Genomic DNA, 288,358 nt, shown 5'->3' on the forward strand with positions numbered 1-288,358 from the left:
CTATTTTTTAGAATAGTTCTAGGTATGGATTCTCCATCAGATACTTCTACATCCGTACTGTCACCTTCCCTATCTGATGTGTCTATATCTGAATTAGCACTCATATTTTTCCCCCATGCATATATGGTATCAGAGGAATAATCTTTAAGGTCCCTGTCGATCTTACGCTCTTTTTTCTCAGATATAAAGCGTGCAAACTTTTCGACTTCTGCCTTAGTCTTTTTGTAAGATGTCTGGAATTCCTCATTTACCTCATATTGCTTCAGTTCATCACAAATTATAGAAATACCTTCATTAATTTCTGTGAGTTTATCTAATTTGTGTTCTGTTAGATATCCCATAAGTTTTAAGGAGCACTCAGTTAGTGCACTTTCCCACTTTAGTTTGAATTCAGGTTTGAAATCTTTGAAAGAAGGAAACAATTTTAAACGTAATCCCCTTGATATGACATTATTTTCTTTGTAGTAATTGTACATGCCAATGTTCCATTGCTTTTTTATTTGTTTCCTTCTTATTTTTTTAAGTTGTTTCAAAGATTCAAACCATTCCAACGTATTATTAATTTCTATAGTATTTTTATTTTTTAATTCTGCCGTTAAATTAGTTATATCATTAGTCCACTGGAGCATTTCTGCTCCTAAATCAAAAGAGGCAATTGTATCAATGAAGATTAAAGTGTGTGCTCTAGTTTTTAAGAAAATGTGAGTGCAATTCTCACATTAATTATACTGATATGAGAAACAAGCGGCTAGATTTAGAGTTTTGTCAGTAACGACCCGCGTAGCTAACGCTGGCTTTTTTCTGGCCGCACCTTTTAAATAACTCTGGTATTGAGAGTCCACAGAATGGCTGCGTTAGGCTCCAAAAAAGGAGCGTAGAGCATATTTAACGCAACTTCAACTCTCAATACCAGAGTTGCTTACGGACGCGACCAGCTTAAAAAACGTGCTCGTGCACGATTCCCCCATAGGAAACAATGGGGCTGTTTGAGCTGAAAAAAAACCTAACACCTGCAAAAAAGCCGCGTTCAGCTCCTAACGCAGCCCCATTGTTTGCTATGGGGAAACACTTCCTACGTCTGCACCTAACACTCTAACATGTACCCCGAGTCTAAAGACCCCTAACCTTACACTTATTAACCCCTAATCTGCCGCCCCCGCTATCACTGACCCCTGCATATTATTATTAACCCCTAATCTGCCGCTCTGTAAACCGCTGCTACTTACATTATCCCTATGTACCCTAATCTGCTGTCCCTAACACAGCTGACCCCTATATTTATTAACCCCTAATCTGCCCCCCACAACGTCGCTTCCACCTGCCTACACTTATTAACCAATAATCTGCCGACCGGACCGCACTGCTATTATAATAAAGTTATTAACCCCTAATCCGCCTCACTAACCCTATAATAAATAGTATTAACCCCTAATCTGCCCTCCCTAACATCGCCGACACCTAACTTCAAACATTAACCCCTAATCTGCCGACTGGAGCTCACCGCTATTCTAATAAATGTATTAACCCCTAAAGCTAAGTCTAACCCTAACACTAACACCCCCCTTACTTAAATATAATTTAAATCTAACGAAATTAATTAACTCTTATTAAATAAATTATTCCTATTTAAAGCTAAATACTTACCTGTAAAATAAATCCTAATATAGCTACAATATGAATTATAATTATATTATAGCTATTTTAGGATTAATATTTATTTTACAGGTAACTTTGTATTTATTTTAACCAGGTACAATAGCTATTAAATAGTTAAGAACTATTTAATAGCTAAAATAGTTAAAATAATTACAAAATTACCTGTAAAATAAATCCTAACCTAAGTTACAATTAATCCTAACACTAAGCTATCAATAAATTAATTAAATAAAATACCTACAATTACCTACAATTAAACCTAACACTACACTATCAATAAATTAATTAAATACAATATCTACAAATAAATACAATGAAATAAACTAACTAAAGTACAAAAAATAAAAAAGAACTAAGTTACAAAAAATTAAAAAATATTTACAAACATCAGAAAAATATTACAACAATTTTAAACTAATTACACCTACTCTAAGCCCCCTAATAAAATAACAAAGACCCCCAAAATAAAAAAATGCCCTACCCTATTCTAAATTACTAAAGTTCAAAGCTCTTTTACCTTACCAGCCCTGAACAGGGCCCTTTGCGGGGCATACCCCAAAGAATTCAGCTCTTTTGCCTGTAAAAAAAACACATACAATACCCCCCCCCCAACATTACAAGGTGTCCGTACATGGACACTGGTGTCTTTGACTAGCCCTTTCAGTGTCCGCTACAACCTTAGTATATCTTTTCTTTCTGATTAAATAATAGGAATACACAAAAAATGTAGTGTGAATAAAGTTAGTGGCTTGTCAAGAGACTGCTAGCGATATTGAGTGATAAGTATGGAATAAATAAAGCCTGAGTGAAATACTGGATATGTATCTGCATCTGTATAATAACACCCAGCACTATACAAAGACACAGTAGTGACACTGGCACAGGTGTATAGCCAGATAAGGGCTAGTTATAGGGTCAGTGGCATCTGCATCAGTATAATAACACCCAGCGCTATATAATTACACAGTAGTGACACTGGCACATGGGTATAGCCAGCGGAGGGCTGGTTATAGAATCAGTGGTATCTGCATCAGTATAATAACACCCAGCAATATATAATGACACAGTAGTGACACTGGCACATGGGTATAGCCAGAGGAGGGCTGGTTATAGGGTCAGTGGCATCTGCATCAGTATAATAACACCCAGCGCTATATAATAACACAGTAGTGACACTGGCACATGGGTATAGCCAGCGGAGGGCTGGTTATAGAATCAGTGGTATCTGCATCAGTATAATAACACCCAGCACTATATAATGACACAGTAGTGACACTGGCTCATGAGTATAGCCAGAGGAGGACTGGTTATAGGATCAGTGGTATCTGCATAAGTATAATAACACCCAGCATTATATAATGACACAGTAGTGGCACTGGCTCATGGGTTTAGCCAGAGGAGGGCTGGTTATAGGATCAGTGGTATCTGCATCAGTATAATAACACCCAGCACTATATAGTAACACTGGCTCATGGTTATAGCCAGAGGAGGGCTGGTTATAGGATCAGTGGTATCTGCATCATTATAATAACACCAAGCACTATATAATGACACAGTAGTGACACTGGCTCATGGGTATAGCCAGAGGAGGGCTGGTTATAGGATCAGTGGTATCTGCATCAGTATAATGGCACCAAGCACTATAAAATAATGTTTTTAATTTCAAATGTATCTTGGTGTACTTCACTAAGGTTTGTACTTTGGAAAATGTCCGCCAAAGCATTTGTCTGTGCCTATCCCTGGTCATCATCCAAGCGGGAGCTGAAGAGGTCCATGATCCGGCTGAAGTCTTCTATCAACGGCATCTTCAATCTTCTTTCTTCCGGATCCAGCTTGCAGACCTCCGACGCGGAACATCCTGCTGGCCCGACGGACTACCGACAAATGAAGGCTCCTTTAAGGGACATCATCCAAGATGGCGTCCCTCGAATTCCGATTGGCTGATAGGATTCTATCAGCCAATCGGAATTAAGGTAGGAAAATTCTGATTGGCTGATGGAATCAGCCAATCAGAATCAAGTTCAATCCGATTGGCTGATCCGATCAGCCAATCAGATTGAGCTCGCATTCTATTGGCTGTTCCCGATCAGCCAATAGAATGCGAGCTCAATCTGATTGGCTGATCGGATCAGCCAATCGGATTGAACTTGATTCTGATTGGCTGATTCCATCAGCCAATCAGAATTTTCCTACCTTAATTCCGATTGGCTGATAGAATCCTATCAGCCAATCGGAATTCGAGGGACGCCATCTTGGATGACGTCCCTTAAAGGAACCGTCATTCGTCGGGAAGTCGTCGGAAGAAGAAGATGGGTCCGCGGTGGAGGTCTTCAAGATGGAGCCGGTCCTCATCGGATGAAGATAGAAGATGCCGCTTGGAAGAAGATGGTTGCCGGTCCGGATCTACTCTTCTTCCCGGATAGGATGAAGACTTTGGAGCCTCTTCTGGACTTCTTCAGCCGTCGGATGATGGATGTCTAGCCCCCGCTTGGGCTTAGATGAAGATTTCGGAGCCTGGAACGATCGGTGATACCTGGCATGGTGAAGACAAGGTAGGAAGATCTTCAGGGGCTTAGTGTTAGGTTTATTTAAGGGGGGTTTGGGTTAGATTAGGGGTATGTGGGTGGTGGGTTGTAATGTTGGGGGGGGGGTATTGTATGTGTTTTTTTACAGGTAAAAGAGCTGAATTCTTTGGGGCATGCCCCGCAAAGGGCCCTGTTCAGGGCTGGTAAGGTAAAAGAGCTTTGAACTTTAGTAATTTAGAATAGGGTAGGGCATTTTTTTATTTTGGGGGTCTTTGTTATTTTATTAGGGGGCTTAGAGTAGGTGTAATTAGTTTAAAATTGTTGTAATATTTTTCTGATGTTTGTAAATATTTTTTTATTTTTTGTAACTTAGTTCTTTTTTATTTTTTGTACTTTAGTTAGTTTATTTCATTGTATTTATTTGTAGATATTGTATTTAATTAATTTATTGATAGTGTAGTGTTAGGTTTAATTTTAGGTAATTGTAGGTATTTTATTTAATTAATTTATTGATAGTGTAGTGTTAGGTTTAATTGTAACTTAGGTTAGGATTTATTTTAAAGGTAATTTTGTAATTATTTTAACTATTTTAGCTATTAAATAGTTCTTAACTATTTAATAGCTATTGTACCTGGTTAAAATAAATACAAAGTTACCTGTAAAATAAATATTAATCCTAAAATAGCTATAATATAATTATAATTTATATTGTAGCTATATTAGGATTTATTTTACAGGTAAGTATTTAGATTTAAATAGGAATAATTTATTTAATAAGAGTTAATTTATTTTGTTAGATTTAAATTATATTTAACTTAGGGGGGTGTTAGTGTTAGGGTTAGACTTAGCTTTAGGGGTTAATCCATTTATTAGAATAGCGGCGAGATTCGGTCGGCAGATTAGGGGTTAATAAATTAAGTTAGGTGTCGGCGATGTTAGGGAGGGCAGATTAGGGGTTAATACTATTTATTATAGGGTTATTGAGGCGGGAGTGAGGCGGATTAGGGGTTAATAACTTTATTATAGTAGCGGTCAGATCCGCTCGGCAGATTAGGGGTTAATAAGTGTAGGCAGGTGGAGGCGACGTTGAGGGGGGCAGATTAGGGGTTAATAAATATAATATAGGGGTCCGCGGTGTTAGGGGCAGCAGATTAGGGGTACATTGCTATAATGTAGGTGGCGGCTCTTTGCGGTCGGCAGATTAGGGGTTAATTATTGTAGGTAGCTGGCGGCGACGTTGTGGGGGGCAGGTTAGGGGTTAATAAATATAATATAGGGGTCGGCGGTGTTAGGGGCATCAGATTAGGGGTACATAAGTATAACGTAGGTGGTGGTCGGCAGATTAGGGGTTAAAAAAATTTAATCGAGTGGCGGCGATGTGGGGGGACCTCGGTTTAGGGGTACATAGGTAGTTTAAGGGTGTTAGTGTACTTTAGAGCACAGTAGTTAAGAGCTTTATGAGCCGGCGTTAGCCCAGAAAGCTCTTAAATACTGACTTTTTTCTGCGGCTGGAGTTTTGTCGTTAGATTTCTAACGCTCACTTCAGACACGACTCTAAATACCGGAGTTAGAAAGATCCCATTGAAAGATAGGATACGCAATTGACATAAGGGGATCTGCGGTATGGAAAAGTCGCGGCTGAAAAGTGAGCGTTAGACCCTTTCCTGACTGACTCCAAATACCGGCGGTAGCCTAAAACCAGCGTTAGGAGCCTCTAACGCTGGTTTTCACGGCTACCGCCAAACTCTAAATCTAGGCCATGGAGAACAAAAGACTGGCACTACACTGTTAAATAAGTGAGAATAGAATTAAGTAAAAATTCCGGTGCTACCCCTAAAAAGTAACTAGGAGGGATTACAGGGGAAAGGAAAGTAAGGGGTTAATGCAGCACTCAATCTCACTTGGTATTTAGTAATATAGGTATATAATCATTCATACTTTATTGTTATTAAGTTAAAAACCGGGATCAACATCCCTGATAAACCTATGAACTACCCACAACCACTTATTTAACAAAAGTTAAAAGAATAATGGCCACCTATCACTCCTCTGTTTCCTGGCCGATAGCAGGAAACATCGGCATCAGGTGGCTGGAGTGAAAGGACGGCCAAGTAACGAAGGTGCGAAACAAACGCGTTTCGGCTATGTATTAACCTTTGTCAATGTTACACATTTGATGGTCAAATGAATAAGCCGAGGCTTCAGTGTGAAGGACTTAATATGTCCGTGAACCAGTAACCCACAGCCAATCAGGAATGCTTCCGGACCTCCGCCTCTTTTTCCACCAATCAGCGTGGGGCATAAATCACTGCGGGCCCTAATACGAGAATAATGTCTCTTTAAAAATTAAAAATTAAAATTCTTCCAGCATATGTTCCACTAGAATCCCCTGGGAGCCACATTATTATTTTTCATTTTCCTGTATGCAGCTTATAGATTTTAAGCATTTTGGACACATAGTGTATTTACTTTCCAACCATTTGGAAATCAATGGGATCTGACGTATGTTTAATCATTGGATCATATTTGACATATAGGCTTTTGACTTTGATTTTTTAGATGTACAATTAGTACACGACAACCACCTTGTTTAGGAGCGTTGGGTTGGTGTGATCCATGTGATTCTCCATGTGTACGATCAGTATACTGTATGCTTCACTAAGTGGGTAGTGATCTAGGATTGATTTTAAATATATGGTCCAAATATTGTCCATTATTATAATGTCTGTAAATTATAATGTCTCGACTTCAAGCTATAGTGGAATATGCTTTGCGGGTGATTGCGCTTTGAAGCTTTGTGGGTTTGCTTTGTCCCTATGGCAACCAGGTATCCGCATGGTGATTGGCTAAAGCCTTCCTTGTGACTGAGTTTGTCACAATGAGCTACTTCCTGTATTACGGACTGAGTGGCGGTGCTCCAGCAGTTACGAGATCGCCAGTTGTGAACACTCAAAATCACAGGGGGTTAGTGGCGCTCTGGTGCAGGTATTATATGTAACGCATAGTATATGTTGTGCATATTATAAGTTGGTTATATTATATGTTTCTCTGGCAGGTTGTAGATTTTTGATGCAAGATCACCCCTGCCGTTGCTTCACTTTTCAGCCCGTAGGAGTGTAGGGTTTGTCATTTTTCTAGATGCATGTTATCCATGTTTTTCCTGTTTCCCTTCTTCATATGAGTCACTTTATTATGGTCTATAACACAATGAGCAATATGTACTCAGACAATTTATGTAAATTCACTATGCTTATGATTTGTGACTTAGTGGTTACCATGACAACCGTTCTTTTTAGCTTTTTTTTGTCTAATTGGGGGGTGGGGTTTAAACTATCGCCTAGATTTAGAGTTCTGCGTTAGCCGTCCAAACCAGCGTTAAGGGGTCCTAACGCTGGTTTTGGCCGCCCGCTGGTATTTATCATTCAGGAAAGGGTCTAACGCTCACTTTCCAGCCGCGACTTTTCCATACTGCAGATCCCCTTACGTCAAGAGCATTAGAACTCTACCGACAAGACTCCAGCCGCAGAAAAAAGTCAGGAGTTAAGAGCTTTATGGGCTAACGCCGGTGTTACAAACTGCTATTTGTAACTGGCCCTTTAAATGGAAAATTGCCCTGCTTCCCTGGATTGTGGAGAAGCCTATTTGCCAGCCTCCTTCCTCATGACTATGGCCCCTGGAAGATTGTGCCCCTGAAAACGTATTAACTTTTATTGGGTGTGTATGGCCCTTTAAGAACCGTCTGGGGACATATTGTGACTTTGGTGAACAATGCCCCCTTTAAGACTATGTCCCCAGACCTGTAAAATAACTTGTCCCTGGCTTTCTCCCACTTGGTTCAGTAAATAGGGCTTACTGAACCAAGTACCACACAGGCAGAGTGTTCCACAGAAAGGGAGCACTGTTACAAAAGCATTAGTTTTCATTGTGTGCCATTAAGTGCTATGTGACAGACCCTTCGGTCAGAACTAAAGAGTTAACTTTGTTCAGTTTTAAGAAGCTAGTTTCTAAATACAAGTTTGCTGGTATCAGCTCTAATTAAGTTTAGTGATAAACATTCCCATTGTCTAATCACCTCCAGAGTCAGATTGCTAGTGATAAGATGGACTGCATTGTTTTCTTGTGTGTAACTTGTTATCTGCTGAAGTAATGTAATTATTTGTGGCCTGTCAAAGGGCGTTGTCTCTCTATCTAAATGTACCAAATGTGTGATTGGGGATTTTATGCCTCCCCCGGAGAGTGTCCTTTTTGCATGTAACCTCAATAAAAAGCAGGCTGGGTGTTCCAGCACTTCAGACCTTTTCTGACCCTCTAACTTGCAGCCTTGACTCATGTTTGTAGGGGACAGCTATAATCACTACAGGGATTGCTATGCTCTTCATACTCCCTTAGCTACTGAGCTCTTGTAAGAGCTCTTGTTCCTGATCGTGCTTCGCTCTACAGAAGGAAGAGGTTCACCTACTGGAGCCTGGTCGTAGGTCCAGGGCGCAGAGCAGACGGCGAGATACCAGCCCAGCAGCGGTGGTTCGTAGAGTCTGCATTACTTATGGTGGCTACGCAGTAGTTATGGTGTCTACGGCGCTGATGATCCTTTGGTGAGCGCTAGGAGCATCCTTTTCTACGGTCCAACTTCCAGCCAGCCTGGAGGCAACCGTAACAGCCAGTTCATAAAGCTCTTAACTACTGTGCTCTAAAGTACACTAACACCCATAAACTACCTATGTACCCCTAAACCGAGGTCCCCCCACATCGCCGCCACTCTAATAATTTTTTTTTACCCCTAATCTGCCGACCGCACACCGCCGCAACCTACATTATACCTATGTACACCTAATCTGCTGCCCCTAACATCGCCGACACCTACATAATATTTATTAACCCCTAATCTGCCCCCCCCCAACGTCGCCGCTACCTAACTACACTTATTAACCCCTAATCTGCCGACCGGACCTCGCAGCTACTCTAATAAATGTATTAACCCCTAAAGCTAAGCCTAATCCTAACACTAACACCCCCCTAAATTAAATATAATTTAAATCTAAGAAAATAAAATAAATCTTATTAAATAAATTAATCCTATTTAAAGCTAAATACTTACCTGTAAAATAAACCCTAATATAGCTACATTATAACGAATAATTATATTGTAGCTATTTTAGGATTTATATTTATTTTACAGGCAACTTTGTATTTATTTTAACTCGGTACAATAGCTATTAAATAATTAATAACTATTTAATAGCTACCTAGTTAAAATAAGTACAAAATTACCTGTAAAATAAATCCTAAGCTAAGCTACAATTAAACCTAACACTACACTATCAATAAATTAATTAACTAAACTATCTACAATTATCTACAATTAAATCAACTAAACTAAATTACTAAAAAATCAAACACTAAATTACAAAAAATAAAAAAAGATTACAAGAATTTTAAACTAATTATACCTACTCTAAGCCCCCTAATAAAATAACAAAGCCCCCCAAAATAAAAAAATGCCCTACCCTATTCTAAAATAAAAAGTTAACAGCTCTATTACCTTACCAGCCCTTAAAAGGGCCTTTTGCGGGGCATGCCCCAAAGAAATCAGCTCTTTTGCCTGAAAAAAAAACATACAATACCCCCCCCAATGGCGTCGTCTATCTTCATCCATCCGGCGCAGAGCGGGACCATCTTGAAGCAGCCGACGTGGATCCATCCTCTTCTTCCGGCGACTCCCGACGAATGAAGGTTCCTTTAAGTGACGTCATCCAAGATGGCGTCCCTCGAATTCCGATTGGCTGATAGGATTCTATCAGCCAATCGGAATTAAGGTAGGAAAAATCTGATTGGCTGATTGAATCAGCCAATCAGATTCAAGTTCAATCCGATTGGCTGATTGGATCAGCCAATCAGATTGAGCTTGCATTCTATTGGCTGATCGGAACAGCCCTTCTAACGCAAAACTCTAAATCTAGGTGTATGTTTGGCCATAAAGGCATTGTTGTTTGTATCACCTCCAAGGTACAAGCTGCCATCCACCTTTTTTGAAAAAGGCTCTGCCCAAGTCTCAATTCAAGAGGGTTACATGAAATAATAGTGACCAAGAGAATAAAACAGTACAACTTGATGAGATGAGGATGAAATTTGAGCAGCAGGGCTACAACAGAGAACATCTGGATGTGGCTTTCAGTGAAGCCCACACCACTTCACAAAATGAGGCTCTAAAGAAAACAGTACCTGAGGCACCATCTAGGGAACGGTTGATACGGACGACCATCTTTACTCCTGAGAAGGTTTCTTTACCGAACATATTACGAGAGCATTGGGACATCATTTCAACCGACAAAAAATTGCCTTGCGAGTCTATGGACTTACCGATGGTTGGTTATAGGAGGGCGGCCTCCTTAAGGGATCATCTGATGCGACCCGATAATAGACTTAGTTACAAGTCTAAAACATGGTTAGACACCACCAAAAATGGGTGCTTCCGATGCAGTGGATGCACCACATGTAGTGGGATGACCCAGAGTAAATTTTTCACACATCCATGGACCAACAGAAAATTTACTATTAGACACAGAGTCACATGCACTACATGTTACATCATATACATGATCCACTGCCCGTGTGGCAAGTTTTATGTCGGTAAGACACAGGACGATGCCCGCACTAGAATGGCCAACCATAGGTCGGCCATTAGGGCAGCATTGGAGAATGGTAAATCCGACCAACTGGTAGTCAGACACTTTTTGCAGGCAGGACACAAGAACACAGACTTACGTTTCATTATAATTGACCCCGTCCCACCCCTAGTGAGGGGTGGTGACAGTGGTAGGGTGCTCTTACAGAGGGAAAGTCGTTGGATTTTCACACTTGACACTCTGGTCCCTAAGGGGCTTAATGTCCATTTTGACATGCAGTGCTTTTTGTGAGGTCTGCAATACTCGATATTGGTTGTTCTTATTCCTAATTGTATCTAAATGATTCATTGATCTAACATTATTTGGTGTAGTTACCTGCTTAGCTGTTCTTGGGTCCCTCATCTGGTTTGGGTATACATGCTTTATTTTTCATTTATTTACTTTTCACTTGTTTAGTAACAATATCATCTTATGACCTCTGTATGAGCTAATGTTATGGGGCATGAGGATTAATACCTATTTCAGGTAATTGGCACAATATATCATATGTTGCAACAATATGCTATTGTGTGTGATATAATGTGAGTGGTTTTCCTATTTGGAGTATTGAAACTTTCTGTTTGGGATATGATGTTTTTTTACATGGGGTATGTATACTGAGATTGAATACTTGAATTCTTTTGAGCGCTGATACTACTGCTTGTTAGGGTATATGGCCAGTGACTTGAATGCAGTTAGCGCTATATGGCCGGTGTTGTGGTGTCCAAACCAATCAGTATGTGTTGTGACCAGTAATAATTGGATAATAGGCACTATGTAGTTTCACATTATGTATGTGGTATAATTCAGTTCTTTAGCAGGCGGCGGATTGAACAATTTACCTAGTATGGTCCACCATTTGGTATGGTCACTGAGTGGCTAGTTCAATATCTTGACCGCTATACACGCTGAGTTTTGTCGCAACTGATCTGTCAGTCTTTGAGTGGCATTTTTATGGTTGCCTAGCAACAGTTGTCATACTTGTTGCGCCGATGTTTAAATTCTTGGGGGTATTATTTGAATATTTTTACCCTTTTACAGAGTGTTTAGTAGAATCTGGTCATAGCCTTTGTAATGCATTTGGTTCGATATCCTGACCGCTATGTATGCTGAGTTTTGTTGTGACTGATCTGTCAGTTTTTGTTTGGCATTATATATAGTTGCCTAGCAACAGTTGTTGTACTTGTTGCGCTGATACTTATATTTTTGGGGGTATAATTTGAGTATATTTTTTCCCTTTTACAGAGTGTTTAGTGTAATCCGGATACACCCTCTGCAGCACACTTATACCGCTATACACAAGATTCTTAGGTACCGGATACTGTTACTAATACTTTCATGCCTACACAGTTTTTCCTAACACCACATTTACAGGTTATTTGTCTAACAGTCACCAACTCTACGACACTGTGTTCTGTGTACTTATAATTTTAATTTACATGTTAACATTGCTGTTTTTTATAATTTTTTATAATTTTTGTGATTTCACATTTTTTGCCTTGGTGACTCTTTTGAACCTCCAGGGCCTCTGTACTTACTCTTGCGCATGCGCAGTTGCGCTAGGAGGACGCCACAGACTCTGGCAGGATCGTCACCAGGTAAGCACTTAAATAGTTCACTGTATTGTTTGTATTGTAAGGTCTGAGGAAGGGGGTGACCCCGAAAACGTTCACCAAAGTAAAGTTATTTTACTACAGAATACGGAGAGTGCCTTTCTTATTTCTTTTGTGTGTGTATATATATATATATATATATATATATATATATATATATATATATATATATATATATATATCATATATCAACAGCTAAATTTTGCATTACAAAATATCTGCATACAGTTTAGCAAAATTTCCAAGCTCCTGTTTCATAGCAGTTCAAGGACACTTGGAAACATCTTTGTCTCTTTTGCTGTAGCCAATCAGAGGCTGGTTATAAATGAGATGCAGCACTTATGTAGCATGTTCAGATTGCAACCTACTTAAAGGAATATTGTACACTAGATTTTTATTTGCATAAATGTTTTGTAGAGGATCCATTTATATAGCCCATCTGGGAGTGTTTTTGTAACAATGTATAGTTTTGCTTATTTTTTTTAATAACATTGTGCTGATTTTCAGACTCCTAACCAAGCCCCTAAGTATCAGATGTAGACCAAGGTCTACAGATTCCAGTTTGTGTAATCTGTCTTTTCATATGCAAGGAAGGGGGAGTGTCTACATTTCCTGTTTCCCCAGCCCCTTTCACTGGGTGTCCCAGCTTAAACCCATCAACAGTGCTAAACTGATAGCTTCTAAGTAAGTTTTTAAAAGGTTTTATACTGGATTTTTAGATCAGTATCGGTGCATATTCTTCTTTATAGTAGTGTCTATTACATGCAATTAGAAAAAAGAAAGAAAAACATGTAAATTGGTGTACACGGTTCCTTTAACTATGCAGTATGTACTCAAAGGTCTTATGGTGGAACTGGAGGAAATATGAGGGTAGATTACTAGTTTTTGTCAGCCAATAGGATTGAGCTTGCATTCTATTGGCTGATTGGAACAGCCAATAGAATGCAAGCTCAATCCTATTGGCTGATTGTATCAGCCAATAGGATTTTTTCTACCTTAATTCCGATTGGCTGATAGAATTCTAGGTCATCTTCTGCAGGATAGGATGAAGACTTCTGCCCGTCTGGAGGTTCACTTCTGCCCGGTTGGGTGAAGATGTCTCAAGATAGGGTGATCTTCAAGGGGTTAGTGTTAGGTTTTATTAAGGGGGTATTGGGTGGGTTTTAGAGTAGGGTTGGGTGTGTGGGTGGTGGGTTGTAATGTTGGGGGGGGGATTGTATTTTCTTTTACAGGTAAAAGAGCTGATTACTTTTAAGGGCTATTTGTAATTTAGTATAGGGTAGGGATTTTTTTTTATTTTGGGGGGCTTTTTTATTTTATTAGGGGGATTAGATTAGGTGTAATTAGTTTTAAATTTTTTTAATTATTTTATTATTTTCTGTAATTTAGTGGGTTTCTTTTTCGTACTTTAGTTTATTTAATTTAATTGTAATTAATTGTAGTTAGTTTAGGGAATTAATTTAATTATAGAGTAGTGTTAGGTGTAATTGTAACTTAGGTTAGGGTTTATCTTACAGGTAAATTTGTACTTATTTTAACTAGGAAGTTATTAAATATTTAATAACTATTTAATAACTATTGTACATAGTTAAAATAAATACAAATTTGCCTGTAAAATAAAAATAAACCCTGAGATAGCTACAATGTAATTATTAGTTATATTGTAGCTAGCTTACGCCTAGATTTAGAGTTTGGCGTTAGCCGTCAAAAGCAGCATTAAGGGGTCCTAACGCTGCTTTTTACCGCCCGCTGGTATTTAGAGTCAGGCAGGAAAGGGTCTACCACTCACTTTCTTTCCGCGACTCGAGGCTACCGCAGATCCCCTTACGTCAATTGCGTATCCTATCTTTTCTATGGGATTTGCCTAATGCTGGTATTACGAGTCTTAGAAGAAGTGAGCGCTAGAGCCTCTACCGACAAGACTCCTACCGTCAAAAAAAGTCAGTAGTTAAGAGCTTTATAGGCTAACGCGGGAACATAAAGCTCCTAACTACTGTGCTATAAAGTACACTAACACCCATAAACTACCTATGAACCCCTAAACTGAGGCCCCCACATCGCAAACCCTATAATAAATTTTTTTAACCCCTAATCTGCCGCTCCGGACACCACCGCAACCTACATTATCCCTATGAACCCCTAATCTGCTGCCCCTAACATCGCCGACACCTATATTATATTTATTACCCCCTAATTTGCCCCCCCAACGTCGCCACCACCTACCTACACTTATTAACCCCTAATCTGCTGACCGGACCTCGCCGCCACTATAATAAATGTATTAACCCCTAAACCGCTGTACTCCCGCCTTGCAAACACTATAAATTTTTTTATTAACCCCTAATCTGCCCTCCCTAACATCGACTCCACCTACCTACAAATATTAACCCCTAATCTGCCGCCCCCACCGTCACCGCTACTATAATAAAGTTATTAACCCCTAAACCTAAGTCTAACCCTAACACCCCCTAACTTAAATATAATTTAAATTAATCGAAATAAATGTACTATAATTAAATAAATTATTCCTATTTAAAACTAAATACTTACCTATAAAATAAACCCTAATATAGCTACAATATAACTAATAGTTACATTGAAGCTATTTTAGGATTTATATTTATTTTACAGGCAACTTTGTATTTATTTTAACTAGGTACAATAGCTATTAAATAGTTAATAACTATTTAATAGCTACCTAGTTAAAATAATTACAAAATTACCTGTAAAATAAATCCTAACCTAAGTTACAAATACACCTAACACTACACTATCAATACATTAATTAAATCAATTACCTACAATTAGCTAAACTAAAATACAATTAAATAAATTAATCTATAATACAAAAAACCCCCACTAAATTACAGAAAATAAAAAAAAAATTACAAGAAGTTTAAACTAATTACACCTAATCTAAGCCCCCTAATAAAATAAAAAAGCCCACCAAAATAATAAAATACCCTACCCTATTCTAAATTACAAAGTAATCAGCTCTTTTACCATCCCTTAAAAGGGCCTTTTGCGGGGCATTGCCCCAAAGTAATCAGCTGTTTTACCTGTAAAAAAAATACAACCCCCCCAACATTAAAACCCACCACCCACATACCCCTACTCTAACCCACCCTAACCCTACTCTAAACCTAATACTTACCCCCTGAAGATCTCCCTACCTTGAGTCGTCTTCACCCAGCCGAGCCGAATTCTTCATCCAAGTGGAGCAACAAAATGTCCTCCATCCGGTAGAAGTCTTCATCCAAGCGGGGCAAGAAGAGGTCCTCCATCCGGTAGAAGTCTTCATCCAACTGGGGTCTTCTATTTTCATCCATCCGGAGTGGAGCAGAGCCATCTTCCATACAGCCGACGCAGAGTCATCCTCTTCAACCGACAGACTAACGACGAATGACGGTTCCTTTAAGGGACGTCATCCAAGATGCATCCATCGAATTCCGATGTGCTGATAGGATTCTATCAGCCAATCGGAATTAAGGTAAGAAAAATCTGATTGGCATTCTATTGGCTGTTCAGATAGCTATAATGTAGGTTGCGGCGGTGTCCGGAGTGGCAGATTAGGGGTTAATAATATAATGTAGGTGTCAGCGATAGTGGGGGTGGCAGATTAGGGGTTAATAAGTGTAAGATTAGGGGTGTTTAGACTTGGGGTTCATGTTAGGGTGTTAGGTGTAGACTTATAAAGTGTTTCCCCATGGGAAACAATGGGGCTGCGTTAGGAGCTGAACGCTGCTTTTTTGCAGGTGTTAGTTTTTTTTCAGCCAGCTCAGCCCCATTGTTTCCTATGGGAATATCGTGCACGAGCACGTTTTTCCAGCTTACCGCTACCGTAGGCAGTGCTGGTATTGAGGGTTGAAGTGGAGCTAACTTATGCTCAACGCTCCCTTTTCTGAGGCTAACGCAGCCATTCAAACAACTCTAAATACCAGCGTTGTCTTAAGGGTGCGCTGGGAAAAAAAGCAGCGTTAGCACCACGGGTCTTTACCGACAAAACTCTAAATCTAGGCGTTAGGGTTTATTTTATAGGTAAGTATTTAGTTTTAAATAGGAATAATTTATTTAATTGTAGTTATTTTATTTAGATTTATTTAAATTATATTTAAGTTAGGGGGGTGTTAGGGTTAGACTTAGATTTAGGGGTTAATAACTTTAGTATAGTGGCGGCGACATTGGGGGCAGCAGATTAGGGGTTAATAAATGTAGGTAGGTGTCGGCGATGTTAGGGACGGCAGATTAGGGGTTAATAAAATTTAACTAGTGATTGCGAGGCGGGAGTGCGGCGGTTTAGGGGTTAATATATTTATTACAGTGGCGGCGATGTCCGGTCGACAGATTAGGTGTTAAAATTTATTTAAGTGTTTGCGTTGTGCGGGGGGGGGGGTCGGTTTAGGGGTTAATAGGTAGTTTATGGGTGTTAGTGTACTTTTTAGCACTTTAGTTAAGAGTTTTATGTTACAGCGTTAGCCCATAAAACTCTTAACTACTGACTTTTAAATGCGGTATGAGTCTTGACAGGAGAGGGTTACCGCTCACTTTTTCCCAGACTCGTAATACCGGCGTTAGGCAAATCCCATTGAAAAGATATGATACGCAATTGACGTAAAACTGGACTTGCATGTCCAGTTTTTTAATGTCCATGGGTTTTAGTTACAGTGGGGCAAAAAAGTATTTAGTCAGCCACCAATTATGCAAGTTCTCCCACTTAACAAGATGAGAGAGGCCTGTAATTTTCATCATAGGTATACCTCAACTATGAGAGACAAAATGTGGAAACAAATCCAGACAATCACATTGTCTGATTTGGAAAGAATTTATTTGCATATTATGGTGGAAAATAAGTATTTGGTCACCTACAAACAAGCAAGATTTCTGGCTCTCACAGACCTGTATTTTCTTCTTTAAGAGGCTCCTCTGTCCTCCACTCATTACCTGTATTAAAGGCACCTGTTTGAACTTGTTATCAGTATAAAAGACACCTGTCCACAACCTCAAACAGTCACACTCCAAACTCCACTATGGTGAAGACCAAAGAGCTGTCGAAGGACATCAGAAACAAAATTGTAGACCTGCACCAGGCTGGGAAGACTGAATCTGCAATAGGCAAGCAGCTTGGTGTGAAGAAATCAACTGTGGGAGCAATAATTAGAAAATGGAAGACATGCAAGACCACTGATAATCTCCCTTGATCTGGGGCTCCATGCAAGATCTCACCCCGTGGGGTCAAAATGATCACAAGAACGGTGAGCAAACATCCCAGAACCACACGGGGGACCTAGTGAATGACTTGCAGAGAGCTGAGACCAACGTAACAAAGGCTACCATCAGTAACACACTATGCCGCCAGGGACTCAGATCCTGCAGTGCCAGAAGTGTCCCCCTGCTTAAGCCAGTACATGTCCGGGCCCATCTGAAGTATGCTAGAGAACATTTGGATGATCCTGAAGTGGATTGGGAGAATGTCCTATGGTCAGATGAAACCAAAGTAGAACTGTTAGGTAGAAACACAACTCGTCATGTTTGGAGGAGAGAGAATGCTGAGTTGCAATCAAAGAACACCATACCTACTGTGAAGCATGGGGGTGGCAACATCATGCTTTGAGGCTGTTTCTCTGCAAAGGGAACAGGACAACTGATCCGTGTACATGAAAGAATGAATGGGGCCATGTATTGTGAGATTTTTAGTGCAAACCTCCTTCCATCAGCAAGGGCATTGAAGATGAAACGTGGCTGGGTCTTTCAGCATGACAATGATCCCAAACACACCACCCTGGCAACAAAGGAGTGGCTTCGTAAGAAGCATTTCAAGGTCCTGGAGTGGCCTAGACAGTCTCCAGATCTCAATCCCATAGAAAACCTTTGGAGGGAGTTGAAAGTCTGTGTTGCCCAGCTACAGCCCCAAAACATCACTGCTCTAGAGCAGATCTGCATGCAGGAATGGGCCAACATACCAGCAACAGTGTGTGACAACCTTGTGAAGACTTGCAGAAAACGTTTGACCTCTGTCATTGCCAACAAAGGATATATAACAAAGTATTGAGATGAACTTTTGATATTGACCAACTACTTATTTTCCACCATAAATTGCAAATAAATTCTTTCCAAATCAGACAAACTATAAGAGATAAAATGTTTCCACATTTTGTCTCTTATAGTTGAGGTATACCTATGATGAAAATTACAGGCCTCTCTCATTTTCTTAAGTGGGAGAACTTGCACAATTGGTGGCTGACTAAATACTTTTTTGCCCCACTGTAAATATAAAATGCCTCCTATGTCCCAAATGCATTACAAATGTAGTAGAAAGAATCACTGCTGTTCATTTAAATTAACAAGAATTAGTCCTGCGCCCTAAGTATGTTCAAATCCTCACATCTTCAAATGAAATTACACCAGTTGCTGTATGAAATATATATTTATTATGAAGCAACACATTAATACTTATATGACAGATGCCTTGTTTTCACCATGTATAAATGTAAGACTTGTTTGGGGGGCAGGTTATAAAAAATATTGTATGTTGCATCTAAAGTATAACTATCACTTTGTTAAAGGATGTATTTAATAAAACCATATTCCTGGTCTCTGTTTCTGATTCTTGATTTTCAGCACAAACCAGGAAATGATATATATATATATATATTCTGGGACCTGTAGTCTTTAAACAATATTTATATGTATTTACAATGCTGAAGTCACAGTCACTTTTTGTTTCACCATCACAGTGCATTCATTTATCCTAGCATGTTTTTGTTATATTCAGATATCAGTTTATGGTTTGCTTTTTCTGGGCTCACCTCAATCTATTTCTGTCTTTATATATTCTATGCATTCTCAATCCTTTATTACTGATTGCTTACTGGCACCTAATTGCAGCGCATGCTGAGCACCATAATCATTATGCAACTTTTTGTTATGCACCATTGATTAGCAATTGCTTACTGGCTGCATATATACCCTACAGCCAGGATGTCTCAGTCTGACTTTAATCTTGTAATACATGCCAGGCTCTGTTAGTAATAATATCTCTTCCCTTATAATCACAGGGTTTGTTATACACTATAGCTACAATCTCTTTCATTTTGTGGCTGTATATTTGCAATGGAGGCAATTTCATATTCATTGCTCCTTTTCCAAGCAATGCTATACTCGTAATCAACTTTAATCTATATTTTTAATGTTTGTAACTCATTCTAGTCATGATCATTTTCTATTTCTGTCTGTATATTTCCATTGTAGTCAACACACTCCTTGCTCTTTATTTCTAGAGCTTGTTGTTGTCCCTTCTATCTCACCATATTGTCTGCAATAACATTTAGGCAGTGCAGTTATTTTGTCTGTTTTCTGTCTGTCATTCTTTACTCCCTATTTTGTTTGAGTTTTGCAATGAACATTAAGCCTTATCACCCACATTAATCTCTGGTTCTGTAATTTAAATATTTTGCAAGGAACTGACATCCTGATCTCTGTTGCCATATATTTCCTTTCTGGCACAAAAAGTGCTGATTGCGTATTGTTTCTGAGCTTAAAATGGGATTTCATCCATATCCAGTATCTGTATATTTATAGACTTTCACTTCATACTGGCCCATGTGTGGTATGATTGCTCTTTGAATCTAAATTTGCATTTTACATTCTTATGCATGTATGTTTATATCTCCCTTGTCCTGTATTTGCAATAAAGTCTAAAAAAAATGGGAGTCTAATAGAATTCACTTTGGGGTTGGATCTTCTTATCTTTTTTTACCCCATTCTTTGTGGAGGTAGATTCAATGGACCTGAAAGAGCCCAAAATACGTAAGAAATCGATCAGTTTTTAGCCTGGCATCAGGGATTGTGCGGATACGTAGAGAGGAACCAGGACGCAGTAAAAGGAGCCCAGATACACCACACGTCTTCACTTCAGGATTATGGATGCTTGCAGCAGTAGCGGAGAATTCTTGCAAGCAGCGAAAAATCAACGAATTATCAAAAAGAAGATCCAATTTGATATAGATGCTACGATTTTCATTAAAATGCACCTGTGAAGAAATCGACAAGTAAACAAGTAAAGAAATACAATGGACAGGCCAAGACAATATAAGTTAAAATTGTAGAGACTTTAAAGAATGGATTAAAAAAAAATAGAATAAGAGCATTCAATTCATATTTGAAAGAAATATCTGGAGCTGGATCTACAGGAGCAATTTGGGGGGGGGGTGAAAAAGATTGACCAAAAAGCAAATTGTCAAGGGTATAGGTACAGGTTGTGAATATTATTATTATTTATTTGTATAGCGCCGTACAATTCTGTAGCGCTGGGTATGCAATGAATACAATTAATCGGACAGAGTAGTCAAAATTAAACTTAAATTGAGTGGATAGGGCGTGGAATTTTAAACAACTTTCCAGTAAGGATGGCTGAATGTTTCACAACATAAGAAAAATGAAACAAATTTTTACATGTTCGTTCGTTTTGAATTTCGAATTATTGGACAACATTCTAACATTCGTTTAATTTAATAGTATTTCTAATGCTTTCTTTAAATGTAATATTCAATTCGAAATTTCTTATAATTCGATTTGAATTATGCAAATATTCGAATTTGAAAAATTCAAATTTATATATTTGTAATAGTGATTCTAATGCTCTCTTTAAATGTAATATTCAAATTATGCAATATTCGAAATAGAAATCAATCAATTTACTAAATTCCCTACCTCATGAACTTCTAAATAGCATTTGTTAAATTGAATTTTACATTAAAAATTTCGTTATGTGGACATTCAATCTAATTATAAACATTTGAATTTGAAAGTGACATTCAAAAACTGTAAATAGCATTCGATTATAGAATTTTTAAGAATGACTTAATTTAAGATTATGTAAATCGAATTTCGACAATAACATTTGTTCTAACATTCAAATTTGAATATAAACACATTCGCCCATCCCTACTTTCCAGTTTACTTCTATGATCTTTCTTGCCTAGTTCTGGTTGTTGAAAGGAAATGAAACCTAAAATGTTTCTTTCATGATTCAAATTGGCCAATAAGGCATTGCTGCTCCTGAGCCTACCCATGTCCTTTAAAAGATTAATCCCTAGTGAGGTTAGGAGCATGCAAGTATCTTTAGCTATCAGTCAGCAGTGTTTGCAACAATGTTTATAACAATGCTATACATAGTTGCGAACATTTCTGCAATAGAAAACTAAAGACATATGCACACTCCTAATCTCCTATCGGCCTACCTAGGTTTATTCTTCAACAAAGGACAACATGGGAACAAAGCAAGTTTGATAATATTAGTGAACTGGAAAGTTGTTTAAAATTGCATGGTCTATCTGAATCATGAAAGTTGAATTGACTTTACTGTCTCTTTAAGATTTAGAGGCATATTTAAGAAATGTCGTACGGACCTGATTCGACAGTGCGGATCAGGTCCGCAAGACATCGCTGAACGCGGAGAGCAGTACGCTCTCTGCATTTAACATTGCACCAGCAGATCACTAGAGCTGCTGGTGCAACGCCACCCCATGCAGACTCGCGGCCAATGGGCCGCCAGCAGGGAGATGTCAATAAACCCGATCATACTCGATCGGGTTGAATTGTTGAGATTCCTGTCCGCCTGCTCAGAGCAGGCGGACAGGGTTTTGGAGCAGCGGTCTTTGCGACCGCTGCTTCATAACTGCTGTTTCTGGCGAGTCTGAAGAAACACGGGCCGTCAAGCTCCTTTCGGAGCTTGATAGATAGGCCCCTTAGGCTTTATTAAAACCTTAAATAGAGGACAAGGTGCAGGGTATAGCGTAGGATCCATATGCACATGCCAGTCGAGCCGTAGGGAGAGGGAGGGACATAATTTTTACAATGCACTTATTTTACTATTGACATATGTTTGCTTGTTTGTGTTATTACTATAGAGTTTTTCATTGATTATAATCGTATCCAGCTCGTTTGTTTGATTACTCGCTATGTAGTATTCATTGACTTGTATTTACACACTTTTGTTCGTATTTATTGTTTTTGTTAAACCATATTTTTCACATATTTTATTGAGCGTAAGAACATTGTGCACGTTTTTTCTGTAATCCATATGAACGTGTAGCTTTTAAACATTTAGACTTTGTCTAAAAATATAAAGTGAAAGCAATTTCAAATTAAACTAATCTGCCACTATCAGTTGAGTGAGTACTTCTGGTTAATCTTCATTGACTTATAGGGTACTTCATACTAAAACTCAAATAGCATTAGCAGGAAGTACTTGTCAGGATAAACAGGAAGTAATAATGATCCATTAGCAGGAAGTGGCTATCATCCAGTGAAGATCAGTAGGAAGCACTCAACTGATACTGCTGTATTAGTTTCAGTTTAAATTTAAAATATGTTACTTTACATTTTTTCATGCAAAAATGTTTGATACTGCTGCTGTTTTATATTGATAACAAAATATTTTAGTACAATGTGTCTTTACACATGAGATAGTAGATTTAAGATAGATAATAGCACCACCCAGATCTTGAAATAAACACTTTTTTTTTCAAAGTATTATAATGGCAAAAATATTAGCAGCCCACCTGACAGTGAATAAATCTGGCATCTTATATTTATTAATGAAACCGCCACCTATTGATCTAAAAGATAGCTGCCATGTTGTAACGTTGTTAAAATATTGCAAGGTAGTCACGTGATATGTGTGCCATTGAGCTCTTCAAAGCATGAGCAGAAGCAGTGCATGTAGTCAAGCTCCTCTGCCATAACCTTATCCTCAGAGCTGCAGACACACTACTTCCTCAGAGCTGCAGACACACTACTTCCTCAGAGCGGCAGACACACTACTTCCTCAGAGCTGCAGACACACTACTTCCTCAGAGCGGCAGACACACTACTTCCTCAGAGCTGCAGACACACTACTTCCTCAGGGCTGCAGACACACTACTTACTCAGAGCTACAGACACACTACTTCCTCAGAGCTGCAGACACACTACTTCCTCAGAGCGGCAGACACACTACTTCCTCAGAGCTGCAGACACACTACTTCCTCAGGGCTGCAGACACACTACTTACTCAGAGCTGCAGACACACTACTTCCTCAGGGCTGCAGACACACTACTTCCTCAGCGCTGCAGACACACTGCTTCCTCAGAGCTGCAGACACACTACTTCCTCAGGGCTGCAGACACACTACTTCCTCAGAGCTGCAGACACACTACTTCCTCAGGGCTGCAGACACACTACTTCCTCAGAGCTGCAGACACACTACTTCCTCAGGGCTGCAGATACGTTGGGTAGCTTTGAGAAACAAGTGGTTCAGCAGAAGTTTGGGAACTGAGCAGAGAGATACTTGTCTTGCACAGTGTGCTTTTTATTATGGGAAAGGATTTCATGTGTGCGCTTGCGAGTGTGCATCATAATGAAATGTCCAATATTGGTCCCAGCCTCTTCCAGATGAAGGAAGAAGTGCCAGACAACAGTGACATGTAAACTTTGGGCACAATGACAGTGAGGTACATTTGCTTTCAGGGCATAACAATGATAGGGTTGTGTTCTCGGTACACAAACTTACATTGTGGATAACTTTCTTCAACTTTTCTTGTGATAAGTGTTTTGTGTCCCTTTAAGTCAGCAGCTTTATAAAAGTTGTGTCATATCTATTTATACTAATTATATCTGTGATAAATGGATAACACTATGGCCTAGATTACAAGTGGTGTGCGCGTGTAACAATATGGCGCGTGTAACGATATGCAATATCGTGATCACGCGAACTTGCGTGCATCTTACAATTTGAAAGTAAACGGGTTAGCGCAAATGAAGACCTTGCATAAAGCGTAATTGTAAAAAATAAATGTTCACCAAACACATCACAAATACATTAAAATAAAGTGTAACACTCAAATATACAGTTTCTGATTAAAATTGTTCATATAAATATTAATTAAAAATGTTATAAGGGTTAAATTGTATATGGTATATGACAAGGTGTTTGGCTTGAAAGGGCTATAATGTATATATACATACATATATAGGCATAATGCTAGATAGGATTGGCTTTTATTTCCTTGCCCTCCCCCACCTTTCCCCCTTCATAGGATTGGTTTTTATTTCCTTCTCCTCCCCCACCTTTCCCCCTTCACCTTTTTTCTTACTGTTGTCTCTTTCTACTCTTGTTTTTCAAATCTTAATATATATATATATATATATATATATATATATATATATATATATATATATATACATATACACATACACTTTGGAGCCCTTTCCAGTTAAATACCTTAAAACTTTTCATTTTTAATCAATTTTAATATTTGATAATGTGTTTTACTGTGTATTTAAGGTAAATATTGTTTTATTCCAATGTTCTTCACATAGTAGAACATTTTCTTTTTATTTTACATTTATATATATATATATATATATATATATATATACTGTATATATATATTTAAATCTAAGAATAAGCGCACAAAGGATCTCCTCATAGTGTTATCTGTTTTTAATAAAACATAAAAATGAAAAAATACACAATCCCCCCTTGTATGTGGGTACTCACAAAGATGACCTCAATCAGTATGAGGTAAGAGATAGACGTAAAAACCCTCAAAGGGTAAAGTAGGAAATCCCACTAGGCGGTCTGTTGAACATCAAAGTACGTCCGATGGTATACACAGTTCAATAGCTGGAAACGGTCCACTTATTTCCTCTGCTGTGGCTTATTATGAACAGGTATTGGTGAAACTTGTACAGGTCAAGCAAGCACTGTGCATCAGTCTGACTGAGAAGGGAGCACCGCAGAGGCTGTGTGGAGATAAGGTTTTACTGATTCTAATAAATATGCAGAGGATCTTTATCTCAGACTATTTCAGAACCCATAAAGTTTGACTTGATGTACAGTGATTGCTTGACCTGTACAAGATTTAACCAATACCTGTTCGTAAATAGTAATAAGCCACAGCAGAGGAGATAAGCGGACTGTTTTCAGCTATTGAACTGTGTATACCATCGGACGTACTTTGATGTGCAACAGACCGCTTAGTGGGATATCCTACTTTACCCTTTGAGGTCATCTTTGTGAGTACCCACCTACAAGGGGGAATTGTGTATTCGTTCATTTGTACACCTCCGGTGTTGGTACAGGAGGACTCACCTATAAGCAGTCGTTCCCCCCTAGGTTTCCAAAGGACCAGAACATTGTTCCCACAGATAAGACTCTTGTTTTCTCTGTTGATATTGTGTATATATATTTCATTGGACATATTGTCTATCATTGCATTTTAAATTCAGTATTAGTTTTTCATTTAGTAAATTGTGTCTAGCATATTGACTTTTTCTTTTATATATATATATATATATATATATATATATATATATATAGATATATATATATACTCACCGGCCACTTTATTAGGTACACCTTGCTAGTACCGGGTTGGACCCCTTTTGCCTTCAGAACTGCTTTAATTCTTTGTGGCATAGATTCAACAAGGTGTTGGAAACATTCCTCAGCGTTTGGTCCATATTGACATGATAGCATCACTTAGTTTCTGCAGATTTGTCGACTGCACATCCATGATGCAAATCTCCCGTTCCACCACAACCCAAAGGTGCTCTATTGGATTGAGATCTGATGACTGTGGAGGCCATTGGAGTACAGTGAACTCATTGTCATGTTCAAGAAAACAGTTTGGGATGATTTGAGCTTTGTGACATGGTGCATTATCCTGCTGGAAGTAGCCATCAGAAGATGGGTACATTGTAGTAATAAAGGGATGGACATGGTGAGCAACAATACTCAGGTAAGCCATGGCATTTAAACAATGCTCAATTGGTACTAAAGGGCCCAAAGTGTGGCAAGAAAATAACCCCCACACCATTACACCATCTTCACCAGCCTGAACCGTTGATACAATGCAGGATGGATCCATGCTTTCATGTTGTTTATGCCAAATTCTGACCCTACCATCTGAATGTCACAGCTGAAATTGAAACTCATCAGACCAGGCAATGTTTTTCCAATCTTGTATTGTCCAATTTTGATGAGCCTGTGCAAACTTAGCCTCAGTTTCCTGTTCTTAGCTAATAGGAGTGGCACCCGGTGTGGTCTTCTGCTGCTGTAACCCATCTACTTCAAGGTTCGACATGTGGTGCATTCAGAGATGGTATTCAGCATACCTTGGTTGTAACAAGTGGTTAATTGAGTTACTGTTGCCTTTCTATCATCTCAAACCAGTCTGCCCATTCTCCTCTGTCCTCTGACATCAACAAGGCATTGTCGTCCACACAACTGCCACTCACTGGAAATTTTCTCTTTTTCAGACAATTGTTTGTAAACCCTAGAGATGGTTGTGCATGAAAATCCCAGCAGATCAGCAGTTTTTAAAATACTCAGACCAGCCCGTCTGGCACCAACAAACATGCCACGTTCAAAGTCACTAAAATCCACTTTCTTCCCCATTCTGATGCTCGGTTTGAACTTCACCACTTCTAGATGCCTAAATGCATTGAGTTGCTGCCATGTGATTGGCTGATTAGCAATTTGTGTTACCAAGCAATTGAACAGGTGTACCCAATAAAGTGGCGAGTGTATATATATATATATATATATATATATATATAAATATATATAGATTGATAGATCTTTATAGATTTATAGTTTACAAAAAAATATCAGATATATATAGAAATATATATATTTAAAAATAAAAAGAAAATTTTATTCTATGTGAAGAACATTGGAATTTAAAATATTTATAACTGCCTTCGTGCTTAGGTCTTACATGGTGTCAGGTTAGCGCACAAGCAATAAGTGTCTGGGTTTTTTTTAACAGTGCATCCCATTAAATTCTACAAGTAGAAGAAGTTAACATGTTTGAATATCCAAAGTCCTGACAACAGCGTGCATTGGGTTTTGTTTGAGTGCAAACTTTTTTACTCTCAACTTGAAATACATGCAATAACCCGCCCACGTTAATGTTTACTATGAACGCAGTTAGCGTGCGAGGGAAAAAAACCTGATAGCGTGCCACTTGTAGTCTGAACCTGTGTCAGCTAAGTGAGTTGTAATGAATAAAAAAATGGAATTAGTACCTCTCTTTTTCTGCTGTTAAAGCCTCTACTTTTATAAATATGGATCCTAAATAACTTTTCATGCTGATCTGGAGCGCGATCCGATATAGATCGCAGTTTGCGGCGCAAGCGAGGGAACCGGCGTCGCCCGCAGTTTCAGCTCGCAACTCGAGCTATCCCATATAAGTCGCCGTCAGATGCTAACGTGCCATAAGTCTGACAAACCAGGGATGTCCAGAAATCTGCGCAAGTACAAATTTCTGGCGTCGCCAGAAACTTGCGCCACGTTAGAAACTGCCGGCGCCTATAAAACCTGACTAAAGTCTAAAACACCCGCACTGTCTAACACGCCTACCTAACATAGCCCGACAAGTCTAACACGCCTCCCTAACATAGCCCGCACTGTCTAACACGCCTCCCTAACATAGCCCGCACTGTCTAACCCTCTATCCGCTATCCCCCCTCACTATCCTAACAATAAAAAAGCTATTAACCCCAAAACCGCCGCTCCCGTACCCCGCCGCAACCTAATAAAGTTATTAACCCCTAAACCGCCGCTCCCGTACCCCGCCGCCAGCTATATTATATCTATAACCGCCTAAAGTGAGCCCCTAACACTGCCGCCATCTATATTAAAATTATTAACCCCTAATGTAAGCCCCTTACACCGCCGCCATCTCTATTAAAATGATTAACCCCTAATTTAATCTACCTACCCCGCCGCCAGCTATATTATCTATATTAACCCTAAGTATATTATAGTTAATATAGGTATTGCATTATATATATTAACTATATTAACCCTAATTATATTAGGGTTAATATAGTTAATATAGTTACTATAGTATTTATATTAACTATATTAACTCTATCTAACCCTAACACCCCTAACTAAATTTATATTAAATTAATCTAATTCATTAATAAACTAAAATATTCCTATTTAAATCTAAATACTTACCTATAAAATAAACCCTAAGATAGCTACAATATAATTAATAATTACATTGTAGCTATGTTAGGGTTAATATTTATTTTACAGGTAAATTGTTAATTATTTTAACTAGGTATAATAGATATTAAATAGTTATTAACTATTTAATATCTACCTAGTTAAAATAATTACCCAATTACCTGTAAAATAAATCCTAACCTAAATTACAAATACACCTACACTATCAATAAATTTAATAAACTACAAACATCTATCTAAAAATACAATTAAATTAACTAAACTAAATTACAAAAAAAAACAAACACTAAATTACAAAAAATAAAAAAAAGATTACAAGATTTTTAAGCTAATTACACCTATTCTAAGCCCCCTAATAAAATAATAAACCCCCAAAATAAAAAAAATTCCCTGCCCTATTCTAAATTAAACAAATTTCAAAGCTCTTTACCTTACCAGCCCTTAAAAGGGCCTTTTGTGGGGGCATGCCCCAAAGAATTCAGCTCTTTTGCATACAAATACAATACCCCCCCCCCCATTACAACCCACCACCCACATACCCCTATTCTAAAACCACCCAAACCCCCTTAAAAAAGCCTAACACTACCCCCCTGAAGATCTCCCTACCTTGTCTTCACCACACCGGGCCGAACTCCTGATCCGATCCGGGCGATGTCTTCCTCCAAGCGGCAAAGAAGAATTCTTCCTCCGGCGATGTCTTCCTCCAAGCGGCAAAGAAGAATTCTTCCTCCAGCGACGTCTTCCTCCAAGCGGCAGCAAAGTCTTCATTCTTCCGGCGGCATCTTCAATCTTCTTTCTTCGCTCCGCCACCGCGGAGCATCCATCCCGGACGACTACTGAACTTGGAATGAGGTACCTTTAAATGACGTCATCCAAGATGGCGTCCGCCGAATTCCGATTGGCTGATAGGATTCTATCAGCCAATCGGAATTAAGTTAGAAAAATCTGATTGGCTGATTGAATCAGCCAATCAGATTCAAGTTCAATCCGATTGGCTGATCCAATCAGCCAATCAGATTGAGCTCGCATTCTATTGGCTGATCGGAACAGCCAATAGAATGCAAGCTCAATCTGATTGGCTGATTGGATCAGCCAATCGGATTGAACTTGAATCTGATTGGCTGATTCAATCAGCCAATCAGATTTTTCTAACTTAATTCCGATTGGCTGATAGAATACTATCAGCCAATCGGAATTCGGCGGACGCCATCTTGGATGACGTCATTTAAAGGTACCTCATTCCAAGTTCAGTAGTCGTCCGGGATGGATGCTCCGCGGCGGCGGAGCGAAGAAAGAAGATTGAAGATGCCGCCGGAAGAATGAAGACTTTGCTGCCGCTTGGAGGAAGACGTCGCCGGAGGAAGAATTCTTCTTTGCCGCTTGGAGGAAGACATCGCCGGAGGAAGAATTCTTCTTTGCCGCTTGGAGGAAGACATCGCCCGGATCGGATCAGGAGTTCGGCCCGGTGTGGTGAAGACAAGGTAGGGAGATCTTCAGGGGGGTAGTGTTAGGCTTTTTTAAGGGGGTTTGGGTGGTTTTAGAATAGGGGTATGTGGGTGGTGGGTTGTAATGGGGGGGGGGGGTATTGTATTTGTATGCAAAAGAGCTGAATTCTTTGGGGCATGCCCCCACAAAAGGCCCTTTTAAGGGCTGGTAAGGTAAAGAGCTTTGAAATTTGTTTAATTTAGAATAGGGCAGGGAAATTTTTTTATTTTGGGGGTTTATTATTTTATTAGGGGGCTTAGAATAGGTGTAATTAGCTTAAAAATCTTGTAATCTTTTTTTTATTTTTTGTAATTTAGTGTTTGTTTTTTTTGTAATTTAGTTTAGTTAATTTAATTGTATTTTTAGATAGATGTTTGTAGTTTATTAAATTTATTGATAGTGTAGGTGTATTTGTAACTTAGGTTAGGATTTATTTTACAGGTAATTGGGTAATTATTTTAACTAGGTAGATATTAAATAGTTAATAACTATTTAATATCTATTATACCTAGTTAAAATAATTAACAATTTACCTGTAAAATAAATATTAACCCTAACATAGCTACAATGTAATTATTAATTATATTGTAGCTATCTTAGGGTTTATTTTATAGGTAAGTATTTAGATTTAAATAGGAATATTTTAGTTTATAAATGAATTAGATTAATTTAATATAAATTTAGTTAGGGGTGTTAGGGTTAGATAGAGTTAATATAGTTAATATAAATACTATAGTAACTATATTAACTATATTAACCCTAATATAATTAGGGTTAATATAGTTAATATATATAATGTAATACCTATATTAACTATAATATACTTAGGGTTAATATAGATAATATAGCTGGCGGCGGGGTAGGTAGATTAAATAAGGGGTTAATCATTTTAATAGAGATGGCGGCGGTGTAAGGGGCTTACATTAGGGGTTAATAATATTAATATAGCTGGCGGCGGTATAGGGGGATTAGATTAGGGGTTAATAATTTTTATATAGGTGGCGGCGGTGTAAGGGGTCAGATTAGGGGATAGATAAGGTAGATGACAGCGGTGTAAGGGGTTCTAATTAGGGGACAGATAAGGTAGATGGCGGCGGTTTTAGGGGCTCACAGTAGGGGGTTAGTTTATGTAGATGGCGGCGGGGTCCGGGAGCGGCGGTTTAGGGGTTAATAACTTTATTAGGGATTTCGGGGGGGGGGAATCGCGGTTGACAGGTAGATAGACATTGCGCATGCGTTAGGTGTTAGGTTTATTTTAGAAGATCGCGGTTGACAGGGAGATAGACATTGCGCATGCGTTAGGTGTTAGGTTTATTTTAGAAGATCGCGGTTGACAGGGAGATAGACATTGCGCATGCGTTAGGTGTTAGGTTTATTTTAGCAGCCAGTTTAGGGAGTTACGGGGCTCCAATAGTCAGCGTAAGGCTTCTTACGGCTGCTTTTTGTGGCGAGGTGAAAATGGAGTAAGTTGTCTCCATTTTCGCCACGTAAGTCCTTACGCTGCATATTGGATACCAAACTGCGCTGGTTTGGTATACCTGCCTATGGCCCAAAAAACTACGGGCGACGGCAGAAATATACGCGCGTAACTTCTAGGTTACGCCGTATATGTGATACCAAATCAGCGCAAATATTGGCGTCGCCGGCTTTTGCAGGCGACGATTTATATCGGATCGACCCCCTGGGGCGTGATCCGATATAGATCGCAGTTTGCGGCGCAAGCGAGGGAACCGGCGTCGCCCGCAGTTTCAGCTCGCAACTCGAGCTATCCCATATATGGCGCCGTCAGATGCTAACGTGCCGTAAGTCTGACAAACCAGCGATGTCCAGAAATCTGCGCAAGTACAAATTTCTGCGCAAGTACAAACCTGACTAAAGTCTAAAACACCCGCACTGTCTAACACGCCTCCCTAACATAGCCCGACAAGTCTAACACGCCTCCCTAACATAGCCCGACACGTCTAACCCTCTATCCGCTATCCCCCCTCACTAGTCTAACAATACAAAAAGTTATTAACCCCTAAACCGCCGCTCCCGTACCCCGCCGCCAGCTATATTATATCTATAACCCCCTAAAGTGAGCCCCTAACACCGCCGCCATCTATATTAAAATTATTAACCCCTAATGTAAGCCCCTTACACCGCCGCCATCTCTATTAAAATGATTAACCCCTAATTTAATCTACCTACCCCGCCGCCAGCTATATTATCTATATTAACCCTAAGTATATTATAGTTAATATAGTTATTACATTATATATATTAACTATATTAACCCTAATTATATTAGGGTTAATATAGTTACTATAGTATTTATATTAACTATATTAACTCTATCTAACCCTAACACCCCTAACTAAATTTATATTAAATTAATCTAATTCATTTATAAACTAAAATATTCCTATTTAAATCTAAATACTTACCTATAAAATAAACCCTAAGATAGCTACAATATAATTAATAATTACATTGTAGCTATGTTAGGGTTAATATTTATTTTACAGGTAAATTGTTAATTATTTTAACTAGCTATAATAGATATTAAATAGTTATTAACTATTTAATATCTACCTAGTTAAAATAATTACCCAATTACCTGTAAAATAAATCCTAACCTAAGTTACAAATACACCTACACTATCAATAAATTTAATAAACTACAAACATCTATCTAAAAATACAATTAAATTAACTAAACTAAAGTACAAAAACAAACAAACACTAAATTACAAAAATAAAAAAAAGATTACAAGATTTATTTTTTTTTTTTTTTTTTTTTTTTAAGTTTTAAAATGCTTTATTGAAAAATAATAGAATTAACAACAAATAGAAAAGAAAAAAAACATAAGTACTGTTTTTACAGTTCACATCACATATTTCTTGCATGAAACCATTAGAGGGTACATAGCTTTATCTAACCTGATGTGGGCCAGTTGTTACAGTCGTACTGACCTACGGTAATATATTCGTCACATTGTCTCTCAGTTTCTTTTCATGCCGTAAAACTGGCATAGATTACACTTTATAACTGTGTAGGGTGTTTAAATTGACACGTTGTCCAGAAAACAGAAAACAAATGAAAATTCAGAAAATGAAAGTACACATCTTTATAAATTATCATTGATTAAGTAATATTACATTAATGTAAATTTCAATATCAATCCCAAGATCAAGGTCTGCAACTATTTTTAAAGGGTTTTAACTTTTTAGAGTGTCTGGATCCAACTACTATGTTGTAATTTAGTTTCTAGGCCTTTATGCCAGATGAACATATTCTTCCCAAAATAAGAGCATTGCATGATAGAAATCTAGTCTACCTGTCTTTTGATAGTGATATTTCTCAAGCCCTAGTATTCTAGTCACGTTTTGCTTCCAGCTTTGTGTTGTGGGTATTTGAGGGGATTTCCAATACCGAGGTATTAATTGTTTGGCTCCACTAAGCATTATATAGAGTAACATTGATTTATATTTACATTTCAGTTTAGGGGGTTTATTAAACAGTAGGACCAAAGGGTCGAATGGGATCTTGAGGTTTAGGGCTATTTCTGTTTCTCTATGTACCTCTTTCCAGTATGTTTGGAGTATCGTGCAACCCCACCAAATGTGGGCTAGGGTCCCCTGTTGACCGCAGCCTCTCCAACACATGGGATCTGCTTGTGGATATATTTTAGCTAGTCTGCATGGGTGTAGGTACCATCGACATAAGATTTTCATGTTTGTCTCGGTTATAGACATTGAGGAGGGTGATCTACCCATTTGTATAAATATTATGTCCCAATCTTTTGGTGAGATTTCCCGACCTAATTCTGCTTCCCATGATCCCGTGTAGGCCGGGAGGCTATTGGAGTGTATGGCAATTAGGTTTTTATATATTAAAGAGAGGGATCCTCTCATAGGTGTTTGTGTCCAACACAAAGTCTCAAAAGGCGTTAAATTCCTGACTAATTGGTCTCTACTTTTATTGTGTTGGATGAAATGTGTGAGCTGTAAATATTCAAACCATCTGCTAAACAGGGGAATGTTTTTCTCTAAAAGCGATGTTTTAGATAGGAGTTTTCCGTTTTCCTGTATCGTGTAGCACGGTAGGTGTGAATGGATGTTGTAAGGTTTGCCTGTGGAAGTATCTAGGTATATTGGAAATTTGGGATTATGTAGGAGTGGGGTTAATGGGGAGGGGACTGACGACATTCCCTTTTGTGTTGATATAAGTTTATCCCATGTTGAGAGTGTGTCTTGGATTAGAACGGGAATGGGGTGAGTGAAATGTCTTAGCTGTGTGGGCAGCCAACAGGCACTACCCAGGCTGCTTGTACCTAATAAATCGTGTTCAAGAATTACCCATTCCTTACTCTCCCCGTTTTTACACCAATCCACTATCCTAGTTAGCTGTGCTGCTTGGGTGTAGTATTTGAGATTAGGAACACCTAAACCTCCGTTAGTACGGTTACGATATAACGTGTTTTTTGAGATTCGTGGCATTTTTTGGCCCCATATGAAGGTGTTGGCTATATTTTGTATCGTGGTTATGTAATTAGTTGGTGGTTGTATTGGTACTGTTTGGAACAGATATAAGAAGCGTGGTAATATGCTCATTTTGTAGGCATGGATTCTGCCTAGCCAGGATAGGGGTTTATGCTGCCAATTGGTTAACTCTGTTTGTATTAATTTGAGCATATTCTGATAGTTATGTGTGAAGAGGGCTCCCTTATTTTTCGCCAGTTGTATTCCCAAATATTTTAGTGTGGAATGTTGCGGGGTGAATTGGTATTTTGTGCTTATTGTTTGTATCTTGTGGTGTTCCATCGCTATTCCTAGAAATTCTGACTTGGAAGGGTTTATTTTAAAGTTAGAGTGTGTGCTGTACTTCGATACTTCCTCCATAAAGGCGGGTAAAGATATGTCGGGGTTAGTTAGTGAGAGAAGGACATCGTCCGCATAAAGGGATATTTTGTATTGTTTTTGTCCTATATCTAGGCCCGTGATATTTTTATTATTCCTAATGTTGTGGGCAAGTACTTCCATGGCCATGATAAACAGAAGGGGTGATAGCGGACAGCCTTGTCTCGTAAGATTACAAGATTTTTAAGCTAATTACACCTATTCTAAGCCCCCTAATAAAATAATAAACCCCCAAAATAAAAAAAATTCCCTGCCCTATTCTAAATTAAACAAATTTCAAAGCTCTTTACCTTACCAGCCCTTAAAAGGGCCTTTTCTGGGGCATGCCCCAAAGAATTCAGCTCTTTTGCATACAACAAATACAATCCCCCCCCCATTACAACCCACCACCCACATACCCCTATTCTAAAACCACCCAAACCCCCCTTAAAAAAGCCTAACACTACCCCCCTGAAGATCTCCCTACCTTGTCTTCACCACACCGGGCCGAACTCCTGATCCGATCCGGGCGATGTCTTCCTCCAAGCGGCAAAGAAGAATTCTTCCTCCGGCGACGTCTTCCTCCAAGGAACAGCCAATAGAATGCGAGCTCAATCTGATTGGCTGATTGGATCAGCCAATCGGATTGAACTTGAATCTGATTGGCTGATTCAATCAGCCAATCAGATTTTTCTAACTTAATTCCGATTGGCTGATAGAATACTATCAGCCAATCGGAATTCGGCGGACGCCATCTTGGATGACGTCATTTAAAGGTACCTCATTCCAAGTTCAGTAGTCGTCCGGGATGGATGCTCCGCGGCGGCGGAGCGAAGAAAGAAGATTGAAGATGCCGCCGGAAGAATGAAGACTTTGCTGCCGCTTGGAGGAAGACGTCGCCGGAGGAAGAATTCTTCTTTGCCGCTTGGAGGAAGACATCGCCGGAGGAAGAATTCTTCTTTGCCGCTTGGAGGAAGACATCGCCCGGATCGGATCAGGAGTTCGGCCCGGTGTGGTGAAGACAAGGTAGGGAGATCTTCAGGGGGGTAGTGTTAGGCTTTTTTAAGGAGGTTTGGGTGGTTTTAGAATAGGGGTATGTGGGTGGTGGGTTGTAATGGGGGGGGGGGGGTATTGTATTTGTATGCAAAAGAGCTGAATTCTTTGGGGCATGCCCCCACAAAAGGCCCTTTTAAGGGCTGGTAAGGTAAAGAGCTTTGAAATTTGTTTAATTTAGAATAGGGCAGGGAAATTTTTTTATTTTGGGGGTTTATTATTTTATTAGGGGGCTTAGAATAGGTGTAATTAGCTTAAAAATCTTGTAATCTTTTTTTTATTTTTTGTAATTTAGTGTTTGTTTTTTTTGTAATTTAGTTTAGTTAATTTAATTGTATTTTTAGATGGATGTTTGTAGTTTATTAAATTTATTGATAGTGTAGGTGTATTTGTAACTTAGGTTAGGATTTATTTTACAGGTAATTGGGTAATTATTTTAACTAGGTAGATATTAAATAGTTAATAACTATTTAATATCTATTATAGCTAGTTAAAATAATTAACAATTTACCTGTAAAATAAATATTAACCCTAACATAGCTACAATGTAATTATTAATTATATTGTAGCTATCTTAGGGTTTATTTTATAGGTAAGTATTTAGATTTAAATAGGAATATTTTAGTTTATAAATGAATTAGATTAATTTAATATAAATTTAGTTAGGGGTGTTAGGGTTAGATAGAGTTAATATAGTTAATATAAATACTATAGTAACTATATTAACTATATTAACCCTAATATAATTAGGGTTAATATAGTTAATATATATAATGTAATACCTATATTAACTATAATATACTTAGGGTTAATATAGATAATATAGCTGGCGGCGGGGTAGGTAGATTAAATAAGGGGTTAATCATTTTAATAGAGATGGCGGCGGTGTAAGGGGCTTACATTAGGGGTTAATAATATTAATATAGCTGGCGGCGGTATAGGGGGATTAGATTAGGGGTTAATAATTTTTATATAGGTGGCGGCGGTGTAAGGGGTCAGATTAGGGGATAGATAAGGTAGATGACAGCGGTGTAAGGGGTTCTAATTAGGGGACAGATAAGGTAGATGGCGGCGGTTTTAGGGGCTCACAGTAGGGGGTTAGTTTATGTAGATGGCGGCGGGGTCCGGGAGCGGCGGTTTAGGGGTTAATAACTTTATTAGGGATTTCGGGGGGGGGGATCGCGGTTGACAGGTAGATAGACATTGCGCATGCGTTAGGTGTTAGGTTTATTTTAGAAGATCGCGGTTGACAGGGAGATAGACATTGCGCATGCGTTAGGTGTTAGGTTTATTTTAGAAGATCGCGGTTGACAGGGAGATAGACATTGCGCATGCGTTAGGTGTTAGGTTTATTTTAGCAGCCAGTTTAGGGAGTTACGGGGCTCCAATAGTCAGCGTAAGGCTTCTTACGGCTGCTTTTTGTGGCGAGGTGAAAATGGAGTAAGTTTTCTCCATTTTCGCCACGTAAGTCCTTACGCTGCATATTGGATACCAAACTGCGCTGGTTTGGTATACCTGCCTATGGCCCAAAAAACTACGGGCGACGGCAGAAATATACGCGCGTAACTTCTAGGTTACGCCGTATATGTGATACCAAATCAGCGCAAATATTGGCGTCGCCGGCTTTTGCAGGCGACGATTTATATCGGATCGACCCCCTGGGGCGTGATCCGATATAGATCGCAGTTTGCGGCGCAAGCGAGGGAACCGGCGTCGCCCGCAGTTTCAGCTCGCAACTCGAGCTATCCCATATATGGCGCCGTCAGATGCTAACGTGCCGTAAGTCTGACAAACCAGCGATGTCCAGAAATCTGCGCAAGTACAAATTTCTGCGCAAGTACAAACCTGACTAAAGTCTAAAACACCCGCACTGTCTAACACGCCTCCCTAACATAGCCCGACAAGTCTAACACGCCTCCCTAACATAGCCCGACACGTCTAACCCTCTATCCGCTATCCCCCCTCACTAGTCTAACAATACAAAAAGTTATTAACCCCTAAACCGCCGCTCCCGTACCCCGCCGCCAGCTATATTATATCTATAACCCCCTAAAGTGAGCCCCTAACACCGCCGCCATCTATATTAAAATTATTAACCCCTAATGTAAGCCCCTTACACCGCCGCCATCTCTATTAAAATGATTAACCCCTAATTTAATCTACCTACCCCGCCGCCAGCTATATTATCTATATTAACCCTAAGTATATTATAGTTAATATAGTTATTACATTATATATATTAACTATATTAACCCTAATTATATTAGGGTTAATATAGTTACTATAGTATTTATATTAACTATATTAACTCTATCTAACCCTAACACCCCTAACTAAATTTATATTAAATTAATCTAATTCATTTATAAACTAAAATATTCCTATTTAAATCTAAATACTTACCTATAAAATAAACCCTAAGATAGCTACAATATAATTAATAATTACATTGTAGCTATGTTAGGGTTAATATTTATTTTACAGGTAAATTGTTAATTATTTTAACTAGCTATAATAGATATTAAATAGTTATTAACTATTTAATATCTACCTAGTTAAAATAATTACCCAATTACCTGTAAAATAAATCCTAACCTAAGTTACAAATACACCTACACTATCAATAAATTTAATAAACTACAAACATCTATCTAAAAATACAATTAAATTAACTAAACTAAAGTACAAAAACAAACAAACACTAAATTACAAAAATAAAAAAAAGATTACAAGATTTTTAAGCTAATTACACCTATTCTAAGCCCCCTAATAAAATAATAAACCCCCAAAATAAAAAAAATTCCCTGCCCTATTCTAAATTAAACAAATTTCAAAGCTCTTTACCTTACCAGCCCTTAAAAGGGCCTTTTCTGGGGCATGCCCCAAAGAATTCAGCTCTTTTGCATACAACAAATACAATCCCCCCCCCCATTACAACTCACCACCCACATACCCCTATTCTAAAACCACCCAAACCCCCCTTAAAAAAGCCTAACACTACCCCCTTGAAGATCTCCCTACCTTGTCTTCACCACACCGGGCCGAACTCCTGATCCGATCCGGGCGATGTCTTCCTCCAAGCGGCAAAGAAGAATTCTTCCTCCGGCGACGTCTTCCTCCAAGCGGCAGCAAAGTCTTCATTCTTCCGGCGGCATCTTCAATCTTCTTTCTTCGCTCCGCCGCCGCGGAGCATCCATCCCGGCCGACTGCTGTACTACGAATGAGGTACCTTTAAATGACGTCATCCAAGATGGCGTCCGCCGAATTCCGATTGGCTGATAGGATTCTATCAGCCAATCGGAATTAAGTTAGAAAAATCTGATTGGCTGATTGAATCAGCCAATCAGATTCAAGTTCAATCCGATTGGCTGATCCAATCAGCCAATCAGATTGAGCTCGCATTCTATTGGCTGTTCCGATCAGCCAATAGAATGCGAGCTCAATATGATTGGCTGTTCGGATCAGCCAATCGGATTGAACTTGAATCTGATTGGCTGATTCAATCAGCCAATCAGATTTTTCTAACTTAATTCCGATTGGCTGATAGAATCCTATCAGCCAATCGGAATTCGGCGGACGCCATCTTGGATGACGTCATTTAAAGGTACCTCATTCGTAGTACAGCAGTCGGCCGGGATGGATGCTCCGCGGCGGCGGAGCGAAGAAAGAAGATTGAAGATGCCGCCGGAAGAATGAAGACTTTGCTGCCGCTTGGAGGAAGACGTCGCCGGAGGAAGAATTCTTCTTTGCCGCTTGGAGGAAGACATCGCCCGGATCGGATCAGGAGTTCGGCCCGGTGTGGTGAAGACAAGGTAGGGAGATCTTCAGGGGGGTAGTGTTAGGCTTTTTTAAGGGGGGTTTGGGTGGTTTTAGAATAGGGGTATGTGGGTGGTGGGTTGTAATGGGGGGGGGGGATTGTATTTGTTGTATGCAAAAGAGCTGAATTCTTTGGGGCATGCCCCACAAAAGGCCCTTTTAAGGGCTGGTAAGGTAAAGAGCTTTGAAATTTGTTTAATTTAGAATAGGGCAGGGAATTTTTTTTATTTTGGGGGTTTATTATTTTATTAGGGGGCTTAGAATAGGTGTAATTAGCTTAAAAATCTTGTAATCTTTTTTTTATTTTTTGTAATTTAGTGTTTGTTTTTTTTTGTACTTTAGTTTAGTTAATTTAATTGTATTTTTAGATAGATGTTTGTAGTTTATTAAATTTATTGATAGTGTAGGTGTATTTGTAATTTAGGTTAGGATTTATTTTACAGGTAATTGGGTAATTATTTTAACTAGGTAGATATTAAATAGTTAATAACTATTTAATATCTATTATACCTAGTTAAAATAATTAACAATTTACCTGTAAAATAAATATTAACCCTAACATAGCTACAATGTAATTATTAATTATATTGTAGCTATCTTAGGGTTTATTTTATAGGTAAGTATTTAGATTTAAATAGGAATATTTTAGTTTATAAATGAATTAGATTAATTTAATATAAATTTAGTTAGGGGTGTTAGGGTTAGATAGAGTTAATATAGTTAATATAAATACTATAGTAACTATATTAACCCTAATATAATTAGGGTTAATATAGTTAATATATATAATGTAATACCTATATTAACTATAATATACTTAGGGTTAATATAGATAATATAGCTGGCGGCGGGGTAGGTAGATTAAGTTAGGGGTTAATCATTTTAATAGAGATGGTGGCGGTGTAAGGGGCTTACATTAGGGGTTAATAATATTAATATAGCTGGCGGCGGTATAGGGGGATTAGATTAGGGGTTAATAATTTTTATATAGGTGGCGGCGGTGTAAGGGGTCAGATTAGGGGATAGATAAGGTAGATGGCGGCGGTTTTAGGGGCTCACAGTAGGGGGTTAGTTTATGTAGATGGCGGCGGGGTCCGGGAGCGGCGGTTTAGGGGTTAATAACTTTATTAGGGATTTCGGGGGGGGGGGGGGATCGCGGTTGACAGGTAGATAGACATTGCGCATGCGTTAGGTGTTAGGTTTATTTTAGCAGATCGCGGTTGACAGGGAGATAGACATTGCGCATGCGTTAGGTGTTAGGTTTATTTTAGAAGATCGCGGTTGACAGGGAGATAGACATTGCGCATGCGTTAGGTGTTAGGTTTATTTTAGCAGCCAGTTTAGGAAGTTACGGGTCTCCAATAGTCAGCGTAAGGCTTCTTACGGCTGCTTTTTGTGGCGAGGTGAAAATGGAGTAAGTTTTCTCCATTTTCGCCACGTAAGTCCTTACGCTGCATATTGGATACCAAACTGCGCGGGTTTGGTATACCTGCCTATGGCCCAAAAAACTACGGGCGACGGCAGAAATATACGCGCGTAACTTCTAGGTTACGCCGTATATGTGATACCAAACCCGCGCAAATATTGGCGTCGCCGGCTTTTGCGGGCGACAATTTTTATCGGATCGACCCCCTGATGCTTCATTTCCTATGCGTGTATAAAGCATATTTACCAATCAGCATCTGTGGTAAAAAGGCTAAAGAAGACGTTGTGTAATATTAGATTGCAAGTGGAGCTCAAAAATATTAGTGCTATTGTCCGTTAACATCGCTAGAGCGCAATCAATAACACTGCTCTTTTTGCTCTCACAAGTCCAATTTTTTTTTATTACGTAAGTGATAGTCGCGAATGCTTGTCGGATAGTGCAGAAGCACTAAATACCTCACATAACAGACTTCTATGAATGCGCGTGGTAAGATTCATGTTGCATATCTCTTAAATTGCTAAGCGAATGGTGCATTAATCCAAGGGTGCATAATTAGTGGAGTTCTTCTTGTAGTTCTGTGTTATACTATTAAAGATAATGGTTTGTCTAGGTCTTAAAAAGCTCTACATTTTACAGTGCTAAAATGTAACTCACCGCTTGTAATATGGGTATAAATGAGAGCGCTAAAAACACTGTACTATCTGGTTTCATCCACATTAAGAAGCTTTAGGTAAAATATTAAACATCCATTTGTAATTCCAGAGTTGCAAAAGATAGCGCACCCTGCACTATTGATTGTGCTCCACTTGTAATCTAGCCCTTCGTAATGCAAAGTAAATTTCAATGTACAGCTCCAGTCTACTATTTAAGTGATAACCTATAAAGTGCACACAACTGGTCACCAATATGGTGAGAGGCTGCATTTCCTGTTGGTTAGAGCCATGAGAATGTCATTGATGAATGGCTTACTAGCCATGTCTGCTTGAGACCTGCAGTTTTCTGTGACTCCCAAGTGGTACTTTAGCTATAAGTTTATCCCCCGCAAAAGGTCTGAGTCACTCATTAGTGCTTAAATTTCTAACGCATTTAAATGTACTCCATGGTATTTCAGATTTGACATGTATGCCCCTAAAAGTAATTAAAGCAACAATCTATTTTATATTGATGAGTTAGCAAAAGGTAGGATAAGGGTTCTTACCTGACAGTACAAATAATACAGTCCTTTGTTGAGCACAATGAATTCTCCCCGTCTGTCATCATAATGGACAGGGCTAGTGGAATTCAAAGGGACCTCAACCCAGTGCAAGATTGTACCATTTTTGTCTGTAGGAAGTGCAAAGTGATTATTGTAACAAACAAACAGATATATTGATACAAACAGATGATAGACAGATGATAGACAGGCAGGCAGACAGACAGACAGACAGACAGATAGATAGATAGATAGATAGATAGATGATTGATAGATAGACAGACAGATAGAGATAGATAGATGATAGATAGATAATAGATATATAGACAGATAGATAATAGATAGATAGACAGACAGATATAGCTAGATAATTAGATAGATAGATAGATAGATAGACAGATAGATGGATAGATTATACATAGATAGATAGATAGATAGATAGATAGATAGATAGATAGATAGATAGATAGTGACTTGTTTACCTGCATTCATTTGTAATAATCCCCTTGCTAATTTGACTGTAAAGATAAACAATAAAAAAAAATGAACGTTAAAGCAAAGCATTTTTTGAAGAATATATATAAAGCACTTTTTTATAACATGCGGTCATGTGATTCACTGAAGCAATAAACTTGATATATATGGAGTGGTTTTACAGAGAAATTTCAGCAATAACAGCAGAATAATGTTATTTGATGCAACACATTGAGTTAGTGAATGAGTTACAGGGAACAAATTTAGAGGTTTAATTTTGAGATTTTTCTTGATAAAAAAAATATTTTAATATGATACTTAAAAGTATTGAAGGATAGACAAATAAAGTAAATAGTAAGGGCCAGATTACGAGTGGAACGCTATTTAACGCTCCCATGAGATTATTAACTACACAAGAAGTAAGCTTTTTGTGCTCGTCATCTTACGCTCGTATAATGAGTTGAAAGTAAACAGTTTTACTCTTGCGCTAACCCAACATGAAAGTATTATTTTTATTATTATTATTATTATCGTTTATTTGTAGAGCGCCAACAGATTCCGCAGCGCGGAAAGTATTCATATTTCACATTCCAATGTTCTCCACATAGAAGAATATGTTCTATTTATTCATGAATAAATATTTCTACTTATATCTGATGGTATTTTGGTACAATATATATATATATATATATATATATATATATATTGTACCATATATATATACTAGGGGAATCACTTGAACAATTAGTCAAGGAACCAACTCGTAAGGAAGCTATATTAGATCTAATACTTACAAACAGTGATACAGTTTCAGATGTGTCTGTAGGTGAGAACTTAGGATCCAGTGATCATCAATCTGTTTGGTTTAGTATTCATGTTCAGGAACTGTCCACCCAGACTAAAACAAAAGTTTTAGACTTTAGGACGGCAGATTTTTCATTAATGGGAGAATACCTAAAAAACTATTTAAAGGGGAAAACTCTTATGACAGGGGTTCAAGAACAGTGGGAATTTGTGAAAGGTGCCATTTTAGATGCAACCACACACTGTATTAGACATGTCTGTAAAAGTAAAAGAAAGCGGAAACCAATTTGGTTTTCCAAAGAAGTAGCACATGCTGTAAAGACAAAAAAGATAGCTTATAAAAATTACAGACACACACAAGCAGATGATGATATGAAAATATGGAGACTCCAACAAAAAAAGACTAAGCAGTTAATTAGGAAGGTTAAAGCTCATGCAGAAGAGAAGATAGTACAGTCAGTAAAACATGGGGACAAAACATTCTTTAGATATATCAGTGAAAGAAGAAAAAATAAGGTAGGAATAGTAAAATTGAAATCAGTTGATGGTAGAATAATAGAAGGAGATAAGCAGATTGCAGACTGTCTCAATGATTACTTCTGTTCTGTTTTCACTAAAGATTGTGAAGATACAATGTCTACATTAAGGGATGCTACGCAAAATAGAAACAAGCTTAACAGTAATCTTTTTACAGAGGATGAGGTTTTGTTAGCATTATCAAAAATAAATGTTACAAAGGCAGTGGGTCCTGATAATATTCATCCAAGGGTTTTAAAAGCACTTCGATCAGTGCTAACTGTCCCATTAACTGATCTGTTTAATCAGTCACTATTAACAGGAGCTGTCCCAGATGATTGGAGAATAGCAAATGTAATACCCCTTCATAAAAAGGGCAGTAGAGAAGAATCTGGCAACTACAGGCCAGTTAGTTTAACTTCAGTAGTAGGTAAATTAATGGAAAGCCTCTTAAAAGAAAGAATTATGACTTACATAAAGACAAACAATTTAGAGGACCAAAATCAGCATGGTTTTACTTCAGGGAGATCATGTCAGACTAATCTAATTGACTTCTTTGATTATATAACAAAAGTATTAGACAAGGGAGGAGCAGTTGATGTAGCATATCTAGATTTCAGCAAAGCATTTGACACCGTCCCACACAATAAACTTATTCACAAACTATATCTCCTTGGTCTAGATTCAAAAATTGTGAACTGGGTGGAATGCTGGCTTAAGGACAGAAAACAAAGTGTCTTAGTAAATGGAGTTCATTCAGCAGAGGGGGCTGTTACTAGTGGTGTTCCTCAGGGGTCAGTTCTGGGGCCTGTTTTGTTTAACATATTTATCTGCGATATTAGCAAAGGGCTACAGGGGAAAGTATGTCTCTTTGCAGATGATACAAAAATTTGCAACAGAGTGGATGTTCCAGGGGGGGTAGACAAAATGAGAAGTGATATACAACAATTGGAGGATTGGACAAACGACTGGGATCTAAAGTTTAACACAGCAAAGTGTAAAATAATGCATTTAGGGAAGAAAAATCCAAATGTTAATTACAGACTCAATGGCACTTTACTGACTGTTACAGACGAGGAACAGGACTTGGGAATTATTATTTCAGATGATTTAAAACTTAGTAAACAATGTAGTAATGCAGCGAGTAAGGCTAGCAGAATGCTTGGATGTATTGGTAGAGGTATTTGCAGCAGAAATAGTAAGGTTCTTATGCCACTTTATAGATCATTAGTTAGGCCTCATCTTGAGTATTGTGTGCAGTTCTGGAGACCATATCTTCAGAAGGATATTAACAAACTTGAATCTGTGCAAAGGAGGGCTACCAAAATGGTACATGGTCTAAAAAATAAAACTTACCAGGATAGGCTCAATGACCTAAATATGTATAGCTTAGAGGAGAGAAGGGAAAGAGGTGATATGATAGCAACTTTCAAGTACATTAAAGGGTTTAGTAAAACTGAGGCTGTGGGTATTTTACATAAAATGGAAAATTCAAGAACAAGGGGTCATGAGCTCAAGCTAAAGGGTAGTAGATTCAGGAGTAATTTGAGGAAGCACTTCTTTACAGAAAGAGTGATTGATTTATGGAATAAACTTCCTCAAGAGGTAGTAGCAACAAACACTGTGGGGGACTTTAAAAATGCATGGGACAAGCATAGGGCTATCCTACGAACTAGATAAGTTTATACTGTTAGGTAAGGTCGGGCAGACTTGCTGGGCCTATGGCTCTTATCTGCCGTCAATATCTATGTTTCTATGTTTCTATATATATATATATATATATATATATATATATATATTATATATAGGTATAGATATATACATATATTTATAGAAATATCTGTTTATAAATACATAGAACATATTCTGCATTGTACAGAACACTGGAATGTGAAATATTTACAGTAAATACACAGTATTACACTTTATTAAACATGAATATTGCATAAATATGACTTTATATGTTTTCATCTACTTAACTACAAAGGGCTCCAATGCGCTCATATATTTGTCTATATACGTGTACATATGTATTTATGTGTTTATATGTGTATATATGTCTGTAAATACATATATACACATAGAAATACATATATATATCTGTACACACACACATATACATATATCTATATATACATATCCATGTATATGTATGTATCTCAATGTTAAAGCCCTTTACCTGCCTCATATCTTTTAGCCCTTATTAAAAAAAAAATTGCACCAAAAAGTTAATTTTTTTATTAAATAGTGATATTATGAGTGTAACTGTACTTTATAATGTATTTTTGGTGTGTTTTATGCAACTTTTTTGTTTTGCCAGAGCACTGAGGACGCAGTAATCACTCTAGTGTAAATCGCAAATACGCTCAAGCGATTGCGTTTACTTTCTCATTGTAATAGGAGCGGTAAAGCCGATGAGCGCAAACACCAGTGATAACCCCTTATCGCTGGAGCGTTAAAAGAGAAGTTTACACATCTTAAGTATTTGGTTATTTATTCCCTATTTGTAATAATATGATATTTTCCCAATAATAATCCCTTATGAATTATTTTACCAACTATAAATATTACCACACTATCACTACTGTAATTATACTAATTTTGAGGTCCTAATCCAAAATTCTTGTTCCATAGAATGCAAACTTTATTATAACAGAGGATACAAAAACATTAATACATAATATACAGATTACACACACACACACATATATATATATAATATATATATATATATATATATATATATATATATATATATATATATATATATATATATATATATATATATATATATAAAGTTCAAAGTAGACAAGCACTCCAGAAATCCAAATCACGTGCCCAGGGTGCAGCAGATAGGTAAATAGAAAGTAATGAAGAGTGCACTCACCAGGACTTTTCAAAGTTTTATTCCAATTATGTGAACGTTTTCGGGGGATTAGCCCCTTCCTCAGACATACAATATATATTGTATTTTGTATGTCTGAGGAAGGGGCTAATCCCCCGAAAACGTTCACATAATTGGAATAAAACTTTGAAAAGTCCTGGTGAGTGCACTCTTCATTACTTTCTATATATATATATATACAGCACTGGATTAACATAGATAATACACTAATATATGCCCATTCTATATGAGAGTGTGTAGTATAATTCATTTAAGATTGCAATTTTAATAAGTAGTATACTCCCTTTTTAGTGGTCAGCAAGAATATGTGATTAGAGAGAGATTCCAAGTATTGCTGGAGCTTATATGTCTTTACCCTCCCACCAGTGATGTCACTCGCTTGCGATAAATAACCAGCCATTACAAGTGGCTGGTTATCGCTACTGCTAGCTTGCGGTAACAATTAGTGCTCAAAAAATTAACAAGAGCTCAGACCTCTGGTTAATTTTTTAAATGTGCCCCAATTGCCCCAACATACAGTGTGTAGTGTTTTGTGTTTTTTTTTTAAATAAAAAATAGTAGCATTTTTTTAGGTGTTAGAAAAAAAAGCGCACTGAAAAGTGCCTTGGCATTATGCTTATATACATATATATTTATGTGAGCGCAATGCTTCTGTTCAATACCATCGCAACATTTACGTGCGCTGGTATTACAAAGTGGAGCGCAAATATCGCTTTTGTGAAAGCAATATTTTGCGCTCCACTTAAAATCTGGCCCTATGTGGGTTGGGGTAGGGAGAATGTCAAGAGACAAAGAAACAATGCTTTGTCCATCCAGATGGTCAGAATTTAAGAGAGATATTTCCTCTCTTAGGCCTAGATTTGGAGTTCGGCGGTAGCCGTCAAAACCAGCGTTAGAGGCTCCTAACGCTGGTTTTGGCCGCCCGCTGGTATTTGGAGTCAGTGATTAAAGGGTCTAACGCTCACTTTTCAGCCGCGACTTTTCCATACCGCAGATCCCCCTACGCCATTTGCGTAGCCTATCTTTTCAATGGGATCTTTCTAACGCTGGTATTTAGAGTCGTTTCTGAAGTGAGCGTTAGAGCTCTAACAACAAGATTCCAGCCGCCTGAAAATAGCAGGAGTTAAGAGCTTTCTGGCTAACGCCGGTTCATAAAGCTCTTAACTACTGTACCCTAAAGTACACTAACACCCATAAACTACCTATGTACCCCTAAACCGAGGCCCCCCCACATCGCCGACACTCGATTAAAATTTTTAACCCCTAATCTGCCGACCGCCACCTACGTTATATTTATGTACCCCTAATCTGCTGCCCCTAACCCCGCCGACCCCTGTATTATATTTATTAACCCCTAACCTGCCCCCCACAACATCGCCGCCAGCTACTTAAAATAATTAACCCCTAATCTTCCGACCGCAAAGCGCCGCCACCTACGTTATCCCTATGTACCCCTAATCTGCTACCCCTAACACCGCCGACCCCTATATTATATTTATTAACCCCTAATCTGCCCCCCACAACGTCGCCGACACCTGCCTACACTTATTAACTCCTAATCTGCCAAGCGGACCTGAGCGCTACTATAATAAAGTTATTAACCCCTAATCCGCCTCACTAACCCTATCATAAATAGTATTAACCCCTAATCTGCCCTCCCTAACATCGCCGACACCTACCTTCAATTATTAACCCCTAATCTTCCGATCGGAGCTCACCGCTATTCTAATAAATGGATTAACCCCTAAAGCTAAGTCTAACCCTAACAATAACACCCCCCTAAGTTAAATATAATTTACATCTAACGAAATAAATTAACTCTTATTAAATAAATGATTCCTATTTAAAGCTAAATACTTACCTGTAAAATAAATCCTAATATAGCTACAATATAAATTATAATTATATTATAGCTATTTTAGGATTAATATTTATTTTACAGGCAACTTTGTAATTATTTTAACCAGGTACAATAGCTATTAAATAGTTAAGAACTATTTAATAGTTACCTAGTTAAAATAATAACAAATTTAACTGTAAAATAAATCCTAACCTAAGATATAATTAAACCTAACACTACCCTATCAATAAAATAATTAAATAAACTACCTACAATTACCTACAATTAACCTAACACTACACTATCAATAAATTAATTAAACACAATTCCTACAAATAAATACAATTAAATAAACTAGCTAAAGTACAAAAAATAAAAAAGAACTAAGTTACAGAAAATAAAAAAATATTTACAAACATAAGAAAAATATTACAACAATTTTAAACTAATTACACCTACTCTAAGCCCCCTAATAAAATAACAAAGACCCCCAAAATAAAAAATTCCCTACCCTATTCTAAATTTAAAAAGTTACAAGCTCTTTTACCTTACCAGCCCTGAACAGGGCCCTTTGCGGGGCATGCCCCAAGAAGTTCAGCTCTTTTGCCTGTAAAAAAAAACATACAATACCCCCCCCCCCAACATTACAACCCACCACCCACATACCCCTAATCTAACCCAAGCGGCATCTTCGATCTTCTTCCATCATTCGTCGTTCAGTCGTCGGTCCGGATGGATGTTCCGCGCTGGAGGTCTTCAGGATCCTGCCGCTTCGCTCCGGATGGAAGAAGATCGAAGATGCCGCTTGGAGAAGATGTTTGCCGGTCCGGATGTCCTCTTCTTGCCGGATAGGAGGAAGACTTTGGAGCCTCTTCTGGACCTCTTCAGCACCGGATTATGGATCGCCAACCCCCGCTTGGGTTGGATGAAGATCTTGGAGCCAGGACGGATCGGTGATACCTGGATGGTGAAGACAAGGTAGGAAGATCTTCAGGGGATTAGTGTTAGGTTTATTTAAGGGGGGTTTGGGTTAGATTAGGGGTATGTGGGTGGTGGGTTGTAATGTTGGGGGGGGGTATTGTATGTTTTTTTTTACAGGCAAAAGAGCTGAACTTCTTGGGGCATGCCCCGCAAAGGGCCCTGTTCAGGGCTGGTAAGGTAAAAGAGCTTGTAACTTTTTTAATTTAGAATAGGGTAGGGAATTTTTTATTTTGGGGGTCTTTGTTATTTTATTAGGGGGCTTAGAGTAGGTGTAATTAGTTTAAAATTGTTGTAATATTTTTCTTATGTTTGTAAATATTTTTTTATTTTCTGTTACTTAGTTCTTTTTTATTTTTTGTACTTTAGCTAGTTTATTTAATTGTATTTATTTGTAGGAATTGTGTTTAATTAATTTATTGATAGTGTAGTGTTAGGTTAATTGTAGGTAATTGTAGGTAGTTTATTTAATTATTTTATTGATAGGGTAGTGTTAGGTTTAATTATATCTTAGGTTAGGATTTATTTTACAGGTAAATTTGTTATTATTTTAACTAGGTAACTATTAAATAGTTCTTAACTATTTAATAGCTATTGTACCTGGTTAAAATAATTACAAAGTTGCCTGTAAAATAAATATTAATCCTAAAATAGCTATAATATAATTATAATTTATATTGTAGCTATATTAGGGTTTATTTTACAGGTAAGTATTTAGCTTTAAATAGGAATCATTTATTTAATAAGAGTTAATTTATTTCGTTAGATAAAAATTATATTTAACTTAGGGGGGTGTTAGTGTTAGGGTTAGACTTAGCTTTAGGGGTTAATCCATTTATTAGAATAGCGGTGAGCTCCGATCGGAAGATTAGGGGTTAATAATTGAAGGTAGGTGTCGGCGATGTTAGGGAGGGCAGATTAGGGGTTAATACTATTTATGATAGGGTTAGTGAGGCGGATTAGGGGTTAATAACTTTATTATAGTAGCGCTCAGGTCCGCTCGGCAGATTAGGGGTTAATAAGTGTAGGCAGGTGTCGGCGACGTTGAGGGGGGCAGATTAGGGGTTAATAAATATAATATAGGGGTCGGCGATGTTAGGGCAGCAGATTAGGGGTACATAGGGATAACGTAGGTTGCGGCGGTTTACGGAGCGGCAGATTAGGGGTTAAAAAAAATATGCAGGGGTCAACGATAGCGGGGGCGGCAGATTAGGGGTTAATAAGTGTAAGGTTATGGGTGTTTAGACTCGGGGTTCATGTTAGGGTGTTAGGTGCAGACTTAGGAAGTGTTTCCCCATAGGAAATAATGGGGCTGCGTTAGGAGCTGAACGCTGCTTTTTTGCAGGTGTTAGGTTTTTTTTCAGCTCAAACAGCCCCATTGTTTCCTATGGGAGAATCGTGCACGAGCACGTTTTTGAGGCCGGCCGCGTCCGTAAGCAACTCTGGTATCGAGAGTTGCATTTGCGGTAAAAATGCTCTACGCTCCTTTTTTGGAGCCTAACGCAGCATTTGATTAAACTCTCGATACCAGAGTTAAATTTATGGTGCGGCCAGAAAAAAGCCCGCGGAGCGTTAACAGCCCTTTTACCGCCGAACTCCAAATCTAGGCCTTAGTTTCCTGAAAGTCTGGTAATATGATCTTTCGTCTATAGGTGTCAGGGTGCCAGGAATCAGACTGAAACGAGAAGTGCAAAAATAAGCACACCTTTATTAATAACAAAGACATAATAAAAAGTCCACAAGTCAAATAACAAGCCAGGAGTCAAAGTCAGAGCTGGTAGTCAGATGAGCCGGGTCAGGAGCCAAAGCGAGTAGTCAGATGAGAAGGGTCAGGAACCAGGAGGGACGTCAGACAGCCAGGTAATACACAGGAACTCACAAACAGGTCTGAGACAAGGGCAAAGCATACTGAACAGAGGCCCTTTAAATAATAAGTGATGACATCACAATTCTGAGACTGCAACCTGTCTCACATGGATGATATACAACAGTCTGGCCATAAGAGGGTGTGCAGGAAATTAGCAGCATCACACACTCTGCACCAGAATCAGCAAGAAAAGGTAAGCAAAATGGCTGCCAGCAGCAAATGGCAAAGCAGGGAAAAAACCCTGATAGTACCTTCCCCTCAACGACCCCTCCCCGTGGGAGGACAAAAGGCTTATTGGGGAAACGGGCATGGAAGGCACGGAGGAGGGCGGGAGCATGAACATCAGAGGAGGGAACCCATGAACGCTCCTCAGGACCATAGCCCCTCCAGTGAACCAAATACTGTACACGGCCCCTGGACATACGAGAGTCAATAATACTGCTGACCTCATATTCTTCATAGTTGTCAACAGAGATAGGATGGGGACGAGGCAACACAGTGGTAAACCGATAACAAACCAATGGTTTCAAGAGGGAGACATGAAAAACATTGGAGATGTGCATTGCAGGAGGAAGGTCAAGAGCGTAAGCCACAGGTTTGACCTGTCGGAGTATTCGAAAAGGACCAACATAACGAGGAGCCAGTTTATTGGAAGGCACACAAAGGTTCAAGTTTCGAGAGGACAGCCAAACCCTCTCACCAATCTGGTAGGAAGGTGCGGGCAGATGCCAACAATCAGCCTGGAACTTTTGGTGCTGCATAGAACGATGAAGGCAATCCTGAGATGCTCCTCTAAAGCCGGAATACCCTGAGACATGAATGAATCTGGCAACAAGGATGGTTGAAACCCATAATTTGTCATGAACGGGGATAACTGGAAGGAAGCATTAATAGCACTATTACGAGCAAACTCTGCCCAAGGTAACAGTTCCGACCAATTATTGTGGTGATTTAAGACATAGCAACGGAGGAACTGTTCCAGACCTTGATTAGACCGTTCCGCAGCCCCATTGGATTGAGGGTGATATGCGGAGGAGAAGGAAAGCTGGATCCCCATTTGAGCACAAAAGGAACGCCAAAATCTAGAGACAAACTGGCTACCCAGGTCCGAGACTACCTCCTTGGGTAACCCATGTAAATGGAAGACCTCCCGGGCAAAAATTGAAGCAAGCTCCTGAGCGGTAGGCAGCTTCCTAAAGGGAATGCAATGTGACATTTTAGAATAACGGTCAACCACCATTAGGATAGCAGTATTGCCATTGGAAACAGGGAGCTTGACAATGAAGTCTATGGAAATGTGTGTCCAAGGACGCTCACCATTAGCAATAGGTTGAAGAAGACCCACAGGAAGATGTTGAGGAGTCTTATTCTGTGCACAAACTGAGCAGGAGGCAACATACACAGCAACATCAGAATGAAGACCTGGCCACCAGAATTGTCATGTGACAGACCAAATAATTTGGTTCTTGCCCGGGTGACCTGTGGCTTTAGGATATTGGTAAGTGTGCAAAAGTTTAGTTCGAAGATTCTCAGGAACAAAGCACTTACCACTAGGTTTCTCAGGAGGTCCATTGGTTTGTGCAGCCAGGATCTCCTCCCCCAAGGAAGAAGTCAAATTAGTATGTATGATAGCCAAAATATGATCAGGAGGTATAACTGGAGTAGGTACATACTCCTCCTTGGATAGAGGCGAAAATTGTCGAGAAAGGGCATCAGCCCTAACATTCTTACTACCAGGCAGGTAGGAGACCACATAATTAAACCGAGACAAAAATAGCGCCCATCTGGCATGTCGGGGCGACAATGAGATCTAGTACGCTAGTACCCTCGAGAAGATGCCTCCATTCCTTGAATGCCAAAATTATGGCTAGTAATTCCCTGTCGCAAATTTCATAATTGCACTCCGCTGGAGACAATTGCTTAGAGAAGAAACCACACAGATGCATGGAATCATCAGGCATAGGACGTTGAGAGAAGAGGGCACCTACTCCAGTATCAGACGCATCAACCTCAAGAATGAAAGGCAGGACAGGGTTAGGATGAGCCAGTACTGGAGCAGCAGCAAAGGCAGTCTTAAGAGTATCAAAGGCCTTAATGGCAGTAGGTGACCAATGGAGTGGATCATTCTCTTTACGGGTCATGTCTGTGATAGGTTTGACTAAGGAAGAAAAGATTTTAATAAACTTTCTCTAGTAATTGGCGAAGCCCAAAAAACATTGAATAGACCGAAGACCAACTGGGCGAGGCCACTGCAGAACTGCAGACAACTTGTCAGGATCCATGGAGAACCCTGCAACGGAGATCATATAACCTAGGAAGGTTACTTGAGTCTGATGGAATTCACATTTCTCGAGTTTACAAAACAGGCCATGCTCACGTAGTCTCTGAAGTACCAGTGTGACATCAGAACGATGAGCCTCAAGTGTGGGTGAGTGTATGAGGATATCGTCTAAGTACACCACAACACACTGTTGCAACATATCTTGTAAGACATCATTAATACATTCTTGAAAAACAGCAGGAGCATTACATAGGCCAAAGGGCATAACAAGATATTCATAATGCCCACTCCTGGTGTTAAATGCTGTTTTCCATTCATGGCCCTCCTTAATCCTAACAAGATTGTACGCTCCTCTCAAATCAAGTTTAGAAAAGACCGTAGCTCCCTTGAGGTGGTCAAAGAGTTCCGTAATGAGCGGAATAGGGTAAGCATTCTTAATGGTAAGATGATTAATACCCCTATAATCGATGCGTAGTCTTAACTTGCCACCCTTTTTCTTCACAAAGAAGAAGCCAGCCCCTGCAGGAGAGCAGGATTTGTGGATGATCCCCCACGACAGAGCATCGGCAACATACTCCTCCATAGCACAATTCTCCACAAACCTGGCCCCGAGGAGGAATGGTTCTGGGTTGCAGGTCTATGGCACAATCGTAAGACCGGTGAGGAGGCAATGTACCGGCACGAACCTTGTCAAAAACGTCTAGGAACTCTCGGTACTCCTCTGGCAATTGAGATACCGAAGAAGTGCACAAGACTTTGACTGGTTTCTGAAGACAAGTGGAAATACATTGTGGAGACCATGACAAAATTTCAGACCTCTGCCAGTCGAGACTGGGATTGTGCTTTTGGAGCCAGGGATAACCCAGAAAATCTGGAAAATGGGTACTGGAAGGTTTCAAAATGGAGAGCCCCAACAGCCATGGATAACGGAGGGGTTTCGTGAGTATCAAGTGCGGGCTGAAGGGGCCTGCCATCAATGGCCTCAATAGCAAGCGGAACAGACCGAGGCAATACAGGAATGGTGGAGTGCTTTGATACAAAAGCACTGTCAATGAAATAGCCCGCAGCACCGGAGTCAACAAGAGCCTGGGTGACTATGGAGGAGTCCACCCAGGAAAGGACAACCGTGACCAAAGGTTTCTCCTTTAGCGCTTCCAGGGACGAGGATAAACCACCCAAGGTCTGCCCCCGACAGGACCTTAGGTGTGAGCGTTTCCCGGCCGTGTAGGACAAGACTTTAAAAGGTGGCCCTGTAACCCACAATAGAGGCAGAGCCCCTCCCTCCTCCTAAAGACCCTCTCTGCTGTGGAGAGACGCGTGAATCCCAACTTCATTGGCTCAGTAGTACCTGGTGACTCGGGAGCAGGAGGCATAGGAGGAGAGGGAGGCATGGGTGGGAACGAACATGTAGGAGACAATGGAACAGGAGGCTTCTGCAAGCGCTCCTTGAAAGACGGCCTCTCTCTGAGGATTTTGCTACCTATCTTTCCAACAAATTGGTAATTTAACATTTATTTACAAGTATGTGTTTTTTCCAATTAATATAATTTATATAATTAGTCATTCTGTTAGTGAAAATAATCAGTTTTGGCCACCGATAAATAAAGTTTGGACCCATGAGAGTCCTGAGGGTGCAAATATTCTGTGTAGAATTTTTAATTTTGCACTGTATATATCAGCATAAGCACACACTTCTTAAAATGATGTGCACCACATGTGTACAAAACTCTGCATGTTGCCACTGGTATTATTTTGTACATCCGAATGTACCTTCTGGGATGCTCATGGTTTGCCCCTGATACAAAGGAATAGGGAATGTTGCTTAAAGAGATAGAAAGGCCAAGTGTATATGCATTTCATTTTTAAATAAAATTGTTTTTTGTAATATACTTTTATTAACAGAAATGCTTTTAGTAAAAAGTTATTACTGAAGTGTTTGAATGTTGTTGCCCTCACGGCATATATGTGTGTATGCCACTGAAACATAGTAATAACGTTTACCAGACGCATTTTTGCTTATTTAAAATTAAAATGCACCAATGCGCATTTCAATTTTTAACTTTCTATATCCTTAAGGCAGTTATGTACTTTATAACATCATATTACCTTCAAAATGAGCTGCAGATAGTGGTGTAGGTTTACGTTGACTTTTGCCTCGCTTAGGTTGTGCTGGAAAATGAAAAATTTTATATTTTAATATTACACATTCATATCCTTGCCAAGAGAAACCCCATAACAGAAACCTTTGTTAAACAGAACTCATTACAGACCTCCTATCTGTCCCTATTTGAGAGGGAAAGTCCCTAATTCTGAGTTCTGTACAGCTGTCCCTCTGAGACAGCCATATGTCCCTATTTGAAGAATTTTCACTAGTCCCTCCCACAGACTGCCAAAATATGCCCACAAACCACCCATACACACTCACCAAACACCCAGACACACCCACAATCCTGCTGACTAACTACCTGCAATCCCGCCCACAGCCCCACCCACAAAATGGCGAGAACCCCCATAACCCCCTGAGTCCCTAATATATATCCACAAATGTTAAGAGGTATGCACAGAATTATAAAACTAAAGTTGAAGCTTTGAGGTTACCTGAACGTTTATTGAGACTTCTTTCTGTTCTCATTTTCTGAAAAAGAAATTGTTGCTTTTCCCAAACATTTTCATGAAAGGTCTATGAAAAAATAGCAGAAATATATTAAAAAATAAATAGTAATGTTATATTTTCGTCTCCATAATAAACATTTAAAGAAATATGGGGCTTGAGTAAAACAGCAATTTAACCAGTTGCAAATAGAATACACATTAATTTAATCTCTTGGTCATCAATAACACACACAACAATAATTTAAATATATCAAATATAAAAAAAGCTTTTTTCTCTAGTCTCTAAAAGCTCCTTTCAGTTATTAGGACATATAGGAAGTAAATGAAAGGGGGAGGGGGGCAGTAATACTGCAATTCAAAACAGATAAGATGTAAACCTATATCTTTATATGATATTTGTGTATTACAAGCACATCTACTAAATTATTTAGCTTGCTTTCTTATTCAGCCACTATGCAATAGAAAACAAAATACAGGACACCGGGAGATTTCTCGGTGGACCACAATAGCTGGGTCTGGCCAGTTACAATTTGGGGGGGTTGCTGCTGGTGACGTGATGCAGCTTTATCTCCTCTCTTTCCTTCTCTGAGCTATACGTATTAAAGGGACATGAAACCCAAAATTTTTCTTTCATGATTCAGGTTGAAAATACAATTTTAAACAACTTTACAATTTACTTTTTGATCTAATTTGCTTCATTCTTTAGGTATCCTTTGTTGAAAATGGATATGCACATGGGTAAGCCAATCACATGAGGCATCTATGTGCAGCCACTAATCAGCAGCTACTAAGCCTATTTAGATATGATTTTCAACAAAAGATATGAAGATAGATGATCATAGAAGTAAATTGGAAAGTTGTTTAAAATGGCATGCTCTTTCTAAATCATGAAAGAAAAAAATTGGGTTTCATGTCCCTTTAAAGTCACATAAAGTATTTCCTTGTACATTTTATTTCCTAAACCATGTACCATTTTAGTAGCCCTCCTTTGAATGGTTTCTATTGTCTAGTCAAGTCACACTCGGCTAGATTTGGAGTTTGGCGGTAGATGGGTTGCTAACGCCACGCGTGTTTTATGTATAACGCACGGCATTGTTTGACTCTGGTATTTAGAGTTCAAAAAAGACCATCTAACGATGCTCCTAACGCGTGTATGTCACACGCGGAATCCTGCCCGCGTTAGACAGTCTCCCATAGAGATCAATGGAAAAGCAAAAAAATAGCTTTTTTCACCTAACACTCGATCTCGCAAGAAATACGCACGGCTCGGTCATATGACGCATACCACATCATGCACAACAATAACACGCCGCAAATGTCACAACAACAATCAATCAACAAAGCACACAAGCATTACACATTCACAAGCGGGGGGATTTTTAATAAAATTTAATACGGGGAATACGCATATACTTTAAGATGCGGAAATTCGCAAAATAACAACAAGGAATAAAAAATATATACATACACTAGAAAAATAATCACATTCAATATCACTATATATTAGGACAAACATACATATACAACACTTCACTAATACCACACCATCGCTAATTCACATTTAAACAGAATACTATTGGACAATGTTAGAGAAAACGACCACTATGACATCATCGCATTCTACACATTCCACAAATACTAACTCCAAATGAGCATGCGCAAATTCACACAACTAATACACATTGCACTAATATTAATTGCTAATAAAGCACACCTGAACACTATTTACAACGGAAATTGGTACATCATTAAACATTTACACAGGGTATATAAGCACCACACAAGCAGGGCTTCTTTGACTGTGTTGCTGGTGGGTCTTTGGAGATTGGAGGTTTAAGATTAGAGAGTTTGTGCATTATTGTGAGTGAGTTAGTGTTAGCGTGAGAGAGTCAGTTGTTAGTGTTATCGTGAGTGAGTTAGTGGGAGTTAGTGGGAGTGGGAGAGAGTCTGTTAGTGGGAGCGTGAGTGAGTTAGTGGTAGTGGGAGTTGTTAGTGAGAGTTGTTAGTGACAGTTAGTGCTAGTGGGAGCGTGAGTTAGTGGTAGTGGGAGTTAGTGAGAGTTAGTGGGAGTGTTTGTTAGTGAGAATTAGTAGTAGTGTGTTAGTGAGAATTAGTAGTAGTGTGAGTTAGCGAGCGAGTGATTTTTCTGTACACTTAACACATTTACACGCAAACACATTCAATACATACATACACTTATCAATAACACTACATACACTCCATACCCCATACCCCCTCATACTACACTCCATACCCCATTCCCTGTAGTCCTATTCCCTTTCATCCCATTTACTCTTATCCCATACCCCATACCCATCCCATACCCATCCCCTAGTTACATTTAGTTTACATATCCTCCTTTTAGTCTTCTTCTTCTTTTGGTTTATTTAAATACTCCTTACCCTCTTTGTTTTTTTAGATCCCTCTCACACTTTCAGCACTTTTTTTGTCTTTTTAGTTCTTTATTTTGACCCCTTTCATTTCATCACACTCACTTTTTGTTTGATTATTTGGGGTTTAGTTTAGGGAACAGATGGAGGGCAGGCAGGGGAGAGGTAGAGGGGGGAGTAGAGGGAGGGGGAGAGGAACAGGGCAGGAAGGGGGGCAGGAAGGGGGGCAGGAAGCGGGGGTGGAAGCAGTGGGTGGACCCAGCCACTTGGTTCAAGATGAACAAGTGGCTGGGCCCAGTGGCGGACAAAGTAGGGCTTCACAGTCCGGGAAACAGAGGGCATCGTCACAGGGGAAGGCCAAGGCGACTAGGGAGGCGAGGTTTTCGATGGAGGAGAAGGAGGCCCTCGTAGAGGCCTATATGGCCAGGTATAGGAGGCTGCAGCACCAGAAGACTACCCCGACTGACAAGAGGAGGCTCTGGAATGAGATAAGGAATGCAGTCAATGCAGTGGGTGGCCGGAACAGAGATATGGACTCTATAAAACATCGCTACCGGGACTGTAAGATGGATCTCAAGAAAAAGTTAAGCCTGGAGGCCCGACATTCTGCAGGAACCGGTGGCGGACCTGCCCTGGAAATCGAGTACTGCCGATGGGAGAAAATGTTGCGGCCCAGCATCTCTGAGGTGGATGTAGTCGGTATCGGAGGAATTGATACCGGGAACCTGCCATTCTCATCTGACGGTAAGCTCATTGAAGAATAAATTCACATACGAATGTATTTCAAGGGACACTATACGCAAACCTTTACTTTCATGATTGAGGTAGCGAATACAATTTGACAAAACATTCAAATATACTTATATTACCTAATTTGAATCATTCTTGAGATATATTTTAATGAAGAAATAGCCATGCACACGGTGAAACAATCACAGGAGGCAGCTATATTCAGCTAACAATCAGCATCTTCTAAGCATATTTAGATATGCTTTTCAGCAAAGAATATCCAGAGAATGAAGCTAATTAGATAAGAAAAGTACATTAGAAAGTTGATTATAAATGTATGCTTCTAAATCATGAAAGATAAAACATTGGGTTTCATGTCCCTTTAAGGATCAGATTAATGCTATAACGTTCTTTACACGCATTCACAATTACTTTGCGGTTACATCAGTATCTAGGCTATAGGTTAGGTGTGCATTTAAACAGACTGAAAACAAACGCTAAAACATTCAGATTGACCAGAGATATCACAAACACGGTTTAGAAAATGCGGAAATCGTATTGATTGTTAGATTTCAAAGTGGATTAATGATTCTGCATTTGTAATTGTATCGTAAGCTAAGTCATTTAAAGCTTGATTTTCAAATATGCTAATATATACATTTTTTTTCTTTTCTAATATACAGAGTCTGGGGAGGAGGCAGCACAACAAATACAGCCTCCTCCATCTCCCCGGGATGAGAGTGGTGGGGAGGAATTCCCACTTCGGAGGGAAGAGGCCCCCCGTGACGAAGACGGCACGGAAGCAGATGAAGAGGCCCCGGAAGCAGAGGAGGAGGCCGCGGAACCAGAGGCCCCTCAAGGACCCGCACCCCGCTGTGCATGGGCACCCCGCCATGCACGGGTACCCCGCCAAGCACAACAAGAGGAAATAGCGGAGGTGCGGGTTCTACTGGACTACATAGACCAGATGCGTAACTCCCGGATTCAAAATATCGAAGGCCGAACTCGAATTCTTGATGGACAAAACCAAATAATTGAAGGCCAAAACCAAATAATAAACATACTTAATAGAATCGAACAAGGGCAAAACAGAATCATTAATCTACACCAAGAGATGTTCAATTTTTTTCGGGAGGCGCATGCTGGTCTGCCTCCTGGTCTGCCTCCTGCTGCTGGGCCTCCTGCTGCTGGGCCTCCTGCTGCTGGGCCTCCTGCTGCTGGCCCATCTCCTCCTGCCGGCCCATCTCCTCCTGCCGGCCCATCTCCTCCTGCCGGCCCATCTCCTCCTCTTCAGCCATCTCCTCCTCTTCAGCCATCTTCTCCTCCTCAGCCATCTTCTCCTCCTCAGCCATCTTCTCCTCCTCAGCCATCTTCTCCTCCTCACCTTGGTCGTCCCAGTACTCTTCCTTCCACTCTTCCCACAACATCTCCAAGGAGAACTCTTCGGAGTCGGCAGTTGCCCCTCCCAGAGCCTCAGCCCCGTGGGAAGAGGGGAAGGAAGAGGAAGTAAGTATTTGTTTTCATGTTTAATGTTTTTTTTCTTTAATGTGTAATGGATAGGTATGTGATGATGTGGTTTTCATACACTTGTGGCCCACACTCTGTATATAATCTACTTCTATGGGACCGGGTCCATGGAGGCAGATTGTTTGCAGAGTGTGGGTTATAAGTGTGTGAAAACCACATCATCACATACCTATCCTTGTTCATGATATTGATTGGTTTCTGTGATGTGATGTCCAAACTGTTTCCCGAATCGCAAAAAAAATTACCATTACAATTATCCATGATGGCATATTACTGTTTGAATGCCAATAACACAGCTTAAATGGACAGTCAGAAAATTATTGATTACAAAGAAAACACTGTATTACGCATTATCAAGTTGGAAACAACAAAACATGGAGAAATACGTGTGACTTATGTGATTATCCTTGTATCTATGACTATGAAAAATGACCACTTATTTGTTGTTCTGACATAACAACATTTTAGATATCAATGATCAATACATGGTAAATAATATGCTGTATGAGCACAAGGTTTTACATATACAAATGCTATCCAAATGCCCTCTAGTGGTCAAATTGCATAATGATTACATGCACTCTTCAAGCTCGAAGAAATGAGCACACGAACCTCATAGGTTTAGCTAGCAAATTAAAATAAACACAGACAAATGATTAATTGGTGAGAAACATTTGATATCATTGATATTACAAAATTGACTTTTAGAATAATGCAAAACATTATTTGTTTTCTAAACTGTCCCTTTAACAAAATTACATATGCTAACATATATTTGAAGATTGTTGGTATATCTACATGTACTTGTTCAAACAATAATTTTTGAAATCAGGTTTATATTGACGTGTTAAATAAAGTCTATTTTCTTAAAGAGACATTATTGTGTTAATTTATTTTTAGAAAGACATTTGTTTTAACAATGAATATGGTTTAAAGTCCTTTTAGGAGTGGGGGGTGAAAATATGCTAACAATAATATATTTGGAGATTAACCAATGTGGAACTCATACATGATACAAAAATCAACATTTGCATTAAAGGGACAGTATACTATATTTTTAACAGAACTGTATGTAATAGACACTACTAGAAACAACAAGATTAACATATACTGATATCAATATTACAAAGCTTTAAACACTTTCAAAGAAAATCGGGTTAGCTCTATTGAAAATATAGATGAACCCCCATTACAACCGTAAAACAAGACAATACACCATCATACACAAAACAGGAGAAAGCTGGAGATGGTACTCACATGAAACTTAGAGGCTTGGCGAGGAGTCTGAAAATTACTTACATTTTATTAGAACAGAAGCAAAATGAAACGTGAATTTGTTAAACAATGGACTATCTAACTAGAGAACAAATTAAAAGATTTGATTTATAATGTGAGTGTCTAATGAACCTTTAATAAAATATACAACGAAATTACATTTAGAAGAAGTCGGCATCATATATTTAGCATATGATAAAGATAAATGCATATTGGTTACTTTATTCCAACACAATAGCGCATATTTATGAATTAGATATCTTTAACATTAAACACAACAGTCATTTTTCAGAAAAAGGAACATATTGTTGACAAACATATTAAACAGCATGGACTATAGAGATTTGCACTTGCCTCGAAATATCATATGCATGAAAACATTTTGCTTTCGTTCGTTTATTCAACCAGACATCCAGCAAAAGAGAATGTGGTGGTCTTTATCAGCTACGGGTCAACAATGTAACATGATGCAAATAATCCATATTCGCAAGGTTTTTAAAATTGGCTTCATTCACAAACGTGTTTAACGTGCACAAACAAATATTGGCGGACTACGTAATACAATCAGACGTTTTTTTACCTTTGCATGTGACGTCTTAATTAACATGGCGCTTCCTTGATCACGTAAGAACGCCATCCAATAAAAGGCACATTCTTGATCACGTAAGAACGCAAACCAAAAAAAGGCGCATCCTTGATCGCGTCAAAACGCAATCCAATAAAAGGCACATTCTTGATCACGTAAGAACGTCAGTCAATACAAGGAATCATTGGACAGCCTGGCAGGTGACGTCTTAAGCAACATGGCGCATCCGAGATCGCTGAAAAACCGCAGCCAATACAAGGACTCAGTTGACAGCTTGGCATATCAATAAGAAACGTATTTATATTTTAGTAACTAGTATGTGTGTAGATTGCTATCTAGGAATGTCACGAAATCATGAATCATCTTTTCGGACTTGACTGTCCCTTTAACTATAGCTATGGTGTATATCTTTAACATTTAAAAGATACACATGAGAAATACATATGCCATTGATGTTTTAAGATATGTTTAGATTGTTTTGGAATAACAATAATGACACATGCATTGATTAAACCTGTCATTTATTCAAGTTGAAATATGGTCAGCCTACCTATAGCCATATATGGGAGGAGAAGTATTTTGTTAACATATTTGTTAAAAAATATTCATCATCTAAAATATGCGCATAACACACAGAGATTTATTTGGTTACACTTTTACAATAAGATAGAATTGAAAATGAAATACATGTGCTGTCAACATTACAATAAGATTGTTTATTAATAAGATTATATGTCCTTGTTCATGTAAAAAGGACAAAAACGCTTTAGAAATGGAAATACATTCATTAACAATTGTGCTCACCATCACTTAAAGGGACATTATTTTGTTTTTAAAAAGAGGATACACGTAGACAATACTATTTCAATAAAATGAACACTTTACAGGGATTATATCATTGTATCAATCCTCAGATCATTTGTTAAAGGTGCATCAATTCATGCAGAGTTTCTAAATACACACATGGATGTGAAAATTGAAATATACATATATACACAAATAACAATCTATATATACATATATAAAAGAATTACTATGCTAATCATAATCATGCAATGATAAAGCTTTGAGAAAAATATATAAAGACAAATAATAAAATTACATTGGAGATGTTAATCTTAAAGTCATTTACAATTGTATTACATATATGATTCTTGAAAATCCATTATTTCTGGTAGGTCCCTTTAAGGATCAACCAGATAAACTAGAGATTCCAATCAATAAAATGAAGAATGAGGACAAAGAATCGTGCAATGACATGTCTTTTATTAGTATGTAAGAAAACATCAACAACGTTTATAAATAATCTTGTAAAAATAAGGAATATTTGAGCCATATGACAAGGTAACAGAGTGCATCACAGTCCATGAAGAGAGTTGCCAAGGGCCAGCATACCCCCATTGGAGACATATGACAAGGTAACACAGTGCATCACAGTCCATGAAGAGAGTTGCCAAGGGCCAGCATAGCCCCATTGGAGACATTTGACAAGGTAACAGAGTGCATCACAGTCCATGAAGAGAGTTGCCAAGGGCCAGCATAGCCCCATTGGAGACATATGACAAGGTAACACAGTGCATCACAGTCCATGAAGAGAGTTGCCAAGGGCCAGCATAGCCCCATTGGAGACATATGACAAGGTAACACAGTGCATCACAGTCCATGAAGAGAGTTGCCAAGGGCCAGCATAGCCCCATTGGAGACATATGACAAGGTAACACAGTGCATCACAGTCCATGAAGAGAGTTGCCAAGGGCCAGCATAGCCCCATTGGAGACATATGACAAGGTAACACAGTGCATCACAGTCCATGAAGAGAGTTGCCAAGGGCCAGCATAGCCCCATTGGAGACATATGACAAGGTAACACAGTGCATCACAGTCCATGAAGAGAGTTGCCAAGGGCCAGCATAGCCCCATTGGAGACATATGACAAGGTAACACAGTGCATCACAGTCCATGAAGAGAGTTGCCAAGGGCCAGCATAGCCCCATTGGAGACATATGACAAGGTAACACAGTGCATCACAGTCCATGAAGAGAGTTGCCAAGGGCCAGCATAGCCCCATTGGAGACATATGACAAGGTAAAAGAGTGCAACAGGCACAACAATAAACATAAAAAAGGCCAAATGGCAACCATAAAAACAAACATCAACATGTGGACGGAGGATTCTTATCAGCGCCCTTGGAGCATCTCCAGATCCTCCACTTACTGGTCATCCCCTTCATCGTCCTGTGCCTGTCCAGCTACAGATTCAAGCATAGAGTTCCACCGCCTTATCTGACGTAGAGTCATATGCTGAACCTGTAGCTGGGCCTGCATGGTGTCAGCCATCCCTATCAGGACAGCTGCGTTCCTCAACACGGCCTGCTCTACGCGTGCTAGACCTTCTAGCGTGAGCCATGTTGAGTCACAGCCTAAAATAAAGAAAAAAACAAATATTAATGATAATTACACAACAGAAAAAATAAAAAACAAAGATACATTGTCATCATAAAGACAAATCATTCTTTAAATTAATTTGTTCACATTGATTATTTACACATGAAATATGTTATTCAGACAGACCTAAACCATTAAATGGACATTTTAATCCAACATGTTGTCCCCTTTAATTGGTTTTTGATGATCCACTTTTACAGCTTGAGTGTCTAAAATCTTGTAAAAGGATTTACATTGTACTTACATTAGCAATTTAAAGATTTTTGTTATACTGTGGTAGGCACACCTATCCTTAAACATTTTGGCGTTGAGGACAAGCTGTGTAAACATAGCAACCAGAAGAAATTACATTCCCACTGGGTTATACAAGAGATAATGTATGAACATTTGTACATACAGTGTTGGATCCAAATAGTGGTGATTGGTATATGTAGTGATATCAAATTAAAGGTACAGTAAGCCTAAATATTTTAGTTACTGATTCAGATAGAGCATGACATTAAAAATAATTATTAATTTACTCGTATTCTTTAAATTTTAGAATTCTCTAGCTATATTTTAAATGCAAGAATGTAAGTTTATAGGGCAGACCATTTTTGGTTATCAACTTTGGTTGTCCCTGCTGATTGATGGATACATTCATCCAACAATAAAGAAATGATGTCCATATTTTATTGGAATAAAAAACAATATAGGCATTTCTTTGTTTCAATAAAGATAGCAAGAGAATGAAGAATAATGGATAAGAGTAGTAAATTATAAATTTGATTAACATTGCATGCTCTATTTGAATCACAATAGAAATATTTTCATTCAGTGTACCTTTAAGTATCTTATAATTTTGATTTTGAATGATACTTACAGCTGTGCCTGGGAAGGACAATCCGACACCCAGGACAATGAAGGTTGAGACAGGGGGGAGGGATGGGATTGTCTTGGGGAGGGATGGGATTGGGAAGGATGGGATTGGGAGGGATGGGCTGCTGCTCTGGGGTAGCCCGTATAGCTGGGGAGTGGTGAGTTGGGTGCTGGGCAGCTGGGGTAGCTGTACGGGCCAAAAGATGGGGAGAGCGGCGAAGAGGGACGAAGGGGTGTTTTTTGGGAGGGATAGGACAGGACAAATGGGAAGGGCCGGGAGGGGCAGGCGACTGGGCAGGGGGCTGGGCAGGGGACTGTGCAGGGGGCTGGGCAGGGGGCTGGGCAGGGGGCTGGGCAGGGGACTGGGCAGGGGAGGAACAATGATGACCAGAAGCGGAGGATCCATCTGAAATAAATATAATAAATATATTAACATCTCATACATCATGAAATCAAATCAACGCATTTCAACTTGATTATGTTTGCAATATACTTAGAAGTGTGTTTGAATTTCTAAACAATGATGACATGAGGATATGGTATGCATATAGGCACTCAGATGAATAGCAATGATTGTCTGTACAATTCTAAAATTATTATTGTGGTTTGGCCTAGAATATGCATGTGACATCATGATGGCATGAATTTCAAATCCAAATATTTAAACAAATCCAAGCATATCTTCATGATGCCTGATATATAAAGGGGGCAGTAGTGTATTTGAACAGACAGATAATATTCCTTTTTAAAGTGCAAAAGCTGTAGACTTTGAATGTCTTCAATAAAATGATTTCCAATAAAGCAACATGTTGGAAACATGTTAGATATATTTCACATACCATCAGACTTCAAGGGAGTCTCTTCCTCCTCCGTCCCACATGTTAAATCAATCTCTGTAAAACATAACATGTTGTGTACACGTTAAGATCAGATATTATAACATATGTTACTGTTGATCAAAGACACACATTAATGTTGCATTAAAGATATACACACCCAAAGTTATGATTTACATCATTTTGATGGAGCATACAAATGACATTAGATTTGTTATTCTCAATGATTCATATTTTCCATGTATTGTTTGTATTAATTTTAAAATCATAAAAGCATAGTACATAGAACATTTAAGATTTCTCATGTGTGTATCACTTGATGACTGTTGTCAAAAATGAACATGTAAACAAACATATGCTATACATCTTCTGAATAACAAAGGTGTAGACTAAGAAAGTTTTAATTCTTAATCTTTCAATATTCAAATAAAATGAATATATAATCAGAGGAGTAAATTATATGTTTGTTTCAAATGTTATGCTTCATCAGAATCATGCTCATAATATTGATTACCAATACACCTTCAATGACATATAAATGAGTCAATGGACTTACCAGAAGACCGCAAATGCGGCTCTGTGTCAGTGCTGGATTCCTCAGGGCTCCCCACACCAACTCTCTCTATGAATGATATAGATATATATTAGTGAACACATTTGGGATATCACTAAATCACATCTGTATCGATTTATAAGAATAATCAACTTGAAAATGTGAAGAATAGAGCAGTCATTATAAAAAAAATGCTTGATTGAATCAAGGGGATTCTTTAAAAAATGATGTATTGAACATATGTTTAATTTCTGACTATATTAGACATCAAACTCATCTCATACGATGCTATTGCATATCTAAATATACCCATTGATCAATGTTCTTAAAAGAATACACACAAACCACATTTTGAATAACAGCTGTTGACAAATATAAACAAAGACATGTGGCACATCGAGCCATTTGTGCAATGTACAGTAATCTTGTTTAGGATACAACACATATTGATCACAATACCAAACCAAATTGATTAGTACAAATATGTAATCATGGTGCTGTTAGAGTATGCTTATATCTATAAAGTAACTCCAACAGTGAATATGTGAATTATATATCAATATTGTCTAATCCAAAGAATGTAAGGATTAATGAATCTATTGTTTATTAAAGGGACACTGACATGATTTATTTCAATCATTGATTTCACTGTTCAAACTGTTCAAAATGATTTAACATTGACTCCTATTATAATTTTAATGTTGCTACATTTTAATCTTAAAGGCAGATAAGCAATATTGGATTCAATAAATATTGTTTGTTGAAGGTATCCACCAATCATCAATAAAATCCCAGGTTGGTCAACCAAAATTGAGCTGCAGATAAACGTACATTCTTGATTTTAAAATACATTTAGCAATAGAATATTTCACATATGATTATAGTATTATGTTTAAATGTTGATTAATATTGCATGCTCTATCTGAATGACAACATTAATAATTGTAGCTCAGTGTCCCTTTAATATAAAAATAGATTGATTTGACAATGTTGGTGTTAATGAATTTTCTACTCCATATGTTGATGTAATGAATGGGATTTAGCATGCAATTTAAATCTAATATGTTATTTAAGGATATCCTAAGAATTATTTAATTTTCATCTATTAAAGGGACATGAAGCTCTAAATGTGTAATTGTATACTTTTTTAAACTATGTACTACTGTTATCTGAACACATGATTTTAACTTTTGTAAATATGCCAATTTATGCATAGAAAAACAGCCGGATAATACCAGTAATGCATTGTGTAACCTAATCCAAAATCCATTTTAAAAAATAAAAAATAAAACAATAGACCGAACCAATGTAGCTCATAAAATGTTTAAACAAAACAATAAAATCACGTTTACAAATAATTCTATGTAAAATTTAGTTGGCATGTCCCTTAAATGACGTGATCAATTTCAAAAATGGAATCTATATTTGTAAAATCTAAACATATGCAAAATTGTGTGTATTTTTTAAAAATGTATACAAATAAGATTAAGCAATACACAAGGGAAGAATATAAATTGGACATTCAAAGAATCTTACATTAAAATTAAGACATCCAGAATAGATGGGATATCTTAAATTCCAAACAAAATCAGAGTAGGCTTACAATGTAATCCTATTTTTTTGTTTTATTTATTCTTATTTGCAAAAAGTTTTAAAATCCATTTTGCAGATACATATAAATATTGAACAATGTGGATTTAGTATGTAATGTTCTGTCCATGTTTCTAAGACAAATGTCAATTAAAATGAGACATACCATACTGTGACAAGCCCTGCCTTGAGGATCCAGCACCAACATCCAGATCTGTAATATATTAAATGAGGATTGGATATCATTAATATAAATCATGCCATGTTTTAAATCTTTACATTATTAGCAAATCAATTTAAAAATATTAATCCTTTGGTAGTCCCATGAGTTAATTGTTTCCTCAATTCAATTCATGATAAATATATCCTGTACTCTTATTTTCAATCAGTTGTGTTGTTTACTGTAGCTTAAATTATTTTTTGGTGTTATTTCATTCTCATCAATTGATGGGCATATGTTATAATTTATTTGGATTCTTCTTTTTTTATTCTGTATAATATTGAAAATAAGAATACTGTATTCTTCACATATATAATAATTCACATTTCATTTTGACCAACATGTGTAAAGCAATGCCACTTACAGCAAACCCATGTTAACGTGTATGCGAAATTCCATTTTCGCGATCATTGCGCAATGATTCCATGCGGAATTACGCATCCGTCATTTGACCAACATGTATAAAGCAATGCCACTTACAGCAAACCCATGTTAACGTGTATGCGAAATTCCATTTTCGCGATCATTGCGCAATGATTCCATGCGGAATTACGCATCCGTCATTTGACCAACATGTATAAAGCAATGCCACTTACAGCAAACCCATGTTAACGTGTATGCGAAATTCCATTTTCGCGATCATTGCGCAATGATTCAAAGCGGAATTACGCATCCGTCATTTGACCAACATGTATAAAGCAATGCCACTTACAGCAAACCCATGTTAACGTGTATGCGAAATTCAATTTTCGCGATCATTGCGCAATGATTCAAAGCGGAATTACGCATCCGTCATTTGACCAACATGTATAAAGCAATGCCACTTACAGCTAACCCATGTTAACGTGTATGCGCTATTCCATTTTCGCTCTGTGACGCATATTCTGTAGAGCGCAAGAAACATCATTCCTATTTCATGTGTCACTAATATAAAATCAGATATCTAAACATCATATGTAGTGTATGTTGTGAGATCTGTATAGGTTTAGTATCTGACTATATACACATTTAAAAAAAAAAAAAAATATTAAGATATTATATGAAGTTGGATAATTACCTGGTTCAGATTCTCCATCTCCTCCCAGGCCACCGGACGGAGAAGCAGCTGCCCTGGCCCCCGCGTCAGGACTTTCAGATCCCGCAGCTGGGAGGGAAGAAGAGGAGGCCGAGGATGGCGAGGATCTAAATCTTTTGGGGACCCGGAGATTGAGGAGCTCGCATAAAGTCACCTCATAAGGGAGTAGGTACAGTTTCCGCGGGGCCTCTCTTTTGCCCCCTCTTTTACGGGCTTGTACCCAGTCCCTTATGAGGTTGACTTTTTTTGTTAAGCGCAACCTCATATCTCCGAATCTCCTCATGATTTGATCCTGGCTCCTCTGGACGTCACACACCAATCTAACCGCATTGGTGATAGACTCCCAGAGGGCCTTCTTAACATGCGCATCTGTCAACCTCCTCTTGTTCCCAAACAGCTGGGGATAAAAGTCCTTGACGGCGTGGACCAGTGCAGCGCTCTCCTCCTTGGTGAACCTGGGAGCTGACATGCCTGCTGGGTTGTAGATTTTTTTTTAAAAAAGAAAATAAGATATACTGCCTGCAGGCATTAGAGAACTGACAAAGATGGCAACGTGTAATGGACTTTTATATGGTGAAGTAAACATGAGATGCACCATGGGACAAGTTATCTGTACATCTGATTGGATAAAAGTTTGAAATATTGTTAGAATGTCTGTGAGACCATCCTGACTCAAGTTGTGTTTGTGTGATGAACTCTGATTGGCCGTTCCTTAATGTTTCATATCTTAGTAACTTCCTTACACATACCTCCTGGTGGTGCTGTAACTTCATTTTTCATGTAGACTTATTTGTAACTCATGGGCCTGTCATGCGGATATGTGTGACGCAGATTTAATATCCGTGATCCGTTAAATATTAATGATTAAATTCTCTTTAAAATCTAATACTGTCACATTATTAAATGTTGTAGACATTTCTCGGTTTAATAACGGTCTGTTTCTTTAATACAAATACACATTTAATATTGTATGTCTTTATTGTTCATAAAATCCATTTCTTGACTTATTGTGAAGTATTGATATTGCTCTATTAAATGTATTTCATAATGCACATTGATTGTGTGCTATTGCGTGACATTAGACTCTAATGTTTAAAGATGCTAATCTGGTGTTTCAAGATGCGTTTCCCACGCAATATTTCTGAATGTTCAAATTCAGGTTATAATGTCAGTAACTTGAATAATCTGTTTATAAATGTTAAACTACAGGTTTGTTTGTTATTAGTAAATAAACCTCGAGCTTGTATTTGTCTGAAGTGCTCATATATGTTATTGTGCAATGGCGTCTTTATTTTTAAATAGACATTACAAACAAACAATTGTATCAAATGATCTGTAGAGATAGAAAATTGTTTAGACTTTAAAATGTAAATAAATTTATCTTAGTATTTAGATATCCTCAACAGAAAAAATTTAAATGCACATGGTTGAGCCAATCACATAAGGCATCTCTGTGCATCCACCAATCTTCATCTACTGAGCCTATCTTGATATGCTTTTCAAGCAAAGTATGTCAAGATAAGAAGAGAAGTAAATACACTCTTTAAATCTCTTAAAGGGACACTGTCCAAACAAATTTAGCGTTCGAGATTCAGATTGAGCATGAAATGTTAAACAACTTTATAATTTAATCCGATTCTCAAATGTTAAGAATTATCTTGTTATCTTTCTTTGCAAATCAATAATGATATTTTAGATTACGGACAATTGTTGCAAAAAACCTGGGTTGTCCTTGATGATTGTTGGATAAATTAATCCAACAAAAAAAAACCAAGTTCTTTCCAGAGTACTGAAGCAAATAAATTATCTATTTAATGCCTTTTTTTAAAGTAATGATAGCAACATCACAAGGAGCATTCATTATATGAGACAATTTTTAAAGTTGCTTAAAATAGAATACTCATTCTGAATGTATAAATCATTAATTTTTTAACTGTCTCCCTTTAAGTATATTTTGAGTTCATGTCCCTTTAAATAAACATTTCACAATAATGCTTGAAATATCAGAAACCTTGGCACCTTCCTTTTGCTAAATTAGTATAACATATGAGTAAAGCAAATTTAGATTAACTTCTGGATTGTTTTACACACTGACTGAAATATATATTGTAAAGGAGGTATTTCGGAGTCTTCAGCTTAGAGGGACATTAAGCTATATGTTATGTATGCATTTTGGATAAGATTATAATATTTGAACAACTTAATATGTTTTGGTATTCAATCATTAGATTGTAATTATATATATTCTTGGATTAAATACATATCTACATAGGCTATTTTGATGCTGATTGTTGGTTGCACATAGATGCCTTATGTAATTGACTAAGATATGTGCATTGATGTATTTTTTTCTAAGTATATTTAAAGACTGAATGTAATTCTATAGTACTTTCTAAATATGTTTAAATTCTTTTATGAATTATTTAAAAATCAATACACAATATACTTTGTGAATGTCCCTTTAAGGACCAAAACATTTGGAATGTTGATTTAACATTGTCAAAATAAACTAAAGGGGAATGAAAATTATATATAGATATGTGATGTCTAACCCATAATATTAATAACTATAGTTAAATGACTCCACTAGAAAAGTAAATCGATTAACCTGGCATCCAATAACTAGCTTGTGAAAAATATCAAGTTAAATGACCTACCATTTATAAATGTAAAAATTAAAATAATTTTGAAAATAATGTTTTGAGATACCTAAGGAAGATACAAGATCTTATAAAATTAATTTTACATTCAACAACACTGTCACTTTAATGTAATTGAACCATTTCCCCTTCTTAAAAGTGAAAACAAATAATTTTTAACAAATTTTGACTACATATCCAAAATTATTTTAACATCTAAGAATTTCCAAAGAAAAGCATCGATGGATCTCACTCCCCAATTAATGTTAAAAAAGATAGTTTAATGTAATATTCTCGGAATCAGTGGATTTTCTAAAATTAATGCATTATTTTATCTTATGCATGTGCTTGTCAAATAGACAACTACCAGTCATGGGAGTCAAATTGTTTTTTATTGACAGATTATATGGATATTTATTATAATCTGTTCAAAAGAGTGTATTTAATAATAAAATGTTTATTATTACCATTTAAAAAAATTAAAAGTTTCTGAAACAAAAACAAAAAAATATTCCTGGAAGTCATCAGGGGCGCGATCCGATATCGATCGCAGTTTGCGGCGCAAGCGAGGGAACCGGCGTCGCCCGCAGTTTCAGCTCGCAACTCGAGCTATCCCATATAGGTCGCCGTCAGATGCTAACGTGCCGTAAGTCTCACAAACCAGCGATGTCCAGAAATCTGCGTAAGTACAAATTTCTGGCGTCGCCAGTGACTTGCGCCACGTTAGAATCTGCCGGCGCCTATAAAACCTGACTAAAGTCTAAAACACCCGCACTGTCTAACACGCCTCCCTAACATAGCCCGCACTGTCTAACACGCCTCCCTAACATAGCCCGCACTGTCTAACACGCCTCCCTAACATAGCCCGCACTGTCTAACCCTCTATCCGCTATCCCCCCTCACTAGCCTAACAATAAAAAAGCTATTAACCCCTAAACCGCCGCTCCTTTACCCCGCCGCAACCTAATAAAATTATTAACCCCTAAACCGCCGCTCCCGTACCCCGCCGCCAGCTATATTATATCTATAACCCCCTAAAGTGAGCCCCTAACACCGCCGCCATCTATATTAAAATTATTAACCCCTAATGTAAGCCCCTTACACCGCCGCCATCTCTATTAAAATGATTAACCCCTAATTTAATCTACCTACCCCGCCGCCAGCTATATTATCTATATTAACCCTAAGTATATTATAGTTAATATAGGTATTACATTATATATATTAACTATATTAACCCTAATTATATTAGGGTTAATATAGTTACTATATTATTTATATTAACTATATTAACTCTATCTAACCCTAACTAAATTTATATTAAATTAATCTAATTCATTTATAAACTAAAATATTCCTATTTAAATCTAAATACTTACCTATAAAATAAACCCTAAGATAGCTACAATATAATTAATAATTACATTGTAGCTATGTTAGGGTTAATATTTATTTTACAGGTAAATTGTTAATTATTTTAACTAGGTATAATAGATATTAAATAGTTATTAACTATTTAATATCTACCTAGTTAAAATAATTACCCAATTACCTGTAAAATAAATCCTAACCTAAGTTACAAATACACCTACACTATCAATAAATTTAATAAACTACAAACATCTATCTAAAAATACAATTAAATTAACTAAACTAAATTACCAAAAAAAACAAACACTAAATTACAAAAAATAAAAAAAAGATTACAAGATATTTAAGCTAATTACACCTATTCTAAGCCCCCTAATAAAATAATAAACCCCCAAAATAAAAAAAATTCCCTGCCCTATTCTAAATTCAACAAATTTCAAAGCTCTTTACCTTACCAGCCCTTAAAAGGGCCTTTTGTGGGGCATGCCCCAAAGAATTCAGCTCTTTTGCATTCAACAAATACAATCCCCCCCCCCATTACAACCCACCACCCACATACCCCTATTCTAAACCCACCCAAACCCCCCTTAAAAAAGCCTAACACTACCCCCCTGAAGATCTCCCTACCTTGTCTTCACCACACCGGGCCGAACTCCTGATCCGATCCGGGCGATGTCTTCCTCCAAGCGGCAAAGAAGAATTCTTCCTCCGGCGATGTCATCCTCCAAGCGGCAAAGAAGAATTCTTCCTCTGGCGACGTCTTCCTCCAAGCGGCAGCAAAGTCTTCATTCTTCCGGCGGCATCTTCAATCTTCTTTCTTCGCTCCGCCGCCGCGGAGCATCCCTCCCGGCCGACTGCTGAACTTGGAATGAGGTACCTTTAAATGACGTCATCCAAGATGGCGTCCGCCGAATTCCGATTGGCTGATAGGATTCTATCAGCCAATCGGAATTAAGTTAAAAAAATCTGATTGGCTGATTGAATCAGCCAATCAGATTCAAGTTCAATCCGATTGGCTGATCCAATCAGCCAATCAGATTGAGCTCGCATTCTATTGGCTGTTCCGATCAGCCAATAGAATGCGAGCTCAATCTGATAAATCCTAACCTAAGTTACAAATACACCTACACTATCAATAAATTTAATAAACTACAAACATCTATCTAAAAATACAATTAAATTAACTAAACTAAATTACCAAAAAAAACAAACACTAAATTACAAAAAATAAAAAAAAGATTACAAGATATTTAAGCTAATTACACCTATTCTAAGCCCCCTAATAAAATAATAAACCCCCAAAATAAAAAAAATTCCCTGCCCTATTCTAAATTCAACAAATTTCAAAGCTCTTTACCTTACCAGCCCTTAAAAGGGCCTTTTGTGGGGCATGCCCCAAAGAATTCAGCTCTTTTGCATTCAACAAATACAATCCCCCCCCCCCCCATTACAACCCACCACCCACATACCCCTATTCTAAACCCACCCAAACCCCCCTTAAAAAAGCCTAACACTACCCCCCTGAAGATCTCCCTACCTTGTCTTCACCACACCGGGCCGAACTCCTGATCCGATCCGGGCGATGTCTTCCTCCAAGCGGCAAAGAAGAATTCTTCCTCCGGCGATGTCATCCTCCAAGCGGCAAAGAAGAATTCTTCCTCTGGCGACGTCTTCCTCCAAGCGGCAGCAAAGTCTTCATTCTTCCGGCGGCATCTTCAATCTTCTTTCTTCGCTCCGCCGCCGCGGAGCATCCCTCCCGGCCGACTGCTGAACTTGGAATGAGGTACCTTTAAATGACGTCATCCAAGATGGCGTCCGCCGAATTCCGATTGGCTGATAGGATTCTATCAGCCAATCGGAATTAAGTTAAAAAAATCTGATTGGCTGATTCAATCAGCCAATCAGATTCAAGTTCAATCCGATTGGCTGATCCAATCAGCCAATCAGATTGAGCTCGCATTCTATTGGCTGTTCCGATCAGCCAATAGAATGCGAGCTCAATCTGATTGGCTGATTGGATCAGCCAATCGGATTGAACTTGAATCTGATTGGCTGATTCAATCAGCCAATCAGATTTTTTTAACTTAATTCCGATTGGCTGATAGAATCCTATCAGCCAATCGGAATTCGGCGGACGCCATCTTGGATGACGTCATTTAAAGGTACCTCATTCCAAGTTCAGCAGTCGGCCGGGATGGATGCTCCGTGGCGGCGGAGCGAAGAAAGAAGATTGAAGATGCCGCCGGAAGAATGAAGACTTTGCTGCCGCTTGGAGGAAGACGTCGCCGGAGGAAGAATTCTTCTTTGCCGCTTGGAGGATGACATCGCCGGAGGAAGAATTCTTCTTTGCCGCTTGGAGGAAGACATCGCCCGGATCGGATCAGGAGTTCGGCCCGGTGTGGTGAAGACAAGGTAGGGAGATCTTCAGGGGGGTAGTGTTAGGCTTTTTTAAGGGGGGTTTGGGTGGGTTTAGAATAGGGGTATGTGGGTGGTGGGTTGTAATGGGGGGGGTATTGTATTTGTATGCAAAAGAGCTGAATTCTTTGGGGCATGCCCCCACAAAAGGCCCTTTTAAGGGCTGGTAAGGTAAAGAGCTTTGAAATTTGTTGAATTTAGAATAGGGCAGGGAATTTTTTTTATTTTGGGGGTTTATTATTTTATTAGGGGGCTTAGAATAGGTGTAATTAGCTTAAATATCTTGTAATCTTTTTTTTATTTTTTGTAATTTAGTGTTTGTTTTTTTTGGTAATTTAGTTTAGTTAATTTAATTGTATTTTTAGATAGATGTTTGTAGTTTATTAAATTTATTGATAGTGTAGGTGTATTTGTAACCTAGGTTAGGATTTATTTTACAGGTAATTGGGTAATTATTTTAACTAGGTAGATATTAAATAGTTAATAACTATTTAATATCTATTATACCTAGTTAAAATAATTAACAATTTACCTGTAAAATAAATATTAACCCTAACATAGCTACAATGTAATTATTAATTATATTGTAGCTATCTTAGGGTTTATTTTATAGGTAAGTATTTAGATTTAAATAGGAATAATTTAGTTTATAAATGAATTAGATTAATTTAATATAAATTTAGTTAGGGGTGTTAGGGTTAGATAGAGTTAATATAGTTAATATAAATACTATAGTAACTATATTAACTATATTAACCCTAATATAATTAGGGTTAATATAGTTAATATATATAATGTAATACCTATATTAACTATAATATACTTAGGGTTAATATAGATAATATAGCTGGCGGCGGGGTAGGTAGATTAAATTAGGGGTTAATCATTTTAATAGAGATGGCGGCGGTGTAAGGGGCTTACATTAGGGGTTAATAATTTTTATATAGGTGGCGGCGGTGTAAGGGGTTCTAATTAGGGGATAGATAAGGTAGATGGCGGCGGTTTTAGAGGCTCACAGTAGGGGGTTAGTTTATGTAGATGGCGGCGGGGTCCGGGAGCGGCGGTTTAGGGGGTAATAACTTTATTAGGGATTTCGGGGGGGGGGGGATCGCGGTTGACAGGGAGATAGACATTGCGCATGCGTTAGGTGTTAGGTTTATTTTAGCAGATCGCGGTTGACAGGGAGATAGACATTGCGCATGCGTTAGGTGTTAGGTTTATTTTCTAGTTAGTTTAGGGAGTTACGGGGCTCCAATAGTCAGCGTAAGGCTTCTTACGGCTGCTTTTTGTGGCGAGGTGAAAATGGAGTAAGTTTTCTCCATTTTCGCCACGTAAGTCCTTACGCTGCATATTGGATACCAAACTGCGCGGGGTTGGTATACCTGCCTATGGCCCAAAAAACTGCGGGCGACGGCAGAAATATACGGGCGTAACTTCTAGGTTACGCCGTATATGTGATACCAAATCCGCGCAAATATTGGCGTCGCCGGCTTTTGCGGGCGACGATTTATATCGGATCGACCCCCAGATTCCAATCTGAAATTAAAAAACAAAATTTTAACAAAGTTAATACACACGTTGTCAAATATTCATAAAATACATTTACAATCATCTTGTGTCTATGCTCTAACTTTTTTCAAGATATTTATTAATTAAATTTTTCAAAAAAAATAAAAATAAACATACACCATTATATTGTGTAATAAAAAATACATTTAAATATCTGAATTTCTAATTATACATATTAATGTATATCACATTTCAATAATATATATGTATGCTGAACATAAATGTCATATTTCATGTCCATTCAAATACCTCTATATCAACTATAATATGTATTCCTTTTTCTGATTGTGATCCCTAAATATCTAATGATGAAATAAGTATGACTAATGTATGTAAGCTACCAATAATCAACATTCTTCCTGTGATTCTTAACTAGCATGCATTGGTACACCAACCTGGATAATGCATGGTCTTTGAAAGTCAATTCAGGGGTAAACAGTTGATCTTCAATAGGTGTCTTATTCATCAGTTCATAAAATAGAGGACTGTGAAATACCATCTAAAAAAGGAAAATCATCTAAGTGTCTGATTGTGATCCCTAAATATCTAATTAAGAACTAAATATGACTAATGTATGTAAGCTACTAATATTCAACATTCTTGCTGTGATTCTTAACTAGCATGCATTGGTCAACCAACCTGGATAATGCATGGTCTTTGAAAGTCAATTCAGGGGTAAACAGTTGATCTTCAATAGGTGTCTTATTCATCAGATCATAAAATAGAGGACTGTGAAATACCATCTAAAAAAGGAAAATCATCTAAGTGTCTGATTGTGATCCCTAAATATCTAATTAAGAACTAAATATGACTAATGTATGTAAGCTACTAATATTCAACATTCTTCCTGTGATTCTTAACTAGCATGCATTGGTACACCAACCTGGATAATGCATGGTCTTTGAAAGTCAATTCAGGGGTAAACAGTTGATCTTCAATAGGTGTCTTATTCATCAGTTCATAAAATAGAGGACTGTGAAATACCATCTAAAAATTAGAAAATCATCTAAGTGTCTCCAATAGGATGCCTCCACAGCCTTATTCTATCAAATAGTTGGCACTTACCATGTGAACATGTCTTTGTATGGTTTTCAAGGTCAGCAGATTGGAAAGATAATGCCAGACATGATCCCATTGGTATACTTCAATTTCAATCTTGGCTTTTTCCACTGTCAGTCTGGGCAATCTTCACTGTCAGGCTTCTAATTCTTCCCTTTCAGTCTTTAGATTAAGTCAGCTCCCTAATGGCAGAAAAAGTTTAATAAAAATTACTACAAGTGTGTGAATCAGTTCTGTACCCCTCTCCCACCCCCCATTTCAGAATCAATTTATGTCACTAGCTTACTAAGCGTGTGTAGCATCTTGTGTTATGTTCTATCAAGTGTGAAGATGAGTCATATTGAGCAGAACAAACCTCTAATGTGTGACATTGAACCATAGTCATGCTAGAGGATCCCTTTCTGAGTATTTACATTTTAAGTAATGTGTAAACTAAATACTAGTTTAGAAAATGTATGCCATATGATGTATTTGTGTACAATTCATGCCAGCAACAGTCCATACATTTATACTTACCATCTGATGTCCTCTTTAAAAACCAGGTGGCAAAGACTTGCTACAGGACCCAATGCCCAGAGCATCACCTATATTAATAAATGAAACACATTTTTAGCATTTGATGAACAATCCTAACATGTTTGCACAATTCTCTACTTGTCATTTCCCTAGAGTTCACATCTATTGACAATACTCCAGTCTAACTTCTATTCTTTACCGTCTAAAGTGGCGGTTGATGATGTCTGCTCTGACATTGAGCCCCTCGTCCCGGAATGGCCCCTCTAGAACAGGATCATCCTCCTCATCTCTGAGGAGGTTTCGGTCCGCCGGGACGGCCTGCAGCATCCCAGCCCGCTGTGCAATATTATGCAGGACGCTACAGGCTACAACGATCTTAGCCACCTTCTTTGGGTTGTACTGGAGGGCTCCTCCCGACCTGTCCAGGCACCTGAACCTCATCTTCAGGAGCCCGAACATCCGTTCAACCACCGCCCTGGTTCTCTTATGAGCCCTATTGTAGCGCTCCTCAGACACATCAGTCGGGCTACGCAAGGGGGTAATGAGCCAAGGCCGGCTCATGTACCCAGAATCACCTATAAATTATGAACAGAACATAATTCTAACAGAATCCTCAAAATAGTATTTGGAGTCCAATAAAAAGTTTTGTACACGATAATCCAGTAACAAATGTTTTTTTTTAAATTAAAAAATCTAGTTCAATATTATTCTCTATCTTCCCATTTCATCTAAGACATGCTACATATCTGCATTGAACTAAAAGACATTAGCGGAAAGAGACAATGACATGGTTAAATTGCATTAGCTAATATCTTGCCATTTCAGCTAAGACATGCTACATATGCGTATTTCTCCTAAACCAAACCTTGTGTAAAATGCAAACTACATGGTTACATTACATTCTCTATCTGAGCATTTAAGGTAAGACATGCTACATATCTGCATTGAACTAAAACTAGACATTAGCGGAAAGAGACAATGACATGGTTAAATTGCATTAGCTAATATCTTGCCATTTCAGCTAAGACATGCTACATATGCGTATTTCTCCTAAACCAAACCTTGTGTAAAATGTAAACTACATGGTTACATTACATTCTCTATCTGAGCATTTAAGGTAAGACATGCTACATATCTGCATTGAACTAAAACTAGACATTAGCGGAAACAGACAATGACATGGTTAAATTGCATTAGCTAATATCTTGCCATTTCAGCTAAGACATGCTACATATGCGTATTTCTCCTAAACCAAACCTTGTGTAAAATGCAAACTACATGGTTACATTACATTCTCTATCTGAGCATTTAAGGTAAGATATGCTACATATCTGCATTGAACTAAAACTAGACATTAGCGGAAAGAGACAATGACATGGTTAAATTGCATTAGCTAATATCTTGCCATTTCAGCTGACATGCTACATATGCGTATTTCTCCTAAACCAAACCTTGTGTAAAATGCAAACTACATGGTTACATTACATTCTCTATCTGAGCATTTAAGGTAAGACATGCTACATATCTGCATTGAACTAAAACTAGACATTAGCGGAAAGAGACAATGACATGGTTAAATTGCATTAGCTAATATCTTGCCATTTCAGCTAAGACATGCTACATATGCGTATTTCTCCTAAACCAAACCTTGTGTAAAATGCAAACTACATGGTTACATTACATTCTCTATCTGAGCATTTAAGGTAAGACATGCTACATATCTGCATTGAACTAAAACTAGACATTAGCGGAAAGAGACAATGACATGGTTAAATTGCATTAGCTAATATCTTGCCATTTCAGCTAAGACATGCTACATATGCGTATTTCTCCTAAACCAAACCTTGTGTAAAATGCAAACTACATGGTTACATTACATTCTCTATCTGAGCATTTAAGGTAAGACATGCTATATATCTGCATTGAACTAAAACTAGACATTAGCGGAAAGAGACAATGACATGGTTAAATTGCATTAGCTAATATCTTGCCATTTCAGCTAAGACATGCTACATATGCGTATTTCTCCTAAACCAAACCTTGTGTAAAATGCAAACTACATGGTTACATTACATTCTCTATCTGCGCATTTAAGGTAAGACATGCTACATATCTGCATTGAACTAAAACTAGACATTAGCGGGGGAAAAAAAATTGGTTAAATTGCATACTATAGCTGAACATTACGCTAACATTTTAAAACTACAGTGGCAATTGTCAAACTAATTAACCATGTTGTGCACAAATACTCACCAACGAGATAACCAGGGGGCATTTGTCTTTCCTCAAACGGTCTCCACAGGGACGACAGAGAGAGGATGCGGGCATCATGACTAGCCCCTCCAAAATTCGCACACACATGCATAATCCTCATCCGTGCGTCACAAACATACTGCACGTTGAGGCTATGAAAATGTTTGCGATTTCTGAAGGGCAAGTCATCAATTGGAGCACGCAGCGCAATGTGGGTACAATCTATGGCTCCCAAGACATTGGGCAATTCAGCAATATCAAAGAATTTCCGCTTCAGGCGCCTCCAATCACCATCATTCTGTGGGAATCCTATGTATTGCTTACTGATACGTACCATGGCGTCCAGAAAGTTATCAAACACCACAGAGAATGTACCTTGAGCCAGGCCATGCATGTACAGTTCTCCGGATTGAAAACTCCCGGAGGCCAGGACGTATAGACAGCTTAGCATCTTACTCATGGCGGGAGCAGCAGTCCTTATTCCTATACGTGGCTCCAAATGAGGTTTAAGAAGATCGTAAAGGCCAATGAGCTGTTCGCGATCGAGCCGATACTTATCATAAACCTCAAAGTCGCTCATGTTTTCCAAGGTGGGTCTCACCCTGTAGACAGGAGGACCTCGAACCAGACGACCCCTTCGTCTCAGTCTGAGCCGCTGAGGCTGCCTGATTCGACCAACAGCTAGTTCGCCAATAGCAGCACCAGCAGCGTCTACCATGTCATCGTCATCCATCTTTCAAAACAGCGTAACAAGGTATGCACTTGATCTGATGTGGATCACAAGTGATGCTTTGGCCATGTTGTTTGGGGGATTTATAGTACGATTAGTCCAATGGTAGTGAGTTTGTAATGATTGCTGATTGTATTCACCTGTTTGTATGTGAGCGGCGCGAATGCTTTCACAGTGGGCGTTTTTTTGTTGTTTTCTGAAATGTTGTTTTCCAACAATGAATCTCAATGTGAAAGTGTCAAATATCACACATACAGTGCATGTTTGTAATGTTTGATCATATGCGTAATCAATATTTCTTAAACGCGATCTTATAGTAACAAGCACACGTCCAGGCTAACATGAATGAAAGTGCATAGTTGTGTATAATGTGCATCGAATGTGATCGATCAATGTTGCTGCAACATTGTTTGTAAACGATAAAGTAACATCTGCCATCTGTAGTATTGTATATATAAGTGATTGCCGAGCTGTCAATATTGTATGCGTCCCTTTAAAATCGCAATAATAATTCCGAACTTCCCGTCTGCCATCTGTAGTATTGTATATATAAGTGATTGCCGAGCAGTCAATATTGTATGCGTCCCTTTAAAATCGCAATAATAATTCCGAACTTCCCGTCTGCCATCTGTAGTATTGTATATATAAGTGATTGCCGAGCAGTCAATATTGTATGCGTCCCTTTAAAATCGCAATAATAATTCCGAACTTCCCGTCTGCCATCTGTAGTATTGTATATATAAGTGATTGCAGAGCAGTCAATATTGTATGCGTCCCTTTAAAATCGCAATAATAATTCCGAACTTCCCGTCTGCCATCTGTAGTATTGTATATATAAGTGATTGCCGAGCTGTCAATATTGTATGCGTCCCTTTCAAATCGCACTAATACTGAAGAACTTCTGGCTGTCATCTGTAGTATTGTGTATATAAGTGATTGCCGAGCTGTCAATATTGTACTCGTCTATTTAAAATGGCACTAATACTGAATAACTTCCGTCTGTCATCTGTAGTATTGTATATATAAGTGATTGCCGAGCTGTCAATATTGTATGCGTCCCTTTCAAATCGTACTAATGCTGAATAACTTCCGGCTGTCATCTGTAGTATTATATATATAAGTGATTTGCGATCTGACAATATTTATTAATTGTCCCATTCAAATCTTCCTAATAATGCTGTTCCAAACTGTTCTTTACGTATATGTTGTATTGTAGTATTGAGTGTTAAAGTTCCGAAAGGGGCGGTACAGTCGTGGATCAGTGATGTGTATGGTTGAATCTTCTAATGACGTCATGATATTATTAACCTGCCTATGTAGTTGTGAAATCCTCATTGTGTTGTTGTATTGTGCTACATTGTTATTGTGTGCTGAATAAAATCTAAATTGTGCTTTGTGGTTGCGTGATGGGTGATGCGTGTTATGTACATGTACGTATATATTGTGATTGTGTCCCACATATGCTGACTTCTATATAGCGGTCTGGCATTGTTGTTCCTTCCCATAAAGTGACATCTGTAATCTGGTGTAATGATGTTCTTGTTGTACGTAATTCCTAATGGTTTCTGGTGATGGAATCATGATGTTAAAAGTACAGTAAAATCCATATGTTCTGTTTTGTGATTCCTATAGAGAATGTAATGTGTTTTTCCCCCATCATTTGAATGCACATGTATGAGTGAATGTTAAAAGTAATGTATGTGCATCCATGAGTGATCATGTGTTAAGCCTATGTAGATATGCTGTTGCTGCAAGCATATGAGTTGAATAACTGAAATGCAGTAATAAAGGTAAATGAGAATTGTTTCCCATTGTGTAGTGTTTGTGAATCCTGAAAAGTTGACATTATTTTTGTGTCCGTTTAAATGTAATATTTTTTTAAATAAAAGTTTGTTACTAGTGATGTTGATTTGTAGTTGATGTAATATAAAAGTCTGAAACAATTTAATGGTGTTGTGAATATTCAAAAAGTAAAATCCATAAATCCATCATTTCTTGATCTATTTATCATAGCTGGGTCTAACGCATGAAATCATGTATTTTCTAGCGCTGGTATTTGGAGTTTTTCTGTCTACGCTATTTGCGTGCGTTAGGGAAATGTGGGTTTCGCGTGCACGAGCACGTCTTCCCAATAGAAGTCAATGGAGGCTCTAAAAATTGGTAATTTTTTTTTTCTAAGACTGATTTTCCTCGTAAAGTGAGTGACTTCATGAGCTTGTGTGAAAAAGTAACTAAATCGTGTTCTTTTTGTGATAAATAAATATTTTTTGTATGTCATGTGGTGTATATTGTTTGTATGCATCGATGAGTGTATATTTGTAATAATGTTATTAGTTAGATGTAGGTATATGAGGGTCTTTTCCCGTGTGTCAATGTAAGTCAATGGGAAAATGGATTTGTGTTGTTTTTTTTCTAACACCCGAGATCTCGCAACTTTAATCCTTTGTATTTTGATGAAAAATTATTAAATCTGAAAAATAAATATAGTGTAGTGTTTGTATGAGTGTAAGTGTAGTTTGTGTAATATTTGTTTTGTGATTCGTGGATGTTTATTTTGTCGGTATATGTTTACTACTGGGTCTGAGGTGTCGGTAGAAATTTGAGCGTTAGGTGATTTTTGAGTGTCGGTAACTGAACTCGAAATACCGGAGTCCGTAAGAAACCAGCGTTAGGGGCCTCTAACGCTGGTTTTCACGGCTAACGCCAAACTCCAAATCTAGGCCACTGTGACTAAAAGGTTAATTTATTAAATGTCGAGTCGATATGATTCGCTATAGCGAATCATGTCCACTGTATATCGTTAAATGCGACAGCATACGCAAAGGAAAATAGGACTGGTCTTTCAATTTTTCCAAGGCTGTTTTTTATTCCCAGTCCCGCCTTGACTCATAATAGAACCTTCAGGAGGAATTCATACGAGAATTAATATCTAAAATCTGTGTTGAAGTTTTATATTACCTGTAAATTCCTCCATACAGAATTTATCAACCAACAGAACTAATGCTTAAAGGATTACTTTCTGTTATAATTTTTAAGCTAAACAACTAACATATTAAAGTTAATAAACATTGATTAAAACCTACTGACCTATATTTTCTCCAAAACGAAGTTTCATAACGTTCTAAAAGTTATATCTTTTATTCGCCGATGATGTCACGTTATCCTGCCCACTATTTTCAGCACTGCATGTTCAAAATACTTAAACCAATAACTTTGTGTTTAAAGCGCCATTTTGAAACCTAGGTATTGTAAACGGATTGGTACAGAGCAAAGGATACCCACGGAGTGGGTTTGGAAAACAATTGAATTTGCAGACAAGATTTCTGATATACGGTAGAGATATGTTAATGAAATGCTATTGATAAAAAGCGTATTTGGGGTAGTTAGTTAGTAACATGCATAGAAAATATTTACTTACAGTGGCCTTTTAAAGGGAAATTAAGCAGTAAATATAAGATAGATATATTTATGTATTCAAAGCAAAGATTAGCCTAAGAATAATATGTAGATGCATTTTTTAAATTATATCAGTTCTTTAAATAGTGATATGTGTAAAGTTTTAGTTTCAATTAAGCACTTTCTATAAAATAATGGTTGCCACCATGTTGAAACCTAGGCTTAGCTTATCTAATCTCTAGATAAGGGATACCTAGGTTTCAACAAGACAGAGGCCATTACTTTATACAAATTCAGGGAAATTGGAAGCCCACAGTTTTTATAATCAATTAAAGGGACAGTCAAGTCCAAAAAAAACTTATAGGTAATTAAAATAGGTAATTTTAAACAACTTTCCAATTTACTTTTATCACCAATTTTGCTTTATTCTCTTGGTATTCTTTGTTGAAAGCTAAAACTAGGAAGGCTCATATGATAATTTCTAAGCCCTTGAAGGCCGCTTCTTATCACATATTTTTTTCTTTTGCTTTAACATGAAAAGTGAAAACAGAAATAATAACATTATGCAACTTTTTTTACTACACATAATGAAAGTCATTGCTTCTCTAGCTCAGTCCATCTGGAAATGATAAATAGGGTTCACTAGAAAAATCTTTATTATTAAAATAACATATATGACTAGATTACAAGTGGAGCCCTATCAGTAGTGCTATTCATAATGCAACCCTGCAATAGCCAACATCCTTGGTTCAATGGCGCGATCAGCTGCACTGTGACTAGACAGTACACCTGTGACACGCTTTTGAACAAATCACAGGAGAAGAAGAGGATGGTGAGGAAGGTAAGGCTTTTGGGGGTTAAAACCTCGATAAACTATATTTTTTTACATGAGCTGCTAAGTTCATGATACATTAGTTCTTCACATAGTGCAGAATTATGTAACATTACTATTAACAATAAATATTCCTTTAACATGAACATCATTTTTTTAGTGTGCCCTATACTTTCAACTGATAGTTGTTGATTTTGTGTTGTGCTCAAGCGCTGAAAAATGTATGGTATATGACATGGTACAAATACATACACAAACATATGCACATACATACATATACCCTTTTCAGCCCTTCTCAGTCCTTGTTATATAACATATCCCTTTAAATCACTGATAAAACATTTTTGCAATAAAAAATCCCCTATATATCTCAATATAGTACACCTTAAAGGGACACTGAACCCAAATTTTTTCTTTTGTGATTCAGATAGAGCATGAAATTTTAAGCAAATAATCTAATTTACTCCTATTATCAAATTTTCTTTATTCTCTTGGTATCTTTATTTGAAATGCAAGAATGTAAGTTTAGATGCCGGACCATTTTTGGTGAACAACCTGGGTTGTCCTTGCTGATTGGTGGATAAATTCATCCACCAATAAAAAAGTGCTGTCCAGAGTTCTGAACCCCAAAAAAAGCTTAGATGCATGCTCTATCTGAATCACGAAAGAAAATGTTTGGGTTCAGTGTCCCTTTAAGTTTGGTGCACCTTTGGTTTCGCACTTAAGTAGAGATGGGCGAATGTGCTGTAAGTGTTATTAGCTTACAGCTTAGCGAATGTGGACATTCGTTTTGGACAATCGAATGTTGATAAGAATGAAAATCCATTAAAATTCGGTAATCGAATGTTATTTCCGGTTTTCAAATGTTACTTTTGTTTTTGAATGTTTATAATTAGATTGAATATCCACATTCAAAATTTCGATGTAACATTCAGTTTAACAAATACTATTCAAAAGTTCAATAGTTCATGTCGTAGGGAATTTTGTAAATTGATACACAGGGGGAGGTCCACTTGAAACCTAAGTTAAGAAGCAGCGATCGTAAGACGTGTCCGATTGGCCACGAATGTTCAGGGGGCAGCATTGCACAAGCATTTTTTTGTGAAATGCGTGTGCTGTTGGCATTTAGCGATGACGGGCAGACATGATTCGCTACAGAGAATCATGTCCGCCTGATCTTTAATAAACTGACCCCATAATAGATACAAATAAATCAATTAAAATGTTTCTATTTCAACTATTGCATAATTCGAATATTCCATTTAAAGTGAAGGTCAAGCTGGCTAACTCACTCACGCCATTGGATACCTTAAAGGGATACTGAACCCAAACAATTTCTTTTGTGATTCACATAGAGCATGAAATTTTAAGCAACTTTCTAATTTACTCCTATTATCAAATTTTCTTCATTCTCTTGGTATCTTTATTTGAAATGCAAGAATGTAAGTTTAGATGCCAGCCCATTTTTGGTGAACAACCGGGGTTGTTCTTGCTGATTGGTGGATAAAGTCATCCACCAATAAAAAAGTGCAATCCAGAGTTCTAAACAAAAAAAAAAGCTTAGATGCCTTTTTTTCCAAATAAAGATAGCAAGAGAACGAAGAAAAATTGATAATAGGAGTAAATTAGAAAGTTGCTTAAAATTGCATGCTCTATCTGAATCACGAAAGAAAAAAATTGGGTTCAGTTCCCCTTTAATAAAAATGAGCGCAACTTTCATTCATCAATTTTTCTAATTTTCACTATTTAACGCTGTTTTTTTACCTTATAAACAGCCTCTGGTACACTTCTTTCCTCCGCCCGCCATTTTCTCAAAGTGATTGACAGGCTAGTCCTATTCAACACACCAATAGCCGTTTCCCCCCCCCCCCCCCCGGGTCATTCAGTCCCTTTCTGTCACGTGATTATTATGCGCATGCCTTAAAGCTGCAATAGCCCTGTTTCTTCCTCATGTTTGCTCATGAGACGTGCATGCGTAGTCTGCATCCTCTTAAAAAACTTTGATACAAAACAACTACTATAATTTACACTGGCATTTATGTATAGTAGATGCCCCATCCATTGAAGATTTTTTCTTTTATCTTTATCAAAACATTTTATGTATTGTAGAAACATCACTCTAAGTCCGTATAAACGATACGCATGCGCAGTTTTATTCATGATTTTGAACGTGCTTGGGGCTGACGTAGATAGCGGATGGGACCACTCGCTACGTCACAACAGGAGAACAAGGAAGTAGTGCTGGGGAGGAGTTGCGATCTAAACGGTATTGATTTTCAAACTTCTTTATTTCTGAAACCAAACTTATAAATAAAAAAAAATGGTAGCGACTACATTAATGCAATATTGCTTAATGCATTGCTGTAGTCTAATACTGTAAAATTGACCTTCACTTTAAAGAGAGCTTTACTAATACTATTACAAATATATAGATTCAAATTTTTCAAATTTGAATATTGCATAATTTGAATCAAATTATTAGAAAAATTCAAATAGAATATTACATTTAAAGAAAGCATTCAAAATTCTATTACATTAAAATTAGTTAAATTTTTCAAATGTTGCAAAACATTCGCCCATCTCTACACTCAAGCGATAGCCAAATGAGTTTTTCAGCACCCCCCATAGAAGTCTAATATGTAAGGGATTTAGTGTAGTGATGTTGCGAACTGAAAATTTTCCGTTCGCGAACGGCGGACTCGAACTTCCGCAACTGTTCGCGAACGGGCGAACCGCCATTGACATCAATAGGCAGGCGAATTTTAAAACCCACAGGGACTCTTTCTGGCCACAATAGTGATGGAAAAGTTGTTTCAAGGGGACTAACACCTGGACTGTGGCATGCCGGAGGGAGATCCATGGCAAAACTCCCACGGAAAATTACATAGTTGATGCAGAGTCTGGTTTTAATCCATAAAGGGCATAAATCACCTAACATTCCTAAATTGTTTGGAATAACGTGCTTTAAATCATCAGGTATGATGTTGTATCGATCAGGTAGTGTAAGGATTACGCCCGCTTCACAGTGACAGACCAAACTCCCCGTTTAACGCACCGCAAACAACCGCAAACAGTCCATTTGCACAACCACGAGATAGATAGATTTGATAGATACATAGATACATAGATTAGATAGATCAATAGATGCAATATACATTTGATAGATACGATAGATAGATAGATTTGATAGATAGATAAATAGATAGATTTGATAGATATATAATTTCCCAGACAGAGAATTACAAGACGTGCGGTCTGTGACCCATGGTAAGGTTCCCAGAGGCAGTTGCGGCGCCTGGGGACGTGTATATGGCATGGATTTTAGGAACCGGGAGATGGAAAAAGATTCTTGGTCGGTCCTCCTACTTCAAATTTGGGGCACTGTGCGTGCAATCTACTGTGCCACCAGATATGAGTGATGTGTTAAGTAGTACTATTCTGATCAGTTTAATACCTGTTACTCACCCTATCGGGGGAGGTGTATATGGCTTGGATTTTAGGAACCGGGAGATGGAAAAAGATGCTTGGTCGGTCCTCCTACTTCAAATTTGGGGCACTGCGCGTGCAATCGTGGCGCACTGCGCGTGCAATAGTGGCCGGACTTTTAGCCGACAGACATTTGGCAGATGGACATTTGTCCGACGGACATTTGGCCGAAACACAAGTGGCTGTCACAAAACAGTCCGGCCACGAGATAGATAGATTTGATAGATGGATACATAGATTAGATAGATCAATAGATGCAATATACATTTGATAGATACGATAGATAGTTAGATAGATTTGATAGATAAATAGATAGATTTGATAGATATATAATTTCCCAGACAGAGAATTACAAGACGTGCGGTCTGTGACCCATGGTAAGGTTCCCAGAGGTAGTTGCGGCGCCAGGGGACATGTATATGGCATGGATTTTAGGAACCGGGAGATGGAAAAAGATGCTTGGTCGGTCCTCCTACTTCAAATTTGGGGCACTGCGCGTGCAATCTACTGTGCCACCAGATATGAGTGGTGTGTTAAGTAGTACTATTCTGATCAGTTTAATACCTGTTACTCCCCCTATCGGGGGAGGTGTTTATGGCATGGATTTTAGGAACAGGGAGATGGAAAAATATGATTGGTCGGTCCTCCTACTTCAAATTTGGGGCACTGCGCGTGCAATCGTGGCCGGACTTTTAGCCGATGGACATTTGGCCGACAGACATTTGGCCGACGGACATTTGGCCGAAACACAAGTGGCTGTCACAAAACAGCCCGGCCACGAGATAGATAGATTTGATAGATAGATACATAGATTAGATAGATCAATAGATGCAATATACATTTGATAGATACGATAGATAGTTAGATAGATTTGATAGATAAATAGATAGATTTGATAGATATATAATTTCCCAGACAGAGAATTACAAGACGTGCGGTCTGTGACCCATGGTAAGGTTCCCAGAGGCAGTTGCGGCGCCAGGGGACGTGTATATGGCATGGATTTTAGGAACCGGGAGATGGAAAAAGATGCTTGGTCGGTCCTCCTACTTCAAATTTGGGGCACTGCGCGTGCAATCTACTGTGCCACCAGATATGAGTGGTGTGTTAAGCAGTACTATTCTGATCAGTTTAATACCTGTTACTCACCCTATCGTGGGAGGTGTATATGGCATGGATTTTAGGAACCGGGAGATGGTTTGGTCGGTCCTCCTACTTCAAATTTGGGGCACTGCGCGTGCAATCGTGGCCGGACTTTTAGCCGATGGACATTTGGCCGACAGACATTTGGCCGACGGACATTTGGCCGAAACACAAGTGGCTGTCACAAAACAGCCCGGCCACGAGATAGATAGATTTGATAGATAGATACATAGATTAGATAGATCAATAGATGCAATATACATTTGATAGATACGATAGATAGTTAGATAGATTTGATAGATAAATAGATAGATTTGATAGATATATAATTTCCCAGACAGAGAATTACAAGACGTGCGGTCTGTGACCCATGGTAAGGTTCCCAGAGGCAGTTGCGGCGCCAGGGGACGTGTATATGGCATGGATTTTAGGAACCGGGAGATGGAAAAAGATGCTTGGTCGGTCCTCCTACTTCAAATTTGGGGCACTGCGCGTGCAATCTACTGTGCCACCAGATATGAGTGGTGTGTTAAGCAGTACTATTCTGATCAGTTTAATACCTGTTACTCACCCTATCGTGGGAGGTGTATATGGCATGGATTTTAGGAACCGGGAGATGGAAAAAGATGCTTGGTCCTCCTACTTAAAATTTGGGGCACTGCGCGTGCAATCTACTGTGCCACCAGATAGGAGTGGTGTGTTAAGCAGTACTATTCTGATCAGTTTAATACCTGTTACTCCCCCTATCGGGGGAGGTGTATATGTCATGGATTTTAGGAACCGGGAGATGGAAAAAGGTTCTTGGTCGGTCCTCCTACTTCAAATTTGGGGCACTGCGTGTGCAATCGTGGCCGGACTTTTAGCCGACGGACATTTGTCCGACAGACATTTGGCCGAAACACAAGTGGCTGTCACAAAACAGTCCGGCCACGAGATAGATAGATTTGATAGATAGATACATAGATTAGATAGATCAATAGATGCAATATACATTTGATAGATACGATAGATAGTTAGATAGATTTGATAGATAAATAGATAGATTTGATAGATATATAATTTCCCAGACAAAGAATTACAAGATGTGCGGTCTGGGACCCATGGTAAGGTTCCCAGAGGCAGTTGCGGCGCCAGGGGACGTGTATATGGCATGGATTTTAGGAACCGGGAGATGGAAAAAGATGCTTGGTCGGTCCTCCTACTTCAAATTTGAGGCACTGCGCTTGCAATCGTGGCCGGACTTTTAGCCGACGGACATTTGGCCGACGGACATTTGTCCGATGGACATTTGGCCGAAACACAAGTGGCTGTCACAAAACAGTCCGGCCACGAGATAGATCGATTTGATAGATAGATACATAGATTAGATAGAAAGATCAATAGATGCAATATACATTTGATAGATACGATAGACAGATAGATAGATTTGATAGATAAATAGATAGATTTGATAGATAGATAGATAGATAGATAGATAGATAGATAGATAGATAGATAATTTCCCAGACAGAGAATTACAAGACGTGCGGTCTGGGACCCATGGTAAGGTTACTTCCTTTTGCACAATCGAGTACAGGTTGGGGATTGCCTTTTGTGCAAAGAAATTTCGGCCGGGTACCTTCCACTGCGGTGTCCCCTATCAGGGGATGTGTATATGGCATGGATTTTAGGAACCGGGAGATGGAAAAAGATGCTTGGTCGGTCCTCCTACTTAAAATTTGGGGCACTGCGATGTGCCATCAGATAGGAGTGGTGTGTTAAGTAGTACTATTCCTATCAGTTTAATCCTGTTAAGTGTCTTTTTTTTGTTTTGTTTTTGAAGCCACAGTGCAGCACCAGAGGCCAGAAAAATTTGGCATGTACACATGCCTGAAAAATTAGGTATTGTTGCAGCCACTGCTGTAGCAGCGGCCAGAAAAATTGATGTTTGTTTCCCAGGCAGAAAGTGCCCTAAAACATTGCGGCTTGAACCCTAGTTGGTGGTGTATAAGTCACGCAAGTCATCCGGCATTTGAAGATAAAATACAGCAGCGTGTGGACCATTTTCAGCCCAAGGCAGCTCATCTCATCAGGCCTTTTTTATTCGAATGTATCGCCCAATGTCAGTCCCTTCGGGATCCATCCCTCATTCATCTTAATAAAGGTGAGGTAATCTAGACTTTTTTGACCTATGCGACTTCTCTTCTCAGTGACAATACCTCCTGCTGCACTGAAGGTCCTTTCTGACAGGACACTTGAAGTGGGGCAGGCCAGAAGTTCTATTGCAAATTGGAATAGCTCAGGCCACAGGTCAAGCCTGCACACCCAGTAGTCAAGGGGTTCATAGCTCCTCAGAGTGTCGAGATCTGCAGTTAAGGCGAGGTAGTCTGCTACCTGTCGGTCGAGTCGTTCTCTGAGGGTGGACCCCGAAGGGCTGTGGCGATGCATAGGACTTAAAAAGCTCTGCATGTCCTCCATCAACAACATGTCTGTAAAGCGTCCTGTCCTTGCCGGCGTGGTCGTGGGAGTCAAAGGATTACTTTCAGCTCTTCCCCAGTTAGATTCACGTTGTGCTGTGACATCACCCTTATACGCTGTGTAAAGCATACTTTTTAATTTATTTTGGAAATGCTGCATCCTTTCCGACTTGTTGTAATTCGGTAACATTTCTGGCACTTTATGCTTATACCGGGGGTCTATTAGCATGGACACCCAGTACAGGTCGTTCTCCTTCAGCTTTTTTATACGAGGGTCCCTCAACAGGCACAACAGCATGAAAGACCCCATTTGCACAAGGTTGGATGCCGAGCTACTCATGTCCCGTTCCTCATCCTCAGTGATGTCACTGAAGGTATCTTCTTCCCCCCAGCCACGTACAACACCACGGGTACCAGATAGGTGACAACAAGCACCCTGGGATGCCTGTTGTGGTTGGTCTTCCTCCTCCTCCTCCTCAAAGCCACATTCCTCCTCTGACTCCTCTTCCTCACAATCCTCTTCCAGCGTTGCCGCAGGTCCAGCAAGCGATGCTGATAAGGCTGTTTCTGGTGGTGATGGTGACCACAACTCTTCCTCTTCACGCTCATCTACGGCTTGATCCAGCACTCTTCGCAGGGCACGCTCCAGGAAGAAAACAAATGGTATGATGTCGCTGATGGTGCCTTCGGTGCGACTGACTAGGTTTGTCACCTCCTCAAAAGGACGCATGAGCCTACAGACATTGCGCATGAGTGCCCAGTAACGTGGCAAAAAAAATCCCAGCTCCGCAGAGGCTGTCCTAACACCCCGGTCATACAAATACTCGGTAACGGTTTTTTCTTGTTGGAGCAGGCGGTCGAACATTAGGAGTGTTGAATTCCAATGTGTCGGGCTGTCTCAAATCAAGCGCCTCACTGGCATGTTGTTTCACCGCTGGATATCGTAAAAGTGCGCCATGGCCGTGTAGGAACGCCTCAAATGGCCACACACCTTCCTGGCCTGCTTCAGGACATCCTGTAAGCCTGGGTACTTATGCACAAAGCGTTGAACGATCAGATTACACACATGTGCCATGCACGGCACATGTGTCAACTTGCCCAATTTCAATGCCGCCACCAAATTACTTCCGTTGTCAGAAACCACTTTGACGATCTCCAGTTGGTGCGGAGTCAGCCACTGATCCACCTGTGCGTTCAGGGCGGACAGGAGTGCTGGTCCGGAGTGATTCTCTGCTTTCAGGCAAGTCAACCCCAAGACGGCGTGACACTGCAGTATATACGGGATGTGGAATAGTACCTGCGGAGCTGGGGGGGTGCCGTTGATGTGGAGCAAGACGCAGCAGCAGAAGAGGACTTAGCCAAGGAGGTTATGGAAGAGGATGGAGTAGGAGGAGTAGAGGCGGTGGCAGCAGGCCTGCCTGCAAGTCCTCCTCTGCAGAGCCACGCATTCCATGCTTGGCAGCCGTCAGCAGGTTTACCCAATGCGCAATGTAGGTGATATACCTGCCCTGACCATGCTTTGCAGACCAGCTATCAGTGGTCAGATGGACCCTTGCACCAACACTGTGTGCCAGACATGCCATTACTTCCTTTCGCACAATCGAGTACAGGTTGGCGATTGCCTTTTGTGAAAAGAAATTTCGGCCGGGTACCTTCCACTGCGGTGTCCCAATAGCTACAAATTTTTCGAACGCCTCAGACTCCACCAGCTTGTATGGTAAAAGCTGGCGGGCTAAGAGTTCAGACAAGCCAGCTGTCAGACGCCGGGCAAGGGGGTGACTTCGTGACATTGGCTTCTTACGCTCAAACAAGTCCTTGACAGACACCTGACTGTGGGCAGATGAGCAGGAACTGCTCCGGAAGAGAGACGGAGTGGCGGATGGTTGAGAGGGGGCAAGGAGGACAGCAGTGGTTGACGTAGCTGAAGATGCTGGACCAGGAGGAGGATGGCGGCTTTGAGTTTGTGTGCTGCTTCTACTCATGCATTGATCCCATAGGCGTTTGTGATGTGCAATCATGTGCCTTCGCAAAGCAGTTGTACCTAGGTGGGTGTTGCACTTCCCACGACTCAGTTTCTTTTGGCACAGGTTGCAAATGGCATCGCTGTTGTCAGAGGCAGACACACAAAAAAAATGCCACACTGCTGAGCTCTGCGATGACGGCATTCTGGTGGTGGCAACAGCATGCGTTGATTGGCGTGCTGTCTGGCTGACCCCGGGTGCCGATGCATGCTGTCTGGCTGTGCCATTAGCTCCTTGCGACAACCTCCCCCTGCTTCCAACTCATCTCCTCCTCCTCCTCTCTGTCTCCCCATCTGAACTTTCCCCCTGTTCTTCTTCTCTTCTAGTGGGCACCCACGTGACATCCACGGACGCATCGTCATCATCAACCGCTTCACTTGTATCTGACAAATAAACAAAGGAAGCAGCAGCGGGTACAACATCATCATCATCACACCGTACGTCCATGTCTGTAATGCTGCCTGACTGAGACATATCACTGTTATCTACACCCTCTGTCAATGATGGTTGCGCATCACTCATTTCTTCCAACTGATGTGTAAAAAACTCCTCTGACAGATCAAGTGAAGCAGCTAAGGTGCTAGTGTTGGTGGTGGCGGCAGGCGGGCGAGTGGTGGTAACTTGAGAGGTGCCCGAAGATAAGCTGGAGGAGGATGGTGCGTCAAGTTTCTGAGCGGAAGCTATAGAAGATTGGGTGTCCTGTGTTAAAAAGTCAACTATGTCCTCCTCAGAACTTTTCAAGTTCATGGGACGTGGCCTCTGAACACTGGACATTATTCTATGGCAAAAGGGAATCACAGCACCATGACGGCACCTGCGGGGTGGCCTGCCTCTGCCTGTCATTTTTTTTTAAATGTACACTTGCACTACTATTAAACAAGATATGAGTGGTGGCACTGGGCAAGTGGGCACAGTATACGCTGTGAGCCTGACACAAAAAAGCAGACTGATGTTTGACAGTCAAAAAAGTTTTTATTTTTTTAAATGTACACTTACACTACTATTAAACAAGATATGAGTGGTGCCACTGGGCAGTGGGCACAGTATAAGCTGTTAGCCTGGCACACACGCTGGCAGGTAGGCAACTGCAATTAGATTACACAAGCAGACTGATGTTTCACAGTCAAAAAAGATTAATTATTTACACTACTGTTACACCAGATATGAGTGGTGGCACTGGGCAAGTGGGCCGGGCACACACATTGGCAGGCAGGCAAATGCAATTAGAATTACACTAGCAGACTGATGTTTCACAGTCAAAAAAGTTTTTTTTTTAAAATTATTTACACTACTGTTACACCAGATATGAGTGGTGGCACTGGGCAAGTGGGCCTGGCAGACACGCTAGCAGGCAGGCATCTGCAATTAGATTACACAAGCAGACTGATGTTTCACAGTCAAAAAAGTTTTTTTATTTTAAATTATTTACACTACTGTTACACCAGATATGAGTGGTGGCACTGGGCAAGTGGGCCGGGCATACACGTTGGCAGGCAGGCAACTGCAATTAGATTACACTAGCAGACTGATGTTTCACAGTCAAAAAAGTTTTTTATTTTTAAATTATTTACACTACTGTTACACCAGATATGAGTGGTGGCACTGGGCAAGTGGGCCTGGCTGGCACACACGCTAGCAGGCAGGCAACTGCAATTAGATTACACTAGCAGACTGATGTTTCACAGTCAAAAAAGTTTTTTTTTTTTAAATCAGTTGATGTGATATACTTAGATTTTGCAAAGGCATTTGATACAGTTCCACATGAGAGATTAATGCACAAAATTAAGGGACTGGGAATAGCTGAAAATGTTAGCTCATGGATAAATAACTGGATAAAAGATAGGGAGCAACGAGTAGTAGTAAATGGATCATACTCAGATTGGACAAAGATAATCAGTGGCGTCCCCCAGGGATCAGTACTGGGCCCTGTTCTTTTTAATATTTTTATAAATGACTTGGAGCAAGGATTAAATAGCGACATCTCTTTTTTTGCAGATGATACTAAGTTAAGTAAGGTCATTAGGTCAGAGCAGGACGAACTCTCTTTACAAAGGGATTTGCTAAAATTAGAACTATGGGCAAGTGAATGGAAAATGAGATTTAATACGGAAAAATGCAAGGTTCTACATTTTGGAAGTAAAAATAAGCAGGCTACGTATTTTTTAAATGGGACAAGACTTAGCCAAACACAGGAGGAAAGGGATTTGGGAGTAGTAATAGAAGCTAAAGATGGGTGCACAATGCAGGGCAGCGGCTTCAAAGGCTAATAAGATACTAGCATGTATTAAAAGAGGCATTGATTCAAGGGAGGAAAGCATAATTCTATTATATAAAGCCCTGGTAAGACCTCACCTTGAGTTTGGAGTGCAGTTCTGGGGACCGATTGCTAAAAAAGATATTGCAGAACTAGAAAAAGTTCAGAGAAGGGCCACAAAGCTAATAAGGGGAATGGAGAAATTAACCTATGAGGAGAGGCTAGCCAAACTGGGTCTGTTTTCTTTAGAAAAAAGGCTCTTGAGAGGTGACATGATTACTTTATATAAATATATTCAAGGCCCATATACAGAGATGGCAGAAGCTCTGTTTATTCCAAGAAAATTGTTTCTGACAAGAGGTCATAATTTAAGGTTGGAGGAAAGGAGATTTAATCTCCTGCAACGGAAACGTTTTTTCACTGTAAGAGCAATAACATTGTGGAACTCATTACCAAAGGAGGTAGTGAATGCCAATACCATAGATACATTTAAAAATAGTCTGGATACATTTCTGTATATAAACAAAATTCATGGATATGATTGCTATTATTAAATGGGTCACATTTTAATGGGGTTATTTAAGCTTAACTGGAGCTTTTTGTAAGCATTTTAGATTTGTATAGGTTGAACTCGATGGACTTCAGTCTTTTTTCAACCTTATCTACTATGTTACTATGTTAAATTATTTACACTACTGTTACACCAGATATGAGTGGTATTGGGCAAGTGGGCCTGGCACACACGCTAGCAGGCAGGCAACTGCAATTAGATTACACTAGCAGACTGATGTTTCACAGTCAAAAAAGTTTTTTTTTTTTAAATTATTTACACTACTGTTACACCAGATATGAGTGGTGGCACTGGGCAAGTGGGCCTGGCAGACACGCTAGCAGGCAGGCAACTGCAATGAGATTACACTAGCAGACTGATGTTTCACAGTCAAAAAAGTTATTTTATTTACATTTACACTACTGTTACAACAGATATGAGTGGTGGCACTAGTTAGCAAGTGGGCCTGGCACACACGCTGGCAGGCAGGCAACTACAATTAGATTACACTAGCAGACTGATGTTTCACAGTCAAAAAAGTTTTTTTTTTTTTTAAATTTACACTACTATTACAACAGATATGAGTGGTGGCACTAGTTAGCAAGTGGACCTGGCACACACGCTGGCAGGCAGGCAACTACAATTAGATTACACTAGCAGACTGATGTTTCACAGTCAAAAAAGTTTTTTTTAAAAAACATTGACACTACTGTTACAACAGATATGAGTGGTGGCACTAGTTGGCAAGTGGGCCTGGCACACACGCTGGCAGGCAGGCAACTGCAATTAGATTACACTAGCAGACTGATGTTTCACAGTCAAAAAAGTTTCTTTTTTTAAAAATTTACACTACTGTTACAACAGATATGAGTGGTAGCACTAGTTGGCAAGTGGGCCTGGCACACACGCTGGCAGGCAGGCAAGTACAATTAGATTACACTAGCAGACTGATGTTTCACAGTCAAAAAAGTTTTTTTTTAAAAAAAAATTACACTATTGTTACAACAGATATGAGTGGTGGCACTAGTTGGCAAGTGGGCCTGGCACACACGCTGGCAGGCAGGCAACTGCAATTAGATTACACTAGCAGACTGATGTTTCACAGTCAAAAAAGTTTTTTTTTTTTTTAAATTACACTACTGTTACAACAGATATGAGTGGTGGCACTAGTTGGCAAGTGGGCCTGGCACACACGCTGGCAGGCAGGCAGGCAACTGCAATTAGATTACACTAGCAGACTGATGTTTCACAGTCAAAAAAGTTTTTTTTTTAAAATTTACACTACTGTTACAACAGATATGAGTGGTGGCACTTAGCAAGTGGGCCTGGCACACACGCTGGCAGGCAGGCAGGCAACTGCAATTAGATTACACTAGCAGACTGATGTTTCACAGTCAAAAAAGTTTTTTTTTTTTAAATTTACACTACTGTTACAACAGATATGAGTGGTGGCACTAGTTGGCAAGTGGACCTGGCACACACGCTGGCAGGCAGGCAACTGCTATTAGATTACACTAGCAGACTGATGTTTCACAGTCAAAAAAGTTTTTTTTTTTTAAATTTACACTACTGTTACAACAGATATGAGTGGTGGCACTGCAGGCAGGCAACTGCAATTAGATTACACAAGCAGACTGATGTTTCACAGTCAAAATTACACAGGCAAAAAAAAAAAAAAAAGACTGATGTTCTAGCCCTAAAAAGGGCTTTTTGGGGTGCTGTCCTTACAGCAGAGATCAGATGAGTCCTTCAGGACTGTAGTGGACACTGAATACACTAGCCTAGCTATCAATTTCCCTATAAAATCAGCAGCAGCTACACTATCCCTCCTCTCACTAAGAATGCAGGATCAGAATGAATCTAAAATGGCTGCTGTCCAGGAGCTGGGAGGGTCTGGGAGGGAGTGTCTGCTGCTGATTGGCTGAAATGTGTCTGCAGACTGTGAGATACAGGGTCAAAGTTTACTCAATGATGACGAATAGGGGGCGGATCGAACATCACGTATATTCGCCCGCCGTGGCGAACGCGAACAAGCTATGTTCGCCGGGAACTATTCACCGGCGAACTATTCGCAACATCACTATTAGTATGTAGCAGGATATTACTATACATTTTCCACAATGCAGCGTCATGGAATTGCTTTCTCCGATGTAAACTGCTGTAACACTCTTTTAGTAATAACTGCAATGTCTTTAAACTTTGAAGAAATGTATTGGTTTTATTGTTTACAGCTTTATAAGTGTGTTTGATTAATGCTGAATCTACTGAAACATTAGTGATCTTTTTGGCTATCTGATATGTACAGTGTCATAGCTCGCCTCTCTTTCTACCTCTTATGACAGTGGAATGTTGGTCACATGATTGCTACACTTGTACATTCATCTTATTTAAAGCAGCCATTATAACATTGACGATATAAAGTGCGAGTTCAGCTGCTACCATCCCTCCCTGCACCTATCTATGTTATTATTATCGGTTATTTGTAGAGCGCCAACAGATTCCGCAGCGCTAATATATTTATTTATGTCTGCAAAATACTTTTTATCTATACAACATCAGCTTTTGAAAAACACATAACCCTGCTTGGTCTGCAATATCAGTGACACCTCTTTTGGTGTTTCTTGTTGCATACCTGTAGGGACAACCCTATGCTGTACTACTTCCTTAGTTCCTATAACATTATTTTATAGCACCTGGTCCAGGAACATTCCTCGCAGCTGCATCCCTAAAATCGCATAACAACTTGAAATGCAAGTACTCACCCAACTCTCCCCATAGCCCCCATCTTCTCCCCTGTACACCATGCGTATTACTACCAGCTCTAACTCATAAACAACCATAGTATGCTAGATCTTACCTTATAAGAACTGATAATCAGTTAATATCTTTCCACAACATTTATGTATGAGACCTGTAAGCAGTTGTAGGGTTATTTGGACATCTTGTGTAGCTGTTTGTCTTAGGTTCCACGCTACAGACCCCAGCGTATTTCATATTGATTAGAATACACACTATATTATCATTCACTATGACCCTGAAATTCTAAATATGAGGATATTTCACCCGCTTGTTTCGTAGGCTGACATATATTTCCATAGTTTTAATGGAAGGAGGTCTTGGTTTTGTTTTGCTTTATTTTAGTTTAGTTTATTGTTGTTTAGTTTGTTATGTTAAAAATAAAACCCCCAACATTGTGTACAAATACTCCGCAAAAGGTAATCATTGAACCTGTAAGTGAACGTTGAAGATTCTGCATCAACATAACTCTCATAATGTCTGTTTGCCTTGCCTGGCACATTGATGTGGAATATGTATGTTTGTATACATTGTTGGATATAAATAAAATTTAAAAAACAAACAAAAAGACATACATTTGCAAATTATTCTCAGGCTAATTTTTGTTTTGAATACATTATTTTATCAAACATTTATTTACATTTTAATATTCCTTTAACTGTGTATGTGATGTCATTGAGAAGACAAAGAGTCCTGGGGAGTTTATCAAGTCAGGATAGCTTAGGACATAGAGAAGAGTTTATCAAGTCAGGATAGCTTAGGACATAGAGAAGAGTTTATCAAGTCAGGATAGCTTAGGACATAGAGAAGAGTTTATCAAGTCAGGATAGCTTAGGACATAGAGAAGAGTTTATCAAGTCAGGATAGCTTAGGACATAGAGAAGAGTTTATCAAGTCAGGATAGCTTAGGACATAGAGACGCTGATCCATATGATGTGTCACTTAAATGGATATGAAACCCAATTTTTTTTCACGATACAGATAGAGCATGCGATTTGAAACAACTTTCTAATTTACTGCTATTATCACAGCTTCATTCTCTTGGTATCTTTTGTTGAAAAGCAGTGATGTATGCTTAGGGGCCGGCCCATTTCTGGAGCACTGTGTGGCAGGAGTTTTACAAGAGCACTAGATGGCAGCACTATTTCCTGCCATGTAGCGCTCCAGATGCCTACCTAGGTATCTCTTCAAAACAGAATATCATGGGAATAGAAGTAAATTGGAAAAGTTTTTAAAATGGCTAATGTTTAAGCTAATATTGGAGCAGTATTGTTGTCTGTAACATTGTCCAATATTCATCTTAAAGGGGCAGTGTACTCTAGTATTTGATCCCCTTTAATGTGTTCCCAATTATCCATTTTACCTGCTGGAGTTTAGTAAATTGTTTACAAACTGCTCCTTTACCTTTATTTTGAAATAACTGATTTTGCCTGTTGCATCCCCACCTATACTAAAAAATGCTGTACTTAAGCACTGGTTACAAAAAACTATCACCTAGATTACAAGTTTTGCGTTAGAGGCTATGCGGTGCTAACGAGCAGTTTTCCCTCACCGCCAGCGCTGCTTAAGTCAGCAATGAGCTGGTCGTACGTGCTCGTGCACGATTTCCCCATAGGAATCAACAGGGAGAGCCGGCTGAAAAAAAGTCTAACACCTGCAAAAAAGCAGTGTAAAGCTCCTTAACGCAGCCCCATTGATTCCTATGGGAAAATAAAATTTATGTCTACACCTAACACCCTAACATGAACCCCGAATCTAAACACCCCTAATCTTACACTTATTAACCCCTAATCTGCCGTCCCCGACATCGCCGACACCTACATTATATTATTAACCCCTAATCTGCCGCTCCGGACACTGCCGTCACCTACATTATAGTTATGAACCCCTAATCTGCTGCCCCCAACATCGCTGACACCTACATTATATTTATTAACCCCTAATCTGCCGCCCCCAACGTCGCCACCACTATATTAAAGTTATTAACCCCTAAACTTAAGTCTAACCCTTAACCTAACACCCCTAACTTAAATATAATTTAAATAAATCTAAATAAATATTCCTATAATTAACTAAATTATTCCTATTTAAAACTAAATACTTACCTATAAAATAAACCCTAAAATAGCTACAATATAACTAATAGTTCCATTGTAGCTAGCTTAGGGTTTATTTTTATTTTACAGGCAAGTTTGTATTTATTTTAACTAGGTAGAATAGTTATTAAATAGTTATTAACTATTTAATAACTACCTAGCTAAAATAAATACAAAAGTACCTGTAAACTAAACCTAACCTAAGTTACAATAACACCTAACACTACACTATAATTAAATAAATGAACTAAATTAACAACAATTAAATAAATAAAATTAAATTAGCTAAAGTACAAAAACAAACAAACACTAAATTACAGAAAATAATAAACAAATTACAAGATATTTAAACTAATTACACCTAATCTAATAGCCCTATTAAAATAAAAAAAGCCCCTAAAATAAAAAAAACCCTAGCCTAAACTAAACTAAACTATCAATAGCCCTTAAAAGGGCCTTTTGCGGGTCATTGCCCCAAAGTAATCAGCTCTTTTACCTGTAAAAAAAAATACAAACAACCCCCCCAACAGTAAAACCCACCACCCACACAACCAACCCCCAAATAAAATACTATCTAAAAAAACCTAAGCTCCCCATTGCCCTGAAAAGGGCATTTGGATGGGCATTGCCCTTAAAAGGGCAGTTAGCTCTTTTGCCGCCCAAACGCTAACCTAAAAATAAAACCCACCCAATACACCCTTAAAAAAACCTAACACTAACCCCCTGAAGATCGACTTACTGGGAGACGTCTTCATCCAAGCCGGGCGAATTGGTCCTCCAGACGGGCAGAATTCTTCATCCAAGCTGGGCAAAAGTGGTCCTCCAGATGGGGAGAAGTCTTCATCCAGACGGCATCTTCTATCTTCATCCATCCGGTGCAGAGAGGGTCCATCTTCAAGACATCCGACGCGGAGCATCCTCTTCATCCGGAGTCTTTTTACTGAATGAAGGTACCTTTAAGTGATGTCATCCAAGATGGCGTCCCTTAGATTTACGATTGGCTGATAGAATTCTATCAGCCAATCGGAATTAAGGTAGAAAAAAATCCTATTGGCTGATGCAATAAGCCAATAGGATTGAGCTTGCATTCTATTGGCTGTTCCAATCAGCCAATAGAATGCGAGCTCAATCCTATTGGCTGATTGGATCAGCCAATAGGATTGAACTTCAATCCTATTGGCTGATTGCATCAGCCAATAGGATTTTTTCTACTTTAATTCCGATTGGCTGATAGAATTCTATCAGCCAATCGAAATCTAAGGGACGCCATCTTGGATGACGTCACTTAAAGGTACCTTCATTCAGTAAGAAGACTCCGGATAAAGACGATGCTCTGCGTCGGATGTCTTGAAGATGGACCCTCTCCGCGCCGGATGGATGAAGATAGAAGATGCTGTCTGGATGAAGACTTCTGCCTGTCTGGAGGACCACTTCGCCCGGCTTTGATGAAGACTTTTCCCGGCTTCATTGAGGACTTCGGCCCGGCTTGGATGAAAACATCTCCCGGTAAGTCGATCTTCAGGGGGTGAGTGTTAGGTTTTTTTAAGGGTGTATTGGGTGGGTTTTATTTTTAGGTTAGGGTTTGGTCGGCAAAAGAGATAACTGTCCTTTTAAGGGCAATGCCCATCCAAATGCCCTTTTCAGGGCAATGGGAGCTTAGATTTTTTTAGATAGTATTTTATTTGGGGGGTTGGTTGTGTGTGTGGTGAGTTTTACTGTTGGGGGGTTGTTTGTATTTTTTTTTACAGGTAAAAGAGCTGACTACTTTGGGGCAATGCCCCACAAAAGGCCCTTTTAAGGGCTATTGGTAGTTTAGGCTAGGGTTTTTTTTATTTTGGGGGGGCTTTTTATTATTTTGATAGGGCTCTTAGATTAGGTGTAATTAGTTTAAATATCTGTAATTTGTTTATTATTTTCTGTAATTTAGAGGGTTTTTTTGTACTTTAGCTAATTTAATTTAATTTAGTTAATTTATTTAATTATAGTGTAGTGTTAGGTGTTAGTGTAACTTAGGTTTGGTTTTATTTTACAGGTAAATTTGTATTTATTTTAGCTAGGTAGTTATTAAATAATTAATAACTATTTAGTAACTATTCTACCTAGTTAAAATAAATACAAACTTGCCTGTAAAATAAAAATAAACCCTAAGCTAGATACAATGTAACTATCCAATATAATAAAAGGCCAAGTGTGTTTGTCCGAAACTGTCATGCGCAGTAGAGACTGCTTGCGAGGACAAACACACCTGGCCTTTCAACTGATCTCCTGGCATCGTGTGATGGAGGAATGGGCGTGGCCGGGCGGGTACGGAGTTGACGTGGCCAGAAGGGTGCGATGTGGGTGTGGCCGGACGGGTGCGACGTGGGCGTGGCAGGTCGTGACATGGACGGGGTTGGTCGTGACGTGGGTGGGGCCAGGCGTGACGCGGGGAGACAGAGAGAGAGAGAGACAGCAAAAGAGAGAGGGGGAGATAGACAGCAAAAGAGAGGGGGAAGTGAGACAGCAAAAGAGAGGGGGGAGAGAGACAGTAAAAGAGAGGGGGAGAGAGACAGCAAAAGAGAGCGGGGAGAGAGACAGCAAAAGAGGGGGGAGAGAGCACAAAAGAGGGGGGGAGAGAGCACAAAAGAGGGGGGAGAGAGCACAAAAGAGAGGGGGGAGAGAGCACAAAAGAGAGGGGGGAGAGTGCACAAAAGAGAGGGGGGAGAGTGCACAAAAGAGAGGGGGGAGAGTGCACAAAAGAGAGGGGGAGAGGGCGCAAAAGAGAGGGGAGAGAGTGCGCAAAAGAGAGGGCGGAGAGTGTGCAAAAGAGAGGGGGGAGAGTGAGCAAAAGAGAGGGGGAGAGAGCGCAAAAGAGAGGGGGGAGAGAGACAGCAAAAGAGAGGAGGGAGAGAGACAGCAAAAGAGAGGGGGAGAGATCACAAAAGAGAGGGGGAGAGAGACAGCAAAAGAGAGGGGGGAGAGAGACAGTAAAAGAGAGGGGGGGAGAAAGACAGTAAAAGAGAGGGGGGAGAAAGACAGCAAAAGAGAGGGGGGCGATGTTGGGGGCAGCAGATTAGGGGTTCATAAATATAATGTAGGTGGCTGCGGTGTCCGGAGTGGCAGATTAGGGGTTAAAATTTTTATTATAGTGTTTGCGATGCGGGGGGGGGCCTCGGTTTAGGGGTTAATAGGTCGTTTATGGGTGTTAGTGTACTTTTTAGCACTTTAGTTATGAGTTTTATGTTACGGCGTTGTTCCATAAAACTCATAACTACTGACTTTTAAATGTGTTAGGACTCTTGACAGGGTAGGGTGTACCCGGACAGACTCGTAATACCGGCGCTATGGAAGTCCCATAGAAAAAAGACTTTACAAAGTTTACGTAAGTCGTTTTGCGGTAAGGCCAAAGAAGTTTGCAGTGACCCTAAACCTGCAAGACTCATAATACCAGTGGGCGTAAAAAAAGAGATATACTTAAAATGTAATTTTCCATTGTCCCATGTGAGATGATCTAAAAGTCCCGTTGGTACGACAAGGCCCTGAACATTTTTTAGAAACACAAATGTTATCTTGAGAAATGTTTATGTTGCTATGTAGTGTTCTTTATGTGAAACAGAGACTTTTCCATTACAATACAAGGCCTAAAAAAAATCCTAAAGATTTTGTGTGATTTCTCTCTATGCCGGTTTTGAATACCAAGCCCAAAGTATTGGCGTTTGAGTAAACAGTGATTATAAGATAAAATTAAATTAGCTAAAGTACAAAAACAAACAAACACTAAATTACAGAAAATAATAAACAAATTACAAGATATTTAAACACACCTACACCTAATCTAATAGCCCTATTAAAATAAAAAAGCCCCAAAAATAAAAAAAACCCTAGCCTAAACTAAACTACCAATAGCCCTTAAAAGGGCCTTTTGCGGGTCATTGCCCCAAAGTAATCAGCTCTTTTACCTGTAAAAAAAAATACAAACAACCCCCCCAACAGTAAAACCCACCACCCACACAACCAACCCCCAAATAAAATACTATCTAAAAAAACCTAAGCTCCCCATTGCCCTGAAAAGGGCATTTGGATGGGCATTGCCCTTAAAAGGGCAGTTAGCTCTTTTGCCGCCCAAACGCTAACCTAAAAATAAAACCCACCCAATACACCCTTAAAAAAACCTAACACTAACCCCCTGAAGATCGACTTACTGGGAGACGTCTTCATCCAAGCCGGGCGAATTGGTCCTCCAGACGGGCAGAATTCTTCATCCAAGCTGGGCAAAAGTGGTCCTCCAGATGGGGAGAAGTCTTCATCCAGACGGCATCTTCTATCTTCATCCATCCGGTGCAGAGAGGGTCCATCTTCAAGACATCCGACGCGGAGCATCCTCTTCATCCGGAGTCTTTTTACTGAATGAAGGTACCTTTAAGTGATGTCATCCAAGATGGCGTCCCTTAGATTCCGATTGGCTGATAGAATTCTATCAGCCAATCGGAATTAAGGTAGAAAAAAATCCTATTGGCTGATGCAATAAGCCAATAGGATTGAGCTTGCATTCTATTGGCTGTTCCAATCAGCCAATAGAATGCGAGCTCAATCCTATTGGCTGATTGGATCAGCCAATAGGATTGAACTTCAATCCTATTGGCTGATTGCATCAGCCAATAGGATTTTTTCTACTTTAATTCCAATTGGCTGATAGAATTCTATCAGCCAATCGAAATCTAAGGGACGCCATCTTGGATGACGTCACTTAAAGGTACCTTCATTCAGTAAGAAGACTCCGGATAAAGACGATGCTCTGCGTCGGATGTCTTGAAGATGGACCCTCTCCGCGCCGGATGGATGAAGATAGAAGATGCTGTCTGGATGAAGACTTCTGCCTGTCTGGAGGACCACTTCGCCCGGCTTTGATGAAGACTTTTCCCGGCTTCATTGAGGACTTCGGCCCGGCTTGGATGAAAACATCTCCCGGTAAGTCGATCTTCAGGGGGTGAGTGTTAGGTTTTTTTAAGGGTGTATTGGGTGGGTTTTATTTTTAGGTTAGGGTTTGGTCGGCAAAAGAGATAACTGTCCTTTTAAGGGCAATGCCCATCCAAATGCCCTTTTCAGGGCAATGGGAGCTTAGATTTTTTTAGATAGTATTTTATTTGGGGGGTTGGTTGTGTGTGTGGTGAGTTTTACTGTTGGGGGGTTGTTTGTATTTTTTTTTACAGGTAAAAGAGCTGACTACTTTGGGGCAATGCCCCACAAAAGGCCCTTTTAAGGGCTATTGGTAGTTTAGGCTAGGGGTTTTTTTATTTTGGGGGGGCTTTTTATTATTTTGATAGGGCTCTTAGATTAGGTGTAATTAGTTTAAATATCTGTAATTTGTTTATTATTTTCTGTAATTTAGAGGGTTTTTTTTGTACTTTAGCTAATTTAATTTAATTTAGTTAATTTATTTAATTATAGTGTAGTATTAGGTGTTAGTGTAACTTAGGTTTGGTTTTATTTTACAGGTAAATTTGTATTTATTTTAGCTAGGTAGTTATTAAATAATTAATAACTATTTAGTAACTATTCTACCTAGTTAAAATAAATACAAACTTGCCTGTAAAATAAAAATAAACCCTAAGCTAGATACAATGTAACTATCCAATATAATAAAAGGCCAAGTGTGTTTGTCCGAAACTGTCATGCGCAGTAGAGACTGCTTGCGAGGACAAACACACCTGGCCTTTCAACTGACCTCCTGGCATCGTGTGATGGAGGAATGGGTGTGGCCGGGCGGGTACGGAGTTGACGTGGCCAGAAGGGTGCGATGTTGGTGTGGCCGGACGGGTGCGACGTGGGCGTGGCAGGTCGTGACATGGACGGGGTTGGTCGTGACGTGGGCGGGGCCAGGCGTGACGCGGGGAGACAGAGAGAGAGAGAGACAGCAAAAGAGAGAGGGGGAGATAGACAGCAAAAGAGAGGGGGAAGTGAGACAGCAAAAGAGAGGGGGGAGAGAGACAGTAAAAGAGAGGGGGAGAGAGACAGCAAAAGAGAGGGGGGAGAGAGACAGCAAAAGAGGGGGGAGAGAGCACAAAAGAGGGGGGGAGAGAGCACAAAAGAGGGGGGAGAGAGCACAAAAGAGAGGGGGGAGAGAGCACAAAAGAGAGGGGGGAGAGTGCACAAAAGAGAGGGGGGAGAGTGCACAAAAGAGAGGGGGGAGAGTGCACAAAAGAGAGGGGGAGAGGGCGCAAAAGAGAGGGGAGAGAGTGCGCAAAAGAGAGGGCGGAGAGTGTGCAAAAGAGAGGGGGGAGAGTGAGCAAAAGAGAGGGGGAGAGAGCGCAAAAGAGAGGGGGGAGAGAGACAGCAAAAGAGAGGAGGGAGAGAGACAGCAAAAGAGAGGGGGAGAGATCACAAAAGAGAGGGGGAGAGAGACAGCAAAAGAGAGGGGGGAGAGAGACAGTAAAAGAGAGGGGGGGAGAAAGACAGTAAAAGAGAGGGGGGAGAAAGACAGCAAAAGAGAGGGGGGCGATGTTGGGGGCAGCAGATTAGGGGTTCATAAATATAATGTAGGTGGCGGCGGTGTCCGGAGTGGCAGATTAGGGGTTAAAATTTTTATTATAGTGTTTGCGATGCGGGGGGGCCTCGGTTTAGGGGTTAATAGGTCGTTTATGGGTGTTAGTGTACTTTTTAGCACTTTAGTTATGAGTTTTATGTTACGGCGTTGTACCATAAAACTCATAACTACTGACTTTTAAATGTGTTAGGACTCTTGACAGGGTAGGGTGTACCCGGACAGACTCGTAATACCGGCGCTATGGAAGTCCCATAGAAAAAAGACTTTACAAAGTTTACGTAAGTCGTTTTGCGGTAAGGCCAAAGAAGTTTGCAGTGACCCTAAACCTGCAAGACTCATAATACCAGTGGGCGTAAAAAAAGAGATATACTTAAAATGTAATTTTCCATTGTCCCATGTGAGATGATCTAAAAGTCCCGTTGGTACGACAAGGCCCTGAACATTTTTTAGAAACACAAATGTTATCTTGAGAAATGTTTATGTTGCTATGTAGTGTTCTTTATGTGAAACAGAGACTTTTCCATTACAATACAAGGCCTAAAAAAAATCCTAAAGATTTTGTGTGATTTCTCTCTATGCCGGTTTTGAATACCAAGCCCAAAGTATTGGCGTTTGAGTAAACAGTGATTATAAGATAAAATTAAATTAGCTAAAGTACAAAAACAAACAAACACTAAATTACAGAAAATAATAAACAAATTACAAGATATTTAAACACACCTACACCTAATCTAATAGCCCTATTAAAATAAAAAAGCCCCAAAAATAAAAAAACCCTAGCCTAAACTAAACTACCAATAGCCCTTAAAAGGGCCTTTTGCGGGTCATTGCCCCAAAGTAATCAGCTCTTTTACCTGTAAAAAAAATACAAACAACCCCCCCAACAGTAAAACCCACCACCCACACAACCAACCCCCAAATAAAATACTATCTAAAAAAACCTAAGCTCCCCATTACCCTGAAAAGGGCATTTGGATGGGCATTGCCCTTAAAAGGGCAGTTAGCTCTTTTGCCGCCCAAACGCTAACCTAAAAATAAAACCCACCCAATACACCCTTAAAAAAACCTAACACTAACCCCCTGAAGATCGACTTACCGGGAGACGTCTTCATCCAAGCCTTACCGGGAGACGTCTTCATCCAAGCCGGGCGAATTGGTCCTCCAGGCGGGCAGAAGTCTTCATCCAAGCCGGGCAAAAGTGGTCCTCCAGACGGGGAGAAGTCTTCATCCAGACGGCATCTTCTATCTTCATCCATCCGGCGCAGAGAGGGTCCATCTTCAAGACATCCGACGCGGAGCATCCTCTTCATCCGGAGTCTTTTTACTGAATGAAGGTACCTTTAAGTGATGTCATCCAAGATGGCGTCCCTTAGACTCCGATTGGCTGATAGAATTCTATCAGCCAATCGGAATTAAGGTAGAAAAAAATCCTATTGGCTGATGCAATAAGCCAATAGGATTGAGCTTGCATTCTATTGGCTGTTCCAATCAGCCAATAGAATGCGAGCTCAATCCTATTGGCTGATTGGATCAGCCAATAGGATTGAACTTCAATCCTATTGGCTGATTGCAAAAGCCAATAGGATTTTTTCTACCTTAATTCTGATTGGCTGATAGAATTCTATCAGCCAATCGAAATCTAAGGGACGCCATCTTGGATGACGTCACTTAAAGGTACCTTCATTCAGTAAGAAGACTCCGGATAAAGATGATGCTCCGCGTTGGATGTCTTGAAGATGGACCCTCTCCGCACCGGATGGATGAAGATAGAAGATGCTGTCTGGATGAAGACTTCTGCCTATCTGGAGGACCACTTCGTCTGGCTTGGATGAAGACTTTTCCCGGCTTCATTGAGGACTTCGGCCCGGCTTGGATGAAAACATCTCCCGGTAAGTCGATCTTCAGGGGGTGAGTGTTAGGTTTTTTTAAGGGTTTATTGGGTGGGTTTTATTTTTAGGTTAGGGTTTGAGCGGCAAAAGAGCTAACTGCCCTTTTAATGCCCATTCAAATGCCCTTTTCAGGGCAATGGGAGCTAAGATTTTTTTAGATAGTATTTTATTTGGGGGGTTGGTTGTGTGTGTGGTGAGTTTTACTGTTGGGGGGTTGTTTGCATTAGGCTAGGCTTTTTTTATTTTGGGGGGGCTTTTTATTATTTTGATAGGGCTCTTAGATTAGGTGTAATTAGTTTAAATATCTGTAATTTGTTTATTATTTTCTGTAATTTAGAGTTGGTTTTTTTGTACTTTAGCTAATTTAATTTAATTTAGGTAATTGTATTTAATTTAGTTAATTTATTTAATTATAGTGAAGTGTTAGGTGTTAGTGTAACTTAGGTTTGGTTTTATTTTACAGGTAAATTTGTATTTATTTTAGCTAGGTAGTTATTAAATAATTAATAACTATTTAGTAACTATTCTACCTAGTTAAAATAAATACAAACTTGCCTGTAAAATAAAAATAAACCCTAAGCTAGATACAATGTAACTATCCTATATAATAAAAGGCCAAGTGTGTTTGTCCGAAACTGTCATGCGCAGTAAAGACTGCGTGCGAGGACACCTGGCCTTTCAACTGACCTCCTGGCATCGTGTGGTGGAGGAATGGGCGTGGCCGGGCTGGTACGGAGTTGACGTGGCCAGAAGGGTGCAGTGTGGGTGTGGTCGGACGGGTGTGACGTGGGCGTGGCCGGTCGTGGCATGGGCGGGGTTGGTTGTGACGTGGGCGGGGCCGAGCATGACGCGGGGAGACAGAGAGCTCTAAAGAGGGGGGATAGAGAGAGCAGAAAAGGCAGGGTGGATAGAGAGAGCAGAAGAGGGGGATAGAGAGAGGGAGAGAGAGAGAGACAGCAAAAGAGAGAGGGGGAGATAGACAGCAAAAGAGAGGGGGAAGTGAAACAGCAAAAGAGAGGGGGGAGAGAGACAGTAAAAGAGAGGGGGGAGAAAGACAGCAAAAGAGAGGAGGGAGAGAGACAGCAAAAGAGAGGGGGAGAGAGACAGCAAAAGAGAGGGGGAGAGAGACAGCAAAAGAGGGGGGAGAGAGCACAAAAGAGGGGGGGAGAGAGCACAAAAGAGGGGGGAGAGAGCACAAAAGAGAGGGGGGAGAGAGCACAAAAGAGAGGGGGAGAGTGCACAAAAGAGAGAGGGGAGAGTGCACAAAAGAGAGGGGGGAGAGTGCACAAAAGAGAGGGGGGAAAGTGCACAAAAGAGAGGGGGAGAGTGCGCAAAAGAGAGGGGAGAGAGTGCGCAAAAGAGAGGGCAGAGAGTGTGCAAAGAGAGGGGGGAGAGTGAGCAAAAGAGAGGGGGAGAGAGCGCAAAAGAGAGGAGGAGAGAGACAGCAAAAGAGAGGGGGGAGAGAGACAATAAAAGAGAGGGGGGAGAGAGACAGCAAAAGAGAGGAGGGAGAGAGACAGCAAAAGAGAGGGGGGAGAGATCACAAAAGAGAGGAGGAGAGAGACAGCAAAAGAGAGGGGGGAGAGAGACAATAAAAGAGAGGGGGGAGAAAGACAGTAAAAGAGAGGGGGGAGAAAAACAGCAAAAGAGAGGTGGGAGAGAGACAGCAAAAGAGAGGGGGAGAGAGACAGCAAAAGAGAGGGGGGAGAGAGACAGCAAAAGAGAGGGGGGAGAAAGACAGCAAAAGAGAGGGGGGAGAGAGACAGCAAAAGAGAGGGGGAGAGAGCACAAAAGAGAGGGGGAGAGTACGCAAAAGAGAGGGGGGAGAGTGCACAAAAGAGAGGGGGGAGAGTGCACAAAAGAGAGGGGGGAGAGTGCACAAAAGAGAGGGGGAGAGAGCGCAAAAGAGAGGGGGGAGAGAGACAGCAAAATAGAGGAGGGAGAGAGACATCAAAAGAGAGGGGGGAGAGAGACAGCAAAATAGAGGGGGGAGAGAGCACAAAAGAGAGGGGGGAGAGAGCACAAAAGAGAGGGGAGAGAGTACAAAAGAGAGGGGGGAGAGTGCACAAAAGAGAGGGGGGAGATTGCGCAAAAGAGAGGGGGGAGATTGCACAAAAGAGAGGGGGGAGAGAGCGCAAAAGAGAGGGGGGAGAGAGCGCAAAAGTGAGGGGGGAGAGAGCGCAATAGAGAGGGGGGAGAGAGCGCAAAATAGAGGGGGAGAGAGCGCAAAAGAGAGGGGAGAGAGCGCAAAAGAGAGGGGGAGAGAGAGCAAAAGAGAGGGGGGAGAGAGCGCAAAAGAGAGGGGGAGAGAGCGCAAAAGAGAGGGGGGAGAGAGCGCAAAAGAGTGGGGGAAGAGAGCGCAAAAGAGAGGGGGAGAGAGCGCAAAAGAGAGGGGGGAGAGAGCACAAAAGAAAGGGGGGATAGAGAGAGAGAAAGGGGTGGGACCGCTGTACTGCAAAAAATGGCCCGTGTACACGGGCTTTAGGACTAGTTAGTTATAATGTAGCTAGCTTAGGGTTTATTTTATAGGTAAGTATTTAGTTTTAAATAGGAATAATTTAGTTAATGATAGGAATATTTATTTTGATTTATTTAAATTATATTTAAGTTAGTGGGTGTTAGGTTTAGGGTTAAACTTAGGGTTAGGGGTTAATAACTTTAATATAGTGGTGGCAACGTTGTGGGCGGCAGATTAGGGGCTAATAAATGTAGGTAGTTGGCGGCGACATTGGGGGCGGCAGATTAGGGGTTAATACATATAATGTAGGTGGCGGCGGTGTCCGGAGCAGCAGATTAGGGGTTAACAATTATAATGTAGGTGTCGGCGATGTTGGGGGTGGCAGATTAGGGGTTAATAAATATAATGTAGGTGTCGGCGATGTTGGGGGCAGCAGATTAGGGGTTCATAAATATAATGTAGGTGGCGGCGGTGTCCGGAGTGGCAGATTAGGGGTTAAAATTTTTATTATAGTGTTTGCGAAGGGCCTCGGTTTAGGGGTTAATAGGTCGTTTATGGGTGTTAGTGTACTTTTTTGCACTTTAGTTATGAGTTTTATGTTACGGCGTTGTACCATAAAACTCATAACTATTGACATTTAAATGTGTTAGGACTCTTGACAGGGTAGGGTGTACCCGGACAGACTCGTAATACCGGCGCTATGGAAGTCCCATAGAAAAAAGACTTTACAAAGTTTACGTAAGTCGTTTTGCGGTAAGGCCAAAGAAGTTTGCGGTGACCCTAAACATGCAAGACTCATAATACCAGCGGGCGTAAAAAAAGAGAGATACTGAAAATGTAATTTTCCATTGTCCCATGTGAGATGATCTAAAAGTCCCGTTGGTACGACAAGGCCCTTAACATTTTTTAGAAACACAAATTTTATCTTGAGAAATGTTTATGTTGCTATGTAGTGTTCTTTATGTGAAACAGAGACTTTTCCATTACAATACAAGGTCTAAAAAAAATCCCAAAGATTTTGTGTGATTTCTCTCTATGCCGGTTTTGAATACCAAGCCCAAAGTATTTGCGTTTGAGTAAACAGTGATTATAAGATACAGAGGACTTTGTGTAAATAATTAAATAGATAAGATAGAGGTCTGTTTTCCCTGTAAACCTCAGACGTTTGTATTGGGTTGTGGTTTCAATTAGCAGATACTGCTATTTCATCTACCAAAATAAACAACACATGAACAATTTTCCATACAGTTTAAACTCTGCACTATAACAAGTTTTTGAAAACACATTAAGGGGAAAACAATTTAACAGTACACTGTTCCTTTAATGCCTTATGATACAATGGTGCTTAGTAATATCTTCATAGCTTTTAGGGAAATAATAATATAAGTTAATAATAATCTTTCAGGACCACAGACTTAGCAAATGTTTAAATTCCTATTTAATGGCTACACACGTTTGATTAAAGATTAGTTATAAAGTTGTATATTCTAATGTATAAATTCTTTACTATATAGAATGAATTGATCAATTTAGGATGTGACAACTTTAATATAGATAGACAGACAGACAAATAATTGGATAGACAGATGGAGAGATAAATAGATATATGATAGATAGATAGATAGTTATATGCTAGATAGATAGTGATATGCTAGATAGTTATATGCTAGATAGTTATATGCTAGATAGTTATATGCTAGATAGTTATATGCTAGATAGTTATATGATAGATAGATAGATAGATAGATAGATAGATGGATAGATAGATAGATAGATGATAGATAGATGATAGAAAGATAGATGATAGATAGATGATAGATAGATAGATAGATAGATAGATAGATGATAGATAAATAGACAGACAGAGAGATAGATAGATAGATAGATAGATAAAGAGATAAATATATGGATAGATAGACGTTAGAGATGGGAAGACAGACAAAGATATAGATAGACAGATAGTTAGACAGATACCTGAGGGAGAGAATCTATTAATCCTTACATTCAGTTAACATTCAATTACAGTTTTTGGATGTAATTTTTTTGCACTTATCTGCCACCTCCATATTTTTACTTACCTGTAATTCATTGTAATTTTACACAAATACGTATATCAATCTCACCTGCAACTTTGTGTTTGGTTCTTGAATGGGGATGTCCTAAAAATATAGAAAATTCATATTGGTCTTAACACAAAAACATCTGTTTTCCTCTTCCCAGCCCCAAAAGTTATTGGGTGACTATACGTGCATCCTGCGCTGCAGCTAGCTTTCACATTCCTGTAATAACCCCAGATCAATTACACAATAACATTGCCCTGTCAAAACAATCTCATCCTGCCTTGCAGATACCTCAAAATTCCTGTAATTAACAACATGACAAACATATTCATGGTCAGACAAGTGAGACTTAAAGAGACATGAAACCCAATTTTTTATTTCATGATTCAGACTCAGATTCAGATTTCATTTCATTTCATTCTCTTTGTATACATTGTGAAAAGCATACCTAGGTAGGCTCAGAAGTTGTTGATTTGTGAATGCACATATATGCCTCCTGTCATTGGCTTTTAGCTAGCTACAAGTAATGCATTATTGCTCCTTCAACAAAGGATACCAAGAGAATAAAGCAAGTTTGATCATAGAAATGCATTGCAAAACTGTTTAAAAACTGTGCTGGATAAAGCTGCCTGCTGCTCTTATCCAGCACTGTAGCATGCAACGATGTTTGGCCCCTTCTGTGTAATTTAAAGGGACATGAAACCCAAAATTTTTCTTTTATGATTCAGATAGAGAATACAATTTTAAACAACTTTCCAATTTACTTTTATTATTTAATTTGCTTCCTTCTCTTGTTATCATTTGCTGAAATGTTTATCTAGGCAAGCTCAGGAGCAGCAGAGAACCTAAGTTCTTGCTGTTGATTGGTGGCTGCATAGATATATTGATTGTGATTGGCTCACCCATGTGTTCAGTTAGAAACCAGTAGTGCACTGCTGCTCCTTCAACACATGATACCAAGAGAATGAAACAGATTAGATAATATAAGTAAATTAGAAAAGTGTTTAAAATTGTATTCTCTATCTGAATCATGAAAGAAAAATGTTGGGTTTCATGTACTTTTAACTATGAAACTTTTTTTCTACTGCCCCCAGTGGCTGGAGGGGATTCTCCTGGAGTGCAAAACAATGCAGAGTTTATTTGCTCATATGTGCTATCGAAATATAGAGAACATTACTTTAATGTTCCTTTAAGAGACAGCTGATCATTGTCTATGACTAACATTTTGTTATTATTTGCATAAAGTATTTTTTTTCTATTTGTGACCACCTCAGAGCATGGACTAGACTGAAAGAGAATGATTGGGAAGGGGTGGAACTGAGAAAAGCAGGCCTGACAAGGGAACATATAACAATGGGCCCCGGTTTAATTACAAACTCATTAAAGGTCCATTAACTAGAGTAGAACTGCATAATCAATAAATATATAATAAAAAGACAATGCAATAGCACTTAAAGGGACAGTCTAATTGAAAATTGTTATTGTTTAAATAGATAGATAATCCCTTTATTACCCATTCCCAAGTTTTGCATAAACAACACTTATATTAATATACTTTTTACCTCTGTGATTACCTGGTATCTAAACCTCTGCAGACTGCCCCCTTATCTCAGTTCTTTCGAAAAACTTGCATATTAGCCAATCAGGGATGACTATGGACCAGATTATGAGTGGCGCGCTCACAGTAACGTGCAAGCGATATCGGATTTATCGCAGATATTTGCTCGCGCCGGATGTAGGGATTGTATTACAAGTTAAAAGTAAACACGTTTGCTTGATTGCTTGAGCGCAATTGAATTTAATGCACATCCGGATAGTGTGACCTTAGAGCTCTGGTTAACAGTTTTGCGAGACAAAAAAGTGCCATAGAACACATTAAAAATACATTACAAAGTACAGTTACACTCATAATAACACTAATAAAATTTGTTTTTAAAAATATTGCACAAAAAAGTTAGAAAAAAAGATCAGAGGTCTCAGGTTTTAGAAAAAAAAAAGGCTGCAAAGGGCTTTAACGTAAAGATACATAGATATACATGTCTAAATATGTATATATATATATATATATATATATATATATATATATATAGAGAGAGAGAGAGAGAGAGAGAGAGAGAGAGAGAGAGAGAGATTCAAGAAGGATATCAAAGTAGGAAGCAGTTGCCAGATGTGGTATGTCAAGAAAAATATATAAGAAAGAATTGGAAATATGAAATAATTATTTCCAAAAAGACAGGGACTTCAGAACTCTTCTCTGAATAAATATGCTCCAGATTGCAAGTAAACAATAGCACTTTATTGACATATGCACCTAAACTACGTGACACAATATATCTCCCTTCCTGGAAGATGAATTTATGTATGAATTAACAATTATACTATAGGCTTGATATTTGATAGCTGTATATTGTATAACAAGTACAAAGCAAAATTTACAATGAAAACTGACCGGTCAGAGTGTACCCCATTGACTGTAATGTGGGCTAGTATAGAATTAGCGAAGTAAATTGAGAATAGCCTCTCCCAACTGCACACAGTCCCTTCACTGACTATGTAAAGTTATATCCCGGGCAGGATAAAAAATGGGATCTAGGGTATTCAAGTAATACTTCAATGTTATGCAATAAGTTAGTAGCAAACATGAAACATGCAGGGCACAAAATAGTTTGACATTCACAAGCCATGCAGTTAGCTAAACGTATCACATACTAGCTGAAAATAAGAGAAGGTGGTGAAACACAGGGCTACACCCAGCTGCTCTCAGAACCCGTTTAAATTGTCGAGGTACAACCTGTGTTCAACACATTCAAAACCAGACATTAGATTCAGTGTAATGTGTAAAGCAGAAGCGATGTATACACACAAGGTTAATACATAAATGCAACATGAAAATCCATCAGTATGTATTAGATTTGTCAAGTCTGTTGGATGCATTGCAACATAGTATCTCCAGACGAGGGAAGTACACCTCTATGACAAAATACAGTTCTCTTATTGGCAAATTCGCCTTCGGGCGTTGTATATGTAGCCTACAGAGCGTCTCCAGGTATTTATGTGTGGCCGTTACCATCAACACATCTCCTCTTTTGGAGTAAGCTAGCTCTTTCTTTCTGTAATGAACTTTGAGCTCTATGGAGTCTGGTAGAATCTGGTAGAATCTGGTTCAATTCTCTTGGACAAGCATAGGTTTACTTCTCCTCTGTGGAGTATGGTAAATTTTTACCCCTAAACACAATCATAAACTCTTATTTTGCGCAAAGAAATTTTGCTGAAGCCTATAAATATAAAGGGGGTATTCAAAATAAAAAATACTAACTATTTTCACACACAAGACTAGTTCAAAATTATTGAATATATTGATTCAAAAAATAATTTTTGTTCACAAGGGTGTAAAGTCCAAAAAGTAATTTAATAGTTAAACATTAAACTGGTATGTATTAATAAAAACTATTTTACTTGGTAAACATAAAAAACATAGAAAACAATAGAAAGGGTTAATGAGTTAAAAATACATAAATACAAAATTACATAAATATAAAATTACATAAGCATCAAATACGTATGGATACTTCTATATACACTGTACCCTGCAATACAAGTAAGCAACTCTGAGGGGTACTTATCAAGCCGTCTACTTTACCTGCTTTCGCCGGTCCAATACGTCCGCCTAAGCTCGCCTACCATCGCCACCGCGGACCTGAATACGTTCGCCCAAGTTATCAAAAAAGCTGTCAAAAAGCCGCGCACCAAGTACGGGGCGATGAGCAGCGGATTGTGATAGTTATCACTCATCCAATCTCGCTGCTCTTCAGCTTTTTTACAGCTTTATTGCTAGCCTGTCACTAAGCACCCACACTATACTATACTGTTCTACCCCCTATACCGGCGCCCCCGGAGCCCCCCGCAACTAAATAAAGTTACTAACCCCTAAACCACCGCTCCTAGACCCCGCCGCAACTCTTATAAATGTATTAACCCCTAAACCGCCGCTCCTAGACCCCCCCCGCAACTATAATAAATGTATTAACCCCTAAACCGCCGCTCCTAGACCCCTCCGCCACTATAATAAACTTATTTACCCCTAAACCGCCGCTCCTAGACCCCGCCCAGCTCTTATAAATGTATTAACCCCTAAACCGCCGCTCCCGGACACCGCCGCCACCTACATTATACCTAGTAACCCCTATCCTGCCCCCCCTATACCGTCGCCACCTATAATAAATGTATTAACCCCTATCCTGCCGATCCCGGACCCCGCCGCAACTAAATAGTTTAACCCCTAAACCACCGCTCCCGGACCCCACCGCAACCTATCTTAAACTTATTAACCCCTAATCTGCCCCCCCTACACCGTCGCCACCTATAAAAAATGTATTAACCCCTATCCTGCCCCCCCTACACCGCCGCCACTGTAATAAAATTATTAACCCCTATCCTGCCCCACCTACACCGCCGCAACTCTAATAAAATTATTAACCCCTAAACCTAAGTCTAACACTAACCTTAACACCCCCCTAACTTAAATATTAATTAAATACATCTAAATAAATTTAACTCTTATTAACTAAATTAATCCTATTTAAAACTAAATACTTACCTTTAAAATAAACCCTAATATAGCTACAATATAAATAATAATTATATTGTAGCTATTTTAGGATTTATATTTATTTTACAGGTAACTTTGTATTTATTTTAACTAGGTACAATAGCTATTAAATAGTTATTAACTATTTAATAGATACCTAGTTAAAATAAAGAGAAATTAACCTGTAAAATAAAAACTAGCCTAAGTTACAATTACACCTATCACTACACTATACTTTAATAAATTATTCCTATTTAAAACTAAATACTTACCTGTAAAATAAACCCTAAGGCCTAGATTTAGAGTTGGGCGGTAGCCGTGAAAACCAGCGTTAGAGGCTACTAACGCTGGTTTTTACCGCCCTCAGGTATTTGGAGTCACTCAAAATAGGGTCTAACGCTCACTCTTCAGCCGCGACTTTTCCATACCGCAGATCCCCTTACGTAAATTACGTATCCTATCTTTTCAATGGGATCTTTCTAACTCCGGTATTTAGAGTCGTGGCTGAAGTGAGCGTTAGAGATCTAACGACAAAACTCCAGCCGCAGAAAAAAGTCAGGAGTTAAGAGCTTTCTGGGCTAACGCCGGTTCATAAAGCTCTTAACTACTGTACTCTAAAGTACACTAACACCCATAAACTACCTATGTACCCCTAAACCGAGGTCCCCCCACATCGCCGCCACTCGATTAAATTTTTTTAACCCCTAATCTGCCGACCGCCACCTACGTTATATTTATGTACCCCTAATCTGCTGCCCCTAACACCGCCGACACCTATATTATATTTATTAACCCCTAATCTGCCCCCCTCAACGTCGCCGCCAACTACTTACACTTATTAACCCCTAATCTGCCGACCGCAAAGCGCCGCCACCTACGTTATCCTTATGTACGCCTAATCTGCTGCCCCTAACACCGCCGACCCCTATATTATATTTATTAACCCCTAATCTGCCCCCCTCAACGTCGCCTCCACCTGCCTACACTTATTAACCCCTAATCTGCCGAGCGGACCGCACCGCTACTATAATAAATGTATTAACCCCTAATCCGCCTCACTAACCCTATAATAAATAGTATTAACCCCTAATCTGCCCTCCCTAACATCGCCGACACCTAACTTCAATTATTAACCCCTAATCTGCCGACCGGAGCTCACCGCTTTTCTAATAAATGTATTAACCCCTAAAGCTAAGTCTAACCCTAACACTAACACCCCCCTAACTTAAATATAATTTACATCTAACGAAATTAATTATCTCTTATTAAATAAATTATTCCTATTTAAAGCTAAATACTTACCTGTAAAATAAATCCTAATATAGCTACAATATAAATTATAATTACATTGTAGCTATTTTAGGATTAATATTTATTTTACAGGCAACTTTGTAATTATTTTAACCAGGTACAATAGCTATTAAATAGTTAAGAACTATTTAATAGTTACCTAGTTAAAATAAATACAAAATTACCTGTAAAATAAATCCTAACCTAAGTTACAATTAAACCTAACACTATACTATCATTAAATTAATTAAATAAAATACCTACAATTACCTACAATAAAACCTAACACTACACTATCAATAAATAAATTAAATACAATTCCTACAAATAACTACAATGAAATAAACTAACTAAAGTACAAAAAATAAAAAAAGAACTAAGTTACAAAAAATAAAAAAATATTTACAAACATAAGAAAAATATTACAACAATTTTAAACTAATTACACCTACTCTAAGCCCCCTAATAAAATAACAAAGACCCCCAAAATAAAAAATGCCCTACCCTATTCTAAATTACTAAAGTTAAAAGCTCTTTTACCTTACCAGCCCTGAACAGGGCCCTTTGCGGGGCATGCCCCAAGAATTTCAGCTCTTTTGCCTGTAAAAAAAAACATACAATACCCCCCCCCAACATTACAACCCACCACCCACATACCCCTAATCTAACCCAAACCCCCCTTAAATAAACCTAACACTAAGCCCCTGAAGATCTTCCTACCTTGTCTTCACCTCGCCGGGTTCACCGATCGGTCCAGAGTCTTGATCCAAGCCCAAGCGGGGGGCTGAAGAGAGATGTCCATCCTCGGGCTGAAGTGTGGATCCAAGCGGCGGCTGAAGAAATCCATCATCGGGCTGAAGTCGGAAGTCCATCATCGGGATGAAGTCTTCTATCAAGCCGCATCTTCAATCTTCTTTCTTCTGGAGCGGAGCGGAGCCATCTTCTTCCAAGCCGACGTGGAACATCCTCTTCAAACGATGACTAGACGACGATTGACGGTTCCTTTAAGGGACGTCATCCAAGATGGCGTCCCTCGAATTCCGATTGGCTGATAGGATTCTATCAGCCAATCGGAATTAAGGTAGGAATATTCTGATTGGCTGATGGAATCAGCCAATCAGAATCAAGTTCAATCCGATTGGCTGATCCAATCCGAATTCAATCAGCCAATCAGATTTTTCTACCTTAATTCCGATTGGCTGATAGAATCCTATCAGCCAATCGGAATTCGAGTGACGCCATCTTGGATGACGTCACTTAAAGGTACCGTCATTCGTCGTCTAGTCGTCGTTTGAAGAGGATGTTCCACGTCGGCTTGGAAGAAGATGGCTCCGCTCCGCTCCAGAAGAAAGAAGATTGATGTCGTCGGGAAGAAAAGGATGGATCCACGTAGGCTCCTCTGAAGATGGCTCCGCTCCGCTCCGGATGGATGAAGATTGAAGACGCCACCTGGATGAAGACTTCTATCGGATGGACGATTTCTTCAGCGCCGCCTGGATGATGACTTCATCGGATGGAAGATTTCTTCAGCACCCCTTAGATGATGACTTCTGCCGCTCCGGATCTCCTCTTTGGTTCCATCGGTGGTCGGCTGGCTGAACACGACTCAAGGTAGGATGATCTTCAGGGGGTTAGTGTTAGGTTTATTTAAGGGGGGTTTGGGTTAGATAAGGGGTATGTGGGTGGTGGGTTTTAATGTTGGGGGGGGTTGTATTTTTCTTTTACAGGCAAAAGAGCTGTTTTCTTTGGGGCATGCCCCGCAAAAGGCCCTTTTAAGGGCTGGTAAGGTAAAAGAGCTGGTAACTTTTTAATTTAGAATAGGGTAGGGCATTTTTTTATTTTGGGGGTCTTTGTTATTTTATTAGGGGGCTTAGATTAGGTGTAAGTTGCTTAAAATTGTTGTAATATTTGTTAAATGTTTGTAACTTTTTTTTATTTTTTGTAACTTAGCTTTTTTTATTTTTTGTACTTTAGTTAGTTTATTTAATTGTATTTAATTGTAGTTATTTGTAGGTAATTAATTTAATTTAATTAATTTAATGATAGTGTAGTGTTAGGTTTAATTGTAACTTAGGTTAGGATTTATTTTACAGGTAATTTTGTATTTCTTTTAGCTAGGTAGTTATTAAATAGTTAATAACTATTTAATAACTATTCTAACTAGCTAAAATAAATACAAAGTTACCTGTAAAATAAATATAAATCCTAAAATAGCTACAATGTAATTATTAATTACATTGTAGCTATCTTAGGGTTTATTTTACAGGTAAGTATTTAGTTTTAAATAGGATTCATTTATTAAAGTATAGTGTAGTGTTAGGTGTAATTGTAACTTAGGTTAGGATTTATTTTACAGGTAAATTTCTCTTTATTTTAACTACTTAGCTATTAAATAGTTAATAACTATTTAATAGCTATTGTACCTAGTTAAAATAAATTGAAAGTTGCCTGTAAAATAAAAATAAATCCTAAAATAGCTACAATATAATTATTATTTATATTGCAGCTATATTAGGATTTATTTTAAAGGTAAGTATTTAGTTTTAAATAGGATTAACTTAGTTAATAAAATAAATATTATTTAGATGTAGTTAATTAATATTTAAGTTAGGGGGGTGTTAGGGTTAGACTTAGGTTTAGGGTTAATAATTTTATTACAGTGGCGGCGGTGTAGGGGGGGCAGGATAGAGGTTAATAAATGTATTATAGGTGGCAACGGTGTATGGGGGGCAGATTAGGGGTTAATAAGTTTAATATAGGTTGCGGCGGGGTCCGGGGGTGGCGGTTTAGGGGTTAAACTATTTATTTAGTTGCGGCGGGGTCCGGGATCGGCAGGATAGGGGTTAATAACTTAATTCTAGGTGGCGGCAGGGTAGGGATTAGTAGGTATAATGTAGGTCACGGCGGGGTCCGGGAGCGGCGGTTTAGGGGTTAATACATATATTATAGTTGCGGCAGGGACAGGGAGCGGCGGTTTAGGGTTTAATAAGTTTATTATAGTGGCGGCGGGGTCCGGGAGCGGCGGTTTAGGGGTTACTAGGTATAATGTAGGTGGCGGTGGTCTCCGGGAGCGGCGGTTTAGGGGTTAATAAGTTTATTATAGTTGCGGCGGGGTCCGGGAGCGGTGGTTTAGGGGGTAATAACTTTATTTAGTTGCGGCGGTGTAGGGGGGGGGACAGATTAGGGGTGTTTAGACTCGGGGTAAATGTTAGGGTGTTAGGTGTAGACAGCTCCCATAGGAATCAATGGGATGTCGGGCAGCAGCGAACATGAGCTTTCGCTATTGAAAACCAGGTACGCTGGGCCGGAAAAGTGCCGAGCGTACCTGCTAGTTTTTTGATAACTCCCAAAAGTAGTCAGATTGTGTGCGGAACATCTGGAGTGACGTAAGAATCGATCTGTGTCGGACTGAGTCCGGCGGATCGAAGCTTACGTCACAAAATTCTACTTTTTCCGGTATCTAGGGCTTGATAACAGGCGAATCAGCCTCGCCTCAAATACGCTGCGGAATTCCAGCGTATTTGAGGTAGACACGTTGATAACTACCCCTCTATGTCTCAAAATAAAGCAAATCTCCAGTCCGCTCTTCGTTATAAGAGAAATTACTTCTTAAGATTGTTCCTCTCCCAGGGAAGATGGTAGCTCCAATAGAAACTCCAACTCCAACCAAACAATGATCTATATATTACTCACACATGTAGATATAATAGGACTCAAATGGAAGGTAATACTATACAAAATCATGGTCAACCTATTTTGAATCAAAATATACCTCAACATGTTATTAGAGCATATGAACCACAATCTGATTACTATTACCAAACAAATCAAAATCCAAATAGGTCATATAGACCGCAGTCTAACTATTATTATCAAACAAATCGAAGACAAATAAATCAAAAACAGTCTAATTATTGGAAACAAAATGACAGAAGTTCCAATAGGGGCCAGGGTCTTCCCATGACACACCAATACTATAACTCTAATGATCGAGTACTAATAGAAAATAGATGGAGAGGAAATGATAATAGCTCCAATGGTAGATCATCAAATAATTATTACAACTCTTACCGATTAAGGGAGAGCCAAGTCTATGATCAAAGTAGGGATTTTACATATAAGATCTCAATGAGGAATTGTTTCAACCCTCTATATAACAATGAGGGGGAACCATCTAGAAACACATCTATAGACCATAGAAGGCAGGAGCAAGAACTAACTAAAGAAATTGCATCCAACAGTCATTTTTTAGGGGAAGGCTCTCAACAAGGGAGCAGGTTGTTCAATAGCAGAAAGAAATCAAAGGAAAAGAAGGGCCTCAGAAGAAGGGGTAAGAGAGTAAGAGGCTTTCAGACAAACAAAAAACAAAAGATTTTGATTAATAAGGAGCATGAGGATATAGAAAAGAAAAGTGGGATTTATAATTTAAGTAAGATCCAACGGACAGAAAAACAAACAGAAGTTCTAGACAAAGATTTAGCTTTTGCTCCCTCTATCTAGAAGACTAAATAAATTTGAAGTTTTCATTGATGCCCATAAATATATAAAGAATTTAGCTGTAAAAAAAATGGTTCTTAAGGAGCCCAGTTGAAAGGGGACAGGCTAATGTTAGGGAAAGTGATGAATATGTACATACAAATTTAAAGAAACAGTCAAATTTTTACCCCAAACATGTTAAAGGGTGTCATTTGGAAACTTTTGAAAAATTAGTAACTAAAGAAATCCAAAACATCAGCTTAGAAAAATAAAAAAAAATCAAATGGAATATATAAAAAAAAGCAAGCTTTTGAAATGAAAGCCTTAGGCCTAGATTTAGAGTTGGGCGGTAGCCGTGAAAACCAGCGTTAGAGGGGCTTAACGCTGGTTTTTACCGCCCTCTGGTATTTGGAGTCAGTCATTAAAGGGTCTAACGCTCACTTTCCAGCCGCGACTTTTCCATACCGCAGATCCCCTTACGTCAATTGCGTATCCTATCTTTTCAATGGGATCTTTCTAACGGCGGTATTTAGAGTCGTGGCTGAAGTGAGCGTTAGAAATCTAACGACCAAACTCCAGCCGCAGAAAAAAGTCAGTAGTTAAGAGCTTTCTGGACAAACGCCGGTTTATAAAGCTCTTAACTACTGTGCTCTAAAGTACACTAACACCCATAAACTACCTATGTACCCCTAAACCGAGGTCCCCCCACATCGCCGCCACTCTATTAAAAATTTTTAACCCCTATCTGCCGACCGCCACCTACGTTATACTTATGTACCCCTAATCTGCTGCCCCTAACACCGCCGACCCCTATATTATATTTATTAACCCCTAATCTGCCCCCCACAACGTCGCCGCCACCTACCTACACTTATTAACCCCTAATCTGCCAAGTGGACCGCACCGCTACTATAATAAAGTTATTAACCCCTAATCCGCCTCACTCCCGCCTCAATAACCCTATAATAAATAGTATTAACCCCTAATCTGCCGTCCCTAACATCGCCGACACCTAACTTCAAAAATTAACCCCTAATCTGCCGACCAGAGCTCACCGCTATTCTAATAAATTTTTTAACCCCTAAAGCTAATTCTAACCCTAACCCTAACACCCCCCTAAGTTAAATATAATTTTATTCTAACGAAATAAATTAACTCTTATTAAATAAATTATTCCTATTTAAAGCTAAATACTTACCTGTAACATAAACCCTAATATAGCTACAATATAAATTATAATTATATTGTAGCTATTTTAGGATTTATATTTATTTTACAGGCAACTTTGTATTTATTTTAAACAGGTACAATAGCTATTAAATAGTTAATAACTATTTAATAGTTACCTAGTTAAAATAATAACAAAATTACCTGTAAAATAAATCCTAACCTAAGTTACAATTAAACCTAACACTACACTATCAATAAATAAATTAAATAAACTACCTACAATTATCTACAATTAAACCTAACACTACACTATCAATAAATAAATTAAATACAATTCCTACAAATAAATACAATTAAATAAACTAACTAAAGTACAAAAAAAAAAGAACTAAGTTACAAAAAATAAAAAAATATTTACAAACATTAGAAAAAAATTACAACAATTTTAAACTAATTACACCTACTCTAAGCCCCCTAATAAAATAACAAAGACCCCCAAAATAAAAAAATGCCCTACCCTATTCTAAATTACAAAAGTTCAAAGCTCTTTTACCTTACCAGCCCTTAAAAGGGCCCTTTGCGGGGCATGCCCCAAAGAATTCAGCTCTTTTGCCTGTAAAAAAAAACATACAATACCCCCCCCAACATTACAACCCACCACCCACATACCCCAAATCTAACCCAAACCCCCCTTAAATAAACCTAACACTAAGCCCCTGAAGACCTTCCTACCTTGTCTTCACCATGCCAGGTATCACCGATCGTTCCAGGCTCCGAAATCTTCATCCAAGCCCAAGCGGGGGCTAGACATCCATCATCCGGCAGCTGAAGAGGTCCAGAAGAGGCTCCAAAGTCTTCATCCTATCCGGGAAGAAGAGGCGATCCGGACTGGCAACCATCTTGATCCAAGCGGCATCTTCTATCTTCATCCGATGACGACCGGCTCCATCTTGAAGACCTCCACCGCGGACCCATCTTCTTCTTCCGACGACTTCCCGACGAATGACGGTTCCTTTAAGGGATGTCATCCAAGATGGCGTCCCTCGAATTCCGATTGGCTGATAGGATTCTATCAGCCAATCGGAATTAAGGTAGGATAATTCTGATTGGCTGATGGAATCAGCCAATCAGAATCAAGTTCAATCCAATTGGCTGATCCGATCAGCCAATCAGATTGAGCTTGCATTCTATTGGCTGACTGGAACAGCCAATAGAATGCGAGCTCAATCTGATTGGCTGATTGAATCAGCCAATCGGATTGAACCTGATTCTGATTGGCTGATTCCATCAGCCAATCAGAATTTTCCTACCTTAATTCCGATTGGCTGATAAAATCCTATCAGCCAATCTGAATTCGAGGGACGCCATCTTGGATGACGTCATTTAAAGGAACCGTCATTCGGCTAGTAGGCGTCGCTTGAAGAGGTTGGATCCGCATCGGCTGGGAAGAAGATGGCTCCGCTCCGCTCCGGAAGAAAGAAGACTTAAAATGTGGCTTGATAGAAGACTTCATCCCGATGATGGACTTCCGACTTCATCCCGATGATGGATTTCTTCAGCGGCCGCTTGGATCCAGACTTCAGCCCGAGGATGGACGTCACTCTTCAGCCCTCCGCTTGGGCTTGGATCAAGACTTCGGACCCTCTTCTGGACCGATCGGTGAACCCGGCGAGGTGAAGACAAGGTAGGAAGATCTTCAGGGGTTTAGTGTTAGGTTTATTTAAGGGGGGTTTGGGTTAGATTAGGGGTATGTGGGTGGTGGGTTGTAATGTTGGGGGGGGTATTGTATGTTTTTTTTTTACAGGCAAAAGAGCTGAATTCTTTGGGGCATGCCCCGCAAAGGGCCCTTTTAAGGGCTGGTAAGGTAAAAGAGCTTTGAACTTTTGTAATTTAGAATAGGGTAGGGCATTTTTTTTATTTTGGGGGTCTTTGTTATTTTATTAGGGGGCTTAGAGTAGGTGTAATTAGTTTAAAATTGTTGTAATTTTTTTCTAATGTTTGTAAATATTTTTTTATTTTTTGTAACTTAGTTCTTTTTTATTTTTTGTACTTTAGTTAGTTTATTTCATTGTATTTATTTGTAGGAATTGTATTTAATTAATTTATTGATAGTGTAGTGTTAGGTTTAATTTTAGATAATTGTAGGTATTTTATTTAATTAATTTATTGCTAGTGTAGTGTTAGGTTTAATTGTAACTTAGGTTAGGATTTATTTTACAGGTAATTTTGTAATTATTTTAACTAGGTAACTATTAAATAGTTCTTAACTATTTAATAGCTATTGTACCTGGTTAAAATAATTACAAAGTTGCCTGTAAAATAAATATTAATCCTAAAATAGCTACAATGTAATTATAATTTATATTGTAGCTATATTAGGGTTTATTTTACAGGTAAGTATTTAGCTTTAAATAGGAATAATTTATTTAATAAGAGTTAATTTATTTCGTTAGAATAAATTATATTTAACTTAGGGGGGTGTTAGGGTTAGGGTTAGAATTAGCTTTAGGGGTTAAAAAATTTATTAGAGTAGCGGTGAGCTCCGATCGGCAGATTAGGGGTTAATACTTGAAGTTAGGTGTTGGCAATGTTAGGGAGGGCAGATTAGGGGTTAATACTATTTATTATAGGGTTATTGAGGCAGGAGTGAGGCGGATTAGGGGTTAATACATTTATTATAGTAGCGCTCAGGTCCGGTCGGCAGATTAGGGGTTAATAAGTGTAGTTAGGTGGAGGCGACGTTGGGGGCGGCAGATTAGGGGTTAATAAATATAATATAGAGGTCAGCGATGTTAGGGCAGCAGATTAGGGGTACATAGGGATAACGTAGGTGGCGGGGGTGTACGGAGCGGCAGATTAGGGGTTAAAAATAATATGCAGGGGTCAGCGATAGTGGGGGCGGCAGATTAGGGGTTAATAAGTGTAAGGTTAGGGGTGTTTAGACTCGGGGTTCATGTTAGGGTGTTAGGTGCAGACGTAGGAAGTGTTTCCCCATAGGAAACAATTGGGCTGCGTTAGGAGCTGAACGCGGCTTTTTCAGCTCAAACATCCCCATTGTTTCCTATGGGGGAATCGTTCATGAGCACGTTTTTGAAGCTGGCCGCGTCCGTAAGCACCGCTGGTATCGGGAGTTGCAGTGGCGTTAAATTATGCTCTACGCTCCTTTTTTGGAGCCTAACGCACTGAAAACCCAGCCATTCTGTAAACTCTAAATACCAGCTGTATTTAAAAGGTGCGGCCAGAAAAAAGCCTGCGTAGCTAACGCACCCCTTTGGCCGCAAAACTCTAAATCTAGGCGTTAGAAAGCAATAGAGAGGTTGTGTTAAAGCCTGCAGACAAGGGAGGGGGGATATATTGTTTACCAAAAATTCATAAATCAATATCAGCCCCATCTGGCAGGCCCATTATATCAGGTATAAAATCAATTACATCAAATTTGTCAGAGTATATAGATTTTTATTTGCAGGGTTATGTAAAGAAACCTCCAAGTTTCCTAAAGGACTCGACTGATGTTCTGAGACTTTTCAATACCTTAACCTGGGATAAAGGTTTGATTTTAGCAACATGTGATGTTTCCTCTCTGTACACCAGCATTAGACATGAAGATGGTTTGGAGGCAGTTAAATTTTACTTAGATCAAGATACTTGTCTCAAACAAGAACAGAAAGAGTTAATTTTAGAGGGTATAAAATTTATTTTAAATCATAATTATTTTTATTTTGAAAGAAAATTCTATCTACGATGTGGCACAGCCATGGGGACCAGATTTGCCCCTATTTATGGGAACCTTTTTATGGGCTTATGGGAACAAATTTTTTTGGATTCTACTGATCTGGGGGCAAATCTGGTCCTTTTTAAGCGATACATAGATGATATCGTTATTGTCTGGAAAGGACCTCGTGAGGATTTAGAATGTTTTTTTTTGTCCAGGAGGAATATAAATGAAAAGAATTTGAACTTCACATATGAGATAAGTAAAGATAAAAGTATATTTTTAGATTTGGAGATTAGTGTAGATGATGGTCATTTTAGTAGTAAAACTAATTTCAAGGAGATCGATGCTAACAGCTATATCCATGCTACCAGTTGTCATCATGACACATGGAAAAACAACATCCCCAAAAATAAGTTTAAAAGAATTAGGAAAAACTCCCTGAAAGAAGAAGATTTTCTAATACAATCTAAAATTTTAGAGAGGAAATTCCTAGAAAGGGGATATAGTTCCACTCTAATTGATCAATCCAAAAAGGAGGCTTTAGAGACAGATAGAAATAATTTGCTAGTAAGTAAGCCTAAAAAAGAACTGAAGAAACAAGATGACACTATCTTTATTCCCTTTGTCACTAAATTTAACAGTGAAACACATAAGATTGAGAAGATTATACCTAAACATTGGCCAATTCTGCAGTCAGATGAGGTTTTAGGCCCTCTTTTACCTTCACGTCCCCAATTTGTATACAAGAAGAATAAAAATCTAAAAAATATGTTGGCCCCAACAGATATGAAAAGTAAAGCTAATATTAAAAATATAATAAATATAGATCTTAAAGGAAATGACATAAAAGGTTTTTTCCCATGCTTAAAGTATAAAGCCTGCCAACACGCACAAAAGAGAAAGACATTTGCTTCAAATATAACAGGTAAAGAGTATAGGGTCAATGGCACATTGAGATGTACAGATTCTAATATAGTGTATTTAATTGAATGCTTATGTGGGGTTCAATACATTGGAGAATCAGAACTCCCCGCTAGGGATAGAATAAGAGAACATATAAATTCGGTGGAAAATATGGATAAAATTAGAAATCAAGACTTACCTGTACCTAAACATTTTAAAGAATGTAATAAAGGAAATCTAAATCATTTTAAATATACCATTATAGATAGGATTAAACCAAGTTGGAGGGGAAGTGATGTTAGAAAAGAATTGTTGAAATTAGAAGCCAAATGGATTTTTTTATTTAAAAACCCTATACCCAAATGGGTTGAATTTAGATTTTGATTTGGGAGTATTTATGGAATAAGGACAAAAATAATATGATTTAATACTTTTTATATATATTTTTTTATATATTTTTTTTTAAAAAATTAAAAAAAATTTAAATAATTTCCATGGTACAAATACTAAATTATAATAACTACTATTTATTAGGAATCCCATTTTCACACACAGGATGAATTCAAGTCTTTCAGATTTTTATTTTTTATTTCTATTTTTATTAATTAATATTTTTATTAATTAATATTTTTAACACTAGAGTGAACTATCCAAAAAATTCTTTATTAAATTAAAAAATGCAATAACTAATTTATTTCAATTAGTATGAGCTTTCTTCGATTATGCTTATAGAAGTTATTATTATCTTTTATGTTTGTATATGTTTGTTGAAATTTATGTCCGGACATCACTGCATAAGCCTAATATAGGCTGCCCCTTTAAGGATTCGGGTATAAATAGTCGATGATGTGGACTTGTTAACTGAGCTTGATAAAGAATTGAAACGCGTTGCTCAGTGATCACATGAATGTTTATAACACCTGATTTTGACTCCAAAGACTTCCGTAGTTTGAAATCTGTGCAGGTGCTGTTTTTTTGGCGCTTACCGGCTTCTCCACTGAACTATCTCTCCTGAACGGTGGCCAAGTTTTGGTTCCAGACGGAGTCTGTGGTGGCAGGTGCAAGACGATCCTATCAGGGCTGCTGGAGAGATGGAGAGCTAGGTAGACTAAGCCGACATTTCTTTACCTATGTGTAAGTACTGGTGTACTTTGTGTTAAATAGCTGCCAATATCTACCTAAGTAGTCGATTCTGTTTTTCTACTTAGACGGCTTACGTGTTCCACCACTTACCCTTTGGAAAGGAGTTGGAGTTTCTATTGGAGCTACCATCTTCCCTGGGAGAGGAACAATCTTAAAGAAGTCATTTCTCTTATAACGAAGAGCGGACTGGAGATTTGCTTTATTTTGAGACATAGTTGCTTATTTGTATTGCAGGGTACAGTGTATATAGAAGTATCCATAAGTATTTGATGCTTATGTAATTTTATATTTATGTAATTTTGTATTTATGTATTTTAACTCATTAACCCTTTCTGTTGTTTTCTATCAGCTAGATTACGAGTCTTGTGTTAGCCTTAAAAAGCAGCGTTGAGAGGTCCCAATGCTGCTTTTTAATGCCCGCTGGTATTACGAGTCTTGCAGGTACAGGTGTACCGCTCAGTTTTTCGGCCAGACTCGAAAATACTGCAAATCCACTTACGTCAATTGCGTATCCTATTTTTTTCAATGGGACTTGCATATCGCCGGTATTACGAGTCTTACAAAAAGTGAGCGGTAGACCCTCTACTGTCAAGCCTTGTTCTGCATTTTAAAGTCAGTCGTTAAGAGTTTTATGGTCTAATGCCGTAGCATAAAACTCTTAACTAAAGTGCTAAAAAGTACACTAACACCCATAAACTACCTATTAACCCCTAAACCGAAGCCCCCCCCCACATTGCAAACACTAAAATGAAATTTTTAACCCCTAATCTGCCAAACCGGACATCGCCACCACTATAATAAATATAATAACCCCTAAACCGCCGCACTCCCGACTAGTTAAATATTATTAACCCCTAATCTGCCGTCCCTTACATCGCCGACACCTACCTACATTTATTAACCCCTAATCTGCCGCCCCCAACGTCGCCGCCACTATATTAAAGTTATTAACCCCTAAATCTAAGTCTAACCCTAACCCTAACACCCCCCTAACTTAAATATCATTTAAATAAATCTAAATAAAATAACTACAATTAACTAAATTATTCCTATTTAAAAATTCTATCAGCCAATCGGAATCAAGGTAGAAAAAATCCTATTGGCTGATGCAATCAGCCAATAGGATTGAACTTCAATCCTATTGGCTGATTAGAACAGCCAATAGGATTGAGGTCACATTTTATTGGCTGTTCCAATCAGCCAATAGGATTTTTTCTACCTTAATTCCGATTGGCTGATAGAATTTAGAATTGGCTGATAGAATTTTTGTTTGCTTATAGGTCGTTGTGCGCTGGTCTTTACTCCTTGTTTGTAAATTTTTACCCCTACCCTTACTTTGAAAAGGGGGAGGGAGAGCAGTTAAGAGAAAACTTCTTAGTGATAGAAGTGAAGGATACTGCTCACTATTTTAGTTGAAAGAATATTGCAGTGAAATTAGTTGATCTTTATAGATAAACTTAAAAATGACTCAGATGCGAGTATATAACATAAAAAAAAATCACTTTATTTTGAATAGAAATAACACAAACCAGAATAATACAAACCAGTGTCTGTGCTTGTTGGATTAAAAAAAAGAAAAAAAGAAAAGCGTTTTTGCAAATTGACTGTTGCTGTCCTTTTGATGAAGTGAACGTAGGTTCACAAAACGCGTAAGGGCACACTCACTTTTCACTTCCGGTCCAGCGAGACCGCAACTTTTCTGAGCGCTGATCTGCAAGCCTGTTACATACAGGACTTGAATCCAGCGCCATCCACTACAGAGGATTATTGTAAGTAAACCAAAACCACCTATTTGTTTACCGGACATTGAAAGGTAATTTCTTTTACCAGCATTTCCTCACTATCATTATTTGTTGCAAACGGAACTCTCCCTGGTTTGACAAAAAGGAAAAACTTCTGATATTTTCTACAAGGAGATACCCTTATAACATACACCACCAGTGTTAAAAAAGGACAGCAACAGTCACTTTGCAAAAACGCTTTTCTTTTTTTATCTTTATCATCATTTGACTCTTTTTAATCCAACAAGCACAGACACTGGTTTGTGTTATCTCTACTCAAAATAAAGTGATTTTTTTAATGTTATATACTCGCATCTGAGTCATTTTTAAGTTTATCTATAAAGATCAACTCATTTCACTGCAATATTTTTTCAACTAAAATAGTGAGCAGTATCCTTAACTTCTATCACTAAGAAGTTTTCTCTTAACTGCTCCCCTCCCCCTCTTCAAAGTGAGGGTAGGGGTAAAAATGTACCATACTCCACAGAGGAGAAGTAAACTTATGCTTGTCCAAGAGAATTGAACCAGATTCTACCAGATTCTACCAGACTCCATAGAGCACAAAGTTCATTACAGAAAGAAAGAGCTTGATTACTCCAAAAGAGGAGAAGAACATTACATCCCAAAGACACCAAAAGAAAGAAGTTCCATACTCCAACAGGTCACCATGGGATTATCATCTTTGGGATTAATACCAGATTGGGATTAATTCCCCTCAACGCTTTCAACATACCTCATATGTTTGAGGACCAAAAAGGTGAGCACCATTCTTACTTTTTGTGCTTCATTGTACACTAGTATATTCATACTGCACCATCAATTGTTTTTTTGTTTATGTTTCCTCCCTTCTATGAGCGCTACACTCTGGGACCCCAACTTCTCACATATATATATATCTTTACTTCATAAACAGGCTACAGTATGAGTATTTAGATATGTGTGTGTGTATATATATATATATAGGTTAGTTACATTTCTATTCGGAACTTAATAAATTATAACTTTAATTAGCGTTATACAAATATGTAGCAGATCTTTATCTTACTGATCAAAACAACTTCAACCCAGCTTGTAACCTGCGTGACTACCTCCTTGTAGTCGATAACAACATCCAGGACAACTGGTAAGATTCCTCCCTCACTGCATTCTCTAACTCCGCTGTCGGCGTTTGACGTTATCATCAGGTGAGACTGAGCTCAGTACTCATTCCGGATAGCTTTGGACTGGTGAGGCTGCCTTCCTGGATCACAAATTGATACTATTGGAAGACAAGACCTGCCTGGTGTCTGTGACAGACTATCTCTACACTGTGCGGCCCTTACCGCATACAGATTGAGGTATAAGAGTGTAAGTAGACACCCAGGACCCTTGTTCTCCATTCTCTACACTTCATGAACTGTTTTGTCGATTACTTTCACCCACCACATATGAACTATTTTCCATTGGGACTTTCTCTCTGATGTTTATTAGACATTTTTACTGATTTCATATACTGTATGTGTGTTTAATGATATTATCAGAAGTGGACCAATCTAAAATTCTGGGTTTATTTACTGATGCTTAGTTTTATATACAGATTTCTATGTCTAGGACTTGATTTACATACTGAGTACCCAGATATATAAATATCTTAGAGAATATACAGTCCAGCGCTAATTCACAATTCTCCTTTTTTATATTACTATATGTATTGTGCTTCTGGGTTGAAGGGGATCCAGTAAACACAATAGGTGAATTTTGGCAGCTTAGTACATTGTAAACACTGAATACTCAGCGCCTGGGTCACACTCTTCTTTCTTTTGAGATATATATATATATATATATATACACAGGTATATATATATATATATATATATATACAATATAGCTCACAAGGCGCATCTACAACTGATTGTGCTCAAGGGCAAGACACTCCTCTTCTTTTACTTATGTTTGTCAATGTAAGTGTAGTAATGTACAGTGTATAGTCCTACATAATGGGGCCTATTTATCAAATGTTTTGCGGACCTGATCCGACAGTGCGGTTCAGGTCCACAAGACACCGCAATACACTCTCTGTATTCAGCATTGCACCAGCAGCTCACAAGAGCTGCTGGTGCAACGCCACCCCCTGCAGACTCGCGGCCAATGGGCCGCCAGCAGGGGGTGTCAATCAACCCGACCGTACTCGATCGGGTTGAATTCTGGCAATTTCTGTCTGTCTGCTCAGAGCAGGCGGACAGGTTTATGGAGCAGCAGTCTTTGTGACCGCTGCTCCATAACTTGTGTTACGGGCCGTCAAGCTCCGTTTGGAGCTTGATAGATATGCCCCATTGTCTCATTGTAAGTTTTATTGTACCCTTATGATTGTAATGTACCTTAGTACAGCGCTGCATAAAATGTTGGGGCTTTATAAATAAATAATAATAATAATATTATATCATATACCTTTTAACCCTTATAACTTTTTTTTTTAATATTTACTTTCAACTATTGCACACAAAAAGCCAAAAAAGACGATATTGCTCATGTGCAAAAGTTAGCGCGCCACTTGTAATCTAGCCCAAATAGTTTCAGAATAATTATGTGTTTAGGAGCCAACACATAAGGAATATATTCTAGATATATTACTTACATACTAAGACCCCTGGAAGAGCACTTAAATTCAATTTCAGGTTTGTTTTTTCATGATTATTTGTCAGATTCAATTATGCATTTTATTTACATGTTTTGACTTGCATTCCTACTGTTCTGCATTTGTGTGCAATCAAAATATAAATGCAGAACAGTAGGAATGCAAGTCAAAACATGTAAATAAAATGCATAATTGAATCTGACAAATAATCATGAACTCCAGCAACCTGGAAGAATCATTATTTTTTTGTATATTGTTAGTGTTAGGCAGCCTTGCATGATTTTATAAACAGTTTATAACACTAACAATATACAAAAAAATAATGATTCTTCCAGGTTGCTGGAGTTCAAGATAGACCCTATTTCTTGGGCTAAGAAATATTTTGAGGAGCGCCATACAAATTCTTAAAAAGGGGCAGAGATCACTAAAGGCAGGGTTGGAGATAGGCGCTCTGCTTATCCCATGATCCCTCACTTCTAGGTATTTTCACTGTTGATCTCAAAACGTTAAAGGAATGTGAAAGTGCTCCTTTAGTTAAAAAAAAATATATATAGCTAAAATAAACATTAAAAAGAAACAGATTGTGTTAAAAAACAGCGACATCTTACTTGTTTTCAGGGAAAATGAGCACTTAGAAATTGTCAGTGTAGTCACTTCCTATAGTTACATAAGCTGACATGCTGAGAACTTAATTAAAATGACATGAAACCCGGTGGGGGGTGGAGCTAGCCGGCGTCCAAGATGGTCGCTAGCATGTAGAGCTCTGAAGTAGGGTCGGCCCAAAAACAGCCTTAACACCATAGAACCTGCGAGCTGGAAACTAAAAACCAGTGCACTTGTCTCCTAATAGCCCAGGGATCACATGAAGTGAGGCGGAGAAGATCCGGTGTTATAACTAGCACCGCACACTACTGCGGCCTCCCGCGGCCTTCAGACGGCTACCCACATGGCCCACATCGAGCCTTAACAACACCCGTTACAGAGGTGCGGCGCACACAGAAGCCTTCACACCGCTTACCGGAGGAGCAACTCTACACCTCACGACCAGCGCTCTCCATCTGACTGGCCACGCGGACGCTATGCGAGGGGTGAGAACGTAATGCAGATATGCTAGTCTCCATTGCCGTATAACACATACATCGTGGCCTCATCACAGTAACCACACAGGGGTAATTGCTCCCACAAACAGGCAAATTACGTTATATAGCCTTTCTAACCTCCATCACTCACCAAATATCCCTGCATTCTATATGGCCCACTGCGCTGCATGACACAAAGATGGCGCCGATAGACACATCAGCACAGGAACTACAGCCTCACTATACTCAGTGAAGGGGGAGATAATGCACACTTACAGGCGCTCTATCTATCATTAAATCTACTCCTAGCCACAGCAATTGCACCAGTGTATCACAACAGAAGGGCTCCCTTCCCACTATGTTAGCCAGGAGGGCACCTAGAGCTGAAAAACTCAGTAAGAGCAGCGCAACCCCTACAGTTCACAATTTTTTTCAAAGCAGTTGAAATGGCTGCTACAGACCCAGCTGAACACTCAGATAAACTGCCTTCTTTAACATCTACATCAGATACAGGCACAACAGAGACAATGCTCACTAAAGCAGACCTGCAATCCCTGCCCTCTAAAGAGGATTTCAACAACTTTATTGCCCAAGTCGGCTCCATGTTAAAGTCCAGCTTATCTGAAGTCAGAAAAGAGATAAGTGAAATTGGCAATAGAATAACACAATTAGAAGAAGACTCAGAACACACAGATAGGCTGCTGGATGTCCAGTCACAGCAGACATCCCACCATTCCACTCTAATAACACAACTACAGAACCAAGTGGAGGACTTGGATAATAGGGGGAGACGCCAGAACATTAGAATCCGGGGTGTCACTGAGAACATCAAAACCCCAGAGCTCCTCCCCTATTTACAGACCTTGTTTAACACACTTATGGATAACAAAGAAGAAATTGAGTATCCGCTTGATCGGTACCACAGAGCTTTGAGACCAACTCCCAAAGACGCAGCCCCTCCAAGGGACATAATTATAAAATTCACAAGTTTCAGAGACAAAGAAGATATCCTCACTGCGGCGAGGAAGAAATCACCTATATCACACAAGGGCTGTGCACTTCAATTTTTTGCTGATTTAAGTCAGCTCACACTAGCCAAGCGACGGGAGACCAGATACCTCACTTTACACCTCAGAGACCTGGGAATCCCCTACAGATGGGGCTTTCCATTTTGCCTCAAAGTGATCAAGGATAATACAACTGCAATCTACAGATCAACAGAGGACCTGGAAGACTTCTGCTCATCATTAAAGATCTCGCAACCCAGCCTCCCATCGCTACAGGAAGCCCCTAAAGATCAGCGCCTACCAAGACCACACAGGCAAGAATGGACTCCTGTCCATCATGGGAAAAAGACCAAGCCCTCCAAGGGAATACCTCCGAATCAAGGAGCAGTCACCTGACTGCAAGGACCACCTTGTGTTAAGTAACCTATATCTGTTGATTGCCATGTTACACAGGGCCACAGTGCGGTGTGGTCCATATAGACATTATGCCACATCCTAGGCACCTACCTATTGCTTTGTTAATGTTCTGTTTTTTTATGCTCTTCCTCCCCTTAATGGGTTTAACAATTACCCCACAGTTTTTTCTCTGCACAGTACTAAAATTTAATTGTGTATATGTTTTATTATGTCGCATGCGCCATGTATACAATAAACCAAGTATGTGATTGTTGCGCCATATGCGCCTTAAGTATGACGAAAGGCTAACCATCCTATAGAGAGTTTGCTCCCTGTAGCAGTGTCTATACCTCATAATTCCAGTCCCATATCCTGAGGCCGACCTGCTACCGCAAGTCGTAGCAGCTACTTATTCCCCCCTCTACTCCCCCCCTTTTTTTTTTTTTTTTTCATTTTTAAAGCGTAGCATGAGGTATGTTTATGCTTCTAGATTAAGTTTTACATATGTTGTTCTGTTTTTGTTTACGTTTGCCTTTTACCATTTCAGATATGCCTTCTCTGAACTGCCTCTACCACCACCTACTTTTCCTCCCCCTTCTCCCTGGTCTGGTCGGACCCGCACGATTCACCCTATAACTCAGCCCCGGGATCTGGATCCATTCGACATAAGGTACAATCCCCCTTGTGAGCACACAGCACAGAGCCAGTATGGCTCCCGCCCTTCCCACCTCCCCCACCCCAATGATAGCTTAAAATGACCCTCACAGTGTCACAGTACTCCCCCCCCACCGGAACACACACCGTCAAACTAATAACCCTTAATGCCAGGGGACTGAACTCACCCACAAAGAGGTCGGTCGCTCTCTCCTGTTTTAAAAGAGCTAAGGCAGATGTAGTCTTCATACAGGAGACGCACTTCCCGAAAGATAACTCACCTAAATTCTCAAATAGAGACTTCCCCACTGCATATTTTGCGTCCCATGCCACCAAGCGCGGGGGGGGGGTAGGTATTATGTTCCACAGATCACTACCGTTTCAATTGTCACAAGTAGAGGCAGACCCAGGGGGCAAATGGCTAATCCTTACTGGCCTTCTATACAATCGACCTATTACCCTGGCCAACATCTACACCCCAAACTCCAAACAGGCACAGTTTTTTAGAAAAGTCGCAAATAAGATACTCCAGGTTCAAAAGGGCTCTCTAGTCATGGCCGGGGATTTGAACGTAGCCCTTGACCCTTGCATCGACTGCTCCCTAAGCCGAGGCAGTGTACCCCTTAAAACCATTCAAGACATAACTACGACCACCCACAAACTTACCCTGATAGACGCATGGCGGGCGAAACACCCAGGCCAACGCGACTACACGTTTTTCTCTAACCCGCACAGGTGCTACTCGCGTATAGACTACATTTTCACCGACCAAATTACCTACAGCCTAGTGAGGGATGCGGACATAGAACCTATTAGTTGGACAGACCACGCTATGGTGACAACCACATTAAACTGGTTAGATAGGCCCCTTTCCCCTTACGTGTGGAGGCTCGATGAATCACTGCTAAAAAGACTAGAGTTGTCCACACGACTGGCAGAAACACTAAAAGAATATTTTGAACTAAACAATACACCAGATATAGCACCGCACACCCTATGGGAGGCCCACAAATGTGTAATCAGAGGAGAAACAATTAAACACAAAGCACAGCTGACTAAACAATACCAAGAATCATACAGGTCTGCAACACAGAGCATTCGCGACATAGAGCTACAGCATAAAATGTCCCCACAAGACAAGAACTTAACAGATAGACTGAGGCAGGCGAGGAATGACTTAAATAGACTAATTTATAAAGAGGCTCAAACGAAGGCATTCTTCCTGAAGAAAATGTACCTAGCTACCTCCAATAAGACAGGCCCCTCCCTAGCTAAATCTCTAAAGGAACAAAAACTTAGTTCTTACATACACAGTCTAATCGTCTCTGCCGGTCATCAAGCCCTTAGCAGCCACCAAATCGTGGACCAATTCAGGTCTTTCTATAACAACTTATACAATCTACCGAGCCCCCCACTCACGGCAACCCCACAGGCGCGGGAACAGTACATTGAGGAAGCTGCCCTGCCGGTACTCCCTCCAGAGCTATCAGAAACCCTGGAAGCCCCAATAACTACCTCGGAGGTGCTCCTAGCAATAAAATCCCTTCCACTACGTAAGAGCCCAGGGCCCGACGGGTTCACCAACATCTACTATAAACAGTTTAGACAGCTATTAGCCCCACACCTAACCTCCATGTTTGCAACAATAGATAAGCAGGTACCATGGCCCAAACACACCTTAGAAGCCCATATCATTGTTTTGCCAAAGGCGGACAGGGACCCCCAAAAAGTGGAAAATTATAGACCTATCTCGCTACTAAATTCTGATATTAAACTTTACGCAAAAATATTAGCAACACGACTGAACACAATCCTTCCCCAAATTATCCACGTAGACCAAACAGGGTTCATTCCCAGAAGGGAAGCACAAGACAACACCATCCGTGTACTCCACCTAATAGAACAGTCCAGCCGGTCCAACACACCGTCAATTGTAATATCAACCGATGCTGAAAAAGCCTTTGACCGGCTGGACTGGGAGTTCCTCCATTCTTGTCTGTCCGCCTTTGGCATAGGAAGGGTAATGATCCAAAGAATCCTCAGCTTATACTCCCAACCCTCAGCACGGGTTAAGGCTAATGGTATTCTCTCCGACAGCTTTGAGATAAGAAACGGGACGAGGCAGGGGTGCCCCTTGTCTCCACTCCTTTTCGCCATCTCAATGGAAGTCCTGGCCTCTCAGATCAGAAACAACCCCAACATTACTGGAATTGAGCTAGGTCCTAATACATATAAAGTAACACTCTATGCGGACGATGTCCTACTTCTACTCACCCACCCGAGTGCCTCATTACCTCACCTATTAGGAGAATTTGATAGATTTAGTGCCCATTCCAACTTCCTCATCAATGCTAGGAAATCTGAGATCGTAAATATAAACATTGAAAAGCAGCAGTTTGCAGCTTTGGCGAACTGCTGCCCCTACAAACTAAACTGCGACAAAATTAAATACCTTGGTGTTTATCTTACCCCGAATAGTGGCAAACTGTTTAAACATAACTACATACCTATTATGCATAGACTCAAGAAAGAGCTAGACAACTGGCAAAACAAGCCACTTTTGTGGTGGGGCCGCATACAGGCGGTCAAGATGACTGCCCTCCCACGGCTGCTTTACATAATGCAGGCGGTGCCAATACACCTACCAAACACATACCTCCACCAAATACAGTCAATGCTAAACTCATTCATCTGGGGCAGTATTAAACCACGCATTAGCAAAAAAGTCATTATGTCCCCACTAGGAGCGGGAGGTCTAGGTGTACCTTCGATCCAGCAATATTATAGGGGAATAGTGATGCAGAGAGTTCTTGAATGGCATGACAGCACAAATAGCAAAGCATGGGCATCTATTGACTCTTTCCTTCTAACCTCACCCAACCTGGGTCCCCTAACCTGGATCAGCCCCTTAGCCCGACCACCCCTCGCAAAGACATCCCAACTCTATGCCCACCTTTTCAAGACCTGGGACACAATACGAGCCAAAGACAAGGGTATCTCTTCCCCTATCTCCCCGATGACACCAATATCACACAACGCCGAATTCTTGGGAGGCCTACTGGCGGAGAGGCATTGCCCAGGCGGCATGTCAAACACAACCCCATTTGCCAACCTGGTCTCTAACCACACACTAAAAACACGCTCACAAATGACAGACATAGCTGGGGGGAGTTTCTCCTCCTGGCTCAAATATGCCCAACTGTCACACCTCCTGAAAATCTCACCCCACAAGGACAGTCTAACTAGAGAACTGACCCCATTTGAAAGGCTGTGCCTGTCAGGCTCCTCGCCCCGTAGCTCCCTCTCTATAGCAAAGAAAATGTTAGACAACACCCTTATGGCACTGCCCCCCTCATACAAGCTCCACTGGCAAGCAGAATTAGGGAGAGAAATATCTGAAGAGCAATGGCAGGCAATTCTCTATAGCACTTCCAAGTCCTCGTCCCTAGCTAGAATCTTAGAATTGAATCATAAGATCCTATTCCGCTGGTACCTCACACCCGAAAGAATTAAACAAATCTACCCGAGAGCAGGCGCCACTTGCTGGAGGGGGTGCGGGGCAGTGGGAACAATGGCCCATATATGGTGGTACTGTCCAGTGATCTCCCCTTTCTGGAGGAGAGTAGAGAGATTCCTTAAGGAGCTCATGGGTCCAACATTTAGCTTGACACCCCTCACTGCTCTCCTGAACCACAAACATGGTAAGATCTGTAAGATCAGATGGAAACTCCTACAAATTACCATAAATAGTGCGAAAGCACTCATCTCCCGGAAATGGAAATCCTCAAATGTCCCCACGACCCAGGAGTGGTTCCACCACATCTCGGAACTCTTGGAGGGGGAAGAGTATTCCTTCTTCAAGAATGGCAATCTGGCCTTCTTTCACGAAGTCCGGTTCTATTGGGAATCTTTCTCCCACACCCTGAGAGAGACGACACACTCTACCCCGCCCGGTGTCCCTTAGGGAACAATGCCTCCGACCAGACCCCCCCTCCCTCCCCTCCTCTCCCCCCCCTCCCTCCCCTCCTTTCCCCTCCCACCCCCCTCCCCCCCCCCCCCTCCCTCCTCTCCTTTTTTTCCCCTCCCCCTTCTCCCCTTCACTATATATTGCTTTTATGTTACACAGGCATGTAAGGCTATACTAAAGGACAGAAAGGCATTTGTTATTTGTTTAAAATTGTTCATAATTGTTAATAACTGTTTACAGTTATGTACATTGCAGCTGAAACGTACGGACTCACTTATCTCCCAATTGCGTTACTGACTTAATATACTAGGAACATGCCACAGCCTAGAGGGCTGTCATTGGATCTCCCCACTTAATACGCCCCAATACAAGGATCACCTGGACTTTAAACCCCATGGACTCTTGCATAGCGCGAGGTCGCTGGCACCCACCTACCAACTGTACAATTGTTCCTAGAATTTGTGTTGTATTGTATCGCAATTATATTTCAATAAAAGTTTTATAAAACCAAAAAAAAAAAAAATGACATGAAACCCAAAAATGTTCTTTCATGATTCAGATAGATCATACAATTTAAGCAACTTTCCATTTGACTTCTATTATATAATTATATTAGTTCTCTTCATACCTAGGTAGGCTCAGAAGCTGGGAGCTAGCTGCTGAGTGGTGGCTGCAGATATATGCCTCTTTTCATTGGCTTACTGTTGTGTTCAGCTAGCTGGAATGTTGTTTAAAAAAACAAATGCTCTATCTGAATCATAAAAGAAAAATGTTGGCTTTCATGTCCCTTTAAGTTGCATTCTGCTTCTTCTGAGCATGGTCAAGGAACTGACTTCCTGTTTCTCTCACATTCACTGAACAGTAAGCCAGCACATGTTGCTCTAGAAGATATGACATCAAGTTATGAATGCCTTCCTGTAGAGATCCCAGTCCCTTGTAGGGATTTGACAGAAAATAATGGACCCTGTACAAATGAAGTTAAAAGGACAGTAAAGTAAATTAAACTTTCATGATTTAGATGAAATATCCAATTTTAAAAATGTTTTAATTTATTTACATTATCAAATTTGCTTTCTTCTCTTAGTATCCTTTGTGTAAGAGTAAATCTAGGTAGACTCATAGGGGTAGATTTAACAAACAGGGGATGCTGCTTTGTACGCCCAGCGTTTCAAGCTCACCTGAAACAGAAGTTAAGACTGCTGCTTCTTAACTTCTCTGCCACCTTTTAGGTGGCGGTCTGCAATCATCTCGATCCCTTGCTAGCCCCCTGATTGGCCGCCGGTGATCAGGGGGCGGCATTGCACAAGCATTTCACCAGTAAAGCTTGTGCAATGTTAATTGCCGACAGCCTATGCTGTCGGCATTTAGCGATGTCGGGCGGATATGATTTGCTACAGCACTTGGTAAATTGACTCCATAGGGACTCAGGAGCGTGCACATATCTTTAGTACTCTATGGCAGCAGTGATTGCAAAATTGTATACTGCTACATAAAATGTTGCAAAACACCTGCTATTATTACTATTATTATTATTATTATATATTTGTTTAGCATCATAAAATTCCGTAGCTCTGGATACAAAGATAGGGGTATACAATAACAGACTAAACAATCTAGTACAAGAGGTAGAGGTCCCTGCTCCGAAGAGCTTAGAGTCTACATGTTGAGGGTGTAGAGACATAAGGTTTTGGGTAGCTTGTCATATGAATTGTAGGTGCAGCAGTAAGTCAAGACAGTTCAAGAATTATTTTGGGTAGGATGAAAAACAAAGGAGAGATGGTAAGCCTCTCTGAATAGGTGTGTTTTCAAGGAGCATCTGTAGCTATGCAAGGTTGGAGACAGTCTGATAGAGCAGTGTATAGAGTTCCAGAGGACAGGAGCAGCACGTGAAAAGTCTTGGGGGCGGAGAGGGACATAGAGATGTAGGTCAGAGGTTGATCGAGCAGGATGGGTTGGGGAGTATTTGGAGATGAGAGAGGAAATATAGTTGGGAGTGAGGCTGTTGAGTGCTTTATAGGTTGAATTTCTTTCTGGAGTGTATAGGAAGCCAGTGTAGGGACTGACAGAGTAGAGCAGCTTAGCTAGATCGGCGACTTAGGTGGATAAGTATAGCTCAAGCATTCATTATAGATTGGAAGGGGAAAAGTGGTGTTTGGGAAGCTCAATTAGAAGTAGATTGTAGTAGTCAAAGTATGACAAAATGAGGGAATTAAAATTAAAATTGTTATTCTGGTTGAGTAAAGAATGAGAGATATCAGGAGAGAAAAGATAGATTTGGGTATCATCAGAGTTTAATTGGTACTGAAACCCAAAGGAGGATACACGTTTTCCTAGGGAGGATGTATAGAGAGAGAAAAGCAAGGGACCCAAGACAGAGCCTTGCGTTACTCCAACTGAGAGAGGCAAAGGATCAAAGGGTTTGAGAGATATGTGGCAAACCAGGAGAGGGCTGTGTCTCGGATGCCAAATGAATGTAGGATTTGTAAGAGGAGAGGACGGTTAACTGTGTCGAAAGCAACAGAAAGATCCAGAGAATAGAAGTCTATAAAGATAATCCATAGTAAGATTTGAAATATTTTATTTCAGTTCACATCATTTTCATGCAAAAAGTGTTTCTTCAGGATAAAAATGTAGAAATAACATGATAAGACTGTAGATACTTGAATATGTTGTCAGCAGATGTGGTAAGTAATCCAATAGAGATAAATTTCCCTACAGTTGGATATGCTGCAATCCTGATAACAGGACTGAAAAAAATACAATTTCTTTAAAAGAAAAAAAAAAAATGTAAACGATGCGCCTGTGCACTGCAGTGACCCCACCATAAATAGTACAATTACTGCATCTCAGCTCTGTCCTGTGGTCTTTGTTTCATACAATGACATCAATGACAATGAGGAAGCGGGTTCTGACTCAGAAACAAATGATATCTCTAAAAATAAAAAAGGAAGACAGTTTATGTGTTCATTAACACATTTGACCATTGTTAAAATCACAGAATAGAATTGATTACTACAGGAGGTGGCCATGACAGGATGAAATGCTGAGATCTGGAAGCAAGCTACTTATCACTTTTGATCCTTCTATAATGCATGCAAAGTCAGTTCCTATATTGGGCTAGATTACAAGTAGTGTGCTAACTTTTGCGCACAAGTTGCTCATATTACAACTTGAAAATAAACGTGAACTCAAGAGCACAATCGCAATTTACGCTTGTCGGATTAGCGTGACCGACAACCTCATTCATGTAAGGGGTAGTGAGTTAAAAAATAAGTTGCACCAAACACAACATAAATACAGTAAAATAAACTGTTACACTCATATAAACACTATCGGATAAAAAAATATCCGTATATTCATAAACAATATTTATAAGGGTTCAAAGATATATGGTATATGGCCAAGTATTTGAATGTAAAGGGCTATAATATATATATATGCATGTGCCTGAATAATAATTACATAATAATATGTAGCTATGTGTTTTACTGTGTATTTACTGTACATATTTAACATTCCAATGTTCTTCACATACAGGGAAAATTTTATTTTTATTTTAAATATATATTTCTGTATATACAGTATCTATATATAACTATACCTGTATGTCTATTCATATAGATATATAGCTATAGATATATATTTTGCATTGACATTATCAGATATACATAGAAATATATATTAAATAATAAAAATTAAAAACAAATTCTATGCGCAGAACATATGCATAACGCACTTTGTGTTTCACAATTTAGGTCTAAAGCGGTGTTGGGTTAGTGCACATGAAAACATTAATCTTAAAGGACATTGAAATATTAAATATTAAAAAATAGGAATAATGATTATTAAAAGTTATTATAGATACTGTAAAAGAATCCAAAAAATTCATAGAATATATATATATATATATTTTACCATATCTACAATATTTTTTAATTATTATAATTAATAATTTTTTATATTTTCTATGTGACATTTCAATAATGCTCCTTAAGATTACAGTTTTCATGTGCGCTAACCTGATACTGCGTTAGACCTAAATCACGAAACATGAAGCGTGATACGCATATTTTCCATTCTAATGTTCTTTACATAGAATTTTTTTTTATTTTTATTATTAAAAATATATTTCTATGTATATATATATATATATATATATATATATATATATATATATATATATGTCATAAAGTTAATGTAAAATAGATATCTATACCTATATACAGTAACTATATGAATAGATATACAGGTCTAGGTATATACATCTATTAGATATATGTATCTACAATAAAAAAATACATTTGAAGAACATTGGAATGTGAAATATTAATAACTCCTATCGGGTTAGCGCAGGTTACACCCACTATTGAAGTCTAAAAAGACGGAAAAGCTTACTTTTGGTGAAGGTTAAACTCAAGCAGGAGTGCTAAATAGCGCACTACTTGTAATCTGGCCCATTGTTTGGTAAATAGATTGTGGTGTATATTACTTGTTAGTATGGCCCAGAATTTTGGATCTTTTGAAGCCTGTGTATGAATTGTGGTGGCTGGCCTCCTAATAAAACCCTGGTGTGGTTTCTACCAAACTTACTTGAAGGCAGGAAGGTCCATAAGATTCTGCAACTAATTAAATTGGCATACTTTGAATTGGTTATTAGATCTCATTTGTAGGTTGCTTAGATTTCTTGCCATATTTACCTAATTGAAACTTTGAAGTCCCTGTTCTGCTCCTATGAGGAGCAGTTTTAAGAGAATCCAATGGTGATAAAACTGGCAGGTAATGATCATGGGACACTTCATAAGAATGAGTTCAACAGTCATGGGTTGAGTAGGATGTACATGATAATGACATTCTTATGCTATCATGGCATCACGCTATCAAGGACATAGGTGCAGTTGATGGGATTATGCACCCAGATGTTGGAGATCTTCAGACTTTTGAGGAACCGATGCTGTGCTACACTCCACTCTACCCTTTACCTTGTTGTTGAACCACAGGCATTCTTTTTCTACTCCACACACTTTTATGAGGCTAGCACTGTTAAAGTTTGATATCCAATGTCACTTTGCCTCTGAGAAGATTTTTCAGGACAGGGCTTCTGTAGAGTGAGGAGTGAGAAACCCCAGCTATGCTGTTTATAAAGTGGCTGCTTCAGACATTGAGCCAGTAAAGTTGACATAAAATCCTACATGAACAAAGCTATATTGGCCCTGCTTAAATTAACTCTGCAGCATAGAGGCCAAGCCAAGTCTGGCCACTATGATTCTCAGAGCTGAAAGCTGCAATTGATTGACTTTGGTTCCAGCTTGCGAGTCTCATGATATCCACTCTATAGCTGAAATTGGACTTCTCCTTTGTTGACTCCTTAACCTGGTTGGTCTCCTTAATGTTGGTGCATAGGGTAGAATCAGCTACTAGTCGGATAGTGTCTTCACAGCCCCAATATTCTAAATTTGCTTAGATAAATACAACCCATGCATGAGATGTATACCCTCTTTGTTTATTTCTGTGCAGCGCCTTTAAGACTCATATGGAACACTCCTTACTGTTAACTAGTGGCTATTTTTGCATGGTTATTAGTGAGAAAGGATCTCATTTTTTATAACTATTCCTTTTGTTATGTTATGGGTTCTACTGTTGAATATCAGTAGTTTATGCTTTGCTAAACTCTTTGCAAATGGGCATTACATTTTTTTTCACAATATATGTAGAGATATATGAACCTTATCTGGGTGTATTGGTCTTATGTTTTGTTACAAGCCTTCTAGTAATGTAAAATCAAGTTTACAAGGTTGTCCTGAATATGACATCTGTCTCCTTCATGATAAGCAGACTTATGTATCAATGTAAATCGCTGGTCTTCTTCTCGTTCTTCCTAGAGAGCAGTTTTCTATTATTACCTTGTGTATTTTTGTATACAGTTGTTTTAATAGTAATGGGGCTGCCTGGGTATTTAGTTCAAATTTGCTTCTTTTTAAAAAATATTACTGGCACCTATTTAGGTAATTGATGCTCTAAGTTTTATCTAAGATGCAATAATTTTGTTGTTTTTACAAGTCTGGAAGTGTATTATTTTATTTACTACTTGCCAGTATTAGAACCTGGTACTGATAAAAACTGTAAATTACAGGTCCAAAAGTGACCAGCTTCTTTCTTGTATTCATGTTGTTTCCTTTCTCTTTTTCAAATTAGAACAAAAATGTGGTTCAAGAGCGACCTCTTTAGTTCATAAAAGGAATCTTGATGTTATTATAAAAAAAATACTAGAGTTTACATACTAGCCTACTTAGATGCATAACTATTTGTAAAGGTCAGTTCAACATTTACAGTCGGTCAAAATTGTGAATCAGTGTGATTAAATGTGATCTACAGTGTCATCTGTAGTGTCTGTACATTTATACATTATTAAAAAAAAATATTAATAAATGACAGAATGAACACATAATCCCAGTGGCGTCACTAAGGTTGGTGTCACCCGGTGCGGTAAGTCATACAGGCCCATTTATCAAGCTCCGTATGGAGCTTGAAGGGCCGTGTTTCTGGCGAGTCTTCAGACTCGCCAGAAACACAAGTTATGAAGCAGCGATCTAAAGACCGCTGCTCCATAACCCTGTCCGCCTGCTCTGAGCAGGCGGACAGAAATCGCCGGAAATCAACCCGATCGAATACGATCGGGTTGATTGACACCTCCCTGCTGGCGGCCGATTGGCCGCGAGTCAGCAGGGGGCGGCGTTGCACCAGCAGCTCTTGTGAGCTGCTGGTGCAATGTTAAATGCGGAGAGCGTATTGCTCTCCGCATTTAGCGAGGTCTTGCGGACCTGATCCGCAGTGTCCGATCAGGTCTGCAAGCCCTTTGATAAATGGGCCCCATGGTGTCACCCCCCCCCCCCCCAGAAAGCAGACACACACAAAAACACAGGCAAACACACATACAAACACTCAGACACACTTAAAGGGACAGTTTACTCAAAAAATTTCTCCCCTTTAATTTGTTCCCAATGATCCACTTTACCTGCTGGAGTGTATTAAATTGTTTACAAGTAGCTCCTTTACCCTTATATTGGCATTTGAAATTGTTAATTTAGCATGTGGTATCCCCACCTATTCTGAAAGTTTGTGGCCGCGCGTACCAGCTATAGATAAGCTTTGTAAACACAGCCAGCAGAAGAAATTACACTCCCAGTCGGATATAGCAGAGATAAGGTAATACAATGTTGATTTTCCATTGTTCTCTCAAAGTACTGGTGATTGTTTTAAGGACAGATATAAGATAAAGAAGCAGGTATATGTGCACAATGTGATACAGTAATGAGATCTGATTATACCTTCAAGCTCAACCCATTTTATTAGGTTGTGGCTTCAAAACACAAAATCAGAGCTTTAATATACACAAATAAGCCTTAAAAAGCTAATTTTCATAAATTTTTTACTCTGCAGTTGGTAAAAAAAGCAATTGTAAACACATTAAGTGAAAAACTATTTTACAGTATACTGTCCCTTTAAAAACATTCTCAGATGCACACACAAACACTCGGAAACACACTCAGACACACACACAAAAACACACACACAAAAACACTGAGACACACAAAAACTCAGACACACACATACAAAATATGTAAACTGCACTGCATTAATTATGAAGCTCATGCCTAGAGCTGCTCCCTGGCTCAGCAGAACATCAAATGAAAGATAAACAGAGCACTCTAAAATAAATCACTGAAGAAAAGGTTTAGGCGCGCAAACTATGAAAATTCTGCTCTCTGACTCTGTTCCAAGTCTGTCAGTGCACAGCCCTGGGCCGCATGTCACTGAGCAGTGAGCACAGATAGGCAGGCAGGTTTAGGCTAGCAGCGCAACTTTGCAAGCCCCACGGCACACCCACAACATTCATAGTGAAATTGGGCAGGGGAGGAGCAAAGTACAAACAAGCAAAAGCAGCCGGGAAAACTATTTGTTGAAATTGCAGCACTGGCTCAAGGGGCAAAAAAAATGTGTGTCTACAACTTCCCCAGTCCCACTAATGTTCACAAATGCCAGCCTCTAATAAAATAATCTATGCATCTTGTATTTCTTTGAATTTCAATAAAATTTAAAAAAAAAAAAAATAATATAATTTTTTTTTTTTTTGGTGTCACCCCCTGGAGGGTGTCACCCAGGTGCGGCCCGCACCCCCCGCACCCCCTAGTGACGCCACTGCATAATCCATAGGGCCTATTTGTTTGAAGAATGGTGTGTAGTGCTTTTGCATGGGTTCACTTGGCTTTCAAGGCTATACAAATCAGAAAGCATGGTATTCTAATGACTTCTCCTGACTTTGCACTGATACTAGACTCTCTTGAAAATCTATTTTAGCAAATTCTGCATATTGTAGTCTTTTTTACAATTTTTTTTAAATTTTTTATTATTTGATAAGTTCACATTTTAACAAATATGATTAAGAACGAGTTTATAGGGGGAACTTCTGGGTGGCAATGCTTGCATACTGCAATAGATTCTAGAAGAATCAGCAAAATGTCCTTCATTTCTAGTGCTATCCGTTGATCATTTTTTGAGGTGCTTTTGGTCTCCCACCCTACTCCCAGCAAAACTTCCATGGGACTTTGTTGAATCACAGTATAAAACTATACTGCCACTTAACTACAACAAAGGCACTGCCATGATGTTTGATAACTATTCTGTTCCAAGCCCATGGTCATTAATATGATATTTTCCCCCCTTACAGCTATAACTCTTTTGGGAAGGCTTTGCACAAGATTTTGAAGTGTGTCTGTGGGAATTTGTGCCTATTCAGCCAAAAGCGTATTTGTGAGGTTAGGCACTTACGTTGGATGAGAAGGCCTTGCTCACTATCAGCTTTACATTTTATCTCAGAGGTTTTCAAAAGGAATGTGCATTCAGATCACATTCAGATCATTAGTGAGGATCCGAATGCGGAAGTAAGGAGCCACTTGTTCCCTTTGGATATTTTCCTAGCCAAATTGATTCCTGTAAAAGATCCCCACTCTATGATCTGGATTTGCACATATCTTAGAGTAGGGATTTTTTACAGCAATCATTCTGGCTACAAAAATATCCGAAGGGAACGAGCGACTCCTTACTTCCGCATTTGGTTCCTCACTAACGATACAAATGCACATCCCTAGTTTTCAATAGGGTTCTTGTCAGGGATCTGTGCAGGTCACTCAAGTTCCTCCACAGGCAACTCATTAAACCATGTCTTCACAGACCTCGCATTGTGCACAGGGGCACTGTCATGTTGGAACAGGAAAAGGCTGCCAGATAGTGAAGCGTGATTCATCACTCCACACCACTCAAGCCAACGTTTGGCATTGCATATATTAATGTGAGGCTAGTGTACAGCTGCTCAGCTTCCAAACCAGTGACAATCCTCTCAGTTAGTTTCGCAAGTACCTTGTGTATATTTTGTTAGCAAAATATCAATTGTTTTGCAGTTTGATATCTTATAATCTCTATTGGAGCCGATTAGGAACACATATGTAGCAAGGCTAGCGCCTCGATTTAGAGTTCTGCGTTAGCCGTCAAAACCAGCGTTAAGGGCTCCTAACGCTGCTTTTTGCCGCCCTCTGGTATTTAGAGTCAGCCAGGAAAGGGTCTAACGCTCACTTTCCAGCCGCGACTTTTCCATACCGCAGATCCCCTTACGCCAATTGCGTATCCTATCTTTTCAATAGGATCTTCCTAACGCCGGTATTTAGAGTCTTGGCTGAAGTGAGCGGTAGACCCTCTACCGACAAGACTCCAGCCGCAGAAAAAAGTCAGGAGTTAAGAGCTTTATGGGCTAACGCCGGTTTATAAAGCTCTTAACTACTGTGCTCTAAAGTACACTAACACCCATAAACTACCTATGTACCCCTAAACCGAGGCCCCCCACATCGCCGCCACTCTAATGAAAAAATGTAACCCCTAATCTGCCGACCGGACACTGCCGCCACTATAATAAATGTATTAACCCCTAAACCGCCGCACTCCCGCCAATATTATTAATTAGTATTAACCCCTAATCTGCCCTCCCTAACATCTGCGACACCTAACTTCAAGTATTAACCCATAATCTGCCGACCAGACCTCGCCGCTACTCTAATAAATGTATTAACCCCTAAAGCTAAGTCTAACCCTAACCCTAACACCCCCTAAGTTAAATATAATTTTATTCTAACAAAATAAATTAAATCTTATTAAAAAAATTAATCCTATTTAAAGCTAAATACTTACCTGTAAAATAAACCCTAATATAGCTACAATATAAATAATAATTACATTGTAGCTATTTTAGGATTTATATTTATTTTACAGGCAACTTTGTATTTATTTTAACCAGGTACAATAGCTATTAAATAGTTATTTACTATTTAATAGCTACCTAGTTAAAATAATTACAAAATTACCTGTAAAATAAATCCTAACCTAAGTTACAATTAAACCTAACACTACACTATCAATAAATTAATTAATTAACTAAACTACCTACAATTACCTACAATTAAATCAACTAAACTAAATTACAAAAAAACAAACACTAAATTACAAAAAATAAAAAAAGATTACAAGAATTTTAAACTAATTACACCTACTCTAAGCCCCCTAAAAAATAACAAAGCCCCCCAAAATAAAAAAATGATCGGAACAGCCAATAGAATGTGAGCTCAATCCGATTGAACTTGAATCTGATTGGCTGATTCAATCAGCCAATCAGATTTTTCCTACCTTAATTCCGATTGGCTGATAGAATCCTATCAGCGAATCGGAATTCGAGGGACGCCATCTTGGATGACGTCATTTAAAGGAACCTTCATTCGGTGTTAGGACGGCGGAAGAAGAGGATGGATCCGCGTCGGCTGCTTCAAGATGGACCCGCTCCGCTCCGGATGGAAGGAGATAGAAGATGCCGCCTGGATGAAGACTTCCGACCCTCTGGAGGACCTCTTCTGGCCGGATAGGATGAAGACTTCGGAATCGGACCCTCTTCTGGACGGATCGGATGGTACCCGGCTGGGTGAAGACAAGGTAGGAAGATCTTCAGGGGCTTAGTGTTAGGTTTTTTAAGGGGGGTTTGGGTGGGTTAGATTAGGGGTATGTGGGTGGTGGGTTGTAATGTTGGGGGGGTATTGTATGTTTTTTTTACAGGCAAAAGAGCTGATTTCTTTGGGGCATGCCCCGCAAAAAGCCCTTTTAAGGGCTGGTAAGGTAATAGAGCTGTTAACTTTTTATTTTAGATTAGGGTAGGGCATTTTTTTATTTTGGGGGGCTTTGTTATTTTTTAGGGGGCTTAGAGTAGGTGTAATTAGTTTAAAATTCTTGTAATCTTTTTTATTTTTTGTAATTTAGTGGGGGGGTTTTGTAATTTAGTTTAGTTGATTTAATTGTAGGTAATTGTAGGTAGTTTAGTTAATTAATTTATTGATAGTGTAGTGTTAGGTTTAATTGTAACTTAGGTTAGGATTTATTTTACAGGTAATTTTGTAATTATTTTAACTAGGTAGCTATTAAATAGTAAATAACTATTTAATAGCTATTGTACCTGGTTAAAATAAATACAAAGTTGCCTGTAAAATAAATATAAATCCTAAAATAGCTACAATGTAATTATTATTTATATTGTAGCTATATTAGGGTTTATTTTACAGATAAGTATTTAGCTTTAAATAGGATTAATTTTTTTAATAAGATTTAATTTCTTTCGTTAGAATAAAATTATATTTAACTTAGGGGGGTGTTAGGGTTAGGGTTAGACTTAGCTTTAGGGGTTAATACATTTATTAGAGTAGCGGCAAGGTCTGGTCGGCAGATTAGGGGTTAATACTTGAAGTTAGGTGTTGCAGATGTTAGGGAGGGCAGATTAGGGGTTAATACTATTTATTATAGGGTTTGCGAGGAGGGAGTGCGGCGGTTTAGGGGTTAATACATTTATTATAGTTGTGGCGAGGTCCGGTCGGCAGATTAGGGGTTAATAAGTGTAGGTAAGGTAGCGGCGACGTTGGGGCAGCAGATTAGGGGTTAATAAATATAATATAGGGGTCGGCGATGTTGTGGGCTGCAGATTAGGGGTACATAGGTATAATGTAGGTTGCGGCTGTGTCCGGAGCGGCAGATTAGGGGTTAATAATAATATGCAGGGGTCAGCGATAGCGGGGGCGGCAGATTAGGGGTTAATAAGTGTAAGGTTAGGGGTGTTTAGACTCGGGGCACATGTTAGAGTGTTAGGTGCAGACTTAGAAACTGTTTCCCCATAGGAAACAATGGGGCTGCGTTAGGAGCTGAACGCTGCTTTTTTGCAGGTTTTTTTTCAGCCCAAACTGCCCCATTATTTCCTATGGGGGAATCGTGCACGAGCACGTTTTTCAAGCTAGCCTCTACCGTAAGCAACGCTGGTATTGAGAGTTGAAGTGGCGGTAAATATGCCTCTACGCTCCCTTTTTGGAGCCTAACGCAGCCCTTCAGAGAACTCTCAATACCAGCGTTATTTAAAAGGTGCGGGGGGGAAAAAACAAGCGTAGCTAACGCACCCCTTTGGCCGCAAAACTCTAAATCTAGCCATAGGTATGTAAAATTTGCAATGTGTACTTTCAAACCTCAGAATTGCAAAACAATCCACAATTTTAAGGCTTAAATCACAGCAAAACCAGGCAAAATATGTAATGAAATTATATTGGAAAGGTTTTCTATTATGCATAATTAAACTTTTTTTATTACACTCTCAAGGTATTTACTGTCCCATTAATATTCATACTTGCCTGAAGTTAAGTGCTTTAAAAATCTTAATTAAAACTTAATTTAAAAAATGATATGAAAATGTTAATCAGATGCAACTAATGAATTGATATTAGTAACGTGATTCAAAGACATCAGGCAGTTATCATCATCAAATCAATTAGTTGTCATATTACAGTATCATATTGTTTTCTTTTGCAAGGTGTACCGAGTCCATGGATTCATCCTAACTTGTGGGATATTGTCCTTCCTGACAGGAAGTAGCAAAGAGAGCACCACAGCAGAGCTGTCTATATAGCTCCCCCCTTAACTCCACCCCCCAGTCATTCTCTTTGCTGGCTCTAAGCAGGAAGGGTAAAGAGAAGAGGTGTTAAACTGTTAGTTTTATTTTATCTTCAATCAAGTGTTTGTTATTTTTAAATGGTACCGGTGTTGTACTATTTACTCTCAGGCAGGACATAGATGAAGATTTCTGCCTGGAGGATGATGATCTTAGCATTTGTAACTAAGGTCCACTGCTGCTCCCACATGAGCTGAGGAGTACAGGAAAACTTCAGTGTGAGGAACGGTTTCTTGCTATACAGCAATGAGGTATGTTCAGTCATATTTTCTGCAGAGACTGTGTTAAATCAGAAAGGCTGACAATGTCCCCATTAGGGGAAGGGTAAGCAGTAATCCTAGTGTTATCAGAGGTTTTTACTAGCTTGCATAAAGGGTTAATTTTTTGTGGGCACTCAGTTTGTTATGTGAATTTGGGGCAAACGTTTTTGTGTCTGTGAGTAACGTTTTCTGTTTTATGGGACATTTGCTTGAGGGTTCTTTGGGGTTGTTTATAACCCACATGGCTTTCAGGCAGATTTGTTAGTTTTGTGTAGGCCCCAGCAACATCGAGTGAGGTGGGCAGGACCTATTTTCGCGCCCCAGTTGGGCATTTACAAGCAGCAAGCAACTTCTCCTGAGGTCCTGATAGTCTTCTGAGGTACTAATTGAAGCTTTAAACCCCATATTATCGCTTCCTAAGGGCAGGTAGGGCCACAGCAGAGCTTTAGGGGGTTTTAACTGGTTTTAGACAATTATCAATCCGTTTTTTTCATTTGGGGGTCTGTTGCTTTTTTACTTGTGGTGCAATCCTTCTAAAGCTTAGTGGGTGTACTGTTAAAATTTCAGAATTTTTGAAGCAATTTTAACCTGTTTTGCAGTTTGTGTATGCCTTTTTTTCTCTTAAAGGTACAGTACCGTTTTTGCAAATTGTGTTTTTTTTTTATTAAAGTGTTTTCCAACTTGCTTGCTTCATTACTAGCCTGTTAAACATGTCTGACACTGAGGAAACTTATTGTTCAATTTGTTTAGAAGCCATTGTGGAACCCCCTCTAAGAATGTGTCCCAATTGTACTGATATGTCTATAAATTGCAAACAGCATATTTTGACTTATAAGAATTTGGCATTAAATGATTCTCAGACAGACGGAAATCAGGTTTTGCCATCTAGTTCTCCCCAAGTGTCACAACCAGTTACGCCCGCACAAGCGACGCCAAGTACTTCTAGTGCGTCTAATTCTTTCACCTTGCAAGATATGGCTTCAGTTATGAATACTACCCTCACAAGGGTTTTATCTAAACTGCCAGGGTTGCAAGGGAAGCACAGTAGCTCTGGGTTAAGAACAAATGCTGAGCCTTCTGACGCTTTAGTAGCAGTATCCGATATTCCCTCACAATGTTCTGAGGTAGGGATGAGGGATTTGCTGTCTGAGGGAGAGATTTCTGATTCAGGAAAGATATTCCCTCAGACAGATTCAGATATGACGGCATTTAAATTTAAGCTAGAGCACCTCCTTTTATTTCTCAGGGAGGTTTTAGCTACTCTGGATGATTGTGACCCTATTGTCGTTCCAGAGAAATTGTGTAAAATGGACAAATATTTAGAGGCTCCTGTTTACGCTGATGTTTTTCCGGTCCCTAAGAGGATTTCGGACATTGTTACTAAGGAGTGGGATGGACCAGGTATTCCGTTCACTCCCCCTCCTGTTTTTAAGAAAATGTTCCCCATTTCTGACACCATAAAGGACTTATGGCAGACGGTCCCTAAGGTGGAGGGAGCTATTTCTACTCTGGCTAAGCGTACAACTATACCTATTGAAGACAGTTGTGCTTTCATTGATCCTATGGATAAAAAGTTAGAGGGTCTCCTAAAGAAAATTTTTGTTCATCAGGGTTTTCTTCTTCAACCTATAGCGTGCATTGTTCCGGTAACCACTGCAGCTGCTTTTTGGCTTGAGGCTCTAGAAGAGGCTCTTCAGATGGAGACCCCACTAGATGATATTTTGGACAGAATTAAGGCCCTTAAGTTGGCTAATTCTTTTATTACAGACACCGCTTTTGATCTTGCTAAGTTAGCGGCAAAGAATTCAGGTTTTGCCATTTTAGCGCTAAGAGCGTTATGGCTTAAGTCCTGGTCAGCTGATATGTCATCTAAATCTAAGCTTTTGACCATCCCTTTCAAAGGTAAGATCCTATTCGGGCCTGCACTGAAAGAGATCATTTCAGACATCACTGGAGGGAAAGGTCATGCCCTCCCTCAAGATAAGTGAAATAAGACAAGGACCAAACAACGAAACTTCAAGAGTGGTCCCGCTTCCTCTTCCCCTGCTGCAAAGCAAGAGGGGAACTTTGCTCAATCCAAGCCAACCTGGAGACCTAACCAGGCTTGGAACAAGGGTAAACAGGCCAAAAAGCTTTCTGCTGCCACTAAGACAGCATGAAGGGGTAGCCCCCGATCCGGGACCGGATCAAGTAGGGGGCAGACTTTCTCTCTTTGCTCAGGCCTGGGCAAGAGACGTTCAGGACTCCTGGGCCGTAGAAATTGTAACCCAGGGGTATCTCCTAGATTTCAAAGATTCTCTTCCAAGTGGGAGATTCCATCTTTCTCAATTGTCTGTAAACCTGACAAAAAGAGAGGCGTTCTTACGCTGTGTAGAAGACCTTTTTACCATGGGAGTGATCTGCCCAGTTCCGAAAACAGAACAGGGGCAAGGTTTCTACTCCAATCTGTTTGTGGTTCCCAAAAAAGAGGGGACCTTCAGATCCTAAACCAATTTCTAAGAGTTCCATCCTTCAAGATGGAGACCATTCAGACTATTTTACCAATGATCCAGGAGGGTCAATATATGACTACCGTGGATCTAAAGGATGCGTATCTACACATTCCTATCTACAAAGATCATCACCAGTTCCTCAGGTTTGACTTTCTGGACAGGCATTACCAGTTTGTGGCTCTTCCCTTTGGGTTGGCCACGGCGCCAAGAATCTTCACAAAGGTGCTAGGGTCCCTTCTGGCGGTCCTAAGGCCGAGGGGCATAGCAGTGGCGCCTTATCTAGACGACATCTTAATTCAAGCGTCGACTTTCCAAAACTTGCCAAGTCTCACACGGACTTAGTGTTGGCCTTTCTAAGATCTCATGGGTGGAAGGTAAACGTGAAAAAGAGTTCTCTTATTCCTCTCACAAGAGTTCCATTCCTGGGAACTCTGATAGATTCGGTGGACATGAAAATATTTCTGACGGAGGTCAGGAAATCAAAGATTTTAACCACCTGCCGAGCTCTTCATTCCATTCCTTGGCCGTCAGTGGCTCAGTGTATGGAGGTAATCAGACTTATGGTAGCGGCAATGGACATAGTTCCGTTTGCTCGCTTGCATCTCAGACCACTGCAACTATGCATGCTCAAACAGTGGAATCTGGATTATGCAGATTTATCTCCTTATCAAGAGACCAGAGACTCTCTTCTTTGGTGGTTGTCACAGGATCACCTGTCCAGGGGAATGTGTTTCCGCAGGCCAGCGTGGGTTATTGTGACGATGGACGCCAGCCTACTGGGCTGGGGTGCAGTCTGGAATTCCCTGAAAGCACAGGGTTTGTGGACTCGGGAGGAGGCCCTCCTACCGTTAAATATTCTGGAATTAAGAGCGATATTCAATGCTCTTCAGGCGTGGCCTCAGCTGGCTTTGGCCGGATTCATCAGGTTTCAGTCGGACAACATCAGAACTGTAGCTTATATCAATCATCAGGAGGGAACAAGGAGTTCCTTGGCGATGATAGAAGTTTCCAGGATAATCCGATGGGCAGAGGCTCAATCTTGCCATCTATCAGCGATCTATATCCCAGGAGTGGAGAACTCGGACGCAGATTTTCTAAGTCATCAGACTTTTCATCCGGGGGAGTGGGAGCTCCATCCGGAGGTGTTTGCTCAACTGGTTCAGCTATGGGGCACACCAGAATTGGATCTGATGGCGTCTCATCAGAACGCCAAACTTCCTCGTTACGGATCCAGGTCAAGGGATCCTCAGGCAGTACTGATAGATGCTCTAGCAGTACCCTGGTCCTTCAACCTGGCTTATGTGTTTCCACCATTCCCTCTCCTACCGTGTCTGATTGCCAGAATCAAACAGGAGAGAGCTTCAGTGATTTTGATAGCGCCTGTGTGGCCACGCAGGACTTGGTATGCAGACATGGTGGATATGTCATCTCTGCCACCATGGACTCTGCCACTGAGACGGGACCTTTTGATTCAAGGTCCATTCAAGCATCCAAATCTAATTTATCTGCAACTGACTGCTTGGAGATTGAACGCTTGATTTTATCAAAGCAGGGTTTCTCTGAGTCGGTCATAGATACCTTGATTCAGGCTCGAAAGCCTGTCACCAGGAAGATCTATCATAAGATATGGCGTAAATATCTTTTTTGATGCGAATCCAAAGGCTACTCATGGAGTAAGATCAGGATTCCTAGGATTTTGTCTTTTCTCCAAGAAGGATTGGAGAAAGAATTGTCCGCTAGTTCCTTAAAGGGACAGATATCTGCTTTGTCTATTCTGTTGCACAAGCGTCTGGCAGATGTCCCTGACATTCGGGTTTTTTGTCAGGCTTTAGTTAGAATTAAGCCTGTGTTTAAACCTGTTGCTCCGCCATGGAGTCTAAATTTAGTTCTTAAAGTTCTTCAGGGGGTTCCGTTTGAACCCATGCATTCCATAGATATTAAGCTTCTATCTTGGAAAGTTCTGTTTCTAGTTGCTATCTCTTCAGCTCGAAGAGTTTCTGAACTATCTGCATTACAATGTGACTCGCCTTATCTTGTTTTCCATGCTGATAAGATGGTTTTGCGTATCAAACCTGGGTTCCTCGCGTAGGCCTAGATTTAGAGTTCGGCGGTAAAAGGGCTGTTAACGCTCCGCGGGCTTTTTTCTGGCCGCACCATAAATTTAACTCTGGTATCGAGAGTTAAAACAAATGCTGCGTTAGGCTCCAAAAAAGGAGCGTAGGGCATTTTTACCGCAAATGCAACTCTCGATACCAGAGTTGCTTACGGACGCGGCCGGCATCAAAAACGTGCTCGTGCACGATTCTCCCATAGGAAACAATGGGGCTGTTTGAGCTGAAAAAAAACCTAACACCTGCAAAAAAGCAGCGTTCAGCTCCTAACGCAGCCCCATTGTTTCCTATGGGGAAACACTTCCTACGTCTGCACCTAACACCCTAACATGTACCCCGAGTCTAAACACCCCTAACCTTACACTTATTAACCCCTAATCTGCCGCCCCCGCTATCGCTGACCCCTGCATTACACTTTTAACCCCTAATCTGCCGCTCCGTAAACCGCCGCCACCTACGTTATCCCTATGTACCCCTAATCTGCTGCCCTAACATCGCCGACCCCTATGTTATATTTATTAACCCCTAATCTGCCCCCCACAACGTCGCCGACACCTACCTACACTTATTAACCCCTAATCTGCCGAGCGGACCTGAGCGCTACTATAATAAAGTTATTAACCCCTAATCCGCCTCACTAACCCTATCATAAATAGTATTAACCCCTAATCTGCCCTCCCTAACATCGCCGACACCTACCTTCAATTATTAACCCCTAATCTGCCGACCGGAGCTCACCGCTATTCTAATAAATGTATTAACCCCTAAAGCTAAGTCTAACCCTAACACCCCCCTAAGTTAAATATAATTTTTATCTAACGAAATAAATTAACTCTTATTAAATAAATTATTCCTATTTAAAGCTAAATACTTACCTGTAAAATAAATCCTAATATAGCTACAATATAAATTACATTTATATTATAGCTATTTTAGGATTAATATTTATTTTACAGGCAACTTTGTAATTATTTTAACCAGGTACAATAGCTATTAAATAGTTAAGAACTATTTAATAGTTACCTAGTTAAAATAATAACAAATTTACCTGTAAAATAAATCCTAACCTAAGATATAATTAAACCTAACACTACCCTATCAATAAAATAATTAAATAAACTACCTACAATTACCTACAATTAACCTAACACTACACTATCAATAAATTAATTAAACACAATTGCTACAAATAAATACAATTAAATAAACTATCTAAAGTACAAAAAATAAAAAAGAACTAAGTTACAGAAAATAAAAAAATATTTACAAACATAAGAAAAATATTACAACAATTTTAAACTAATTACACCTACTCTAAGCCCCCTAATAAAATAACAAAGACCCCCAAAATAAAAAATTCCCTACCCTATTCTAAAATACAAAAATTACAAGCTCTTTTACCTTACCAGCCCTGAACAGGGCCCTTTGCGGGGCATGCCCCAAGAATTTCAGCTCTTTTGCCTGTAAAAAAAAACATACAATACCCCCCCCCCAACATTACAACCCACCACCCACATACCCCTAATCTAACCCAAACCCCCCTTAAATAAACCTAACACTAATCCCCTGAAGATCTTCCTACCTTGTCTTCACCATCCAGGTATCACCGATCCGTCCTGGCTCCAAGATCTTCATCCAACCCAAGCGGGGGTTGGCGATCCATAATCCGGTGCTCCAAAGTCTTCCTCCTATCCGGCAAGAAGAGGACATCCGGACCGGCAAACATCTTCTCCAAGCGGCATCTTCTATGTTCTTCCATCCGATGACGACCGGCTCCATCTTGAAGACCTCCAGCGCGGATCCATCCTCTTCTTCCGACGACTAGACGACGAATGACGGTTCCTTTAAGGGACGTCATCCAAGATGGCGTCCCTCGAATTCCGATTGGCTGATAGGATTCTATCAGCCAATCGGAATTAAGGTAGGAATTTTCTGATTGGCTGATGGAATCAGCCAATCAGAATCAAGTTCAATCCGATTGGCTGATCCAATCAGACAATCAGATTGAGCTCGCATTCTATTGGCTGTTCCGATCAGCCAATAGAATGCGAGCTCAATCTGATTGGCTGATTGGATCAGCCAATCGGATTGAACTTGATTCTGATTGGCTGATTCCATCAGCCAATCAGAAAATTCCTACCTTAATTCCGATTGGCTGATAGAATCCTATCAGCCAATCGGAATTCGAGGGACGCCATCTTGGATGACGTCCCTTAAAGGAACCGTCATTCGTCGTCTAGTCGTCGGAAGAAGAGGATGGATCCGTGCTGGAGGTCTTCAAGATGGAGCCGGTCGTCATCGGATGGAAGAACATAGAAGATGCCGCTTGGAGAAGATGTTTGCCGGTCCGGATGTCCTCTTCTTGCCGGATAGGAGGAAGACTTTGGAGCACCGGATTATGGATCGCCAACCCCCGCTTGGGTTGGATGAAGATCTTGGAGCCAGGACGGATCGGTGATACCTGGATGGTGAAGACAAGGTAGGAAGATCTTCAGGGGATTAGTGTTAGGTTTATTTAAGGGGGGTTTGGGTTAGATTAGGGGTATGTGGGTGGTGGGTTGTAATGTTGGGGGGGGGGGTATTGTATGTTTTTTTTTACAGGCAAAAGAGCTGAAATTCTTGGGGCATGCCCCGCAAAGGGCCCTGTTCAGGGCTGGTAAGGTAAAAGAGCTTGTAATTTTTGTATTTTAGAATAGGGTAGGGAATTTTTTATTTTGGGGGTCTTTGTTATTTTATTAGGGGGCTTAGAGTAGGTGTAATTAGTTTAAAATTGTTGTAATATTTTTCTTATGTTTGTAAATATTTTTTTATTTTCTGTAACTTAGTTCTTTTTTATTTTTTGTACTTTAGATAGTTTATTTAATTGTATTTATTTGTAGCAATTGTGTTTAATTAATTTATTGATAGTGTAGTGTTAGGTTAATTGTAGGTAATTGTAGGTAGTTTATTTAATTATTTTATTGATAGGGTAGTGTTAGGTTTAATTATATCTTAGGTTAGGATTTATTTTACAGGTAAATTTGTTATTATTTTAACTAGGTAACTATTAAATAGTTCTTAACTATTTAATAGCTATTGTACCTGGTTAAAATAATTACAAAGTTGCCTGTAAAATAAATATTAATCCTAAAATAGCTATAATATAAATGTAATTTATATTGTAGCTATATTAGGATTTATTTTACAGGTAAGTATTTAGCTTTAAATAGGAATAATTTATTTAATAAGAGTTAATTTATTTCGTTAGATAAAAATTATATTTAACTTAGGGGGGTGTTAGGGTTAGACTTAGCTTTAGGGGTTAATACATTTATTAGAATAGCGGTGAGCTCCGGTCGGCAGATTAGGGGTTAATAATTGAAGGTAGGTGTCGGCGATGTTAGGGAGGGCAGATTAGGGGTTAATACTATTTATGATAGGGTTAGTGAGGCGGATTAGGGGTTAATAACTTTATTATAGTAGCGCTCAGGTCCGCTCGGCAGATTAGGGGTTAATAAGTGTAGGTAGGTGTCGGCGACGTTGTGGGGGGCAGATTAGGGGTTAATAAATATAACATAGGGGTCGGCGATGTTAGGGCAGCAGATTAGGGGTACATAGGGATAACGTAGGTGGCGGTCGGCAGATTAGGGGTTAATTATTTTAAGTAGCTTGCGGCGACGTTGTGGGGGGCAAGTTAGGGGTTAATAAATATAATATAGGGGTCGGCGGGGTTAGGGGCAGCAGATTAGGGGTACATAAGTATAACGTAGGTGGCGGTCGGCAGATTAGGGGTTAAAAATTTTAATCGAGTGGCGGCGATGTGGGGGGAGCTCGGTTTAGGGGTACATAGGTAGTTTATGGGTGTTAGTGTACTTTAGAGCACAGTAGTTAAGAGCTTTAGAAACCGGCGTTAGCCAGAAAGCTCTTAACTCCTGCTATTTTCAGGCGGCTGGAATCTTGTCGTTAGAGCTCTAACGCTCACTGCAGAAACGACTCTAAATACCAGCGTTAGAAAGATCCCATTGAAAAGATAGGATACGCAAATGGCGTAGGGGGATCTGCGGTATGGAAAAGTCGCGGCTGAAAAGTGAGCGTTAGACCCTTTAATCACTGACTCCAAATACCAGCGGGCGCCCAAAACCAGCGTTAGGAGCCTCTAACGCTGGTTTTGACGGCTACCGCCGAACTCTAAATCTAGGCCTAAGGTTGTTTCTAACAGGAATACCAATCGGGAAATTGTTGTTTCTTCTCTGTGTCCTAATCCTTCTTCTAAGAAGGAACGTCTGTTTCACAACTTGGACGTGGTTCGTGCCTTGAATTTTTATTTGCAGGCAACCAAAGATTTTCGCCAATCATCTTCTTTGTTTGTTGTCTATGCTGGAAAGCGTAGAGGTCAAAAGGCTACGGCTACCTCTCTTTCCTTTTGGCTGAAAAGCATCATCTGTTTGGCTTATGAGACTGCTGGACAGCAGCCTCCTGAAAGAATTACAGCTCACTCCACTAGAGCGGTGGCTTCCACATGGGCTTTTAAAAATGATGCTTCTGTTGAACAGATTTGTAAGTTTGCGACTTGGTCTTCGCTTCATACCTTTTCCAAATTTTCCAAATTTGATACTTTTGCTTCTTCGGAGGCTATTTTTGGGAGAAAGGTTTTGCAAGCAGTGGTGCCTTTCGTTTAGGTTCCTGTCTTGTCCCTCCCTTCATCCGTGTCCTAAAGCTTTGGTATTGGTATCCCACAAGTTAGGATGAATCCGTGGACTTGGTACATCTTGCAAAAGAAAACAAAATTTATGCTTACCTGATAAATTTCTTTCTTTTGCGATGTACCGAGTCCACGGCCCGCCCTGTCTATTCAAGACAGATAGTATTTTTTATGTAAACTTCAGTCAACTCTGCACCTTATAGTTTCTCCTTTTCTTCCTTGGCCTTCGGTCGAATGACTGGGGGGTGGATTTAAGGGGGGAGCTATATATACAGCTCTGCAGTGGTGCTCTCTTTGCTACTTCCTGTCAGGAAGGACAATATCCCACAAGTTAGGATGAATCCGTGGACTCGGTACATCGCAAAAGAAAGAAATTTATCAGGTAAGCATAAATTTTGGTTTTTTTGTGCAAGTGCAGGAAAATAACTGTTAAAAAATCCTGAAAAGGTATGAGAAAAGACTGGTTCTTCAGGTTTTCTCATACTACAAAATCCCAGTGTAAGAATGCTTGATGTTCCAGATATATCAGGAGGCATAACTAATTCATTGTAATGCTCTTCTGATTACAATGCCATAGAAATGAAATCCAAAAAACATTGATTGGTTTTCACAAAATAATGGATTTGAATGAACATAATTGCTACAACAGAGCCACACTATTTGCAGACTTGTCTGCACCATAGATAAGCATTTTCAGGTTATGAAAGGAAGGCCAAAGATCAAATCATTTGTTTATTATTGTGTTATCACCAAACCTCAGAGATCACCAACAAGTTCACCTCTCTGCAATCAATTGTTTCAGTGAGGTCAGTGCACAATGTAGGCTTGTCTAATCATTAGAGACAATAAAGTCATAATGTGTCTGTTACATATAAAACAGGGCATTTTAATATTTTACAGACCTCTCAACAATCCCGATTTGAAAGGGACAGTCCCCACTCTGTCATCCTGATACAGCCATATCTCCCCATTTGCAGGATTTCCCTTAGGATCACCTGGAAATGCCCACAATACATCTATTTGTCCAGATAAGCCCACCAACCGCCCAGGCATGCCCACAATCTCGCCCACTATCTACCTATAACCCTGACCCACCAATAGTGCCCCACCCACAAATCAGTGACAGGTCTCCCCTCAACCTCTTAAGTTGGGTACCCAGCCACCAATGTTGGGAGGTATAAAGTAGTATAGTTGTTGTTTTTTTCTTTTTGTATAATGGATGCTCTTATGCTAAGAACTTTTTTTCAATTTAAATTATACTTGTGAAGTGTGTTACTGTCCACCAATAAACATACCTATCAACTCTTCTGGATATTGCGAGGATTGTCACAAGTTGGGAGGTGTGCCCACTGTGCTTCATACATCTTACCTGGCAGAACTCTTTGATCAGACTGATTACAGATAAAGTGCAGTGATCAGAAACCACAAGAAAAGGTTACAAACTTAAAAATAATAAACAGGGTGACATTTTAATAAAAAACAAAAATCACACCCCAAAAGTATTGAACACTACCATTGTATTAATGAGAGCTATCACAGCAATAACACTGTGATCAGCACTTAAAGAGTTATTTTATTTAAATAAAAGTGGGGTTTTTTTATTACAAATCTACATAACTCTGTGGGATACTTTGTTGCATTGATCTCTTTGCCTCTATCGCCTCAGATCACACTGAGGAAAAATTGAGGTAGAGGGAGTCCAAACAACCAATGATTCCAACCATTGGCTGTCACATTAAGGCCGATTTATCAAAGTGCAGTGGACATGATGCACTGTAGCAGATCATGTCCGTCGCACATCGATAAATGCTGATTGCCTCTTAACTACCGCTGCTTCTTAACTACTGTTTCCGGCGAGCCTCAAGGCTCGTGTGGAAACAGGTGTATACGGCCCCATTTGGGCCGTGATAAATTGTAGATATGTGCAATTCGGTTCGGTTCAATTCGGAAATTCGGAAAATTCGGCAAATTCGGAGATTCGGATCAAACCGAATTTCCGAATTAAAATACTGCCGAATTTACCGAATAAATCCGAATTAGTTCGGATTTATTCGGTAAATTCGGATGGCCATGGATTACACTAGTATTGTACAGTATATTAGGTTATATCACTCTGCTATGGGTTACACCTAATATACAGTACATAATATTAGTCTAATCCCACCTAACACTCACCGAAATTCCGAATTTCCGAACCGAATCAAACCGAATCCAGCCGAATTTCTTAGAATCCGAATGAATCCGAAACGAATCCGAACAGAATCGATCCGAATCCAGCCGAATTTCTTAGAATCCGAATGAATCCGAAACGAATCCGAACCGAATCGATCCGAAATGAAATTCCAAAAATTCCGAATTGATCCGAACCAAACCGAATTTTTTCGCCATGCACATATCTAATAAATTGCCCCTTTGTATCAGTGACTGGTTGTCGCAGCAATCTGAGGAGCTGATTGGCTCCTAGGTGACTACCTGAGTTGCAAGGCAAGTCCCAGCGTCGGATCCGGCAGGGTAAGTATTAAAGGGGTGAGGGATAGGAGGGCCATAGAAGTTAGGACTTTCTATGCTGTCCTAACGTTGTTAAACCCCATTGTTTTCAGGATGGCATCCTAACGGCAGTAACGGGTTAAAATAAAATAGAATTACAGGAAATACTTAATGTGATACCTTTCCTGTAGGAATGTGTTCATGCATTTGCAGAGTCACAAAGATTTAGAGAATAGGTTAACCAGCCTAATTTTTTTTAAATAGGAATATTTCTAATGTTTTAGATGTAGAGTTGATCAGATAATCTATAAATTGCAAATGATGGCATTTCAGTTACTTCTGTGTGTAGTTTTTTTGTCCTATGCAGAAACAAATACAAAAAAGTTTGATTCCACTGAAATGAGATGATACTGGTTGTGAGCTCTTAGGAACGGATGTAGATCCAGGATGTGGCATTTAAATTCAGCACAAACACAAACTTTTATCATTTGGGCAAACAATTCAGGATTAATATAACACCCCCGCTGTTTGGCTCCTGGTTCTGTTCACTCAAAGTTCATTATTATATTGACAAGTGATTCAAAGGGACAATGTATTCAAAAACAATTCTGTCATCTATTCAAAAGAGAAACATTTAAAATGTACGGATTTGTTGCTTAAAGGGACATGAAACCCAAAATATTTCTTTCATGATTTAGATAGAGAATACAATTTTAAACAACATTCTAATTTGCTTCAATTATTTATTTTGCTTCATTTTTCAGATATCCTTTGTTGAAGAAAAACCAATGAACATGGGTGAGCCAATCCCAAAAGGAAGCTATGTGCAGTCACCAATCAGCAGCTACTGAGCCTATTTAAATATGCTTTTCAACAAAGGATATTAAGAGAATAAAGCAAATTAGATAATAGAAGTAAATGGGAACGTTGTATAAAATGGCACGCTCTTTCTAAAAAGTGAAGAAAAAAAATTGAGTTTCATGCTCCTTTAAAAATATCAAGTAAAAGGTGTTTTGATTTTTTAACTAGTATAACAGTCTCAACTGTACACTTCCTACTAATGCTAATTGGCTTATAGGAGCATGAACAGGAATTGCCTATGAACCAATAAGCTTTAACAGAAATGACCTATCATCCAATGAGTGCCTATCAGACAAATGTGTGTACAACTGATACAGCTGTTTATCAATAACCAAACTACACCTAACCTATTAATTGCCTTAGTAAATTAAAAACAATTAAATAAATTAAATTAAATTAGCTAAAGTACAAAAAAAAAACACTAAATTACAGAAAATAATAAACAAATTACAAGATATTTAAACTAATTACACCTAATCTAATAGCCCTATCAAAATAAAAAAAAGCCCCCCCAAAATAAAAAAACCCTAGCCTAAACTAAACTATCAATAGCCCTTAAAAGGGCCTTTTTCGGGGCATTGCCCCAAAGTAATCAGCTCTTTTACCTGTAAAGAAAAATACAAACAACCCCCTCAACAGTAAAACCCACCACCCACACAACCAACCCCCCAAATAAAATACTAACTAAAAAAACCTAAGCTCCCCATTGCCCTGAAAAGGGCATTTGGATGGGCATTGCCCTTTAAAGGGCAGTTAGCTCTTTTGCGGCCCAAAGTCCCTAACCTAAAAATAAAACCCACCCAATACACCCTTAAAAAAACCTAACACTAACCCCCTGAAGATCGACTTACTGTTCTGAAGATCCGTCTTCATCCAAGCCGGGCGAAGTGGTCCTCCAGATGGGCAAAAGTCTTCATCCAGACGGCATCTTCTATCTTCATCCATCCGACGCGGAGCAGCTCCATCTTCAAGACATCCGACGTGGAGCATCCTCTTCATCTGACGGACTAACGACGAATGAAGGTACCTTTAAGTGAAGTCATACAAGATGGCGTCCCTTAGATTCCGATTGACTGATAGAATTCTAACATCGCCGATTGAAGTTCAATCGTATTGGCTGATGCAATCAGCCAATAGGATTGAGCTCGCATTCTATTGGCTGTTCCAATCAGCCAATAGAATGCGAGCTCAATCCTATTGGCTGATTGGATCAGCCAATAGGATTGAACTTCAATCCTATTGGCTGATTGCATCAGCCAATAGGATTTTTTCTACCTTAATTCCCATTGGCTGATAGAATTCTATCAGCCAATCGGAATCTAAGGGACGCCATCTTGGACAACGTCTTTAGTCGTCGGATGAAGAGGATGCTCCGCGTCGGATGTCTTGAAGATGGAGCCGCTCCGTGTTGGATGGATGAAGATAGAAGATGCCGTCTGGATGAAGACGGCTTGGATGAAGACTTCTCCCGGCTTCGTTGAGGACTTCGGCCCGGTTGAATGAAGACTTCTGCCGCTTCCTTGAGGATAGATGTCGGATCTTCAGAACAGTAAGTCGATCTTCAGGGAGTTAGTGTTAGGTTTTTTTTAAGGGTTTATTGGGTGGGTTTTATTTTTAGGTTAGGGACTTTGGGCCGCAAAAGAGCTAACTGCCCTTTTAAGGGCAATGCCCATCCAAATGCCCTTTTCAGGGCAATGGGGAGCTTAGGTTTTTTTAGATACAATTTTATTTGGGGGGTTGGTTGTGTAGGTGGTGAGTTTTACTGTTGGGGGGGTTGTTTGTAAAAGAGCTGATTACTTTGGGGCAATGCCCTGCAAAAGGCCCTTTTAAGTAGTTTAGTTTAGGCTAGGGTTTTTTTGTGGGGGCTTTTTTTTATTTTGATAGGGCTATTAGATTAGGTGTAATTAGTTTAAATCTTGTAATTTGTTTATTATTTTCTGTAATTTAGTGTTTGTTTATTTTTGTACTTTAGCTAATTTAATTTAATTTATTTAATTGTTTTTAATTTAGTAAATTTATTTAATTATAGTGTAGTGTTAGGCGTTATTGTAACTTAGGTTAGGTTTTATTTTACAGGTACTTTTGTATTTATTTTAGCTAGGTAGTTATTAAATAGTTAATAACTATTTAATAACTATTGTACCTAGTTAAAATAAATACAAAGTTGCCTGTAAAATAAAAATAAACCCTAAGCTAGATACAATGTAACTATTAGTTATATTGTAGCTAGCTTAGGCTTTATTTTATAGGTAAGTATTTAGTTTTAAATAGGAATAATTTAGCTAATTATAGTAATTTTATTTAGATTTATTTAAATTATATTTAAGTTAAGGGGTGTTAGGGTTAGGCTTAGACTTAGGTTTAGGGGTTAATACATTTAGAATAGTGGCGGCGATGTTGGCGGTGGCAGATTAGGGGTTAATAAATGTAGGTAGGTGGAGGCGAAGTTAGGGATGGCAGAATAGGGGTTAATAATATTTAACTAATGTTTGCGAGGCGGAAGTGTGGTGGTTTAGGGGTTAATATGTTTATTATAGTGGTGGCGACGTTGGGGGCGGCCGATTAGGGGTTAATAAGTGTAGGTAGGTTGCGGCGACATTGGGGGCGGAAGATTAGGGGTTAATAAATATAATGTAGGTGTTGGCGATGTTGGGGGCAGCAGATTAGGGGTTCATAAATATAATGTAGGTGGCGGCGGTGTCCGGAGCAGCAGATTAGGGGTTACAAATTTTCTTTTAGTGTTTGCGATGCGGGAGGACCTCGGTTTAGGGGTTAATAGGTAGTTTATGTGTGTTAGTGTACTTTTTAGCACTTTAGTTATGAGTTTTATGTTACGGCGTTGTACCATAAAACTCTTAACAACTGACTTTTAAATGCGTTAGGACTCTTGACGGGGTATGGTGTACCGCTCACTTTTTGGCCTCCAAGGACAGACTCGTAATACCGGCGCTATGGAAGTCCCATAGAAAAAAGACTTTACAAAGTTTACGTAACGATTTGAAAGCAAAAAGATCCGGCAAACCTCAAGGCATTTTTTGAAAGAAAGTCTCTTTTTTATTGCAGGGAAAAAGATACAGGCTTAAAATGTGTCTAAAACATATATAAAACAAAAAAGTGAGGGGGTCACAGCAGGACTAGTTACAAGGTCTCACGCGTTTCGGCTTCCAACCAGCCTTACTCATAGACATAATTGTTCTCAACCATTCAGGGCTTAAATAGCCCTAAGTTGATTGAAAATACCGGTCCTGCTGTGATCATGGTTATATTTAAAGGGACCACACCATAATACATCGAGAGGCAAATACCCTTATGACACTAATCACAATGCTGCATATTTACAAAAAGGAAAAGTACATATAGGGTTATAAGTTTATATAAAACATAATAGTTACGTGAAAAAGTATATCTTATCTCTAAGCATAACTATATTAATTCTATACTTGGAATAAAGGTATATTAGGGTCACGTTGGATTCTTTATAATTATACTCTGAATGTTTTGGGGGTGTTTTTGAAAAACATTATATAAAATGCTGCTATTTCAAATTAATTCAACCCTTTCCTTCCCAAATAATCAAATATATACTCAACTGTTAGCCCTGTTAATTTTACCTACATATTACTTTACCTAAATATTTTAAAGAGTCCACCAAAATGTACCATCAATATGCAAATGTTTGTGCACAACTTAATAATTCGCAACCAAACTACTCTATAGTGCTTTATTTATTATTATATACACATATCTCCTAGCTATAATCAATAAGTAGACCCTAAGCTAAACGTGAGGAACATAATGTCTTTAAATTAAATACATAAATCATCTTCTATGCCAAAAGTTAATGACATCGTGATCTATATTCAGACCACCTGGTCTGCGAGTTTTTAACTGGAAAATCCAGTAAGCTTCTCTAAACAAAACTCTCTGTGCTCTGTCACCCCCCCTGGAAGAGGGTCTTACATACTCAATGATCTGCCATTTTAAACTACTCACATCTCGGTTGTGTACCTGTATAAAATGCTGTGTCAAGCCTGAGCATTCAATTGATAGTTCAATATTTCTTAGGTGCTCACGTATACGTGTTCGTGCTTCTCTCGTTGAGCACCCCACGTATTGCTTGTCACATAAAGAGCATTCTACAAGATACACAATATGTGTGGTTCTACAGTTGGTCAGATCAAGAATATTATACACTCTCTGAGTCATTTTGGACTGAAAGGTGCGTGTAGTCTTTGCATAACTGCATGCTATGCACTTGCTATAGTGACACTTATAATGACCTTTAACTTGAAGCCAACTACTTGTAGATGTATTATCAATCTTTAACATACTCGGTGAGAGTATATTCCCTAGGGTACAACCCCTTTTGGCAACAAATTTACACCCTTCTGAGGTATAATTCCTCAAGCTGTCTTCTGCCGACAGTATGGGAAGATGTTTGTTTATTATTTCACATATAGTCCCAAACTGAGGGCTAAATGTGGTAACAAAAGTAGGTTTATCCTTATCAAACTTATTGGTAACTTGTCCATGGCAATTTCCATGTATCAAGTCACTTCTGAGCATCCTGCTTACTTCAAGGTAAGCTCTATCAATTACTTTGCTTTTGTACCCTCTTTCTCTTAGTTGGTTTTTTAGGATAATACTCTCATTTTCAAAGTCAAGATCCCTCGAGCAGTTCCGTTTAATACGGATAAACTGACCCTTGGCAATACCAAAACCCGTGTGTGAGGGATGGTTTACGTAAGTCGTTTTGCGGTAAGGCCAAAGAAGTGTGCGGTGACCCTAAACCTTCAAGACTCGTAATAGCAGCGGGCGTAAAAAAGCAGCGTTAGGACCTGTTAACGCTGCTTTTTTACCCTAACGCACAATTCGTAATCTAGCTGAGTGGTTGTTAATTTGTGGCCAATATTGAACAACATTTGTTTCAATATTCCTGTTAAATAGACCCATTCATATCAGTGGAGCAACAGTTGAGAGTTAAATATTAACTGTGTCGAATAATACTTATGTTCAGTCTCGAAAATAGTATTGCAAATTTGCAATGGCTTAGCGAACCACTTAAATTAATAATAACAGCCACTTAAATTAATAATAGCGAATTAATCACTCAACTAACAATCGCTTAGTTACTCAGGATTGTGGCTCAATATACTGGTGGAAACGCTATAGCACCAGCGTCTGCTAAACTGTGCTCCACGTTAAAGGGACAGTCTAGTTATGTCATTTTAAACAATTTTCCAATTTACTTTTATCACCAATTTTGCTTTGTTCTCTTGGTATTCTTAGTTGAAAGCTAAACCTAGGAGGTTCATATGCTAATTTCTAAGCCCTTGAAGGCCGCCTCTTCTCTCAGGGCATTTTGACAGTTTTTCACCACTAGAGGGTGTTAGTTCATGTGTGTCATATAGATAACACTGTGATCACGCACATGGAGTTCAGGTGAGCCAGCTCTGATTGGCTAAAATGGATGTTTGTCAAAAGAACTGAAATAAGGGGGCAGTTTGCAGAGGCTTAGATACAAGGTAATCACAGAGGTAAAAAGTGTATTAATATAACTTTGTTGGTTGTGCAAAACTAGAGAATGTGTTATAAAGGAATTATCTATCTTTTTAAACAATAAAAATTCTGGTGTAGACTGCCCCTTTAACTATATACACTCAGGTAGATTACAAGCTATGCGCGTTAGAGGGTATTTAACGGACGCAACAAAAGTTGCATTATTTCACCCTCCTTAGCGCTGCCATTACAAGTTTTCAAACAGCCGGCTTGTGCGTGCGATATGGTTGCGTTGAGCTCCATACCGCACAAAATACAAGCGCTGTTTTGACGTGCTCATGCACACTTTTCCCATAGAGATCAATGGAGAGAGAGTGTTAAAAAAAACGAACAACTGCAATCGCGGAATGAAAAGCCCCGTAACGCAGCCCCATTGATGTCTATGGGGAAAAAAAGTTACGTTTAAACCTAACACCCTAACATAAAAACCATGTCTAAACACCCCTAATCTGCCGCCCCCGACATCACCGACACCTACATAATTTTATTAACCCCTAATCTGCCGCTACTATGAAAATTTGCTAACCCATATTCTGCCGCTCCCCGACACCGCCGCCACTATAATAAACCTATTTACCCCTAAACCGCAAGCCCCCCACAACGGAAAATACAAAATTAAACTATTAACCCCTAAACCGAAAGCCCCCCACTTCGCAATAAACTCATTTAAACTAGTAACCCCTAAACCTAACGCCCCCCTAACTTTATATTAAAATTACAATTTCCCTATCTTAAATTAAATTAAAACTTACCTGTCAAATTAAAAAAACTAAGTTTAAATGGATACTACACCCACATTTTTTCTTTCATGATTCAGATAGAGCATAAAATTTTAAGCAACTTTCTAATTTTCTCCTATTATCAATTTGTCTTCGTTCCCTTGCTATCTTTATTTAAAAAACAAAGCAGTAATGTAAATCTTTTTTTTTTTTTTTTTTTAAATGAGTTTTTATTAAATGAAAAAACAAAAATTTCAAACAACATACAGAAAACAATAATTACATCCGGCACAATGTATCAGGTTGTCACATATTGAACATTTTGATTCATCATTGGCTAAGGCATCACAATACAAACATAATCTTATATCTCTCAATATACATTAGGACATGGTTCCATTTTGAGCATTATAATAAAGTGGCTATTACATTGTTTATGTACGAGAATTACAGTATTCTTCCCAAATAAAACTCATGTTAAAGGGACACTGAGCCCAAATTTTTTCTTTTGTGATTCAGATAGAGCATGAAATTTTAAGCAACTTTCTAATTTACTCCTATTATCAATTTTTCTTCATTCTCATGGACTCTTTATTTGAAATGCAAGAATGTAAGTTTATATGCCGGCCCATTTTTAGTGAACAACCTAGATTGTCCTTGCTGATTGGTGGATAAATTCATCCACCAATCAAAAAATGCTGTCCAGAGTTTTGAACCAAGAAAAAAGCTTAGATGCCTTCTTTTTTATATAAAGATAGCAAGAGAACGAAGAAACATTGATAATAGGAGTAAATTAGAAAGTTGCTTAAAATTGCATGCTCTGTCTGAATCACGAAAGATTTTTTTGGGTTTCAGTGTCCCTTTAAGGAAGTCATCTGACTTTGAGGTATTAGCGTATTGGAACTTTTCAAGCATTAGTGTGTGTGTTACGAGGGACTTCCATTCCAATACAGTGGGGGTAACAAGTGACTTCCAGTTTCTTGGAATCAATCTTTTGGCACAATTTATCATAAGAGATAAAAGTTTAAGTCTCAACTTACATCTAATTCTAGGGAAGTTGTTTAACAAAAATGTAATAGGGTCCAGGGGTATTGTAGTACTCAAGACATTTTGAATAACTGATTGAACTTCCAACCAATATTGCTTAATATTAGGACATGTCCACCAAATATGTTGGAAATCACCAATACCACCACAATTTCTCCAACACTGCTTTTTTACATTTTTGAACATTACAGCCAATCTTGCGGGTGTATAATACCAATGGCACATAAGGATGAGAGCTAGTTAAATCCTATTGGCTGTTCAAATCAGCCAATAGGATGAGAGCTACTAAAATTCTATTGGTTGATTTGAATAGCATAGCCAATAGAATTTCAGTAGCTTTCATCCTATTGGCTGATTTGAACAGTCAATAGGATTTCACTAGCTCTCATCCTATTGGCTGATTTGATTTTCCAAAATCAAATCACCCAATAGGAATGCAAGGGACACAATTTTGAAAAGGCTCCCTTGCATTGAAGATTCAGTGTACGGTGGCGACCGTATGAAGAGGATGCTCCGCGCCGGATGTCTTCAGGCTGGACCTGCTCTGCGCCAGAATGAAGATAAAAGACGCCGTCGGGATGAAGATAGAAGATTCCGCCTGGATGGACAAAGACCTTGCCGCCTGGATGAAGACCTCTCGCCAACCTGGATGTCTGGACTTCAGGAACTGTAAGTGGATCTTTGGGGGTTAGTGTTAGAATTTTTTAAACTTTTTTAGGTGTTTTTATTTTTAGTTTAGGGTTTGGGCTATTCTTAAAAGAGCTGAATGCCCTTATTAGGGCAAGCAAAAGAGCTGAATGCCCTTTTAGGGGCAATGCCATACAAATGCCCTTTTTAGGGCAATGGGTAGCTTAGGTTTTTGTTAGAGTTAGGTTTATTATTTTGGGGGGTTGGTTGGGTGGTGGGTTTTACTGCTGGGGGGTCTTTGTGGGTTTTTTTACAGGTAAAAGAGTTGATTTCTTTGGGGCAATGCCCTACAAAAGTATTACTTATTTTTTGTAATTAGATACTTTGTAATCTTTATAGTAGTGTTAGGATTTTTTTAATGTGTATTATAGTTTTCTTTAATTGGTAGTTAGTTTACTTTTAGTTTAATAGGTATATTAGTTTAATAGTTAGTTTATACTTAGTTTTTTTTAATTTGACAGGTAAGTTTTAATTTAATTTTAGATAGGCAAATTGTAATTTTAATATAAAGTTACGGTGGCGTTAGGTTTAGGGGTTACTAGTTTAAATTTGTTTATTGCGATGTGGGGGGCTTTCGGTTTAGGGGTTTATAGTTTAATTTAGTATATTTCGTTGTGGAAGGCTTGCGGTTTAGCGGTTAATAGGTTTATTATAGTGGCGGCTGTGTCAGGGAGCAGCGGAATAGGGGTTAATAACTTTAGTATAGTGAGGGCAACGTGGGCGGACGGCAGATTAGGGGTTAATAATATTTAAATAGTGTTTGTGATGCTGGAGCGTGGTGGTTTAGGGGTTAATAACTTTTACTATTACAGTGGTGACAATGTCGGGGAGCGGCAGAATAGGGGTTAATAAATTTTATTAGTGGAGGCGATGTCGGGAGTGGCAGATTAGGGGTTAGTAACTTTAATATAGTATTTGCAATGCGGGAGGGCCTCGGTTTAGGGGTTAATAGGTAGTTTATAGGTGATAGTGTACTTTGTAACACTTTAGTTATGAGTTTTATGTAACAGTTTTGTTGCGTAAAACTCATAAGTACTGCTGTCAGATGGCGTAACGGATAGAAACATAGAAACATAGAATTTGACGGTAGATAAGAACCAAAAAGGCCCATCAAGTCTACCCATATTACATGTTACTTTTACCTTAGGATAGCCTTATGCATGTCCCAGGCATTTTTAAATTCCTTTACAGTCTTTGTGTTTACCACCTCAAATGGAAGTTTATTCCATGAATCCACCACCCTTTCTGTAAAAAAATGCTTCCTCAAATTTCTCCTGACTGACTGACCTGACTGTTAGTAGCGTCAAGCAGTATTATTGACCAGCGTGTAAACAACTTGCAGCTGAAAGTCATCAATTATAACAGTTCAGAGTCTCACTATTATTGCTCATTAAAAAACTAAGCCCATGATTCCCACTCCCACTTGTCTATAACAAGTGATAACTTTATTCTGGCAAAAGATCTTGTAGATGGCAACCATTAAAAATATATGATTATTTATATATATATATATATATATATATATATATATATATATATATATATATATATGTGTGTGTGTGTTAATTTGTGTATATAAGCATATACAGTATATATATTCATAGGGAACACACAGTTCCCATAGACCGCAATGTAAAGGCACTTTTCAGTGCAGTTTTTTTTCTAACACCCCACAGCCTCCATCTTTAGCCCCCATAAACTGCTTAGTGCAGTTATTTATTTTTAAATATAAAATGCAGCTATTTTTTATTTTAAAAAAGCACTACATACTTATTTTGGGGGCAATTGGGGCCTATTTAAAAAAATTAACCAGAGGTCTGAGCACGCGGTAGCAATAAGCAGCCACTTGTAATTTGCCGTTTGCAAGGGCACAATAAATTACCGCTCCACGTGTAATCTAACCCTTAATATATTTTATAAGTGTAGAATTAAGGTTATTCCCTGACTCCCTCTAGTCATGAGTGTCGCCATTTTGAAACATAACTTTTGCTGCTTTCCAGTGCTGACCTGTTTGCACATGTGCAAACCTTGGCCTAGATTTAGAGTTTGGCGGTAGCCGTGAAAACCAGCGTTAGAGGCTCCTAACGCTGGTTTTAGGCTACCGCCGGTATTTGGAGTCACTGAAAAAAGGGTCTAACGCTCACTTTTCAGCCGCGACTTTTCCATACCGCAGATCCCCTTACGTAAATTGCGTATCCTATCTTTTCAATGGGATCTTTCTAACGCCGGTATTTAGAGTCGTGTCTGAAGTGAGCGTTAGAAATCTAACTACAAAACTCCAGCCGCAGAAAAAAGTCAGGAGTTAAGAGCTTTTTGGGCTAACGCCGGTTCATAAAGATCTTAACTACTGTGCCCTAAAGTACACTAACACCCATAAACTACCTATGTACCCCTAAACCGAGGTCCCCCCACATCGCCGCCACTCGATTACATTTTTTTAACCCCTAATCTGCTGACCGCCACCTACGTTATACTTATGTACCCCTAATCTGCTGCCCCTAACACAGCTGACCCCTATATTATATTTATTAACCCCTAACCTGCCCCCCACAACATCGCCGCCAACTACTTACAATAATTAACCCCTAATCTGCCGACCGCAAAGCGCCGCCACCTACATTATAGCTATGTACCCCTAATCTGCTGCCCCTAACACCGCCGACCCCTATATTATATTTATTAACCCCTAATCTGCCCCCCTCAACGTCGCCTCCACCTGCCTACACTTATTAACCCCTAATCTGCCGACCGGAGCTCACCGCTACTATAATAAATGTATTAACCCCTAAAGCTAAGTCTAACCCTAACACTAACACCCCCCTAAATTAAATATAATTTTAATCTAACGAAATAAATGAAATCTTATTAAATAACTTATTCCTATTTAAAGCTAAATACTTACCTGTAAAATAAATCCTAATATAGCTACAATATAAATTATAATTATATTGTAGCTATTTTAGGATTAATATTTATTTTACAGGCAACTTTGTAATTATTTTAACCAGGTACAATAGCTATTAAATAGTTAAGAACTATTTAATAGTTACCTAGTTAAAATAATAACAAAATCACCTGTAAAATAAATCCTAACCTAAGTTACAATTAAACCTAACACTACACTATCAATAAATTAATTAAATAAAATACCTACAATTATTTACAATTAAACCTAACACTACACTATCAATACATTAATTAAATAAAATACCTACAAATAACTACAATGAAATAAACTAACTAAAGTACAAAAAATAAAAAAGAACTAAGTTACAAAAAATAAAAAAATATTTACAAACATAAGAAAAATATTACAATTTTAAACTAATTACACCTACTCTAAGCCCCCTAATAAAATAACAAAGACCCCCAAAATAAAAAATGCCCTACCCTATTCTAAATTAATAAAGTCAAAAGCTCTTTTACCTTACCAGCCCTGAACAGGGCCCTTTGCGGGGCATGCCCCAAGAAGTTCAGCTCTTTTGCCTGTAAAAAAAAACATACAATACCCCCCCCCCCCAACATTACAACCCACCACCCACATACCCCTAATCTAACCCAAACCCCCCTTAAATAAACCTAACACTAAGCCCCTGAAGATCTTCCTACCTTGTCTTCACCTCACCAGGTATCACCGATCCGTCCTGGCTCAAAAATCTTCATCCAACCCAAGCGGGGGCTGGCGATCCATCATCCGGTGGCTGAAGAGGTCCAGAAGAGGCTCCAAAGTCTTCATCCTATCCGGGAAGAAGAGGCGATCCGGACCGGCAACCATCTTGATCCAAGCGGCATCTTCTATCTTCATCCGATGACGACCGGCTCCATCCTGAAGACCTCCGACGCGGAACATCCATCCTGCCTGACGACTGAACGACGAATGACGGTTCCTTTAAATGACGTCATTCAAGATGGCGTCCCTCGAATTCCGATTGGCTGATAGGATTCTATCAGCCAATCGGAATTAAGGTAGGAATATTCTGATTGGCTGATGGAATCAGCCAATCAGAATCAAGTTCAATCCGATTGGCTGATCCAATCAGCCAATCAGATTGAGCTCGCATTCTATTGGCTGTTCCGATCAGCTAATAGAATGCGAGCTCAATCTGATTGGCTGATTGGATCATCCAATCGGATTGAACTTTATTCTGATTGGCTGATTCCATCAGCCAATCAGAATATTCCTACCTTAATTCCGATTGGCTGATAGAATCCTATCAGCCAATCGGAATTCTAGGGACGCCATCTTGGATGACGTCATTGAAAGGAACCGTCATTCGTCGTTCAGTCGTCGGGCAGGATGGATGTTCCGCGTCGGAGGTCTTCAGGATGGAGCCGGTCGTCATCGGATGAAGATAGAAGATGCCGCTTGGATCAAGATGGTTGCCGGTCCGGATCGCCTCTTCTTCCCGGATAGGATGAAGACTTTGGAGCCTCTTCTGGACCTCTTCAGCCACCGGATGATGGATCGCCAGCCCCCGCTTGGGTTGGATGAAGATTTTGGAGCCAGGACGGATCGGTGATACCTGGTGAGGTGAAGACAAGGTAGGAAGATCTTCAGGGGCTTAGTGTTAGGTTTATTTAAGGGGGGTTTGGGTTAGATTAGGGGTATGTGGGTGGTGGGTTGTAATGTTGGGGGGGGTATTGTATGTTTTTTTTTACAGGCAAAAGAGCTGAACTTCTTGGGGCATGCCCCGCAAAGGGCCCTGTTCAGGGCTGGTAAGGTAAAAGAGCTTTTAACTTTATTAATTTAGAATAGGGTAGGGCATTTTTTATTTTGGGGGTCTTTGTTATTTTATTACGGGGCTTAGAGTAGGTGTAATTAGTTTAAAATTGTTGTAATATTTTTCTTATGTTTGTAAATATTTTTTTATTTTTTGTAACTTAGTTCTTTTTTATTTTTTGTACTTTAGTTAGTTTATTTCATTGTAGTTATTTGTAGGTATTTTATTTAATTAATGTATTGATAGTGTAGTGTTAGGTTTAATTGTAGATAATTGTAGGTATTTTATTTAATTAATTTATTGATAGTGTAGTGTTAGGTTTAATTGTAACTTAGGTTAGGATTTATTTTACAGGTGATTTTGTTATTATTTTAACTAGGTAACTATTAAATAGTTCTTAACTATTTAATAGCTATTGTACCTGGTTAAAATAATTACAAAGTTGCCTGTAAAATAAATATTAATCCTAAAATAGCTACAATATAATTATAATTTATATTGTAGCTATATTAGGATTTATTTTACAGGTAAGTATTTAGCTTTAAATAGGAATAATTTATTTAATAAGAGTTAATTAATTTCGTTAGATTTAAATTATATTTAATTTAGGGGGGTGTTAGTGTTAGGGTTAGACTTAGCTTTAGGGGTTAATACATTTATTATAGTAGCGGTGAGCTCCGGTCGGCAGATTAGGGGTTAATAAGTGTAGGTAGGTGGCGGCGACGTTGGGGGCGGAAGATTAGGGGTTAATAAATATAATATAGGGGTCAGCGGTGTTAGGGGCAGCAGATTAGGGGTACATAAGGATAATGTAAGTAGCGGCGGTTTACGGAGCGGCAGATTAGGGGTTAATAATAATATGCAGGGGTCAGCGATAGCGGGGGCGGCAGAATAGGGGTTAATAAGTGTAAGGATAGGGGTGTATAGACTCGGGGTACATGTTAGAGTGTTAGGTGCAGACGTAGGAAGTGTTTCCCCATAGGAAACAATGGGGCTGCGTTAGGAGCTGAACGCGGCTTTTTTGCAGGTGTTAGGTTTTTTTTCAGCTCAAACAGCCCCATTGTTTCCTATGGAGGAATCGTGCACGAGCACGTTTTTGAGGCTGGCCGCGTCCGTAAGCAACTCTGGTATCGAGAGTTGCAGATGCGTTAAAAATGCTCTACCCTCCTTTTTTGGAGCCTAACGCAGCGATTCTGTGGACTCTCAATACCAGAGTTATTTTTATGGTGCGGCCAGAAAAAAGCCGGCGTTAGCTACGCGGGTCGTTACCGACAAAACTCTAAATCTAGCCGCTAGATTCCAAAATGGTGTCAGCCACAATTAGAGGGAGGTGCATTAAATGCATTTAATGTTTAATGCACCCTGATATTGAAAGAAGTAATATTTATAGCATAACCTCGCAGTAGCTGCAAATTCCATGTATCTGTGTTTGTCACATTTGTGTTTGTCACATAGTCTGGCCAGACTCCGGAGTGTGGACTGACTACATTTGTTGATCTTCAACCTTACGCAAGTATCCTTGTTTTTATGTATTGTATTACATTGCAAAATAGTTTTTACATTCTATGGGCCAGATTACAAGTGGCACGCTATTTAGTCCTTTCACTCAGCTCAAAGACCACCAGAAGTAAACTTTTAACGTGCGTGGGTTTGCATGTGTATTACAAGTTGAAAGTAAATTATTTGAGCAAGAGCAAAACCCAATGTGTCTTAACTTCAGGACTTCAGATATTGTGATCGCTCTAACTCAGGGGCATATTATGGCCTAGGTCAACAAGGCCTGTGCCTAGGGCGGCACATTTTTGATCCAACTACCACATCATACTGTGCTCAATATACGACGCTGCCCAATATATATATTAATAAATATATATATATATATATATATACATACTGTATATATATATTTAGTTTCCGCTTGATCTCCTGGGAGGGACTTCTGACAGCTTGTTTGCAGGGCCCTAGTAATGCACTAAAGAAGGCAAGATAGACTTTATATTTAAAAATAAATAAAAATATAATTATAAAAAAACGTTCTGTATCCTGAAGCCCCTCACATTATCCACAGTGCAATGATAAACTGCTACCGCCACACAGTTAAATGTGCTAGCGGTTAATGGATGGTGCCGGCAGCCGGACACAATGTCGACTATGGGCTCACATTTTAACTTGATCGGAAGGGAGCAGTAATTCATCTGAAGTCTCTAGGGTCTGAATATGATGGATATGAGATAGGTGGGCTGATTATTTACGAGACGCCGCATAGCTGGGATCCATAGATGGATTATTACAGTGAAAAAGTTGTCTGTGAAGATGGTAGTGGGACCGAGTTTACTAGAGGGGCACAGCTAGACAATTCTCTACAGACAACGTTCGGATCCTGAATACATGAACGATGGGGTTGTACACTGTCTCTGCTGGCATTGGCTGATGCTGACTAGACTATAAGCAAAAAAGTCCTGACAAGTCTCATTTTTCTCTTATCCTTTGCTTAAATATCTACATGACGATTTTTTGATCTGAAACTTCATGTTTTATATAAGTTACGTTTTGGGAACAACCGATTATATTCATTCTTCATCTGGTATTGGGTAGATTTTGATGTGAGCATCGCTGTTTAAGTTTCTCTAGCTGCAAGAACTTTTATGAACAGCTAAGTAACAGGTAGATTACGAGTTATGCGAGCTATAGGGTTTTTAACGAACGCAACAAAAGTGGCGTTATTTTACCCTCCATAGCGCTGCCATTACAAGTTTTGAAACAGCCGCCTTGTGCGTGCGATATGGTTGCGTTGTTTTGACGTGCTCGTGCACGCTTTTCCCATAGACATCAATGGGAGAGCCTGTTAGCAAAAACCTAACACCTGCAATCAATGGGGCAGCAACGCAGCCCCATTTATGTCTATGGGGAAAAAAAAATTACGTTTAAAACTAACACCCTAACATAAACCCCACGTTTAAACACCCCTAGTCTGCCGCCCCTGATATCGCCGACACCTACATAATGTTATTAACCCCTAATCTGTCGCTCCCGATATCGCCGCTACCGAAATAAATCTATTAACCCCTAATCTGCCGCTCCCGATATCGCCACTGCTATACTAAAGTTATTAACCCCTATTCCCTCGCACCCCAACATCGCCCACACTATAATAAATCTATTAACCCCTATTCTGCCGTTTCCCGACATCGCCGCCACTAAATAAAGTTATTAACCCCTAAACCTCTGGCCTCCTACATCACTACCACTAAATAAACCTATTAACCCCTAACCCTAACTTTAACATAATTAAAATAGAGATAAATTAAAGTTACAATTATTAACTAAATAATACCTAATAGTTATATTGTAGCTAGCTTAGGTTTTATTTTTATTTCACAGGTAAGTTTGTATTTATTTTAACTAGGTAGACTAGTTAGTCAATAGTTATTAACTATTTACTAACTACCTAGTTAAAATAAATACAAACTTACCTGTGAAATAAAATCTAAGCTGTCTTACACTAAAACCTACCATTACAAACAATAAAAAACACTAAAATAAAAAAAAAAACTACCATTACAAAAAATAATAAATTATTCCTATTCTAATACCCTTTTAAAAAAATATAAAACCCACCCCAAAATAAAAAACCCAAATCTATAATAAACTACCAAGGGCCCAAACATACAAAATAAAAATAAAGTAAAAGCTAATCTACCCATTGCCCTGAAAAGGGCATTTGTATGGGCATTGCCCTTAAAAGAGCATTTAGCTCTTTTTCCTGCCCTTAAAAGGGCAAATCAGCCAATAGGATATAAGCAGCTCTCATTTTTTGGGCTGATTCGAATCAGCCAATGGGATTTTAGCAGCCCTAATTCCTATTGACTGATTAAAATTTTTCAGCCAATAGGAATGCAATGGTACCCCCAGTATAAAAGGGACCTCTGCCTCCGCGCATCGCTGCTCTGCCTCCACAGGGGGTTTGGGCTTTTTCTTAAAAGAGCTAAATGCCCTTTTCAGGGCAATGCAAAATAGCTAAATGCCCTTTTAAGGCTAATGCCCATACAAATGCCCTTTTCAGAGCAAAGGGTAGCTTATGTTTTTATTAGAGTTAGGTTTTTATATTTTGGGGGGGTTGGTTGGGTGGTGGGTTTTACTGTTGGGGGATCTTTGTGGGGGTTTTTTACATGTAAAAGAGCTGTTTAACTTAGGGCAATGCCCTACAAAAGGCCCCTTAAAGGGTTATTGGTAGTTTATTGTAGGCTAGGGTTTTTTTTTATTTTGGGTGGGCTTTTTTATTTTTATAGGGCTATTAGATTAGGTGTAATTCTTTTTATTTTTGATTATTTCATTTGTTATTTTTCGTAATTTAGTGTTTGTTATTTTTTGTAATTTAGTATTTTTTATTTTTTGTAATTAGATAGTTTTTATAGTAGTGTTAGGATTTTTTAATGTGTATTTTAGTTTTCTTTAATTGGTAGTTAGTTTAATTTTAGTTTAATAGTTATATTAGTTTAATTGTTAGTTTAAACTTAGTTTTTTTTTTTATTTGACAGGTAAGTTTTAATTTAATTTAAGATAGGAAAATTTTAATATAAAGTTAGGGGTTAGGTTTAGGGGTTACTAGTTTAAATTAGTTTATTGTGATGTGGGGGGCTTTCAGTTTAGGGGTTAATAGTTTAATTTAGTATATTTCATTGTGGGGGGCTTGCAGTTTAGGGGTTAATAGGTTTATTATAGTGGAGCGGGGGAAAAGGGGTTAATAGATTTATTATAGTGTGGGCGATGTTGGGGTGCGGGGGAATAGGGGTTAATAACTTTAGTATAGTGGCGGCGATGTCAGGGAGTGGCGGAATAGGGGTTAATAACTTTAATATAGTATTTGCGATGCGGGAGGGCCTCGGTTTAGGGGTTAATAGGTAGTTTATGGGTGTTAGTGTACTTTGTAACACTTTAGTTATGCGTTTTATGTAACAGTTTTGTTGCGTAAAACTCATAACTACTGCTCTCAGATTGTGAAACGGATCTTCTTGTCGGTATAGGCTGTAACGTAAGCTTTTTAGCCTCACCGCAAATTTCATAATGGCTGCGCTATGGAAGTCCCATAAAAAAACTTAATTTTTACGTGTGCGGGACTGACGTTGCGTTACAGGCTAAAAGGCTTGCGGTTCAGTTATACCGACAAGACTTATAATGGCTGCGGTGCTATTTTAACGCTGACATTTTCAGCATTAAAACATGAACGCAAAACTTGTAATCTAGGTGTAACTTAAGTGATCATCCAGCTGAATGTTTATCTTACACCCCTACATTTCCCTTTCAGAGTTTGGATATATCATGGGTCCATGAGTGTCCTTTTCATTACATTAGGGGACATATGTTTATTATACACTATATTCCATTATATATATATATATATATATATATATATATATATATATATTGCAGTATAATATATATATGTATAGCAGTATTCTCTCTCTCTCTTTCTCTCTCTCTCTCTCTCTATATATATATATATATATATATATATAGACATGTGCAATGCTAAAAATATCGTTTTGCTTTCACTAGTTAAGTAAATAATTTAATTTCAGCAAATTAGATTAGTTAAGTTTAAAATAAAATTTTGTTTCGGCAAATTAGTTATGTTAAAATAAATCGTTTTGTTGGATCCGTTCATTTTTTCGGATCCATTCTTTATTTATATGCATTATTCTATTCTGAAGTTTAGAATAGAATAATGCATATGAATAAAGTATGGATCCGAAAAAAAACGATTTAACTAAACATAACTAATATGCCGGTGATTACTGAAACAAAATTATCTAAAACCGCCGCCACCCACATCGCCGACACTAAATAAAGCTATTAACCCCTAAAACGCTTCCCCCCACATTGCCAACACTACCTTAACCTATTTAACCCCTAAACTGCAGTTCCTCGACATTGCCAACACTAACTAAATCACTAAATAAAGCTATTAACGTTACCAAACATCGCCAACACAAACTAAACCTATTAACCCCTAAACCGCCGTTCCCAAACATCGCCAACACTAACTAAAACTATTAACCCCTAAACCGCTGTTCCCAAACATCGCTGACACTAACTAAACCTATTAACATCTAAACCGCAGTTCCCCGACATCGCCGACACTAACTAAAACACCAAATAAACCTATTAACCCCGAAACCGCCATTCCCAAACGTTGCCAACACTAACTAAACCTATTAAGTCCTAAACCGCAGTTCCCCGACATCGCTGACACTAACTAAACCTATTAACCCCTAAACCACTGTACACCCACATTGCCAACACTAACTAAACCTATTAACCCCTAAACTGCCGGCCCCCACATCGCAACAACCTAAATTAAACTATATTAACCCCTAAACCTAACACCCCCTAACTTTAACATAATTAAAATAGACCTAAATTAAAGTTACAATTATTAACTAACTACCTATTTAAAAATAAATACAAACTTACCTGTGAAATAAATATAAAACCTAAGCTTACACTAATAAAACCTAACATTACTAAAAATAAAAAACTAACATTACTAAAAATAAAAAAAACTAAGATTACTAAAAAATTATAACTACAATTACAAAAAATAATAAACACTAAAATTACAAAAAATAAAAAAAAACTACCATTACAAAAAATAATAAACAAAATTATCCAAAAAAAATAAAAAATATTCCTATTCTAATACCCCGTTTAAAAAAAAAAAAAAAAAAATCTAATCTATAGTAAACTACCCAGGGCCCTTCAAAGGGCCTTTTGTATGGCATTGCCCTAAAGTTAACAGGTCTTTTGCAAAAAAATAAAAACAAAACCCCCTAACATTACAAACCCCCACCCCCCAAACCCACAAAATAAAAATAAACCTAATCTACCCATTGCCCCGAAAAGGGTATTTGTATGGGCATTGCCCTTAAAATGGCATTCAGCTCTTTTTTGGACCATTAAAAATAAAAAATGCCTCATCTAAAAAAAAAAAAAAAAAAACACCCCAAAAATAAAAAAAATCCTATTACAAAAAAATAATAAAAATTATTCCTTTTCTAATACCCCAAAATAAAAACCCGAGAATCTATAATAAACTACCAATGGCCTTAAAAGGACCTTTTGTAGGCCATTGCCCTAAAGTTAATAGCTCTTTTGCTAAAAAAAATACAACAAACACCCCCAAACATTACAAACCCCCACCCCCCCAAACCCACTTTTTCGGCCCATTAAAATAAAAAAGCCCTAATCTAAAAAAAAAAACACCCCCAAAAATAAACAAAAACAAAAAAACTAACACTAACCCCAAAATCAGTACTCACAGTTGATGAAGTCCGGCGAATGATCTTCATCCAAGTGGCAAAGCATCTTCATCCAGGTGGCTCCTTCTTCATCCATCACTGGACTGGCATCTTCTTAATCCCAGCGGAGGCGGAGTGGTTGATGCGCGGAGGAGGAGGTCCAGGCGGAGGTCCATCGGTCCAAAGTGGAAGTCCTCTTCATGCGATCGTCCGCCGCACACTAAGGATTCAATGCAAGGTACCCCATTTATTTTGGGGTGTCATTGCATTCCTATTGGCTGAAAAATTAAAATCATCCAATAGGATTTAGAGCTGCTTAAATCCTATTGGCTGATTTTAATAGCCAATAGGATTTAAGCAGCTCTCATTCCTATTGGCTGATTCAAATCAGCCAATAGGAATGCAACGGTACCCCAATATAAAAGGGGTACCTTGCATTAGAATCCTCAGTGCGCGGCAGACAATCGCATGAAGAGGACCTCCACATCAGACCAATGGACCTCCGTCTAGACCTCCGGCTCTGCGCAGCCATCAACAGCTCCGCCTCCGCTTGGATGAAGATAGAAGATGGTCCCACAATGGATACAGAGGGAGCCGTCTGGATGAAGATGCTTCACCACTGGGATGAAGATCTTTCGTCGGACTTCAGCAACTGTGAGTACTGATTTTTGGGTTAGTGTTAGTTATTCTTTTTTGTTTTTTTGGGGTGTTTTTTTTTAGATTAGGGCTTTTTTATTTTATTGGCTGAAAAAGAGCTGAATGCCCTTGTAAGGGCAGTAAAAGAGCTGAATGCCCTTTTAAGGGCAATGCCCATACAAATGCCCTTTTCAGGGCAATGGGTAGATTATTTTTTTTTAGTTAGGTTTTTTTTATTTTGTGGGTTTGCGGGGGGTGGGGGTTTGTAATGTTAGAGGGTGTTTGCTTTTATTTGTCTGCAAAAGAGCTGTTAAATTTAGGGCAATGCCCTAGAAAAGGCCCTTTTAAGGGCCATTGGTAGTTTATTATAGATAAGGCTTTTTTATTTTGGGGTGTTTTTTTTTTTGTTTTTTTTTTAACAGGGTATTAGAATAGGAATAATTTTTATTATTTTGGATAGTTTAGTTTATTTTTTGTAATTGTAGTTTTAATTTTTTAGTAATCTTAGGTTTTTTATTTTTAGTAATGTTAGGTTTCATTAGTTTAAGCTTTGGTTTTATTTTTATTTCACAGGTAAGTTGTTTTATTTATTTTAGTAGGTAGTTAGTAAATAGTTATATTGTAGCTAGCTTAGGTTTTGTTTTTATTTCACAGGTAAGTTTGTATTTTTTTTAAATAGGTAGTTAGTTAATAATTGTAACTTTAATTTGTCTATTTGAATTATGTTAGTAAGGGGGTGTTAGGTTTAGGGGTTAATAGTTTAATTTAGATTGTTGTGTGTGATGTGGGAGCCGGCGGTTTTGGGGTTAATAGGTTTAGTTAGTGTTGGTGATGTTTGGGAAAGGCGGTTTAGGGGTTAATAGGTTTAGTTCGTGTTGGCGATGTTTGGAAAAGGCGGTTTAGGGGTTAATAGGTTTATTTAGTGTTTCAGTTGGTGTCAACTGGCAGCAAGGTAAAGCCCTGGTGAACATTTAATTTGGAAATTCTATGAAAAAAAGAAGAAGAAAAAAAAAAAACGTTAAATTCAGAAAAAAATATTATGGCTAAAATAGGCCTAAAACGGGGGGGGCAGAGTTTTTGTGCCTAGGGCAGCATAAAACCTAAATACGCCACTGCTCTAAATCATTCGCTCCATAGACTTTAATGGAGCACGCTACCCAGACACTGCATAAGACCAAGGCCCCAATGATCGAAAGTGCTACAAGGCGGCAAAATATCTGCTGAGGCATTTACTATACATGCCTATTTTCAAATAGGGCCTATGCCCCCGACCGCAGCAAAATGCTGATCTTCGGCGATGCGAGTGGTGACGTCAAGCTTCCATTGACTTCTATGGAAGAGACATCGCCGCTTGCCGGCAGTGCTCAACCATGTCCCTTTTTCACATTTCAATGTTCTTCACATAGAAGAAAATTGTATTTTTATTTTTAAATATATATTTTTATATATACGATTAATATATATATATATATACCTATACATCTATATGAATATATACAGGTATAGATATATACAGATAGATAAATATATATATATATATATATATATTAAAAAATACAAAGAACATATTCTACTATGTGAAGAACATTGGAATGTAAAATATTTACAGTAAATACACAGTATAACACTTTTATTAATAATATTGAATAAAAATTATTTTTCTTGTTTTAAGGTATTTGTGTTTATATGTATCAGATATACAGTATATTGTGTAACAGTTTATATGAAAGTATTTATGTTTAGTGCATTATTATTTTTTTACACTTTGCCCTTACGCGTAGTTTTCAGTGTCGCTACCCCGAGGAGCACAAATTTGCGCTCAAGCAAATGCGTTTACTTTGAACTTGTAATACGAGTGTAAGTTAGTGCAGTCCCGATATTGCTTATTGTGACTCGCACAAACAATAGCACACCACTTGTAATCTAGCCCTCTGTTTTATTAAATTATATTTTTATTGAAAAATTTTTTGGAGAGCTGTCTATTTTTTCTTTTGGTATTTTATCCTGACATTATGAGGCCTATTTATTAAAGGTCTGTCGGACCTGATCAGACAGTGCAGATCAGGTCTGCCAGACCTCGCTGAATGCGGAGAGCAATACGCTCTCTGTATTCAGCATTGCACAAGCAGCTCTTGTGAGCTGCTGGTGCAACGCCACCCCCTGCAGATTCGCAGCCAATCGGCCGCCAGCAGGGAGGTGTCAATCAACCCGATCGTACTTGATCGGGTTGAATTGTGGCAATCTCTATCCGCCTCCTCAGAGGAGGCGAACAGGTTATGGAGCAGCGGTCTTCATAACTTGTGTTTCTGGCGAGTCTAAAGGCTCGCCAAAAACACGGGGCGTCAAGCTCCATACAGAGCTTGATAGATAGGCCCCATTATGTTCATTAGTTTGTGTTTGCACATTTTTTTCATTTCTCTATTTAGCACAAGAATATTAAAATGAATATGGCATACATTCTAAATCACTGCACACACGAGTGTGCAGATGTCACATATGCAGCTTGGCTCAGCATCCTTTACCGATTCAAATAATTCTGCCACAGCGCTGCTGTGCATGCTTGCGCACTCGCTTTTGTATACAAATAAATATTATTAATAAAGAAAGATATAGATATGTATTTTGTATTGTTGTAATCATCCAAATAATTTTATATCAGTCAGAAAAGGATTTTTAGATACAAATATATGTAGAGCAATCCAAAAGGAAATAATGTTGACATACATAAAGACAGATAGATAGACAGATAGATAAATAGATAGATAAACAAAAAGATAGATAGATAATAGATAGATAGATAGATAGATAGATAGATACAATTCTAGAAGCTGTGGTTACCTGTTTTCTGGGAATTGTTAAGCCCTGGTTTAGTATTGCAGATCTGGCGGTAGATTTACCAATGTCTGTCCGGCGTGATACAGTGTAGTGTAACATGTCCGACAGACATCGCTGAATGCCTACAGCATACGCTGTCTGCATTTATCATTGCACAAGCAGTTCACTAGAACTGCTTGTGCAATGCCACCCCTGCAGATTCGCGGCCGCTAGCAGGGGGTGTCAATCAGCCTGATCGTATATAGAATCGGGTGGATTGAAGACCGCAGCCTCAGAGGCAGCGGATAAGGCCCTTGTTAAATCTACCGCTTGGTATCAAAATTAAAGAACCACACAAGTGCATAAACTTATGAAGCTGAACAACAAAACATAGCCCAAGGACTACATTGCTGCCCTCTAGAGTATTTTCATGTGGCCTCTGCTTCTTCATGCATTTTTATACCTCTCACCATTACCTCCTTCATTCTCTCTGTGGGTCTGGGTGTGATTCAGTATGTATAGTCATATGTATTTAGTGGCCCTTACCTTGCTAAATAATAACCCATCTAAAATGTCTAATCAGAAACAAATGTGTTTATTGAAAGTAATAGATTAACAGATTTTGTATTTTTTCAGCTAATGCTTCCAGTTAAAGAATGTTGCAGTGTAGAACTCATTTTCAAGGGACATTTAACAAAAATGCTTTTCAGGCACCACCCTCTAATCATGGGTTCTTCTATTACGCAACCTAGATTACACTGCAGGTATCTGAAGGAGAGTTGCTGCACACGTGCATGGCGGTATGAATAAGTCATGTTTCAGAAATGCCGAAAGATGGGATGAACAGTACTACTAACCTAGGGTCAGATTACGAGTGGAGCGATATTTAATGCTCCCGCTTGAGCTTTAACTGCGCTAGAAGTAAGCATTGTGCTTCCTATATGAAAATATGAATATTTCACATTCCAATGATCTTCACATACAAGAATATGTCTATGTATTCATGAATACATATTTCTACATATATCTAATGGTATTTTGAATATATATTTATACATATATATATATATATATATATATATATATATACACACACATATATATATATATATATAGGAATATCTATTTATAAATACTTAGAAAACATTTTGCTATGTACAGAACATTGGAATGTGAAATATTTACAATAAATACACAGTATAACACTGTATTAAATATGAATATTGCATACATATGTTTTTACATGTTTTCATCTACCGCAAAGGGCTCCAATGACACTTTTTTAATTTGTAAATATTTTATTATATATTTTCATGTGACAGCACTGAAGAAATGACACTTTGCTACAATGTAAATTAGTGAGTGTACAGCCTATATAACAGTGTAAATGTGCTGTACCCTCAAAATAACTCAACACACAGCCATTCATGTCTAAACCATTGACAACAAAAGTGAGTACACCCCTAAGTGGAAATGTCTAAATTGAGCCCAAAGTGTCAATATTTTGTGTGGCCACCATTATTTTCCAGCACTGCCTTAACCCTCTTGGGCATGGAGTTCACCAGAGCTTCACAGGTTGCCACTGGAATCCTCTTCCACTTCTCCATGATGACATCACGGAGCTGGTGGATGTTAGAGACCTTGAACTCCCACACCTTCCATTTGAGGATGCCCCACATATGCTCAATAGGGTTAAGGTCTAGAGACATGCTTGGCCTTTACCCTCAGCTTCTTTAGCAAGGCAGTGGTCGTCTTGGAGGTGTGTTTGGGTCGTTATCATGTTGGAATACTGCCCTGCAGCCCAGTCTCCGAAGGGAGGGGATCATTCTGCTTCAGTATGTCACAGTACATGTTGGCATTTATGGTTCCCTCAATGAACTGTAGCTCCCCAGTGCCGTCAGTACTCATGCAGGCCCAGGCCATGACACTCCCACCACCATGCTTGACTGTAGGCAAGACACACTTATCTTTGTACTCCTCACCTGGTTGCCGCCACACACGCTTGACACTATCTGAACCAAATAGGTTTATCTTGGTCTCATCACACCACAGGACATGGTTCCAGTAATCCATGTCCTTAGTCTGCTTGTCTTCAGCAAACTGTTTTGCGGGCTTTCTTGTGCATCATCTTTAGAAGCGGCTTCCTTCTGGGACGACAGCCATGCAGACCAATTTGATACAGTGTGCGGCGTATGGTCTGAGCACTGACAGGCTGACCTCCCCCCCCCCCCCATCCCTTCAACCTCTGCAGCAATGCTGGCAGCACTCATACGTCTATTTCCCAAAGACAACCTCTGGATATGATGCTGAGCACGTGCACTCAACTTATTTGGTCGACCATGGCAAGGCCTGTTCTGAGTGGAAACTGTCCTGTGAAACCGCTGTATGGTCTTGCCCACCGTGCTGCAGCTCAGTTTCAGGGTCTTGGCAATCTTCTTATAGCCTAGGTCATCTTTATGTAGAGCAACAATTCTTTTTTCAGATCCTCAGATTCTTTGCTATGAGGTGCCATGTTGAACTTCCAGTGACCAGTATGAGAGAGTGTGAGAGCGATAACACCTAATTTAACACACCTGCTCCTCATTCATACCTGAGACCTTGTAACACTAATCAATGAATCACATGACACCGGGCAGTGAAAATGGCTCACTTTTGTTGCCATCAGTTTAGACATTAATGGCTGTGTGTTGAGTTATTTTTAGGGGACAGCAAATTTACACTGTTATACAGGCTGTATGTACACTCACTACTTTACATTGTAGCAAAGTGTCATTTCTTCAGTGTTGTCACATGAAAAGATATAATAAAATATTTAAAAAATGTGAGGGGTGTACTCACTTTTGTGAGATACTGTATATACAGGAATATCTATTTAAAAATACTTAGAACATATTCCCCTATGTGAATATTTACAGTTAATACATACTTATTAAATATGAATATTGCATAAATAGGATTTTACATGTTTTCAGCTACTTGACTGCAAATGGCTCAATTACACATATATATACTGTATTTATGTCTACACATATAAATACATCTGGATACACATATAAACACACAGACATGCCTATATATATATATATATATATATATATATATATATATATACATACACATACTTATACATATTTAGACATGCATATGTATGTATATGTATGTATCTCAATGCTAAAGCCTTTTGTATGTCTGTTTTTTCGCTAACACCTGAGACCATATATATTTGAGCCCTTATAACTTTTTTTGTGCAATATGTTTTATAAATAAATTTTATTAGACAGTGTTATTATCAGTGTAACTGTACTTTTTAAATGTAATTTTAATATTTTTTTGTGCAACTTTTTAGTTGAACATAACAGTTATCCAGAGCTCTGAAGTCGTCATATCCCAAGTGCATTAAATTCAATTGCGCTCGAGCAAATGCGTTTACTTCCAACTCGCAATACGTGCTCTAGTTCCGAAGCGTGCAAAGAGCTGCGATAAACCCCTTATAGCTTGCGCAACAGCTAGTGCGCCACTCGTAATCTAGTCCTAAATGGGCCTTTGTCAATGTTAAATCTAGCAAACCCTTACATAGTTAGACAGTCATTTAAATTAAAGTTCTGCAATCTTATTATCCAATGGTGTGTGCATTACCTGTCACTGGGAGGGGGGAGGGTTCCTGCCAAGATCATGAATCTAAAACATCATGCCCATTCCATGCTGCTATCTGGTGGTGTTGAATATAGATTATAGTTAAATTACGACCGTGCTGGACTATAGAAAAACAATGATCTGATATGGTTAAATAATAAACCAAGGACGATTTCTATTGGTCTTATCCAAACATGTGACTTGAATTCCATTTGTCAGTCATAATCATGTGGTGTTATTTACTGTCACGCGTGGAAGGCAAGTCATGTCAGGGGGACTTGTAAATAGTAAGAGTGTTATAGAAATAGTAACGGTATATAATTCTATACCACCACACTTAATCTGATCATATGTGTTCACTCTGCAAAGACACTTATAGAGCATATAATCAATTGGACATAACAATATCCCTATCATGTTAGATGTGACTATTAGAATTATTTTAAGATTGTGTTTTGCTTTTGTTTGTATGTGAAGAACATAGGAATATAAAGTGTTCTTAACTCACTTCGGGTTTAGTGTAGTTGGTTTAAATCGGTGCTGGGTTAGTGCGTAAACAATAACTGTTAGGTTTTGTTTTTACACTGCGCCCAATAGAAGCCTATTTGGAGAAGAAGCAAGCGCTGTCGTGGTACCCAAAGTCCAGAGTGTTAACTTTCAACTTCTAATAGGAGGGCTAACCCGTCCGAGATTTATTTTGACTTTAAGCATAGTTAGCGTGCGAGCGGAAAAAGAATGTAGCACGCCACTTGTAATCTGGCCCTTGAATTGATATTGCTAAAATTTGTTGAACAGCCCTGCAACTGACAAAAAATAAATCCAAAGTTTTTATGTTCCAGTTTTATGGGAACCTTATGTTTCACTAGATAGATTACAGTATAATTTGGACATAGATCCCTTGTGCACTCTACTCATAGAAGACCAGCTGAACTGCCAAAACATACATTTGAGGTTAGCTATCTCTCTCTTTTAAAAGGAGATGTATCTTAAATTTTGATGCTAGGCTGTACTCTTGAGGTCAGATGGTTATGCTGAAAGTATGACAGCGCTATATCTGTATCTTCTCAGTAGAGTATTTCTGAAGAAAAGGGGGGTGGGGGGGATGTAAGTATAAGGAGAGAAAAGTGTTGTGTAACCAGTATACACTACATTCAGGAGCTAACTTTAGTTATTCTTAGATTATTATTTTTTTATGAACAAAACATCAAAATTTCAGGTTGCAACAAGTTTGCCACACAGTTAAATTTCAATGGTGCAAGGGGTATAGGGGCGGAACCTCATTGACTGCTCTGATTTCTTACCATTTATTTATTTATTTTTATTTATGTATTTACCTTCTCTTTTTGATAAATTATGGACAACGTAAACCTTTGAGTTTTGAGGGTAATTTAGTACAGTGATTGGTTCTTTTGCTATTCCTATCATATCCAATGCTCCATAAGCAGGTAAATGTGTCGACATATAGTCTAGTAATAAATAATTGCACAGATAGTTTTGGCCAGTGTAAAGCGACACACTTGGCAAATGATTCCAGCAGTTATGAAAACAAGGGGCCACCTTTCAGTATATTCAGAGCGCCTAAAACAGATCATATCTGTTTTCCCTCAGAAACACAAAGTATATAGTGTATCTACCACTTACATAATAATTCATGATAGCAGTCTACAAATTAAATTCACAGTAAACCTCATTTTTGTCCCTAACTCCCTATCAATGATAAACAATAATCTCTTCTCTTCTTTGATGCCTATTTCATTAAACAGCTATTGAAACACATCTTTGTCTTCGAAGTAAACTGCTAGAAAACTTGCTTACAAATTTTTCTGGAATTTGGCCAATCTATTTTAAGATCAGCGTGTTAACATTTAGTGCTACAGAATGTGTGTGCCAGTTCTCTGACAGACGTTTTGGTTCACAGCAGCAGTACTATGTTTTAAAAAAAAGTTATGATTTCCATATTGGCGTATGAGAAAGTCAAGCCGTTTACAGCTGTTGCTAACTTTTTTGTACATGTTTTTTACTTTGTTAAAAATACAACAATGTACGTTATACAGCAAAATATATTATCATGGCTGAAAATAGCATGCTACACTGACATCTGTTTTGTTTCTCTTCTGCATAAATTGTATTAGCATCTCCAAAATGACATTGGTACTTTGGCTTTTCTTTAAAAGGGTATTTAGTTACCAAAATTTAAATAATGCACACAGAGTCATGCATAGTAAAAGATCCAGAACCCTGATAATGAAACATTTTACACAGTGATTGCTTGACCAGGACATGAGCTCATTAATATCTCTCCCTAATTAGCCACGGCAACAGAAATTGTATAAACATACACAAAATGCTTTTTCAAGGGGTATTCCCTGGACTGCAATGCACTGTAAATTTAGCTAATCCCAGGTGTTTAGCAATTAAATGCTTGATTATTAATTTATATATATATATATATATATATATATATATATATATATATATATATATAAAAATATAATACATGTATGGAAATTAATAATGTTCCATTAAAGGAAAATTAAACAATCTGATGTTGTGAAATATTTTTTTTAAAAAATGTACATTATTCTCAGGCTAATCTTTGCTTAGAATGAATCATTATATCAAGCATTTATTTAGTGCTAGATTACAAGTGGAGCACTATTTTAACGTGCGCCAGTAAAGGGGGAAATTTGCCGTTTACGGGCACACATTAAATAACCAGCCATTGCAAGTAGTTCATTAATGCTCCCGTAAGCTTGCATTATGTATATATTCATGTACATATATATTTATTTTTTTTGCTGCCCCACGCTCAGCGAATTGCCCCCTGCGCTGCACTAGGTGCTTTGCCATGTCTTACGGCATGAGAACGAGGCTCCCATTGGAGCCTATGGAATCGCACTTGCGTGATCACAAGGCTTCCAGGCAATGTGAATACGAGGTCATGTTCGCATTGCACCTAACTTGTAATACCAGTGCATATTTACATGCTTTGGTATTACTGAGTGGAGCGCAAATATTATGCTTGCGAAAGCGCAATTTTGCCCTCCACTCTTAATCTAGGCCTTAGTGTTTCATGTCCCTTTAAGAAAAACATACATTTTCCCCTATAGGTTTGCACAATTCCCATCTCCAACATTAAAATTACCATTATTTGGTAATAATTTTACTCAGTACAAACTGTATCTGTACCTCAAGCTCAGGCAGGTTTAACCAATTCATCCAATTTTTGAGGAAATACTTATGTAAACAACTAACCAGGATTTAACCAGCCCTGTCTGCCTTTTCCCATCTGCTTATGCTAATGTTAACCCAGTAGTGATTCTAGCCCAGGCTTAAAGGGATATTCCAGCCAAAATTGGAAACCACATTGGTGCATTTCTGTATTGAATAGAAGCAATTTGTAATATACATGCATTAGAACAAATGCTTCTAATAAAAGCTATAGCTGTTTTAAAAGTGTATTTAAGTATGCACCGTGCACCAGCATTTTAAATACAACACTTTTTTGGAGAGCCCAAGGTGCTTGTACCATCTGGTAATGACTCAATTTGTTAATTACTGACATGATACAAGCCCCACTGATGATCTGAGCAGTTGCATTATTTAAAATGTGGGTGCAGTGAAAATATCTAGCTATGCTTCATATGCACATAAAATTCTATTCAAAGATGCAATAAATCTATGTGCATTTGTATTTTGACTGGAATGTCCCTTTAACTAGGCCACAATAGCATCCTTACCTGTGGTAGTAACATCCTGTCCTGGCACAGACTTCGTCCCCAGGCTTTAAATGTCAATATTAGATTCACAGAGGCCAGGCAGAGTGCTGTGCCCCCCAATACCAGTGCCAGGAGGAGCAGTGGAAACAGCACATTTTTCCTTGTTCCTTTCTTGTGCCAGCGAGGCATTGGTATCACTTTGTGGCTTCTTTTTTTCTTAACTCATCCTAGTTGTCTGAACCCCAAATTATTCAATCAGGCTCTATAAATGTGTTTGAACATGTCCTGTGGTTCCCATCAAATTTTTGTTACCAATTCAATATCTATATTGTATGAATATCCTCAGTGCATCTAACTAAATATTCTGATTTTCAGTATTTATATCCATATTGCATGGAATAAAATATTTGTTTTAGAACTCCCTAAATCTGTCATAAACAGAAATAACACAATTCTAATCAAAACGCAAATTGATTTCCAATACAAAACAGTACCCCATTACTTCAGTATTTTAGTACATCCACCAGAAAAATTATTCAGGGAAATCCCGCATAAAGTAGATTATTTAATGTTGGTAAACTAATAAATCCTTTAATTAAAATCTAAAACAAATGTTTGTGCCAAATATACCAGATTTCTGTTTATCCTTGAATAAATCCAGGTGTTCTTGTGCTCTTATGTAATCCAATAAAATGAATTAAATAAAGTGGCAGACATCCAGTGCAACTAAAATCTGATCACGTTTTCAAATCCCTTTAAAACACGTAGTAAAAAAGTAGATCAATGAGTAGAAAAAAAATTGTTTTATTTTTTTGTCCCAAGTAAATCCTTTAAAATAAATAAAAATATCCTTCTTGACTTTTTGGCACATATGACGTTGTATCCATTAGATATCTTCACTGAGACGATAAAAAAATCATTTATGAAAAGCAAAAGTGTTCTTTAGGGAGTTAAAAAATGTTATTTGACAATAATGGTAGATTTAATTTTCCAGCTAAAAGTATAAATATGAAGAAATGGAATAAAGGGTCAGTAACTATTGATGCTGTCATGTATCAATTCCCTCTTGTCAATAAAGATTTAAGCATTGAAGGGAGATGGAATGGTGACGAGATAGCATTAAGGAGAGAGGACAGGAGTGCTTGTATTCAGCTGGTCGGAAATGTGTGTGTTTTTTCTAGTTTCTGGGCTTGAAACAGAAAGAAGTTAAAAAAAAAAAAGAATGACAGGAAATCATGAGAAAAAAGGAGGAGGAGAGAGGGAAAAGTAGGGGAGGGAGGGAGAAATGGACAGACAAGTTAATTGGTAGGAAGAATAGAGAATGAGTAAGGAGAGGCTGTAATTGTAGATGGAGAGAAAATGTAAAGGAGAAAGATAATTGTTATAGTACAGACAGGAGAGAGAAGAAAGTAGTTAGAGATAAAGAAAGGGGTCATTTGAAGATAGTGAGGAGAGGGAATCTTCAGTGTGTGTACAAACATATGCAAGTGCAGTTGTATGGATAAGTGTGTGGTCCCAGTTCCTTCCTCAAACACTTGGCTGCACTAGTATCCCACGCCCCAGTGTGTAGCACTCTGACCCTTATTGTGCATGAAACTGAGCAGAATAAGTGCAGGAGATAGCCAGAGGGAAATACGGATATAGATAGACAGACAATTACATAGATAGACACAGAAGATAGATAGATAGATAGATAGATAGATAGATAGATAGATAGATAGATGATAGACAGAGAGATAGATAATTAGAGATATATAGATGATAGATAGATAATTAGATAGATAGACAGAGGTATAGAGATATAAATAAATACAGTAGACAGATAGATAGATAGATAGATAGATAGATAGATAGATAGATAGATAGATAGATAGACTGTATTGCTGAATTGTATTCCAATATTCGTGAATCACACACCATCAAAATGTTTGTTTATATTCAGTGTCAGCTTTTTTTATTGAACATTCATGTTTTTTTTTTAATCAAAACATATTGGCGTAAATTACGAGTGGAGCGATAGCAGAAGGTGATCTGTCAATGAGGGAGCGCTTAGAATAGTGCACAGTCTGGTATTACAAGTGAACGCAAAAATAAATTTACCAGAGAATGTTTATTGTGAATAACATTTTGTAAGCACACCCTATACATATATATATATATATATATATATATATATATATATATATATATATACACTTCACACTTATGCAACCATATTATTTTATTTTTTTATTTTTATTTCCCTTTACCTAAAAGATTTCAGTTTGTTTTTCAATTGAGTTGTACAGTTTATAGGTCACATTAAAGGTGGAAAAAGTTCTGAAATGATTTATCTTTGTCTCATTTTTTTACATCACAGAAACATGACATTTTAACAGGGGTGTGTAGACTTTTTATATCCACTGTATAATATAAACATATGAACAGTTATTAAAATAAGTGTATAAAAAGTGTTTTAAAGGGATATGGTATATGACAAGGTATTTGACTGGGAAGGGCTCAATGGTGCACACATACATACGCATACATAGACATATATACATAAACAAATACAAATATACATATATATTTATATATATATATATATATATATATATATATATATATATATATATATATATATATATATAAAACCAATTATTACGCTCTCACTCCCTCAGCCGTAGCTTATCCAGTGCCTGGGTGTCTCCTTAAAACATGTACAGAAAGTCCTCCAAAAGAAAGGGCACTCACAGGTCTTGACAAAGTAACATATCTTTATTGCATATAAATCATAATAAAGTTATTAAAATAAGTGTATAAAAAGTGTTTTAAAGGGATATGGTATATGACAAGGTATTTGACTGGGAAGGGCTCAATGGTGCACACATACATACGCATACATAGACATATATACATAAACAAATACAAATATACATATATATTTATATATATATATATATATATATATATATATATATATATATATATATATATAAAACCAATTATTACGCTCTCACTCCCTCAGCCGTAGCTTATCCAGTGCCTGGGTGTCTCCTTAAAACATGTACAGAAAGTCCTCCAAAAGAAAGGGCGCTCACAGGTCTTGACAAAGAAACATATCTTTATTGCATATAAATCATAATAAAGTGTCAGTCGACATTTCGGCTACAATCTTAGCTTTTTTCAAGACAATCTAAAAACATAATACATACAGCAGAATTAATATTCAATTCTTACAAAATGTACAAATGAATTATAACATTTCATGTCTACATAAACTCTAAAATAAATAGATATACAAAGTGACTCCCTATACTATCCAAAGTGTTTTAAAAATTGAGAATATTGATACTAAAGAGTTTTATAGATACCCAGTATGCTTACATACAATTGGCATAATAGTTGATATTATTAAAAAAGTACTGGTGCCTATTTCAATTGGATGTTTAAATAAAATATTTAAATAGAACATCGTGAACATGTAACTTTAACCATGTAACTTAAATGAGTGCATAAAAATGACTTTGTCCGATATAGTAAGCTCAAATAAGCTAATGAGCATATGTCAAATGGACCTAATATAACTAATATACACACAAATATAGACAAAAAGTTAATACACAAGCATCATAGTTTAGCAAATAGAATATCCCTAGGATTGAAAGTCATAACATTTAAAATCCATGTGAACATAATGAATACTATACCACAATTTACATGGGACAATTAACAATGTGGAAAATTAGACCTGGAGAATCAATAGAAAAGGACATAATCCAAATATGTATTTAGACCTCTAGGGGTCATAGTGCCTAATCTATTAATCCATTGAACTTCACGTTTTAGAAGTTCATCATCTCTATTCCCCCCTCTTTTTAGAGATGGGACCCTGTCTATGAGCATAGTTTTTAACATAGCCACAGAGTGGCCATTTTCCACAAAATGGCTAGCTACAGGTTGTTCACTAGACCCTTCCTTAATGGCTTTACGTATAGCACTCTTATGGTTAGCTAACCTTTCTCTAAAGGAAGTACAGGTCTTTCCAATATAAACTTTGGCACAAGGACAAATGATCATATAAATGACATAATCAGACGTACAAGTCAGTCTATGTCTGATCACAAACCTTTGATGAGTATATGGGTGAAAATAAGAATTACCAATTTGTAATGTATTGCAAGTGACAATTGCCACATCTGTAACACCCGGGTTTTGCTTTTAGTAGCCAAGTGTTTTGTGTCATACCAATATCATGTTTGACAAGCATAGAGCATAGAGCCAATACTTCTACCACGTTTATAAACCATACGGGGAGGTTGAAAGCCCTTAAAAGGCAGGGAAGGGTCTTCTGAAATTAAAGACCAGTTTTTAGTGAAGGCTTTTTTGATAATATTGCTGTATGGGGTATATGTGGTAATGAAATATATATATATATATATATATATATAGTGTATATATATATATATATATAGTGTGTATATATATATATATATACACATATATACACACACCTTTGAGTCCATCCCAGCCAAACACCTTGTGATATACCATATCATTTTAAAACAATGTTAACAGCACTTTTTTAATTTTTTAAAAAGAAATAGTTGAAATAGTTTTTTCAGTTATTCAATATATATATATATATATACACACACACAAAACACGGAAGGGGACTGCACTCCCGGACCGATATACATCCAATGACACTGCAACATGCTCAGCCCTGGGTGCTCACGTGGTACCTGGGCTTGTCCCATTTGGCCAAATGCGGTAACTAACTCTTCCATTTTTGCTTTTAATCTTAGCTGAAAGCTTGTAAGTGAGTGCTGGACTTTCTGTGAGTGTTTTATATATAAATATATATATATATATATATATATATATAAAATAATCCAGGGTGCTTATCAAGCAAACAGATAAACCTCCAAAGAGACAGCACTTGCCGGTATTAATTCAATATAGCGTATTTAGTGAAGTTTCGGGGTATCACTCCTGTCCATTACATTGTGTTTCCAAATCACGCCCATCACCAACGTCTCTGTTACTGCTACGGTTTGTGCGTCATCAGACCGCTGCTCCATAACCTGTCCACCTCCTCTGAGGAGGCGGACAGGCTTTGCCGCAATTCAACCCGTTCAAGTACGATCGGGTTGATTGACACCCCCCTGCTGGCGGCCGATTGGCCGCCATTCTGCAGGGGGTGGCGTTGCATTAGCAGCTCTTGTGAGCTGCTGGTGCAATGCTGAATACGGAGAGCGTATTGCTCTCCACATTCAGCGAGGTCTGGCGGACCTGATCCGCACTGTCGGATCAGGTCCTCCATACTTTGATAAATAGAGGCCACTGTATATATGTAAGTGCATTTGAGTTCTTTGCACTGAAGTAGCTGAAAACATGTTAAAGCATATTTATGCAATATTCATAATTAATAAAATAATGAAAATATATTGCAAAGTTGTTTCATTACTTATTTTTAAACATTTTAAATATTTTACTGTTCATTTAAAGACATAAGAAAGAAAGAAATGTGATGAACAATTAAAAAATAAAAAGTATCAAATGAAATAGATCATTTTATTTTGAAAGTAGATTATCCCTTTAATTTCTGAATTTTTGCTGGTCTTTGAGATGGGAAAGTTTTCAAGAAACTGAATATGATGGAGAATACATTACTGACAGCTTAAATAAACACTATTAGTAGTATATTGTTCAAACAGTTTCAAAACATAGTGTGAATGGTAAATTCTGAAAAATAATGTGAACATTTCTTGCATAAGAAATGCTAAAATCTAGGCTAAAACAATGTAATATACTTCATAGAAAACAATTCACACAGGAGTTAAACGTTCCTGCCAATGAGCTGACCCTAACATCTGTCTGGGAGTGGAGGTAAAACTGGCCTCTCTTTGTGCAATATTACAAAGCAAAAGACAAGGTGCAGCATACAGAGAGGGGGAAATGAGCAATACTGGAAAGATATCGTTGATGAGACCAGTAGACTAGACAATATGTATTGGGCAGAGGAGGGCCAGGCAGTGTCAAAAAGTGAGACAGACACTGACATGAGCAATATAGAGAGGCCGAGCCAAGGAAGGAACAGCTTGTAATAGGGATCTCAAGAATTTCTGATACGGTCTACTTTTCTGGATTTACAGTTATTTTGGATTTGCTGTTGAAATGCCACAACTGCATCGTTGCAGTCAGGGATGAAACTACAGGGGGTGCAGAGGTCGCAACTGCGACTTGGCCCCTTAGGGTGGGGGCCCAGCTTAAAAAAAAAGTGTGATATGATGCCTCACTAGTGTCTCTGACTACAGGGGTTAGTGTTTCTGTTTTACTCGTTGGTGTTTATGTGTGTGTGTGTATGAGTGTATGTATGTATGTGACTGTGTGTGTATTTATGCATGTATGTGTGTGTGTGTATGTTTGTGGAACCAGCAAATTACACACTACTGTCTACTGTGGTCACCGGCAGATTACAGACTGTGTCACTAACTCACTATATACAGTACTGGTGGGTTAAACAGGGGGTCAGAACATCTCACAGACTGTGGGCACAGGGTACCTCCTTTTGCAGACATGTAATCTGAATCACATTTTTTTTTTCTGTGTTAAATGTAAAAAAAAAGAAGATATGTATCAAATTCACCTTGTAGGGGGTCCTTTCTTAGATTCTTGCACCTGGGCCCTGTGGTTTCTAGTTACGCCTCTGGTTGCAGTTCAGATTTTCAGAATCATATTTTATAAAATTAATCAAATTGAAAATATTACAACTGAAATGTTGAAAGCTTCATGCTCTAAGCGAAGTTTAAAGTAAAAAAATGAAATGCTCTTACTTTTAAGACAATCGTTCCCTGCACTACTGTGTGTTTGACCCCCGCAAAGTAGTTAAACACACAGTAGAAGTACTGCTTGGGACCCACAGAGCATTGCAGGTCCTGAGCGGAAAACACTGATGATTCAATCAGCAGTGCTAGTTCCACATTTGAGTCGTGTGACTAGCGCCTCTGATTGGATCAGCAGCATTTTAGGACCCACAGGAGTGAAGGGTCGATAGTCTTAAAATGACAGGCTCTAACGAATTAGAGAATGTATTTTTTGGATTAATATAGTCCTTTAAGGGTATTTAACCTATAAACATCCATCTAGGCAATTATATACTTCACATGGTCCTGGGCTTTTATGTGAAGAAATATGTTTATATCCAGACAATCTAAAGGTGTGTTTGCTGTATCTTACAGAAGGTGTCATATTGTATGTGCAGGGAGTCAATTGATTCCCTGCCTTTTTGTACCCTGCCCTTACAGCCCTATTAACCAATCAGGTTAGTTTTAAATAAAGTACCTCAAAAAATGTTGGTTTTTGATGGGCAAAATACTCCATAACATAAAGACAGTTAATGAATATACCCTTACAAAACCCTAGTATAATCCTTCAATATTTCAAAATGTTGCAGCAGGGACATTTAAACAAAATAACATTTCTACAGCATGATTCCTATAATGACAATGAGTCCTATTTGCCAGCTAATCTATAATTAGGGTATGGAAGATTCACTGAAGGGCCTGTTTCACTATCCATTTAAATTTTTTCTGATATTAAAACAGTATGGGGTTTTAAGTAATATGGAGACTTCTATATATTTACCCAAAAAAATACATTATAAATACAGGGAGTGCAGAATTATTAGGCAAATGAGTATTTTGACCACATCATCCTCTTTATGCATGTTGTCTTACTCCAAGCTGTATAGGCTCGAAAGCCTACTACCAATTAAGCATATTAGGTGATTTGCATCTCTGTAATGAGAAGGGGTGTGGTCTAATGACATCAACACCCTATATCAGGTGTGCATAATTATTAGGCAACTTCCTTTCCTTTGGCAAAATGGGTCAAAAGAAGGACTTGACAGGCTCAGAAAAGTCAAAAATAGTGAGATATCTTGCAGAGGGATGCAGCACTCTTAAAATTGCAAAGCTTCTGAAGCGTGATCATCGAACAATCAAGCGTTTCATTCAAAATAGTCAACAGGGTCGCAAGAAGCGTGTGGAAAAACCAAGGCGCAAAATAACTGCCCATGAACTAAGAAAAGTCAAGCGTGCAGCTGCCAAGATGCCACTTGCCACCAGTTTGGCCATATTTCAGAGCTGCAACATCACTGGAGTGCCCAAAAGCACAAGGTGTGCAATACTCAGAGACATGGCCAAGGTAAGAAAGGCTGAAAGACGACCACCACTGAACAAGACACACAAGCTGAAACGTCAAGACTGGGCCAAGAAATATCTCAAGACTGATTTTTCTAAGGTTTTATGGACTGATGAAATGAGAGTGAGTCTTGATGGGCCAGATGGATGGGCCCGTGGCTGGATTGGTAAAGGGCAGAGAGCTCCAGTCCGACTCAGACGCCAGCAAGGTGGAGGTGGAGTACTGGTTTGGGCTGGTATCATCAAAGATGAGCTTGTGGGGCCTTTTCGGGTTGAGGATGGAGTCAAGCTCAACTCCCAGTCCTACTGCCAGTTTCTGGAAGACACCTTCTTCAAGCAGTGGTACAGGAAGAAGTCTGAATCCTTCAAGAAAAACATGATTTTCATGCAGGACAATGCTCCATCACACGCGTCCAAGTACTCCACAGCGTGGCTGGCAAGAAAGGGTATAAAAGAAGAAAATCTAATGACATGGCCTCCTTGTTCACCTGATCTGAACCCCATTGAGAACCTGTGGTCCATCATCAAATGTGAGATTTACAAGGAGGGAAAACAGTACACCTCTCTGAACAGTGTCTGGGAGGCTGTGGTTGCTGCTGCACGCAATGTTGATGGTGAACAGATCAAAACACTGACAGAATCCATGGATGGCAGGCTTTTGAGCGTCCTTGCAAAGAAAGGTGGCTATAGTGGTCACTGATTTGTTTTTGTTTTGTTTTTGAATGTCAGAAATGTATATTTGTGAATGTTGAGATGTTATATTGGTTTCACTGGTAAAAATAATTAATTGAAATGGGTATATATTTGTTTTTTGTTAAGTTGCCTAATAATTATGCACAGTAATAGTCACCTGCACACACAGATATCCCCCTAAAATAGCTATAACTAAAAACAAACTAAAAACTACTTCCAAAACTATACAGCTTTGATATTAATGAGTTTTTTGGGTTCATTGAGAACATGGTTGTTGTTCAATAATAAAATTAATCCTCAAAAATACAACTTGCCTAATAATTCTGCACTCCCTGTAATACATCTCTTCCTGTGTTTCAACAGTTAGGAGTGCAGCTGTCCCACAATCCAATGTTTCAAAATCAAAAGCACTCCTTTTGTTTATTAGTAATGGGAATCAGCAAAGTGAAGAGTGCTCCTCAGAGACCATTTTGATTTTCTTTACGCACTCTTCAGGGGTTCCCATGGCAACAACATGCTACTCATCTGTAAACAGCTGTGACAGATGTTGAATCCTAATAGTTATCACACTGCAGCTTGCAACAATATCTCTCTTGTGTTTTACTAATTAATTGTGCTACTAGTGAGATAGCTTAAGTCTGAGTTGGAATGTCAATCAAAAAATAAAACAAATAATAATAATAATTGTGAGCCTTGGTTTAACAAGATGGGGTTGCTGTAGCCTCTCCATTGTTCACTGTAGTACTCACAACTATCATAGGTGCTATCAACACAGAATTTTAAAAAAAGCATTTACAAATTAAAGTTTATTCTATTAACATTAAGGGACTCTGGTGTAAAAATAAAATGTCCTGTTTATTAGAGCCTAATTCCCTCTTGAAACAGTTTCTGCCGCAGATTAGGATAGGGCCAGTGATGGAAGCATACGCATCAATGCCTGCTTCTGATTGACTCAGCAACTGTATCTTTATCTGGAGAGGCACAGACTTTGTCTATGGATTTTACTCTTTGCATGCATAATTTGATAAAAGATACAAGGCTAGATTACAAGTGGAGAGCTAAACTATCTCTTGCACGCAATACTTAACCAGCCATTACAAGTGGCTGGTTATTGCTACCTCAAGCTCGCAGTAGAAATTAGCGATTATAAAATTAACCAAAGATCAGAGCTCTGGTTAATTTTATAAATGTGCCCTAAATGCCCCAAAAATACTGTGTAGCGTATTTTATTAAAAACCATAATTTATGCTTACCAGATAAATTCCTTTCGTTCCTGTCAGGGAGAGTCCACGACTTAATTCCTTACTGTTGGGAAATACAACACTTGGCCACCAGGAGGAGGCAAAGACACCCCAGCCAAAGGCTTAAATATCCCTCCCATTGCCCCTATCCCCCAGTCACTCTGCCGAGGAAACAAGGAAAAATAGGAGAAACATCAGGATATTAAAGGTGCCAGAAGAAATAATATAAAAAGGGAGTCGTCCATCAAAAAAAAAAAAATTACAGGGGTGGTCATGGACTCTCCCTGCCAGGAAGGAAAGGAATTTATCTGGTAAGCATAAATTATGTTTTCCTTCCATAAGGCAGGCAGAGTCCACAACTTCATTCCTTACTGTTGGGAAAACTATACCCAAGCTCCAGAGGGCACTGAATGAATAACGGGAGGGAGCAGAAAAAAGAGGTGGACCCTATTCTGAGGGCACCACAGCCTGCAAAACTTTTCTCCCAAAAGCTAACTTGTAAAATTTAGAAAAAGTGTGTAAGGAGGACCAGGTAGTCGCCTTACAAATCTGATCCATTGAGGCTTCGTTCACTGAAGAAGTATTAGGACACAAGGAAGGAACAACATTTTTTTGATTAATATTATGATTCAATATCACCTTAAGGAGGAACCCTAGTTTAGTAAGTAAAATTGCCTTATCAGCATGAAAAACCAGATAAAGGGGATCACATTGTAAAGCAGAAATCTCAGAAACTCTGTGCGCAGAGGCAATAGCCAACAAAAAAAGAACCTTCCAAGATAACAATTTAATGTCAACAGTATGCATAGGCTCAAACGGAGCCTGCTGCAAAACACTAAAAACAAGATTGAGGCTCCAAGGCAGAGCCCCAGATCTAAACACGGGTCTGATCCTAGCCAGAGCCTTAACAAAGGACTGCACACCCGGAAGCTCAGCCAATCTTTTGTGCAGTAACAACCAAGGGGCCAATATATGTCCCTTCAGGGAACTAGCAGATGCTAGCAGATGCGAGCTCAATCAATAACTAAGGTACTTTACCCATGTGCTTAACATCTTTGAGATTTCATTGTAACAAGATATTTAAATTAGAGAGATAGTTTAAAAAATGTTTAATATGGAGCCGGGGTATGCATGTACAATAATGAGAAGGCCATATATATATGTTTATTGTTGCCATACTTAAACTGTTTAGTCAGATACATTTGTTTTTAAATTTTGTACATACATTGTATTTAGTAACCACTAGGGGGTGTGACACTTCCCAAAATGAAGCCAGTTGGCGCCAAAGAAAGGTATAAGTTGTTTGAACAATGTGATACAATTAGCATGACTAAGTGGGTTCACCACGAAACGTTGCTGCTTTTAATGTAACCTCTAATAAAATATTTACATTCAAGATACTGGTGCTGGTGTTACTACGAGTGCATAATGAGAAATCCGGCCTTGGCGGTAATGAAGGAAAAAGATATATGAGACTGAACATCCATGGTACTGATAGGGCATCTATCAATTCCGTCTGAGGATCCCTAGACCTCGACCCATACCTGGGTCGCTTGGTATTGGGGTGGGATGCCATGAGATCTATCTCCAGCATCCCCCATTCGCTGCATATCTCTGCAAACACCTTGGGGTGAAGAGACCATTCCCCTGGGTGAAAGGATTGCCTGCTGAAGAAGTCTGCTTTCCAGTTGTCCACACCCGGAATGTGATTATCTGACAGCGTACATTTGCGAGTCTCCACCCAGTCTAGTATATGAGATACTTCTCTCATCGCCAAGGAACTTCTCATTCCCCCTTGATGGTTGATATAGGCAACCGAGGTTATATTGTCCGATTGGAATCTGATAAACTGGGACGAACCCAGAAGGGGCCAAGCCTTCAAGGCATTGAAGATTGCCAGGACTTACAAAATATTGATCGGAAGGGAGGACTCCTCCTGAGTCCACAGACCTTGTGCCTTCTTGGCACCCCAAATGGCTCTCCAGCCGGAAAGCCTTGTGTCCATAGTAACAATCTCCCAGGACAGTCTCAAAAAGCATGTGCCTTGGAACAGATGATCTGGACAGAGCCACCAGGAGAGCGAGTCTCTCGACAGGCTATCCAGCACAATCTGTTGAGACAGATCTGAATGGTCGTCGTTCCATTGTCTCAGCATGCATAGTTGTAAGGGTCTGAGATGGAATCTGGCAAAAGGAATGATGTCCATGCAGGACATCATGAGTCCGATTACATCCATACACTGAGCCATTGAGGGTCTTGAAGAGGCCTGGAGGGAAGAAATGCAGAAGTTGGCTTGCAACGCCTCTGATCTGTGAGTAATATTCTCATGGATATGGAGTCTATTATAGTTTCCAGGAAATTCCACCTTACACTTGGAGTAAGAGAACTATTTTCCAAGTTTATCTTCCATCCATGTGATCAAAGAAGACTGAGAAGGGACTCCGAATGTTCTTCCGCTAGACAAAGAGATGGTGCCTGTACCAAGATATCATCCAGGTAAGGTGATACTGCAATACCTTGTGTTCTGGCAACGGATAGAAGAGTCCCCAGAACCTTTGTAAATATCCTTGGAGCAGTAGCTAGGCCAAACAGAAGAGCTAGGAACTGGAAGTGCTGATCCAGAAAAGCAAACCTCAGAAACTGAAAATGTTCCCTGTGAATCGGGACATGAAGGTATGCATCCTTCAGGTCTATTGTAGTCAAAAACTGTCCTTCCTGAACCAGAGGCAGAATTACCCGTATTGCTTCCATCTTGAAAGAGGAAACACTCAGAAACTTGTTTAGGCACTTTAGATCCAGAATTGGACGGAAAGTTCCCTCCTTCTTTGGAACCACGAAAAGGTTTGAATAAAACCCCGAACCTCTTTCTGCTGTAGGTACCAGGACAATTACTCCTAGAGAGGAGAGATCCCATACGCAACCTAAGAAGGCAGACCTCTTTCCTGGTCTTATTGAAAGACTGGAGAGTAGGAATCTTCCCCTGGGTGGATGAGGCTTGAATTCTATCCTGTATCCTTGAGATACAACCACTAGGACCCAAGGATCCTGTACATCCTGTAACCAAGCGTCTGAAAAAAGAGACAGTCTACCCCCTACTCGATCCGACCCCGTATCGGGGGCCGCCCCTTCATCCCGCTTTGTTCTCGGCGGGCTTCTTAGTCTGTTTGGACTTATTCCAGGAGTGAGCCGGCTTCCAAGTACTCTTGAGCTGCTCTGACTTGGAAGAGGACTGCTGTCGTTGCGACTTGTCAGCATGAAAGGAACGAAAATTTGACAGTTGCTGTCCCTTAGGCCTATTCTTCTTCTCCTGCGGTAGGAAGGCACCTTTCCCTCCGGTAACCATAGAGATAATGGAGTGCAGCCCTAGACCGAATAAAATCTTCCTTTTGAAGGGAAGAGAATGGATTCTGGATTTAGAATTCATATCCGGAGACCAAGACTTTAACCAGAGAGCCCAGCGTGCTAGCACCGCAAAGCCAGCAGCCTTTGCATATATGAGAATAATCTGCATATTCGCATCACAGATGAAGGAGTTAGCAATTCTCAGTGTCTTTCACTCCTGAATATCCTCAAGGGGAGTCTCCACCTCAATGAGCTCAAACAGAGTGTTGCACCAGTGGGTAGCAGCTCAAGCAACCATGGCTACAGCTGCCACCGGGTGAAATAAAAACCCTTTAAGTTGAAACATCTTCCTCAGAAAAGTTTAGGCTCTCTAAAAGAAGAACTATCCTCCAGAGTTCTAATTGAGAGTCGAAGGGGTAGACGAAGGGGAAAAAGAAGTTCCTACTCTTTCCCATTTGTTACTAATAATGTTTGCCATTTTAACTGGCACAGGAAAAGTCAGAGGGACCTTCCTACCTAAACCCTCTCTAATTTAGGGATCTTATGTTCCTCAGGGAGTGTAGCCTCTGGAACCTCTAGAGTAGACAAAGCCTCCTTTAATAAAAAACGCAGATGCTCAATTTCAAATCTAAAGGAGGGTTCCTCCGCTGAAGGAGGTTTAGTAACTGAAGTCTCCGACTCAAAAAGTTCACCCTCTGAAGCAACAGAGGTTAACTCATCCTCGGATAGCTGGGATATAGTAGCTAAATCCGACAAATATTTACATGACTCTAGGTCAGGAGAACTATGTTTAACCTTTCTCTTGCATTTGTTAGAGCGAGGTAAGGCATTCAGGGCCACAGACACACGCTGATTGTAACTGCGCGGTAAAGTCCGATGGAAAAAAAAAACCTCCAGATGGAGGATTAGTTGAGCCGTGGGGAACTGCATGTGGAGCGGGTAATGTAGAAAGGGTAGTAATTTCTCGGGACCCAGATTCCTGAGAAGTAGACATCTCAGAAGGGCTAATGGCACTATGAGTATTAGCAGGCTTGTCTCCCTTCTTAGACTTTAAAACAGTGTTTAGGCAAATGGAACAAAATTAAACAGGCGGGCAAAGCACAGCCTCCTCACAATATAAACAGGAATTATTAATCCGTACAGAAGGAGCGGAACCTTCTAATATATTATCAGTGTCCTCCATAGCTTTGTATATATCCACAGAAAGACAATAAAAAATAAACGCTTTAATTTAAAAAATAGCACCTTAATACTCCCAATGGCTGGAGCACTCACCACCTCCTAGACCCAGACAGCTAACAGTGAAAACGCTCTCCTCAGGAGTGATGTCTGCAGCAGGACCTTAGTAAATGAAAGAGACTGCAACCGGTCACGTGGTACGTAAGACAGGACTTCCCCTGCTATGGAAAAGGGTGCCAAGCTATTATGAGCTGCGCAACACTTCAAAAACGATAGTGAAACCTGTTTGTTCCAAGCCAAAAAACAACACACAGTCTATGAGCCTAAAAAACTCTCACATTAAGCAGATACAAATCCCCAAACTGTTCAAATAATCTCCCTAAAGGAGATATAAACCCTTGATCCTATCGAGATATAAAGGAGCCACACTGTGACCCTGTATAGCATTTAAAATTGTATATATAAAAAACAGTCTTACCCTCCAAGATCCATGCTGTGTAATAGACACAGCCTCTCAAGTGTGACAGTCTTGCAGCAGCGCTTCTGACATGGACTTGAGTGTGTAGCAGCAAGCAGTGAAACTCGTCAACCCTGATTGCTCAGTAGTTGTTAGAGAAAGTCTGGATGGGTTCGCAGAAAAACTTTCCCTGCATCTCCAGACTATAACTTTCATCAATACTCTCGCTGAGAGGTTGACATTATTACTTAAAACTCCAGTCCTTTCTCGAAGGGAACATACCCATTACAGGACTATCCAAATCGTCTGACACTTCTCTGCCACCTCCTATAGTGACGAAACGCAAAGAATGACTGTGGGATAGGGGAAGTGGGAGGGATATTTAAGCCTTTGGCTGGGGTGTATTTGCCTCCTCCTGGTGGCCAGGTGTTGTATTTCCCAACAGTAAGGAATGGAGTCGTGGACTTTCCCTGCCTTATGGAAGGAAAATAAAGAAATCAGTAGTTTTTTTGTTTGTTTTTTTTCTATAAAATAACTGCACTCGGCAGTATTTTGGGAGTAAACTTGGAGAGAGTGGAGTGTTAGAAAAAAAACGACACTTAAAAGTGCCTTTACACAGCATATGCATATGCTTATATACATATATATTTATTTGTTAATATGCACACATTACAAAGTACAGTTACACTTATATTAACACCATATAATAAAAACTATTCTTAAGAAATATTGCATAAAAAAGTTATAAGGGGTCAAACAAATGAGATCTCGGGTGTTAGAAAAAAAAAGGTGCCAAAGTATTTTAAAATAGAGATACATAAATATACATAGGTAAAGATGTATTTGTATGTACATTTTCTAATCATACAGTTAGAGTGAATACTTTTTATTTCAGTTGCGGACACACAGTGAATTGAACTTACTATCGCATTAGATTGCGTACGCTCAAGATGCAATTATTTAGTATGTCACTTCAATATTATTATGATTTTTCTTCTCAAACACTTAAGGGGGAGCCCATAACAGTGTGTTTAATTGAATATCCCCCATTTTTGATTAGTAGAGTGCAGTAAATAGCTCTAGGCCATCAGCCATCATATATAAGAGGGAATACTCAGTACACTTTATGAAGGGTATTTATATATATGTTTATTTCTTTTCTCATATATCTATATAAACAGTATGTTTATTTATTTTCCTCAATAAATCCCCTTTAGTGCTACTGGGTAGGTGTAGTTCCCTGAAAGTTTAGGCATTGGCCAGGAGGAGGGGGCTCTAGTAACAAATTACTAGTTAGGACAGCCTATATAAATTAGTACAATATGAAGGGGCTCTATACTGTCTATGAATAAGGCTCCATAGGAGCTGAAATGAGTCAGATGGAGTCCAATATAGCCCTCCTGTCAGCCCCGCAATCTTAGCCATTTCACCCTACAACAATTGTTGTTTTTTACATTTTTTTATTATTTACCTTGGATTTTGAATAAAGTGAACCTTTTCGTTTTGAGCTTTAGTCCGAATATATATGTTTAACTATGTATTTACTGTAAATATTTCACATTCCAATGTTCTGCACATAGGGGAATTTGTTCTAAGTATTTCTAAAAAATATATTCCTATATATATATATCTCTGTATATACTGTATCTATACCTATATATAATCATCTATTAATATAGGTATAAATATATATTTGTTTAAAAAAAACATCATATATGTAGAAATATTTAATTATGAATAAATAGAACATATTCTGTTATGTTAAGAACATTGGAATATGAAACATTCATATTTTCATATTGGGTTAGTGCAATTTACGAAAAATGCGATTGTGTGTGAGCGATAGTTGGGCGTTTTTTCTCACTTTTTTTCTCTATTGACTTCTATGGGGGAATATGTACAAGCGCACGCGATATTTGATGTTCAGATATTTGCACTAGTCGGGTTACCGCTTGCACAAAATACGTTTTTTTTAAAACTTGTAATACAAACGCAACCTAACTAGAGCAAAAAGCTGCTTAACTCTAGCGGAATTTTCGTGATCGCAATATAACACGCTACTTGTAGTCTAGCCCTTAGTAAGCATCATAGATAATCTATGTGAGCTTTCACTCAAAGGGATATTAGATCATATGTTACAGCTTTGCAACCCAATCCAATTGTTTTTTCTTACACTTTATATAGATCTTGCAAAACATTTAATCTGATTATGACCTGTGGGGTTTATATACTTGTTTCTTTTTCAAAGAAAGGCCATGCGTGTGGGGATAAAACATGTTAATTGTTGTATGTAGAGTTATAAATCTTGCCCTAAACACCCTATACCAGATCATTTTCTTAGCGACTGCTGTTTTAGACAGAACTATGAATACTATCCTACTAGGAATTCCACACACATCACCAGGTATGAAACATGATATGTTGGCAAAAGGAAACAGTAAAAGAAGAATGCAACAAAAAAAATCTAAATGGTTTGCAAGAAACTTTACTAAAAATAAACATGTAAAATGAGAAACATTTAGAAATTATGCTGAGTAAGGATTGCATAACACGAAAGGAATCATTAACCCTTTGGCTGCTTTGAAGATATATACAAAATATACTAGGCAAGATTACAAGTGAAGGGCTATTTAGCTATTTAATTTGCGCACAAACACCCCTGGAAGTAAATGTTTAACATGGATGGTTTAATGTGCGTATTACAAATAAAAAGTAAATTACGTGCAAGCAAAACCCGATGCACGCTAACTTCAGGACTTTAGACATTGCAACCGCATTAACTTCTTCTCCCTGGAGCACACTTTAAAAAAAAATTAAAAAAATAACTCTTATCACTTGCGTGCTAACCCAACACAGCGTTAAACCTACAGTGCTAAAGTTGAAGGTATTATATATATAACTCAAATAATATCTTCTCTGAACACACAGCAAGTCGAACCTTGAAGCAGATGGGCTACAGCAGCAGAAGACCACACCGGGTGCCACTACTGCCAGCAAAAAATTGGACAATAGAATATAGTAAAAACGTTGCCTGGTCTGATGAGTCTCGATATCAGCTGTGACATTTAGGGTCAGAATTTGGCGTAAACTAAATTAAAGCATGGATCCATGCCTTGTATCAACGGGTCAGGCTGGTGGTGGTGGTATAATGGTGGGGGATATTTTCTTGGCACACTTTAGGCCACTTAGTACCAATTGAGCATTGTTTAAACGTCATGACCTACCTGAGTATTGTTGCTGACTATGTCCATCCCTTTATGACTACAGTGTACCCATCTTCTGATGGCTACTTCCAGCAGGATAATGCACCATGTCACAAAGCTCAAATCATCTCAAACTGGTTTCTTGAACATGACAATGAGTTCACTGTACTCCAATGGCCTCCACAGTCACCAGATCTCAATCCAATAGAGCACTTTTGGGATGTGGTGGAACGGGAGATTCGCATTATGGATGTGCAGTCGAAAAATATGCAGTACCTGGTATGCAGACCTAGTTCTGATTTGTCTACCCTTTCTTGTGACACTCTTTTTTTCCATCAGGATAAGGCAGTTTTAAGAACTCAATGTTTTTTGCCTAAAGTTGTTTTCTTCCGAAACGATCAATCAGGAAATTGTATTTTCTTTATTTTTGTTCCAATCCAAAAGATTTTTTAGAAAAAAAGCATAAAAAATATACTTAAAAATGTTAAGGGATTTTAGATAATCCTTTTGTTTATTTGTTCTTTTCACTATTCCTTGTTTGGATCAGACAGCTTCAGCTTTTCTTTTAGCTTCCTAGTTTAAACAGTGGATACATAAGATTTACTTGGAGACAGGAAAGTTTTCCCCAAAATACTTACAGCCCATTCTACTAGATCAGTGTCTGTTTCTTGGACTGAAGCTGTGAAGCTTCTCTTGATGCGATTGCAAAACAGCAACATGGTCTCCTTTCCACACCTTCACTAAGTTCTATCTTTTGATATTTTTGCCTCTTCTGATGTAGCTTTTGGCAGGAAAGTCCTTCAGACTGCTGTGTATGTAAATAAAAACTTGCATTAATTTGTGTCCCACCAATTGACTCATGGAGGCCTATCTATCAAGCTCCAAATGGAGCTTGAAGGGCTGTGTTTCTGGTGAATCTTCAGACTCGTCAGAAACACCAGTTATGAAGCAGTAGTCTAAAGACTGCTGCTCCATAACCCTGTCCACCTGCTTTGAGCAGACGGACAGGAATTGCCGCAATTCAACCCGATCGAGTATGATCGGGTTTATTGACACCTCCCTGCTGGCGGCCCATTGGCTGTGAGTCTGCAGGGGGCGGCGTTGCACCAGAAGCTCTTGTGAGCTGCTGGTGCAAAGCTGAATACGGAGAGCGTATTCAGCGAGGTCTTGCGGACCCGATCCGCACTGTCGGATCAGGTCCGCAAGTCCATTGTTAAATTGGCCTCTTGGACTCCACAGCTTGGGTATTAGATCCTAGAAGTAATTGCTCATGGACTCTCACCACCTTATGAAAGAGAACAAAATTCATGCTTACCTGCTAAATTAATTTCTCTCATGTTGGTGAGAGTTCACGAGATCCGCCCATATTTATTTTTTCAGTTGGCAGCAGTTCTAGTATGCACCTCATTTACCCTGGTTTGTCCTTCCTACTTCTCTATTTTTTCACCTTTTTCGGCTATATGTTAGACTGGGCTAGGAGAGAGGTAAGGGGGATTAAAAGATCTTGGAATATTGGGTATCTTAGCCTGAGGGACATCACAGTACTGACAACCTTTTTTTAGATAACCTTGCCAGACCAGAGAGCTTTAGAGAATGGTGCCCATAGTTACAAAGAAGCAGTTCCCATTTCCTGTATGTAAATATGGGCTCAGCTTCTGCAAAAGACCAGAAGCTGAGCTATTATAATGGGGACCTGTGGCAGATTTTGCCTCGGGGCCTAGTGAGGCCTAGTTACACCTCTGTCCTACAGTCAGCACATAATGCAAAATGTGGTCTTTTTGTTTACTGACTACCACTTGTAGTGCAAGTTTACTATGGAGTTCTCCAATCCCACTGTCTTGGTGTGAGTGTACAATTAAGGTGAATAATTGTTTTTGCTAGGTTGATAGTCTTTAAAATATCTCTCAAAAATTAGTATGACTTTTAGCTACTCAGAAAGCTGGCAGATTTTCCCTTTTTCACTAGCAACCTTACGGTATCTAAGAGAACATTATGGCAGTCAATATGAATTTTTGTAGCCATTAACAACTCTCAACAGGGTAAATGCTCAAATTAACGTGCAACAGCTTACTTCTACCTTTTCTAGATGTAAAAGGAAATAATGCTCTTTACAATTAAAATTAAAAATGTTGAACACTTCAAACATGTAAACATGTAAAATACATGCATATTCAGTAAGATCACATAGATATTAAAGGGACATAAACATCAAAATTAAATTTTCATGGTTTAGACAGAGGGGCCGAATTTTTCAAGCTCCAAATGGAGCTTGATGCCCCTGTTTCCGTGTGAGCCTTTAGGCTCTCTCACCGGAAGCAGCAGTTATGAAGCAGCGGTCTTAAGACTGCTGCTTCATAACTGGTCCTCCGCCTCTGAGGCTGCGGTCTTCAATCCGCCACGATGCTATACGATCGGGCTGATTGACACTCCCTGCTAGCGGTCGATTGGCCGCGAATCTGCAGGGGGCGGCATTGCACAAGCAGTTCTGGTGAACTGCTTGTGCAATGTTAAATGCCGACAACGTATGCTGTCGGCATTCAGCGATGTCTGTCAGACATGATACGCTACAGCGTATCATGTCTGACAGTCATTGATAAATTGGCACCAGAGCATGTCCTTTAAAAGGGACAGTCTACTTAAAAAGATAGATAATACCTTTATTACCTATCCCCAGTTTTGCATAACCAACACTGTTATTCTAATACACCTTTTACCCTGTAATTACCTTGTATCTAAGCCTCTGAGGACTGCCTCTTTATCTTAGTTCTTTTGACAGACTTGCATTTTAGCCAATCAGTGCTGACTAAATAACTCTACAGGATTGAGTATAATGTTATCTATATGGCACACATGAACTAGCACTGTCTAAAATGTAAAAAAAAATATGTAAAAATGCACTGAGATAAGAGGCGGCCTTCAAGGGCTCAGAAATTAGCATATTAGTCTACCTAGGTCTAGCTTTTTTTTAAAAACAAAATACCAAGAGAACAAAGCAAATTTGGTGATAGAAGTAAATTGGAAAGTTGTTTAAAATTGCATGGCCTAAATGAATCATGAAAGTTTAATTTTTACTAGACTGTTCCTTTAATGGAATTTGCTCCTATTATCAAATGTAGGGCTAGATTATAAGTGGAGCGCGATTGGTGGTTAGTGCTTGTATTATGAGTTAAAAGTAAAAAGTTTGCGCTCAAGTGCACGCATACTGGTGGTAGAAGATAGACTATGCGAGGTCGCAAACACATAATCGCATTCCCCCATAGACATTAATGGAGCTGCAATAAAAAAATAAAAAAAACAGGCTAGACGAAACAAGGAAAGTTTGCCACCCACTTGATCCGATCTCGGACCGGGGGCAGACCCTTCATGCTGATTTAGTCTCAGCAGAGGACTTCTTTGATGGCTTTCCCTTGTTCCAAGACTGATTGGGTTTCCAGGAAGACTTGTACTGATCTTGCTTGGAAGATGGAGAGTAGGAATAGCCCCTTCTACCTTAGGAACTGTGCTCCATGAGTCTCGAATTGAGTCAGCAACAGGAAATATATTCTAAAAAACAGGAGACGGTGAGAAAGGAATCCCAGGTTTATCCCATTCCTGTGCAATAATCTCCGACACACGGTCTGGAACAGGAAACACTTCCACCACGGAAGGAACATCATAGTATTTGTTAAGTTTACTAGACAGGAGCATCAGAGTCGTCCAAAGTAGCCAAAACCTCCTTTAACAGTACACGAAGGTGTTCAAACTTTAATCTAAAGTTTACCTCTTCAGAATCAGACAAATGAATTATACTGTCAGAATCTGAGATTTCACCCTCAGAGGCTACCAAAGTATCCTCCTCATCAGACTTATGAGGAGGGTCAACCTTCACGGCAGCAGAAGGGACAGAAACCTTACCATTTGACAAATGTTTAGATTTCCTCTTGCGCTTTCCCAACATAGGAAAAGCAGATAATGCTGCAGATACCGCAGAGGATATCTGTGCAGCAAAATCTGATGGCAAATAAACTCCTCCAGGAGGCTGAGAGGAACTGCAGGACACTGTATGTGACGCCATTGAGGCTTGGGACGTTTGAGGAGAAAGCTGTGGCATAGCCTGAACAGCATCATCCTGAGAGACATTGGGCTCAGAGAGCAACGATCTATACTTACAGTCGAGTTCTAGCTAAGCATGCAGCACAAAATTGCATAGGCAAAACAATTTGTGCCTCTAGGCATAACAAGCATTTATCAAATACTTGATACCTCAGAGAGTTTAACGCTATAAAAAGATAGCTTAACAAAACCAAATCAGACCCTCTACACCTCAGACAGATTGAGGTGTCTTACCTGACCACCGTTAATATAACTGATAATGGGAAACATCAAGGGACTCTCCTGCCGACCGAGTGAACACAGGAGATGTCGGAACAGTGACGACGCACGGCTTAAAAAACTAAGGCCTAGATTTGGAGTTTGGCGGTAGATGGGTTGTTAACGCTACGCGGGCTTTTTTCTGGCCGCACCATAAAATTAACTCTGGTATCGAGAGTCCAAAAAAATGCTGCGTTAGGCTCCAAAAAAGGAGCGTAGAGCATTTTTACCGCAAATGCAACTCTCGATACCAGAGTTGCTTACGGACATGCACGATTCTCCCATAGGAAACAATGGGGCTGTTTGAGCTGAAAAAAAACCTAACACCTGCAAAAAAGCAGCGTTCAGCTCCTAACGGAGCCCCATTGTTTTCTATGGGGAAACACTTCCTACGTCTGCACCTAACACTCTAACATGTACCCCGAGTCTAAACACCCCTACCCTTACACTTATTAACCCCTAATCTGCCGCCCCCGCTATCGCTGACCCCTGCATTATATTATTAACCCCTAATCTTCCGCTCCGTAAACCGCCGCAACTTACATTATCCCTATGTACCCCTAATCTGCTGCCCCTAACACCGCCGACCCCTATATTATATTTATTAACCCCTAACCTGCCCCCCCACAACGTCGCCGCCAGCTACTTACAATAATTAACCCCTAATCTGCCGACCGCAAAGCGCCGCCACCTACGTTATCCTTATGTACCCCTAATCTGCTGCCCCTAACACCGCCGACCCCTATATTATATTTATTAACCCCTAATCTGCCCCCCTCAACGTCGCCTCCACCTGCCTACACTTATTAACCCCTAAATCTGCCGACCGGACCTGAGCGCTACTATAATAAAGTTATTAACCCCTAATCCGCCTCACTAACCCTATCATAAATAGTATTAACCGCTAATCTGCCCTCCCTAACATCGCCGACACCTAACTTCAATTATTAACCCCTAATCTGACGACCGGAGCTCACCGCTACTATAATAAATGGATTAACCCCTAAAGCTAAGTCTAACCCTAACACTAACACCCCCCTAAGTTAAATATAATTTACATCTAACGAAATTAATTAACTCTTATTAAATAAATTATTCCTATTTAAAGCTAAATACTTACCTGTAAAATAAATCCTAATATAGCTACAATATAAATTATAATTACATTGTAGCTATTTTAGGATTAATATTTATTTTACAGGCAACTTTGTAATTATTTTAACCAGGTACAATAGCTATTAAATAGTTAAGAATCAGCCAATCAGATTGAGCTCGCATTCTATTGGCTGATCGGAACAGCCAATAGAATGCGAGCTCAATCTGATTGGCTGATTGGATCAGCCAATCGGATTGAACTTGATTCTGATTTGCTGATTCCATCAGCCAATCAGAATATTCCTACCTTAATTCCGATTGGCTGATAGAATCCTATCAGCCAATCGGAATTCGAGGGACGCCATCTTGGATGACGTCCCTTAAAGGAACCGTCATTCGTCGGGAGACGCAGAAAGAAGAGGATGGATCCGCGTCGGCTGCTTCAACATGGACCCGCTCCGCACCGGATGGAAGAAGATCGAAGATGCCGCTTGGATGAAGATGTTTGCCGGTCCGGATGTCCTCTTCTTGTTGGATAGGAGGAAGACTTTGGAGCCTCTTCTGGACCTCTTCAGCAACGGATGCCAGGACGGATCGGTGATACCTGTTGAGGTGAAGACAAGGTAGGAAGATCTTCAGGGGCTTAGTGTTAGGTTTATTTAAGGGGGGTTTGGGTTAGATTAGGGGTATGTGGTTGGTGGGTTGTAATGTTGGGGGGGGGTATTGTATGTTTTTTTTTACAGGCAAAAGAGCTGATTTTCTTGAGGCATGCCCCGCAAAGGGCCCTGTTCAGGGCTGGTAAGGTAAAAGAGCTTTTAACTCTATTAATTTAGAATAGGGTAGGGCATTTTTTTATTTTGGGGGTCTTTGTTATTTTATTAGGGGGCTTAGAGTAGGTGTAATTAGTTTAAAATTGTTGTAATATTTTTCTTATGTTTGTAAATATTTTTTTATTTTTTGTAACTTAGTTCTTTTTTATTTTTTGTACTTTAGTTAGTTTATGTAATTGTAGTTATTTGTAGGAATTGTATTTAATTAATTTATTGATAGTGTAGTGTTAGGTTTTATTGTAGGTAATTGTAGGTATTTTATTTAATTAATTTATTGATAGGGTAGTGTTAGGTTTAATTATAACTTAGGTTAGGATTTATTTTACATGTAATTTTGTTATTATTTTAACTAGGTAACTATTAAATAGTTCTTAACTATTTAATAGCTATTGTACCTGGTTAAAATAAATACAAAGTTACCTGTAAAATAAATATTAATCCTAAAAAAGCTATAATATAATTATAATTTATATTGCAGCTATATTAGGATTTATTTTACAGGTAAGTATTTAGCTTTAAATAGGAATAATTTATTTAATAAGAGTTAATTAATTTCGTTAGATGTAAATTATATTTAACTTAGGGGGGTGTTAGTGTTAGGGTTAGACTTAGCTTTAGGGGTTAATCCATTTATTATAGTAGCGGTGAGCTCCGGTCGTCAGATTAGGGGTTAATAATTGAAGTTAGGTGTCGGCGATGTTAGGGAGGGCAGATTAGGGGTTAATACTATTTATGATAGGGATAGTGAGGCGGATTAGGGGTTAATAACTTTATTATAGTAGCGCTCAGGTCCGCTCGGCAGATTAGGGGTTAATAAGTGTAGGCAGGTGTCGGCGACGTTGAGGGGGGCAGATTAGGGGTTAATAAATATAATATAGGGGTCGGCGGTGTTAGGGGCAGCAGATTAGGGGTACATAAGGATAACGTAGGTGGCGGCGCTTTGCGGTCGGCAGATTAGGGGTTAATTTTGTAAGTAGCTGGCGGCGACGTTGAGGGGGGCAGGTTAGGGGTTAATAAATATAATACAGGGGTCGGCGGTGTTAGGGGCAGCAGATTAGGGGTACATAAGTATAACGTAGGTGGCGGTCGGCAGATTAGGGGTTAAAAAAAATTAATCGAGTTGCGGCGATGTGGGGGGACCTCAGTTTAGGGGTACATAGGTAGTTTATGGGTGTTAGTGTACTTTAGGGTACAGTAGTTAAGAGCTTTATGAACCGGCGTTAGCCCTAAAGCTCTTAACTCCTGCTTTTTTTCTGCGGCTGGAGTTTTGTCGTTAGAGCTCTAACGCTCACTTCAGAAACGACTCTAAATACCGGAGTTAGGAAGATCCCATTGAAAAGATAGGATACGCAATTGACGTAAGGGGATCTGCGGTATGGAAAAGTCGCGGCTGAAAAGTGAGCGTTAGACCCTATTTTGAGTGACTCCAAATACCGGCGGTAGCCTAAAACCAGCGTTGGGAGCCTCTAACGCTGGTTTTCACGGCTACCGCCAAACTCTAAATCTAGGCCTAAATGCGGAAGAGCAGAAGTCACATGACTATCCGATGAGAAACTGCGCAGCTAAAATAAAAGTGCGCGTTTCTGAATTCTGACAGTTTATCTGCAAGACCGTTAAACAGCCCTAACACTCCTCAATATTCAATAACCCATATATAAATAAATAGTACATGAGCCACAATTTTGAACAATAAGGGATATGCTTTATACCTAAATAAAAAGTATTAACCCCTTAGTCACATATAAAGTGCCTGCACCCTGCCTATAAGTAACCTATATAAAGGATATAACATGTCCCAAATTAAAGTTGCAGCTCAATCTTCTTCAAGTGCAAGTCTCCATTACCTAGAAGACAAAAAGCACTTAACTGCAATCTAGCTATCAGGCAGGATGACAGCTTACAAGGTGTGGAAACACACATACTCCTCACAGAGACCTGTAGAAAAAGAAAGAACAAAGTAACCAACTCTATCTATAACTAGGGAAGCAAAATGTTAGGAAATCAAGCAATGACCACCTCACCACTTCCTAACTGCTTAAAAGCCACCACTACTCTTACTCAAGAGATTTTCGTGGGCACAGCTAACCCCAAATCCTTGCTCACAGGGAAAAGTACCCAGAAAAGGAACTAAATCTTCAGACACCGAACATCACCTCCTCCATTGACAGAGGCAAAGAGAATGACTGGGCGTTATGGGCAGGGATAGGCACAGACAAAGGCTGTGGCGGACATTTTCCAAAGTACAGACCTTAGTGAAGGACACCAAGGTACATTTGAAATTAAAAACATTATTTTATAGTGTTTGGTGTTATTATACTGATGCCGATACCACTGATGCTATAACCAGCCCTCCTTTGGCTATACCCATGAGCTAGTGTCACTACTGTGTCTTTTGTATAGTGCTTGGTGTTATTATACTGATGCAAATACCACTGATTCTATAACCAGCCCTCCTCCGGATATACCCATGTGCCAGTGTCACTACTGTGTCATTATATAGCGCTGTGTGTTCTTATACTGATGCAGATACCACTGACCCTACAACCAGCCCTTGTTTGCCTATACGCATGTGCCAGTGTCACTACTGTGTCTTTGTATAGAGCTGAGTGTTATTATACAGATGCAGATACACATCCAGTATTTCACTCAGGCTGTTATGTGTTTATATGTGTATATTTGTTTGTAAATACATTTATACACATATAAATACATAAGTACACACACACACACACACACACATATATATATATATATATATACACACACAAACACATATACATATTTAGACATGTATTTCTACGTTAAAGCCCTGTGCATGCCTTTTTTTCTAACATCTGTGACCTCATACCTTTGAGCACATATACCTTTTTAATACAAGTTTGTTTTGCAATATTTTTTATCAGACAGTGTTAATATGAGTATAACTGTACTGTTAAATGTATTTTTGATTTGTTTTGTGCAACTTTTTTGTCTCCCCTAACAGTTAACCAGAGCTCTGAAGCTGCGGTAATCGTTCTAGAGTAAATTGCATCTGGGCTTGTGCATTCACTTTTTTTTAACTCGTTACATGAGTGGTATTTAACTTGTGTGCAAATGGGTGCAAAAACCCGATATCGCTTGTGCACAACAGTTAGTGTGCCACTCATAATCTAGCCATTACTTTGTTCTTTTGGTATCTTTTGTTGAGAAGGATACCTAAATAGGCACTGAAGCAGCAATGAATTGGGAGCTAATTGGTGATTGGCGGCTTTGCACATATGCCACTTGTCACTGGCTCACCAGATGCGTTCATCTACCTCCCAGTAGTGCACATAGATATGTGCTAGCAATTGTGTAATAGTAAAATGCACATGACACCATTCATTTACTTTTTGCACTTTTATGTTCATTTAAAGAATGAGATTGACTTTAATATTTTATGTATAAAGGGTGTCTATAAAATGTTGTATATTAACATTATAAAGAACTCATAATTATATGTAGGGTTGCCACCTGTCTGGGAATGACCTGGACAGTTTCGGTTTCCAGTTTTGTGACCGAGTTTGAAGCTGAGTCAGACCCGGACATACAAATGTCCAGTTTTGGTTGAAAACAGCAACAGTCAAAAAAGTGACATTGTGCTTTTGTAATATACTCCACACGTTATAGTTATTTCTCTCTTGCCTATGTGTGTCTTTGTGTAAGAGTATGTCTGAGTGTGTGTCTTTGTATGCAAGAGTTTGTGTATCTTTGTGCTTGCCAGTGTTTTTCTCTGTGTGTTAGTCTGTGTGTGAAAAAGTGAGTGTATTTGTGTGTGTAAGAGAGAGGGAGAGAGAGGGTGTGTGAGAGAGAGTGTGTGTGTGTGTGTGTGTGTGTGTTAGTGGGTGAGAGAGTGTGTGTGTGAGAGAGTATTAGTGTATTAGTGTCTTTGAGTGTGTGTGAGAGAATATGTGTGTGTGAGCGTGTGTGAGGTGTTTGTGAGATAGAGAGTGTGTTAGAGTGTGAATATTTATGTGTGAGCTTGTCTTTATGTGCTATTATACATAGCGTGTTTAGATTTGTCCTAAACTAAAGGTGGCAACCCTAATAATATGAGATACTGAAAACCATGTAGAAAAATATATTAAATAAACATACATAAAATACACATATGCAACTTTTATTACAAAAAAAAATAATACCAAGTTGACTAAGACAACGAAATCATTTAGGCCTAGATTTAGAGTTTGGCGGTAGCCGTGAAAACCAGCTTTAGAGGCTCCTAACGCTGGTTTTAGGCTACCTCCGGTATTTGGAGTCATTAAAAAAAGGGTCTAACGCTCACTTTTCAGCCGCGACTTTTCCATACCGCAGATGCCCTTGCGTAAATTGCGTATCCTATCTTTTCAATGGGATTTTTCTAACTCCGGTATTTAGAGTCGTGTCTGAAGTGAGCGTTATAATTCTAACGACAAAACTCCAGCCGCAGAAAAAAGTCAGTAGCTAAGAGCTTTCTGGGCTAACGCCGGTTCATAAAGCTCTTAACTACTGTACTCTAAAGTACACTAACACCCATAAACTACCTATGTACCCCTAAACCGAGGTCCCCCCACATCGCCGCCACTCGATTAAATTTTTTTAACCCCTAATCTGCCGACCGCCACCTACGTTATACTTATGTACTCCTAATCTGCTGCCCCTAACACTGCCGACCCCTATATTATATTTATTAACCCCTAACCTGCCCCCCACAACGTCGCAGCCAGCTACCTACAATAATTAACCCCTAATCTGCCGACCGCAAAGCGCCGCCACCTACGTTATACTTATGTACCCCTAATCTGCTGCCCCTAACACCGCCGACCCCTATATTATATTTATTAACCCCTAATCTGCCCCCCTCAACGTCTCCTCCACCTGCCTACACTTATTAACCCCCTAATCTGCCGAGCGGACCGCACCGCTATTATTATAAAGTTATTAACCCCTAATCCGCCTCACTAACCCTATAATAAATAGTATTAACCCCTAATCTGCCCTCCCTAACATCGCCGACACCTAACTTCAAACATTAACCCCTAATCTGCCGACTGGAGCTCACCGCTATTCTAATAAATGTATTAACCCCTAAAGCTAAGTCTAACCCTAACACTAACACCCCCTAAATTAAATATAATTTTAATCTAACGAAATTAATTAACTCTTATTAAATAAATTATTCCTATTTAAAGCTAAATACTTACCTGTAAAATAAATCCTAATATAGCTACAATATAAATTATAATTATATTATAGCTATTTTAGGATTAATATTTATTTTACAGGTAACTTTGTATTTATTTTAACCAGGTACAATAGCTATTAAATAGTTAAGAACTATTTAATAGCTAAAATAGTTAAAATAATTACAAATTTACCTGTAAAATAAATCCTAACCTAAGTTACAATTAAACCTAACTCTACACTATCAATAAATTAATTAAATAAAATACCTACAATTACCTACAATTAAACCTAACACTACACTATCAATAAATTAATTAAATACAATTCCTACAAATAACTAAAATGAAATAAACTAACTAAAGTACAAAAAATAAAAAAGAACTAAGTTACAAAAAATAAAAAAATATTTACAAACATAAGAAAAATATTACAACAATTTTAAACTAATTACACCTACTCTAAGCCCCCTAATAAAATAACAAAGCCCCCCAAAATAAAAAAATGCCCTACCCTATTCTAGATTACTAAAGTTCAAAGCTCTTTTAACTTACCAGCCCTGAACAGGGCCCTTTGCGGGGCATGCCCCAAGAAGTTCAGCTCTTTTGCCTGTAAAAAAAAACATACAATACCCCCCCCCCAACATTACAACCCACCACCCACATACCCCTAATCTAACCCAAACCCCCCTTAAATAAACCTAACACTAAGCCCCTGAAGATCTCCCTACCTTGAGTCGTCTTCACCCAGCCGAGCCAAATTCTTCATCCAAGCGGAGCAAGAAGAGGTCCTCCATCCGGTAGAAGTCTTCATCCAAGCGGGGCAGAAGAGGTCTTCCATCCGATTGAAGTCTTCATCCAAACGGGATCTTCTATCGTCATCCATCCGGAGCGGAGCGGCAGGATCCTGAAGATCTCCGACGCGGAACATCCATCCTGGCCGACGACTGAACGACGAATGACGGTTCCTTTAAATGACGTCATCCAAGATGGTGTCCCTCGAATTCCGATTGGCTGATAGGATTCTATCAGCCAATCGGAATTAAGGTAGGAATATTCTGATTGGCTGATGGAATCAGCTAATCAGAATCAAGTTCAATCCGATTGGCTGATTGGATCAGCCAATCAGATTGAACTTGATTCTGATTGGCTGATTCCATCAGCCAATCAGAATATTCCTACCTTAATTCCGATTGGCTGATAGAATCCTATCAGCCAATCGGAATTCGAGGGACGCCATCTTGGATGACGTCATTTAAAGGAACCGTCATTCGGCTAGTAGGCGTCGGGAGAAGAGGATGTTCCGCGTCGGATGGAAGATGATGGCTCCCGAAGAAAGAAGATTGAAGATGCCGTTGATAGAAGACTTCATCCGGATCATGGACCTCTTCAGCTCCCGCTTGGATGATGACTTCAGCCAGATCATGGACCTCTTCAGCCCCCCGCTTGGGCTTGGATCAGGACATCGGAGGAGCTCTTCTGGATCGATCAGTGAACCTGGTATGGTGAAGATAAGGTAGGAAGAACTTCAGGGGCTTAGTGTTAGGTTTATTTAAGGGGGGTTTGGGTTAGATTAGGGGTATGTGGGTGGTGGGTTGTAATGTTGGGGGGGTATTGTATGTTTTTTTTTACAGGCAAAAGAGCTGAACTTCTTGGGGAATGCCCCGCAAAGGGCCCTGTTCAGGGCTGGTAAGGTAAAAGAGCTTTGAACTTTAGTAATTTAGAATAGGGTAGGGCATTTTTTTATTTTGGGGGGCTTTGTTATTTTATTAGGGGGCTTAGAGTAGGTGTAATTAGTTTAAAATTGTTGTAATATTTTTCTTATGTTTGTAAATATTTTTTTATTTTTTGTAACTTAGTTCTTTTTTATTTTTTGTACTTTAGATAGTTTATTTCATTGTAGTTATTTGTAGGTATTGTATTTAATTTATTTATTGATAGTGTAGTGTTAGGTTTAATTGTAGGTAATTGTAGGTATTTTATTTAATTTATTTATTGATAGTGTAGTGTTAGGTTTAATTGTAGGTAATTGTAGATATTGTATTTAATTAATTTATTGATAGTGTAGTGTTAGGTTTAATTGTAGATAATTATAGGTATTTTATTTAATTAATTTATTGATAGTGTAGTGTTAGGTTTAATTGTAACTTAGGTTAGGATTTATTTTACAGGTAATTTTGTAATTATTTTAACTATTTTAGCTATTAAATAGTTCTTAACTATTTAATAGCTATTGTACCTGGTTAAAATAAATACAAAGTTACCTGTAAAATAAATATTAATCCTAAAATAGCTATAATATAATTATAATTTATATTGTAGCTATATTAGGATTTATTTTACAGGTAAGTATTTATCTTTAAATAGGAATAATTTATTTAATAAGAGTTAATTAATTTCGTTAGATTAAAATTATATTTAATTTAGGGGGGTGTTAGTGTTAGGGTTAGACTTAGCTTTAGGGGTTAATACATTTATTAGAATAGCGGTGAGCTCCAGTCGGCAGATTAGGGGTTAATGTTTGAAGTTAGGTGTCGGCGATGTTAGGGAGGGCAGATTAGGGGTTAATACTATTTATTATAGGGTTAGTGAGGCGGATTAGGGGTTAATAACTTTATTATGATAGCGGTGCTGTCCGGTCGGCAGATTAGGGGTTAATAAGTGTAGGCAGGTGGAGGCGACGTTGTGGGGGGCAGATTAGGGGTTAATAAATATAATATAGGGGTCAGCGGTGTTAGGGGCAGCAGATTAGGGGTACATAAGGATAATGTAAGTAGCGGCGGTTTACGGAGCGGCAGATTAGGGGTTAAAAATAATATGCAAGGGTCAGCGATAGCGGGGGCGGCAGATTAGGGGTTAATAAGTGTAAGGCTAGGGGTGTTTAGACTCGGGGTACATGTTAGGGTGTTAGGTGCAGACGTAGGAAGTGTTTCCCCATAGCAAACAATGGGGCTGCGTTAGGAGCTGAACGCGGCTTTTTTGCAGGTGTTAGGTTTTTTTTCAGCTCAAACAGCCCCATTGTTTCCTATGGGGGGAATCGTGCATGAGCACGTTTTTGAGGCTGGCCGCGTCCGTAAGCAACTCTGGTATCGAGAGTTGAAGCTGCGTTAAATATGCTCTACGCTCCTTTTTTGGAGCCTAACGCAGCCTTTATGTGGACTCTCAATACCAGAGTTATTTTTATGGTGCGGCCAGAAAAAAGCCGGCGTTAGCTACGTGGGTACTTACCGACAAAACTCTAAATCTAGCCGTTAAATAGGACACTGGATGGGGGGGCGGGGCTAGCCAGCAACTGAAGCAGAAGCAATTTTGCAAAGCTCTGTGCAAAACTTGCCATTTAACAGTCATTTAGGGCACTAATCAGGGGCAATTTGTTTAGAAAACCCCTGATACAGAAGCCACACAGTCCCAGTCAATCCATAACTGATTTTGGACAGCTTTGAGAGATTTTGCAGCCCACCCGGAAAACAGAACCAGAGAATTCCAAGGAAAGACTGCTGCTGCGGCCTACTCCGGGTGCACCGGCTGCAATAAAGAAATCAAAGGCATCAGAAACCTCACCAAAAGCGGACGATAAGTGGAGTAACATGTTTGAAGACCAATAGGGGTGAGAATATAATTTTTTTTTGCCTAATAAGAGCGATAAACGCCCCAGAGACTATACTTCAAAACAGAGGGACTTGTATTTAATTCCACACACTGGATCAATAAGCCTTAACATTAAGGGTAATCTGTTACTGCAATAACACTTTACAGAATTTAATCTGACAGCTGTTAGGCTTGTATTATTCATCTGCAAGAAAGATTAGAGGCGGGAAAAACCGCCATCTTTACTCTCAGCTCCTGTTTCATTGCAATTCTTTTATTATACTAGTTCTAGTTATACCTGGCACAACAGACCACAGATCCAGTATAGCCCTGTAGGAAGACATGATTGGCACTTTTTCCTTTTGTGTCGCTATATGAACCAACGTTTCTCCACAACCAAGCTATTGACACATATCACCGTATGGTATCATAGCTGGCCCCCTGCAGGACCTTATCAATTGAATCTGGTGTAACGCAACTAAAAGTTTGGAAGTACTGGTCAAGCAGTAATAATCTCATAGTACGGCACTGATCTCTCCCCTCCCTCTTCCCACCATCCTGTGTGGTGGTGGGTCATATCCTGAGTTCCCTTCTCCGTTATAATCCTGTGAGGACACTGACCCTGGGGAGTAGAGCCATGCTTGTGAATTTGTACACTTAAATTACATTATCTGAACGGGTGTGTTCCACAGCTAAGAGACCTTAGACCAGCACTTTGCCACCTTCCCTGGACCTGGGCTTTTTATCCTGGAGGTCTGGGATACCGCAGGAGGCACAACCCACAGGCCTCAGTGCTGACACCCTATTGTCTTTAGATATCTCTCCTATCAAGCTTAAACAGATGATACAACGTTAGAATTCAACCCTGAATGTGGACTCAGTGGTTTTACCTTGTTATGTATCTACCATAAAATATTCCAAACTACCTTAGCATCTAGGCCCTGTGTGCTATATACTGCTTTACTGTACTTCAAAAGCTATCAGCCAGTTACAATGAAAGGCCAGAACCAATCCATCAAAGACTGCCTATCAAGGTCTCAACTTAAAAAGAAACAGATTGCTTCGGATCTTGCTCCAGACACAGACTCACAACCTTCCTCCCATAAAAGTACTCCACCAACATCCACTGCGGTCTCCTCAAATGGAGAGCTCCTGCAACAGATTAAACAATTATTCAAAGAAGAAATGAGAGCCGCCCTTTCTGAATTAAAGCAGGACCTTACAGATTTTGGAGACCGCACCACCTGCCTGAAGGATAAAGTTGATGATTGTTACAAACTGCTATTTGTAACTGGCCCTTTAAATGAAAAATTGCCCTGCTTCCATGGATCGTGGAGAAGCCTATTTGCCAGCCTCCTTCCTCATGACTATGGCCCCTGGAAGATTGTGCCCCTGAGAACATATTAACTTTTATTGGGTGTGTATGGCCCTTTAAGAACCGTCTGGGGACATATTGTGACTTTGATGAACAATGCCCCTTTAAGACTATGTCCCCAGACCTGTGAAATGACTTGTCCCTGGCTTTCTCCCACTTGGTTCAGTGGATAGGGCTTGCTGAACCCAGTACCACACAGGCAGAGTGTTCCACAGAAAGGGAGCACTATTACAAAGGCATTGGTTTTCATTGTGTGCCATTAAGAGTTAATGTTGTTCAATTCTAAATACAAGTTTGCTGGGATCAGCTCTAATTAAGTTTAGTGATAAACCTTACCATTGTCTAATCAGACTGCTAGTGATAAGGTGGACTGCATTGTTTTATTGTGTGTAATGTTATCTGCTGAAGTAATGTTGTGGCCTGTCAAAGGGCGTTGCCTCTCTATCTAAAAGTATCTAAATGTGTGATTGGGGATTTTATGCCTCCCCCTGAGAGTGTCTTTTTTGCATGTAACCTCAATAAAAAGCAGGCTGTGTGTCCAGCACATCAGACCTATTCTGACCCTCTAACTTGCAGCTTTGACTCATGTTTGTAAGGGCCAGCTAATATCACTACAGGGATTGCTGACTACGGTGCTGCTGCTCCTTTGGTGAGTGCTAGGAGCATCCTTTTCTACGGTCCAACTTCCAGCCAGCCTGGAGGCAACCGTAACAATGATATCTCTGACGAAATACTCAACCTTCAGTCAACAATACAGGTGCAACAGGAACAGATTCAGAAGCTGGAGGATTCCTTGGAAGACCTTGAGAACAGGTCCAGGAGATCAAATATCAGAATTCGCAATCTCCCCAAATCATACAGCATCCTGTCAGAAACCATCACAAATATCTTTCAAGAGATTCTCCCAGAGATAGATTCTTCTTTGCTACTCATGGACAGAGTACACAGGGCGCTGGCTAAACCACCAACCCCCTCAGCAGCAAGGGACGTGATCGCCAAACTTCATTATTTTCATGCTAAAGACCAGATCATGCAAGCAGTGTGAAAACTACCTAAAATTACCTTTGAGGGCCACACGCTACAATTATACACAGATCTCTCCCCGACAACCCTAAGGAGAAGAAGGGAATTCAAACCGATCATATCAGTCCTCATTAAGGCGCAAATCAAATATCGATGGGGATTTCCATTTAAACTCCTCTTCATGTATGATAGAACTTCCTACTATGCTCTTCTCTCCTGGAAGGACAAGCAATCCTGGAAAAGCTGAACCTGGAAAAGACTTCCTCAGAGGTTTCTTCCTCTCCCAAACCACAGCATAAGGCAAAAGGAAGGTAGTGGACGCCAGTGAATAAAAATGGAAAGAACTCTAGACTTAGACAAGAGCCGGAGAGTCCTACTTGAAGTAACTGGGTCCTTTTCTAATATGACTTAAGTTTACAGCCCTACTGTTCTGGTTCTAAAATATGTAGGGTTACTCTCAAACACCTACACCCCATCGGGGGTTTACTAAGTTTGGAATATCCTGGCACATTCAGTCTTTCCCCCCCTCCTCTCCCCCCCTTCCCCCCCTCCCCGTCCCTACCCACTCCACTGAGTCCACTTCTTTATTAATTAAGAATGGGTGACATTGGGTCCCCCTATGTTTTCAGGTTTTTTTATCCTGATTTTCAGGTTATGTTTGTTGTTAAAGTTTAATGTTGTACTGCAGTTACAGTTGTTTGCAAATAATACTAACTTCACTTTCCTCAGCAGGTTTTGTCTAAAGGTCCATTCAGGTATGGAGTACCACATATGTCTAAAATGGTCGTCAAGGTCCAATTTGTGTATATTATACTTTAGGTTCAGTTGTAATGCAATCAGATATGTATCTTGGATTTTTGTAAAACTTATTGGTCAATTTATGATATCTACTACAATCCCTAACCAATTCACAACATGATACGTAATATACTTACACATAATGTGAGAGGGCTACACTCTAACATTAAACGTCGCAAGGCCATTACCACCTATAAGTCACTGAAAGCACACGTTGTATTCATGCAGGAAACTCATTTTATTAAATCCCTAACCCCTAAGTACTGGGACAAAGCTTATTCTCAACAATTCCATGCTACATGCCATAAAAAGAAGTGTGGAGTCTCCATCCTTCTCCATGATAGCCTTAACTTTCAAGAAGATGAATCCTATGTAGATCAGCAAGGTCGTTATATAATCCTAAGAGGTAGAATTCATGACACCCCAGTAGTCATAGGCAATGTATATGCTCCAAATGAGTCCCAGGCACCGTTCTTGTCCAAGATCAGTAAACTACTAACACACTGGAAACAATATAGATTAATTATTGGGGGTGATTTTAACCTAGTAGCAGACCCCAAACTAGATAGATCAAATAGTAATACCCCTTTTCAGGTCCGTTCCAATAGGAAAATCCGATATGATTTTTTGCTCGACCATAATTTGCTTGACAGTTGGAGGGCATATAATGGCAACTGTAAAGACGTCACTTTTTATTCACCAGCTCACAAGGTATATTCACGAATTGACCATATTCTAGTCAGCCAAATTTTAGCACCACTGATTGTTGACTCTGACATTGTCACCAATGTCTGGTCTGACCACAACCTAGTTATAACTAGGCGCACGGGGTTAATAGACCCTCTGAGAAATAAAAGCTGGACCTTAAACCCCTCCCTACTTAAAGATAAGATATTTCTTCAGACTCTGAAAAGAGAAATGGGGGACTTTCTGGTAGCTAACACCCATTCAGTAAAGAATCCTACTTTCATTTGGGGAGCACTTAAGGCCTACATCCGTGGACTCTTGCTCAGAGAATCCAACAATAAATACAAACAGTCTCATTTACTTATAAACAAACTTAAAGATGAAATAAAACAACTTCATACCCAACACTGCTCTGCCCATTGCCCCGCAACACTTCGAACACTAAACTCCAAGAGGGCAGCTCTAGATGAGTTGCTATCAAGGGACGTGGCTCGATCACTTAAATTAATAGACACGCAATATTTTATATATGCCAATAAGCCCGATAAGATGCTTGCACATAAATTAAAAGACTTAACGAGACTAACAACAGTTCCCCAAATCCAAAAACCCGATGGATCCACCTCCAACCACCCGCAAATAATTGCAGACACATTAGCAACATATTATCAATCCCTATATGCCCTACTCCGGACCTCAAACAGCGATAGTTGTACAACCAATACTCAAAAAATTCTGCATAGCTGCAGTCTAGCTAAACTGGACATAAACGAATTAGACAGCCTCAATGCGCCAATTACCCTGAACGAGGTCAGACTGACAATTAAAAACTTAAAATCTAACAAGGCACCTGGTACGGATGGTTATACAGATATTTTCTATAAATTGTTTCTAGATGAAATAGATCCCTCCCTAGTTAACACTTATAATCATATGCTGGAGGGTGGAGATGTCACCAGAGAATTCTTAATGGCCCGAATATCAGTTATCCCAAAACCAGGGAAAAGCAAACAACATTGTAAAAAATTATAGACCAATATCATTGATAAATCAGGATGTTAAGATCTTTTCTAAAATATTGGCCACTAGGCTTAACAAACAAATGCCTAAACTTGTACATCCGGATCAGGTGGGCTTTATTCAGAATAGAGAAGCACCAGATAATGTTAGGAAAATAATAGACTTGATAGACTTTGCTAGTGTGAACAAGGTGCCTTCTCTGTTCCTGTCTCTTGACACAGAGAAGGCTTTTGACTGTATATATTGGGATTATTTGGATGCAGTGTTGGTCACCATGGGTATAACAGGCAAATTTAGGATTGCAGTTTCGTCTATATATTCATATCCCTCTGCCTATGTTAAAATAGCTGGATACAAATCGAAACCTATAAATATTGCTAATGGGACTAGGCAGGGTTGCCCTCTCTCTCCACTGCTCTTTGCACTTTGCATTGTACCCCTTGCAGCCCATATTCGGCAAAACATTGATATAGCAGGGATATCTGTGAATTCTAAAGAATATAAGATAAGTCTGTTTGCAGATGATATAATCCTTTAAATCACTAAGCCTTTATTGTCCCTCCCCCTAATTTACTCTACTATTGCCCAGTTTGCTATAATCTCAGGATATAAAATTAATAACGACAAAAGTAAAGCTATCAGTGTGCATCTACCACCGCATAATAAAAAACTGGTAGAGATCAATTTTTCCTTTTCCTGGGCAGAAAAAGGTATGCGATATTTGGTAGTATCTCTTTCAGGCAGAGTAGATTCCCTGTACCAAAACAACTATCAACCTATGCTGTCCCACATAAGAAACCTACTGCAGAAAACAATGAACCCTCAGTAGTGGTGTCAACAGACGCAGAGAAAGCATTCAACCGCGTTTGTTGGCACTTTATGAAATCCACACTGGAGAGGTTTGGGATGGGATCACATTTTATCTCTAAAATTATGACCCTATATAGTTCCCCAGTAGCTAAAATCAGAGTTAATGGTTTACTGTCTGCCCTGTTCCAGATATCTAACGGCACTAGGCAGGGATGTCCCCTGTCCCCACTTCTATTCGCTTGCATAATAGAGACTTTGGCTATCACTATTAGAAATAATGGGGTTCAAATACATCACACCACACATAAATTACTATTATATGTGGACGATGTTTTGTTTTTCCTGTTAGATCCCATCTCCTCGGTTCCTCGATTGTTGGCTGAGTTTGACACATTTTTTCAGGCCTCAAATTTTCTCATTAACAATACTAAGTTGGAGATGCTTACAGTTCATTGTGACACTGATTATCTTTACCGATTATCACAAAAATGCTCCTTTCACATACAAACAAAAAACCTAAAATATTTGGGTATCTTTATAGCACCTTCCGCTCAGGAAATGTTTAAAGCTAATTATGCAGAGGAATATTATAGCTGATCTCTCTTCCTGGAGATCTAAAAGTATTTCATGGCTCGGTTGGATAAACTCGATCAAAATGAATGTACTCCCCCGGGTGTTATATTTGATGCAAACACCTCCCATTCCTTTGCCTAAGGGCTTTTTACCGTCCTTACAGAATAAAATTTTCGATTTTATACGGGATAAAAAGAAAGCGAGAATTAATAAAGCCTTAATGTGCTTACCTGTTGCTGAAGGAGGACTGGGGATCCCTAATCTAATTAAATACAGACAGGCTGTCTTTTTACAGAGAGTGGTGGACTGGTTTAGGAATTATAAGAATAAAAAGTGGGTGGCTTTAGAACATGACATAGCAGGAAAATCACATTTGGGAACGATATGTTGGCAGTTAGCTCCACATCTGTCCACAGACTTCAGACGGAACAATAATGGAAACCTTAACAGTGTGGAAAGGGATACTTAAAGAATACTCACATATCACTTCGCAATTTTCCCCACTCACTCCTTTCACAGAAAATACTGAACTACCCATTGGTCTTCTACAAAAAAATTCAACACATGGACACTCCCCTAAGAACTCTATTGATATTACATATAGGCAACAAGACGAGACTTTTTACTCTAGTTGAATTAGTGGAGAGGGGCCTAGCTTTCTTTAGTAACTGTTTTTTTCTCCAACAATGTCATTCTTACATATTCAAACACCCTGAGAGACGTAATCTACTTCGACCCCTTACTCCCTTTGAGACTTTATGTCATTCAGACTCCCCTACCGGAAAGACCTTATCTTTAATATATGCGATGTTACAAAAAACCCCAATAGGTTACACTCCTTACTGCATAGATAGGTGGAACGAGGCCCTAGATAATGACCTATCCGAAATTGACATCTCCAAATTGTTTACTAATGTCACTAAAGTCTCCATATCCAGTAATCTTATAGAGTTGAACATTAAGATAATACAAAGATGGTACCTTACCCCTGTTAGGATTAATAAATTGTTTTCCTCTGCCTCTCATAAGTGTTGGTGTCAGGGTATTCACTATTACAATCCTGTCCCTTTAATTCTGAATCCTCTTTTCCTATTTAAGGCCCCTCCTCTCTATGCTCCTCGCTTGGTAATTTGAATCAGTTACTTTATGTGACTCCTCTCTGAAGACACCTAGCCCTTTCCTCAATCTGTGGGGATTTCTTACTTGTTGCTTTGAAACTTTGCAGCCTACATTAATCCTTCATTGCTGTGTGCCGGTGTGCCTATTCTATTACTCGCAGTTTCTTAGGAACCAAAGGAGCTGCTTTCAATTCCCTAACTGTTACACCGGGTGGCTGTGACGTCACACCCGGCATCTCAGCGTGTCTGCAGCGCGTGTACCGCGCTGTGTCCTTTCTACAAACAAGCATTCAGGATACCGTAAGGTTTTCATCTGGCTCTGACTTAGCCTTCCAAATAACCATCAGGAATTGGTCTGTATATTTTATTACTCTATTTGGATATCATTATGTCTCTCAAGTAAGCAAACTACCTATGCTCTGTATTCAATGACTGTTACTATCACTAAAATGCAGGATTAACTTCAACTGCCTGTTACAATGCTTACTCTGTTTGAACTGCTGCTTGATTAACATCATTTGCTGTGACCACCTTGAACCTAACTAAGTGACTTATCGTTTGTTACTATCTTATCCTTGCATAAGCTATATATGATAACATAATCCAAAATATCATTCTAACTACATATGATATTCCCTGAAGTGCTGAATTCCTAACAAATACATTTTGGCCTAATTACAATATCTCTTTGTACTACATCTGTTTGTATTACATTCCATTCCACTACCTGTCTTCTTTGTATATGTGTCAGCTATATCATTTAATCACTAAGTAATTAGTTGATTAACTACCTACTCTATCTATAGATACTCCTCCTATCTGTTGATATACAGGCATCCTGTAACCTGGTTGCGTGACAGCTCCGTTTTCACTCTGTACCCTGCAGTAGTGACCCTCAGTTCAATGAGCAAAACCGGATTCCTGTAAGTTAAATCTGTGTGAATCCAAGGTTTGGTGTGAGGCTGAGTGGTCCTACTATAGCGGATACTAGGTACCTAAACTTATTTACCACCTGTTCTAACACATAACTTTACAGAACATAACATATTACCAAGCCTAAAAAATAAAAGTACCTCTATCCACTATCATGGAGTTGAGTGAGCTTTCCAATAGAGTGGGTTCTCTAGCACAAAGTATGGATAGTATGTTACAGGGTTTAAGAGAGATACAAATTGAGAACCAGAATATTAGAAAATTTATTAATGAGCATATGACAACTAAACCTTCCACTTCTGAGATTACACCGGAGCCTGTTGTAAGTCCGCCAGAGAAATTCTCTGGGGACAGGTCCATGTTCAGAGACTTTAGAAATTCTTGCACTCTTATGTTTACTTTGAAACCTAGGTCTTATCCTACTGACAGAATTAAAGTTTTGACTGTGATTTCTTTTTTGCGTGGTGAAGCTAAATCTTTGGCCAACACTTTCTATGAGACTGATGATCCCATATTAAATTCTCTTGATTCTTTTTTTTCTGCGATGTCCCTTTTATATGAGGATCATAACAAGCAGAATACTGCTGAAACAGCTTTGAGATCCTTACGCCAAGGGAAAAGGATGGTAGAGGAATACATAACAGACTTTAAAAGATGGGCTCCTGACACTTTATGGAACAACCCAGCTCTGAAAAATCAATTTCGCTTGGGCCTCAGTGACTCATTAAAAGATGAACTTGCTAGAGGTATCATTCCAGATGTTCTTGAGGATCTCATGACGTTATGTATTGGTATTGACCGGAGACTCAGGGAAAGGAAATATGAAAAATCCGCAACTGACATCACTCCTAAGAAATACACTCCCTATCATATAAATCTTCCTACCTATGCTACCAAGAATGTTGATGAACCCATGGATGTTGCTGTGATTAGAGGCCCTTTAAAGCCTGAAGAGAAAGCCAGACGCAAACTGCTTAATTTGTGCCTCTATTGTGCCGAAAAGGATCATGGCGTAAGGGATTGCCCATCTCTCCTTCGTCAAAAGAAGGGTAAGAGAGTGAGATTTAAGCACAATGTTAATATGGTTAATAATAAATTGCTTCATTTATCAATCCCTCTCTCGTTGCAGTGGGATCAGCAGAAGATAGACGTACAGGCCGTAATTGACTCTGGAGCATCTGGGAATTTTATAGATTTAGTTTTTGTTGATAAGCACAAAATACCACTAATAAAAAAGAGTGTTGCACTAGCCATCCGTTTGGTTGATGGATCATTTTTTAGTTCTGGTCCTATTTCACACCATACAGTTCCACTTAAGGTTACCTCAGACTCAGGGCATACTGAGTTAATATCTTTTGATGTTTTACCAAGTTCTGTCTACCCAATGATACTCGGTATTCAGTGGTTGTCTATGCATAACCCCACTATTTCTTGGACAGACTCTACTGTAGTTTTTGATTCTCAGTACTGCAAGCAATTCTGCACTGATTCTCATACACTTTGTCATATTAATGTAGAGACATTACCAGATTGCTACAAAGAATATGCTGATGTTTTTGATAAGGTTGAGGCAGCCACACTTCCACCACATAGGAAGTATGACTGCCCTATTGATCTCATTCCTAACTGCACCATTCCATATGGTCATATATATCCTTTGTCCCAACCTGAACTAGCACACCTTAAGGAATATCTAGACGAAAACTTGAAAAAAGGGTTTATACGTCCATCCACTTCCTCTGCAGGTGCTGCTATGTTTTTTGTGAAAAATAAAGATGGCAGTTTACGCCCCATTATAGATTACAGACAACTGAATAAATGTACTAAGAAAAACAGATATCCCCTGCCTCTCATTCCTGAACTAATTGAGCGCCTTCAGGGTGCCACCATCTACACCAAGCTCGATCTTAGGGGTGCATACAATTTAATCAGGATGAGAGCAGGGGATGAGTGGTTAACGGCTTTCCGTACACGATACGGACTTTACGAATACACAGTAATGCCGTTTGGGCTCTGCAATGCCCCAGCCACTTTTCAGTGCTTCATAAATGATGTTTTTCACAACCTTCTGGATGTATGTATTGTTATCTATCTAGATGACATTCTTGTCTATTCAGACACTTTTGAAAATCATTTAAAACATGTAAAACTAGTTCTATCTCGTTTAAGACAACATCATCTCTACGCTAAACTAGAGAAATGTATATTTAATACTAACTCTATTTCATTTCTGGGTTACTGTATCTCTCCTACTGGGATAACTATGGAGACCAGTAAAGTAGAAGCTATACTTAAATGGCCTGTACCCTCATGTAAAAAAGATGTCCAGAGGTTTCTTGGTTTTGCGAATTTTTATAGAAAATTCATTAAAGATTTCTCACATATTGTCAAACCATTAACAACTTTAACTAAGAAACATATCAGGTTTTCATGGGATAGTAAAGCTCAGGACTCTTTCACTACCCTCAAGAATAAATTTACTTCAGCCCCTATTTTGCAATTCCCAGATCCCAGTTGTCATTTTACGCTTGAGGTTGATGCTTCTGAATTTGCAATAGGGGCTGTTCTATCTCAGAGGGCCTCTCAAGAAAAGCCATTACATCCTGTTGCATTCTACTCTCGTGTCATGAGCTCAGCTGAGATAAACTATGGTATTGGTGATAAGGAATTGCTTGCCATCAAATCCGCATTGGAATTCTGGAGGCATATCTTGGAAGGTACAAAATTTCCAATTACTATTTACACAGACCATCGTAATTTAGAGTATTTAAAGTCAAACAAGACCCTGACTTCTCGTCAAGTCCGCTGGAGCCTCTTCTTTTCACGTTTTGATTATGTGATCACCTATCGTCCAGGTTCTAAGAATCTTAAGGCAGATACCCTCTCTCGTATACCTCCTAAGCCACAAGATCATTTGACACCTGCCTCAGTGATACCTGTGGACAGAATCATTTGTTTAACAAACGATTTCTTGGAGACCCTAAAGCTGCAACAGAAGGAGGATTCATTAATAACTCACCTCAACTTAAATAAACATTCTGATGAACTGTTCTATCATCATGATCAGCTATATGTACCCAAGGATCTCAGGAATCAACTTTTAGCAGCAGCTCATGATTCCTCTTTAGCAGGTCATCCTGGAGTACATAGGACTCTTCATATCCTCTCAAGGAATTATTGGTGGCCCAAAATGTCTGATACAATCAAGCAATACATCAAAACATGTTTACTTTGCACTACTAAAAAACATCAACATACACGTCCCTACGGATACCTTCTATCTCTTCCAATACCTGAAAGACCTTGGGCAGATATTGCCATGGACTTTATTGTCGATCTGCCACCTTCTGCTAACTTCAACACTATCATGGTCATTGTTGATCTTTTTTCTAAAATGGCCCATTTCCTTCCACATAGAGGTCTACCCACAGCTCAAGAAACAGCTACTCTTTTCATAGATCATATTGTCAAATTACATGGTCTACCAAATTCCATTACTAGTGACAGAGGTTCTCAGTTTACCTCTAGATTTTGGGAACATCTTTGTAAATCCCTCAACATCTCTAGGAGGTTAAGTACAGCTTTTCATCCACAAACCAATGGGCAGACTGAGAGAACAAATCAAGCCCTGGAACAGTATCTCCGTTGTTACTGTTCTCTAGAACAAGATAACTGGCATTCTCTCCTTTCCACTGCTGAATTTGCTCATAATAACATGCTCAACTCCTCCACTAAAATGTCTCCATTTTTCCTTAACTACGGTTTTCATCCTTCTTATGACATTCAGACTCCAAAAAATTCTCCTATACCCGTTGTTAATGATAAAATCAATACCCTAGTGAAAGGTTTCGCCACTGTTAAACAACTACTACTCGATGCTCAAAAAGCTCAAAAACATTACTACGATCTACGACGTTCTAAACCTCCTGAATATAAGGTGGGAGATAAAGTTTGGTTAAGCACGAAGAATATAAGATTACAAGTTCCTTCCAAAAAGCTCGCTTCACTTTATTTGGGTCCCTTTGAAATTAAGAATGTTGTTAATGTGAATGCAGTCACTCTTCAACTACCTTCTTCCATGAGAATTCATCCAACATTTCATGTCTCACTCCTTAAACCCTATGCTTCCATCAGGGCTACATCTTCGATGGATACTTCTTTAACTCATGTGACAGATGAGAAGGAGTACGAGATTGATTCTATTCAAGATTCTCGATACTTTCGAAACCACCTTCAGTATTTGGTCAGTTGGAAGGGTTATGGACCTGAAGAAGACTCTTGGGAGCCTGCTACTAATGTTATGGCTCCACGCTTGGTTTCCTTGTTCCATAGGAGGAATCCACACCGTCCAGGTCCTTGATCCGCTGAGCGGCTCCTTGAGGGGGGTGTCCTGTCAGGGTATTCACTATTACAATCCTGTCCCTTTAATTCTGAATCCTCTTTTCCTATTTAAGGCCCCTCCTCTCTATGCTCCTCGCTTGGTAATTTGAATCAGTTACTTTATGTGACTCCTCTCTGAAGACACCTAGCCCTTTCCTCAATCTGTGGGGATTTCTTACTTGTTGCTTTGAAACTTTGCAGCCTACATTAATCCTTCATTGCTGTGTGCCGGTGTGCCTATTCTATTACTCGCAGTTTCTTAGGAACCAAAGGAGCTGCTTTCAATTCCCTAACTGTTACACCGGGTGGCTGTGACGTCACACCCGGCATCTCAGCGTGTCTGCAGCGCGTGTACCGCGCTGTGTCCTTTCTACAAACAAGCATTCAGGATACCGTAAGGTTTTCATCTGGCTCTGACTTAGCCTTCCAAATAACCATCAGGAATTGGTCTGTATATTTTATTACTCTATTTGGATATCATTATGTCTCTCAAGTAAGCAAACTACCTATGCTCTGTATTCAATGACTGTTACTATCACTAAAATGCAGGATTAACTTCAACTGCCTGTTACAATGCTTACTCTGTTTGAACTGCTGCTTGATTAACATCATTTGCTGTGACCACCTTGAACCTAACTAAGTGACTTATCGTTTGTTACTATCTTATCCTTGCATAAGCTATATATGATAACATAATCCAAAATATCATTCTAACTACATATGATATTCCCTGAAGTGCTGAATTCCTAACAAATACATGTTGGCCTAATTACAATATCTCTTTGTACTACATCTGTTTGTATTACATTCCATTCCACTACCTGTCTTCTTTGTATATGTGTCAGCTATATCATTTAATCACTAAGTAATTAGTTGATTAACTACCTACTCTATCTATAGATACTCCTCCTATCTGTTGATATACAGGCATCCTGTAACCTGGTTGCGTGACAGCTCCGTTTTCACTCTGTACCCTGCAGTAGTGACCCTCAGTTCAATGAGCAAAACCGGATTCCTGTAAGTTAAATCTGTGTGAATCCAAGGTTTGGTGTGAGGCTGAGTGGTCCTACTATAGCGGATACTAGGTACCTAAACTTATTTACCACCTGTTCTAACACATAACTTTACAGAACATAACAGTTGGAGATGTGGAAAGGAGAAAGGGTCCATGATTCATATATAATGGACATGTTCGTTGATATCTCCGATATGGTCTTCCATAGTTAAAGCGACAAATATAATGACAGAACTGAACTTACTGTCAGATCCTCGCATTTGGTTACTTAATGTTCTACCCAACAAACTCCCATCGTATAAGAAAAAGCTAATTTTTATTGCTAGTAATAGTTTAAAAAAACTGATTGCAAAAAATTGGAAAACTCAATACATCCCAAACATGGCCACTTGGTATTCTCAATTTCAATTCATACTTTCTCTTGAAGAATACGCATACATGAAAAATGGTAGGAGTGATACTTTTCTACAGATGAAGGTCATGTGGGAATCATTTATTGCTAGTATTTAAGTTCCGGGCGGATGGCTGGTTACAGGATAGGATTGATTATAAATGTATTGGATTTGTTGGTTACCTGGGTTCTTGTTGTTGTGGGCTGAGACCAATCTATACAGGTGTGACACTGGGACGTTGCAGGAATAATTTGCAGAACACTGTTATTTTATGTTGTATTGTTTATTGTTTGGTTAAATCATAAAACTGTACAAGTTTTTGTATTATCTGATTGTCCAAATCCTTATTATTCTGTAATGTGATGCGGAAGCTTCAATAAAAATTATTTAAAAAAAAAAGAAACCTACTGCAGAAGTGGGGAAAAATGAAACTTTCATTATATGGTCGAATAATCAGAGTCAAAATGTCGATACTTCCAAAATTACTATATTTGTTTAGATCCCTCCCGGTCTCGGTCCCTGTCCAAGTCCTTAATAAACTGCAAAAAGCCGTTATATCATTTATTTGGCAGGGAAGGCAATCCAGAACTAATAGACGCACTTTGTGTAGGGGTAGAGGGGGAGGAGGCATGGGATTACCAGATCTTCTAACTTACTATTATGCTGCACTGTTAGCCCAAACATCTCTATGGCATAACAAAACAGATAGCATTCAATGGGTCCAGATAGAATCTGATATAGTTATGATTGACCCAATTTATAAATTACTTTGGTCTAGCAGGCATTCCAGACCTTCAAACTGGAAGACTTTCCTATCTATCTCACACACTGTCTCACTATGGGATTCCCTGACCATGAAGTTCAAATTACTTTCAGAGAAATCCAGAGCAACCCCACTAGTGACTTTCTCCTCGACCCCGGATTCGGGGCTCCAGACTAAATGGGCAAATAAGGTATTATATAGAATTGCACATACATTGCATTACCAATCCTTCATGGATTTTAAGACATATGTTGACCTTGTCGGCCAAGACGGACCTAGTTGGTTCCATTATTTGCAGCTTAGGGCAAGAGTGGCTAACGTTATAGGTAATTCCAGCAGGGAAGGCTCTACCTATCTAGAACATCTTTGTTTAGCTACTCACAGATTAAAAGGAACTATTTCTAGATTGTATTCCATATTTAATAACTCATTAGCATCACCTAAACTTCCCTTTATGCTTAAATGGGAAGAAGACTTTAATTTTTCTTGGTCACTCAAGAAATGGAACACCACCCTTCATAGGGGCACCTCATTCTCCATTTGTGCACATTTAAAAGAGAATTATATGAAGGTTGCATTTAGGTGGTACTTCCACCCTTCCAGATTACATGGCCCAGACCCGAGGGGGGGGGGGAATTGTTTAAGAGGCTGTGATGAGAAAGGGACTTGCCCTCATATGTGGTGGCATTGTCTGCATGTTTCCAACATTTGGTCACAAACCTCAGAATTACTGAGTTCCATTTTTGATATGTTACAAACTGCTATTTGTAACTGGCCCTTTAAATGGAAAATTGCCCTGCTTCCCTGGATTTTGGAGAAGCCTATTTGCCAGCCTCCTTCCTCATGACTATGGCCCCTGGAAGATTGTGCCCCTGAGAACATATTAACTTTTATTGGGTGTGTATGGCCCTTTAAGAACCGTCTGGGGACATATTGTGACTTTGGTGAACAATGCCCCTTTAAGACTATGCCCCCAGACCTGTAAAATAACTTGTCCCTGGCTTTCTCCCACTTGGTTCAGTAAATAGGGCTTACTGAACCAAGTACCACACAGGCAGAGTGTTCCACAGAAAGGGAGCACTGTTACAAAAGCATTCGTTTTCATTGTGTGCCATTAAGTGCTATGTGACAGACCCTTCGGTCAGAAATAAAGAGTTAAATTTTGTTCAATTCTAAATACAAGTTTGCTGGGATCAGCTCTAATTAAGTTTAGTGATAAACCTTCCCTTTGTCTAATCAGCCTGCTAGTGATAAGGTGGACTGCATTGTTTTATTGTGTGTAAATTGTTATCTGCTGAAGAAATGTAATTCTACTATGGCCTGTAAAAGGGCGTTGCCTCTCTATCTAAATGTATCAAATGTGTGATTGGGGATTTTATGCCTCCCCCTGAGAGTGTCTTTTTTGCATGTAACCTCAATAAAAAGCAGGCTGTGTGTTCCAGCACATGAGACCTATTCTGACCCTCTAACTTGCAGCTTTGACTCATGTTTGTAGGGGACAGCTATACTCACTGCAGGGATTGCTATGCTCTTCATACTCCCTTAGCTACTGAGCTCCTGGTCGTAGGTCCAGGGCGCAGAGCAGACGGCGAGATACCAGCCCAGCAGCGGTGGTTCGTAGAGTCTGCATTACTTATGGTGGCTACGCAGTAGTCTATGGTGTCTACGGTGCTGATGATCCTTTGGTGAGCGCTAGGAGCATCCTTTTCTATGGTCCAACTTCCAGCCAGCCTGGAGGCAACCGTAACATTTGGCGGCAGCGGTGGGATAGCGTCCTAGCGCAAGGAGCAGCACCCCAACAGCACTGGTATCGTAGGAGAGTTATTGAGGGCAATGCTAGCCACTGTGCAGCGTCCCTACCTACAGCAGCATGGAGCTGACAAGATACAGGTCAGAACCCTGTGAAGAGCACCTCAACCGGATCCGTCGCTATGAGGGCGCGGATTTCGTTCCAGAGGTAAAGAGGCGGCTAGTCCGATATGGTCCAGACCCTGTGCAGGAGGTAGTCAGTCGCATCATCCAGGAATTGGATACGGAGAACAAAGCGGCACGAGCCTTTGAGCGCCAACTGTGGAGTTTGAGGGTATGGACACCTGGTCTCCAGCGAGAAAGTGAGTTACAGGGAGCGGAGAGCAACGACCTCCCTCCCCAGCGGCAGCCAGAGTTACAGGGAGAGGAGAGCAGCGACCTCCCTCCCCAGCGGCAGTATACCGTGCAGAGGGAAGAGACAACCAGTCTCCTTCCCCAACCAGAGATACCAGAGGCAGCAGACCTCATAGACTGGTCCTGGGAGGACCCCCAGCAGACAGGTGGAGATGGGACCGCAGTCTCTCTACCGGCCCTACAGGGATGCTGGGCAGGCGGCCCAGATCCCCAGCAACAGACCCAGCTACCGGGAGGGGAGAGCATCGACCCCCCTCCCCAGCTGGAGTGTGCCTTCCAGGGAGAGGAGACAACCGGTCTCTCTCCCCAGCCGCAGCATGTTCCACAGGGAGCGGAGAGCATCGACCTCCCTTCCCAACGGCCGCCGGAGTATCAGGAGGAGGAGGTAAGCCAATCTCCCCCTCCCCAGCTAACTCCTAACTTGGGCCCAGGGTTAACAGTGGAGATGTTGACCCCTACTGACCCCCACGTTCCCTTTGCCACTGGGCAGGACTATGCCCCAATTCCCCCAGCAGAAGAGCTGGCACCAGGACAGAGCGCTGCTGGCCTCTGCCCTACAGACCCCCTTGTTACAGGACTGGCCTGCAAACCCCTCACCCCAGCAGACGCGCTGGCACCAGGGCAGAGTGCCGCTGGCCTCTGCCCCCCAAGTACCACCAGCTATTTGCCCAGCTGCCCCAGGAAGGCCGAGGATGCTACACTTTTATCCTACAACCTGGAACCTACAGGCCAGTACTACTTATTGTGGGGGGGCTACTTTGCTGCTAATGTTTATTTGTGGGTGGGTTGCGAGACTAACTTAGGCACTGACCGACAGAAGGTCAGGTGCCTGGTTAGTCTCCCTCCAAAAGGGGAGATATGTTACAAACTGCTATTTGTAATTGGCCCTTTAAATGGAAAATTGCCCTGCTTCCCTGGATTTTGGAGAAGCCTATTTGCCAGCCTCCTTCCTCATGACTATGGCCCCTAGAAGTTTGTGCCCCTGAGAACATATTAACTTTTATTGGGTGTGTATGGCCCTTTAAGAACTGTCTGGGGACATATTGTGACTTTGGTGAACAATGCCCCTTTAAGACTATGCCCCCAGACCTGAAAAATAACTTGTCCCTGGCTTTCTCCCACTTGGTTCAGTGTGCCATTAAAGGGACAGTATACTGTAAAATAGTTTTTCCCTTAATGTGTTAACAATTGCTTTTTTTACCAACTGCAGAGTAAAAAATGTATGAAAATTAGCTTTTTAAGGTTTATTTGTGTATATTAAAGCTCTGATTTTGTGTTTTGAAGCCACAGCCTAATAAAATAGGTTGAGCTTGTAGGTATAATCAGATCTCATTACTGTATCACATTGTGTACATATACCTGCTTCTTTATCTTATATCTGTCCTTAAAACAATCACCAATACTTTGAGAGAACAATGGATAATCAACATTTTATTACCTTATCTCTGCTATATCACACTGGGATGGAAACTTCTTCTGCTGGCTGTGTTTACAAAGCTTATCTATAGCTGGTACGCGCGGCCACAAACTTTCAGAATAGGTGGGGATACCACATGCTAAATTAACAATTTCAAATGCCAATATAAGGGTAAAGGAGCTACACTCCAGCAGGTAAAGTGGATCATTGGGAACAAATTAAAGGGGAGAAAAATTTTGAGTAAACTGTCCCTTTAAGTGCTATGTGACAGACCCTTCGGTCAGAAATAAAGAGTTAAATTTTGTTCAATTCTAAATACAAGTTTGCTGGGATCAGCTCTAATTAAGTTTAGTGATAAACCTTCCCTTTGTCTAATCAGCCTGCTAGTGATAAGGTGGACTGCATTGTTTTATTGTGTATAAATTGTTATCTGCTGAAGAAATGTAATTCTACTATGGCCTGTAAAAGGGCGTTGCCTCTCTATCTAAATGTATCAAATGTGTGATTGGGGATTTTATGCCTCCCCCTGAGAGTGTCTTTTTTGCATGTAACCTCAATAAAAAGCAGGCTGTGTGTTCCAGCACATGAGACCTATTCTGATCCTCTAACTTGCAGCTTTGACTCATGTTTGTAGGGGACAGCTATACTCACTGCAGGGATTGCTATGCTCTTCATACTCCCTTAGCTACTGAGCACCTGTAAGAGCTCTTGTTCCTGATCCTGCTTCACGCTACAGAAGGAAGAGGTTCACCTACTGGAGCCTGGTCGTAGGTCCAGGGCGCAGAGCAGACGGCGAGATACCAGCCCAGCAGCGGTGGTTCGTAGAGTCTGCATTACTTATGGTGGCTACTCAGTAGTCTATGGTGTCTACGGTGCTGATGATGCTTTGGTGAGCGCTAGAAGCATCCTTTTCTACGGTCCAACTTCCAGCCAGCCTGGAGGCAACCGTAACATGATACTTCTGTAAAATTAAACCCCACACAGGCCATTTTTCATGAACCCCTGGGCTGGGCAAATCAAGAAATAAACTCTTGTTCTTTATCTGTACAATATTCAGATTAACTATAGCTCGATACTGGAAGTCAGTGGTTCCAACCTTTCAGATTATTTTGAACAAAATAGCCTACTACTACCAAATGAGCAGTAATGCTGCCGACCTTTTAGACACTAAAGAACAGTTCATCTCCATATGGGAACCATGGATTATGTACTCAGAGTCTAGCACTAGAAGGCAATAAAGCACAAATACACTTTACCAAATTGTTCGCCTGTGCTACGTATTAGTTACTATGGGTTAGATAAGATTGTCGCTACTATACTGGAAGCATTGCTCAAGAATAGATGCTAAAGCTGTATGCACAAGGTTTTGGTAACATGGTTGTTCATCATAGTTGTAGAAGTGAAGGTTTGCTTAGTGGAAACCCCCTTTGGGTCGGGACTACAATGATGTGAAGGAGGCACTTTACTTTCTGAACTGGAGTGCATATTGTAATAACCAACTATTTTTCCTTCCATACGCCCTTGGCTGTGACTTGTTATCTATGACTGTGACCTGTACCTGTAAGATTCATTTACTGTTATATTACTGTTGTGATGTATACTTGAGGAACAAAATAATAAAAATCTTTTTTCAATTAAATAGAAAACTGGACAAACTTATAATAATTATTACTCTCCAGGTCGCTTGGTGAGGCGAAGTATTTAGAACTTTCTTGCATCTATGCTAATACATGCTCATATCCTTTATTATTCAAGAATCAAATTATATCTTATGTTTTGTTTACTCGTTACCGTTAGGTATGTGAACTGTTAGGGACACCATGCAATGCCGCCCCCTGCATATTCATGGCCAATCGGTCACTGGCAGAGGGTGTCAATCAACCGATTGTATAGGATCGGGCGCATTGATGTCCGCAGCCTTAGAGCAGATGGACCAGTTAAGGAGCAGCGGTCTTAAGATCGCTGCTTCATAACTGCTTTTTCCAGCGCGCCCAGGCCCGGACTGGCCATATAGCATACCGGGCAAATGTTACCTTAGCCCCGCCCACTAGTACAGCATACCGAGTGCAATGTGGCAACGGCCATTTCCAGGGGCGAGCATACCATGCTGTTTTTTGCCTGGGCATTTGCTAATGATGACGTCACCCACCCGGCTGCCACAGCACTAATGTTGCCACCTGACAGTGTATGGGTTTCCAATGGGGTGTCCGGGTGTGAAAGGGAGTCTGGTTTGGACTTTGGCGTGTGGTGAGTTGCAGTAACTTAGTATGTGCAGCACATTGACATTGGAAGCCTGCTAGTAGGACTGCATTGTGGAATGTGTGACACTGTCTCTCTAAGCAACAGCGGAGCTGCGGTCCAACAAATAGAGAGCCGCTGCCTAGAGAATGACGGGACGTCAAGGGTCATGCGCGCAACAAGCTATGTGCACGCATCACTTGTAGCACACATGGGGAAGCTAAAGGAGTCAGGAGACATTTAGAAGAAGTACTATCCAGGACCTGACCACTCCAGTCTGGTCAGTGGTCACCAGTGTCATCGTGGAGAGAGATACTTAATCTGACCGGGTGGGGAAGGTGTGATGTATGATGTGTCCGATAGCTCACACTAAAGGACCTATAAATGTAAATGAGAACAGTCTGGGCTCTGGTGTGACATACCTGGAAAAGACTGTAGAAAATAAGAGTCTTGACTGATGTGTCTCATAGTAGTTGGCACAAAAGGGAGTGCATCATATTGAGGATAATGTTAGCTTGAAGTGTGATATTGTTCATAGCTTTCAAAAAGGGAGATATAGGGCAGATAAGTTGCACACACAACCACATCACATATGAGTGTGTATGTGGATGGGTGTGTATGTGTGTTGTGCCTGCATACGAGTGTGGTGTACGGTGTGCATTCATACTGTGTGCATATGTGTTGTGTGCGTGCATAGGAGTGTGTGTATGTGTGGTGTCGGGGCATAGGAGTGTGTGTATGTGTTGTGTGGGTGCATATGAGTGTGTGTATGTGTGGTGTGCGTGTTTATGATTGTATGTATGTGTGGTGTACATGCTTATGAGCGTATGTATGTGTGGTGTGCATGTGTAGTGAGCATGCATATGCACGTGTATATATGTAATGTGAATGAATAGGCGTGTTTATATGTGTGGTGTGGTTGCATATGATATGAGTGTGTGTATGTGGGCAGTTAAATAAAACATGGGGGAGGAGTGGGCTGCTTTGCCTCAAATGCCTGTGCTTTTTGGTCCCAGTCCGGCCCTGGGCGAGCCTGAAGGATTGCACGGAAACAGGGGCATCAGGGGCCATTCGGCCCTTGATAAATCGCCCCCCATGTATATGCATTGTACACTGATGCTTATTTTCCCTTTAAATAAAGATTTAAAAAATAAATAAATAAATTTAAAAAAAAAGTTAATGAATGTTGATGATGATGATGATGAAAATCGAGGTAGGGCTATGCCTAAGACCTGACAAAACTTACTGGCTTGAAAATGGCATGAGGAAGTATGTAAAGCTGCTTCATTAAGGAAGCTGTTAGTAAAAGCTCCATATTTTGTACTGCTTGTTTACCAATGCAGAATCAGCTGACTCTTTTAAAATAAAGCCAATCAGGGGAGTAACTACATGTGTCTCAAATGAGGCGGGGCCCAAACTTTTAGGTCGTCCATCTGGCCCTGCAATTAGTATTGGCTCCCAACCCCCTTCAAAACAGGGCTCACATGGTAAGGAAAGTGTTTGGATTTGCCATTGCAAATTTGGTTGCAGGGTTTTTAAGATGGCTGTCACATAGTTGATGTACAGAAAAAAACTGCCACCATATTTGTAGACCTTTCAACTGTCATGAATGCTCTAGGATTGTCAAAGGTTGGGAGGTTTGTCCCACTTCCCGGCAGGGCTAATGACTCAGTTTTCAGGGACTGAACCTAGCACTGCCAGGACATGTACTGTCCCGCCAACAACACACCTCAGCCACGTCCAAAACACGGCCGTTGCTCCACCCTAACTTCCACATCCCAGAAAGCCTTTGCGAAATGCTAGAAAGTATGTATTTGTACAAGAAGTGCCTATCCTCTGGCGCAGACTATCCAAGGAGGAAGGTTGATGCACAGTCACAGAGAGCATCTGTGCTTGCCCCTAGAGGGTGCTAGCTTCTGCTAATTGCAGACAGTCAAAAAGGGCACTGTTGAAATGGGGGGCACAACCAAAGCCTTTGCCCAGGGGCCCAGTGAGCTTTAGTTATGTCCCTAGGCTAATAATTGTGCATTTTGATTTGGACGAATGTAAAACATCACTAATTTTTCTGTATTCTCTAAAGTAATTAAAAAACCCCAAACAAATGAATAAATGCACATCTTTTTTACATGTAGGAAAAACTTTTTTGCTGGATGGAACGACTTCGGATTTACAGTATTAAACTATTTAATAATGATCTAGCATTGTCTTTGTCAATTGACTCCTGTGTTAATCAACAAGTATTTAAACTTCAATTTTGTTCTGGAAAATCCCAATCCCATTAAAAATAAAAAATAAAAATATTTGTTTGTGCTGCTACTGGCTTGTAGCAGTAGCAACAGTAGCTACTACTGTATTTAAGTTGTAGCTGCTTTTAATCTGCTCCTATACTGATTTTTTTTTTTTTCATAGGAAATAAGGATTAACAAATTGCAGTTAAAGAATAAATAAAGTCAAAGTTGGCTGAACTGAACAACCTCATGAATTAACCTTGGGTGGGAATTTTTTTTTTTTTCCAGTGATGAATGCTTTGTCCAAAATATTTTTTTTGTCTGTGCACATGTCGGGGATTTTATAATGTTCCTCAAAAGTTATTGATAAATCAAATTTAGCTTCTGTAAATAGTACTTTCATTTCCTCATGGTGCACTGCTTACCACATTCACAGCACGTGTTATTCTTCCCTTTTTCTAAAGCACTCTTTTCTCCTACTGAACATCTTGATGTATTAAACTTATATAATACACTATTTTTTCTCTCTGCATTCATAAGAATTATGTGCTGTGCAAACCTACATTACTGTTTTATCATAATCATTCAGATAGGTCATGTGATTTTAAACATCTTTACAATTTATTTATATTATCTCATTTGTTTTGTTCTCTTGATATCCTTTGTTGAATGGGATACGTAGGTAGGTGCACCCAGTAGATTCAGCTAGCTTCTAGTTGTGCATTGCTGCTTCTTCAACAAAGGATACCAATAGAATAAAGCAAATTGGATACTAGAAGTAGATTGGAAAGTTGTTTAAAATTGTATTTTCTATCTAAATCCTGAGGACAAAAAATTGTGTGTTCATGTCCCTTTAAACCCTTAGTGACCACAGAACTTTTCCATTTTCTGTCTGTTTGGGACCAAGGATATTTTTAAATTTTTGCAGTGTTTGTGTTTAGCTGTAATTTTTCTCTTACTCATTTACTGTACCCACACATATTATATACCGTTTTCTCGCCATTAAATGGACTTTCTAAAGATACCATTATTTTCATCATCCTATATAATAAAAGGCCAAGTTTGTTTGTCCGAAGCTGTCATGCTACGCACGAGGACAAACACACCTGACCTTCCAACTGACCTCCTCCTGGCATCTGGCGTCGCGTGTGGTGGAGTGGGCATGGCCGGCAGGGTGTGTTATGGGCGGGGCCGGGAGTGACATGGGCGGGGCCGGGCGTGGCGCTGGCGGGGCCAGATGCCGACTGCAGTCAGTGAGACTGAGAAACAGAGAGCTCTAAAAAGGGGGATAGGATAGAGAGAGCAGCAGAAGAGGGGGGATAAAGAGAGGGGGAGAGACATCAAAAGAGAGGGGGAGAGAGCACAAAAGAGAGGGGGGAGTAAGCACAAAAGAGAGGGGGAGAGAGCACAAAACAGAGGGGGGAGAGCACAAAAGAGAGGGGGGAGAGCACAAAAGAGAGGGGGGAGAGAGCACAAAAGAGAGGGGAGAGAGCACAAAAGAGAGGGGGAGAGAGCACAACAGAGAGGGGGAAGAGAGAGAGCAAAAGAGAGGGAGAGAGACAGCAAAAGAGGGAGAGAGAGAGCAAAAGAGAGGGGGGAGAGAGAGAGCAAAAGAGAGGGGGAGAGAGAGAGAGAGAGAGAGAGATCAAAAGAGGGGGGGGGAGAGAGAGCAATAGAGAGGGGAGAGAGAGAGAGCAAAAGAGAGCAAAAGAGAGGGGAGAAAGAGTGAGCAAAAGAGAGGGGGGAGAGAGAGAGCAAAAGAGAGGGGGAGACAGAGAGCAAAAGAGAGGGGGGGAGACAGAGAGCAAAAGAGAGGGGCGAGAGAGAGAGAGAGCAATAGAGAGGGGGGAGAGAGAGAATGAGCAAAAGAGAGGGGAGAAAGAGAGAGCAAAAGAGAGTGGAGAAAGAGTGAGCAAAAGAGAGGGGGGATAGAGAGAGAGCAAGGGGTGGGACCACTGTACTGCAAAAAATGGCCCGTGTACACAGGATTTAGGACTAGAATCTTATATTTTACTATAAAAAGATTATAAAATATGATGAAAAAAAACACACTTTTTCTAACTTTGACCCCCAAAATCTGTTACACATCTACAACCTCCAGAAAACGCAGATGCTAAAAAGTTTCTAAATTTTCTCCTGAGTTTAGAAATACCCAATATTTACATGTTCTTTGCTTTTTTTGCAAGTTATAGGGCAATAACTACAAGTAGCACTTTGTTATTTCCAAACAATTTTTTTTCCAAAATTAACGATAGTTACATTGGAACACTGATATCTGTCAGGAATCCCAGAATAACCCTTCATGTGTATATATTTTTTTAGTAGACTACCCAAAGTATTGATTTAGGCCCATTTTGGTATATTTCATACCACCATTTCACTGCCAAATACGATCAAATAATTTTTTTTTTCACTTTTTCACAAACTTTAGGTTTCTCACTGAAATTATTTACAAACAGCTTGTGCAATTATGGCACACATGGTTGTAAATGCTTCTGTGGGATCCCCTTTGTTCAGAAATAGTAGACATATATGGCTTTGGCATCACTTTTTGGTAATTAGAAGGCTGCTAAATGCCACTGAGCACCACACATGTATTATGCCCAGTAGTGAAGGGGTTAATTAGGTAGCTTGGAGGGTTAATTTTAGCTTTAGTGTAGTAAACAACCAAAAGTATTGATCTAGGCCCATTTTGGTATACTTCTTGCCACCATTTCACTGCCAAATGCGATCAAATAAAAAAAATTGTTAACTTTTTCATAATTTTAGGTTCTCACTGAAATTATTTACAAACAGTTAGTGCAATCATGGCGCAAATTGTTGTAAATGCTTCTCTGGGATCCCCTTTGTTCAGAAATAGCAGACATATATGGCTTTGGCATTGCTTTTTGGTAATTAGAAGGCCGCTTAATGCCGCTGCGCACCACACATGTATTATGCACAGCAGTGAAGTTGTTAATTAGGTAGCTTGTAGGTTTAATTTTAGCTTTGGTGTAGACATCAGCCTCCCCCTCTGCATCGGTTGCCGAAACAAAAGGGTATTGCCAACAAATGAGGTAGTTATATGGTATGGCTACCACTTCCCACTCACATGCTCTTCAAATATTTTATTTATTCATGCTATTACTAAACAATGATCTATTGGCTGATTTTAATAGCCAATAGAATTTCAGTAGCTCTCATCCTATTGGCTGATTTGATCAGCCAATAGGATTTCAGTAGCTCTCATCCTATTGACTGATTTGAATTTCCAAAATCAAATCAGCCAATAGGAATGCAAGGGACGCCATTTTCAATTGCGTACCTTGCATTGAAGATTCAGTGTACGGAGGCGACCGTATGAAGAGGATGCTCCGCGCTGCCGGGATGAAGATAGAAGATGCTGCCTGGATGAAGATGGAGCCGCCGGGATGAAGATCCTTCAAGCAGGACTTCAACAACTGTGAGTGGATCTTCGGGGGTTATTGTTAGGATTTTTTAAAAAATTTTTGGGGTGTTATGTTTGTTTTTTTTAGTTTAGGGTTTGGGCTATTCGTAGAGGGGTGGGGGTTTGTAATGTTAGTGGGATTTTGTTTTTTGTAGGTCAATGCCCAACAAAAGGCCCTTTTAAGGGCTATTGGTAGTTTATTATAGATTAGTTTTTTTTTATTTTGGGGTGCTTTTTTTTTTTAAATGGTATTAGAATATAAATAATTTTTATTATTTTTGATAATTCAGTTTTTTTTTTCGTTTCATGTGGGTTTTTATTTTTAGATTGGGGTTGGGCTGGATGCCCTTTTAAGGACAGGAAAAAGAAATGAATGCCCTTTAAGGGCAATGCCCATACAAATGCCAATTTTCACGGCAATGGGTAGATTATGTTTTACTTTATTTTTATTTTGTGGGTTTGGGGGTGGGGGTTTGTATACTGTTAGGGGGTGTTTGTTTTGTAGCAAAAGAGCCGTTAACTTTAGGGCAATGCCTGCAAAAGGCCCTTTTAAGGGCCCTTGGTAGTTTATTATAGATTAGGCTTTTTTATTTTGGGGTGGGTTTTTATTTATTTTTTTAAAGGGTATTAGACTAGGAACAATTTTTATTATTTTGGATAATTTCGTTTACTATATGGTAGGTTTTTTCTTTTTTGTAATTTTATTTATTTTAATTTTTTCTAATGGTAGTTTTAATTTTTGTAATGTTAGGTTTTACAGCAGTGGCGTCACTAGGGTTGGTGTCACGCAGTGCGGTAAGTTATGGTGTCACCCCCCCCCCCCAGTAATGTTTTTTTGTTGTTTTTTTTACTGCAAGAAGAGGATTTCATTGAAAAGGCAAACTTCCCCAATGGACAGAGAGCAGACACAAACACAAACACAGGCACACACACATACACTCAGACACACATAAAAACACACTCAGATGCACACACAAACACTCAGAAACACACTCAGACATACACACACACACAAACACTCAGACACACACAAACACTTAGACACACACACACAAAAACACTCAGACACACACACACACAAAAACTCAGACACACACACATACAACATATGTAAACTGCACTGCATTAATTATAAAGCTCATGCCTAAAGCTGCTCCCTGGCTCAGCAGAGCATCAAATGTAAGGTAAAAAGTGCACTCTAGAAATAAATCACTAAAGAAAAGATTTAGGCGCGCAAGCTAGGAAAATTCTGCTCTCTGACTCTGTTCCAAGTCTGTCAGTGCACAGCCACGGGCCGCGTGCTACCTCTTCTTATGGCCAATCACCTCTGCACTCTGTCCACCCCCAGACCCCCACCCGCCCTCCCCTCCTACCTCTTCAGTGTGCACTTAGTGTACCGTAACAGTACCGGTCTGGTGGGCATCATACGTGGCTCCTTCACTTTAGAGACAGTGTCAGACAGTCATGCGGTCAGGTGCCAGGCATACCCCTCACGATTTGCCAGTTCCGTTTGGAGAGACAGCACAGCAGTTTGTGACTCCACTGCTCCACACGTCACTGAGCAGTGAGCACAGATAGGCAGGCAGGTTTAGGCTAGCAGCGCAACTTTGCAAGCCCCACGGCACACCCACAATATTCATAGTGAAATTGGGCAGGGGAGGAGCAAAGTACAAACAAGCAAAAGCAGCCTTGAAAACTATTTGTAGAAATTGCGGCGCAGGCTCAAGGGGCAAAAAAATGTATCTACAACTTCCCCAGTCCCACTAATGTTCACAACTGCTGGCCTCTCTAATAAAAAAAATCTATGCATCTCTACATTGTATTTCTTCGAATTTCAATAAAATAAAAAAAAATAAAAAATTTGCTGGTGGTGTCTAGGGATGGGCGAATGTGTTTATATCCGAATTCGAATGTTAGAACGAATGTTATTGTAGAAATTCGATTTACATAATAGAATGTTGATAAGAACGAATATTCTTAAAAATTCGATTTTCAAATGTTATTTACAGTTTTCGAATGTGACATTCGAATATCACATTCGAATTTGAATATTACATTTATAAAACACAATTGTAGACTAGAAACACTATTTCGAATATCACATTTGAATCGAATATCACATTTGAATCGAATATCACATTTGAATCGAATGTCACATTCGAATTCGAATATTACATTTATAAAACACAATATTAGACTAGAAATACTATTTTGAATTTGAATGTCACATTCGAATCGAATATCACATTTAAAACACAGTATTAGACTAGAAATACTATTTCAAATTCAAATGTAGCATTCAAATTCGAATATTACATTTATTAAACACAGTTGTAGACTAGAAATACTATTTCAAATTTGAATGTCACATTCGAATTCGAATGTCACATTCGAATTCGAATATTACATTTCAAAATTGAATGAATACATAGCTAAACATTCTATTATTCGAACTAATATTTTCGAATTTTATTGAAAAATTCGAAAACGAAAATTTGAAAATAGAATGTTAGAATGTTATATAAACATTCAAAATTCGATTCGAACTAACGAATGTATCAAAATTCGTTTTAAATTTTGAATTTTTAGAAACATTCGCCCATCCCTAGTGGTGTCACCCCCTGGAGGGTGTCACCCGGGTGCAGCCCGCACCCCCCTAGTGACGCCAGTTGCACATATATACATATACACATTCAAATACACACACCAATGCATATATAATATCCCCATTCCCAGTCTTTTGTTAGCTTGTTCTATGGCAATTTACCACCTAGGAGCAGCTATTTTTAGCCCATGAATGCTTTTCATAGAGAGGATCTTTCCTGGAATATATCAGTCTGATCCCATATAACAAGGTCAGTCCATCCCTGAAATACCAGGCAACCCCAGGTGATCCTTTCAGCTTTAATTGGGTCTCATCAGTGAGGTGCAGCCATATTCCTCTAAGCACATTGGTCAAGGAGTCCACGTCTGGATTTCCCCATCACCATTAGGGAAACTTCCCCAGGGTTATATAAGAAGTACATAGAAAAAGGTAAGCTCTCTCTCAGGAATAAACAACAGCTCAATTACTTATTAGCTTGTTCTTTCTCGATTTACCACTTGGGAGCCCAATAATGCTTTTCACAGAGAAGAACTTTCCTGAAATATATCAGTCTGATCCCACCTAACAAGGTCAGTCCAGCTCGTAAATACCAGATAATCCCTCTCTGAATAAGGAATATGGCTTCCCCAGGGTTATATAAGAAGTACATAGAGAAAGGTAAGCTCTCTCTCAGGAATAAACAACAGCTCAATTACTTATTAGCTTGTTCTTTCTCGATTTACCACCTGGGAGCCCAATAATGCTTTTCACAGAGAAGAACTTTCCTGAAATATATCAGTCTGATCCCACCTAACAAGGTCAGTCCAGCTCGTAAATACCAGACAATCCCTCTCCGAATAAGGAATATGGCAACTCCAGATTATCTTTTCTGGTGTTTATGGGTTAAAAGAGACTGCTCCCAGGTAGTAAATTGCTATAGAACAAGCTAAAAAGATATTGAGCTGTATATGTTTTTAATATGACCCCAGGCAAGTCTCCCTAGGGGTAATAAGGGAAATCAGACGTGAACTTTTTGCCTAATATGCTTAGAGGAATATGGCTGCACCTCAGTGACCAGACCCAATAAAGTCAGAAACGATTGTCTGAGATTGCTATGATTCTTGTTCAGGAAGGGATTGCCTGCTATTTTTGGGGCTGGGCTGACCTTGTTAGGTGGGATCAGACTGATATACTTCAGGAAAGCTCTTCTCTGTGAAAAGCATTACTGGGCTAAAAGAAGCTGCTCCCAGGTGTTAAATCCCCATATATAGCTAACAAGTTATTGAGCTGTTCATTCTTGAGAGAGTGCTTTTCTTTCTGTATGTATGTATATGTATGTATGTATGTATGTATGTATGTGTGTATATATATATATATATATATATATATATATATATATATATATATATATATATATACACACAGAGAGAGAAGCACACTCACAGGGACGAACAACTGGCTCAATACTATTATAGGAAGAACTTTCCTGTAGTATATCAATCTGATCCCGCCTATTACGGTCAGTCCAGCGCCGAAAAACTAGGCAATTCCTCTCTGAATAAGGAACACAGCAACCCAAGAAGATTGTTTCGGCCTTCATTGGGCCTCGTCAGTGAGGTGTAGCCATATTCCTCTAAGCACACTGAGCATTCCTCTAAACACACTGAGCAATTAGTCCACGTCTGGTTTCCCCTTTTTCCCATAGGGAGACTAAATACACACAGAGAGAAGCACACTCACAGGAACGAACAACTGGCTCAATACTATTGTTAACCTGTTCTATGGCGATTTACCACCTGGGTTCAGCTTCTTTTAGCCCAGTAATGCTTTTCACAGAGAAGAACTTTCCTGTAGTATATCAGTCTGATCCCGCCTATTACGGTCAGTCCAGTCCCGAAATACCAGGCCATTCCTCTCTGAACAAGGAACACAGCAACCCCAGACGATCGTTTTGGCCTTCATTGGGCCTCGTTCCTCTGAGTATGCTTCTCTTTGTGTGTATTTAGTCTCCCTATGGGAAAAAGGGGAAACCAGACGTGGACTCCTTGCACAGTGTGCTTAGAGGAATATGGCTACACTTCACTGACGAGGCCCAATGAAGGCCGAAACGATCGTCTGGGGTTACTGTGTTCCTTGTTTAAAGAGGAATTGCCTGGTATTTCGGCGCTGGACTGCCCGTAATAGGCGGGATCAGGCTGATATACTACAGGAAAGTTCTTCTCTGTGAAAAGCATTACTGGGCTAAAAGAAGCTGCACCCAGGTGGTAAATCGCCATAGAACAGGCTAACATAGTATTGAATATGCTACAAGATTTCACAGTTCAGTCAATAGGAGTTTAAAGAGAGAGAGAGAGATGATTGTATATATTATAATATCATTTTATTAAGTTCGTTAAAACAGACCTGGCACAGCACATAGAAATCCCCACTGCTGACGCGTTTCCTGCCTCATGGGCAGTTCATCAGAGCATACAGAGATCACCTGAAGCTGCTATTTAAACACACAGGTACACCAAAGAAGTCCAATAACATTTAAGCTAGGTGAGAGTGAGAAACACCCACACTTTAACTCATTCAATTCCATTACTATAGTATACGTTGTTTAAATGTAACTGAACCAATGGGGTTCCTAAGAGGTAACAGCGCAAAAATAGAAATACAAAATATGAAAAACAAGATCTAAAATTTGAATGTTTGGAATAAAAACTTACTTGGGAACATTTTAAATCGTAACAATTAGCAGGCGAAAGTTACGCCTGTAATCTAATGTTACTTTGAAATAGCTTAAAGTTTAATAATAATAATAGAGTAAAGGTGAGTTAGCCCATAGCCGTTAAGATATATAAGATAAATGCAAAATGTTATCTAAGGGTCATCACCAAGACTGTATCAGTCAAATTAAAAAAATAACTGAACAACTTTAAGCAAGTAAACCAACAATTTCGTTTTTAGCTACATTTTCCTGAAAAGGCACATATGAAAGATACATTATTGTTCTGAATTTGAAAGACACTAAATCTGAAATTACATATATTACGAAATGTTTACAAAAGGTCAGACTGGCCAAAATAATGATAAAGCACCTATATTTCTGAAGTATGTAATTATTGGATATAAAGATTTATGTGTATAAATCAGCTCCTATCTATGAAAAGTTTAACATCGCTAATTTTATTGATCCCTAGTGGATGACCCGTTTTTAAAGTATGAATCCAAAAAAATTCTCTTTTTGATAAAGCCTGATATCTATCTCCTCCTCTAGCTCCCAATGTGACTTGCTCAATCCCTTGAAAAAGAAAGTGAGCTAGTCTGTTGGTATGTTCAAAAAAATGTTTTGCAACTGGAGTCTTTGGAACCTCTGCTTCCAATGACAACAGATGCTCTCTTATTCGATCTTTGAGATTCCTTGAAGTGAGACCAATATATTGAAAATTACAGAAGGAGCAAGTTATAAGATAAATTACATAAACAGAATTACAATTGATGGATTCTCTTATATTATAAGAAATCCCCGTCTGCATAGATTTAAAGCTATTGCCTACAAGAGCATAATCACAGCATTTACAAGGTTTAGTACCACATTTGTGAAAACCAATGTTGGTGGGGAGCCAGTTATTTATTGTATTCTCCCTGATTTTGATTTTGGAAGAAAAGTTCTTTCTTATTTTGTCACCTATAGTATCAGACCTGCTTGCAACAAAATTACAATTACCAGAGGTCAACCTGAGATCAGCATCTCTCTCCAGCAACGGCAATCTCGTTTTGATTATATTACAGATATCTCCAAATTGTCTACTGAATTTGGTGACAAAATTAATACCTGTACTAAGTAAAGGACTGGGCTTTTCACCAACTAGGGACTTCAATTTATTTGAAACGATGTTGGACATTAATAAATTTGTCCGCAAAATAACTCTAACTAAACACTTTAAAAATCTAGATACTGATGATCAACCCTGTGGCACACAAAAAGACGCAGTTACAGTGAATGACACATGTAATTTTAAAGATCTTTGTGATATAGTGTCTTTGTGTGAGCTACAAGATGTTGATCTAGATACTGGCAGTCATACAAAACAATGTTTGATTAAAGATTCGAAACCTAGTGTTTTTTATCCAGTGAATGCTAGAAATGATGTCATTGAGCTCTTCCATTCTATTTTGGAACAAGATCTCATCTCTTTGTCAGAGAAAGTAATTGATAATGAAAAGTCAGGTAAATACACTTATAAAAACTTAAGTAACAAAGAGACACAGGCATTAATGAAGTTAAAAAACAACCAAGATATAGTGATTGTCGACTCAGATAAAGGGGGCTCCATTGTAGTCTTAAATAAAACTGATTATTTAAAAGAAGCCTATAGGCAATTGGATGACATTGACACATATAAAAAATTGACATTCAATCCTACAAACAAATTCCAGAAAGAATTAAGACATCTTTTGGATTTGGGGTTGGAGAACTCAATACTCACAACCAAAACATGTGATTTTGTCTTTGTTGAGAATATATTTTCAATATATTGGTCTCACTTCAAGGAATCTCAAAGATCGAATAAGAGAGCATCTGTTGTCATTGGAAGCAGAGGTTCCAAAGACTCCAGTTGCAAAACATTTTTTTGAACATACTAACAGACTAGCTCACTTTCTTTTTCAAGGGATTGAGCAAGTCACATTGGGAGCTAGAGGAGGAGATAGATATCAGGCTTTATCAAAAAGAGAATTTTTTTGGATTCATACTTTAAAAACGGGTCATCCACTAGGGATCAATAAAATTAGCGATGTTAAACTTTTCATAGATAGGAGCTGATTTATACACATAAATCTTTATATCCAATAATTACATACTTCAGAAATATAGGTGCTTTATCATTATTTTGGCCAGTCTGACCTTTTGTAAACATTTCGTAATATATGTAATTTCAGATTTAGTGTCTTTCAAATTCAGAACAATAATGTATCTTTCATATGTGCCTTTTCAGGAAAATGTAGCTAAAAACGAAATTGTTGGTTTACTTGCTTAAAGTTGTTCAGTTATTTTTTTAATTTGACTGATACAGTCTTGGTGATGACCCTTAGATAACATTTTGCATTTATCTTATATATCTTAACGGCTATGGGCTAACTCACCTTTACTCTATTATTATTATTAAACTTTAAGCTATTTCAAAGTAACATTAGATTACAGGCGTAACTTTCGCCTGCTAATTGTTACGATTTAAAATGTTCCCAAGTAAGTTTTTATTCCAAACATTCAAATTTTAGATTTTGTTTTTCATATTTTGTATTTCTATTTTTGCGCTGTTACCTCTTAGGAACCCCATTGGTTCAGTCACATTTAAACAACGTATAATATAGTAATGGAATTGAATGAGTTAAAGTGTGGGTGTTTCTCACTCTCACCTAGCTTTAATGTGATTGGACTTCTTTGGTGTACCTGTGTGTTTAAACAGCAGCTTCAGGTGATCTCTGTGTGCTCTGATAAACTGCCTGTGAGGCAGGAAACGCGTCAGCAGTGGGGATTTCTATGTGCTGTGCCAGGTCTGTTTTAACGAACTTAATAAAATGATATTTTAATATATACAATCATCTCTCTCTCTCTCTTTAAACTCCTATTGACTGAACTGTGAAATCTTGTTGCATATTCGTTGATGTTGAATAAGAGTTCAGGAGAGCTCTAACAGTTACCGCATAGGACAGCATACGTCACAGGCACTTACCTGTCGAAATAACAGTGAAGTGTACACAGCGTTCATGCCGGAGGGCAGACGGTTTGTTAACAAGTACACCTGAGTTACTTGCATCCGCTACTAAGCTGAAACTGTCTGATATACACAGCCATCGATTGACACCAGAGTGGTAAGCACGCTGTTTATACATTACATCTTAAAAAAGTCTGAAGTGTATATTATAGAAACGGTTTTATACCTGTAAACTCTGTGATTTCCGCAATAGTTGGGACCTCTAATGAGGGGTTGTTCACAAGAGTCATATGGATATTACTATTACACTGTATTAGTCAACGCAATACTTTGAAATATTGTAACATAGTATTGAGCCAGTTGTTCATTCCTGTGAGTATGCTTCTCTCTGTGTGTGTATATATGTATATGTATGGTCTTTTTTTAAGTATCTTCGGCTTAGCGCACCTCCAGGTTAGCTCTTAAGCAAAAAACAGACTTGCGTTTTACTGCGCCATAGAAGTCTATTAGGAGAGGGATTTAGTGAGGTTGCACTATTCGACTTCTAGATGTTAGTGTGCCCGAGGCTTTTGCATTTTACTTTCAACTTGTAATACGTAAGTAAAATGGCCATGCTATGGATTGTGCTCTAGTGATGTTAGTGCTCCATAGTGTTACTATTTTTATGCTTCACTTGTAATCAAGGCTATTTTTAGTGTTAAAAAAAAAATCTAATGTGGCCCTCTAATTTAAAAGATTGAAATAGTCCATGTCTAAATGTAAAATTGTTCAATGTGTTTGTACATAGTAGAATTACAAACTGACCCCTAGTGGTGATTTATAAAAATCACAAGGGTTTTCAATAGAGCTTATATAAATAATCTTATAATTTGTGAGATACATGGGTTTGGAGCTATCCTGATGTCCTTTTTTCTGTTTTTTCTTCTGTTTACCCATGCGACCCTTAGACACCACCTTAGACCACCCAGACCATGTCCATGTAATCACAAGGCCCGCAGGATTTGATGGTAGATAAAAAAACAAAAGGCCCACAAAATATCCATATTATGTGTGCAGTGCAAATGTACTTATTTCTTAGGATAGTCTTATGCGTGTCCCAAGAATGTTTTCATTCTTTTACAGTCTGTGTGTTTATCACCTCTATTGGAAGCTTATTCCATGAATGAACCAACCTTTATGCAAAAAAAACTGCTTCTTCATCTTTCTCCTGAACCTTCTACCCTCTAACTTAAGACTGTGACCCCTTGTTTTGGTATTCCTTTTTTTTGTGGAAAATGCCTTCAGCTTCCAATTTATTAAGTCCCTTAAAATATTTGAAAGTATCTTTTTTTATTTATTATAATTTTGTATTTGTACAAAGCCCCTTAATCTGTAAAGCTGTGAAAAGAGTCTTGTCTAAATCGGAATTTGATATTGTACTTTTAAACTTTTTCAAAGACCAAATTATAATAAAAAAATATTTGAAAGTTTCTATCATGTCACCTCTTTCCCTTCTCTCATCTCAACTATACATATTTAGTTAATATCTTTCTTTGTAAGTTTTATATTTTAGACAATGTACCATTTTAGTAGCCATCCTTTGGACAGTTTCTAATTTATTTAAATTCTGGAGATACGTTCTCCAAAACTCTACACAATATTCAAGATGAAGCCTAACTAGTGATCTGTAAAGTGCAATAAGAATCTTACTATTGCATTTGAAATAATAATAACAAAGTCTCATTCCTCTTTAGTTACAGTCAGTAATTTACCACTGAGTCTTTGATTGACCTAGGGTTTTTTTTGGATTCTAAATGCATAATTTTGCACTTGGTAATATTATATTTTAGATCCCATTTATTTGTCCAGTCCTCCAGTTTTTTAATATCACTGGTCATTTGATCCACCCCTTCTGGAACATCAACTCTGTTACAAATGTTTGTATCATTGGCAAACAAGCAGACCTTCCCCTGAAGCCCAAGATCAATAGCACTTATGAACATGTTAAACAAAACAGGCCCATGGACTGAACCCAGGGGAACACCACTAGTAATTGACCCCCCTCATTTGAATGTACCCTTATTAATCGAAACCTTCCGCCATCTGTCCTTAATCCAGCATTTCCCCAATTTAACAATCTTAGCTTCTATTCCAAGACAAACCATACTGTAAATATGTTTGTTGAGTTGCACAGTCTCAAATGCTTTGCGAAAATCTAGATACTCTACATCTAAGGCTCTTCCCAAGTCTATTAATTTAGCTACATAGTCAAAGAAAACAATACGATTAGTCTGGCATTATCTTCCAGCAGTGAAAACATGCTGCCCTTTGCTTCTAAGTTGTTTATCTGAAGGTAAGACAAAAGACCTTTGTTTAAAAGAGTTTCCATGAATCGCCCTACAATTGATGTCAAACTGACTAGTCTATAGTAACCAGAGTCTTCCCTACTACCCTTTTTATGAAGATGGACTACATAAGAAATTTTGCAGTCATTCAGAACAACTCCTGTCAACAGTGACTGATTAAATAAATCAGCTAATGAAGTAGCTATCACAGATTGAGGTTCCTTTGAAACCATTGGATAAATATTTTCTGGACCAACAGACTTATTCCCTTTTACGTTTGATAAAGCATTTAAAACCTCTTCCTCTTTAAAAATAAACAAGTACTACCCACATTATCATTTAGAGTAACATCCCTTAATAGAGTTTCACTATCTTTAAAATCTATTGTAAAGACTGAACACAAGTAATCATTTAGACAGTTTGCTATTTGTTAATCTTCTTCCACTACTCTGTATTCATCAGTCTTAAGTCTTGCGATTCCTCCCTTAGTTTATCTCTTTTCAATGATATATGTCACCATGATACGCACTACACTATTTTCTCTTTTTTGTTTTTATAAACTGTCTTTTTTGTCTTTACTGCATGTACTACATTTCCAGCCCTGAAATACCAAGAAATCCCCAGACGTATGTTTTGGCCTATTGTGCCCTCGTCAGTGAGTTGCAGCCATATCCCTCAAGGCACACTGAGGAACGGGTCCACGTATGGATTCCTGCATCGCGCTTAGGGAGACTTCCCTAAGAGTCATAATTTGCATAAATAAAAAGAGAGAAGCGCTCAATTCTATTCTTTATTGACATTGGTTTCTGTAACTTCAGTTACTTTAATGTTTCCTTTTAACATACAGAGCCACTCCTCACTCTTTTTCCCTACTCTGTTCTTTTCAAACAAAAAGTAAGTAGGTATGACTATGTCTCAGAACATGAGAATCATTGTACCATGTCTCTGTTATAGCTACTAAATCTAACATTTCTAATCATTGGAAGCACAAAGCCAATATGTGTTTAACATACCTTTAATTTATACTAATGGTTAAATAAAAAACTTTTGTCAAAGTTCAAACATAAAAAGTCAAACGTATTAGGCAGTCATCATAAACACTGAATTTATTAGCTGCCATATTTTGAATTTATGAAGGTCTTTGACGATCCCCTTGGATCTTTTATTATTAAAAAAAAGTCATTAGACGTATTATAATAGCTTTAATGTGATACATAGTTAAAGGGACATTAAACCCAAAATATTTATTTCATGATTCAATTTTAAACAATATTCCAATTTACTTCTATTATCTAATTTGCTTCATTTTTTATATATCACTTGTTGAAGAACTAGCATTGCACATTGGTGAGCCAATCACGTGAGGCATCTATGTGCAGCCACCAATCAGCAGCCACTGAGCCTATTTAGATATGCTTTTAAACAAAGGATTTCAAGTAAATGAAGCAACTTAGATAATAGAAGTAAAATTGAAAGCTGTTTAAAATTGCATGCTCTTTCTAAATCAGGAAAGAAAAAATGTGGGTTTCATGTCACTTTAAAAGGGCAGTCAACACAAAAATTGTTATGGTTAAAAAGATAGATAATGCCTTTACTACCCATTCCCCAGCTTTGCACAACCAACATTGTTATATTAAAGGGACATAATACTCATATGCTAAATCACTTGAAACTGATGCAGTATAACTGTAAAAAGCTGACAGGAAAATATCACCTGAGCATCTCTATGTAAAAAGGAAGATATTTTACCTCACAATCTCCTCAGCTCAGCAGAGTAAGTTCTGTGTAAAAAGTTATACTTCACCTGCTCCCAGCTGCAGGTAAAAAAAAATAAAAAATGAAGAAATGAACAGCAGCCAATCAGCATCAGCAGTGCTGAGGTCATGAACTCTTACTGTGATCTCATGAGATTTGACTTAACTCTCATGAGATTTCATAGTAAGCTTCCTTTACCTGATTGGTGAAATAATATGAGAGTTCACGAGGCTCATCCTTTCAGCTGTCCCAGGACAGACATACTAAAATGCTGCTTAGAAATCCTGTACAATGGGAGGTGGCTACTGAGGAACTTTTGAGGTAAAATATCTTTCTTTTTTACATAGAGATGTTCAGGAGATATTTTCTAGTCAGCTTTTTACAGCTATACTGCATCACTTTCAAGTGTTTAAACATTTGGGTATTATGGCCCTTTAATATACTTTATAACCTATAAACCTCTAAATTTCTGTCTGTTTCTAAGTCCCTAAAGACAGCCCCATGATCACATGCTTTTGTATTTGCTTTTCACAACAGGGGAAGCTAGTTCATGTGAGCCATATAGATAACATTATGCTGACGTCCGTGGATTCTAACAACACAGCACTAATTGGCTAAAATGCAAGTCAATAGATAATACATTTAAAGTCATGTGATCAGGGGGCCGTCAGAAGATGCTTAGATACAAGGTAATCACAGAGGTTAAAAGTGTATTAATAGAACCATGTTTTCTGTGCAAAACTGGGGAATGGGTAATAAAGGGATTAGCTATCTTTTTAAACAATAAAAAAAATTGAGTTGACAGTCCCTTTAAGTAAGGCAATTTAAACTAACATGAAGTACCTGATTATGGACAAGCACCAGTTTCTGCACAGAAGCATCAACAAAAACACTTTTTTTTAACAGTACAAAAAGAAATAATGACCACTTGTACCTTCAAATCCAAAAATATAATAATCTTGTTTAGAGTATTTTACTAGATGTAATAAATCTCTAAAGAACATGTGTACAGTACACATCCTATTTTAAAAAGACACAAAAAAGTAATATATTTTAAGGTAGAAATTAGGGGATCCCTTAATTAAAGGGACATAAAAGCAAAACTTAAAGTTTTATAATTCAGATAAAACATTTCATTTTAAACAACTTTCAATTTGACTTCTCTTATAAAATGTACTTACTTCTCGGGAATTTCTTTGAAAAAAAGAGCATATTTCCTAGGTTGGCTCCTGTGCATCCACTTACTCATCACTACTGTTTATAGCAACAGTGTTATTAATAATCACCTAGATTATGAGTTTTGTGCTAAACAGGGTGATAAACTAATGCTAAAAAAGTTGCATTATTTCGCTCTCCATAGCGTTGCCATTGCGAGTCACTGAAAAGCTTCCTTGTGCGTGCGATATGGTGGCGTTAAGCTCCATACTGCACAAAATCCAAGGGCCGCTTTGACGTGCTTGTGCATGCTTTCCCCCATAGACATCAATGGGGAGAGAGTGTTAGAAAAAACCTGACACCTGAAGTGTGGAATGAAAAATCTCCATAAAGCAACCCAATTGATGTCTATGGGGGGAAAAACGTTTAAACCTAACATAAACCCCTAGTCTTAACACCCCTAATCTGCAGCCCCCGACATTGCGACACCTAAATCAAGTTTTTCACCCCTAATCTGCCGCCCCCAACATCGCCGCCACTAATAAAAGTTAGAAAGCCCTATTCCACCGCTCCCGACATCGTGACACCTAAATAAAGTTATTAAACCCTATTCCGCCGCTCCCCGACACTATAATAAAGTTATTAACCCCTATTCCGCCGCTCCCCGACATCGCCGCCACTAAATAAACTGATTAACCGCTAAACCTCCAGCCCCCCACATCGCAAAATACTTAATTAAACTATTAATCCCTAAACCTAACACCCCCCTAACTTAAAATTAAAATTACAATATAACTATCGTAAAATAAATAAAAACTTACCTGTGAAATAAAAATAAACATAACATTAAACTATAAATTAACATAACTTAACTATTCTAATAAAATAAAAAGATACTACCAATAAAAAAATCTAAATTACAAATTTAAAAAAACCTAACACTACGAAAAAAAATAAAAAATCTAAAATTACAAAAAATAAACAACTTACGAAAAATAAAAAACAGGGTTTTTAGAGGTGGCAAAGTGGGAGGCCAGAGGTTTAGGGGTTGATAGGTTAATTTAGTGGTGGCAAAGTGGGAGGCCAGAGGTTTAGGGGTTATTAGGTTTATTTTGTGGCGGCGATGTGGGAGGCCGGAGGTTTAGGCGTTAATAACTTTATTATTGTGTCGGCGATGTTGGGGAGAGGCAGTTAAGGGGGTTAATATATTTAAATAGTGTTGGTGATGTGGGTGGACGGCAGATTAGGGTTAATAGGTTTATTTAATAGTCGCAATGTGGGTGGGTGGCAGATTAGGGGTTAATAAGTTTTAAATAGTGTTTGAAATGCAGGGGGCGGCGGTTTCGGAGTTAATAAGTAGTTTTTGTGTGTTAGTGTAATTTGTAACATTTTAGTTATGAGTTTTGTGAAACGTTTTTGTTACACAAAATCCATAACTACTGGTCTCAGATCGCGGTATGGATCGTGTCGGTATAGAGCATAACGCAAGCTTTTTAGCCTGAACGCACAACCTGTAATACCGGCGCTATGAAAATCCCACACAAAAACGTAATTTTTTTGAATGCGGAATGGACGTTGTGTTACAGGCTAAAATGCTTGCGGTACAGCTATACCGACATGACTCGTAATATGTGTTCCTGGCCATTACGCTGGAATGGCCATTTTTTCAGCGTTAAAAGCCGTACCTCAACACTTGTAATCTAGCCGATTATTAAGTATGAATTTAGCGTAAATATGCTTTTACATCTACTTAACGTCAAAGGGCTCCAATGCACTTATACATATGTTTATATATGTGTATATATGTCTGTAAATACATATACACGCACACATATATATACATATACATATATATATATATATATATATATATATATCCATCTTTAGATATGTATATGTATGTATCTCAACTTTAAAGCCCTTTGCCTGCCTTTGTTTTTCTAACACCTGAGATCTTCTAACTTTGAGCCTTTATAACTTTTTTGTGCAATATTTTTTTTAATCATTTTTATTAGACGGCGGTTTTATGATTGTAACTGTACTTTGTAATGTATTGTTGATGTGTTTTGCTGAACTTTTTATGTTTTGTGAAGTTGCGGTAATGATTCTGGCGTAAATCACGATTGCGCTCATGCGATCGTGTTTACTTTAAACTCGTAATATGAGCGGTAAGCCCAATGAGCGCAAACCCTCGCAATATACCCCTTATCGCTCGGGGGCAAACTTTTTTGCTCCACTCTTAATTTGGACCTATATGTATTAAAAAAAAATTCCAGTATAGTTTAATTATTTATTTTCTCCCCTTTACCTATAGTTTCATTCTGAAAATAGCGAGCTTTCAAAATCCTGTTAAAAGTAGAAGTGCAGAATCCCGATGTAACACTAATATTTCCCTTACATTCATTGGTTTTACACGCAAGTGACCCGTTTATAACTGTCCCTATATAGCCTCAGCAGAGAAGGAAACCTAGGTTACAACATGGAGGTGCACATTGCTTTATGAACATTCAATGTTTCAGTTTCTTGTTCAATACTTAAACAGCTAATTAAGTTTAAAAGGAAAGCATCTGTATATTATTCTCAGCTTAAAGGGACAGTCTACTCCAGGGCCTCCATTACATATGCAGCGTTGCCCTGAAAATCCTCCGCCGCCAGTTATTACGCGATTTTGGTATTACATATACAGCGTAGCATACAAGTTACGCGCATATATTTCACCCTTCGCTCGCAATTATTACTCCCATAGGCTAACATGGGACCGCGTCGTAAATCGGTATCCAATATCCAGCACAATTTTTTTCCATTTTTACCACGCCATAAAAGGCAGCCGTAGCAGGCCTTGTGCTGAGTATGGGAGCACCGTAACTCCCGAAAATGCCTGCAAAAATAAACTAACATCTAATGCATGCGCAATGTCTATCTACCTGTCAACCGAAATCCCCCACCGCAATAACTAATAAAGTCTATTAAAGGGACACTGTACCCAAATTTTTTCTTTCGTTATTCAGATAGAGCATGACATTTTAAGCAACTTTCTAATTTACTCCTATTATCAAATTTTCTTCATTCTCTTGGTATCTTTATTTGAAATGCAAGAAAGTAAGTTAAGATGCCGGCCCATTTTTGGTGATCAACCTGGGTTGTTCTTGCTGATTGGTGGATAAACTCATCCTCCAATAAAAAAGTGCTGTCCAGAGTTCTGAATAAAAAAAAAAAGCTTAGATGTCTTCTTTTTAAAATAAAGATAGCAAGAGAACGAAGAAAAATTGATAATGGGAATAAATTAGAAAGTGGCTTAAAATTGCATGCTCTATCTGAATCATGAAAGAAAAAAAATTGGGTTCAGTGTCCCTTTAACCCCTAAACTGCCATAGCCCACACCGCAAGTAATAACTAAATTATTAACCGCTAAATCCGCCAACCCCATTGCAAACTACCTCTTAAAACTATTAACCCCTAATCCGCCATTAACCCACAATGCAATAAACCTATTCAAGTATTAACCCCTAAACCGCCATAGCCCACATAGCCTATTAAATGTATTAACCCCTAATCTGCCACCGCCAACGTCGCCGCCACTATAATAAATTTATTAACCCCTAAACCTAAGTCTAACCCTAACCCTAACACCCCCCTAACTTAAATATTATTTAAATACATCTAAATAAATTTACTATTATTAACTAAATTATTCCTATTTAAAACTAAATACTTACCTATAAAATAAACCCTAAAATAGCTACAATATAATTAATAATTACATTGTAGCTATTTTAGGATTTATTTTTATTTTACAGGCAACTTTGTATTTATTTTAACTAGGTACAATAGTTATTAAATAGCTAATAACTATTTAATAACTTCCTAGCTAAAATAAGTACAAATATACCTGTAAAATAAGACCTAACCTAAGTTGCAATTACACCTAACACTACACTATCATTAAATAAATTAAATTAATTAACTACAATTACCTAACATTAAATACAATTAAATAAAATAAACTAAAGTACAAAAAAAACAAACACTAAATTACGGAAAATAAAAAAAAATTACAAGAAGTTTAAACTAATTACACCTAATCTAAGCCCCCTAATAAAATAAAAAAGCCCCCCAAAATAATAAAATTACAAATATCCCTTAAAAGGGCTTTTTGCGGGGCATTGCCCCAAAGTAATCAGCTCTTTTACCTGTAAAAAAAAATACAATACCCCCCCAACATTAAAACCGACCACCCACACACCCAACCCTACTCTAAAACCCACCCAATCCCCCCTTAATAAAACCTAACACTACCCCCTTGAAGATCACCCTACCTTGAGCCGTCTTCACCCAGCTGGGCAGAAGTCTTCATCCGATCCGGGCAGAAGTCTTCATCAAATCCGGGCAGAAGAGGTCCTCCAGCCAGGCAGAAGTCTTCATCCAAGCGGCATTTTCTATCTTCTTCCATCTGACGAGGAGCGGCTCCATCTTGTAGACATCCAACGTGGAGCATCCTCTTCGATCGACGGCGACTGTAGAATGAAGGTTCCTTTAAATGACGTCATCCAAGATGGTGTCCCTTCAATTCCGATATGCTGATATAATTCTATCAGCCAATCGGAATTAAGGTAGCAAAAATCCTATTGGCTGATGCAATCAGCCAAAAGGATTGAGCTTGCATTCTATTGGCTGGTTGGAACAGCCAATAGAATGCGAGGTCAATCCTATTGGCTGATTGGATCAGCCAATCGGATTGAACTTCAATCCGATTGGCTGATTGCATCAGCCAATAGGATTTTTCCTACATTAATTCCGATTGGCTGATAGAATTCTATCAGCTAATTGGAATTGAAGGGACGCCATCTTGGATGATGTCATTTAAAGGAACCTTCATTCTACAGTCGCCGTTGATGGAAGAGGATGCTCCGCATCGGATGTCTTCAAGATGGAGCTGCTCCTCGTCGGATGGAAGAAGATAGAAGATGCCGCTTGGATGAAGACTTCTGCCCAGCTGGAGGACCTCTTCTGCCCGGATTCGATGAAGACTTCTGCCCGGATCGGATGAAGACTTTGCCCGGCTGGGTGAAGATGGCTCAAGGTAGGGTGATCTTCAAGGGGTAGTGTTAGGTTTTATTAAGGGGGGATTAGGTAGGTTTTAGAGTAGGGTTTGGTGTGTGGGTGATTTTAATGTTGGGGGGGTATTGTATTTTTGGGGCAATGCCCAGCAAAAAGCCCTTTTAAGGGCTATTTGTAATTTAGTATAGGGTAGGGAATGTTATTATTTTGGGGGGCTTTTTTATTTTATTAGGGGGCTTAGATTAGGTGTAATTAGTTTAAACTTCTTGTAATTTTTTTTTATTTTCTGTAATTTAGTGTTTTGGTTTTTTTTGTACTTTAGTTTATTTTATTGTATTTAATGTTCACATACATACATACACACACACATAAACACCAATGGGTAAAACAGAAACACTAACCCCTGTAGTCAGAGACACTAGTGAAGCATCATGTCACACTTTTTTTTTTTTTTTTTTTTTTAAGCTGGGCCCCCACCCTAGTTAAAATAAATACAAAGTTGCCTGTAAAATAAAAATAAATCCTAAAATAGCTACAATGTCATTATTAATTATATTGTAGCTATCTTAGGGTTTATTTTATAGGTAAGTATTTAGTTTTAAATAGGAATAATTTAGTTAATAATAGTAAATTTATTTAGATGTATTTAAATAATATTTAAGTTAGGGGGGTGTTAGGGTTAGACTTAGGTTTAGTGGTTAATACATTTATTATAGTGGCGAAGACGTTGGCGGCGGCAGATTAGGGGTTAATACATTTAATAGGCTATGTGGACTATGGCGGTTTAGGGGTTAATACTTGAATAGGTTAATTGCGTTGTGGGCTATGGCGGTTTAGGGGTTAATAATTGAGTTATTACTTGCGGTGTGGGTTTGATAGCGGATATAGGGGTTAATAGTTGAAATAGGCATATTGCGTTGTGGGGGGTTGTCGGTCTAGGGGTTAATACATTTATTATTATTTGTGAGAGGGGGGATTGCGGATATAGGGGTTTTACGTGTCAGGCTTATTTTTGGGAGGCATGTTAGACTTTTACGGGAGATTTGTTATTTTCTTTACTTTTTTTAGGCGCAGGCAGTTTCTAAAGTGTCGTAAGTCACTGGCGACTCCAGAAATTTGTATTTACGCTCATTTCTGGACATCGCTAGTTTATCAGACTTATGGCACTTTATGAACTGCCGGCGGGGTATATGTAATACCCCGATGTGCGAGGTGAAATTACGGACGGCACAGGTCCCCACGCTTGCGCTGAAACCTGCGCCGTATATATTTGATCGCGCCCCAGAATTGTTATTGTTTAAAAAGATAGATAATCCCTTTATTTACCATTCCCCAGGTTTGCATAAACAACACTGTTATATTAATAAACTTTTTACCTTTGTGATTATCTTGTATCTAACCATCTGCAGACTGCCTCCTTATCTTAGATCTTTTGACAGACTTACATTTCAGGCTGTTAGTGCTGACTCCTAAATAACTCCACAGGCATGAGTACAATGTTATCTATGTGGCACACATTAATTAATGCCCTCTAGCTGTGAAAAACGGTTAAATGCATTCAGATAAGAGGCGGCTTTCAAGGGCTTAGAATTTAGCATATGAGCCTACCTAGGTTAGCTTTTTTTTTTTTTTTAACTTTTATTTGTAACCAGCAATGCATACAGAAGGAAGAAAAAAGAAAAAAACATATCTTGCGCCACGCAGGGCCCATAAAAACAAAAAAGAGATAGCATAAAATCAAAGACACAGGATATTTATCAATGTTATCAACATTTCACAAAATTAAACTGTATACTCTGCTGGGGTTTTTTTTTTTTTTTTTTTTTTTAAACAATTTCCTCAATCGTCATGGCCTTCATGACGTCACATACAGAAAAAAAAAAACAAAAAACAAATTGAGAAAAAAAAAAAAAAAGAGAAACCAAATAAATAGACTGTGTAACTGACATCATATATTTGCGCAGATTAATAATTTCTACCAACCTATATGACAGGGTCAAACTAGAGTCTATACGCAATATCTTAAAACTTTGAGGTCTCTCTGCGGGGTGTCTTTTGTATGTACTCTTGGATTTTCCCTGATCGTTCTGTTGTCACAATTTGATCCTTGTCTAGATCTAAATATTAATCGAGTCAGTAATCGAGGTCCAAACCAAGAGTAGGACAACAGCAACCACTGAATAACACAGACCACATGGATACACCACACAACACATAGCAATACTACGTAGCTAACAGGGGGGAAAAAGAAAAGAAAAGAAAAGAAAGGAGAACCAAGAAAATATTTGTTACTCTCTACCCCCCTCCCCAATTACCAAATGCCAAGAAGAACTATTTCTGAATTTTTAAATGGAAAAATCAAGTAATCAATTTCCCTTTCATGGAATGTTTTTATGAAAGCTGCCCATTTATTAAAGAAATTCCTTATATCCGATTCCTTATCAATATTTGTATCTTTTTGTTCTAGTACACATTGTTTTTTTAGATAATTCTTGACTTCGGTAATCGTCGGCAGTGTTCTCATTTTCCATTTTTTGCAAATCAAGTATCTAGAGGCTAGGATAGAGAGATTTATTAGTTTTTCATTACTCTGATAGCTACTTTCTATATTTAAGCATAATATGATTTGGTATAGTGATAGAGTAAGTGTCTCGGTTTTCAAAGCAGTTTTAAGCCAGTATTCTAGCTTGTTCCAAAACCTTCTAATTTTGGGGCAATGCCAGAACATATGTATCAGGTCTGCTGCAGGATAAGAGCATTTAGGGCATTTATTGAATTGTTGATTATGCACTCTGAGGCCTTTCTCCGGGGTGAAATAGGCCCTGTGAAGGAGCCTAAGATGCGCCTCTCGCCAAGTAGCCGATAAGGTAGTCGATGCCACATTATTAATTGATAGCTGAAGGGTTTTTAGTTCGATGTTACACTGGGGTATTAGAGAAGACCACACCGCTGCCATCTTGTCCAGAGTAGGGGCACCTTTACTAACACTTAGTGTGTGATAACACGGGGCAATAGACATGTACCCGTTTTTAGTTAAAGTTAACCAGTTTTCCAGCTTACCTAGCGCCCAGCACCAGCCTGCCTCTTTAGTTAGTTCAGCAATAAAGTGTCTTATTTGCAGGTATGCGAAAAAATCTTTGTTGAGAAGATTGAATTCATTCTTCAATTCTTCAAAGGTCTTAATACATTTTCTATTACTATCTATCAGATAAGTTATCCTGTCGAGGCCGTTGTTATGCCATCAATTAAAAACCATTGAATTTATACCTGCTTGGAATTGTGGATTCCCTATCAGGGGAAGATAATTTGAGACAGTGCTGGTTATTGCCAGGGCTTTGGTTACTTTCCACCATGCCTTGATGGGATTATATATAGTTTTAAGTCTCTTGATCTTTGCTGGGAGTTTCTTTGGTAAGCAGTGAATCATAGCTAGTGGAAGGTATGGTTCACAGATGTTAAGTTCCAGCTTGTTGTTCAGAATATAATTCTTAGCAAAAGTCCAGTCCGTTATTATACGTGCTAGAAAACTAAGATTGTAAAATTTAATATTTGGTACTGCTAAGCCTCCATATCCCTTGGTGCAGTAAGTTTGGCAAGAGATATCTTAGATCTTTTCCCTTGCCATGTAAATTGTCTAAGTGAAGTGTTAATAGACAGAATATCTTTCTCTAACAAGATTAGCGGGACGTTCTGCAGAATATAGAGAAGCTTAGGAAGAAGAATCATTTTAAATAATTCTGATCGGCCGGAGATAGATAATGGTAAGTACTGCCAGTCTTTTAATTTCTCCTTAATGCTGGTTAGTATAGGAGATATATTAAGTTTATATAGGTCTCTTAGGTCAATTGGTATATGTATCCCAAGATACTTAAAAGATTCAGAAACCACACTGAATGGAGTATTTAAGATAGAGCTATTATTTCTCCTCAGCCAGAGAATCTCGGACTTTGATTTATTCACTTTATATCCTGCGAAAGAGCCGAACTGATCGGTTATTTGAAGAAGTTTTGGTATATTAAGCTTTGTATTGGACAGGTAGATTAGAAGATCAGCCGCATACAGTCCAACTTTTATCTCATAGTTCTGAATTTTTATGCCATTGAGAGATTCCCTTATCATGATTGCCAAGGGCTCAATAGCTATGTCAAAGAGAAGCGGAGAGAGAGGGCAGCCCTGGCGTGTCCCCCTGTCTATTACGATCGGAGAAGAGATGGTATCATTTATTATTAATCGCGTATGGGATTGTTTATGTAAATTTTCTAGAAAATTGGAGAAATTTCCTTTGATCCCGAATTTTGTTAAAGATGTTATTATGTGGTTAAAAATTACCGAATCAAACGCCTTTTCTGCGTCGATTGACAAGATAGCTAGATCTGGGGTGTCCTCTCTCTCCGCCTCGGAGGAGGGAAGGTTCTGAATATAATCCAGTGTAACAAGAAGTTCTCTAATTTTTGCCACAAAGTTTAGTTTATTAAGAAATCCAGCTTGGTCCGTATGAATTATTTTCGTTAAGATAGTCTGTAACCTATTCGCTAAGATAGTAGTCATAATTTTATAGTCAGAATTTAACAGAGCAATTGGTCTGTATGACTCTTTTTGCAATGGATCCTTCCCGCCATTTAAAATCAAAGTCGTAAGTGAAGAAGGAAAGGAGGGTAGGACCGGGTTGGCATTGACGTAGATCTCGTTGAAGAGATTACTCAAATAAGGTGTTATTTCAGCTGATAGGATTTTGTAGAATTCATTTGGAAGTCCATCCGGACCTGCTGCTTTATTGAGGGGAAGGTTGGAAATTACTTTCTCTATCTCTTCTTTTAAAATAGGAGAGTTAAGACTGGCTATCTCTTCAGCCGAAACTGATGGGTAAGTGATTTTATTCCAGAACTCTGATGCTTTCACGGCATCATACTCTCTGCACGTGTATATATCTCGAAAATATTCTGTGAATATACCTGATATTTCTTCCGGCTTCGTTATCTGTTTCCCATTGTGAAACAGTCTTTCTATCGTTGGTTTTCTTTCTTCATTTTTAATTAATTTAGCTAGCATTTTTCCAGATTTGTTGCCAAATCTGTATAGTTTGGCTTGGAACCTGAGTTCTCTATGGGTTTCTTGGGTCATTAAGAAAGTGTCTCTAATACATTTAGCACGAATATATTTTGCCCAGTTTAAGGGCGTTTTTTCGAGTAGAGGTTGTGGGTTCAAAGTCTTAAAGAGATTTTCAGCCAGTTGGGCATCCTCAAATAGATGTGTTGTATCGTTAACTACAACTCTAAGTTTGGAAGGGTAGATTATAGTGGCATGATGACCATTCTGTATGAACTTGGTACATATCGGAGCCAACTCTCTTCTCTTAGAGGCTGTATATGCCGAGAAGCCTTGAAAAATTAGAATCTTGTCATTTTCTATGAGGATTGGCTGATTTTTTCGAAAATATTGCAATATCATATTCTTATCCTGAAAGTTAAGTAGTCTTGCAATAACCGGTCTAGGGCGATTACCATTTTTGTTATCTAAGCGGGGAGTGCCTAGTCTATGGGCTCTCTCCACCAGAATCGGATGATAGGTTGGAGGGATTTTAAGAGCCTTTGTGAGTGTATCTGATATGAAACAGCATAAGTCATCATATTGTTTATCTTCTGGGAGACCTATTATTCGAATGTTATTTCTTCTGGAGCGGTTTTCCAGATCCTCCAGCCTGTCATAAATTTTTTGAATATTATTACTAGAAATTTCTAATTTAGAACTGTGCCCTGTCGTTAGATCTTCTAGATCTGACACTCGCTGTTCCACTTCCTGCATCCTATTGGAGAATTGTCTAATCTCTTGGGTTAGTGAGGAAATGTCTTATCTAATCTCTGCCCTAAGAGCATCAAATTTGGGTGTAAGAGCTTCTGTAATACTTACAACCAGGCTTTGTAGATTAGAGGGTTCCGGCAAGACTACTGTGTGGGCTGAGATTGATTGTGATTCAGTGATAGAATCCTGAGTATTTTTAGATTTCCTGTCCCTGTGTTTAGCTGCCATATTTGGGGAGGGTGTCTTGGATGTACAAGAGAGAAATTTTTCCATAAGCCACATGTCTATTTGTGATAGTGAGGGAGAAGGCGTTTAAAAAAAACGCTTGCAGGGAAAGTGGGAAAGAAAAAAAAAAAAAGAAAAAGACCAAGGGGAATTAGATAGGAGTGATATTCCCGGGTGAGACTAATCCAAGAAAGTGAGAGAATGTGAGGGCGTGATAGTGTGAGGGAAGGTGAAGGAATTTGTGTTTCAAGGGGTGATACTTGTGATCGATGATATAAGAAAAGTGAGGTGATCTGTGTTTAAGCTAGACTAGGGTGGCTAATGTGAGGTTCTGGAAAATATAAATTTATTCTAATTACCGCTGTAAGTGTTCAATTGTTAGTACAGGTGAAATTAAAGTGTTTGTGGTTTTGGCAGAAGTTCAGTTATATGGGATTAATAGCAATTTAAGTAATGGGATTCTGGGAAATGCTCAGCCCTTGATGTTCTAAAAACAACACGCAGTTGCCTATTTCATTAATGTGAGAGTAGAGAGATTGTATAAGAGCTCTCTTCCTCTCTTCCTTATGGAGTAGAGGTTTTCTAATCTATTGAGCAGTAGCAGTGTGGGTTAATATCTCCAAATAATTTGCTTCAGGAAATCAACAGTAGATTATTTTAGCAGATATTTTAGTTGTGTTGTTTATGGTTAGTCAAGCTCTTTGTGCCCATAGATTTTTCAGCTTTAACTACAGAAAGCTCAGATGAGAAGGTGGAATCTAATTTATTCCCTTTCACTCCCTTCTTTCTTCCCTATATTTCTCTTTTCCTCTGCAGATTATGAGAGTGGCGGGCCCTCTAGTGGGTCTGTAACAACATTAAGGGCTTACCAACTTGAAGTCTGGAGAATGTGAGATTGTGTTTTGTTACAATGTTGCAAAGGAGGAGGCGGTGTTTGTGCTTACCTTTATAGGGTCCTGCAGCAGAGTATCCGGCCTCTTTTCGGTTCCAGACTTCAAGAGGAAAGTTTCTGTGTCCCTGAAGGAAGAGTGTTGAAGATGGATAGGTCTAGGAGGAAATCTCTGCCACCCAAGAGATACAGGGAGGTTGTTGAGATGACGTCCAGGAAAAAAGGACCTGCTAGACAGACAGAGGAGCATGGATCAGATGATGTGGTACCCCCAACCCCCCAAAAAACGCCCCCCCCAGAGAAGTTTTAATAAGGGAAAAGGGCCTGCAAAGGGGGGTAGGAAGGGTACTGGGCCCAAATCAAGCCCCATAGTG

General features: G+C 39.0%; 1 protein-coding gene across 2 annotated transcripts; it reads right to left on the reverse strand.

Annotated features, from left to right (window-relative positions):
• Positions 1 to 18,861: 18,861 nt before the first annotated feature.
• TNFSF12 (TNF superfamily member 12) lies at positions 18,862 to 204,239 on the reverse strand. 2 transcript variants are annotated; one of them, XM_053718314.1, is made up of 7 exons: positions 202,811 to 204,239; positions 117,273 to 117,308; positions 56,601 to 56,682; positions 56,109 to 56,171; positions 42,820 to 42,855; positions 42,344 to 42,468; positions 18,862 to 20,486 (listed from the first exon to the last, which is right to left on the reverse strand). In XM_053718314.1, the coding sequence occupies exons 1-7, from the start codon at positions 202,976 to 202,978 to the stop codon at positions 20,235 to 20,237; spliced, it is 762 nt and encodes a 253-aa protein (XP_053574289.1). In that variant the 5' UTR covers positions 202,979 to 204,239; the 3' UTR covers positions 18,862 to 20,234. The 2 variants fall into 2 exon arrangements, with proteins under 2 accessions (XP_053574289.1, XP_053574290.1); XM_053718315.1 differs by lacking the exon at positions 117,273 to 117,308.
• Between the last annotated feature and the right edge of the window lie 84,119 nt (positions 204,240 to 288,358).

The sequence above is a fragment of the Bombina bombina genome, chromosome 6 (genome assembly GCF_027579735.1).
Source record: "Bombina bombina isolate aBomBom1 chromosome 6, aBomBom1.pri, whole genome shotgun sequence".
Lineage (NCBI taxonomy): Eukaryota > Metazoa > Chordata > Amphibia > Anura > Bombinatoridae > Bombina > Bombina bombina.

Bases quoted from the DNA above. Each gene is read 5' to 3' on its own strand.
- TNFSF12 (XM_053718314.1), bottom strand. From the start codon at position 202,978: ATGCCTCGCTGGCACAAGAAAGGAACAAGGAAAAATGTGCTGTTTCCA. The intron at 117,309-202,810 runs GTAAGGATGCTA...CTATATTTTTAG, and splicing joins ACAGGATGTTACTACCACAG to GACATCCCCATTCAAGAACC. The intron at 56,172-56,600 runs GTAACCTCAAAG...TTCATTTTCCAG, and splicing joins AAGTCTCAATAAACGTTCAG to CACAACCTAAGCGAGGCAAA.